The sequence below is a fragment of the Cavia porcellus genome, unplaced genomic scaffold, assembly GCF_034190915.1.
Source record: "Cavia porcellus strain 051 isolate PalLab524CR breed Dunkin Hartley unplaced genomic scaffold, mCavPor4.1 scaffold_1, whole genome shotgun sequence".
NCBI lineage: Eukaryota > Metazoa > Chordata > Mammalia > Rodentia > Caviidae > Cavia > Cavia porcellus.
In genome coordinates this window covers 116,561,814-116,850,171 of record NW_026947484.1, presented here as the reverse complement: position 1 = coordinate 116,850,171, position 288,358 = coordinate 116,561,814, and the positions used below count along the sequence as shown (strand labels likewise).

Below are 288,358 nucleotides of genomic sequence, written 5' to 3'. Positions count from 1 at the left end.
TGTTAGACTAATGATAAGATATCAACTACTTTTACTTAGAAATTTATTTTAGTTATAGACAATGATCTGTTTGGCTTTGTTCAAAATCAGCTCCAGGATGATCTTTCTTATATTTCCATTAACTATGAAATTAAATAGAGGAGGCAATTTTTAAAAGAGAAATATTGCTTTTAGCCTGAAACCCTAAGTGTTGGATTTCTGCCTGCAGTGAGTTTTTTCAATTAAATTATAAACCATGGGTAATAGAGATTTATAATGGGAGTGCTGATACAATCTTAACTATAGGGAAACCATCCGACATGCTTTATGCAGTATATGGATGGATTATTTGCATTAAATTATCTTTAGGAAATGCAAACAAAACAAAGAAAAATGTAAAGTTTGTTTCATTATTAGCATAAAATTAATGTTCTTGAATACATAATTGTTTCATACCCAAAGCATTAACGGATTTTATTCTTAGAGTTCAAAGACCTCCTAATTAATATGCAAAATGGCCTCATTTTTAAGCAAGTTTTTTTTTTTTTCTTCCCAGAAAAGAAACAGTTCTTTGCTGGAGGAAAATACTAGGAAGTTGAGAAAACACTAACTAATATTGATATAAAAGCTCACACATATTCACATAACGAAAAACAATAACCACTGGATGCTCTAAGAATATTTATAATTCATAAATTTATACTATAAATTATGTGACTAACCAAATATTACCTAGCTAAGGAAAACCAGGTTTACAAAATATAAAAATGAAGCACAGTCTTTCTCTAGAAAGGCTTACCTATTTTTTTAACAATTTTTTAAAACTATTAAAAAGAAAGTAAATCCAGTAGAAAGAGAAATTCTAGACTCTGAATCTAATTTTACAAAGCAGGAGCCCTCCAATTTATAAGCTCTAGGTTGCCAAAATTTATCATAAGAAAGAAATAATAAATTTATTTTTTCCAGGCAGATTAGTAACTGTTTATTGAGAACATTCTTCCATATTAATATAGATAAATGGTTCTACTTTGTTTTCTCTTTCTCAGCTTTTATTTTTCTTAACATGTATTTGCATTACATAATGACTGCATTCCGTGTGGAGAGTTGGTGCAGGTACACTACGCATCTTAATGGATTTTTCATCCTTTCCTCCTCCCTCCTCACTCTCTCCATTTCTTGGTTCCCTTCCCTTTTGCAAAAGATCTATCTCCCTATTTCATATTATATTGTCTTGCTCTTTAAAAATAATTCCTATTAAGTTTAAATTATACAGTTTTTTAAAAAGTATGCTGACAAATAGCTGTTTTTCAAAATACATTCAGAATGCTGTAGTGCTTGGAAGTGATTTACTGAGTTTCCTTTAATAAATTTGTCCAGTGTTGATAGTTAAACAACTAATTTTTATTCTAAATGGGTTTGTATTCTTAAAGAATTTATGTGCTTTAGTGCATTTGACATGTTACAAATCAAATCACATAGTAACATTGTTATGCTTTAGAAAATGTGGTAGTTTCTTTTGATCAGAAAATAATGCTCCTACAAAAGAGATATAAGGTCTTAAAATACTACGGTTCCAAAGTGTCTCCCTTATTTGAACAATGTTACATAAATCTTTAAGATTTAACCTCCCTCTATAACACTAAATTCACTGCCAAGATTAGGAATAATATTTTAATATACAGTATTCACATGGCAAATGTTGATCAAGAACCTACTGTACTATAATCTAGATATAGTTTAATTGTGTCCTCCAGTGATATATGTGTTAGGAGTTTGTTTTTGCATGTGGCCATTTGGAAATGGTGTGGCACCTGTAAGAGTCGGGTCTAGTGGGAAGTAATTGGGTCATTGAAAGAGCTGCCTGTAGAAGGCTTTGATGCAGTTTTCCTGGGACCTGGGAAGTTCTCCCAAAGACCATTATAAAAGATCGAGCCAGACCCCTCCCGTCTTTCCAGTTTTGTTTCTCCAGATGTTTCCACTCTTGAGGTCAGCCATCAGAAGGCCTCACCAGAAGGTGAAAATGGAGCAACTCAATCTTGAACTTTCAGCCTTCAAAGTAAAATCTTTTCTTTGAGAAGAGCGAAACTCAGGTATTTTGTTGTAGTAACAGTAAACAGAATAATATATATTTCATAGAGAGAAATAGGTAAGGCTCTGATCATTACCATTACCCAATTAGGGGCTCATATTTATATTTCATGATTGTATTTATATTCTCATTTATATTCATCAATTACAACCTGCAGTTAGAAGGTTGGAATATTTAATCAGAATATTCAGGATATAAATCATATCAAACACATTAGAAAAAATTACTCTTCTCAAAAATTTTTCTAAAATTAATGTAGAAAAAGAAGAAACAATCAATGTCTTTCTCAAGCCCATAACACATAATTGATCCTCAAAAAGCAAATGAGAAATGAACAAATATATGATAATATTAAACTATACTCAGTCAGATTCCCATTCTAGTTTTAATAAAATTAAAGCCAGAAAAGTTTAAAAGTATACAATAAAGTAGAAAGATAAAGATTATATTTTTAAAACTCTACTTTGAAAATGGCTCTATTTATTAAAATGTCTTTTAAAAATAAATAAATAAAATGCCTTTTAAAAAGAATTAAGATTGTTTATGTAAATGTATCAACTCTTTCCATGATGAATGTAATTTTTATGTATTAATAAAAATAAAATGAACATATATATTAAAATTAAAAATTTCAAATGTCAATAGATCTTACTATAAATTTATTAAGTAACTATATACCAATTTTTTGTATATGCCAATTTTTAAAATGACATTTATCATTCAGTTAAATAATGTATGTTTCAAGCTGGACATGGTGACACATCCCTGCAATCTTGACACTCAGAAGGCTGAAACAGGAGGATTGCCAATGAGTTTAGGCTAGCTTATGGTTACATAGTGAGTCAAGGCCAGACTCAGTCTCAAAAGCAAGCAATATATTCCCAAAAACTTGATTATTTAAAATGTATTCAAGTCCAGAATAATGACTGAGATTAAAAGGATTTTTATTCTTTCACCAACGAAAAACTACTAATCTTTTTGCTAACTCCAGACCCAAAAGTTGAAATCAGCATTATGCAAAATGCTTTAAAAGAAGTGTTAAAAATCATATCGTTTGATGTTTGTTTTTATTTTAAAGTCTTAGATGAGGGACAGCAAATTACTTCATGTACAGTTTACCAAATATTTTATAGACACCCTCTTCTTTAAGGAACTTTTTTTACATGTGTGATGCTGGGCATCAAACTCAAGCAAGGCCCCTTACATGCTAGGCAAACATTTTCCTGCTAAGTTGCACTCCCAGGCCATTGTTAAGGAAGTCAGTCTGTCTGAAGAAGAAGTCGTCCTGAGAAATTTCCACCCAGAGATCACTACCTGAGATAATTCTGTTGTATTTCTTGCTAGGTAAAACCACGTCTATAATGTAGAATTCAATTCAGATGCCACATTTTAAAAGGGACATTGACCAATTAGAATGTAATGAAAAGCAGCTTCCATGTGAATGAGAGAAGCTATAATTTTTGACAAATTATTCAAGCAATTTTGGAGATGAAGAATAAGGAAAGCCATAATATCTGCATTCAAATATTTGAAGGGTTGCCATGGAAAGAAGCATATACTAATTCTATGTTTCTCCAGAGACCAGAACTAGGATAAAAACTAGAAGTTAAGGAAAGCAGATTTTAATTCAATGCAAGAAAGAACTTACTAGCTGGTGTGCAGGGTGGTGCTTCGTGAGGGTGGGACTGACCTCTGGAGGTTTTCAGGCAGAAGCTGGAAATCTGTCACAATTATCATTTTTAAAAATTGCTGCAAGGAATGGAAAGTTGCACTACAAACCTCTAAATTTCTAAATCTCAGATTTGACTTTTCTAGATTTAGTCATTTGAACAAAGGACATTTTTATGGTATGTTAGTTTCCCTAAAAGTTAAATATTTTAAGATAAATCTAATGTTGTGATACACAGAGTGTTTGCTTCCAAAAAAAGTATAATTTGGGCATTTAAAAGATTTGGTATAAAATAAGACATAGAGTAAGTTTCAGACATCAAGCACTACATGTTTTAATAGTATATAAATAATTGCAATAATAAAATGCTTTTCTTTGTGAGGAAAGTTGATGGACTTACTAAGACTATAAACTTAGGGAGGTTTTGTTTGTTTTTTATTTTGTTTTGTTTTTTTACAGTTTAAGAGTGAAGAAAATTATCTTTCCTTTTTAATGTGCCAGAACTTAATGGAACAGATAATTTCCCTAAGAGGCTGTAACTACTAGACCATAATTGTTCTCTGGCTCTTTGAGTTCTGCTTTCTTTCTCTTGTACATAGGCCTAAAGTGCTAATACAATTGTCTATGAGTAGGTTTATAGACATATGCCCTAGCCCTGGTTTTGCTACCAGGTATATGAATGGTCTTGGGGAAGTAACTTACTTCAGTATCCAAAGTTTAAGAAAAATGAAGTTGGATCAGACAATTTTTTTAGTTTTTGTCTATTTCTAAGGTGTATATAACTTCTACATATATGAGTCCTCCCTTATCCACTGAGGACGTGTTCCCAGACCCCCGGTGGATGACTATAAGCCTACAAATAGTACCAAACCCTATTCTCACAGTACTACATTTTTCACATATATGTTAATATATTATGAAAATTAATTTTAGATTAGGCAAGTAAGAAATCAGTAAAATAAGACAAATACAACAGCAAACTGTGAGGTGTGATCAAAGTATACAATGAATATTTAAGTTTTTGACATTCAAGTTGCAAATTTTCAGAGATACAATAGCCCTCACTTTATGCAGATGCAAACAAATTGTGGAAGTAGCTCATGTATCTGTCGGACATTGTAATAATTGTACTTTTGGTGCTTATCTTACCGTGTGATAGTGTACACTAGTACAATGTTCAATCAGAGCTCAAGATGTTTAGAAGCAAGAGGAAAAGCAGTGGTAATGTGGAGGTTTGGGTTATTATGCTTTATGTTATATATTTGCATCAAGTTGTATAAGAATTTGTCAGATTAGGGCTGGGGATTTAGCTCAGTGGCATAAGCACCTGCTTTGCAAGCAGGGGGTCATGAGTTCGATCCTTGGTACCGATAAAAAATAGAAAAGAAAAAAAATGTAAAAAAGAATTTGTCAGACCTACAAACAGATCTAACTTACAAACATCCTCCCAGAACTTATTCATAAATTGGGGACTTAGTTGTAATAACAGACACATTGCCATTAATCCTCCTCAAAACCTTCACTCCTATCCCACTTTGAATACACATTCCTTTATTCTATTTTCTGAAGCAGTTATGGAAGACCTCTTCCATGAGGTGCCATTTTGACACTCACTAAAGACTTCCAGAACTGAAAGTGATAGAAACAATGCTAGAAGTGGGAGTATTTTGAGGAAAATCATGGGCTCTCTCTCTCTCTCTCTCTGTCTCTCTCTGTCTCTCTCTCTCTCTGTCTCTGTCTCTCTCTCTGTCTCTCTGTCTCTGTCTCTTTCTCTGTCTCTCTGTCTGTCTCTCTCTGTCTCTCTCTCTGTCTCTCTCTGTCTCTGTTTCTCTGTCTCTCTCTGTCTCTCTGTCTCTCTGTCTCTGTCTCTCTGTCTGTCCCTCTCTGTCTCTTTCTCTGTCTCTCTGTCTGTCTCTCTCTGTCTCTTTCTCTGTCTCTCTCTGTCTCTCTCTCTCTGTCTCTCTCTCTGTCTCTCTCTCTCTCTCTCTCTCTCTCTCTCTCTGTCTCTCTTTCTCTCTCTTTCTCTCTCTCTCCTGTACTTTCAGTTATATGATCAGGCACCATCAAATTTCAGAATCAAAACATGAATCTAAAACTAATTTTCAAATACTATAAATTTGAGTACCAATAGAATTAATAAAAAGGAAGTTTAAGAGGACATAGTGTGATGGATTGTTCTACTGAGTGAAAGAAGATACCAAATCATTGATAACGATAGTCATAAAAGGCAAGCTCTACTACCTTAAAAATCATAAAATTTGGAAGAAGTGAAAAGGAAAAGAGAGAACAGATACAAAGAAGGAAAAAGGCAGAGGGAGGAAATGAGAGAGAGAGAAAAATCAAGCAGCAAATCCCTGCATTAACAGACATTAAAAGATTTCAGAAATGAGCAAGGAGCTTAGGGGAGAAGAAAAGAAGGAGGAAGAAGCAGCAGAGGAGGAAGAACAGCAGCAACAAAAAAAGAAGAAACACCTGCTGGACTGTGAACACAGGGTCATCCAGTAGAAGTGGCAGCTGAGGTCCTGCCTGGGCAGACATGGGAGAACTCCCTGCTTCACAGCAAGGCGGGCTCAGGGCTTCCTGCCAACCCTCCCTTCCAGCTTACATAGTGGCCAGTCTACTCTGCCTATCACATAAATACAAAACAGTATGTTTATCTCACAGATGTTTCCACAAAAGTTTTGTTAATTGAGGAACTAAATGTTGGGTCATGGGGAATGTCATTCATCCAGTGTTAACTGTGATGTTCCTTTGTACATGGGGGGGGGGCTTGACACTTGGATGATTTATAAATATAAGTAACTTATGTAACCACATAGAACAAAGCTCTAACTATAGGGGAACCAGATACATTCTGCCTTTTGCTCATCTCTTTTCACTTGGATGTCTTGGAAATTGACCTTTGTGTGGGCTGATAATGTAAATCCAGCAATGAGTTGAACGAAAATTAAAAAAAAAAAAATGAACAGAAACTTAACTCATAACAGATATTTTTCCTACAGTTTTTCCCATTTTTGTTTTTCCAATTTGATGTGTTTGTGAGAATGTAGAGCAAATGTAGAGTAAGTAAGTTTGGGAGAATGTAGAATAAATGTAGCAAATTTCCAGATTAGTAACAGTCACAGGAAACAAAGCAACTGCAGTAATAGAAACAAAAGCATTCTGAACTGACATGTATGTCATGAGAAACATGGGAATATAAACTAAGAATCTTCTAATGCAATTGTTTCAGTAAGGGTTTTATTAGAGAAACAGATATGACACAAGATATACAAAGGTATAAGAATTACAAAAGGGTATCTGCATGCTGGAGAATGAAGATTTCAGTCCAAGGTCTGCAGCAGACTGCAGCATTGATGAAGTCCTTATCAGGAGGTCAATAGGTCTGTGACCGGGAGGCTGAAAAGTGTACCGGAAGGCTGAAGGATCCAAGGCAGAAGCCAGAGTCTGCAGTAGAAGCCAGGAGATGACGTCCAGGCTGAAGGAAAGACCAGAGCTCCTCCAAAGAACAGAAGCCAGTCTGTCCCTCCTCATTCCCCTTTTATACTGTCCAGGCGATGAGCTGCCGTAGGGTGGGCCCTCCACACCCTAGGGTGTAGAAATTCTGAACTGATTTAGTTAAGCTTCCAAACCTCTCAAATTGGCACAATCAACCAACAATTAAAGTGATTTTTTCCTTCAAGTAGTCAAAGAAATATTTATCTTTCTTGTCTTGTCTTTTCCATTTCTCTTATATCCTTTCCTAAGGTCATCCTACCCTCCCTGCAGTACAGAGCGGCTGCTAAAGGTGGACACAGTGACAAGAGGAATGATGTTGTCAGACACTGTTTCAACAGCTTCTTTGACTTAGATTTATTTTCTAAGAACTCAAAGCAAAAATTTGAACCATAAACTTGGAATAATGTCAGATACTCTACCTGGAATAATTCTCAGTCACGTTTTAGATGGCACCACTCGAACTAAAGGACCAAATGTCATAAAATCCGGGACTGGATTTGACAACATCTGATAGAAAAGCCTAACATATGTCTTTAAAATATTTTGATAATAATAAGAACTGAACCCAGGCCCTCCACACTGAGCTATGCCTTCAGCTCCTTTTATTTTTATTTTAAGATAGGGTCTTGCTGAGTTGCTAAGTTGCCCAGGCTGGGCTCAAATTTGCCATCCTCTTGCCTAAGCCTCTCAGAGTGCTGGGATTCCAGACATGGGCCACCAGGCCCAGCCGATTGTATACTCTTTCACAAAAATGTTCAGAAGGAATCCCTATTTTCCACAGGAATCCCTGTTTATCCTCAGGTTTACTTCAGCATTTAAGGCTTTCTTTGGAGTTGCTGTGATTCTGTCTACAGTCCAGGCAATAGGAAGAGAAAGGGCAAAGGTGACCAAGCTATCAGAGAGCTCAGTCATTCAAGAGGTCACACTGGAAAACTCTGATGCAGACTTTAGTCTTATGGTCAGAGCTGGTTTCAAGGAAAGATGAAAAAGATGGTTTTTATTCTAGATAGCATTGTACTTAGGTAAAAACGGGTTCAACTGCTGCAAAAGAAGGGCAAGGTGGGAATTAGATAAGCACCTAGTGATCTCTACCATGACTATTTTTTCTTTCTAGAGGACATAATTTCCTCCAGGTGGGAAGTGAAGGAGCTTTAAAGGGGTTGTCTTGAGAGGGAGAGAGAGAAGCAGCTGGAGATCAAGGAACCAACCTGAAAAGACAACATGGCAAAAACAGAGGTGGTGCTCAGAGACCAGCTAGAAAACTGAATCCCAGGGAAGGCACAGGAGCAGAGTCTGTGTTGGCCACCACCCAGGTTCCACATGCGTGAGCACCAAGCCACCCAAGGTAGAAGAGCTCACTCATCTATGACGACACCAAAGTGCCAGGCACTTCAGTGTCCCGAGGCTTAGCGTTGCCTCGTGGTGCAGGCTACCCACCCGGGCCTTCAGAGGACCACTAAATCAGCAACAGCACAAAGCCATCAGGACGGGTTCTGACAGCACAAACCTCATTGGCCACTGCACACTAGCACACAAGAACAAGATTCTGCTGAAAGCAAGACACTGATGAACAATACTCCTATGGTTTGAAGGTCTCCCCCCTGATTTCACATGTTGGAAATTTGATCCAGTGCAGCAGGGTTCAGAGGTGAGGCCTTTAGGAATTTACTGTGTCATAAGGACTTGTTCTCAATGAATTAGTCTATTCATGGATTAATGGATCAATGGTTATCACAAGACCCAATCTGTTACAAAAGTAACAAGTCTCATGAGACTTCTTGCCATGTGATGACGCTCTGCAGCACCTTGGGACCTTTCAGAGACTCCTACCAAGAAAAGAGCCTTACCAGAGGCGGGTGTCGTGCTGCGTGCCCTCTCTCCCTTATAAATCATCCATCCTGTGGTGTTGTCACAACAACAGAAGATGGACTAGCAAATATGCTCTTTATTGATGAATCCCATTGGCTTTAGCTTCTGAAATATTTTATTCCAAGGTAACTATTTGTTCCAGACTACTTAAGAAAATCTACAGAAGACTAAAAATAAGCCTTCTGCAAACATTAGACATTTTTGACTGTTTTTCATAATATGGAGGGAAGGCCCCTATTTTAAAACATTTAATCCCACTAGACATATTAAAATTTGTTTAAAAAGCAGAGATACCAGTTGTTGCTGAAAGAATGAAGAACCTAAAGCAAGGATCCATGAGAGGAAAAGTGGGAAATGGTACAACTGCTTTGGAAACAGTCATTTAATTTCCTATCAAGTTAAACATATACTCATCATACAAATTCCATTATTATATATTTAGCAAGACAGAGGAAAACATGTACCCATAAAAATTCCGATGTAAACATTTCAGTAGGTTTATTTATATTGCCCATCAACAGGAGAATAAATAAATTCATAGTGAACTACTGTCAGCAATAAAAAGAACAAACCACTGATACACATTGTGGTTGAGTCACAGATAGTGAATGAAGATGGACACCAGGGTTTGTATTATTTGATAACACACGTATTTGTTCCAGCACAGACAAAACTAATCCTCAGTGATAGAAATGGGAACAATGCTTACCCTAGGAGTACAGGAGACTGACTGCAAAGGACACAAGGTAGTTCTGGGGATGTGGGAAGTTTCTATATTTAGATTAGTGTTTCATCTGTAGAACTCAACCCCAAAAGTGATGGCCAAGGTGTTTTTCCAAGGGGTCACCTGTTACCTGCGATGGGGCTAATGGGAACCCTAAAGACAGAAGCATCAAACAGCACAGTGATCTATCCAAAACATCTATGGGGGAACTGACATACAGAAAGAGAGTGCAGAAGTGACAGTAAAGAGAGATGATCTATCTACAGGTGTTCCCAACAAAGAGAGACAGGTCATGGAGTTGACATGAGAGTTTAAGGAATCTGGCTGGGAGCAAGCATAGCTCCTACGTGTTCAACACGATGGTCCTCTTTCCTTATTTTCAATAATGATCCAAACAGTCAAAAAATGGCTGGGAATATTTATGTTCCTATTTTGGGTTCAAGCCTGCAAGGAAAACATGAAGCTGACCAGGTCACAGAGTGTTCGGAGTGTTTTGTATTTCTCAGTTCATGGCACAGCACAGCTTTCTTAGTTGCATGAAAGGTCTGTTCCTAAATATTAGCATAGGCTAATCAGCTCATAATGATGAAGGAACAGCATTGTGAAATGTACCAGAAATATACCAGGTTGAGAGTCACACAGAAAAGAGCAGTTTCTGAATTCTCTCCAAGTAACAACTTCAGGGTGTCTTGCCAACAATGAACTGAGTAAACACAATTTTAAAGCTTTGGAAAGATATCCCAAAACAGATGAGTTCCCTTTTAAAAAAATCAATACATGTCTCTGAGTCCATTTTTTTTATACTCCTAGGCTACCAGAAATGTAGCTTTTTGTGGAATCTGGTATTATGGCCAGTTTTGACTCAAGAGGAGGCATTCAAGCCAAACTAAGCTACAGTTTGTCAAGTTGTTAACTTATTTTGTAAACAGTATCCTTCTTACCAATGTTACTTTAAATTCATGTCCATTTTTAATGCCGTATAGCAGTTCAAAATCAGGGAAGGCAGAGATTGCAATGAGTCAAGCAATTATGAACTAGAAGCCATATTTCTTACTTCTTAATGATGGATAATTTCATGTATTAATTTGGATGGATCAGATATTTGATCTGATATTATTCTGGTTGTTTCTGTGAGGGTCTTTTTGGATGCTATATTTAAATTAGCAAATTTTTAGTAAAGCAGATTATCCTCTGTAATGTGGTTGGACTTCATCTAATCAACCAAAAACGTGAATAAAACAAAAGACTGACACAACCCCAAGAAAGAGGGAATTCTGCCTGCAAATTTTGCCTTCAGACCAGAATTGCAATTTTGGCTATTCTGAGGTCTCAGCCTTCTAGCCCACCCTGTAGATTTTTGACTTGTCAGCCTCCATGATTGCATGAGCCAACTACTTGAAATGAATTCTCATTCTAGATAGATAGATGACAGATGAATTTCTGTAGAAAATCCTAACTAATAAAAAAGGAATAAAACAAATAAAGCAACACAACTTCAAATGATACATAGAAATTTAAGCCTTTGAAACCTATGATGCAGGTTAGAGGGAATAAAGAAATGTAGTCAAAAAACTAAAGATCAAAAACAAACCGATTGAGGCATTAAATTAGTTGTAATGACAAACTGATCAAAAATTAAGATTCCAGGGCTATGGATTTAACTCAATAGCACAGTGCCTGCCTGGAAAACTCAAATCTTGAGTTCAATTTTTGATACAAAAAAAAAAAACATGAAGATTCCATTCCCCAACTTTCTTTACTTCTTGATAATTTGTACACACCACTAGCATTCTGCAAACAAATTTTTGTCTGATTTTCCTAATATGGAGTGATTGCTCCTGTTTTAAATTATTTTTTGCAAATTTATTTTCCTGCAATTTTTTCATTTATCAAAATCAGACTTCCATCCATCAACATTGAGACATCATATGATGGTTCCAGAATGTTAACAGTATCTTCATCATATATAGCTGAACTTTTATAATTCTTTGATGTTATATTTTCCCTTTTGTGTAAAGTTAGTGGAAAACAGCAAATTAAAGGATCAAAAATAATGATAACAAGCAAAGGTTCCATACAGTTAGCATAATTAGGATAAGATAGAGATCATTTGCCATGCTAAGAAAGGTGGATTTACAACTCTTGTCATATAACCAGGAATCCCTACTCAAGTATTCAAATATGAAGCAAAGAACAAAACTGAAAATATGCAATAAATTCAAGACTGAATGATTATCCATCATTAAGAAGTAATAAATTATCAAATACTGTTTAATAGATAAAGGTATTTAGGAATTTTATAATATTTTCAGCTTTCTGGGACTGGAAAGCTGTTTACAATATGAATATCTATTGTAGAAGTTTTCATTTTCAATTTCCTCATATATTTTTGGGACACATAACTATAAGGCAATGATCAAATTTTACTTATTTGTTCATTTTTTGGTACCAGGGATTGAACTCACAACCTCACGCTTGCCAAGTCGGCGCTTAGGCCACTGAGCTGACTCCCCGGCCCTTCAGAAATTCTCAAATTTTAATGTGCACCTAAATCATCTAAAATCTTGTTAAAACGTAAATACTAATGCACTGGATCTAGGATAGCGCATGAGATTCTCTATTTCCAACATAGGTGCTTGCAGATGATGCTGGTCCCCGAGTCACACTTTAGGCAGCAAGGAAACAGGAAATTATATTTTCATGTTCAAAGTAATACAGATTATATATGCTGTGTTAGTCATGATCCTCCAGAGGAACAGAACAGATTTATGAATTTGGCTTACATGCTTTGAGGTCACAGTGGGCTTCTGCAAGCTGGAGAGCTGGGGAAATCAGGAGCTGCTCAGTCCAAGATGCTGGAGGCCTCAGAACAAGAGACTAATGATACAGCAAATGTTCAAGGCCGAAGGCCTGGAAGGCCTGGAGACTCCTCTGGTGCATATCCATACTCAAAGGCTAAAGAATCTAGAATATGATGCCAGAGTGAAAGCAGCAGTGAAAAAAATAAAAAAAAAAAATCAAGAAGAGTTGTGTGCGCTTGCTTTTTTTTTAGACATTGTCTCACTACATAGTTCAGGCTGGTCTTGAACTCACTATGTAGCTCAGGCTGCCTCAAATTTACAGTGATCTTCCTTGCCTCAACCTGGCAAGTACTGAGATTACTAACGTGTAATCACCATACCTAGTTCCAAGCTTCCTTTTTCCACTTTTTTGATCTCTCCACTAGATGGCGCCACCCACATTCCGGGTTGCTCTTCCCCACTCTTGCTGACCTACAGGCCAGTATCTCTGAAAACTGTCTCACAGACACACTCAGAAGTGTGCTTGAACAATTTCTGAGACATCTGTCAATCCAATCAAATTGATGTATTAAGCACCACAATATATACATACTGTGTTCATAAGTACATGACAATATGGTCAGTTACAGGTACAGGGCCCTTGCCAAGTGGAAGGCAGTTAGAGGCCCAGACCTGGCTGAACTGACAACAGGCATAGCCACAGCTGTGCATACAAACATTACAAAAACTACTTAGTCCATGATTCAGGGAAATTATCACTACGTTTTTTTAAAAAGCAGTAACTGATACTACTCAATCCAACCACAGGATTTTAAACAAATTGTTTTCATCTAACTACACAAATCCAACTTCACCCAGCTCCACTATTTCCTGTGATCCATTTTCTGCCAGGTACTGGCTCAAATGTTATGTCTTTAGAAAAGACTTCCCTATAATTCCAGCACTCTATGTGGCTGAGGGAAGAAGATTGCAAGTTCAAGAGAAGTTTGGTAATTTAGCAATTCAGTGAGAACCTGTCTCAAAATTTAAGATATTTACAAGGGACTGCAGGTGTAGTTCAGAGCAAATGCTCTGGATTCTATCTCAGGAAAGAAAGAAAGAAAGAAAGAAAGAAAGAAAGAAAGAAAGAAAGAAAGAAAGAAAGAAAGAAAGAAAGAAAGAAAGAAAGGAAGGAGAGAGAAAGGAGAGAGAAAGAAGAGAGAAAGAAAGAAAAAGAGAAAAAGAGAGAAAGAGAGAGGATATCCTGGAGACGTAGCTCAGGGTCAGAGCACTTGCCTGGCACGTACAAGATCCTGGATTCCACCCCCACACTAAAGAAAAGAGAAAAAAGATTATTTTACTACTTAAAATAGTCTACCTTTCTCCACCTGTTTTACAAATTCATCTGTGGTTAAATCTGAAGACCAGAAAATTCTATTAATTATAAATATTTAAGGGTTATGTTAATATTTCCTAATGTACCAAAATATGATGGTAAGTGCATTTTTAATCCAAATTTATAGGGGGTAGACATTAAAATCATTGTAACCTAATGAACAAAATTAAACAAAATGTCTCTGAAACCAGCATCCTGGGCAGGTACAGGATATAGCTGTTTCCCCAAAAAGCCTTTCACTGCTTCTTCCCAGCCACCTCACCCCACTCCATCACAGGGAACCTTCATCCTGACTTGTATTGGAACAGCTCCCTTGCTAGCCTTTAGTTTTAGCTCCTAAGTATGGATACTAACAGGATTGTCTTGCCTGTTTTTAAATTTGCAGAATCATACAGTATACATTCTTTTGTGTTTACTTTGTTTTATTCAGTATTCTTTTAAAGATGAATTCATGCTTTTCTGTGTAGCTGTATTTCATTCATTAGTTTGCTATGCAGTATTTTATTGTAAGTATATGCCACAAATTATGGGGGTTGTTGTGTTTTGTTTTGTTGTTTTGTTTTTTGCTTTGTTTGGTATTGGGGATTGAACTCACAAACTCGCACTTGCCAAGCAGGCACTTGTACCACTGAGCTAAATCCCCAGTCCATCACTTTTTAATTCTATGTAGTTAGATGCTGAGTTACTTGGTTTGGGTTTTTAATGACAATGCTGTTATGAGCATGTAACTTCTTATCATATGCACACATTTTTTAAGGTGTACACTTAAAAGGAGAGTCATAAGGTATGGAATCTTCAGTTTCTCTAGATAATGCCAAACTGTTCAAAGTAGCTAGATCAAAATATACTCATTTCCACCAACACCCTATTAGTATTGCCACTCATCCACTTCTTTGCCAACTCTTCTATTACTCACTTTTTAAATAAAATTTAGTTATCTTGCTAAGTGGGCACCATACTGTGGTTTTATTTTGCATTTCTCCTAATTACTAATGAAGTTAAACACCTTTACATATGTTTTAAAGAACATTTGAATATTCTCATCTATAAATGACTATTCATGATTCTTTTGCCCATTCTTCTATTAACTATTAATATTCATGAAATTAGATCAGTATCAATTAAATGTGTTCTATCATTGTTTTATCTTTAATGAACTTTTGTTTTTAACTTTGATGTTGTACAAATTATGCCTCCTCTATAAATATTTTTTAGTTTTATTTAAAAGGAAAAAGAGAAAAAACAAAACAAAACAAAGTGGTGTAAGGGTACAAGTAATACAGAACTACAAAAAAAAAAAAAAGTAAGAAATCACCAGTTAATAGATTACACATTATCATCTTAGAGATATTTGCTCAAGTCACAGTATCAAAGCATACAAAGTGAACATTCAAACAGAGAGACTGCAAACAGTTGTGTTCAATGATCCAACCAAAAACATTAATATGGTCAGCTATTTAACACCCCTAAACACACTTGCAGTTGTATCCTTTAGAGGACTTTTTTCCCTCTCTTTTTTACAACAAAATTTAAACATTTTGGGTTTTATTACTCCTTAGTTCTTATTACTTTTTTTTTTGGAAGAGAATAAAGTCAAATATGGCAAAACAAAGCTGTCAGTCAAAACCAAGGATAGACATAGTACATGATGTAAGAATCCTCTATAAATATTATTGCTTTTGTCTCTTGTTTAAGACACAAAGATCAGTAAACTACTGTTCTACATTTTCTACTGGAACTGTCTGCCTCTATCACTTCAGTCTACAATACACCTGCATTTACCTAGGGTATGATATGAAACAGGGACAAAATTGGGGGGTGGCTTCCCCGTGTGGATATGCAGTTGTTTCAGGACCATGTGTTGAAAAGACTGCTCTTGCCAAGTATGATTCCTGTAACAACCCCATTTAACTCATCCAAAGAGCTTATGCACAAACAGATGGATCTTACAGGGTTACAATAGATTATCAAATTTAAATAGATAGTTACTTCAATTAGAGTTGTTCTTCCAAATGCAGTCTTATACTGGAACAAATCAACATAGCTCAGAGTACTTGGTATCTAGCTCTTGACCAGGCAGGTATGTTTTACTCTATATTAAATGTGCAAAGACAACTGAAAACATGAACAGCCAAACACAACTTCAGATTCTATCTTACTTTAGGACTAAGTCAGGTTTCTAGTCTTTGTCTTAATGCAGCACCCAAGGACTTCATTCATTTTTTAAAATTTTTATTGTAAAAAGGATGGAAACAATACAGAATTTCAAAAAATAGGCAATTAACACTAGTTAATACATTGCATATTATTATTTTAGAAGTAGTTGTTCATTCATTTTGAACATTCCACCAGACATACTAATTGAACTTCAAGAAAAAAAAGTAACAAGTATTGTAAATGCCCCTGAAGGAGGAAGATAAAAGATATCATTGAAAGTAACACATGTATTTAAATAAAGCAAAATGTATTATGGCAAAAGAAACATTGCCACTAATCCCCCTCAAAATATTCCCTCTCGCTTCAAACACATCATTCTTGCTACTTTCTGAAGCAGTTCTAGAGATTCTCTTTCATGAGTGCCTTTAGTTGCACAGTTGTGGCTGCCTTGGTGTACTGAATTGATTGAAAACAATTACCTTTCACAGTCATTTTCACTTTAAGGAAGAGCCAGAAATTACATAGTGCCAGATTCACTGTAACATTTTTACAAGCCTGTTTTCCACGGGATGGCACTCAACAGCATCATTTTCTGCATTTTTTATCACACTTTGCAAAGACACTCATGGAAGAGGACTTCTAGAATTGCTTTAGAAAGTGACAACAAAAATGGAGTTAGTATTCCAATTGAGGAGGAGTATTTTGAAGGTAATTAATGGCAATATGTCTTTTACTGCAATTTTTTAAACATTCACCATGTTTTTCCAATCACCCCTTCTAAGGCCTCCAAAATCCAGATGGTTATCAGGTTGGTAAAGTTTTCAGGGTACTAATATTTAAAGAAACTAATATTCCCAAGATATTTCGACATGAAAGATAAGTTGCTTCCCCTTGTGCTCCTACTAAATTATATTTTCTAGGCTTCTTTGTAGTTTGCAAGCAGTATACCCTATATTTGAATATGAAGCTCTGACTCACTTACTGCTTAACCCTTAGAGTTGCCTAAAGAAGTCACACATCTGAGCAACAGTGTAAGTTGTGGTGCTGCTCAGGCTTATGACTCAGAAGATTCAATGGTGTTCAGTGTAGTTCTGACCTGTGATAATGCTGTATTGGAGCTTTTCACAAGCCCAGGAGAGCTGGCAGATTTTAAATTAAAGTCATAATTTCTTTTGTAAATAATAATCCTTCTTTAAAAAAAATCTAACTGGGCTGGCAGTGTAGCTCAGTGGTAGAGCACTTCACAAGTGGTGGAGCACTGACATGCACAAGGACCTAAATTCAGTCCTCAGCACACATTAAAAAACAGATGAGATTATAACTTCTTAGTGGAGCTATGGGAACTCAGCTACATGTTGTGAACTGGGCATTATTTCACCCATAAGATCACAAAGTTGGGCAAATACAGATGACGTAGTACGTGCAACTTCAGGCATGAGCGGGTCCTGAAGGCGCCTGGTTGCTGCATGATTACATGGCTCAGATATGCACTACATCTACACCTCACAGCTTCCACTTCCCCTGACCACACCAGTGACTTCAGAAGGAGCACCCATAACTTGGTAACTGAGGAAGAAAGAATTCAGGCGTGGCCTATGGGTGATTCTCCAAAATATAGTCCAGCACTCTGACATGTACAGTCTGTGAATGACAGAAGTGAAGAGAAATCTCAGTGGGCAGAATCTCTTTAAGCAGTGCTCTTGATTATCTACTTATATAGATGGAAGACATCCAGAAACATAGATCTATAGTATTTATTTTATGGGCAGTAGCTACCAGCCACATGGTCAGAGATGTTAAAAGAACATAATCAGAAAACTGATAACAAGGAGATCTAAGACACAGATATATGAGTCCTCTCCAAACAAACACAAAATGCAAGGACATTTGTGTCTCATGTGATGTTTATCAAAGAACAATCAATGTAGAGAAAACCCTCGTTAATGAATCGATCAGATGGCTCGTCCTGTGGATGTCAGCCTCTCTCCCTAGCATCCCAGTGACTACTCACTACAAAGTAAATATGGTAGCAATGAAGCTATCACTAATTTGAACTTTTGACTATCACTATTGAGTATCTAATCTGCTAAAGACAGACTGAGCCAACATTATGGCATTTCCTGGAGCATACCAGCTCCTGGTGCCTGGTTAATTACATCGCACCAGCAACTTGCCCTTACTAAAACAGACACTTCTGAGGACATGAATCTTAAATTCCTTCCTATGACACTATTAACCATGATCTTAATAGGCATAGTATGCCTTATAACACTTCTGCAGAAGAAACTCATTTTACACAAAAGAAATGTAGCAATGGGACCATGAATATAAAATTCATAGGTCTTTCCATATACCAAATCATCCTGTCTGGCTTGAAAAAATAATACAATGGCCTACAAGATTCAGTAGGACAAGTGGGAGACAAGTCATTCAGCAATTGAGGCGCCATCATATAAGCCCCTCATATGATGCAGCACACACTGTGTTTTTTTGTTTGTTTGTTTTTTGGTATCTAGGATTGACTCACGACCTTGCGCTTGCTGGGCAGGTGCTTACCTCATTGAGCTAAACCCTCGCCCCAATGTAGCATACACTTGTAGCTAATAATCATCATATTTCTCCTACTACCAGCACATATAGGTCTAGAAATAAAGAATAAAATAGGACTCTTGCAAGCAGACAACTGATGGCAAAAAAAAGAGCATAACAGAAATGAGGCAGAGAAGGTTGGTTATAATCTCTAATATAGATGATATTAATATATATAATCTCTAATATAGGCCTTGATACACTAAATTTAAAAAAAAAAAACACACATGGAGTAGATCAGGAGGTAGGGTCCACCGAGATACTATTTATAGGAAATATAATTAACATGAAAAAGAGTATAGAGAAAACAATGCTTTATGTGACAGGGAATCAGAGAGTAATAGGGGCAACTAGACCAGTATTTGTGGATAGGTTGGAAAGACAGGCTTTAATAGGTAAAGGAATACAATTAGAGATCAAGTCCAGGAGAGAGAAGGTTTGGAACCACTTAGGTAAATAGCAGGTTCCCCTCCCCCCACCCCGCCCCAATTTAAAACCAAGGGTCTTGATGAGACCCAAAAATGCACAGTGTACCCTGGGGAAGAGAAAGAGGAGGTAGTCTTTAAAAAGATGGCAGAAGATGTTAATAGTGTATCAGGATTTAAAACCCACATTATTTGCACCATTCTGCTTAGATAGATTTTATTCTGTCCCAGTTTGTCTACTTGCATTAGATTTGAGGGCACAGACGGCTACTCCAAAAACATCAGGATATAGCACAGTAATCATCTTTAATTTCCTATTATCTTAATCTGGTGCCCTGTATGACTTACACTGTTTTATCATGACTGATCTTAGTTAAATCTGGTTTGATTGCTGTTTGGTATCAACAGATTTTATTCAAAACTGATACGACTGATAGTATCAAGTCTGAGAGTATGGGCAACTATACTGAAGATGACAAGACTCTACGACACACATTCTGGTTTGATAACTGCCGGTTTTTGAAGTTTTATACTATATACAAAGTTGTGTTCTTATTAATACTGTTATGTACTGATATATTCAATTATACTATATCTGATAATATAGCCAATTTTACTGAAGATAACAAGAGACAACACAGGAACTATGGTAGAACTCCTTGTACAATGGTCTTATCTCTTTTTTGTTTCATGTGTTTATAGGAATATGTTTTGTCTTGCTGTTTGTTTCTCCCTCTAATATAGAAAGGATAGAAATACATGTTAAGACTCATGCATGTGTAGAATCTATAAAGTTTATGAGAACTGATCTTATGACACAGGATGAAATGAACAGACACTCTGAAGAAAAAAGAGACACTAAAGTATTCTTTGTTCAGAGAGATATTAGACTGCTTGGGTTTGTTCAATCTCAACATAATTGAAGATATGGATAATTGCATGTACGTTTAAACGTATAGAATTGATAACCATATTTCTAAGTTTTTGCTGGATAATTGAACAGAACTGGCTGCAGTCTGTTTGAATCCCCACTTTATATGCTCCACTTTAGTATCTTGAACAACTATTTGTAAGAGGACAATCTGAAATTATCAACTAGTGGTTTCTGTTTTTTTCTTTGAAAGTATGTATTATTTCTACCCATTTTGTTTTGATTAGTCTTTAAATTTTTTTTAAAAAGACACTACAGTACCCAGTGCTGATCCGAGTGTCATGATGTGAAATCCAGCAATACTATTATTCTTTGTTCAGAATGATTTTAGCCTGCTTTAGTTTGTTTAATCTCAACATAATTGAAGATATGGATAACTGTATGCTTAAGTGTATAGGATTGAAAACCATATTACTAAGTTTTTGTTGGATAGTTAAACAGAACTGGTTGCAGTCTCGCCGCTGTTTAAATTCCCCCTTTATATGTTCCACTTTTGTATTTTGAACAACTATTTGTAAAAGGACAGTATGTAAACATGAACTAGTGATTTCTTACTGTTTATATTTTCTCTGAATGTATGTATTATTTCTACCCATTTTCTGTTTTGTCTTTCTTTAAATAAAATTTAAAGTAATTAAATAAAATAGAACTCATTCCTCTCAGTATTATACAATTGCTTTATCAGTTTTTACTCTTTTCCCAAAAATCTTGGATTATGTAGATTCAAAAGAACAGAACATCAATGGTTCAACTGTAACAGATGACAAGCTGAATGTCTAGCTACCATGGACTCACGATACTAAGCAGAGTTTCCTGTATGGACTGGGGTGACTGGCCTAAAGTATACCTGCGGTGAGGTCACAGTTCAGCGTTTGTGACCTTAATCATTGATCGATTTTTCTTTAGAACCCAATAACTGTTCAAAAGACCCCTGCAATTTTGTGGAAACCACAGATAATCTCTGCAGTTGTTTTGATGGGAGCTTTACAAGCAGCCAATCCAAGAGGGTTACTCAGTTCTTGCTTCGGATCGGCTGCTGCCCTGTAACCCATCACAGATAAATCAGCACTCCTACATCCTAACAGATCTCCATACTGCATTTGGCTATCTAGAGTGCTCTTAAAGCTCTAGAATCCTTCAGATGCTGTCAAAATGCACTGTATCTTTTAAAGCTTCTTGCAAGTATAAGTTCAAACTTTTAGCAGAAGTTTAAGATTCTCCACAAGGTTGATTTTTGTATAGTATTTTTATTAAATTATTACAGCACTGTTTACAGTATTTTATTGAAGTTAATTACCTAACTGCAGAGATATAGCATATTAAGGGATTTAGACTACAAAAACAGGTATGCATAGGCATTTCTGAAATGCCTATACCTGAAATTCATGGTTTTTCACAATTAACAAGCACTATAGGGATGTAACCCCTACAAGGTTCCCTGTAGACAGTTACAGGGGTACTGGGTTGCTATGTCAGGAACTCTCTGAGCCTCCTAAAACTCACATTTAATAGTATTAAGTTAAGCAACACAACTGCTAAGGACTCAGACTGAAGGATCTGAATACAGAAACCATATTATGAAAAGAATCTGAGAGCTGATGTGGTGGCCACAAACACAGAAAAATCAAATAAAAGTTGTAAATACAAATTACAGTTTCAAGACCAACAGTTATAAAAATAATTGTCAAAATAATGTTGTGAATTTGAGTGTTTTTTGTGTACTTCTGTACACAGTAACTTTCCATCCTTTTGTCTATTATATTATTTTTAAGTACTGCTGGTAGGGCTGAATATTACAGTTTAATCTTCAGGTTACAGAATATCAAAGAGGCATCGTGAAGAAACTAAAATAGTAAGAAGAATAACGATAACTGGTAAAATTTTGTTTCTCCGCTTTTAAGGTAAAATGTGAAACTGCTTTGTATGAAGGATAAATTTGCATAATACCGTTACTGTGGTGCAGAAATTTAAGTGTGTGCAGAAGGGTAGATGTAGGTGCTTAACAGGCAAAAAGAAGGGTGGCAGTGATTACCTGCTGAGGCTGTCCGCCTCTTCTGCCCCTTCACACACAATCCCCACCCTCCTACCCGTGCTGTTTTCCTGAAGTTGGTTCCTGAAGACTACATTTCCCAGGCAGACTTCTTTGCCAGCTCAATTCCTGTGAAATTTGTCAACCAGACACACTTTGGATGATGGAAAGTACGCCCAGATTCCAGCACCATGGTAGCTGTTGGCAGCTGCCACAGTGACAATTGGAGTGGAGTCATTGCAAACTTGAGCAGACCAGAGACAGAACCTATCACAGAGTTTAGCTCCAGTCCACACAGCACAGGAGCAGATGGAGCAGAGCTGCACCCTCTCCAGTAATGGAAGGGGAGGCTGCAGTTTCTGGACTCTGATGAATGTACCACCCTCCTCTTTCTCCCCTCCTCTAGCCTTCCATATATGTAACCAATGCTTGTTTTTATCTACTCTGAAGTACCTACATAGGTTTCTGATTTCCGGACTAGAATCTTAGTTAATTAACTATCCCTTGAACTCCTGTATTTTTTAGTTTTAGGATTTCTACTTGCTTCATTATTAGGTTTTGTTCAAATATGACATGCCACATTTATAGTTTCTGATTCCAGAGCCAAGCTTGGGTTTTATCTCCTTGAACATAATAGGTGTAACTTTCATGATCTATGTCTGATAGTGTCAGCATCTGGAGTCCCAGTGGGTCTATTTCTTCCGTTCAGTGTTTCTGTTGTCACTCGGTGTCTTGTTTCTTCACGAATTCAGTAGCTTCTGGTTGTTCGTTAGGACATTGAATTTTAAAATAATTCACAGATAATTTGAGACCTATGATGATCTGATCTTTCTCCAAAGATCTGAAGATCTGAGAGCTTTAGAATAATGAATCTCCTTAACCCTAGGTCTTTTTTCTGTACCTACCCAAAATCGTCAAAGCTTTGCTATATTCAAGGACAACTGCTTTATTCATAGGTTACCCCTACTCCTACAACACAGTCCTTCTGGAATCTCAGTCCTCAATCTCCCAACTCTGCTTTCCTCCGTGCCCCGAATTTCTACTCCTAGGAGGTCATGCTGACAAAAATTAACAGCCTTCAGCTAAGTCTTCCAGGTGTCTCATGCATGCTAGGGGAAAGTATGGAGAAGTGCTGAGTTTTACTTCTCTAGAGATTCCTCTCTCCTTCCAGATGAGGCCCAGCAATTCTATCTTCTTGACTTTGATACTTTTAAGAGTATGAGTATTTTGTTCTGCATTTTCTTCAATGAGAAACTGGTCTTCTCTGACAGAAGCTAAAATCTTAGTTACCTTTTCATCATCACCATAAGTAAAAAGGACAGCAGAAAACTTTAACACAAAAATAATAATGGGAACAAATGAAGATTCTTTTTCTCTACTCCTGAAACTAAAGAAATACCAAGAGATTCTCATAGCTTTTCTGGTATATAATTTTACATTTTCATTCCACCTAAAGCTCAAATTAAATTTATATAAACACAAATCCTGACAAGGTTTGGTTTTCCATTCTGATTTGTGAAAGATTGAGATATAAACATCAAAGAAAGTAATAAAAGCCAATACTTTTTTTTTACCTCATTGCCTAATTTTAGCAAACAAAAATACAATCAGATTGGAAAAGTTCATTATTAATATTCTATTTGATTTGAACCAAACTCTTTCTCCGAGGTAGTTAAACCTGAAAGTCAGTATCAGAATGCATGGAGCAGGAATGCCTAGTAACAGAAAGAGTCAAAGTAAAACAAAGGACCAGACATTCTGTTGTAATACAATTCAAACCTAACCTTTTACTATTGCTACTATTATAGGACTGATAGTGATAATGTTTAGTATTATTAAGATCCTTGAAGTCAAGTCAATATTCGCATCCAATTATGTTTATTTTAAATTTCCCTAAAATTACAGTAAATCAAATAAAAGGGTAATAATAACCAGCCCAAAATTTATATCCTATTTCCTCACTTATGCATTTAATTAGGGTTCCTTACCTTGCCCTGTGTACTCTCTCATATGTAATCTAACATTTGCTAGTTCTCCAGGAAAAAAAATCACCAACACCCTAGAATGAGATGAAATAAACTTAAAATCTCCCCTCATTAATACAACTCCATAAAATGACAAACAGGTAGCCATAATTTAATTAACTAAGGTGTCTACAAATAAGATAGTCAGACTGAACCATCATGGTTACAAAACAGCAATGTCAAAAAATACGATTCAGCACGCCATAATGTTCTCCTCACTCTTCTTGCACGAGTTATAACTTTAAAATGGCATCAGTGTACATTAAAGGTGACAGTGAGAGAGGACCCACTTGACCTTTCTTCCATGACTCCAACTCCGATTTCAGAAGCCCAGGTAGCTTCATGCACAAAAATATCCTTTCTCGGTCACAACTGGCTTCATGTTTTTTGAGTTTGTTTGTTTGTTTGTTTTTGTTTTTGTTTCATTTTGTTGAGACAGGCTCTTGCTCTGTAGTTCAGGCCTCAAACTGAGGCCTCTGTAGACTGGCCTCAAATTCCCAGCTATTCTCCTGTCTCAGCCTCTCAAGTGCTGCGATTACAGGCGTTTGCCACCATCTCCACTCAGCTCATAATATATTTTATCATCATCTGAAAGATTTCATAATAAAAAGCAGTGTCTCTAACTTCTATCAAGCCAAACCCATTTTGTGTGACTTTTCTCCCCTTATAAGACCAGAAATTAGACTTTTCAAATAAGAAGTTCAATTTAAATAGATTTTCTAGTCCTTTAGCTATCAAATATATGGAAATTCAAATAAAGCAATTATGTATCAGGATATATAGAACTTTGGTTTGTATTTAAACTAGTGATTTATGTAATTCCACAAAGAAATCAGTGTTACAGTTTTCTCAACAATCAACTTAAAACATTAGGCACAATAAGCTGAATGGGGAAAACTCATGATTAAATGCTTAACATGTAACTGTGGAAAAAAGTAAATATGGAAACAAATTTCTTTTTTTTAAAAAATCATTTAATTACAAAAAAACTCAGCCAGACAACTGCACTGTTCCAAACAAACAGTCTATATAAAAACAAGCCCTCATTTGGCAACATGTTTCTTTAAATCCGTGGTCCAAATAATGTGCCATCTATTGAACTTGGTCTTTCCTAGCAAACATTAGAATATATGGGTTCTTCACATGTTTAATACTCCATAAAATGGAAGGCATTTTTCCTGAAATTACAGTGATTTTGCTACAGGGAAACTTTTAAATTGCTCCCTTATGACTATTTTGATTACCCTCCTCCCAAAATCTAATGCAAAAACAACAAAACACACTGCTGTTTTACCAAAAGATTCTTGTCATTTTACCAACCCAAGAACAAATTCGGAGAAAAGCTTCTTAAGTCCTGCAGTTTCAAATTCCTTTTGTAACTCATCCAATGTTGAATACTCTTTGACTTCAAATGCCAGAAACCTGCATTATACAAGAGAAACTCATGAATATGCCTGGATTTGTCAGAGTATAATTATCAATTCAGTTGCTTTTCCATCTGCAATAGTACTAAATTATACCTTTTGTGTTCCGTCTGTACTTTTGTCTCAAACAGTACACTAATCATTTTCTCTTTGCATTTCTTTCCATTTGAGTCCACGTCTACTTTGGAGGTTTTCTGAAGAATCAGGTATTCCTAAATGACAAATTAGGTATTAAGTACATATCTTACTCTGAATTTCTAAGTCTCAGTTTAAAAGAGCCATAAACTTGAAGGTTTATTTTCATGCTAAAAAAGCACTCTCTTTCTGAACCATTCAGTAACAGAGTTATACAGTGGTTTTACATATATAGCAGAATAACGTCCTGGTAAATACAGGAATAAAAAGCAATATAATCAAACTAGTTTAAATCTAGACTGGCCTACTATCTCTGATTCTGGGCTGGTTATTTAAATCCTCTGTGCCTGAATTAACTTCCTCTGCAAAATAGTACTCATAACCAGATCCTACTCTAGGAGAAGCTGTGATGATTGAATGAAATAATACATGCCAAGCACATACAGGAGCACCTGACATGTAATGCTATCGCTCAGTGACAAGCACAAGGTGCTGCTGCTACTTCTGCTAACCCAGCAACTGTGAGGAGTCAGCAGGTACAGCACTCACCATCCCAAGCTGGCGGCATCTACAAACTCATCTGCACATTCTCCATCCTAGTAGACAATCTTATAAAAATTTAACAGAGAAATTCATATGACATTTTAAAGATAGCTTTTAAAAATTCTTAGAAATGTATCATTTCTCTGCATTAGCAGAGTTCTAGTAATATGTGAAAGTGCTTGTTAAGTAATTGATGATTCAATCTGAGTAACAATATTTACAAAACAGCTGCATTTATCCTAATATGCCTGAGCTGGCTGAAAGAAAAATTTGAGCCTTTAAGGTAAATATGAGCAAGAAAATTAATTTGTCTCATTTTTGTCAGCTAGTATTTTACTCAAATCAAAGTTTATAGATATACTACAAATTGCCTTAAACTATGTAGTTCCTTGATCAGGCCCCAATCCAGAATATATATTTAATTTGAAATATTATTTTATCTATCTACTTAGCCCAGCATGAATCTGGTTAACCAAATGCCAAAGGAATGCTGTAGTAAGAACTCATCTTGAAAAACACAGGTCATTATTCTACAAGTCTCTAAGATTATAGACTGCTCACACTGAATCTATTTTAAATAAATTCTACTGTAATGATTCCTGACCCCACCTATCAGCAATTATAAAACTGAAGTGATCTGTAACTCTTTTAAGATTTAAAATATAATAAGCAGTGTTCCTTGTCTGGTGGCATATAGGACAGGTTAGAAGCGTTTGGAGTAAGTATGTGAAAAATCTAAAGCAGATGATGGTTTTGAAAGCAGCTGCTGAGACCAGTCAGGTGGAAAGCGGAAGTTAGCTGGAGGTGACAGGCCGACAGTTCCAATGATTCTGCATCTCTAACACGAAATCTCAGTTATAACGGATGAGCTTCTCTTACCAGGTATTACAGGTACAAAATTAAAAGTGTCAGAATGTACTTTTAACTATCAGTAAGTTACAAATTTTAGACTTCCTAAAAATACACACTGTGCTATGCCTAATCATGGAAAGAAATTAATATGCACAAACATTTAGTGCACATTTACAAAGCTGAGCTTCATCGATAATTACAAAAACACCTTTTTACAAAAAAAAAAAAAAAACACGTATTTTTCTTTTTAATAACCTATCACTTTCATTAAGTGGCATGATTTTTAAAATATACCTATCCTTGAGCATTGCAAGCTTATAGCTGCAATTAGAAATTAGTCCTTCTTGGAAAAGAAAATGAAAATCCATTAATATGGTAATCGGGAAAGCAGAAACATCTTAATGATTAATCAATCCCATTGTCATAAACACACTTAAAGACACACTTTGTTAAGCATAAAATAATCAGATTCACAATGAACATTTAACTTGGCACCTTGATGCTGTCTCTGTCTCCTTGTAGTAAAATCAGTATTATTTTACCCAGGAACATCAGTCTTCCTGTAAGCCTTAAATCTGAAGTCCATTTCTCCACAGTTCTGATGTATTTTGTCCTTGCTCTCATGTGATCTAAATGCAAAAGAGTTAGCCACAATCCATCGTCCACAGCCGTGCTTATTGAAAAAGTACACTTCTCACAGCCACTCCCGGTCTCTGGTTGGTTGAGGACATGCCTGAGATTTTGCTGGATCCAGAGAACCAGCTCGTGAATCATGGGCTCCAGTAAAAGCTTCTCCGCTTCCTTAAGTAACTTCTCTTTCACAGTCATACACTGGCCTCTGGTCAAATGCTCCGAGTTAACTGAGATACCAGGCAGACACAAAGGGTAATTGACCGGTAAATGGAACACCAACTCCAAGGGTACATCCACATTCATAAGGCCTTCAGCTTTTGTGTGAATTCTGAACACGGTCCCATCTTTCTCTGAAAGGCATCCAAAAATAATCATTAGCTGCACATAATTCAATTTGAGTGGAATACTAATAAGTTAGAAATTTTCTTTCAAATGTCAATTTATTTCTCATGGAAAACTGTTATTATATGAAGAGCCAAGCAATACTAAGGCCACTCAATGCGTGTGTGTGGTGGGAGGAAATAATCCACACTCAAGACTGACCTGGCATTTACACTTACAATCACCTAATTTTATTAAGTCACCAAAAATGATTTTCATTACACTTTTTTCTAGCCACACTTAGTTGAGAAACTGGAAATCACTCATAACTCTTAGGAACTTTCAAGGGACACTACCACATGTGTATGGAAAATCAGTAACTAAAAAGTTATGTATTAGGTTCTGAAGGTCCCCGTGTGGTAAGCCACACTTGCATCTGGGGCTGCAGGGTGGTAGAGAAACTGGTGACTGTGTGTGACACTGGAACTGCCTGGACTTGCTCTCTCTTACTTTAAATGTACCACTGTCGGTGTAATGGGAAGTAGCAAGGTGAATTGAAATTGAGTGGACATCAGTTCAGCCTCTCCTGGCTCCAGGAAAAGGGGCGGGAGGCTCACAGGACACGAGATGAAATACTCTGCCCTCTTTCAGATTTGCTTGGCTTCACCCCTCTGATGTGTTCCACACCACTTCACCCCACTTTTCAACAAGTTGATAAAACATCAGGCTGATTCATTCTGCAGCGAGCAGAAGCACACAGATCAGAAGAGCAGAGAACAGAACTGAGTGCAAATGAATCTCTTTGAGGTGCACTGGCCTCTCTGCCTACTTCTTCGGCCATATGCCCTTGTTCTATCCTGCTTTACAAGGGAAGCAGTCAAAGCCTTCTCATTTTCATACCTGGACTGCTGCTTAACAGCCTCAACAACTGAAACCTGAATGCATCCCCACTTTAAAGAACCCAACAGAATATTAAAATCGCTTCCTAGCCATCTGACTCTATGTATATAAAAACCGTTGTTACAGATACTGACTCATACAAGACCAAGGACATCAGTTACAGAGATTTTCTTTAGACGCCAGTACCTTCAGTAAGGAGTTACTATTCTAGGACCCAACCCAGAATCACAGGCAACAACCATCCTAAAAACATTACTTATAATTTAAATTTGTATTACCTAAGTAAAATGTGTACTATATACAGATTTTCCAAACCTAAAAAGGTATATTCCTCTAAAGTCTATCACATTTTTTAAAACCATCCTCTTTCATTATCTTTTTAAGAATATACTTTATTGTTAAGGTAGACTCCTTATATGTCAGTTAGATTAATACATTTTTCTATGTGAAATGAGTATTATCAATGGACCTGCAAATAACATATGAACATTAGGCTGAATCAACTCTTCAGTTTTCATTGAGAGGATCCGCATTCACTCAAAGAAGTACAACTTTCAAACATTTTTTCATTCATTTCTCATTCAACAACCACACTGTTCAATCATACACTATTTAACATGTATGCACTGAATGCCTGCCATGGCCCAAGTACGACACCTGTACACATGTATACCTGTCTCCTAGGAGAATCGATGGTTAAGATATGGACCCTATCACATTAATGCAATCCAGTGCTTCAAGCAGGATAGCACAGATACATGCAAAGTCATCTTCCTGGACATATCTTCTATACCTAAAAATGTCTATTTAGAAGTATAAATATATACAAATACATATAATTCACATAAATGATGTGTGCGTGTCTTGGGAGATAATTCTCCATATTGTGGCATCGCTGAAGGTCTTCTGAACAAGGCCTTGAGAGTTTTGTTGTACACCTTCATATAACAGACAACTTTGGAGATTAGAGGGTTTCTCTCCCTGGCTCACAAGGCAGATATTTTTCCAGACCACCTTAACAAAAGAACACATTTCTTCAGGAAAGAGGTTGCCTAGAATTGCCAATAACTCCTTTATAAGAGTGGAGGATTTCCTTCCATTTAATTTAAATTTACTTCTAATTGATACATATGGGATACTATGATATTCTGATACATGTACACAATATTATGAAATGTTTAAGTCAGGGTGAACAGATTAAAGGGCTCCTAAATTCAGTGCTGCCCAGCTGCGACAAAGCTCCACTGTGTGCACGTGCCCAGTTGGCCCTATCTCCCTACTACCCACGGAACAGGGGACAAAGAAAACCAGTGGGATCACAATGCTCATGCCACCTGCTGTGCAGTGAGCCAGGCTGTCTGACTCTACATGGTTCTTATCTCCTTCAGGCTGAATCTATGGAACTGCATGGCGACCCAAGGACTGTGCTTAGGAACTGCCTAACCACTTAACAACACACATTTTTTTTTTTACCACGTTCCTCTCTCCTCCTCTCTACTTTCTGTGTCCTTCTCTCTACCACAGGAAACCCTACTGTCTAAGGCACTGCTACACCTGTCACCTCTTGTGCCTGTATTTTCCAACCCTGTCACTGTTTCCTGCTTCAAGAAAAAAAATCCAAAGCAACTAATTTCACTAAGCCATAAGACTATCTTTCTATCCCTTCATCCTCAATCTTTGTAAAATATAATTTTCAACATCTGCATCTATTTTCCCATAAGCCAGTCTCTCCACAGCTTCTTGCATTGTGGCTTCTAACATCACTTGTTTCTAAAGCTTCATTCTCAAATGTTCCCAAAGACCTCCTAATTGCTGCTTGCAGGAAAGTGGTAACACTTTCCTCCCAGCAGGCCTAGGTTGCTGAAACCCTGCACATTTTCAAGAAGGACCTGTCTTTCAGACTGACCCATTGCTAGCTCCATAGAGATGAGCTCTGAATCCTTCTAATTTCTGCCTGCTAAGAGCGTTTTTTGCAGGCCCCCAGCCTTGGGTCACACAATCCCAGTTTGATTAAATAGTTTATGCCAACTATGCAATTTATGGTGACTCTTTCTAATGTTAGAGGCTGAACTCTAAGTAGCTGGAGTCAGTCATGCAAGTGCTGCATTCAGCCCACATGGCTGAGCCCCAATAAAAAAAATACGGGCATCAAGGCTTAAGTTAGCACACTTGCTGGGAACATTTCTCACATACTGTCACCCATTATTGCTTTGAGAATTCATCATGTCTGCATGACTCCACTGGAAGAGGATACTTGGATGGCTGCTCCTGGTTTCTCATGGACTTCACTCCCATAATTGAGCCTTTTCTTTCCTGATTTTAGTCCCTATCATTTCACCAGACCAAAATGAAACCCGGAGTGCAACAGTTTTTCTGAGTCTAAGGGTATTTTGGTGACCTTGACACAGCCACAATCAATGACCTTTGCTGTGACCTATGCTTCTACAACATCTGAACCTCTTAAACCAATCTCCTAAAAATCTCTCTTCTCTTAGTACTTTGCCTGTATCTCTGCCCCTCCCTTCACTACTTTGTCTTCTTTTCCTAAATCACTAAATGCACAGGCATTCTGCAAGAGCACAATGCTATGAACCACCATTTTGCTCCAGGTACCCAGACTTGAAATCTTAAGACCAACTTTAGCTCTTTCTTTTTCCCTCTTTGCTTTATACTTAACATTCAGTGATAAAACTCTGACAAGAATTCTATGGAACTTTTTTCCATTCACACTATTGCCCCCTAATTCAGATTTCTCACTTCTGTAGTAGTGTCCTTTGTACTGCCAGCCTCTTTCAAACTCTTACACAAAGCCAGCCTACCATCTCAACCTCAGTCACCAACTTCCTCTCCAGCGCTTCCTCTGACCCAAGCACTCAGGATTGAACCAGGGCCTTTGTACTAACCTGTGTCACTAACCTTCCCTTCCTTCCTTCCTTCCTTTCCTTTCTCCTCCTCTTCCTTTCTCTCTGTCTCTTTCTCTCCTTCCTTTCTTCTTACCTTCTTTCCCTTTTTTGAGACTAGGCTCCTCTTTACAACCTTCCTGCCTGAGCCTCCTAGTGTGCTGGGGTTACAGGCATGCACCACCACATCCAGCTTTAAGTAATCCACTTTATGTTATATCCTGAATACAACCCCATTTCTAGGTCTTCCTCTTGCTTTCCTATGGTCTAAAAAGGCCTTAACTTTCCATCTACCAGCACTGTGTCAATATCCACAGCACCTCTCTAGCACTTATTTTACAATGTCCATGGTATTTTGAACTTGTTACCATATTTTCAGACCCTGAATGTGTGGTTAAATCAACATTTGCTCTACCATTGAAATATCTCAACTTTGTTTTAAAAACCAAACAGGAAGCATGGAAAATGTCTTCGTTACTTTCACATTGCTGGGACACAATATTTAACACCCATAAGTTAAAGCAGCAGAGGTTAGTCTGGCTCACGGTCTGTTGAGGTTTCAGTGCATAGTGAGCTGGGTCCAACACGGCAGCATGGCAGATGAGTACGGCGGGGAGAAACAGCTCAAGACAGAGCAGCAGGAAGCAGAGAGAGATAAGGGAGGAGGGAAGGAGATGGACACTTTCAGGCCATGTCCCAGTGACCAGTCCTCCTACCAGGCTTTACCTCCCAACATTATAGCCAGCCATAAACACATCAGTGCAGCAATCCAGTGAAGAGTACCGCTTCCATGACTCCATCACCTCCCAAAAGGCCTCTCTACGCATCTGAGGCTTTGGCGGTACATCAAGATATAAAATAGAATAAAGAGGGGATACAAGAAACTCAAATCTTGTACAGTTTATACAATTAAGCTAGTAGCTTGTAATCATGCTCACAAGTTCAGAAGTCCTTGGAACTGGTCTGGTAAGCTGATTACCAGACACAAAAATGTGTACATCCCTTTCCCCGGAACTTGTCAGTATGTCCGCTTACATGGCAAAACACCTCTGTAAACATGATTATATTAAGGATTTTAAGATGACAAAATCACTCTGAATTGTCCAGGTGACTTTAAATGTAATTACAAGTGTCCTTTTAACAGAGTGGCAGAGGAGATTTTACCGCCAAAGGAAGTCAGGCAGGCGCAGACACAAGATGCTACGCAGAAGGATTTGGAGTTGAAGGAAGGGCTGCGAGCCAAGGAAAACAGGAATTATGGTTCTAAAAGCCGAAAGAGGCAGGGCCCAGCCATAAGATCCTTACCAACTCTCACAGCTCTCTTTGTAGTTTTCTGGTCCTAGTAAACAAAGAGAATGTGGGTGCAATGGAGGAAAACCCTGACTTTCAACTTAGGAGTGTGAAACTACTATTTATAACACACATTCAGAAGAAAAACTACTCTGATTCTTTTAAGAATTGGAAAGGATTAACAGTTTTCCCAATTGGTCTTCCTGTCAAATCCCTGCCAACACATACAGCCTGTAGCTAAACTATACAAAATGATGCTCTCTAAGAAAATGAAAAGCCCAGTAACATTCCAGTCTGCTGATATTTAATATGGTGATAAAATTACACAACCTTTTAAAAACTCATTTTCTCCCTAAAACTCTATAATATGTACCTTACCCTTTTCATTTCTCATCTGCCTTAATTTATTCAAGCAATTAAGCCGGCTCTGTTTTGCCCCAGAATTTTTTCTGTGTCACATGCACTGTAAGTCTAATTTCTTTCTTGTTTTCTCTTTCCCTCCAATAAAAAAGAAAACAAAGTTGTCCCTAACTGCTTCAAAGTTATTAACAGCTTAGAAATAGAGTGGTTAACAGACAAACCATTGTGCTCCATCTCTAATGCTAATCTCCATTCTATCCTTGCCCCACAAAACTGTTATGAACACAAATTCATCATTCTCAATAAACACCTATGTTTTACAGAATGTATGCTTGCACTGGTAAATTAAACTTTTCTTACCTGCCAAGGTTATGTATTTTCATCCACTTAAAGACCTTACCAAAAACACAGGTCTGCCCTTCAGGTCCTGCCCAAATATATTTATTTGCTACTTGTCTTTTATGTCACTCTGTCTTATAATAAAAATATCCATTTCATAACTAAAAAAAAATTATATTTCAAACCTTATCTTTCCTTACAAACACATGAAAGAAAGCATGTTCCTAAACATTCACTAGATGACAAAAATTCAAACTGGAGAAAATGAACTGCACCCTTTCTATAGGTTCTATTTCTTAGTTTACAAAGCACAATAAAGGTTGAGAAATACGGTCCAATCACAGAAGACACTGGAAAAAAGTGAACAACATTTAAGAGAATGAGTTCTTTAAGGATTCATTTAGAGCCCAATAAGAAACCATTTACGTATCACACACAGCTAAGTATAACTTAACATGTTAAGTTCCTTACACTTGTTTACTAGGGAATATTTTGTTTGTTGGCTTGTCAATTTTTAGAGCTCCTCCTAATAAAACTGAAGAAAACCACAAAGGTTTTTTCTCTTACTCCCAGGTCGTATGTCACAGCATGAATTCACAAAAACTTTGCTCTATGCTTCGGCTAGATTTTTACATTTTTTAAACATATGTTACAAAATAAAGAAAAAAAGCTAAAAAGAAAAAAAGACAAAAGTGGCTGTTTCACCCTTTAAAAGTGGTGTTGCAGGCTGAATCAGATTTATAAAGATGCACTCAGTTCTGACAACCATCAGGGAAGAGCTGAGCATATTTACAGGGCTCAATGTGTGACAGTCATGATTCATTTTGCAAAAGAGTCCAATCCAATCTGAACATTATCATCAATAAAATATACAAATGCACTCTATGCAAACACTCTAGGTGACAGTGCTGTGATAAGCCTCTCATTTTACACCTTTTTGATCTGAGATAACTTCCAAAAATGCAACTCTTTACATATACCGAGCACCACCTATAGTAATATAATCGCTATCAACCATCAAGAAAATAAAGATATATAACAATACCAACTTCACCTGCCTCACTGGTACACACACACACAACACACAATGCACATTCCCCTTCAGGATTGGTCTGCATACAGACTGGGTCTCATCCATGTTCTCTGACTGCTTGTGAGTGAGCTCTTTCTGGACAAATGTTTCTTTGCTGTGAACTGTTTCCAGGATACAGCAGGCCCATCACCAACAAAGAACATGGTGCAGTGTAAAGGTCCATACATGTTGGAGCCTTGCAGTTATTTATCCAGCCTAAGCATCAGTTACCTTCCCTGCAAAATAAAGTGAAGAGTACCTCTTAGCAAGTTAAGATACATACAAAGTTTTACCAAGACCACATTAAGCCTGGCATCTGGGCTGAACATACTACACGGAGATGAACAGACTATCTCTGATTTGGTCTAGCCACAGCCTGCTCTCAAACTACCCCTAAGAGACTGTTATACTCGAAGCCTCTTACCACAAGCTTACCAGAACTATGGCAGAGGACAAAATGTAGATAAATCCCCTAAGTTTCTTAGCATAAATCAGTCCCACTAAGCCAAATCATATTATTCAGCCTTTTCGACCTTAGAGTCTTATGTAATAGCTGACCCTAGGGTTAGCAGCTAAGTGCTCCTGGACTGCCTTCTTAACAGAACCATAAGCCCTGTGTGGTGGTCCAGATTCCATCCGCAACAAGGAGCTTATTTGGGGGAAGCCAAGAAGGAGCCAATGGGCTTCACAGTGCTATATCCTGGAGTCCAGACTGAAGTAACACTGGCAGTGGCAGCCAGCAGCCTGCTGCATGTTCACTGGGGCCTGATACAGAAGTCTTTACCTAACCCTTAATTCCCAGCTGTGAGCATCAAACATCCCTATTTCAATCACTGAACTGTTCTCCTCTCCAATGAACCTTTCAGCAACAAAATGTCCTAAGTTGTTACACTGAATTCTTTTATAATTCAATTACTTACTGATGTCAGAACATTGAATTAAATTAATTAGGAGGCATGGCTTGAAAGTCATGCTCAATTTAACAGCAGATAAAGGGTCCACAGTGTTCTCAATATTAAGAAACTGCTCTCTTCCTTTCAGCCCTTCCTTCTTTTGGGTTTTCTCTGATCCACCAGCAGTCTTTAATGCTTAAGTAGGCACTCTTAGCCCAGACCACTACCATCTCTTTAAGGTGTGACGGGACAGCACAAGTTCATTTTTTCCAAATACCTGCAACTGAGCCATAATAAAAGAATTTAAGAAAAGTAATGAGATCTTCAAATAGCTGCCTCAGACAGAATTACCAACAAAGACAGCAGTCGAAACAGAAAAGAGAAATAAAGAACAGGAATACTACTCAATCAGGGTGACGAGACCACACTAAAAGGGTTCCTGCATAAGCATTTTAAGGAGTTATTTCCAAAAGTACAAAACAGGATTAGGCACTAAAGAAAGCAAACCCAGTACTCTAACAGATTCAGAGTGCTTAGGGCAGAACAGTCGTTAAGGAAGGTGTGTAGTGAATGCAAAAAGGAATAAATGAAAGGTGCCAACTCCCATTCTGTGAGCCAGTAACTCGCCACATGAAGACTGTAAACTTACTTACTCCTAGGTGGCTTTTGCCACCTTTCCAGCACATCTTACACTGTAACAGTCCCAAATTTCATTAGGAGTTACACTGTAATATTAGGGTAAATCCTCTGGCCCCCAAAATGTACCAAATATATTTCAAAGAAGTGCAAATTAAGAATTTTCTGCATTGTTGCACGTTCTCCTAAATGGCAGTTTTGTTTTTATAGAAACCAAGGCAGAACCAGTTTCAGATATTATCTAAAAAGTAGTCAAGGGAAGGTGGGAAGGAATCAAGGAAGGAGGAAGGAAAGCTGGTAGCAAGCCAGCTGTCCAGACTGTGAGCTCCCAAAGAAAACAGGGCCCTGTGGAAGCTTCCAGATAACAGGGAATCAGCACATGAGGGATAAATGATCAACGCACTCCTCAAACCTGCAATCCACAACCACCTTTCAGTACCCAAATAAAAGGATGAGAAAGGCGGTCAGTTTGGAAGTGTAACTGAGATATGGTTAGGGCTGAACATTTCCTACCACGTGCGGGGCCCAGGAGCCTGCAAAGCGCAGACAGGGTCCCTGCCCCGGTGAGACGGAAGGCAGGCAGACGCCAGGCAGGGCTAGCCCCGGTGAGCGTGTCCAGGGACTTCAGCGCGGAGCTCGGGAAGGGCAGGGAGCAAGTCGGGGGCGGGGCTCGGCAAGGGCGCTCAGAGCAGAGGTCGGGAAGGCCGGGCGGCCCCAGGAGAGCCAGCGGCTCCGGGCGAGGACGCGGCCGGTGCGGGCCAGGTGGAGCAGGGCGCCCCGCGCCACTCGGGTGCCGTTTTAGGGGTCTCCTCGCACCCCTGCCTGCCCCGACACGCCGCACCCCGCAGGGCCACCCGGGCTCCCGCCGCGGGCCCAGCCCCGTCGTGCGCATCGGGGCGCCGCGGAGGAACCTCGGAGGCTCACGGCCTGCGGACGGCCGCAGGGCACACGTCCCTCCGCCGCGGGGTCAGTCACCTGAGCGGCTCAGCACCTCCCACTCGCGGGGCCCGCAGAAAATCGCGGCCAGAGCCGAGAGCTCCTCCTGTACGGGCTCCGCCATGTCCGCACGGCCCCGCGGGCTCGGCGCCTCCGCTTCCGCCGCCACCTCTGCGGCTCGGGGCAGTGCGGCCCCGCGGCCACCAGGGGGCGCCCGCGCTCGCGCAGCTGGGCGGGAGGGGCGGTGGAGTTCTGCCTGGCAGCGCCTGCTGCTTGACTCCCAGCGGGACTTAACCTCTTCCTTCAGGACTCATGGAAGGTTAAAGGCCTTCACGCGGGACTCTTCCGCCCCCCACGGTTGCCCTGCCCACCTTCTGCTTTCATAGGCTGAGGATCGCCTTCCCGCAAAGCCCCAAGTCCCGCGACTTTAACCCCAGGCTCTGAACTCGCCAGTCCTTGTGCATACTTAGCCTTGGACTACTGGGTTGCTAGTGGTTAGGGGGCTAAACAAACTTGGAAATCAGGAAGAAAAAAATAAGGAGACCAGGAGACCAAGAATCTTTGGCTCCCCCATGAGGAAGACACCGCAGTGAACAAAACAGGCAAAAATCTTCACCTCGTGGAGCTTAGTGACCAGGTTTGGGAGTCTTGGAAGGAGCCCCAGGCTGGTAGCAACTTCCCTAAGCTGCACTGGCTCAGGCACCCTGGACAAGGTGTGGATTCTGAGGCCTCCTACACAACTGTGACTCCTGAAACTTAATGATGAAATAGTCATCCTTGAATTCTACAGGTGACATAGTCATGACATAGTCAGAAACCACTACAGGAACAAAGAACAAAACTTAACTCCTGGGCCCTTCACCTGCTGCACATCAAAAGCATGATTTGTGTTTTTTCCTGAGGCAATTAGGGACTTAAAAGAGGCTTTTGTTGAGTCCATATTCCTCAGTTAGGCTTACAAATATCCCACAGTTAATTAAAAGAACAAAGCTTGACCTTCATTTTGTGAAACTCTGGGTCGAATCCTTCTCAGCTCTGCATATAGTCATGTTAGTCATGTGTAATGGCCCTATCTAACCTCCTGTCACCTTCTAAGACTGAGAACAGTTAGGCTCAGAAGTCTCCTTGCCCTAAACACAAGGTCACTCTGTATTCCAGCAGAGCCTCACATGACTGTAATAACCTTTCAGGTCGTGAAAACTCCTCCCTTGGGAATCAGACTACCCTTGAAATTACAAAGCTTCAACCTATGAAACCAGAGCTAAGATATTACCCAATCTATCTCAAGCTCGCTGCAAGCACCAGATAAAACTGTTTCTTTGACACACAAATGGGCCAGTCTGATCCTGTTTATCAGAGTATGCCCTGTCCCACTACTATCCCTGGAGTTCTTTCCTTGCTTCTTTTGACTCTCAATTAAAGCTTTTTCCTACAATCAGGGCTTTTGTTTTAATTTCCATTATCACTAAAATGAGGACCCATGCTAATCAGTGACATATATAAACTTCAAAATTTGAGCAATGTCAATAAAGTAGCAAAATTTGCAATTAATTCTGTTTCAACTCTGATTTTAGTGAACAAGATAATTCTCTGTAGTAGGTCTGTCTTTCAGCGTTTTGGATTTGCCTTTTTGTTTTTCAAGTAACAATTTAAAATTTTGCAACCCAAAAAGCAGCCTATATTACTCAGGAAGGTCCCACAACTTTTGTTTTATGTGTCCAAAATACCACTTTATGAGAAAAAGCAGAAGGTAGGTGGCTACAGAGTGATTTCTGTCACTGGCCTGCAGATACCGAAATAAACTTGTCTGATTTTAAGACAGAGAGTTCATACTGCCATCATCATCATTCCCACTGTGGCTTTAAAAAGGAGGGTGGGGGTTTGAAAAAGTGAGGTATTGGCTTCCACGATCAGAAAGGAAATACAGCAAGATAGACTGCAGAGGAAGTGTTTCTCAGAGGATGGAACTGAGTGACCCCACGCAATTAAGAGGCCTGCTGTGCATATAATTGGAAAGACAAAGGTTTATTTAAACTCATAATCATCTCTAATGTGGCCAATTTGTTTTAAAAGAAAGAAAAACTACTCCTTTGAATTATTTCCAAAATATCAACAGTTCAAACAGTTCAGTAGGTTCATAATCAACTGCTAAAGAGATTAGTGAACAAAATAATTTTTTATTTAAAATATCTCTAGGTTACCTAATTTTGGTTTAAAGACCAATGTGACTATTCAAAATGGTAGGAAAGTATTAATTTAGTTATTTGACTTATTAAAGATGGTGTACAAAATAATTGAATATTTTTATCCTAGTTCTAATTTTCTAAATTCGATATAAGTGCTGTGAGTGAAATAATATGCATACCATGATTACAGCTGTCAGAAGTTTTAGGAGGCAGTCACTGGAGCCTGCTGTCAGCAAGGGGTCCATGGAAATTGATGTAAGGGTATCATAATCTATTACTGTATTTAAATTTTTCTATTCAATAGGCTTTTTCTTTGCTCTTCCTTTCCCTGTTATTTCTTAACCTGCTTTTCATACTTCATTTAACATGTTTAAATAAAAAAGTTGATGTGAATGTCTTCTAAATTGACACTATCCTAAGGCACTGAAGTCCCATGAATAAGTTTCTGCACTCTGACATTTAGAAGTAATCATCACAGAGACAGCATAATGTCAGCTTGATATTTCTCACACTATGAAAATATCAGCTACATGTCAAATGTCTAAGTCTACCGTAATGTAATAAATTGTCTTGTATTCACAGGCTACTGAAAATTCTAAACATTTAAATGTGGATTGAATGCCTATAGTTAGCATTATCTATCCCAAGCTACATCACTATTCTGCCCCCACATGCACATACACAAGTGTATGATTTACTAGAGTAATATCATTTTACATGCAATTTTTCTAAATACGTGTCTCGCAAGTCCATAGACAGAGCATTTAAAACTCCAGTGGTGCCACTTCCAGTTGAAACCACCATCCCAGGACATAGCTCATTTAACTTTTGAGGGAAAACAGTTCTATTGTCTTTCTCATGAGTAGTATGTAGACATAAATACTCAACTCTTAAGTGTAAAATCTTAAGTTGAAACCCACTTAAGCATCAACATGAGAATACGCAATTTTAGGAGTATTAAGAGAGATTGTTAGTATCATAATAAAAAGTATCATAACAGAATACTAATACTGGAGTAGGGTATGAGTAGGAAAATCACCATATGAGAAAAGGAAAAATACTTTGAAGAATCACTAAAAGTAAAAACAAAAAAAGAATTAAATGCTATCTTCGTAAATAAACCTCAACTCCAAGAAGCTGTGCTACTGATTCTATCTGAAGGGTTCATGTATTTACTCCCTTTACAAAATGTTACTGAGCACTCAATGACTGTTGGCCTCGTATTGCAAGGTCTTGCAGTATAAAGATGAAAGCAACAAGCCCTTGCTTTCAAAGATTTCAGTCTTTCATCTAGACAGGAAAATACAGTGTGGGTCCATTACAAATCCTCTCACAAGGCTAAAAGTACTAGAATAGCCACAGTTCTTTAGCAGTGTGGAGTTCAATGTCATGATGTAGGCAGAGCAATGAGCTGAAAAGTAGCATGTACTCCTCACAACTTCACCTAGGGGTGAAATAATTTTGCAGTACTTGGGAACACAGTAGGCTTTTCGAGAGTACAAAATCGGTGTTGTTAATTAGTCAAAGTTATTTTTCTAGTGTTATAAGTTTTCAAATTCCATTTTCACCATGTGGTTATCAAAATATAAACAAGTAAAGACTATGACAAATTGGGGTTTTTTTGTTTTGTTTGCTTCGGTTTGGGTTTTTTGATCCTGGGAATCAAACTCAGGACCCGACACTTGCCAGGCTGAGCTATGTTCCTGAGAATTTGATACTGACACTATGATTATACCGTTTTGTAGAAAGAGCTGTGCCACCAAGTATGTAATCCAAACTCCAAAGTATTGTTTGTTCTCTCTCTTTGCTTTACTCACACATAACCAGTTTCAAAATAGTCCTAGCTTGCTTTAAGGGAAACAATGCACGTGGCCAAGGCCACTGACAGTCAGTGTTTATCAGTGTAATAAAAACAAGTCTTCAATATCTCTAGGGTTTTCAAGTACATATAGTTAAAATACTACTCGATAATTAATTTTGGTTATCACTGTAAATGAGTGTTTGTTAATTATATTTTCATGCTATGTATCACTAGTGAAGCCAATTTTTGTTAACTGAAATAGAACTGGGGATTGTAAGACTTTTTTTTTAAGACAGTCTTACTATGTAGTTCAGTTCAGGCCGCCCTTGAACACAATGAGTAGCCCAGGCTGACCTCAAACTTTCAGTGATCCTCCTGCCTCAGACTCTGGAGTGCTAGGATCATAGGTGCCATCATGCCCAGTTATGAAGCTTTTTAAAAGCTCTTTACTCCAAACTCATAAAGAGACTATAATTGATTAAACTCTACCATATAAATTCTCAGTGGTTGAAAAATGGAAAGAGGAACAGCTATGATTGGGAAAATTAGAGTTGGGTCTCCTTTTAAACATGGAAAGAAGGAGGCAAAGTAAGAAGAAGAGGAAAAGAGGAAGAAGGGTAGGAAAGTCTGAGGAAATGAGAAACGAACACTTGAAAAGATATTTGTTAAAAAAATAATAACTTTTGAGCAGGAAACAATGAGTTAGAAATTCTGTCATAAGCTCTAGAAGATGACAGACTGGCTCACATGTGTAAACAATGCAGATCTGAAATTTTATGTAATAATATCAGGTCTGAGGTGGGAAACTAACTGAGAGGTAAGTAAGGATTTGGCATTGTGTTCTTTTGACCTTTGTATATGATCTTTTTAATAAAAATTAATTTTAAAAATCACTCAATAAATAATACCTTAAGATATGTGAGTTTTGCAGAATGCTCAGTTAAGGAAAGATCAGAAGAAAAAGGGGAATTTGAAGTAAAGAAAAAGAAAAATATCAGGGCTAACTAGAGCAAGTACACTTGGGGTAAGATACTAAGAGACAAGATAATCAGTCCTAAAGTGATGAGAAATGCATAGAATTTAAAACTTCAGGACTTTACCAAGGTACTAGTGGTTTTCCCTCTTACACATACAAATCTAGAAGAAGGCAGTGCCCATCTCCAAACTCCGTTTATTTTTGGGGGAGGGGTGTTTTTGGTTTTTTCTTTTTTTTTACTTTGTTCTGCTTTGATTCCCACAGTCACATGCAGCTCCTGGAGTTCTAAACAAGTCTACATCCGATCAGCAGAATGTTAATCAGTCTGGTCCCATTGGCTAGAACTAAGTCTCATGAATTCTTAGCTTAAAAGGAAACCACAAAATGCTATTTTTAATTTGGAAGGCCATTGAACTAACAATGCAGGAAGAAATTTAGTACTACTTATTCTTATTTAGTACTATTCTTATTATTTCTCTTTTAATTTGGAGAAAGAGGAAATCTCTTTGGATGAAAAGTGACGGTCCCCAACAAATCAATTTGTGCTTTAGCCAAGAGACTAAGTTATCACTTAATTCTGTAGAACTTAGCCTTTCCTCATTCTTTGACTGTCATTGTCCTTCATCTTAAACTGTCCTGTTTTATTTTTCTCATGACATTTACTGTTATCTGAACCCATCATGTTTGTTTGTTCATGTGTGCCTTTGTATTTGCCCCATGTTATGATCTCAATATTTATGCTCCCCACAAATTCCCATCTCCAGTGTGATGGTGTTGAAGGTAGGGACTGTGGGAGATGACTAGTTTATCAGGGTGGAGCCGTTGTGCGTGGGATTGGTATCCTTAGAAGAAAGACTTGAGGAAGTTTGTATGCTCCTTCCACCTATAAAGACATGTGACAAAACACCTTTAAGGAAACTGCCTTCACCAGACATGGCTGGTGCCATGTCTGCACTTTCGTTCTGCACTTCTAAGGATTAAGAGTTATAAAAAGCAGATTTCTGTTATCAGTAGCACAGTGCTAATTATTTTGTTGTTACAGTTTGATCTACCACCATTACTAAGTTATTTCAGATGTCTGAAACAACGACGCGTGTTTTAAGAGGAGCTGAAGAGCTTTATTGCTCTCCTGCTTAGGCTTTCTCAGAAGAGGAGAGAAAATGGCTTTGGGGTTCATGGAAGCTGAGAGCGGAATCAGGCAGAGTCAGAGTTCTCCTGGAAACCACAGGGGTTTTTGTGGTCTGAACCTCAACTGCGGCACCAAAAGACAGACTAGACAGAGAACTCAGGATTTCTTATCTATTTTCCCAGAGGTGAGGTGGAAAGAGAAATGAGAAGGGTGCAGAATGAAAGCTTTGAGGAGTGAAATGTCATACATGGACTCTGAATTGCTAATTAGAATTTAAATTTCTGGGGGATTATCATCTTTGTTTACCCTCCTATTCTCCATAACTAAGAGTCTCAGGGAAATTAGGAATATAATATATATTCGTTGTATAAATAAACTCATTGTAAAGTTTTCAAATTTTTTTTCAACTAAAAAAGAACTACAGGCCAGTCTCCCAAATGAACATAGATGCAAAAATCCTCAATAAAATATTGGCAAACAGGATGCAGCAAATCATCAAGAAGATTATACACCATGACCAAGTGGGATTCATCCCAGGAATGCAGGGATGGTTCAACATATGTAAATCAATAAATGTAATCCACCATATCAATAAAGCCAAAAGTAAGAATCACATGATCATTTCTAAAGATGCAGAAAAAGTCTTTGATAAGGTCCAATGTTCATTTATGATAAGAACTTTACAGAAAATTGGAATAGATGGTCTTTACCTCAATATGATGAAGGCCATCTATGACAAACCAACAGCCAGCATCAAATTAAATGGCCAAAAACTGAAGGCCTTTACCTTAAAATCAGACACAAGACAAGGATATCCCTTATCACTGCTCCTATTCAATATAGTACTGGAAATACTAGCCAGAGCAATTAGACAAGAGAGAGAAATAAAAGGGATAAAGATAGGAAAAGAGGAAGTTAAATTATCGTTATTTGCAGATGACATAATACTCTACATAGAAGATCCCCAAAACTCCATTGAAAGACTCCTAGATATAATAAATAAATTCAGCAATGTAGCTGGATACAAAATCAATACTCAAAAATCAATAACATCCCTATACACTAACAACAAAATCACAGAGAGAGAAATAAGAGAAGCCACACCCTTCACACTAGCATCCAAAAAAATGAAATACTTAGGAATTAATCTCATGAAAGAAGTAAAAAAATCTATAGAGGGAAAATTATAATAACCCTGAAAAAAGAAATTGAAGAGGATCTCAGAAAATGGAAAGACATCCCTTGTTCATGGATAGGAAGAATAAATATTGTGAAAATGGCCATTCTCCTAAAACTGCTATAAGATTCAATACAATCCCAATGAAAATACCATCAATATACCTCATAGATCTAGAGAAATCACGCCTAAAATTCATTTGGAACCGGAAGAGACCTAAAATAGCAAAGGCAATTCTAAGCAACAAAGGCAAGGCAGGAGGCATCACAATCCCTGACTTGAAGTTATACTACAAAGCTACTGTAATAAAGCAACATGGTATTGGAATAAAAACAGATCTGAAGATCAGTGGAACAGATTAGAAGATACAACCACAACTACCAACCCACTCAACCACCTTACCTTCAATAAAGGGGCCAAACATGTTCACTGGAAGAATGACAGTCTCTTTAACAAATGATGCTGGAAAAACTGGCTCTCCATATGCTGAAAACTAAAATTATCCAAGCCTATCACCATATACTAAACTAAAACATAAATTGATCAAAGATCTGAATATTAAAACAGAAACACTAAATCTGTTGGAAGACAAAGTAGGTAAATATCTTGAAGACATTGGGGTAGGTAGAGAATTCATGAACAGGAATCAAACCACATGGGAACTACTTCCCAGAACCAATAGCTGGGATCACGTTTTATTAAAAAGTTTCTGCGTGTCAAAAGAAATCTCCACCATAGTGAAAAGAAAACCCACAAACTGGGAAAAAAATCTTAGTGAACTGTCCCTCAACAAAGGACTTCTGTCTAAAACATATAAAGATTAAAAAAAATCAGACCCCCGAAATTCAAGGATCCAAATCAAAAATGGGCATCTGGAGCAGTGTCTCCTGAGATCCAAGCCATGTTGGAACTTAGGGCTCTGGGAAGCCAAGCTAGCACCTCCCTCCCTGGTAAGCGGAGGCAGGGTGGCAGACTGCAGCCCTTCCAGGGGGAGAACCAGCAGTGTCTCCTGAGATCCACGCCATGTTGGAACTGAGGACACTGTGAAAACAAATGACCATTCTGCCTCCCTGCTTAGCAATAGTGAACCTAGTGCTACATGGCCTAGAGTCAAATATCCCACTTCCCCCATCTTCCTTCTCCTCTCCCCCCCCCCCGCCCATTAGCAAATGGGAACCAGAAATCTGAGCATCTCCTGGGAGGTTGACCATAGCAAATAAGGGGGACTTCCTTCTACCATTTCTTTGAAGGCAAATATTTTTATTACTGTTTTGCTCTTTTCTGATTAATGGTACTGCTCTATTCAATATTCTGATTTGATAAGTTCTATAGTGTTCTATATTTCATCTCATTTTGATATACAGGATTGAAAGAACAACTATTATAAAGATAACAAAATATACTGTGATACCTATTACTGTTATCCCGGTAACCTGCTGTGAAGTTCTGTACCAATTTCACTGTACGATCTTAATTGGCTTTATTCTGACTTGTTCTGTTGTATACTTTCAAAATAAAAATTTTTTTTAAAAAATGGGTATCTGAGATGAATACACAGTTCTCAGATGAAGAAATACAAATTGCAAATAAATACATGAAAAAATGTTCATCATCATTAGTCATTAAAGAAATGCAAATTAAAACCACACTGAGATTCCATCTCACTCCTGAAAGAATGGCCAGGATCAAGAAAACTAAAAACAAGACCAAAAAAAGAAAGAAAAGAAAACTAACAACAAATGCTGGAGAGGCTGTGGGGAAAAAGGAACTCTCCTGCACTGTTGGTGGGAGTATAGACTGGTGCAAGCATTGTGGAGGTCAGTCTGGAGATTCCTCAAAAAGCTGAGATTGGAAGTCCCATTCAACCCAGCTATTCCACTTCCAGGCATATTCCCAGAAGAACTGAAAACATCATACCACAGTGATATATGTGCACCCATGTTTATAGCAGCATAATGTGTAATAGCCAGATCTTGGAAACAACCTAAGTGTCCATCACCTGAAGAATAAAAAGATAAAAAAAGTTGTGGTATTTTTATACAATGGAGTACTACTCAGCTATAAATAATGATCTCATTGAGATATTTATAAATAAATGGATTCAACTTGAGACCATACTCATAAGCGAAATACATCAAACTCACATGTATAAATACTGTATAGTCTCCCTAGTGTAAGAAATGGTAAGAGTACATAAGAGTTTATAGTAATCATGATTCCCCATTATATTGCTTTGAAGCCTTATAATGATTGCATTCATCAGTTGGAATGGGTTTATCCTGGTCTGTTTGATGTTATTATCTGTGATGGTATGAACAGCTATTTTGAAGAAAACAAGACATTATAATAGCCAGTTCTGATTTCATATCATCTTACTCTGAAGTCCTACCATGCTTTTGTCCCTCTGTTTCCATTGGTTCTATCATGTTGTATCTTATTGGATTATATTATGTGTGATAGTATAAACAAATTTTCTATGGAAAATGAGATAATAGACATTGTTCATTTTCTGTTATTTGGTTCTGAATGTCCTGTAATACTTTCATTCTCTTGAATGGTTTTATACTGTTTTGTTATGTTTGATACTATTGTATATGAAGTTATGCTGAACTATTTCAAAGAAAGAGACATTATGGTAGTTACCATTAATTGCAGGTTGTCACCTGATGAAATGCTGTGTTGCTTACATTGTTCTGTTCTCATCTGCTTTGTTATGTCCTATTTTGTCCTAATCTCTTTAAAATAAAAAAAATTTAAAAACAAATTCTTTTTTTTTTTTTTTTTTTTTTTGGTACCAGGGACCAAACTCATGACTTTGCATTTTCCAGGCAGAGGCTTATGCCACTGAGATAAATCCCTAGCTCAAGTTTTCAAATTCTTGATAAAAATCACTAATTCAACAGTTCCTACTATATAGTAGTCAGTAAGGTTTCAAGCCTTCCATGAGTAAGAAATGAGACATAATCAGTGCCCTCCAGGAGCTCAGAATCTAATCCAGATGTTACATCATCCCCTCTTGTGATGGATGGGAAGTTCCTGCTAGATGAGAGGAGGGCTGTCAAAGAAGACATAGGAAGCCTGGCTTGGCCACGGTGATAGATCCCTCATTATGGTGGAGCCGGCTGGGGTTCTAAGGAAAGCAGGCTGAAGAGCTTCAAGATGGCAGGGGAGAAGTGGCCAGCAAGTCCCAGTCTCTCGGAATCTGGAATTCAAACACCTTAAACAACTATTCAGCAAAGAGAAAAAGAAGAATTCCAGGAATCAAGAAAGCGTTGACAGGAAAGCTAAAAAGTCATAGGGAAACAGAAGACAGTGTAGAGGAAAGAACAAAGGAGCCCAAATGCTAAACCTCAGCTTCTGGGATGGAAAGGGGGATGAGATTCTACAAGCGCAAGGTAAGCCTGATGAGAGTTTATAATCCGGTGATAACAGCAGACCAGCAGTCCGTGCCAGGGAAAACCCATGCTTATGGTAAGCTGCAAATAAGCATGGAGTTTTACTCAAAATGTGATTATTTCCAATGTAGCAGGTTAAATTTGGAGAAGAAAGCAACTGCAGCACCGACGTATTCAGGAGTGCTATATTGGGAGCTATTTTGAGAGGGCATTATTATTTAAGACCAAGTTACTCTGGAAATCAGAAGTCAGAGAACAATAACACTTTAGGGTCTCTGGGGTGACCCTATTACAGTGACTGGATGGGAAACAGCCACAAGAAACAGTCATGAAGAGGTGAAGAACTAGTCACAAACCCCTGAAAAGTTTAAGCAGCTGGAACCTCAGGCTGTAAGGGACAAGTGGGTGACAGCATCATCCTGTATGATGAGGAGCCAAGCCTGCTGCTTGTGGTTTTGTATGGACACAGCTCTGAAAGCACTGGGATTGAGTTGAGTGGACTCCATCATTCCCCTTACAAGCTTTATCCAGGACAGAACTCAGTGATCTGTTTGCTTTCTTCACTCACCAATATGATTAGAGATTTATACCTCTGCTTGGACTTTTGCCTCATCCCTGGGTACAGACAGAGGGGCCCATGCATGTCTAACATAGCACACTTCGAGCAAAATTAGTCAGATGAAGTAAAGAAGTCTGTTATCAGACTCTCCTGGCTTTTGATTCTCCTGGCTGGCTACACTAAAATGTTATCAGGTAGCTCCTTTTAAAAGTGGCTCACCAATTAAATGTTATCAGGTTTGAGATTGCTCAGCTCTCCTGGAGCTGGATTCCAGGTTCTTCTCATCTCAAACAAATGAAGAAAATGAGCAAAAAAGCAATAGCAAAGTTTATTTGAAAAGTAGAAGACAAGAGTGAGGGAGACACTGGTCTCCAGTGTGAGCTTAAGCCAAGTAAAAATGGAAAAAGAAAGATAAAAAAAAACACCCCGGAGAAATCAGGGCAGGCTGTCATGAGGAAAGCCACAACAGCAAGTTCTTCTTGGCATCTATTTCCTTTTACACTGCCCAAATCTTGTGGAAACCCATGAGAACTTCTACATATAGGGCTGAGAGGCAGTGCTGAGATCCGCATGTCTCTGGCTGGCATCAGGTCTAGGCATCCTATTGGAAACCTGCCCAAGTTCTTGCCAGAAGTCCATGTACAGGTGCTGAGCATATTTTCCAGGACTGTATAACTAACAAGTCACCCCTACATTTCCAGCTAGCTTTGCCATGGCCTACTCTCCTATGTGAAAACCACTACATATTGGTAAAGAGAACAACCCATCAAGAAGAAGGAACAATTGTAAATATACATGCATCAAATATTGGCGTGCCTAACTTTATAAATACAGCATATAGCACTCAACACAAAGGAAGACATAGTTTTTACATAATAATAGTGGGTGACTTCAATATTCCTCTCATACCAATACATAGCTCTTTCATTCAAAAAAAAAAAAATCAGCAAAGAAATGTCAGAATTAAAGTCCACCATAGATCAAACAACCTTAACAGCTGTCTACAGAACATTCTGTCCGACAAATACAAATGCACATTCTGCTCAGCAGTTTGTGGAACATTCTTCAAAATAGATAATATTTTAGGTAATAAAGCAAGCTTTAACAAATACAAAAAAAGAAAATAATTTATTACAGATTACAATGAAATGAAGCAAGAAAAACTACATAAACTATAAATACATGTTGATGAAATAATTCACTTTTGAATAATCACTGAAGAAAACAGAAAAGAAATTTAAATGGAAATAAAATGGAAATGGAAATAAAAGGTGCCAGAATGTCTTAGTTGTCTTACAATAAAGACAACTCTAAGACAGAAGTTTATAGCTATAGCTATTAATAACTACATTGAAAAATTAGAGCTCAAATAAATAACCTAATGATGCATCTCAAGATCTTAGAAAAACAAGAATAAGCCAAGACCAAACCCAACAAAAGAAAAAAATAATGAAGAGCAAAAGTGAAATGTGGGATAGAGACTATACACGGAAACACTGAAACAAAGAGTTGGTTCTTTGAAAAGATAAACAAAAGTAGTAAGTTCTTAGGCAAACTAACCAAAAGAAAGAGAAGACCCAAATCAATACAGTTAGATATAAAAAGAAGCCATCAGCAGACATACTAAAATTCACATGATTTCTAGAGAATCTAAAGAAATTTCTAGAAGATATAGATAATGATTTCATGAAGCAGAAGGGGAACATTTCAAATTTTTTGGAGAAAAGATAGTCCCTAACAAGGGGTGCTAGAAAAACTGGAGGTCCAATGTAGAATATTAATACAAGGCTCCTATCTCTCATGCTATATAAAAATCAATTCAAAATAGATCATGAAACTTTGAAACTGATAAAATAAATCATAGAGGAAACACTTGAAGCCATAGGCACAGGCAAAAATGTCCTGAATATGACCCCAATAACACAAGTAATAGCAACAATCAACAAATGAGACACCATAAAATTAAAGTTTCCACATAGCAAAGGAAACAACTAATAGAGTTAAGATAGTTTACAGAATGGGGAAAATCTTTGCCAGCTACTCTTCTCTGAGAGGTTCGATATCTGAATATATAAAGAATTCAAAAAATAACACAAAAAACTAAAATAGCCCAACCAAAAAGCAGGCAAATAAGTTGAAAAATCACTTCTCAGAAGAAGTACATACTGTCAATAAGTGTATTTAAAAATGTTCCACATCTTTAGGAAATGGCAACCAAAACTATGTTGAGATTCCATCTAATTTCAGCCAAATGACTGTCAAGAAAAAAGAATCAATGCTGATGAAGATGAGGTTGGGGGAGGAAGCCTTTCTATCGCGGTGGTGGCAATGTAAATTAATACAGCCCCAGACTGGGAAATCAGTATGGAAATTCCACAAAAAAAAATAAAAATACAGCCAGCAATTGATCCAGCTATATCAGTCCTTGGCATACACTCAAAGGAATTAAATTCAGCACACTATAGTTATACCTTTGTATTGATGTTTATTGCAACACTAAAATGATGTTTATTGCAGTTCACTAAAACTAAGATACGGAATCAGTCTAGGTGTCCACCAACAAATGAATGTTAAAGAAAGTGTGGCATATATATACAATGGAATATTATTCAACCATAAAGAAGAATTTTTGTTATTTGTAGGAAAACAGATGAATCTGGAGATTATCATATATACTGTATAAACCAGACTCACAAAGAAAACATAAGCCAGCAACATATGCCACATGAGCCAGACCCAGAAAGGTAAATATGGAGTGTTCTAATTTGTGGAATCTAAATGAGATGACTAGGGAGTATAAAAAAGACTATTATTAGACAAAGGGAAGGCCATAGGAGTAGGTGGTGTACACATAGGTAATAAGCAGGATAGATGTGATCAAAATACGTAATACACATTGAAACCCAAAGGGGAAAAGTGTGAAACTTTAGACAGGGCAGGCAAGGAGATGACAGGGTGGGGTAAAAATGACTACAGCATGTTATATGTATATATGAGTCCTCAAAAGCGAAGCCATTATTCTATATAAGGAATGTGCTCTAATAAGAATGATGAAATACAGCCAAATCCTAAAAACACAGGCTGAAAAGACAGATCTCTGCCTTCATTCTTCAACACGCACCACCGACACCCTACCACTTGCCAAGTATTGCAGCAGGTCCCTGAGAAACTAGTTTTCAACACAGACCTCTTAGCAGTTGTAATATAAAGCAGGAGACAGAATTTGAAAGATTACACATTTGATCATCTGAAACCTGTTGAAATCAGTCATGGGAGTAGATGAGATTTCCTGCCTGCATCTCAAGAATTCACAATGAGATTGATATATTTCCTAGGAATGGAACAAAGAAGTATTATCTTGTTGGTCTTTCTAAAACAATCTGGATCAAAACAATAGTCTCTTTGTGAGAGTGTTTCTGTAGTTCTCTGTTGTTTTCTATCTTTTTATTTCATTCTGGTTTTAGTGGGAAGAAAAATCAGGTCAAGAAATAGAAAAAACATCTCCCTTGTGGCATGTTCAACACCACCTGTCTGTGTCTCTGTGTTGTTTCTCTCTCCCTCTCTCCACTCTCCTCTCTTCTTTTCATCCCTCCTCCACACCCACCACCTTCATGTTTAAAAAACTTCTAAGAATCTAAGGATGCTCTGTAATGCTGTGTCTATTGTTGCTTCAGATAATATTCTGCTTTATTTATGTGATTCACGTTGCTATTTGAATCAGTGACTGGCCAGGAATTTCTGCACTGAGAGCTTTAGTTTCAGTTAAGAGTTCCTAATTTGGGGTCATATTACTAGCTACCTTGTTCTTACCTCTTTTCTTATCTCTTTCTTTCTTCTTTCTTTGACTTCTTTGTCAAAAGAACTCTTATTTGTTCGGCTGATCTGGATTGCACTCCTCCTTTTGAGTCTGAGTTGAAGATCCCTCCTATATTTCCCCACCACTGTCATTAACTCACTTGTCAGACTGTGACACATAATGGCTTATGTGTCCGTAAGAATATGGTTTTCATGAGATGAGGAAGTATTTCTTCCTCCTATGTGGCTGTATCTCTAAATCTTAGCATGGTGACTGGCATGTAAAAGCCATTGTAAGATGAATCAAGAGTGAATGAATGTTTGCATGGCTATAGCATGTAAAGGAATAGATCAGAGTTCATATTTCTTACTACCTCCACTATAGTTCCCATCCAATTTCCTTAACCAGTGAATATGTTAGCAAGTATCACTGTTAAATAAGCAGGTTTCTACGTACACCCTTAAATGATTCATATTGAGAGTAACTAAGAAAGTACAGATAGGCAAAGGAAAGAGCAGATGTCTTAACAAAGCCTCACAGTTAAAATAGAATACAGATACAAATGTACACAATAGGATACAAAACAGAGGACGTGTCACTTTATTGTAACTTTTCATATTTGAATAATAGTTGTTCACAGCAGTCACTTCACTTGATTGCACTATGTGCAAAGAAGAAAATCAACTTCAAAGTAGTTATTACAGCTAATACACAAACACAAAGTTCTGGCATTGCTGGGCTGTCTGGAACTCAAATGGTAGGTCAATTGCCTACAGTTTATGCTCACTGAGAAACCACAGATAGTGACCCAGGCTGGACAGAAATATGTTTCCACCTGCATGTGTGGCTAAGGGATCATATGTTGTTACTATACAGGTTAATATTTCCTCATTTAGAAATGACTAATTTGAAGACAGGCAGGTGGTGTGAAATAATCTAACCATAGTAATTAAAATTGAGAAGCCAAGAGGCTCTTAGATTTTACACTAACTCATTTTTGCTTAAGAAGTTTCTTTTTCTTTCTAACATTTCAATGTTATTGGACATGGTTTAAATTAAAAGAAAAAATAATGTTGAGGGGGTCGGGGCTCACTGGAAAGGGCCCATAAGACATTTTGTCTTGATTGAAATACTCTATTTCTTGATTATGAAGGCAGTTGTATGAGTTTAAGCCATTCACCTTTAAGATTTATTCATTTTATTTTGTATATACGATGTCTCAACTACAGATTAATAAGTTCATTATATTTTGATGAAATTGCTCTCCCTCCCTCCAAAAAAAAATTGGAGTTGAGAACGTCCTCAGCTTGGGAACTGAAAGAAATTTATTCTCTTTTAAAAATCTTTTAAGCTTTTCATTAAACCACTGCTTGATTTTTATACTGCAACAAGAATCTTGTCAAGAAAAAGCCACAGGTTCCAAGTGTCTTCCAGTGGCACCACCTTGTCTCTGTGAGTGGGGCTCTGATAGAGCTAAGGAAAATTATCCTTCATTAGGGGCAAGTTTTTTTTTCCTTGAAAGCTCAGCCTACCATTGTCTGGTGATATTCACACACACAAAAAGGAACAGATTTCAGTGCAACTCATACAGTTTAAAATGTGGTTAAATATTTTTACTGTACTAAGAAAACTCACTATTTCAAATAGTGTTACAATGATATCTATTTCTATTAAAGTAAGGCCCTGCAGTCCTGGGGGCAATCTACTATCATATATACTACTTTTTTTTTTCCTTTTTATGACAGGGTCTCATTATGCAGTTCAGGCTGGCTTTGAGCTCACTTTGTAATCCAGGCTTGTCTCAAACTCACAATGATCCTCCTGCCTCAGCCTCCCAGCTGCTGGGATTACAGGCATGAGCCACCACACCTTGCTTATATTACTTCTTAGATGCACATGTTTTTATATTTTGAAATCAACAGGCTTTATACCATTGATGGTACCTCACCCTGTTTATAATCCAGGTAGTAACAGGATATAGGACAAGTTGCGTGTGCATTAATTTGGTCAGCTTTCTTGATGACTTGATTTCTGGTGAGCTCATAAGAGAGTACAAACATCAAAACTTGCAGAATGGCAAAATGAGTACGAGCAACACAGAAAAAATTCCTGGAATTACTAGTGGATTTTTTGGTTTGTTTTAGAAAGTTGGTCTTCCCAGTGGTGCTGAGGACACATAGGATAACATGTGTAGGAAAATGCAGACACCAACACCTCTGAGTTGAAATCAAATATCACTATGTATATATAATTGTAATATTTGACTGTCTCACATCTAAATAAATATAAAAGAGCTCTTTCAAGAAGTATAAAATAAAAATTTCAAGTGATAAGCAAGCCACAGTGACTTCATGTTTTCTTCTGAGGGGCCTTGAATTAATGGTCCATCTCACAACTGACGGCATCTTAGAGGCTACAAATGCTGATCTGCATCAGTTGGTTTTCTGAATGTCAGCTTTTAAGCCAGGAAGATGGTAGAAGAGTAGGAAGGAAAGATCTATCATCAAATAATATCTTAGTATGTAATAATACATTTATGATAAGCTACAATAGACTAATAGTTATATTAAGTATGGTAAGTATACTAGTGTCTAAAACTCTGAAAGAAATTTATCATTTTCTCTGATTTGACTGTTCCCCCAAAAAAGATTAATGTTGAAATTCAATTGCCAATGCGTGGTGTTGGGAAATGGGCCTTTATGAGGCAATTAAAACATAGGGCACCACCCTCAAGGTGGATTAAGGTTGTTACCAAAGGAGTGGGTTAGATAACTTGAGAGCAGGTTGCTATGAATGTGGAATTGGCTTTCTCAACTTCTCTTCCATGCTTTCATGCTTTCTTTACCTCTCCCTTCCAACCCATACATACAGAGTCATTCCCATTCTGGTGCTCTTGCCGTGTAACCCTGTTTCCTGTATTATGATGCAGCACAAAGGCATTCCTCATCATACGCCAGTGCTCTGGCTTCCCAATATCCAGAATTTTGAGAAACAAATCTCTTTTCCTTACAAATGATTCTGACTGTAGTATTCTGTTCCAGCAGTAAAAAATAAAATTTGATATCCTTGAACTGACTTTCATACCCTCAGAGACATTAAACATGCCCGAGGCAAATTTGTGCTATGATGTGGCTACAGTTTCAATATAATTCCCAAGGTTTCATGTGTTAATAATATTTAATATCTTTTGTGAAGTATTAATAGGGTAGAAACTTAACCCCACTCTGGAACTTGAGACAGGGCTTTGGAAAGTGATTAGATAAGATCATCAGGGCAGGTCCGCATGACTGAATCTCAGTGGCTTTATAAACACAAAGAGAGATCAGAAGAGATGCACACAAACACATGCTTCCTGTCTGTCACCATGTGATGCCCTGTACCATGTTGGAACCTGTCAAGAAGACTGTTATCATTTAGATCTAAAATATCCTCCAAATTCTCTTATAGGTGGGAGGTGACTGGATCATGGGGGAGCTATACCCATCAATAAATGCATCCACCAATAAGTTCAGTAGCTGAACATGCTGTTAGGAGATGAGGCTTGACTGGAGGCAGGTCATTGGGGGTGTGACTTCTGGGGGTATTCTTGTCCCTGACTCCGTTCTCTCTTGCTTCCTGGTGGCCATGTATTGAGCATCTTTCCCTCTACTATGCTCCTTCTGCCATCCCGTTCCTGCCTTGGAGCCCACTGACGATGGACTGAAACCATGAACCACAAGAAACTTCTCTTCCTTTAAATTATGGGTATCATTTATTGTGTCTCAGTGCCTAAGACAAAGGCCATCATCATATGCAAATACCTTGACCTTGGATCTCCAGAAATATAAACTAAAACAAACTTCTCTTTATAATACACTAATCTTTGGTATTGAATTACTGACAACAGAAAACAGACTAATATAATTTGCAAAATGGAATTTGAACCTAATTCTGACTGGTCCCTAAAGCTCTTGATTTTTATGAAATAACTTCTTTATACTCCAACCCTAACATCCCCAATGAAATCTCAAAAAAGAGGGAGATGGGGAGAGGAAGGGGGAGGGGGGAGGGGAGGGAAGAGGAGGGGAAGATTAGGGTGAGGGAGGATATCTCAACAGGAGCATTTTCTACTCAGGGTGTTCCCAAAACCAGTTTAATCCTTGGTTTGGTGGTACAGCTCTCCCTGTACTGAGGTACCTTAGATTTTCAATTTCAAATCATTCTCTTTTATGCCTTAGCTAATTCTACTTGGGATAATTTTACCACAGCTAAAAACATAGTAGTATAATCATTCAAAGCCTTGGTACAGTTACATGTTTTATTAGTAATGGAAATATTCTAACACCTGACAGCCAGATTTGAAGCTTGATAGCTTGCTTCCTGACGTTGTTCAATACATGAAACTGTTTCAGTTATCAGCAAGAATCCTGCCAGCAACTGCTGTCACTGGGATTAAACTAGGGCTCAAAGAAACAGAGGAGAACATAGAATGTGAACCAGCTTTGTTTCCCTCAGAGCAGCTTGTGTTTGAGCACAAGCTCCTTAGCTTTGATGGGACTCATTTTCCTTCACTGTAAAAAGTTGCAGATTATGAAATGATTTCTAAGAACTTTCTGGTTTTAAAGTTTTTGGCTCTGGCACAGAGTAAAGTAATCAGGCACTGTGCGTGAATGAATCAAGTATATTTCACCACCCACTTCACCACTAGTTTCTTGAATCATAAGTACTTTTTTCTTAATGGAATTCAAATTCAGTATTGTCAAGTAAAGTGTTTAACAAAGTAAAATGTGGATAAGGCAGTTGTGATTAGTGCTAAGAATTTTAAAACTATAGATGAAATAAACTGACCTAATAAGCCTTATCTCTAAAAACTATCTCATGATAGTTGTCACACTACAATGACAACTGAAATAAAAATCATAAGAGATTCTGGAATGGTGTAAGTTTCCATTGTTACTGTAGAACAATAATATACTTTCTTGAAGTTGATATCAGATCTTCAAAGTTAGGCCATTAGAAAGAGGCTGAAATGTTCTTTCTTCCCTTAGAACTATTGATTTTAATTTTAATACCAAAATAAAATATATGATTGCTTTCCTCCAACAAAATGGCCTTTTAAAAACTCACATTAATAAATGATTTGGAATTATAGAAATATTTGTGTACTCGCTCTCAAACAATCAATATGATTTTACAAATCAAAATTAAATTCTTTGGTCAAAAGCTTGCCTTTGAAAAACAAAAATATAAAATGTAACAGAAAACAACTTTGATGGTATCATGTAATTCCTTAGAACAGCCATTTCTAAGCTCAGGAAGAAGTGTACCATGGTATTTCTGATGGCTGTGTACTGATGCTAATTTACTTACACTCGAGAGAGTACTCAGGAGCATGATTTCCCTTACGGGTTCATTACTTTAAGCTACATGTTAAGAAGAGGAAAACAAGGAAAAGGACAAAACTATCTTTACTAAATACTGTATCTTAACCGTCCAGGCCAGCAGATGGGCATCCACAGAACCACAGCAGGAATCCAGGAAAGCCTGTCTCCCCATCTGCGTACAGGCTGTTAAGGGCTGTACCAACATTCTTTGCTAGCTCAGGAGTAGTCAGGAGGTCTCCTGAAAGAGCAAAGTCTGCCTTTCAAAATCTATCATGTAAATTACCTGGCTTCAGACCTCCATATCCCTAGACACCAGGCATCCTAATCATTTACATGTGACAAGGCTCAGACACAGAGCTTGTTCTAACATCCATAAGTGACCAAAGCCAGGAGGAAGCTGACATTGAGACTAACAAGTGGCTTGATGTCAAATTACTTGACAGCTAATGTAGCTTGGTTCGTGGCTAACTTGATGAACATCAGGTATAAGCCTTTGCAAGGACTGAGTGTCTGCTCAGGAATTAGGAGCTTGAACAACTAACACAACTTTAGAGTTTACAAATCAGCTTTAAAACATATTTCTCATTTCATCCCCAGATATTGTTCTGTTATTGGTATTTCTCTTGAGCCGTACAGGGGTTAGACAGTTTGCCATATATCACAATACTAGTAAGTGCTAGAACTTAGGAGTATGGTTGCCCCACATGACCAATTTGTCTTTTTCTGTGGTTTCTCTTTTATTTCTAGTGTTAATTATAAGGACAAGAAATTTCCTAATGCTACCTAGGCAGAAATCAGAAAATGAAAAGTGACAAAAATTTTGATCCACTACTTGAGCTTCATGTTAGTCAAACTGCTGTTACAAGTAGTTTCCATTAAATGATTTTTTACCTGTCCTATGGAACGGAAATGTTAGTGACTAGGCAAAGAAGTACATGAATGAACACTTTAAATATTATTTTTGTGAGCCTTTTCACTACTCACAACTTTCTGCTACTGTCAGCATGTTAAGTTATAATGAAAAGTATGAACTAAACAGCCAACATCCTGGATGACATTTATCCAATGAGTTTAATCTTAGTAAGAAAGGCATTACTAAGTCATTGAATCTTTTTTAAGATTAAAAATTCACTTATCCTTAGGAAATGAGACAAAATGCCAGTACAAAAGAACTCCAATAATTTTGTAGCTACTCTGCCCTCAAAAAAAATGGATCAGAACCCTTCATTCCTTTAAAAGTGGCAGCACAAATGTCTTCGATCCAAGCACAGAACTACATGGGGAGCACTAACTCAGCCACACCAACAAGGTCAACATCAGCAATCACAGTCATGCTGATAACACAAATCTTGGTATGATGTTATAAAAATTATGCTTTTCTTCTGTGGCTTTTCTCCTAAAAGCCCATAACCCAAATTTGATTAGGAGGAATATAACAGACAAATCCCAACTGAGGGACAATGCTGTTCAAAACTGTCAAGGTCCTCAAAAACAAATAAAGTCTGAGAAACTCACAGCCAAGAGAAACTATTTAAAAATAAACTTAGACAAAGTAACATTTGAAAGAGTCTGTTAGAGCAGACAGTGAGTGATTCATGAAGCCAGCAGTGCCTACACCACAACTTGTTTGGACTCTGTGGATGGGACACCTGGGTAAAACCTACAAGATTTTCATGGAAGCAAGACAAAGAAAATATTTGTTCACTAAGAAGGAACAGTCACCTTACAGTTCCGAGTTAGAGATTAGTTGGCAACTTCTGATTGGTAAAGTATCTCTGACCTTGGTTTTGAGGTTTGCTTACACAGAAACGCTGAATGCTGGAGCTGCTTAGTGAATAGCTGTCAAGTTAGTCTTTTGATCATGACTAAATTTACCCTGGATGAGATCCTTTAACAAAGAAAGGATATCACGTTAAAAACTAAGAAAACCTGAATATCTGAAACTAACAAAAATTAGTTACTAATCATGTACGAATATCGTCATGCGTAAAAAATAACACACATGATAATAATCTAAGATGGGCATAGTTGAAGAAACTTGGATGTAAGGTATACTAGAAATCTCTGTGTTGTCTTTGTAATTTTTTTGTAAACCTAAAAGTGTTCTAAGAGATAAAGTTTATTTAAAATGTAATTCATTTATCATTTTGGCATTTCAATAGTTGGATCACAATGCCAGAATCCCAGATAACTCACAATTTCTACAGAAGCAGATAATTCCCAGTGAGGCTGCAGTATACTGATATTTTGTTCTTGTTCTAATTCCATTTCTTGTTCTAAAAGAAGCCTGTTTTTAATACCACTACCAACTGCATCTCCACCAAGTTTTAACCCACAGTCAAGCTCTGGTGCACTAGAGCTCTCATTAATTCTTTGGACCTCCTAAGCATTTGTCTGCTCACCAGTGATTCAAAGTTCAAATCAGGAGAATTCTTCTCAGTTCTCATTTTTCTTAGCCTGATGAAGATTGAAAGCATTGATCTATCACCTCTCTTAAATTCCCAGTTTCCTTACTACTGTCTCCCTTATTCTTTTCTTGATTTTCCTCCTCCTTTGCTAATAAAGCATGATGCCACTCTCCACCAGCGTTTAACTTTTGCCTTTTAAAATTGGTAAGTCCTGGGCTTACAGGTCAGGAGCAGTTTGTGTAACCTCCTGTGATGGTTAATCTCAACTGCCCACTTAATTGGTTTTAGAGATGCTCATAGGTATGCCTGGATAGTTCACCTTAAGACTTATCTGATCCCTGGGCCATTTTCTTTCTGGTTCTTCCCCAATCACTGCTTTCCATACTCTATGAATTGAGCAACTTTTATCCACCATGTCTTTATTTTTCTTTTTTTTATTAGTACATGTTTTCAGAACATGACGTTTACATTTATCTTGGGGAGTGGGTACATGTTCATAACACACCTAATTCTTTATTTTTTAGTTTCCTTCCTCTTCCCACCCACCCTCCTCTTTGCTTCTAAATTCCTTTTCCTCATTTTCATTCTTTTAATTATAATTCTTAGATTCTTAGATATAATGCTTAAATTTATTGAGGTAATTAGGTGCCCACCCATTGTATATCTTAATTCTACTATTTCCTCCACCCCCTGTCTCCTAGGCCCCTTTCCACTTGCAAGAGGTCTGTCTCCTTCTATCTATCCTTTATTGCTCTCTTTGATTGTGCTTTACCTTAGTCAAAGGACAGACATTTAACGAGAGGTATTTAGGCTTGTGTCACTGAGTCAGTTCACTCAACATTATATTTTCCATATGCATCTGTTTTCCTAAAAACATCTCAAATGTGTCCTTTTCAGTCAAGTATTGCATTATGCATAGACTCCACATCTTCTTTATCCATTCATTTGTTGATGGTTATACTGGTTGTCTCCAAGATTTAGCTATTATGATTGTGCTGCTCTAAACAATGCTATGCAAGTATCTACCTCTTTGGGTACGACACCTAGAAGTGTAGTAGCTGGGTCATAAGGAATTTCTGATTTTAGATCCTTGAGAAATCTCCACACTGATTTCTATTCTGGGGTGTACTATTTGGATTCCCACCAACAGTGCAGAATTTCTTTTTCACTACACCTATGCCAGTTAGTATGAGGTTTCTGCCTCAGAGTCAGCCAGCCTACTATTGAAGCTATAAGCCAAAATAAATCCTTCTCCCTTTAAATTAAGTGTGTCAGGTATTTTGCTCCAGCAACTTAAAGATGACTAGAAAAACCCCTTCAAAGTGAAAATGTAGGACTAGTAGGCATCCATCATTCTAGAATAAGGGATTTTGTGTATTTAATTGTTTAGTAGTAACTGTCACTCTATTTGATGTGCAAAAATAATCACTGGGGAGAACATGACACAGTCCTAGGAGCAATTCATGGCCTTCTTATATAGGGGATATCAAGGTCCCAAACCTCAGTTACCATGGCTTAAAGGTTCACTGAGGAATCCTGACCAAAGTCTGGCATAAAGAGAATAGACCAGGGATTCCAAGAGCAGAGTATACCAGAAAAGTAAGAGATGTCAGCAAAAGATCTTAGAGTAGTAGAGAGGTGAGTACACTGAGCTAGGCGGACAAAATTTCCTCCAGATGTAACAGTTTTGCTGTCACTATTGTACACTGGGAAAAGTTCACTGAGGATAAATGTAAATTAAAAGTGACTATACAGAACTGGATATAGCTCAGTGGCATAAGTGCCCACCTGGCAAGCCCAATATCCTGAATTCAATTCCCAGTACCAAATACAATAAATAAAAGTGGCTATAAAACCACCATTCAGAACATGGCATCACTGTAGTCCATCTACACAGCCATCTATCTACTCCAGCAAGGGTATCTCCATATAATTCATCAAACTAAAGAGCCAGTCTTCATTGGTGATAATCTGTAGATTCAGGAAACAAAGTTAATGGGCTCACCAGATTCTAGTTCTCCATTTGATGCTTGTAGGAGAACTGATTCACATAGCCCTTTACTCCTGAATGGAATCAACATTTGTCATTCTTGGAAATTTTTGAGCAAAAAACATAAGAAAACCCCTTGCTAATAGGACAAGCAATAGTCAATCAGCTTATTAAACAAAAGCTGTGATAATCTTTGTACACTAAATTCATGATCACTATAACCCCACAAATTCTGCTCACTTTGCCCAGTTTTTCATATTGTATTTGAAGATGTGGATCTGCCCATTTTATAATATTGTATAATAATGAAATATAATTTTTGCTTTTATTATCTCCTATAATCCAGGGTCTTCAACAATGAATGCTGAACTCTCATCCATTATTTCCTAACTTTATTTAGATCTTTTACATTTAGGGTTCTTCATTCAGAACCTCAAACTCAGCCTATCTAAAACATTGCATGTCTCCGATATGAATCAAGAAACCACCAAAAACCTATATCTCCTAATCTTTTGTGGTAGTCAGCTTTTTAAGCAACTTAAAGGAAAAGGGTATATGTGGTTCATGGTTTCAGTGGTTTTATGGTCAGCTGTTTCCATCACTGTAGACCTAAGTGGGGTCCGTGTGGCAGAAAGGCATTGCAGAGGGGAGCTGACGCACCCTTTGGCCTCCAGGAAGCAGAGAGTAAGGGAGCCGGAGAGGAAGGGACTGAGAACCAGATATAGTCCCCCAAATCATACTCCCTTCAGTTAGCCTCACCTCTTATTTCCATCACTTCCCAATAATGCCATCAAATTATGATGTCATCATTGGGTTAATCGACTGATGAAGCTAGAATCTTCATGATTCAGTCACTTCCTAAAAAGCCTATCAACTGGCAACCAAACCCTCAGTTCATGAGTTTTGGTGGACATCGAATTCAAACCATGACCTGTTAATAGTGGCTTTACCCATGTCAGAAGTCTGGGAGTTCTCTTAGTGGCCTCATTTCCATAACTGGTACATGTAATCTACTCTTACTCACCACTGTCTTTCTACTAGTGTAGATTCTTGTTACTTCTTCCCTGGACTTTACACATTTCCTCCTAGTTTCTTACAGCAAACATACAATTTTCCCTGATTGAAAAATGCTTTCCATTTACCCCTATGGCTTTTGCAGTGTATCATTTGTTCTACTGGAAGCTTTTTTCACTTTCCGAGAAGGAGTTAGAGGCACCTGTTGTTTGGTGCCTGGTGACAATGCTGCAGTGGGTACTGGGCCTGGATCCTTGTTTATCTTCATTGTTACACTACATGCCCTGTGAGGGAGCTCTGCCACATTCCCCAGTGCAGCAATAGCCAGCCCTGTGGGAAGCACATAGTAGACGTCTATAATAATAATTAATTCCTTTCTTTCAGTCTGTCTCCATTCTTTTCCACAACGGTGCATTCTCCATATGTGATTTGAAAATAAACCATGTTATTTATAGCTGAAAATGTATTATTTCTCTACTTATTTTTCACAGGGTCATTTCCCAAATGTTGTTCCATGTTATACTACTCAGAGAAAAAAGAAAATAAGGCTGGGCTGGGCATGGCGGCACATGCCTGTAATATCAACACTACAGAGGCAGAGGCGGGAGGGTCACTGTGAGTGCGAGGCCAGCCTGGGTGATAAAGTGAGTTCAAGGCCAGCCTGAACTACATAGTGAAATACTGTCTCAAAAAGGCAAAAAAAAAAAAAAGGCTGTTATTTTTGCTCTAAAATATATTGAGGTAGGAGAAGTATATTTTTTTGCATCCACAGTTGATCTGATATTATTATCCAATTCTTAGGTCTCTTCTGTTAAGCAAGTTTACAGGGTATTGGCATTAAATAAGGCCACTCTGGCCTAGGTGTGATGGTGCACACTTGTTATCCCAGCAATGGGGAGGTTGAGGTAGGAGGATCACTGAGTTTGAGGCCAGCTTGGGCTACACAGCGAGTTCCAGGTCAGTGTGTGAACTACATAGTGACAAGGCCACTGATGGGTCAGCACAAAAACAAGATCATTTCATAATCATGTCTGAATACAGACACGGTATGAACATTGTCTCAGCCATGAGAGTGACTGTTGGGCCAATATGAGTCTCTGCTGCTTCTTTACCAGGTGGATTTGGCTTCTAGTCTAGATAAGATTCACTACCATTCCCAATCAGAATTAACCACACTTTTTTTTATAACATCCAATTCTGAGCAAAATATCTTTACGTCCTCCTTCAAACCATTTAACCCATGCTTGGATTCTATATGTCCTAGACTAGCCTGCTTCTAATATAATCCCTGGGATAGCTCACTATTGTCCATGGCATGCGCTGTCCCTTACCATAGAGTCCTCAACCCAGCTTGTTCAATCACAAATGTGTTCCTGGCCGTCTTCAGCAGAAGTACAAGGGCAGTATTTTGCTCTATGTGTGATGAAAATACTAAACACATTTGCGCTGTTGTTTATGTGATCAGAAGCCTTCCACAAGAGTAAAAAGAAATCACATGAGTACCTGATGACAGATCTGCATGCTGGTACACAACCAACACTTACTCACCAACGAAGCATGGCTGTGTGTTGTTTGCTTTCCTCTCTCATCATTTCATCATGATTTTGGTATTATCTTTTTATAACATATTAAATATTTGCACTAAACAAGGATGTGTCTTGAATATGACTAGACAGAAAGAAATTTTGTCTTTTTTGGTGTTTTTTGTTTTTTAGAGAAAATAAGCAAAACAGAAAGAAGGGTAGAAATATTACATAACTTTAAAAAACACTAAGAAATCACTAGTGGATAAATTATCTACATATTATCATCTTAGAAATAGTTGTTCAAGTCACAATCTGTGGAAGCATGAAAAGTGGACAATCAATGACTGATAAAATTTAGTAGTATGGTTTTCTATCTTATACATTTAAACATATGTAGTTAAATATTTAGAGCACGTTCCCTACCTTTCATTATTACAATATCTATTATACACTTTGGATGTTATTACTCCTTCAGTTTTTGTTGTTTTTTATACTCAAGAGGCAATGTGATATTTACAAATATGATTTATTCCACTTATGAGGATAGTTTCAAGTTGCCTCCATTTATGTATAAAAGCCTTAAGATGACCTTTTTTTTTTTTTTTTGACTTGTTTAAGGGAGAGTTCTAAATAGGTTTCTGATTAGATGAAACTCAAGTACAGCTCCCTGCTTCACATATGGCAAGCGTGATCTTATGGGTGGCATTTATAGCATGTACTGCAGAATGCAGGCAGAAATTCAGATAATGGGAAGATACAGATACAGAACTAATCTGCAGAAGTCAGAGCACTCTATTTCTTTCAGAGTTGTTTGCATTAGTTCCATCAATTCCTTCTTTCTTAGTCTTCTCCCATCTCAGTTAATTGTAATGTGTTAATCAATCCTTCCATTCCTGGGACACAAAACTGATATACACAACTTATGGGAAGAGAGATTTAACTTGACTCATGGTTTTGGGGGTTTGGGGCCATGGCCAGACGGTTCCAAAGCAGAAAGTTTGTGACAGAAGGCCAGGCCAAAGAACATGTGCCTCATGATAGTGAAGAAGCAGAAAGAAGGTGCAGGGCCAGAGAGAGAGGAAGAGGTTAGGGACAGGATTTACCCTTCAAAGCATGATCCTTACCACCTAGTGAGCGCCACCTCCTAATAAGACCATTCAGCTATAAATTTATAAATTGGTTAATACGTTGATTAAATCAGCAACCTTATGATCTAATTACCTTTCTATGTCCCACCTCTGAACATTGTGCATTAGGAATCAAGCCCTCAATAGCTGAATCCTTGGGAGACATTTCATATTTAAAGCATAAGTAGTAATGGACAACATCTTTGTGCAAGTGAGATTTTGTTGTGGGAGGAAGTTGCATCTCTGAGTTCATTGAATACATTGTGATAAAATCTTTTGGTTTTCATAATTATAAAATTTGTGCCATACTAATATATGATGTTAATAGAAGAGTAATTGGGAGTAGGCAAGTATTATCTACCATCATCAGAATTTTTATGTAAGTATAAAACTGCTCTAACAGCCCCATGGGCCAGAAGGAAAACCAGCTCTCATGATCCGGTCATGGTGGGACTTAGGCAGCTTATTCTTCTGCCCTCTTGGTAAGCACCCCCGGCGTGGGCCAGGAGGAGAACCAATGGCTCCCATGAGCCTACTGGCACACAGGCTGAGACTCAAACACCCACCTCCCATAGCTACTGGGGATAGACGTCTCAGCATCTCTTGGAAGGATGACCATATGCAATATAGCAAATATGGGGGGATTTCCTTCTATCTTCTGCTGAAGGCAAACAGAAGATACTGTTTTGTTTTGTTATGTTTCTTTGGCTCTACTAAATACTCTGAATTGGTTTAATAATGTTCTGTTTTTGGTTTGATTTCACTATATCTAACTGACTGGACAACTATTGTGAAGATAACAAGATATACCATTCCACCTATTACTTCCATCTCAGTATTCTACTGTGAAGTTCTGTACCAGTTTCACTGCATTGTCTCGATTGGCTTTGTTCTATCTTGTTCTGTTGTATTTTTACTTCTTTCAAAATAAAATTTAAAAAAATTAAAAGAACTTCTCTAACATAAAAAGTTTATTTTCAAAAGTTACTTGGTAATAAGACTAGATCACAAGGTCCTTGAGGTCAACATCACATTCTTCTTCATATTTGTTTACAAAGTGCTAAGAACACTTTGCCAGAATGCCAAATAAGTACTGATATATAAAAAGAGAAAATATCCTAGTGAATTTCAAATTACTATCAATACAGTATCTAATAGTCTTACCAGAATGGTGAAATAAGGTTTATTGTATATAAAGATCAACTGTGCTTGAAGAAATCACTGGTCCTTTAGAAAACTGATCATGGAGTAGGTTAGGAAATATGTAGAGTTTTTAAATCATGCAGCAAAAGGAGAGTTGGAGACCAAAAGGGCATACATAGTTTGGTCAGGCAGAAAGGGCCTATATAGTGTGGTTTTATATTTGAAGCATGTTTAAAAGTCTGTGTAACTATGATTCTCAGTTGTAAGGATAAATGTTGAAGGAGTGATTTATACATTTCCAGATAAAAGCACATATCCAAATCTGATTAGAAATTATAACATGATCATGTATATGAATTTTTAATTGTATGAAGCATTTGATTATTTTCCTGGGTTGCCCATTCCTGGAGTCCTACTTTATTATTAAGGAAACAAAGCTACCCATCAAACATCAAAATAATATCTCCAAGGCCGGGAGTTTAGCTCATCAGCATAAGTGTCTGCCTGGCAAGCACAAGGTTATGAGTTCAATCCCTGGTACCAAAATAATAATAATATCTCCATACCCAGTGGTCAGTTTTAAATTGCTTGCAATGGTTTTAATGATTGATTCATAGATTAAAGTTCTAATCCTCAAGGCAATGATAGTAGAAGGCGAGGCCTTTGAGAGAAGATGAGAAGTTAGCCTTAATGAATGGGATTAAATGCTCTTACAAAAGGAGCCTAAAGAAGCTCATTAGCTTCTGCCATCTGAGAATATAATGAAAAGACAATTCCTACGAACCAGGAAATAGAACTTCAAAGCTTTCACTGAATACCAAATATACCAGTGCCTTAATCTTGGACTTCTTAATGTCCAGAATTGAAATTTCTGTTATTTATAAACTACACAAGCTAATGTATTTTGTTACAGTAGTCTGAATAGATTAAGACATTACAAACATAATTCCAGTCCTCATCAGTTGCTTTTATAAAAGCTTAAGCAATGTCCAAAAAATTATGCATCGAAAAGTTATATTAAGAAAACATTTCAAAACCAATTATGGTAATTTTATGATTAGTAAGGTTTTATTTCTACAATGAGAATAAAATTAATATTTTACTAGTATTTCAGTTTTCAGAGTCTACATAAAAAGATTTTGACTTGAAATATAGCAATTGAAATTACAAATTGACTGTACATGAACAAATATGTTTTTTTTAAAAGTGTTTAGAGATGATTTTAAAATTTTCCCTCCATCTCTCCCTTTAAACTTACTCTTTCTGTGATCTCCCTCATCTTAGAATATAGCAACACAGTCTTCCCATTTGTTTGAGCCAAAATTACACAAAATCATCAGTTATAAGGTTTTTCCCTTCACCACCTCATGTAAGTTCATCAATAGCTACTGTCAACTCCACCTGTAAAATGTCCTTAATCTGTCCGTTTCTCTTCATCTCTACTGTCACTTCAGTCTGAATCAACATTTTACAAATTGGATTGCAACCCATTAATGATTTATGAAGTTATGAAATCAGTTTAGTAGGTCACTGGTATGGCTTGTGTCTAGATGTCCCCCTAAAGCCTCATGTGGTCCTAGGTGGGGCTTTAGATCTACAGCATGTGATGCTGGAATTAATTCATGGTGCAGTGCTAGCCTGAACCACCACATAAAAATCTTTCTTTCTGTGGATTGTGGCAAAAATTAAATCCTAGATTTAAACCCAGATGATTTCTCACCTGGATTGTTTAAAATCTGGAACCTTCTTTCTAAGCATAGGAAGAAGCCAAGCACGATGGCCTAAGAGCCCCACATCATGTGGCACCTGTTCATTTATCTGACCACATTTTCCATCTCTCAATGCTCCTCACTAGTTACACTAGCCTCCTTGTCACTGAATGCAGCACAGTATCTCCACCTCAGTGACTTTGCACTTGGGGATTCCTTGCTATGTAGTATCTTCAGACACTTATAGCTTCCTCCTGGGCTTAGTGCAAATGCCATCTTCACAAAATCACCTTTCTAAAATATTCTCTGGTCTCCACTTTGTTCTTGTTCTTACATGTGATCTATTCCTATCAGGAACCACCTACTATACGTATTCTGTTTTTCAGACTAGTTTACTACCTGTCTCTATTTGCTAGAATGTAAATTCTAGGAAGTCAGAGTCTTTCTTGTCTGTTTCTTTTGCTGAGGTGTCTGAAAACCTAAAATAGAAGCCAGCACTGAGGAAGCAGTGAGTAACTGTTTTCACTGAATGACTTACCATATATGAAATGCTATGCCAGATCTGGGAAGCAAAGCTGAAAAACAGACTGAAGATCACTTGACATGATCTGGTTCTTATCTTTGTCTTAGTCCACTAGGCTTACTTTAACAAAATACCATAATGGGAGCTTACAAACAAGGTAAATGTATTTTCTCACAGTTCTGGAGGCTAAGATGCCTCAAGTCAAGGCATCAGCAGATTGATTTTCTGGTAAAGGTCAGCTTCCTCATAGACAGTGTCTTATAGCTAGCTTCATGTGGTAGAAAGTACAAGGTACTCTGAAGTACTCATCCCACGCATGATGAATTCATCCTCCTGGCCGATTACTTCCAAAAGGTCTAATTCCTATACTATCACCCTGGAGTTAGGCTTTTACTACATGAATTGGAGAGAGGAAATGAACAGTCTATTGTAACTTCTGCTTCTTTCTAAACTCCAAGCTTCCTGCCCCTGACAGTTTATTCACTGTCTCCATCTTACATTGTACCTAGATAGTAGTAATGATGTTGTTTAGGTAAATCATAGGGATCTTGGATTTGTGAGGACTCCAGCACACAGTCTCGCATGTCTTTCCAACAAGTTTCTGTGGCCTAGGTTAAGCATAGAAAACAAGCATTTGGTTTGTTCCAAATACTTCAGTATTGAAGTTGATGGTCAGAAAGTTATATGTTAGTTGGGGAATGGAGTCTAGATCTTCTGGCTTCACTTTTTATATGAATAATTTTGATTCTTTAAAAAAAAGCTTCAGGTTTGAGTCATTTTTAAAGAAAAACACATCAACACATTGGAAAATCAATTTTCTTTATTCTTTAGAACATAAATTATAATTGATATTTCCTTTAGTTCTTCATAATACTAAGGATTTCCTCCAGAATAGTATAGATTTGCTTTTTTTAAAAAGAGAAACAAAAAAAAAAAATACATAGAGATAAAAAAGGGCAGAAATAATACAGAATTACAGAAAAACAAATGGTAAGAAATCGCCAGTTCATAAGTTACATATTGTCATCTTAGAAATAGCTGTTCAGGTTACAAAATTAAAGTATGTAAAATGATATTCAAATAGTGACACTGCCAACAGTTCTGCTCAATGCTCTAACAAAAACTTAGTAATATGGTTATCAGTCCTACACACTTGTTTTATATCTTATCAAGAGGGTAAGATTAAACATATCAAAATAGAACAAAACAGTTTAAAAAAAAACAATTTAAAGAAATACAGATTTCAAAGCAAGTCCACTGGAGATCTTCACTGTCTATCTAATTGTCTCTGGTTTCTTCCAAATAGTTTTCCCCATCTTCACACACATTAAATACATACTGCATATTATAGAACTAATCAAATCATTACAGGATGATGAAGGCTTTTTAAGTCTTCAAGATCTGACATTGGGGAAGACAATAACTACCATTGCATTTCTCATTCTCTTCGTAGTAGCTGTCCTTATCTTTACATATGCTGATATTGAACTTAAGAGATTAGACTAACATCACTCTGATCAGTGAATAATAGTACTGCTAGATTTTATATCATAATGCTACAAAATTAGCATTGGGTTTCTTAGCCTTGTTATGATTTGTTTTTCCCTATAATACAGAGAGGATAGATATACATGTAGAAATTCACACATGAGAAGATTCTTTTAAAAAACTATTTACAGGAACAGATTATATAATGCAGTATGTAATGAACAGATACTCTGAAGAAGAGACACTAGATTTGCTTCTTACATTACCTCCCACCTTGATATAGTGTCTTAGTGAATCCATACACTGACTGTAAAATTCCAGAGTGTATTTACTACAGATAATTCCATCACTAGTCTTATAAAGACCAATAAATTTGCAGAAACAAGTATACCACCCAACAAAGTCACACACATTGAGCATTACCAACAGTTCTCACATCCCACTTCTTCCCGGCTTGAGCCACAACGAAGTCCACCAAACAATCTTGCAGCCTTTGGGTATGGTCTCTTAAGATTACATGAATTTTATAAAAAGTCCTTCCCAACACTGGTCAACCAAGGTAATTGACCTGTTCGTGATGGACTAGCTTCTCAAGAAAATGGGGATTTTACATAGTGAGAGAGGAATATTTATATTTTTATTTCTAAATTCCACTCTGATGAATGTTTTATCGTGGAAAAAAAAGATGACTTCCATATTTGGATATCACGAGGAAGATGTTTACATCTTCCAAAGGTTAATCTCAGAATATTTTTTAACAATCAATTTGGCTGCAAATATAGTGGGAAAGTACATCATTAAAACTTTCTCTCTTCCCCCTAGGAATGTTGAGGAGCATTCTGCAAATATTACATTCAACCTTTTTGGCTAGGTTCATCAATTACAAAAGATACCATATCCTCTTGCAAGTGAAGCAGATGGAATCCCAAACAAGTAGCCTCTCTCACAGGCATAGAGTCACAGTCAAAACTAGAATTTAAGCTACTTGCAAAAATGTACACAACTGAAACCCATATTCTGGAATTGCTGGCTGGCAGGAATTATGCACATAGCCTGCACGCCTCTGGCTATATCCTTTTTACTTACCATAATCATTGAATGATGGAATTTGAAATAAAAAGAACCATCAACTTATCCATTCAACTTCTCACTTTAAAAATGAAAAATAAAAAAAAAATGAAAAATCAAATGGCAGCAAGTTGAAAGCATTTGTCTAAAATGGTTACTGTATCTAATAGGACCATCCAAGTCTCTTGACTCCCAGATGAAAAGTTCTCATACTATGTTATTCCAAATGTCAAAGTCTGTGTCAAAGACCTTAGAAAGCCGAACTCCCATTACTTGCCTCTGTGGGGTTGGAGTAGGTGTGAACTCATGTCTTTGACCTCTAGGCAGAGAGAAAACAGCACTCAAATGTGGTCATAAAAGCTTACTCAGAAATAGGGAGTTCTCTGAGCCAGGCTGTCCATAAAGATAGGATTATTTATCTTCACTATTCCAAGAACTCATATGATAATCTAGCAAGCACTAGATAAATGTCAATTTAACGAGCTTTGTTCTCTCCACTCTTCTCCAATCATAATCTGTCAATTTTTCCGAGGCTCTTTGACTGGATGGGCTAGGCTGACATCCTAGAAGGACATGAGTCATGAGGACCGAGTGGAGAACTGGGAAAGTTGAGAAAATATCATGGGTTAGTGTACAGTAGGGAACATGGAATACACAGATGCCAGAGGACAAAGTTAGGACAATGAATCAGGAAGCAAAAAAGTGATCAAAACCACAACAGAGTAGCCCTTTAAGAGCATTTTTATTTTCTTTCAGATTGTATGCTGCATAGCCCTGACATTGTTAAAAGTCTGTCCCAAACTCCACTTTGCCCTTCAAAGTACTATTCTTTCCCCTTCTTTATTCATTCTTTCATCTTATTCACAAGGTCCCTTTCAGAGCTGCTACAACCTCCTACTGTGTCTGTGGCTTCTCTCATTCAGGCATCACAATCCAGTGGCATCTGTTTCTTCTCAGTTCAGTGAACTATGTTAACTATGTTTCTCCAAATCCTTTTGGTTCTCATTCCTCTTTCTCTCTCTCTCTCTCTCTCTCTCTCTCTCTCTCTCAATCTTTCCCCTCTCTTCTCTCTCCCTGCAATATTTATCAGGTCTGGCCCTTTCCTTTTTTCTTTTTTCAGGCCAATCATCAGCCTTAACCACTTTGCAGTTAGCCAGTTTTTCTAACAGTTAACCTACATCTGTATTGTCATTCAGCCAAATTAACACTGAGAATAGCTCTCAAAGTCATAGTACTAAGGCTCTTCAAAGATATCCTTGTTCCTTCCTCTATGGCTTCAAATTAAAGCTCTTACAAATAGGATAGAGGAGTTGGAAAAAATGTCAGAAATACTTCAAACATTACAAATAACAAAACTGACTCCAAGAGAGTAAGATATTTATGACCACCATAGGCTTTTAGGAACCTTGCTCTTTCTAATTTGTTCTCTTCCAATTTACATTCCAAACTTGCCCTCTCTAGTACTTTATCTATTCATATAAACTTTCTGTCCAAAATATAGCATACTGTTAAAAACTGGTCATTTCATCTTCTCAAACTTCACGATGATCCTGCATGCAGCACAAGTTTTTCCAGGAAGCTTAATTGTTGGCTTTTTGGTAGCTACAACTGATCAAAATTTGAACTCTTCTGCAACTCAGGCAGCTAACCAGGACCCCCGCTATGCAATTCTGTCCTCATTCCTGCCTCTGCTCAGAGGCACTGCACCACTGGTCAAGAGTGACTCACTGGTAAAATATGTTCTCAGATACAAATGACTTTGAAACCACAAGCTTAATCATGTCCCCAATAGTTTTGTATACACAGGTACATGTGTGTATCTCAAAGGTATAAAGAAATATATATAATAAAGACGTACATATTTTACTATAAGTCATAAAACTTATGCCCAGATGTCATGCATAAGAACTTTAGTTTGGTGGCTCAGGCAAGCAGTGGCTGCCCCAGGAGGAGAACCACTCAGCTTCTCCCAAGATACGTTGTAATTCAGGGCGTTGTGAAACCAAGCACCCAGCCTGCTCATTAAGCAGCCGTAATAAGCCTACCCATGCTCGGGCTGAGAATCAAACATCCCATCTGCCTTCCCTACCCTCTCTCCCCCATTAGCAAATGATAGCCAGAGATCTGAGCGTCTCTTGGGAGGTTGACCATATGCAATATAGCAAATGGGGCATTTCCTTCTACCAAATATTCCTTCAAATATTTGCCAATATTTGAAAGCAAATATTGTTATCATGTTTTTGCTTTATTCTGATTAATTGTATTGCTCTACTCAATATTGTTTTGATAAGTTCTATAATGTTCTGTATTTGGTTTGATTTTGCTATACCTGATTGAAAGAACAACTATTGTGAAGATAACGAGATATATTATGGTACCTATTACTGTTATCCAAGTAACCTGTTGTGACATTCTGTACCAGTTTCACTGCACTGTCTCAATTGGCTATGTTCTGTCTTGTTCTGTTGTATTTCACTACCTTCAAAATAATAATAATAAAGAACTTTAGTTTGTTGATAAGTTCCTGTCAACCAATATAAAATGTATAGTGTTTTATTTTTCCCATTCTCTGAAAACCTTTCTACCTGCCTTTTTCTTCTCCAAATTTCCACTTACCTTTGATTTTTGTCCTTGATATAAATGTAGCTCATCATCTCTGCTACCTTTTTGAAAGTTTTACTCAAGTAATTTCTGCCATATAATTGACAGTCTGGTAACATGACAAAATTAGATGGGTCATGGCTATGGAGATAGATGAAGAAGAAAGGGTCTATTTGGCAATGTCAGGGAAGATCTAAGAGCACTATGCCATAAATGACAATGGACACAGCCACTCAGGCACAGTACTCAGGTGAGGAGACCTGTTGGGGGGGAGCCCAAGAACGTGTCAGATTATGTAACTAGTATGGGGAAAAGTTACAAATTTGACAAATCACTTATTTTGTCCATATTTAAGGAACATTAAAAGAGCGAGGAAGTAAAGCAATAAGAAGACTCTCGTAAGGACCAGAGAATAGGAGAATAAAGGATGAATTACATTTTGAGATGCCCTGAGGTATGGGAGAGAACCTTCCATTTCCACTCACTTGGAACCGTTCTGAATCGTTATAATTTTACCTGTGGGCCCCTCCACTGTCAGCTGTGCCTTGTACCTTCATTTTGAAATTCAGCTTTTCCTTTGCCAGTCTTGATACAACATTTGGGGTATGTTCTGAAGTATGACTCACAGTACTTTCCAAAGGCCAAACCACTTCCTTCTGTCTTGATTCAACCAGCGCTCTGCTCCCTGATCTAATGGATATTCTCACACTGCAGACCTAAGGCCTCGGATCATCTGAGAAGGTAGGAATTCCAGCCAAGACACTTGGCAAAAAATCACTGAGACCACAGGAGAGGCATATGGGCAATGGAAGGAGTTTTAAAACCTAACTAACCAAAGTTCTATTTAATCTAAAAGAGCATACTGATTAGATGGTACCATTGTTTCCCAGAAAAAGCCTGACTAAAATACTTGCTGAAGGGCCAAGATCTGCAATGGGTGACAGGGAGAGGGAAGGATGTAAACAAACCCTACACACATCTTGAGGAATACAAACTGAGGAATTCAGGAGCTAAATAGATGATGTGAAGAAAGTAATCTCATCAGCATGTTAATAAATTATTATTGAAGTATACTCCTTGCAGACAAACTTTTGCACTAAATTGTGATTTTATTCTTTTTTTTTCACAAAATACAAACCTTTGCACTACATTATAGTAGTGTTCTAGCACAAGATAATTCCAAAGTGTTCATGGTGGGGAGGTGGTTATATAATATTTTTTCATTCTTAAAATTAATTATAAATTATAAATAAAATAGTCATGACAAAGTATGCTGGACTTTTCCAACATGCAGATTATTGCTTAGAACTTGCATATACTTTAAAGTGACACACATAATAAATAAAATGTACAAATATTTCAAAATTTTTAATGAAAATCCCAAAAGACATTTATTATCAATTCAAATAAAGCACAATTGGAAACCAAAATAAAGATACTAAATCGTATTCTAATTATTGATGTCTTAATAACACTGATTTATAAACTATCTAGTCTTATGTTTTGTAAATAAAACACAATTCTTCAGCCTTATGGAAATTACAAAGTATGTTCTCAAATATTAAGTGTATTTTGAGAGACTTCCAAAAACTTTAACAATTCTTCATCATACAGTCTCAAAAAACTCTATATATATACAAATATAATATACGTATATATATATATCACTCTAGCTATTGCATGTCCTGCAGTTTTCAAGTAGATTTTCCAATAATGTCTAAATGGTGTTATTATTACAAATTCTAACAATTACCAAAAAAAATCTTATAACTTATCCTAGTTATAAGTATTACCACACAAAGTCCAGTAGGTAAAAAGAAGACACAATCATACCAGAAATGAAATAAGCAAAAAACAAAAATACACAGCACATTTTATTTACAAATATATTTTTAGATTTCATTAACCAAGAATAGCAAGTAAGTAATGCACATTTCACTACAGAATTACAGAAAAATATAAAGAAAAAATGTAGGTGATGTTTAACAAGTTTTCAGCCAGAGGTATTATAAATCTTTGAGATTTAGAAATGTTTCAAATTATGTTTGGTCTCGTATTCAGGGTCTAATACCAGAACTCTGCTGCTCAGAGAAGTGTAAACATTTTCAATGCCAAAACCAATCTTTAGGAGCTGCCTACCAATCTTTACTGGTATGCAAAATATCTTCCAATCAAGGTATGATGTTATCAAAGTAAGTAGAGGCTGTCTGAAGTCTGAGTGAGAAAAGAGTAGGGCTTGAACTCTTAGGTGATGGCACTCTTGGAAATACCAAACAATCTATGAGTTAGTAAGCTTATTTTTAAAGAAATATTAGCAGAACGAAGTTTGCTCTATTGAAAAGCCATACTCTAAAATAATTCTGCTGAATACGGACTCCTTCCCCACCCTATCCCACCTCCTAATAGCTCAACTCCCTACTCTCCTAGGCTTATATGGGGTCTAAGAACATTCACGTAATTTACTTTCCTACAATAAACCCCTACATTAAACACTTCACAAAACTCATTGCTTAAATAAGCTTAAGAAAAAGTAATGATAAGTTTCTAAATAAAATCATAATTACCTTTGCTTTTTGTTGTAAACAGGCATTATTAAATGCTAAATGGATTCCTTTAGCCTCCTAATTGTGGTTTATTAAATTCATGACAATGCCTTTCTTCAAGGAGAACCAATTTGCAAACTTTTAAACCTTCTTCAGATTGGAAAGGTTACAGATCTATGGGAGGTTTCAGGCTGACACAGAAACATGTTGGTGTATCGCCAGGAGGCACTGATGAAGTCTGGCATGTAGGCAGAAGAAATGGAAGGACTTGGAGGGATTTAGAAAACTTCTAGACTGAAGTTTTCATCCTTTAAGGGAAAGCAGTCTTGGTGTTTCCTCCAGATCCTGAACAAGCTTTTCTTGTTGCTACAAACATCACGTGTGTTTTGTATCAAAATTCTCTTTCAGTGGCTGTAGTGTAAGCCAGCTGTGGTTAAGGCAGGCAGTATGAGTGCTTCCAGAGTAGGTGCCTAGACAGCAGACCTCTCCCTGCTGCACTGGCTCCTACCTGTTGAAAGCACCATGCCTCTCTCCTAATAAAGTGATATGTTGGCTTCTTAGGGAATCAAAACACACAAATACACAGGCTCCTATGAACTATAACTGATCATGTCAACAAACTAGGGAGCTTTTCAATTTCGTTCACAACTGACTAAAGTACTTAACATCAATTCATATTTGGAGCTAAGAGCAATCTAAAAAGCAAGCTTTTAATTCATAACATCAATTACATATTTGGAGCTAAGAGCAATCTAAAAAGCAAGCTTCATCCAAACATTTAAGGGGGCATTTTGGAACATGCTTATTTCTCTTAAAAATGAACAGCAGAAACCTGCACATTCCCTCTGTGTCTCCATGAAAAGGTTGCTAAATACGTGACAATAAATACTGACGTGACAGTAAAGCTGGCCCTTCACACCATGAAGCACACTTCCCTGGTGCCCAATGTGTCTCAGAGAAAGTAGACAATTTAAAAATTGACACTAGTGAAAAATTTGACCTGTGTCAACTATTAAAATGTAGAAAATAATTTTATTCCAATGCCTATAAACTAGGCAGTTATTAAAACTTTTAAGACAGTACTGAGTCATCTGAAATGTAGCAAAGTCACTCAAAGATAATGATATAACTCATTTCTCATAACATGGAACTAGTCTATGAAATAAAATGACAGTTGGAATAAAAAATTGTTAACATACTAGGGGGTACTTTAAGATTGAGTTAATTCATATAAAACTCCATTTTGAGTTGTAAATAAATGCAAAGAATCCTCAAGATTTAGATACAAGAATGCAGACTTTATAAACTCAGGCTCATAATTTTTAAATTCTCACAAAAGAGTTAATGCAGGATCTATGATCTTGCATGCTGTTAGTTGATTTTCATTCATTTTTAAATTTCACAATAATTTATTCTCTAGAGTGCTACACATTCAGGTTGTTACTAATCTTATCTAGAAAAATAGAATTGCTTAAAAATGTATACCAATTTGCTTTCATTTTCTACAAATAATTTATTAGTGTTAAATATCATAATGCCTAACATAGTCATTTAAGTTAATTCATGTAGTCAAAATACTTTATGTCTAGCAAAAGTCTGTCATTTAATAAATGAAAAAATCATTGTCTAATGAATGGTATGTTCTGCCTTTATTTGTATTTTAGGTAAGTGGACACAATCCCAGAACAGCAAAGTACAGCTTGTAAAGATCTGACTTCAAGTGGTATGACAGTCTACACTGCATTTCCATTTCATTCCGTTGCATGAGGAAACATATATAACTTACTTTCATACACTGAATTTGGATGTGGGATTAACTGTCATGCAGCCAGCATAAGGTAGGGATCCCAAACTAAGTGAATAACAAGTCTTTGTTTAAAACTCCGATACTTGAAATAAAGAAGTAGCGAACATCTCTACCATTAGTGAACGGTAACATGAGTGAAGGTAAAAATGAAGCTTCGAGCGTGAAACAGCTATTGAAACTACTACATGGAAACTCACTGGCATAGCTTTCTATTGTATAATTGGATAGTGGATTTTAAAATCTGTGTTCAGAACTGTAGAAATATCCAAGGAGTCAAAAATGTTTATTTCAAGGTTTATTTTGTGTAAAAGAATGAATTTTCAAAATAGTTTTATAATATAAATGTTTTTCTTTTTTAAAAAGCCACTTTTCTTGCAAAAGAGCACGAACAAGATAAAATCACTTTCTTTCCTATGCCTTCACCCTCTATACAGCCAATACATATTTAAGTGACTATGGTATGGACATCAACAAATTTAATGATCAATTATCAATATGAATAGTAACTTTTAAAAACAAGTACTTATACTTTACATTAGTTCATCAAAAATAAATGTACCTTTTAAAAGCCAATCAACTCATTTCATCACATAGTTACTGAGTGAAATTTTAACTCCCATCTTTAAATGTTCTAGAACTTATTAGGCTCTGCCCACACTGGACAATCAAATCAAATTAAAAGTCTTGATTACATTCAACTTGCCTCCTTTAATCGCCATCACACAAACAGTGAAAATGAATCAAACATTTTTCTTCAAGCTGGGAAACTGAATGGATTGAATATTTTGGTTTGGGTTCAATTAAATTCAAGTACTTACAACTAGTTGAATTAAATTTTTTTCCTTAGGTTAAGAACAATCTTTAAAGTCAAGCACTTGAGAAAAATAAATAAAGGCAACAAGAGATAAATAATTCTATATTAAGATTGCAAAAACCAGAGTGAACACATTCTCTCTCTTTCTGTCTCTCTCTCTCTCTCTCTTTCTCTCCATGTAAGATAATAATTTTGATAACCAGAATACTTGGATTAAAATACCTTATTCCTTCCTGCTCTTTTAAGAAAGACAAAAGTTTAAAGCACTCAAAGTGCTGAGTAAGCAAGTGTGTGTGTGTAAACTGAGACATGAATACTGATTATTTTGTCATTGTGGTCTCACCAAGAAGAGGCCTATTTCAGGAAAATGACAAAAACACACTGCATAAGACTGTACTGGTGATGTCAGGAACTGAACTCTTAGGAGAGTTTGCCAATAGAAATAATAAATTTTTCTTAGAAAAAAATGAAAGGAAGCAGACCGTAGTGTTAAAACATTTTTTCTTAATGATTTCTTCTACAGTATTGGCCTTGTGCACTGGTGCTGGACCCATGGCATACATACCACAGCAGTTGTCTGTATCACTAAAAGCTCTAAAAGGTGTCACTCACCCAGCCATTTATCAATGTGTACTCTTAGAAGAATCTCATCCTTAAAGGAAGTCCATAGTATCTGCCTTAAGCCTTACTATAAAATAAAAAGAAATAAGTTGATAAAATGCTAAAATAGTAATGTGATATAGAAAAAAATCTTAAAATGTAGGAAGTATATTCCATGACCAAATTAATGAAAAATCTTCAAAGTGAGTAAAATACTTCATCATTAATTGATCATTGCATATCTAAAGTAGAAAATGTCATTTTTAATAACCTAAGGAAAAGATCATGTCAACAATTTGGAAATAAAATCCTTCACATGTGTTGACATAAGAAAAGAATACAATGCAAAAAAATGTTGAAAGTTATTTACAGATTTATAATTTTTATCTTTTCACCAAAAATGGTAGCACACCAAATGCACTGAATTATCACAGTCATCTTTCCACAGAGAAAAATACTAAAGCAGGCTATAAGATTTCTGAAAAGATTCACCACTATTATCTATAGTTTTCATTTAACACTTTAAGATTTTATCCATGCTTATAATGCAGAAGAAAAGACAAAATCTTAGAATGAAGACTAAATTTTAGTTTCTTCTAAAAAGAAGAAAATATAACATGGAAACCCTGAATAATAATTGTAATTCATAAGAAAGCACAAAGAACATGCCAATTTGTCCTATTAGTAGATATAATGCTGAGTAGTAATGAAGATTGCTTATTTAAACAAAGGTGCTTGACAAACCTCACCTTTAATCAAGTTTTCCATTCTGAAGACTATTATTGGCTTTCTCTTGTCTGATGAGAGATATGACTTTGATGCACCCTTTAGAGATTTTGATCATCCACATGACATTCATCACATCCAAAATAATACAAGTAATGAACCAAGTACATTGGATTACAAATCCCATTCTGATGTAGGGTTCTGTTCCATAGACAGAATACAGGAAGCTATAAAAAGGAAGCATTACAGCAATCCGAACAATGAAGAACACCACTGTCATAAGAATTCCATTGATGACATTAGCTTTGGAAAACTTAGGATAATTCAAAACTTCGAAGAACCACCTGAAATGAAAATTAAAGAAACATCACATTTTTTCTACAACACTGGAAATTAACCGTCCCATTTTTATTTTGTAACTTATTTAGAAGTCAGGCAACCCCCCTAACAATTCATATGGGAGGCAAAGAGCCTAAAAGCCAATACAGTACCAAAAAAAGGCCAAAGTTAGAGAACTCACTACCCACTTCAAAAACTTACTATAAAATTACAGTAATCAAGACAGTATGGCACTGGTAAAAATATAGAAAACTAAATCAATGAACAGAACAGAAAGCTCAGAAATAGACTTATGCAAACACACTGATTTTTGATAAAAGTATAAAGATAATTCAATGAAGGAAGACTATCTTTTTTATAAACTATAAAATGGTATACCTAATGCAGAAAAATGAACTTAGGCAGACCTTATATACCACACAGAAATTAATTCAAAGTAGATTAGAGGTCTCCATATAAAACACACTATAAAATTTTCAGAAGAAAGCAGGAAAAAATCTGCATGATCTCACGTATGATGATAATTTTTTGATATAGCACCAAAAGTGTGAATCATGAAAGAAAAAATAAGTTGGACTTCACTAAAATTAAAACTTGCTGTGTGACACGCATTGTTAACTGAATAAAAAGATAACCCCCCTCTGGAAGAAAATATTTATAATACACACACATGATGAAATATATCAAAATACACAAAGAATTTTTAAAACTCAACAATATGGAAACAAAATAAGGGCAAAATATCTTAAACATTTCATTAGAAAAGATATACAGATTTTTTAAAAAGTATGAGCTAAAATACAGATTCACTAAAATATTATCTAAATTTATCTTTATGTTCTATGTATATAGTATATATAAAACATAATGAATGCTTAAACTTGGGTCTTCTCCCCAAAGAGATTTCATTATGCATGTACAACTATTCAAGATTCCCGGAAAATATGATCTAAAACCCTTCTGGTCCCAAGCATTTTAGTTACGGGACACTTAAACCTGTATGAGATATGTGATTAGTCTACTGAACAGAACAGCTAGAGCCTGGTAAGGCAGCCCAAGCAAGAAGTGAGAAAGTAAGGCCTCAACTGCAGGGATGCAGGAGACTGTGTAAGAGTTAAGAGAAATATTTAGGGAGTTATATGGCAGGACCTGGTAATAAACCAAATGTAGGTGAGAAAGAAATTATCAGAGATTCCCACATGTCAATCAGGGGCAATTACATGAAGAGTAGGCCACATACTGATCAAGAGAATGTAGAGAGTAACTTGTGCCACTATTTTAGACATTTTGAATTTGATGTCCCAACTGCAAGAAGAAAACATTTGACTATAACATAAAGAAATAGATAATGTTATGCTTCTTTGAACAGTGAACACACTATGGTAGAGGTATATTCAATAACTTTTTGTAACCATTAATTCTGATATGACAACTTCACTGGATTAATATAAGTTTAGCAGATTAGTATATACACTTCTGGGTATGTGTGGGTGGGTGATGGAGGCACATCTTAGGTAATAAATACAGTCCCTTGCCCATTTCTTTCTAGTACAATTCCCCTGCTGTGTTTCCCTGCTGCCATGAACTAAGCAGCACTGTCTTACCATGCTCTTCTGCCACAACGTTGGCAGATCATGGAATGAAACTGCGAGCAAATTAAATCTCTCCTTCTCTAAGTTGTGGGGGTGAGTATTATGTTTCAGTGATGAGATAGCTGACAAATACAGAATATTGGTAACAAAGTGTGGGGACACTGTTGTGACTATGTCTCACTAGGTGATTTAGAAGACTCTCAAACTAATTTTAGGGAGGTATTTGTAAAGGTTTAAAGATACGGCATACAAAATCCTCAGTAAATTGTAAACAGAAACTAATGGGTGATTCCGGTCTGAGCTCAGAACAGCAGAATGCTGACAGGAATTCAGACAGTAAAAGCCAGGCTCAGGAAGTTTTAATGGGGAACAAGGACTCCACTGTCAGTTGGACTACAGTCCATGTGTGTTAATCTCCAGCAGGAAAATCGTCTAGATTTTTCTCATTGCCTGAGACTTTGCAGGCAAGTGACACTAAGGGTGGTATACTAATTAATCTGGTAGGAGAAATTTCATAATAGCTTCACATTCAAGCTATTGCATGGGTAATACTAGCTTCTTTTAGCCAGATATGTGGGCAAAAAGCAAAGCACAAAAAATTTAAAAATATAAATTTTGATCCAAAAAGAAGCACATGTAGTTGGTGCCAAAAGAGCTGTGGTTCCTAAAAAGATTAGCAATATTAAAAGCAAAACAAGTACTTTGACAGGGCCAAGAAGAAAGATACTTTGTGGGTATCTCAAGAATCATCAAGACTGAAGCAAGCACCTCCCTCCCTGGTAAGTGGAGGCAGTGGGGCAGACTGCAGCCCTTCCAGGGGGAGAACCAGCAGTGTCTCCTGAGATCCATGCCATGTTGGAACTTAGGACTCTGGGAAGCCAAGCAAGCACCTCCCCTCCCTGGTAAACAGGAGGCAGTGGGGCAGACTACAGCCCTTCCAGGGGGAAAACCAGCAGTGTCTCCTGAGATCCGCGCCATGTTGGAACTTAGGACTCTGGGAAGCCAAGCAAGCACCTCCCCTCCCTGGTAAGTAGTGGTGATCTGGCCGACTGCAGCCCTTCCAGGGGGAGAACCAGCAGCAGCTCCTGAGATCTGCGCCATGTTGGAACTGAGGACACTGTGAAAACAAATGACCATCCTGCCTCCCTCCTAAGTAATAGTGAACCTACTGCTACATGGCCTAGGGTCAAATATCCCACTTCCCCTTATCCTTCTCCTCCCCCCGCTCCCCCCACCCTTTACCAAATGGGAACCAGAAATCTGTGCATCTCCTGGGAAGTTGACCATAGCAAATAAGGGGGCAATATTTTTATTACTGTTTTGCTCTTTTCTGATTAATGGTACTGCACTATTCAATATTCTGTTTTGATAAGTTCTATAGTGTTCTATGTTTCATCTCATTTTGATATACGTGATTGAAAGAACAACTATTATAAAGATAACAAAATATACTGTGATACCTATTACTGTTATCCCGGTAACCTGCTGTGAAGTTCTGTACCAATTTCACTGTACGATCTTAGTTGGCTTTATTCTGACTTGTTCTGTTGTATACTTTCAAAATAAAATTTAAAAAAACAAACAAACAAAAACAAAAGAATCATCAAGACCCCATCCACTGCAGGCTCAAGGATGCAAATGTCAATTCTTCTTTTTAGAAGAGAGTTCCTGGGAGTCCTGCTCAACAAGGGCCTCCTAGAGAATTGGTTCCCCAGGATTCATCTCACCATCTCAGCCATCCCGACTCTCAAGAGGCTGCCGCCGCCACTGTCACAGAGGCCTAACTATTACTTCCACTAACAGCAGACCTTGGTATTGTCCATGTACTACTCATTTTACTGGCATACAGAAAGCAAGAGCTCTGTGGTCAGAAAGACCTCCACCAAGATTTCAAAGGAAGGTCTAGAAGAGGCTCCTGAGATGGAAGGACATTTTAAGCTGGAGCATTAAACATTAAGTAGCTCAGGAGCTGCTGCTGGTTCTCCCCCTGGAAGGGCTGCAGCTGTGGTGGAGACTTTAGGAAGTTAGAGATTCCAGGAATGTCTGCCAATGAGGGCTGCAGGCCATGAGAGGAGAGAGGGCTTGTGGGCTGCAACTGGCAACACCACTGGGAGTGGGACTATTCGTGTCTTTTGGAACTCAGATTTTACCATTGTACACCATGAATGCCAGATATGAAGCTATAAGACTTCATGTGTTCCCTGCTGGGTTTTGGTCTTGCTTTGGTCTAATTCTCTTCCATTTCCCTGTTTTTCCCTTTTGGAGTAGGAATATAACTTGGGGTTTTCTTTGTTGTGGTTATTGTTTTACAAAGGTTCATAACTAAAAGCTTGCCTTGAGTATTAGAAGAGACTTGGATTTTTGAAAACTGTTGGAACTTTCAAGGTTTTAAGGAAAGGATTATTGCATTTCTGGTTGTACATGAGATTATGTTAGGCAGAATTATGAACTTGCTATTGTCCTTATGTAGAAATTATGGTTTAAAGAGATGTGTTTGGCTATGAAGCTCACAGGGCTGGCTTGTGACTGTTTATCCTCACATGTCAACTTTATTGGGTTAGAAGTTTGGTGTGTATACATGCTCCCTTGTCTAATCTTCTCTGGTACTCTTCTTCCTGGTACCCACAAACTAAGCATCTTTGATCTGCCATGCCATTCCACCAGGATGTCTCTAACTTGGAACCAGTCAATCGTGGACTGAAATTATGAAAAAACTAAACCTCTCTTCCTTTAAATTGCAGATACTAGGTATTATGCCAGCAACAAGAAAACTGACCAAGGACAAGAAACTTGACCAAGGTCATAGCAAGTAAGTGGCAAACTTGAAGTGGAATTTGAGGTTATCTGACTTCCAACTCCAAAACTCACGCACAATTCATTGCACCAAGATGAGCATGGGTAAGAGGTGAAGAACTTGAGAGGGAAGAACTCACTCAGCTTAGAGATAAGCAGTGGACCTGAAGAGAGCCTGGGAAACATCAGCATTTAAGGAACTGTTCCTTATGAAAAAAAGACTGAAAGGGAAAAATCAGATAAATACAAGGACAGGCACTGTGAGTACAGTGTCATGAAAGCACAAAATTTGGCATTAAAAAGATGTGATCAACACTGAAATCCAGACCAATATGATAGGCACTAAATGGAGTTCACTGCATTTTGAAACTGGAAGCAATCAGTGCCTTTAATGAAACAGTCCCAGCAAAATGAAAGAAGAAGAATCCTAATTACAATGAATTAAAAGAAAATACATGTGACAAAATATGAGGTTCAGAGATGTTAGATCATATTCCATTCACATGAAATGGTAAGCAAGAAAGGGTGGATTTGAATTCAAGTCATATGACTTCGAAGAACATGCTCTTCTAATACGCATTCACATTATCAGAGTCTTTGAGGAGTGTAGAAAATTATTACACACAATTAGTTAAATGGTCTCAAACCAAGCAACTGATCATCTTTTTGAAGAAATTAAAATACCTGAAACACCAACAAACAAAATAGAATTTATATAATATGTAACAAAGAAAAGGTTGAGAAGCAGATCGGTAATTCCTCCTTTTTTGCTGTGGGGCAGAAACATCAAACCCCTTCTCCTTTCACTTGGTGCCAAAAGAACAACACAGAAAGACAAGCAATCCAGGCTAATTATCTGGTAAATGCATTCATATCAAACCTGCAGATAAACAGATTAATGGTATTGTAACAGGAAAGTCTATGTGATGCTGTTAGCAGGATATACATAGTATAGGATTATGATAAAAATGCAGGAAGGCATGAATTTATGGGGCTGATTGCCTTCAGAATGTCACACAAGCTATGTAACTGAGTATTAAATGGAAGCATTTCATAACTGAGAGCTTTTTCTATATCAGCACTATGAAATACACACATCATAGAGACACTTTACAGGTAATCTTGTTCCATAGTCTGCTCAATGCAAAAAGGATTTAAGAAGTCATGCTCGTCGCCCTCAACACCTCATGATTCCCAATGTGCTTGAAGTAATCCTAAGGATTGATACAGGGTAAACTCTTAGACCTGTCTGAGACCCCCAATTCTGTGTTATCCCTGTACTAAATCACAAAAGGCTACATAAAATCAATCATAAATGTCTTAGACTCATACAATGGGTAAGTTTTACAAAGATTTGGGAGAACCAAATGAGAAAACAAAGAAAAGAAAGGGGGGCTGGAGGTTTAGCTCAGCGGCATAAGCACCTGCCTTGCAAGCAGGCGGTCGTGATTTCGATCCCCGGTACCGATAAAAATGAAAAAGACAAAAAAAAAAAAAAAAAAAAGACCACCACAAGCGCTACAGACGATAAGGATACAACAAACACTGAGTATCAGTTGGAGAGTCTGAGGCCTAAGCTTGGCACAGATTGGAGACAAAGGACAGCTGAACAGTTCAAAGAAAAACAATCAGTAGCCCTTGTTAAATAACAAGAATGACAAATGACAAGAATAAGTCCAATGTCAAAAACAATCAACTCCCTCCTTCCTTCACAACCTTGAAGGTGGGTTCACTTCACAGCTTGCTTTCAAAGACAGAGTGTGGTAAAGAGAAGAACTTCACAGCAGAAAAATCCAGCAAACACCAGCTTAACCAAGTGATGAAGGTCAACATTACTAGTGATGTCATGTGGCTCTCAAGTACCCAGGATAATACATTGTAAGAGTCCTTCCTCTCTTAGGATTCCTCCCAAAATCTTGTAAGTTTTATCTTTACACGAGAAAAGCATCACAAGCCAGACGGAGGAACTTTCTCTGAGAAAGTTGGCCAATACTACTGAGTGAGGAGCAAGGAAAAGTCAAGAAGTCAAGGAAGTCAAGAAGAGCAAAGAAAAATCAAGAAACTGTTATAGACCAACATGACTATGGAGATACATCTCTAAAAAGAAGAAACAATTAAATACAGTGTGGCACTCTGGATCCTGGAACAGAAAGGAGATATTATTGTGAAAACTGATAAAACCAAATAAAATTTGAAGTTCATTTAATAGTAACGTACCAATGCTGGTTTCTTAGTTTCGATAAATGTTCTATGGTAATATAAGGTGTTAGCAATAGGGAAAACTAATGAGGTGAGGTATATGAGGGTGTTCTGAAACATTTTCACAGCTTTTCTATAAATTCAAAGTATAAAAACAATAACCAACCTGAAAAGGAAATTAGGAAAGAAATCTTATGAACTGGAGCATCAAAAAGAATAAGATACTCAAGTAATGAATTTAATTAAGGAACTAAGACTTGTCCAGGAATAGGGACCCTGGAAATACTGAAGTGAAAACACTGCCGAAACAAATCAGACCTACAAATACATGGAAATACATCAAGGATTGAAAGACAAAGGATTATTAAAATGTTCATACCATCCAATACAATCTACATGTTCCATGAAACCCTTATCGAAATTTCAATGGTATTATTTTCCATGAATAGAAAAAAAATTTTTAAATGCACATGAAAATTTTTTATTTAAAGAAAGAAAAAAATAGAGAAAAGTAGAATAATACAGAATTCAAAAAAATTAACATCATAAAATCGCTAGTTGATACTTTACATATTTGTCATCTTAAAAATAGTTGTTAAAGGTACAAAATCAAAGCATAAAAAGTGGCTAGACACTCCAACATTGATAGTGCAAACCCTTCTATTCAATGATCTAATAGAAATTTAGTAATATGGTCATCTATCTTACATACTATGCATACCAATATATCCTTTAGAGCACTTTTCCTTCCCTTTCACTTTTACAATATCTATTATACTATTTGGATCTTATTACTGTCAGTAGTTATTATTTTTTACTCTAGGGAGACAATGTGATATTTACTAATGTGAGTCTTGTTTATTTCACTAATGAGGATATTCTCCAGTTGCCTCCATTTACCTATAAAGGCCTCAAGATCATCCTTTTTATAGCTAAGTAGTATTCCATTGTATAAAATATCACCTTTTTTTCATCCACTCTGCGATTGATGGGCATTTTGGTTGTTTCCAAGATTTAGCTATCACAAATTGTGCTGCTATGAACATGGGTACCACATATATCACTGTGACATGACCTTTTCAATTTTTCTGGAAAAATACCCAGGAGGGGAATAGCTGGATTGAATGGAACTTCCAATCCTAGTTTTTAGAGGAATCTCCATACTGATTTCCACAGTGGTCGCACCAGTCTGCACTCCCACCAACAGTGGCAAAGTGTTCCTTTTTCCCCACATCCTCACACCAGCATCTGTTATTAGTTGTTTTTATAATGACAGCCATTTTATCTGGGATGAGATGAAATCTCAATGCTGTTTTTTTAATTTGTGTTTCTTCAATGACCAGTGATAGTGAACATTTCTTCATATATTTATTTGCCATTTGTATATCTTATCTATGAACTGTATGTTCATCTCTGATGACATTTTTGGAGAGGGTCTTTGAATTTGAGGGGTTTTGTCTAGTTGATCTATCTCTTTGTGACAATGAGATGTTAAGGTCTCCTATTACAGTTGTTTTCATGTCTATCAGTATTTGTCTTAGATAGTTGGGTGCTCCTGTATTTGGTGCATATGTTTTTCTTTTTTAAATTTTTTTAAAAGAGAATAAAACAAAAGAGAACAGAACAAAGCAAATCAGAATAGAACAATGCAAGCAGCACAGCACTTCATAACAAGACAACCAGATATCAACAGTAGCTACCATAATATCTCTTTACTCCAAAGTAGTTGAGCATACCTTCAACCCAATAATATCATACATAAAAAATAATATAAAACCATTCAAAAGAATGAAAGCATTGTAGGATTTCAAAATCAGATAACAGGAAATGAACAATGGCTAGAATTCCTAAAAAAAAAAGTGTTTATACCATCATACATAATAAAATGAAATGAAACACAACAGGATAGAACCAATAAAAGTGGAAAAACAAAAGCATAGTAGGACTTCAAAACAAGACAGTAAATCAGCAATGGTTGCCATAATGTCTTGTTTTCTTCAAAATAGCTATTCATACCATCACACATAATAAAATCAAACAAAACAGAATAACCAATCAAACCAATGAATGAAAGCATTATAAGACTTCAATATAATAGGAAACCATGATTACCATAATACATCCCATTATATTCAAAATAGCTGCCCCTACCATCTGACAGCATAAAATCTTACAAAACAAGACAGAACAAAGCCAAATCTAACAAAATTGTATAAACAATGCAAGAGTTCAAGATAAGACAATAAGAAATTGACAGTAGTTTCTACCTTTCTCTCCCAGGTGTTTCCTCCCCTTTGTGCTTACATTAACTATTTTGCTTTTGGATACCATTAACTCCTGTTTCTTATGCTAGCATTCACGTGTATGAGTCTGAACTGTTTTGGTCATGAACATGATCTCCAGTTGTATTCGTTTACCTACCAGAGTCTTGAGATTATTCTACTTTATAGCTGGGTAGCTTTCTACTGCACGAAAATATCATATCTTTCTTATCCATTCTGCAGGTGATGGGCAAGTTACTCTTGCTTTTTTTGGTGGGGGGGGTGGTCCTGTCACATGGAAAAACTGTTTTCTCTCCTTTGATTTTCAGTCTATGAATTTCCTTTCCAGTTAGATGTGTTTCTTGTATACAGCATATTGATGGATGTTGTTTCTTGATCCATTCTCCCTGTTTCCTTTTATTGCTGACCTAAAGGTTGCAACCAGCATACATTGATTTGTCTCTGCCCTGCTATCCTCCTGTTGTTGGCCCTCCACTTTTCCCCTTCATTCAACTGCTTGTCTTATTTGGCAATCCTCTGCTGCTGTTCCTAGAAACATAGTCATCTTTATCCTGTTCTAGAATATTCTTTTTTTTTTTTTTTTTTTTTTTTTGGTATCGGGGATTGAACTCATGACCTTGCACTTGCCAAGCAAGCGCTTATGCCACTGAGCTAAATCCCCAGCCTCCTCTCTAGAATATTCTTTAGCACTCTCTAGGGTTGGTTTGGTAATCATGAATTCCTTCAGTTGTTCTTTATCATAGAAGTATCTTATTTTTCCATCAATTTTGAAAGATAGTTTTTATGGGTAGATCAATCTAGTTTGGAAGTTGTTTTCTTTCAGGGTTTGAAACACTTCACTCCAAACTGTTCTTGACTTGATGGTTTATGTTGACAAGTTTGCTGTGATACTGATTGGTTTTAATTTATAGGTGATCTGTCTCTTTTCTCTAATAGCTTTTAATATTCTGTTCTTGTGCTGAATTTCTGGGATCTTGATTATTACATGTCTGGGTGTAGGTTTACTTTGATTATGGCTAGTTGGAGTCCTATATGCCTCACTTGTCTGTATGCCAGATCCATTTCTCATGTTTGGAAAGTTTTCTTCTATTACTTCTATGAATATCTTTTTAATTTCATTTGTGTAGACCCCTGCTTCTCCATTGATACCTATTTAAGATACCTATCTTATAATTAAGATACCTATCTTAAATTATGCTTCTTTGCATCATCTTGCAGCTGCTGAGTTGTTATTTGCTGATTCCATGTAATTTTTAAGAGACCTTTCCTTTCATGATCACTAGCTACAATCTTGTCTCCAAGGTATGAAAGTCTGTCTTCAGTCTCTTTCAAGCAGTTTTGCCAGCTTTCAATTGAATTTTCAATTTCCTGCATTTCTCTTTGAGTCTGTCTCCTGCATTGTAATTCCTTTCTACATTCATTCAAGGTTCTCATCATTTTCCCATGGTCCTCTTTATTGTCTATGTCTTCTTTAGACCTGCTGGACAATTTTTCAGTATGTATGTGATTTCTTCTTTTACCTGAGACATTATTTCTGATTGACAGCTTTTACAATCTCATGAAGTTGTTTCCTTACTTCAGTTGCTATCCTCTCAGGAATTTCAGGTGTGTGACTTCCGTTTTCTTCCATGACTGTATCTCTCAGACTTATTGTGTGTGGGCTAGAGGTCTGAATTTGCCTTTTGTTCCTTCATCTAGACATTCTCCTGTGTTCCTCCCAACAAGCTGGCTGTAGGGTCCCAGGCACTTCCCATGTTGGCTGCTCCTAGGCAGTATAGGGGGATGGCACAGGAAGCTACGTTCCTCTGATTCCAGATTTATAGGGAGGTAGCTGGATATGGAGCAGGCTTCTTCAGAGCATGCAGCTACACTGGGGCTTTGCTGATCATCAGGGGTGCATATAGGTGGGGCTGCTTCTCTCAGACTGTGTGTCTACACTGGGACTCCCACGATGGTGGCAAGCACACAGGGATGTGTTTGTCTGATTCTGCTAGTGGATGATGGCTATCTGAGGGAACCAAGGGCCTCAAATGGTAGCCTAGGGATGCACAGGGCTTAATTGGCTGTGTGTCCCTGCTCCTGCTGGCTGCCTGCAGGAAGCAGCCTTCCAGTTTGCAGCTCCCTGAAGGTGAAGATGGATCTGATGGTTCTCTCTGCCCACACTGGCTGCCTGCAGGATGTGGCCTTTTGCTGGCAGTGCACAGCAGGCAGACCTCTATTTTTCTTTTTCCTTCAGCCTGCACTGGGCGTGTGAAGGAAAGGGCATTCTGGTGGCAGCACCTGGCAGGCAGAGGCAGATCTGGTTCTTTCTGCATATATAATTGTTAGTTCTTCCTCTTGTAGTTTTCCACCTACCAGTGGTCTTCTTTATCTCTTTTAATCATTTTAGGTTTAGATTCTGCAAAACAGAATAGCCATCCCTGTTTTTTTCTGGGTTCCTAATGCATAGAATACTGTTTTCCATCCTTTGACTTTTATGAGTTTCTTTTTTAGTCAGCCATGTTTCTTGTATATAGCATATTGTAGAATCTTGTTTCTTGATCCATTCTGTCAACCTATTTCTTTTGATAGATGAATTGAGCTCATTTACATTTATGGATATCACTGATACATACTGGCTCTTGACTTTGCTATGTTGTGTTCCTGTTGTTTGTTTCCTGCTTTTCTTCCTTGTATAATTTATTGTCTTGCCTGATTGTTTTTTTCTGTTGTTGTTCTGGAGATTGTGGTCATTTTTATCTCTATTTAGCAGATCTTTCAGTATTCCTTTAGGATTGGTTTGGTGGACATGAATTTCTTCAATTGTTCTTTGTTGTGGAAGTATCTTGTTTCTCCATTAGATCTGAAAGACAGTTTTTCTGGGTATATCAGTCTGGGTTGAAAGTTGTTTTCTTTTAGGGCTTGAAATACTTCACTCAAAGGTTGTCTTAAGCTAAAGGTTTGTGCTGAAAAGTCTGCTGTGATTCTAACAGGCTTTCCTTGATAGGTGAGTTGTGTCTTTTCTCTAATAGCTTTTAGTATTCTGTTTTTATGTTATATGTCTGGGATCTTAATTATTATATGTCTGAGTGTAGATTTATGTTGTTTGTGACTGTTTGGTATTCTATATGCCTCATTTATTTATATATCAGATTTTTCCACATGTTTAGGAAATTTTCCCTTCTGCTATTAGTTCTGTGAATAGTTTATCAATAACATTTGGGTTGATTCCTGCGTCTTCACTGATGCCTATTAATCTTATATTGTTTCTCTTAACATCATCTTAAAGCTGCTGGATTGTCATTTCATGCTTTGTTGTTTTTATAAGTTCTACCCTTTCATGATTGCTATCTGTGATTCTGTCCTCAAGGTCTGAAATTGTATCCTCAGCTTCATTTAATTGGTTTTGCCAGCTTTCAATAGAATTTTTTGTTTCTTGGCTATCTCTTTGAATTTGTTTCATGGATTCTGCTTGTTTTCTACATTGTTCATTCAAAGTTTCAAACAATTTCCTATGCCCCTGTTTTTTTTTAATCTGTTCTCTAGTTATGCTAAGCAAATCATTTACTAAGGTTGTTATTTCTGTGTTTATGTGAGAAATTATTTCTAATTTAATTTCCTCTATAGCCTCATGTATTTGTTTATTTTTTTTTAAATTTTATTTAAGGAGAAAAGAAAAAAAAAGCAGAGAAAGGGTACAAGTTATACAGATTTGCAGAAAAAAAATGAACAGTAGGAAATTACTAATTAATGGATTACATATTGTCATCTTAGAAATAATTGTTCAAGTCACAAAATTAAAGTTTGTAAAGTGGACATTCCATCAATGATACTGCAAACAGTTCTGTTCAATGATCCAATAAAACTCTGTGATATCATATTCTATCTTATACACTTAAATATACATGCAGTTATATAGTTTAGAGCACTTTCTTTTCCTCTCTTTTGTACAATGACTATTACACATTTTGGGTTTCATTGCTCTCACGGTTCTTATTACTTTTTTGGAAGAGAGTAAAACCAAATGTGACATAACAGAACAGAATCGGTCAAGTCAAAAGGGTGGACATAATAGATAATGTGAAAACATAATACAAGGTGATCAACAATGGTTACCATAATGCCTCCCGCTATCTCTAATAGAATTGCCTATACCATTAGTTATAATACAATTGAACAAAACAGTAAAGAACAAAACCGACAAAACCAAACCATTGGAGACATTGTAGGTCTTCAAAAGTAGATAAAAGTCAACGAGAATGGGCGTTATAATGAATCTCATTATCTTCACAGCTGATGCCTAAATTTTCGAACCTGATACTATCCAGCAAAACAGAATAGGGGAACATCAGTTAAAAACCAGATGGTGAGAGTAATATAGGGCTTTAAATCGAGGTAACGGAAAGTCAAAGTGGGTTACTATAATATATCCTGTTATTTTTTTTCCTTTAATTAAAAGGATAAAAAATTTTAAAAAAGTATTAAAAAAGTAAATAATGGAGTGGAGATTGAGATAAAAGAGGGCATAACAACGAAACAGCACAGATCAAAACATAACCATTTAAGCAGAATACTGTTTCACCACCAGATAATCCTGACCTAAAAGTAGTTACCATATTGTCTCTTTCCTTGAAATCCTTGAGTACAACTTCGTATACTGTAGCATTAAGTATATCAAAACAATGTAAAACCATTTAAGAGAATGCCAGCATTACAGAGTATTTAGAATCGACTAACAGAAAATGAATAATGGTTTCTGTATAATCTCCTTGTCTTTAAAAGGTTTTTGCTTATACTATCGTACATAATAAAATCCAGTAAGATACAACCTATTTAGACCATTGGAGACAGAAGGACAAAAGCTAGATGAGACTTCAAAACTAGATGATCTAAATCAGTATTACCTATTAAGATGTCATTTTCACCAAAATAGCTGTTCCTATCATCCAATCTTCTCTGCCTCATTTCTGTTGAGCTCTTATTCTGTCAGTAGCTGTCAGTTTGTCTTCTTCACTTTGTTCTCTGCTCCATTAGTTGTGGCCTCCACTATTTCTGGATTCTTTGTATTTTTCTTTTTTTAGAATATCCTGCAATACTCTCTGTAGAGTTGAATTGGTGGTTGCAAATTCCCCCAGTTCCTCTTTATCCTGGAAGCACCTTGTTTTTCCATCAATTTCCAGGGACAGTTGTGCAGGATATCTCAATCTTGGCTGGAGATTATTATCTTTCAAAGCTTGAATTATTTCCCCCCACGCTCTTCGTGATTTGATGGTTTGTGCAGAGAAGTCTGCTGTAATTCTGATGGGTGTTCCCTTGTAAGTGATCTGTTTCTTGTCTCTGACAGCTTTTAATATTCTGTTCTTGTATTGAATTTCTGGAATTTTTATTATTATATGCCTGGGTGTTTCTCTGTTAGGGTTGTAGGTGGCTGGGGTCCTGTATGCCTCATACATCTGAGTATCTTTACCTTTTGCTAAATTAGGAAAATTCTCCTGGATTATTTCTGTGAGTAGCTTTTGTAGTTCATTTGTTTGTGTCCCTACTTCTTCTTTTATGTTCTTAATCCTTAAGTTATGGATCCTCTTATCATCTTCTTGTCTTTGTATTATTGCTGTTTGTTTCTTTGTTATTTTTAAGAAGTTTTTCATTTCATTCTCCCATATTACTATTCTGCCCTCCAGTTCAGATAGTCTGTCCTTAGTTTCTTTCAAGCTGTTATGCCAGTCTTCGATAGACTTCTTAGTTTCTTGGTAGTCCCTTTGAACCTGCTTCACGTATTCTATGCTTTCCCTGTTTTCTCCATCAAACAATTCTCCCCTCTTTTTCTGTTCTTCCATTCCACCATCTGTTTTTTCTTGGGTGGGGCTTAGCATTTCTCTAACTATTTTGCATACTTCTAGCTTCAGGTCGTTGATAACTTCATTCCTGAATTGGTCTATGAGGCTCTCTATATGGTGCTTTATGTGTATTGGTGCGGTGTCCGCTATTGCCTGTTTCTCAGAATTGGGGGCCGAGGAGCCTTTCTTGTTGCTGCCTCTTCCCATATTCTCTGTTCCTTATATATGCAAGCTTATATGAGAGGCCCAGCTTCTCTCCCTGTCAGCCACAGCCTGATCGAATTGCGCCGGTTAGGTGTTCCCACTCACCGCTGCGCACCAGGCAGCCTACGCGGGGGTCCGCCCCTCCGGCCTCCGTCAGGCTCTGGGATCTGGTTTGGGCCAGCCTATGGGGTCCGCCGGCAGCGTCACGCAGGCCAGGCACTTTTCACCAATCCCGCCTGAGAGGGGAATGTGTGGCTGGAGTCGCCACCGCGCCCTGCTCCCGCAGGACTGCTCGGGCCCAGAAAGTCCGCTGGAGTCAAACTGTGGTGGAGTGTCAGTTTCTCTCACTCACCTCGCCACAAGTCAGAACATGCCTCCCTGCCTGTCCTGTTTTCGACTCCGTTCACAGACTCCTGTTCTCAGAGTTTCCGCGCGTCTCTCTCCTTGCCGAGCCGATGTAGAGGCAGCCAGCCGCCGCACGGCGGGAAACCCAAATCGCGGCTTCCAATGGCGCAGGGTCCAGCCTCAGCAGCGAGACTTTTCTGTTCCTGTTTTAGCACCAGGACTGCATTCCAAGTTGGTTTCTCTCAGCCGAGTTCGTTCCTGAGTCAGCAGAGCATAACTCCACCTGCTTATGTCTCTTTAGTCCGCACCATATCTGGCTTCTGAGCCTAGTTTTTCAGAGAGCCTCCGGTAGTTGCTGTTATCTGTCTGCCATGTTCTCCCGGAAGTCATGTATTTGTTTATTTCATTTGCTATCTTTTCAGAGATTTGTGGTATAAGACTTTTAAAGTCCTCTATTTCACTGTTGCCTATTTTTGCTCCTGATGAACTAGATGTTTGAGATTGCATTTTGCTTTTTCATTTTGTCATCTTCACCCTCTGGACCAATATCTGGTTATTCAATCTTAACAGTCACAACTGTCAGCAGTGTGTCTCCTAGGGTCCTACTGTGTAGTTGGTGTCCATCCAATTGTTGGATACATAGTGATGGGAACCTGCCGAGGTCCTCCATCTGGGCAAGGGGCCACTGAGTCTCCCGTCAAACCAACATAGCCAGTTCACTGCAGTTCAAGGTTCTGGGAGGGAGAGGGGGAGCCAAACATTCACAGCAGTGGTTGATCTAAGAGATGGGGAGGATAGCCAAGAGCAGCGGGCCAAGCTAGGTGGGTTCAGCAATCTTCTTCCAGGCTGGCACATGGGGGAAGCGCACCAGGGCACAGGAGTGCATATGGAATCTTGAGGGAATAGCCAAAGCAAACTTTTGTTTTAAGTTTTAGAGATTGAACTTATGGCCTCACACGTGCTAGACAAGCACTCTATTGTTATGCTATATCCTTTACCCTTTTTAGAACTTTTCAGTTTGAAACAAGGTCTCAATAAATTTCCCAGATTTACAATTTTCCTGTTTCAGCTTCCCAAGTAGCTGGGACTACACATGTGTACTACCTTGTTCAGTCCAAAAGAATCTTGAAAAGGTTAACAAAGTTGAAGACCTGATACTTCCTAATTTCAAAATGAACTACCAGGCTAAAGTAACTAAGATGTATGATACTGACATATAGACATGGACACATGCACATGCACACACACACACACCCAGTGGTACAGAATAGAAAGCCTAGATATAAACTTTTGCATATATGGCCAAATGATTTTTAACAAGGGTACCAAGAAACAAGACCATACAATGGGAAATGGATGGTCTCCTCAACATCCAGTGCAAAAGAATAAAGTTGGACTCATATTACTCAACATACAAAAATTGGCTCAAAATGGATTAAATATAAAATGTAGGACTGAACAATAAAACTTCTAGGAAAAAAACACATAATAGAGCAGTGTAGTTATTGAGGGTGAAAAGTTTCAACTTCAAGACTGAATTTGGCAACAATGTCTTAGTTATGACAACAAACACAGGAACAAAAACTAAAAGAGAAATGGAACTTCATCAAAATTAAAACTTCTGTATCAAAAAAAAAAAAACCAATGATACAAGACAGGCAATTTACGTATAGGAGATATTTTCAAATCACATGTTTGATAAAGTTTTAGTATTCAGAATATATACAGAAATGTTACAACTTGAAAAAACCCAAATGACTCAATTTAAAAATGGCAAAGGATTTGAATAGGCAATTCTTTAAAGATTTATAAATGACCAAAAGATATATGAAAGATGCTTATCTTCATAAATCACAGAAATACAAATGAAAACCATGAGCTATCACTCAATACCCGTTAATACAGCCACAATGACAAAGACAGAAAATAATATAGGGAAACTGGGACCCCTGTGCACTACTGGGGAGAATCCAAAAAGTGTAGTTATTCTGGAAAACAGTATGACAGTTCCTCAAAAAAAATTTTTTTATAAAACTATAACTCAGCAATCCCACTTCTGAATATAAACCCAAAAAGATTCAAAGCAAGATGTCAAACAAATATTTGTGCACTCATGTTCATCCTAGCATTACTCACAAAAAGCAAAGTAAATGCCAACGGATGGCTGAGCAGTACGTCAATGCAGTAGAGAGATACAAGAGAATCGTATAAAGCTTTAATGAAGGAAATCTTACCATTCGCTACAATTTGATGGACCTTGTGGACCTTGTGGACATTAACTAAACCAATCGCAAAAGAACAAACACTATATGATTCCATTCATCTAAAGTAGTCTTAGAGATGGGAACTTAGTATTTAATGAATATAATCTTAATTTTTCAAGATGAAAATGTTCTAGAGATCTACAGTACAACAACATGAATATACTTGATTCTACTGAATCATATTCTTAAAAATGGCTTGGCTTGTTAAAACATAGCTGGCAATGCCTATCAATGTTATATATTGTTAATCACATATTTGAAATAAAAATCTTAGTGATTTTTTAAAGCCTTTTTTAAAATGAGAGAGTAAGAATGTCACTATTAGAATCTGGAGAATGAAGGATGTTAGCAGCAAGAATATAAATTACTATGTCCAAGATGAGTGAGAGTGATTATTTGTTCTTTTCCATGAAGAAATCTATTAAATTATAACAATCAGTGAACACAGTTCATCTTGCAGTATACATGTGAAGGATGAAAGAATGTCCTAGAACTAGATATAATAAGGCATGGTCATATTGCACAGATAGCTGAGCTCAAAGGCTAGCATTATCAGCTGGCTGTGGTGGTGCATGCCTATAATCTCAGTACTCAGAAGGCTGAGGCAAGAGGATTACCATGAATTTGAGGCCACTCTCGGCTACAGAGAGTTCAAGAACAGCCTGGACTACATGTCAAGACCCTGCCACCTCAGAATACAAAAATAAAAACAAAAGCTAGCACTACCAGTGATGAGCCGGGGAAAACTGGGAAAGCTACTCTAACCTCTCCAAGACTCATTTTCTTCACTTGTACAATGATAAAAATAATTTATATCACATATTCTAATTTTTTAATAGTTTTATCACCTTAGGAGTCAAGGTTTCCCCAAACTGAAAATAAACAGCACAAAAACTAGCTGGAGAAAAACCTAAGAAAGCTGCCCTAATCTCTCCAAGACTTGTCTTCCTCACTTGTACAAGGATAATAATAATTTATAGCACATATCCTCATTTTGCATTTAGTAGCTTTCCCATCTTGGGAGCCAACGTTTCCCAAAACGGAAAGTAAATAGCACAATTTGAAAACTCATGACAACAGTAACCTACCGCTGATTCACAAAAGGGCTGGAAAGCTCAGCGAGCAGTCGGAAATTTGCGACGTACAGCAGCACTTCACACCTCTGGATGATAAACATAAGACACAACATGAGAGATAACATTTTTATCAAAATAAAGGGCTCCAGAAACATTCAATAGATGTAGTAATCAATATAAAGATAGATTAAGAAGTTTTCTACATTTTATAATGAACTGATTTTCTTCCTTATGAGAATTTACAAAGTATGTTCTTAGAATCCTACAGCATTTTTAAGATAAGGTATGCTGTACACTTGTATTCACTAATGCATGTAGAGTTCACTTAGAAGAACGGATTTCAAGCAGTTGTCTTACACTGTATGGCAAGACGTACATAATTACATGCGCAGATACGTATTTGCCAAGTATAACGACATGCCACATCTAATCTATCGTACTGGACCTAAAAATAATATATTTGTTAATGAGAATATCCTAGAGCTAACACATACACCTTCAAAACCTCCTAGATTTAAACACAATACCTAATACATTGTTTCAGTGTATTAGTATGAAAAGTACAGCAAAGTTAATACACTTTGAGAAGGAAACCAAAATAGACTTTAAAATCACTACTAGGTAATAGTTACTATAAACTTCCAATTAAATCAGAATTAAGATTACATGCTAAAAATTTAGTTCTGTCCACGCCTGATATATTAGATTCTACACACAAAACTGGAAACTTTTTCTACTGGATATACGATGCTAAATGGGAAAAACAGGAAGTATTAAAAAAATTTAACTTTCTAATTTGAAGATTCTTAGCACTTATCTGTGTAATAGTAAGAAAAATTCAAAATTCAGAATAACAAATTAGCTGTTTTAAGGTTGAAAACTTTTTATAATCTCAAATTCATTGCCGTCAGTGACCCTGGAATGTATACAAATAAGAAGGGAGGAGGGAGGGCCAAAGAGACAAAGGGGCAGGCAAGATGAAGGTACATTCGCAAGGTTGGGTGTGGGGCATCAGCGAGCCAACCCGCACAGCCATGCTAGTCCAAAAACAACTACGGATGAGAAAGAATTATGCACAGGTTTTATTACATTAATATAAAAAAACAATGTGGCCAGGTGTGGCAGCACACACTTGTCATCCCAGCACTCAAGAGCCTGAGGAAGGAGGATTGCTGTGAGTTCTAGGACAGCCTCGGCTACAAAGTTAGTTCAAGGCCAACCTGCACTACTAGCCAGATCCTGTCTCAATAAATAAATAAAGTTATAGTAGCAATTAATAGTAACAAGACTAATTATACAACTAAACTGAAAAATGACAGGTTTTTTTCTGTTCCTTTAACTCTGTTGGATATTTAAGTTTAATAGGTTATACTATTGAGTGGTTTTTGTTTTGTTTTTGCTTTTGCAGTACTACGGATTGAACCCAGGACCTTCACACTGAATTACATGCTCAGTCATTTCCGTCCCTTTTTCATCTGGAGACAGGATCTTGTTAAATTACTAACTTGTCCAGGCTGGGCTCCAATTTGCCATCTTCCCACCTCACCTTCCCAGAATGGTAGATTACAGTCATCTACTAACATGCCTGGCAATCAGAAATGTTGCTAATACGATCCCCTCAAGCAGTAATGAATGTATTCAATGACTATGCAGTCTTGTTTCTTAAAGACAAATTTTCTCTCATTCATAACATTGTCTTTCTACCCTTCAGTTAAAAGCAACTCTTTTTCCAGTCTATTTTTCTTCACAACTTTCTTCTTTTGGCTAGTTCTTCTAAACTCTTCGGCATTCTATATAGTTAGAGAATATGACAGACCTGACTTCTTCTAAATACTATGAGCTAATGGGTTCCTAAAATCAGCCAAAACTTCTAAATACTTTGAGCTAATGGGTTCCTAATGTCGGCCAAAACCCTTCCTAAATTATATACTGTATCTTTCAAATAACTATTTTTTTCCAACACAAGATCCCTTACTGAAAAGTAAAATATTTCATAAAATACCTGAAAGTCATTTCAGATGTTAAAGTAATATAACAATGGACTTAGTCTTAATTATACTTTTAAAATAGTTCTAATATTTCTCTCCAGTTAAGTTTAAAAATACAAACTATACTCATAAAATATACTGCCTAAAACGTTTTGACAGTTTAAAAGATTATTTCTAACTTCTTTTAAATTAATGTAGAATTAAAATAACTATTAGCCAAAGTGCCAAATTAGTATCAGATAAAATGTGAAATTATGATATTCTTTATATATTAAAAATTATTATTAAAAATAGTAAATCTGATATGCTGTATTCATCAACTAACTTTGGCCAAAGTACAAATTCTCTACACTATGAGAAAAACTTGCGATTTTCTAAAAGTAAACAAAACAAAAATAAAAATAAAACCGAGGTATATCCTGACCCTTCTCCTAATTCTCACTCTTCCCAAACAGAATGATTTGTTCTTGTATTTAGAGCCCAGTGGCTCTGAGTGTGGGTCCTAGAGCAGAAGCCTCAGCATCACTTGGGAATGTGTCAGATATGCCTGTTCTCACGTCCCATCCTAGATAATGAATTGGAATCCATGGTGTTGGGACCAGAAATCTGTGTATTCACAAGCCTCTAGGTGACTCTAATGTGATTCTCGCAATTCAAATGTGAGAAGTGCTGTCTTAAGCTAGAGATGACTAGTGTTCTCTATATGCCCAGAGAAGCTAGCTTACTTCACTGTGATTAGTGAAGGTTTAAAAATGCCTCCCCCCAGATCCTATAGCAGTATTAAAGAGGACCTGCTACAATGATTCTAGAACAATTTTTTTTGACCCTTAAGCTCTCACTTGAATCAAATGTCTCCAGAGGTTTCTCAGCTTGTCCATTAGAGTACTTGCACCTTGTAAATTATATCTGCCTGCCTGCCTGCCTGCCTGCCTGCCTGCCTGCCTGCCTATCTATCTATCTATCTATCTATCTATCTATCTATCTATCTATCTATCTATCTATCTCCTTGTGCCTCATTCACTGTGAAAGCCTAGCCAGAAGGCTGGCCATTTCTTGAGTTGAACTTCACCTGGTCACCGGTTAATTAAACAATTACATCACGAATAAAGTCAAAAGCACATTTATTATTGAGGAAAGGAAGGCAAACAGAAGTAATACCTACAGGTTAAGTCCTCTTCCATCAGGACAAGCAGATGTTATCTAACATTGCTGTCTGCCATGGACAAATCAAGAGGTGGAAAGTCTCAAAATGGCCACCATCAACTCCTTCCCTCCCTAGTATGTGCATAATGTTCTTCATATCATGATTAAAATCTTATTTCTCTCCTCTTGAATCTGGGCTACTCTTTGCAAGTCCCTTGACCAATAAAGTCAGTGGGATTTAGGTTCTAAGTCTTTGGAAGTTTTCTCCCAGATCATACTTAAATGATCATACTTAAAATGCTCCCTTTCAGAACACATTTGCCAGATTGTAAGAAGCCCAAGCTTGACAGAGGGGCCCATTTAGATCTTCCAGTCTGTAGTTCTTACTGAGCACTCAGAAGAGAGTCTTAACAACTGCCAGCCACTTAATGACTACATCAATATCTCCTAGGTAATACCCTCCCCCACTCAGATTTTTTCCTTTTATATCATCAGTTGTATCCTTCTAATATGCAAATGCATGAATGTCTTCTTTTGTTAAATATTCTACAACTATTCTATTAAAGGAATAATTCAAAGCTAGCAAGTTGAAATTTTCATGTCATTTATCAGTTGGTCCTATTTTTTCACCCCCAAGTACACTAACTCCATGAATATGCAAATCCCAAACCCTGACACCCCAACTCCTGAATATCCCCCAGAAAGAGCTCTTGTCTTCCCCCAATGATTTTCCTTATGTTTTCTGACCTAGGAAGCACCTTCTTTCCATTTTTCTGCCAATGTAAGTATGCACATTTTTTTCAAAGTGCAATTCAACTCCCACCTATCTCAAAAATCTAACGCTGAAAATTCCAAAAGCCTTAAATATACACAAGAAAATGCAGGTGAAGTTTATATAAGCCGTAAATATATACATTAAGTACTGTCAGTAGTTTTTTTCTGGAGAATCAGACATAGAAAATGTTTACTAAGCCCCAAATTTCTAAAACTTCAATTTTCCTACAAACACTTAACGTGTGGAGAAAAAAATCAACACAGCGATCTTTGCATTCCCATAGGCTCCACAGCACATATCCTCATTCGCAACCCTCCACCCCTTATTTCAAAAATCACCTAAATTTATCATTCCCTGTAGTCCTAATTCCAACACATAAATTAATCCTTTTCCACTCAATAGCCCTTTCACATGTCTAGGGACATTTTTAAAGTTATCATGTCCTCTTTCTTGTCTTTACCACATTGGTATCTCTGGGTTCTTGAATCGATAATTTAAAAAAAATGAAACAGTTAATCTAATCTCCCGTCTATGGTTAACTGGATGATTTTCCTAATGGTTCTCCCCAAAGGTACACAATATTAAAGGCTCTGGGTAATGATAGTACTAGCTGTGGCCTGGCCAGGCAAACTTCAACATGTTTCAATTAGATACTGCACTTCGCCTAATGGATTCTTTAATTTGAAATCAGCTTTCTTTGTTAGAAGATGTGAAGTGCAGTTTGAACAACTTAAGTGTAGTCCATCTACCACCTTCAGCTCATTCTCTTTCTCACATATGTTTAAACCTAAATGCAAAGCTTAACATTTATCACTACTAAATGCCACCTATTTGTTTCAGTCTCTTATTCCAGGTATGAGACTTTTTTAAAAAATGGAATACATTGTCCAACATATTAGTTAGTATTAGTTCTCCTTCCTAAATTTGTGTCACTCATTTGATAAGTTTACTCTTCACCTTTTCTAGTATGGTTAAACATAGAACAAAATTCCCTTCTGATAACTTTAAAATGTGCTATTCAGAGACATTAAGTACAATAAGTACATCATCACTATCCATCTTCAGAATTTTTCAAATTCCCAAACTAAAACTCTGTATTCATTAAACAGTAATTTCTATTACTTCTGCCCAGCCCTTGGTAATCTCATTATCCTATTTTCTACCCCTATGAATTTTATCATCATTATCATAATCATCGCCATCATCACCAGCATTATAGGTACCTTACATAAGGAAAACCATATGATAAACTTGCTTTTTAAAGAAAATTGAAGAATAAAATACTGATTAGAGTAAATATGGCAATTTTATCAGCTGACAGCTGATAAAACACACCCATGTCCAATTTTTCAACTGTTTCTTTTCAGCATAATGAAAGAAAAAGAGAATTTAAAAAATCAAGCAAGATTAAAGAAAGCGAGATGACTGACCTACATAATTCCATTATATAGACTGAAGGAGATACTATGTGACCAAAAAGAGACATGACACAGTAACCAAAGTACACGTTGGTAAACCTGGATTGGAACTCCCAAATAAAAACTGAGAAAGGGCATAGAGGAGAGCTTTGCTATGTTTGGAAATTATGCAAATAGTCACATTAGACATTCTATATTAAACAGTAATGTTGAAATAAATTCTAAAACAAGACACCTTGTGTATATGTGTAAATGTAAAAATTTCATATGCACTTTTTAAACCAATTACTTAGTAGTATTACCATGGCCAATCCCTCAATTAATAATGAGTTATAAGTACTACTTGTATATTTCTCCTTTAACATAGATTTCTATCAGTTATGGAGTAACAAATGAGTGACAGAAATTCAAGAAAATAATTAATTCCCAAAATTTAGTTCTGTGTTTGTTGTTCATTAGTGTAAAAGAAAAAAAAATGTTTTATTTCAGTAGAAAAGATTATTTAATAAGTTATTCATGTTTTAAAAATAATTTTCATTATTTAGGTGTCTAACATGGTTTAGTAAATATAATGCCATGTGACAAATAAAAATCATAGTGACAATAATAGTCAATCGCGTTGAGAGTTACACTAGCTATTTTTAACATCTACCTAATTTTGAAATTTTGTTATCTTCCAAAATGTTACTCTAACAGTTACTATAGTTACCTAAATTTTTTTAGATATCCTAAGTTTTTTAGATAACCTAATGAAAAGAAAAGGAAGAGGTCACTAGTTAAGTAAAGTTGAGAACAGGCAATAATTTTAAAACAAAGAGTTTTTCTTTTGTAACCCTTAGTGATAAAATATTAGGGAGTTGGTTTATTTTAAGCACTGTTGAGAAGACTTTTTAACACTAAACTTCACTAAATCTGACATAACAAATCTTTCATTTTCAATACTAGTTTGTACATATTTACTTGCAAATGCTTTTAAAATATAAACACTGAGCTGACAGTACTAGCTTTGTTTGTACATATGTGCAAGTAAATATGTACAAACAAAAAAGAGATTCTCATCTAATTTAAGGCATTGTGCTGCACCTAGTATCCTTAAGTAAATGCATAAAGACCCGCTAGAATCTAAATTTTCTTCCCAAATTGCAGCAGAATAGTTTAAATAGTTTAATGATCAGAGTAGTATAACAATGCAGAAGGATGCATACTGAGTGATTTTCAAGCTTATATTTTTTTCAAATGTAAATCATTATATACAAGCATGGTTTGAATACAGATAGAGGAGGTGATTCACTGGGAATAGACAAGAGAGTGCACTGGGGAAATCAGTAAGAGTAACCAAGGATAGTGGATTATCTTTGAAAACACTATCAAAACACAAATGAGTTCATTTCCTTTCCTATAAGAGATCAGTCTGCCATGTTTTCCTTGGTAACTAGTATCTTACTATAAGGGTGAAAGTTGAATATCAAGGGAAATATTTTTAAAATTTTTTACTTATCTACATAGTCAGAAGAGGGTTTTTTAAGCTCTAAATGACTGTTCCAGAAACTTAACAACAGAAAATATAGCAAAGAGGGCTACAAAAATTGTGTTGGAGATATTATACAACCTATATGTGCCATATAAATTCCTCAACCCAAAAACTTTATTATTCATTTATTATTTTTTATTTATTTTCACTGTAGGACATATATTTCAAACCTACAAAAAGTGTGCTTCTATTCATCAGTCTACATTTTTTTGGTGCCAATAATGAAAATCACTTAAGAAAAAAGTTTAAATGGTTTCAAGTATTAAGTCAAAGTGCTTTCAAATACAGATATCAGTTCTCATAAGTGATAATCTCATGACCATTTACCCCAGAACATAATAATTATCTTTTTGTTAGCCTTAGAATAATAAAATTCAAAGTGAGCTGGAAAGACAGTGCATGGGAAAAACTCCTTTTATATTCATTATATAAATGCAAGGCCTGTAAATAACACAGCAACTCTTTATCTATAAATATTCTTCTTTTCATCTTTCTTTTCTATTTTGTTCTCTATGAATAGGTTCACTTTACATAAATTTTTCACACTAAAACAATGAAACATAGGAAGATATATCAAAGGAGTAACCATCTCTAGAAAAAGCTGCAAAGGATTCTTCTACTCATTAACTACTGAATAACACATTAATTCATTTTTCAAAACTCCAGCATGCATTTGATTTTTTTAAAGGCATGAAAGTCAAAGAAACTAGCATTCACCTCACATAATAAACATTCAACTTGCCAATCCATGCACAGCCAGTCATTTGCCAAGTCTTGTGATTTCAGTGGCCATTGAGACAGAACAGCAGTTCAAATTATTCACATTTTTTAAAGTACATTATCTTTCACTGGTTTATATTTATCCTTTTTGTAGTACACTGATTATTTGTGACTCAGAGAATATACTTCTAAATTGAAGAACAGTATTAAACTCATACATCCTTAGCAAAATTAATGGATATTTTCTTAAGTGGTTTACATGTCTTTTTAGCAGAGGTACTTAAGAAACAAGACCGAAAAATGGTACACATCTGTAACATGCATAATTTATTAAAAACTTTAAAGGGGGAAATAAGAGTAGAAAATGTCACAGAAACAGCCTATTATTTCAGAAAAATAATGTGACTATGTATACCATTTGATACATAAACATTGTAAAAGCAGGGTTTTTAAAATGTATAACTTTATTTTGCAGCTTTGAATTGATAATAAGAGAGATGCTTTGATATATTTTAATATATCTGATTCTTGTAGAGATGATCCCAAATCAACTTCTTATTTACTAGCTACTTTCATGTATGTAAAAAAAAACAATATATATATATAATTAATATATATTTATATAGATTTTTAAAAATAGTTATAAATATCCAGTAGCATGTAGGTTTTAGTAAAAAAAGAAGAAAAAGAAAAAGAAAAGAAAAAAAGGCCAGAGGTTACACAGGATTTTAAAGGAGAGAAAATATGGAATTTCATACTATATCTATTACATAAAATTCTAATTGACTCATTACTTATAATTCTGTATCTTGAGCTTGTTGGTATAGTATATCCAGGTTAAAAAATAATGACTATTGATAAAGCTAACAAACATGAAAGAGAGTTGTATAGAAGTTGTATATGAAGAAACATAATTTTAGGCAGAAAATTTAACATGCTTTTGCATCTGAGATTTGTTTCAAGAATTCTCTATTCATTTTTCAGCCAAGCCTACCTCAATTCACAACTTCTTGGGTGGCTGAGGAAAGAGGACTGCTTGAGCCCGAAACTCAGGGCCAGCCCAAGCAAGACATTGAGATACCACCTCTTAAAGAAAAAAAAAAAAAAACGTCTTGGAATTCTGATGAAGTCTCTAAGCAGGATTCTCCTATTCCTTCAGCCTATTTAAATGTAATTTTGCACGCATAACAATCTTGTCTGCTAGTTAGGCTACTGTAAATCCTGTCACTTACCAACACACTGAAGTATGCATATATTGCCGTACAATGGTGAATTATGAAAAATTTGTCACCAATCACTTTCCAATAGTAAATGAGAATCAACAAATCTGTAAGAAGGACAAATAAATAAGACATTACACAGGAAGAAAGTTGCAACATTTTTCAAGTATATTTAATTCTTCACCATCCACTCTGGGCCATAATACTTTGTTCACCTCTCAGCTAGTCGAATTACCCACTTTCTCACATAGTATCTGTTCCAGTATTATCTGAATTTCCCACTGTGCTTCCTTCAGGGCAAGGAACAGACTGCATCTTTATATACTTGGTCTCTACAAACACCCAGGATTCACTGTGTAATATAATATTTGCTGAAAGTATACATGAGCAACTTGTTTCCAGGATTATATAAAATGAAAATACTTTAAAATAAGTTTCAATTACTGATTTTTTCAACTACAATAATGGAAATAGATAAGATGGTGGTGGAATATAAAATAACTCATTTATAAGTTCAATACAAATTTAAATTGACGGAGGCAATAACTATTCAAATTTATAAAATCACTGAGAACTATGATGATTAAAAAGACAAAGAAAAAGATGAAGACATTGATTACTCTTTAAAAATTTTTAGGAATAAGTATCATAATCCAAAAACATAGTTTAACAAAACAAACTGCTAAAATGCTTACACAACTATTTTCTTTACAAAATGGTTAAACATGAACTATAAACAGGGAAACTCCATCAGGGTAGAACTCAAAGGTTTTGTGGGTACAGACTGTATAATGTAGGTACATTCATTTATAAAAATATTACTAATAAACTAGATACAAATATTTTTAAAAATGAATCAAATCACACATTTTAAAGAGAAACCAAATACTGCAAAAAATGTGGAAAATCAAAAATTATATTTTCAGTAGTTAATTTCCTTATGCCTCGCTCCAAATTATTTTCCCTACATATTTTAACTGTTTAGTCGCCAATGACATGATAACAATTTTATAATAGGTATAGAGAGCATAAGATAAATTCCCTTGTTGTAATACTGAGGATTGAAACCAGGGCTTGGCACATGCTAGGTAAGTACTCTAGTCCTGAGTTACAGTCCTAGCCCAATTCACTTTTGGTTTAGAAAAGTTTGTTTCACTTCATTATTCTAGATTGTGTTTTCTTTTTTGAATTGTTACCTTTTTTGGGAAATTTTGAATGAAGTAATTTTCATATAAGAGCTCCTGATAGTAGGAAGTAGGAAGATAGATCCTTCTCAAAGAGGAAGAGGATCAAGAGAGAGATAAGGAGGGGTAAGACGAGGGATACTGGATGTAAAAAAGGAACTTCGATGTGTTATACATATACCAACTACACACAAGGAATGTAAGTATTACGTACTGCAAACATGTGATAAAAAAAGATTATTGGATGGGCAGATGGGAGAGGAAGGGAAGGGAAAGAGACTAAAAAACAGAATTAAAAATGTGTTTGTTATATACATGTACCAACTTCTCACAAGGAATGCAAACATTATGTACTACACACATGTAGAAATAAACCAAAATATAATTTAAAAAATAAAAATCAATACGCCAGAGAAATATCAAAAAGAAACACGAAACTATTAGCTGTATTACTTATAGATGGCAGAGTGATGCATAATTTTTATTTGGTTCTTCATACTTTGTTTCATTTCCCGAATATTCTACTATAACATCATTATATTCAGAAAATGTTATTTTAAGATGGAAAGAAGTGATTATAGCATAAAGAAGTCAGTAGATGCTCAGATTTGTTTCCTATTCAGAGATAACAGACTAATCAGATTTTAAATGTGTTCCTATTGCTTTTGCTATGCTAAAGACCATTCTCAGAATTTATTTATATCAAACCTGTGAAAATGGGCTTAATCTCAAGTTTCTAAACCTTTTGGGGGGGAGGGGAATGGTGCACCTACTGATTTGATAATACAAATAAAACTGTGGCTGAAACAAAAAAAAACAAACAAACAAAAACAGAAAAAGATCCCTTGGGGATAATTATTCTCAGAATGATAACACTCATTATCTATGCATTTGGCATATTATACATTGTGTGTCAGTGTTGTCAATGATACTATTTTCCATCAGATAAGCAAATCTTTTCCCAATGTGTTCATGATTTGTTTTTTAATTGAACTATCAAATAATCCAATCACTTATTATTTTTCAAATCTTATCTCTTCCTCTTAATGAATTTTTTGTTTTGATCTAGTTATTTTTGACACAATATTCTTCTTGATGGCAAAAAATTTCCTACTGAATTACTCACTTTTACTCCTTTGTTTCATATTTCAATATTTTTATTTGGATTTTCTTTCAGTCACCTTAGAAGTTTACATTTAACTAAATTGTTCTAATACAAATATCCAAATTATGACTCTGAGCGTCTTTTTTTTAAGATGGTCTAAATATCTTCTCAAATTACAGTTAATGTAGAATATTCTCATCTTCTTTTGGACTCACTGCAAGAAAAGCCACTCCAATTTCATGCAACATGAGACAATATAACAGAGCAGAGTGATCTTAACTATTAGCTAACATAGCTTACTCTTGTAAATCTTACCAAAACAGTACCCAACTATAACCAATAGAACACATATCAAGGCCCTTAGCAAGTGAGGAATCCTAAGGCTTAAACTTAATTAGCCTTACAATAATTACACTTTAGAAATTCTTAAGAAGAAAATAGTGTCTTTCAAAAAAAAAACAAAGAGTCCAGGCCTACATATTTTAAGGTCCTGGAGCATAATTCAGATCTTCAGTGGGCATCAGGCCAAGAAAAAAAAGTTTCAGATTCTATCACCATTAAACATAATATTTTTGTCTATATAAATTCTAAAACATATTCTTAAACTAAAACTATAGAGTATGTATTTTTGCATAATTCATGAGTTTAAATAGCACCAGACAATGAGCAACATACCACATACCAGAAATGAGGTAGCCTGAAGCAGTAGCAATATTCAGTTTCACAAGTAATGAATCGCCCCTATAAATATCAAGAAAAAAATTTTAAGTACATAGTTTATAGATGACAGCTGTATTTTTCCTGTGAGATTAAACATAATGACCATCATTCTTAACCATTTTTGTTGCCACTCCTGTCTCTCATAGGCCTTCATTTAACACTTGATTTAAGGGAAACTTTATGAAGCCCAGCCCACCAAAAGTTATGACTTGGGAGAAGAAATTATGGAATAAAGTTACTGACAGATGTGTTGCCAGTGCACTACAAGCAGCCCATATGGACAAGCAATGCTTATTTAAGGAAAGCTTTACTGCTGAACATTAGAGACTGGGGCCAAAGTTTCTAAAGGAAATAGACCCACAAAAATTCAGATTGGAATTTGGGGTTGGAGAGTTATATGCTCCAGAAGATAACATGGCTGTATGTGAATAAATGCCAAAATAAGACATCCTCTAAAAATAAGCCTATTGTATTGTATCTTTGAGAGCAAAAACTTAGGAGACTTGCTCTGATTTTCAGGAAAATACAGTAAACTCCTCTCACAACTTCATTTATGCTTCTCATGTCATCTCTTTGATATCAAGACAATGAGTCAAAAATAAATCTGAAGGCAAAGTCTGAAGTAAACATTAACCTAGCCAACTATACTATTTCAGTAAATAATAATTCAGATTTGCTCATGGCAATGGTTACAGTATGTTGGCTTTATTCATTAACACTATATGAATGCTTATCTTAATGTGATCTGTTTTGGATAACACAATACTAACAAGGCAGAATGGGCTTCATTATTTATACTCACATCTAACATCATTTTAATGTTCTTTGCTGAGTAAGCCAAACTACAAGCATTTTAATAAAGCATATACTATAAATATATTTTGTTTTAAAGTAAAATGACATTTGCATTAACAATTTGAAAACACAGATCAAACTGACTAGCTTAGAAAGAAACAGCTTACCAAAGTGGGTCAGCTCTAGTAGGCTCATCAAAGAAGCAAATATATAGGGCCAAAATCCCAACCCCCAAAGAATGGCATGTAGATACTACCCTGAAATTAAACAAAGTACATATTAAGGTTTTAGATTCCTTGTAATAAACTTTAACTCATTCCGATATGACATTTAACATTCTGAAAAAATTACACAGTACTTCGGAGCATTAACACATACAGGGAGAGAACATCTGAGAGTACAATAAAAAATTGCCATTTAGAAATCCGAGGGTCGCAATTTTACTTTGGAATGAGTAAGAGGAAGAATGCCAAGATCTATAATTTCATGCTAGAATACTAGTGAATCATTTCTTGGCCAAAAGTTATAAAGCAGAAGCATATGTGGTGGTCAGTTAACAGTCTTGTGCAGTGATGATGACTGGCAAGGTTGCTGCCCTGTCCCTCGCTCTGTGCACCATCCCCAAAGCACTGCTGTAGGGTATCTTTTGCTGCACTCAGCTGACAATGACTCCCAAGCCTACTGACCTTTCCCAACTCTTGTTCTACCTTCGTTTGCTGCAGTGAGCCTGTGGTCTCATGTGTTATTCAAGCTACAGCCTACAGGTACCTACAGCCTACCTATATATTCTTAAAACAATTTGAATGGATCATGACATGGAACTTTATTATCCTGGGAAGTTTCAGTTTTAAAAATACATTCACATTGCCTTATTGAACTTGATTCAAAAGAGCATTTCAAAATAGAAAAACCATAAGTTTACATGGTTTTGCTACTTATGTATTGATGTGGTATGAAGCCTTGCTGTGTTGCACAGGCTGGCCTCGAATTCAGAATCATCCCAAGTAGCTGAGACCACAGATACACACCATGACAGAGCTGGAAAATCCATGTTTGAAATGAAACACTCAAATGAAAGCAAAATGTTCACAAGATTCAGTTTTTTTTCTTTTATAGCAAGAATGAAGGTTAGAAGAAAAATACCAGTTTCTATGAATTATCTTCCTTATAATTTAATGATTGAATCCAACCTTTAGGATCTGCTACTTGAAGAGCTATTGCAAGATGCTGTGCAATTGTTCACACAATGAAGTTTTTTACCAAACAATTTCACATTTCTCACATCTTTACTTAGACGTTTATAAGCAAAGAAGTTTCTTTCCATCAAAATAAAGAATAAAAAAGTTAAAACAGTAATTACTGAGGTGCAATGAATTTCTATAACGACCCTAAATCTTTAAAAATAAAAGAAATATATACACCAATATTAAGTTTGATATTAAAATTTTCATTGTAACTAGAAAATTCAATACATTTGATTGAACGGATGATGTGCTCCTAAGTAGATATATCATACCAAACCCAATCATATTTTAAATTCACAAAAATTCTCATTAATTTACTCACTGACAAATAATTCTTTGTAATACCAAAGGATCATTTTGAAGTGTGAATAATTAATCCAATTTATCTGATTTAAACCCTGGAATTTTCATGCTAGGTATACCTGTATTCTATCTGTGCACAGCAAGATAGAAATTTAAATTCCTTAATAACAAGCACAATACTTCATCTAAATAATCATACAGACAGATCTCTGCTGCTATTCAAAAATTTTATGAAAGGAAAAAACATAAACTCACTAACCAGCCTGTTTTAGTAAAAGATTTCCTTTTGGAAAAACTAACTTTTTATTTATTTCTGACACTCAGGTTCCAAATGCCCTCTCTACTGAGATATAACATGATCAATGGGAATCATTATAAGACCTCAGAGGATGGAAATTCACACAGAGTTCATGAGAGAAAAGTCACCTTTACTTGCCCTGATCAAATAGCTCCTACTATATTGAACAGGAAAAAAAAAACATCTTGCACTTACACAATATTCTATGTTAAAAGTCCACACTGCAGTTAGAAAAATTTCGTATTTTATTCTTTAAAATCAGAGTCTTGGCAAAGCAAAATATAGAATCACTACTATCTAAAAAGAAACCCTAAAACATTTCCTGTTTAAAAGATTGAAAGGAAATGTTTCTTCTTAAAGAGACAATATTTTTAAAGAAAAGAATTACATGTTAGAATAGCAATTTAAAGTTACTGATTTAATGAACCACAAGTTGTATGAGTATTTCTACTATAATCTAATAGACAAAGAAGTTAAATTTGGGAGAAACATTTGAAAATTAGTAATATTTCAACACAATAGGAATCTGTATGCCATGGATGAGCAACTGAACGTAAGTAACTCAAAATTTTTCATTGTAAGATGGAGAATATATCTACATACAAACGTTTTCAGATAAATCAATAATTAAGCACCATTTCTATTATCTCTCCAATATACATTTTCTAATATTTTCTCCTGTTCTGTCCCTACCAGATAGTTTAAACCATTCATTGCTTGGAAACTGTTATTATCAGAAAGAATGTTGTATGCCATAATGATCTGTATGTTTAAAAACCAAAAGCTGAATTTTGTGCTTTACAGAGAAAATGACCTATATTTTTCATTCTTTGCACTTTTCTCCTTAACGCTGAAATCCCATGTCAAAATGAGCAGGAGTAGAAAGCAGGAATAAGTTTAAGATTAAAAGAAGAAAGTGCCACTTGAACCACTAAATGAATCTTATATAACTCCACATTCCTTTTTCAGACAGGAACTCAAGTTTCTCAAATGGTGATTTCCCACATCACAGAATGGCAATGATAAGACTGTATAATGCAAAATTGTTTTTTAATTTCATCATTTCATTTTCATCTTCACTTCTAACTCTGTGTATTCTCTCTAATTTCTTGGCTTGCAGCTACACAAGATTCAAACTCCTTTACCTGCCCTAACTGAAGTGAAAAGAAATACAGCTCAAAATTTAAAGCATGTATGTCTCCCACATTCTTACCTTCCTCATTCTAATTTCAAATATTCAAAAAGCTTTTTGAATATATAATAATATCATTAAAATAATATCTGTAGCACACCACATCTGAACAATATCTTTGTGCCAGTCTTAAGGCAAAGAACAATACTTCTTACTTTCTTAAAAATATGTGAACAATTCCCTGCTCTGTGTGCTCTGGGCAACTCTTGGTCTAGAGTGACCTGGTGGCTATGTACTGGGCTGAGCCAGCACTGTGGCTTAGGTGGAGGCTTGGAGCAGGTAGAAGGCAAGCAAGAGTACCTATGGGAGCCCGCTTGGCTTCTGCATGGTGGGTTGCGGATGCAGAGCACAGACTATTTCGAGGCCTCACCCAGCCTGCAGGTTAGCATCCACCATGAACTGCTGCATGTGGACCATGAGCATACCAGTTGTTAAAGAGCAATAGTAGAAGATGGAAAAGGTCAAAGATGCTAGATTTTTCAGCTGGAGCCACTATTCATCTCTTCCACCACCATCACTGGCTTTTCCAAAAAAGCAGAACATGAAATTGCCATTAATATTGAGCTTTTAAAGGAAGTTCTGAAGAAAAACCATAGAAGGCTGTGACCACAGTTCCAGCTTGGGTGAGGTGGCTGTTTATTCATGACTGAAGTGTTGACAGCGCCTATATTGAACAGTCTCACCAGATGTTCCAGTCCAAGTCAAGGTGGGATGGATGCTGAATTGTCAAAAACCAGCATGAACTCACAATAGATTGATTTTAAAGGAGCACCTATGGGCAGCAGACAGTACACTTTGTCTCATTTACTCCAGTAGCTCATTAATTTATGCTCTTCCTCAACAGACACTGAAATCCTAGAAGAAAAGACTTCCTAAGGCTTCATATATAATGTTATTTTACTCATCTTTATATGCTTGGCTTCTCATACACTCAGACACATATAATAAATTCTCACTATATGAAAGAATAAATCAATGTGCCTATGAGAGAAAGCCTTGTTTTGGCAATCCATAAACTTTCAAAACTACTTTCTGGTCTCCAAGCTCCAGCCTGCAGTGATACTTCTTTCTGACTCAGAAGTCTCCAACGCCAAGCTCAGTGACACTGACTACACGGGCAGGAAGGAAGCAAGCACTTAAGACCTTTCTTTCTGCCTCCATTTATCTCTCTCTTCCTGTACCATTTTAGTCTTAGAGATTTTTAACATTCACTTGCTCATGGGTGCTTAATAGCTCTTAATAAACTAACACCTATTTTATCTGCTATAATGTAGTAGAATATGCTTTGAAAGCAGACACATGTGGGTTCCTATATAAACATATCAATTACTAGCTTTGTGAGCCTAGGTACTTGTTTTGACCTGCTGGACCTTGAGTTACTCATTTGTCCAGTGAAGATGCTACAAAGGTTAATGACATAGCATATGGACAGATGCTTGTCTCAGTGCTTGGCATGTAACAGATGTCTCATCAATGTCAGCTCCACCCTGCTTTGATGGCTTACAGTGATTAGAGGAATGAGAGAATCCTACATGTTAGGATTGGTCATTTAAACTGAAAGGAAAAGAAAGAGAGACAAGAAAGGAAAAAGAAAGCAACAAGAAAGAAAGAGCAACCCAGCAGATCACTCTAACATGAATCAAGTCATTATTAACTTTTCACTGACTGTATAAAACATACTGATACTTTTAAGAATGTCACAAGTGGGTTTAAGAGAGAAACAATTCCACATAGGCTCTATAACAACAACAGATTTAGATTATTTCCTAACTAAAATTGGTACAGACATGACATTTAATTGAAAGAGATTTCTTCTCTGCTGAGGGTTGTTTTATAGTTATATCACTGGGTGCATTTGAATGAAATCAGGGCTCCTTTATGGATTGTTAGTTTGCTATCACCTGAGAGGTTACCTACATGGAAACAAGGGGCAGAATAAATCCAGGATGGGAGAGTCGGGTAGCTCCCAAATACAGAAATAACCACCTTGGGAGGAGTGCTTTTCTCTGCCCCTTGCCCCTTATTATTTTTGCCCCTTATTATTTTTGTATAATCAATAAAATTTATTAAATTTATTAATGGTAGAATAAAAATTGCAGGGAGGTCAGTTGTAGAAAAGGGAAAAATATGTGAATAATTCTTGCTTTGGGGGTAAAAAGAATTACAACATATGTGAACTAGATACACAAGTGTGAGGTAAAAAGAAAACATTTCATTTTCATTCTAATTGTAAAAGTGAATACCTTCTGTCCTTGAACTCCATGCCCCCAGCTGGCCTTAAACTTACAGCAATCCTCCTGCCTCAGCCTCCCATATACTAGGATTATAGGCAGGTACCACCATGCTCAGTTTAATTTTAAAAGGAAATTTCAGTGACACATAATTATGGCAACTTAATGAATCCATGTTACAGTTAGCATTAAGCCCAACTAACTAAACATTAAAAAATCTTTCCATGTATGCTGTGAAGTTTGGACACATAAAATACTGCAAAGCAAGTGAAGTAGTCATCAGTGACATTTTGAACTTGAAGCTCTGTGAGATTTAAGAGTTTTATACACACACACCTGCAAACTTATGAAAACTTTACAAGGTTTCTTTATCCATAGATTTTTTTTTCATCATGTATTTTTAAAAATCCAAAAGACAATTTTTAGGGTTACATAATAAAAGAATAATTTCAAAAGATTCTAATTATAATACAAAGTTCACTAAAATATATAGATGTACCAGTTCTCTAGTTTTCTGGTCTGTACAGTTTAACAGTTATAAGCTAGCCCATAATATATATAAGCTATTCATGACACCAACAAATGTTTACTTCTGTTACTGTTGCCAGAGAATATGTGTCTCTTATAAATACTTTGAAGAAAAATTCAAAATAATACACTTGAACAATCAGCCCATCAAATCTTCCCACACTTCCCCAGAAAGTTAAATTTTTCCTAAAATCTTTCAATATGATAGTTCTTAATTTTTCTTCTGTGAGATTTGTCTCTTTGTCTTTCTTTTTATTCCTAAGGTCAAGCATAAAATTTGACTTTGAATTCTGTTACATTCTAATGAAAGATTTTTTGAAATATTTTAAATACTTTTATTTCATAACGCTTTTTAAGTTAATTAAAAGTTAATTAAGTTGCTTTACCTTGAGTTCCATTCAATCTTCTTTTCCAAGCTGAGACTTCTGAAACCTGGAGAAATTTTTTCAGAAAACCAGTAACTTACAAAATGGAAAAGAAACTGAAAGGTGAGAAAGCTGGTACAAAAAGTGCTGATAACCAGTTTAGTGTCGGTCTCCATATTTCTTCAACCTGGTAAGAGAAACAACAGCTATAAATTACTACCTTACAATAACTGTTTTCATTTAAGAGTATATACTTCTGTTTTTAGAAATAAAGTCAACTACTAAAGCCAATTCATTAGAGAAAAAACCAATTTAGCTCAATGTGAATATGTAAAGAAACTACAAAATTTTGAACCTTCTACATTTCTTTCTAAAAAAAAAATCTTACACATGTATTTGAAATAAGTAAAAAAATCTATTATTTTAAAGATCTCAATATTATAAATTTCAGAGCACATTTTAAAATCATGATATTCAAAGTTATCTATGTCTAAGAATTTGGCATTAAGAGGGAATTTAAATTTTATAATTTAATTTAAATTATTTTTAAATATAATTAACACAAATTGCACAATTTCTGATTCATTTTCATCATCTATAAGTTGAGAACACTGATTAATTTCTAAGCACCAATCAAGTCAAAAACATACCACATTTTCTGCAATAACAAAGCAAAAAAATAACTGGATAGCAAAAAACAAATTGTACATGTACATATGTGGGACAAAAATAAAATTGAAACAAAATTTTAAATTAAAAGTTTAATTAAGCTGGGCAGGGTGGCACATGCCTGTACTCCCAGCACTTGGGAGGCTGAGGCATGAGAACTGCTTTGTATTTGAGGCCAGTTTGGGCTATACAGTGAGTACAAGGCCCACCTGTACTACAGCAAGAGCCTGCCTTAAAAATATTTTTAATTAATTAAAACTTTAAGAGTAATACTATTAGAAAAGAACCATACTACTGATTACTGAAATTAATATTTTTTTCTTAGATCAAAAACCTCTATGACATTTTCTCTCTTTAAAAACATATTTTTAATAAAAGAGCTTCAGGTTTTAATGGTAGGAACAGCAGAAAGAATAGTAATATTCATACATATTCACACATATATACCCAAAGTATGTTTTCTAGCTCAGTGAGTTGAACTTTATTTGGTTCCTAAAAATCTGAAGAACACTCAGGCCAAAAAATAATAATAAAGTATTTGCTCATATCCAGCAAATATAGCATTTCTATGGCTCGTTCTTTCATACAGGTGATCCTCAAATGAAAAGGAAACAAATCAATACACATTTCCAGCTGCCTAATGTGAAGAAATAAAGTCACCTACTGAAGCCAATTCACTAGAGAAAAGCCAAGTCATTGACTGCATGAGCAATAACCCCACTTCATTCCCTTCCAACCAGGATACCACAATAACAGTCAGTCTCCCACAGGGTCTTCTGACAAAATTCATATGACTGTAATGAATTCCTATCCTTTTTTTTTTTTAGTTTGTGTGCTTGGTAAAATTATTAATATTGCAATTCTTCTCTGTGAGACTCCATTAACTTTATGGCTCACTTTTTTTAGTTCAATATGTGTTTATTAGGTATTAAAATTTAATTTATGGCCTTTTAACCTAGGTTTACTATTAACCAAATACTACATAAAAGTAAGTTTTGTACATAAACATCATCATAATTTGCTATGGGAGCTATAAAGAGGAAATATTTTTCTAAGATTAAAGAAAACAGAGATCTGGAGTCGGGTGGATAGATAACTGAAAAAAATAGAACCACTCAGCAGACAACAGTGCAAGTCTAGTCTTAATGTGAGAGTCCTTTGCCCGGAAGGCCCTGGATGAACTCTGTTGAACCTAGAGCAGTAGATAGGCACGGGCTGCTCAGTTACTTCTGTTATAGGTCAACCAATACCATGAGCATTTTAAGACTGTTTCTTATAAGTTGTCATAAAAACATGACGTGTGAGCAAAATTATGGTGAATGTTTAATTTTTCTAAAGTATTACAGTAAAAGACACATTTTCATTAGTTCCCCTTAAAACATTCCCCTTCCTTTCAAACACACTTATCCTATGGCTCTTGCCACTTTCCAAAGCAGTTCTGGAAGTCCTTTTTCACCCTGAGTTGTATTTTCATAGCTGCCTCGATGTTCTGAATCAATTAAACATATTTCCTTTTATGGTCAATTTGACTTTGGTAAAGACCCAGAGGTTGCATGGTGCCAAATCTAGTGAATGAGGTGGATGAGGACACGCCATAATGGTTTTATGAGACTGTCTTTTTGTTGGATGGCATTTGGCAGCTGCACTCTTGGACTTCCGAGATCTGCTTCAGAAAGTGGCAAGAGTGATGGGTGTGTTCAAAGTGAGGAGATGCAGACTGAGGAGAATTAAGGGTAATATGTCTTTTACTATAATATTTTTAATGCAAGATATATTCTGAGCATACATTTTCACCATATATTTTGATATCATGCAACATTATACAGTTTATGAATTGTTAATTTGACTAATTCATTAAAAAGTACTCAATTCAACATTATGAAATCTATTCTTTTCCCTAAAATCTAGTCCTTATTAGGTCCTTGTTAAATTGGATGAATATTTTATATTTTCAATTGACTTATTTTTAGTTAGTCTTTGGGGTGTATGCTGAGAGTCTCTCTTTCAAAAATGTTCCATTTAAAACTAAATGAAGTGCTCCATATATTCAAGCTACAACTGCTATTAAAGGTTCAACAGACAGAAGCTGATTAAATTGTCCTTCTCTCAGCATTGCTTCTTAATAAGCAGCTGCTTGCTTAACCAGTCACGCCAAATCAAGAACTAATCCAGAGATTTTTACAAATGTCCCCAGAAAATCGAGACTTTTGGATAGAAGCAGCTGCCTCATTCTCTTTCGGAGTTTCAAAGAAACAAGAAAATGTAAAACTGGATAATATCAAATGATGCTCATTAGTAATATACATAAAAGGTCTTTTGGGAGTTTGGTGATTATGAGGCATAGGAGTATACTGTACAGCGAAAGTGGAGAAGGGTTAGACCTCACACATATACCCCACATGTAGCTAGCAGTTGGCAGAAGACTGAGAAACTATCTCTCCTAGAAAAGGGCTATGAAACATGTATTTGAAATATTTCTGGCATAATTTACAAGAGTATCGAGACATGACATCTGTAATATGATTATCCCATCTGGATTCACAGAAATTGTGGACACCAGAGAAACCCTTCCAGAGACCTGCTGGATACAATGATGTTTCTATTTTTCCCCAAAGGCAGGATAACCTTTAACTGAAGCTGGCTTCTTAGTAGTAAAGAACACAAAAGGGTTTGAAGTAGGCCTATTCACTCTCAGCTGTGAAGGCCCTTCTCTTCCAGCAGGACACCCATAGAGGCAGGGCCCCCAACATGGAACTGCCAAAGCTGACTGGTCTTCACTCAGCCACATCCAACATCTGTACGTGTCTACTGTATATCAGGCCCTGTGTTGGCGTTGGGTATGCTAAAGGAGAGGCACATTTACAAGCCAGCAAGGAAGCACAGAAATTGATTCTCAGCACATAAAGCGGTAAGTTCAGGGTGCTAAGGGGATACTCCCTTTTCTCTGGGAGGGGGGCAAGTAGATATGACCCAAAAATAGTGAAGAGATAGCCAAAGATATTCAAAATGATCCAAGAGGATACTGTTTCTTCTATTAATGCTGTGCTTTGAGGCCAGAGCCCAAAAGACTCCACTAGATGAGATTAGCACTCCCTCAGCCCCAACCATTACTCTCATTTCCTTGTTAGTTATTCCCTTGGCAGTACAAGAATTCCTTGGAGAATCTGTCTGAATTACCAATGCAATTCCATATATACACACACGCTTCTACTTCTTCACATTCTTATACAACAAACAGGTAAGAACCACATCCGTGCAGTTCTGCAGTAAAAAACTCTTAGGAAGGGAGGAAAAGGTCCTTGTGTTTATCTTTGAGGCAAGCTGGGAAAAACATTTATCTTCCTCATGCTTCACATACCTTTTCCAACTCTTAGTAAGCTTTTGTGCCTACTCTCCAATCTCATTCCAAAATGTATTCAAGCTTTAAAATCTTCAGTTCTGCCTCTCCTGTAAGAATGAGATTTCTTCCCACTTCACACAGAAAAGGCTACCAGTCATGCATTCCCTCAGCTTGGCAATCTTTACCATCTCCCCTCACTCGTACCCTGAACCTCTTTCCGCACCCTATAGGCTCTCCAGTCCACACTGTCCACACTGCTCATTCTGCATACAGCTGCAGCCCACCGCAAGATGCATGTGGTGGATAATCCGCCAGCCTCTAGAGGGTTCCATGTGGGCATCTGGAGGCTCAGGACTGCTATGAATTAGCCCAAGTTACACTTAACCTCAAACCATCCCTTCCTCTATGGCTCTTTGTCTTGGTGAATGGTACCACCATACACGATGTTGCCCTGACTCCCAACCCAGAACAGCTCAGTCATTCTTGGTGCCTTCCAATTCCTTTCTCCCACAAATAACTGACTGACAAATCTTGGTAGACTAGAGAATAACAAATGAAGGATAACGGAATGCCAGCAAAATTTTGAAGTTTTTAATGATAGCCCTTTAGATAACACAAAGATGTGACTGGATGGCAAAATTAAGTAAATCCAAGGCTAGTTAAAAAACAATAAGCTGTATGTAGATCAATAATATGCAGTAGATTTGAGAAACATTTCCTGATAGTTTTTAAGGTTTCTCTTTTTAAACTTGTTTTTCAGTATATTTTAATAAATACTTTATTTTAACTACTTAATAAACAAACTACACAAACCTGGGAAGATAACTAATATGTTGGGTTAACAGAATCAAATTCAAAGTTGTTTTTATTAGCTGAAATATTGAATCCCAGACACAAATATAAAATAAAAATAAAACTTTTAAAAAGCCCAAATGTAGAATTCAGCATAACAGCTCCCACAAAACACACAACCTTAATATTCCTGAAAGTTAGCCTAAAACATGAGGTGAAATCAATGCAAGACAAAGTTTAAGAAAATACCAAACACAAAATCTTCAGTCTCATTTATAGACAAATAGGGTGAAGTTTGTATTTCAATCAAAGTATGAGTCCAACTTTACTTGGAATTAATCATATCAATTAATCATATCCTGAAATACCTTTAGAGCAGTATGAGAGTGACTTTAAGAAACTATATCATAACATGAAGAGTTAAATGGCTCATATTGTTAGTTTGAACACAAGGTTTCTCAAAAAGGCTGGAGAGCAGTCTTTGAACATTTAATGAAGTCAATTCTTGTATAGAAAATAAAAGACAAAACTTTATATTACTCAAAATGGCACAAGTGGAAAACAACTATATCAAGGGAAGAGTTCAGTTTAAAGAAAAACCTTGAAGCAATTTAGAAGTGTCCAACAATTCATCAAACCAGTAGTAAAGAACAACTAGAAGGTTGGTCAGAAGAAAAGGCAGACAGTCTAAACTTCAACACCCTCTAAAGTGAGAGTCTAAGAGATTCTACCATAGTAGTGTAAAGGAAACATCACATTCAATCTAAGGCACTGACCTACGTTAGTGGTTGCAGCCCTGCACAAGGAGATCACCCCCCCACACACACACACACACACAGAGAGAGAGAGAGAGAGAGAGAGAGAGACAGAGACAGAGACAGAAAGACAAAGAGACAGAGACAGAGAAAGATAGACAGAGACATATAACGTGAACAAGAGAGCAAAAAAGTGAAAAACAGAAGTGGGGGAAGCTAGAATAAGAACCAAAGCCATTGAGGACATATTTGCGCTAGGGAGGATACCTTTCATACTGGGTGCTGTGGAAATCACGAGCCAGAGAGAACTACAGGGCACCAAGATGGAGCTAGAAATTGCTACTACTATCTCAGACAGCCCAGCTTTGGGTCTGTGTCTAAATGGCACAGGGCACTGAGGCAACTGTTGACCCAGAGATACTTGGGAGACTGGAGCAGACGGACAAATGGTGACAAACAATCTCATTGGTGCTGGCTCAGGCTTTTGTCCTCCCACTCATCAGTCTTCTGTCAGCGCTGTGCAAGGTAAGAACTTCAAGCCTCAGAGAAATCAGAACTGAGGCAGCTGGCTTGCACAAGCATCCAGGTTGGAGGAAAAGCACCAGATCAGTGTAGGGCTGTCACGTCCATGAACCCCAGCTGCCACTGACACTGTGAGCTGGAGGAAGACTGGGGAAATGCTCCAGAACTCCAGAACCAAGACAACCCATGACACCTGGGAGCCAAACATGTCAATGAATGAAGAGAAGAAGGGGCCAAACTTGTGACAGCCTGGAACGTAGTACAGAAGATAGCACAGAACCTGCTATAGAAGCTGTGGTGAGGTCACAGTCAGGGACCACAAGGCTAAGACACCACAGAAGTGGGTTCAAGTCCACTCTGTGGTCCCTTAGAACACTAGAGGCTGTTGAATATGCTCAGGAACATTCACCCTAACCAACAAGGTTTTTCCTTTATCATTTTTTTAGGTTTTATTTATATAGTGTTTCCATTTTTTACTCTTTCTCTCTCTGCTTGTCTATAAGTACATTGTTTAATGGAATTAGGTTTGGTCTTTTTATATATGAGTCAGTATATAGCAATTTGTATTAGTCTCCTGCTTTAGTAAAATAACATTCTAAGCTATTTAGTTATAGATCCCGATAGCAAAGGCTATTTAACTTTCTTAGATGATCAATTCAGCAACTGGATACAATTCCCCTTTGCCTCTTCTCTTACCTCCCAGCTGTGCCACCATATTCCCCCTATCCCTTCACATACCTTACTCTATCTATCTTGTCACTTAAAGATGTAAGTACACAACTGAATGAAGCATTCATTAACATGATCAATAAATTTAAATAAGAAACAAGCAGTTAGTTGAAGGAATTAAGGGAAACAAAATATGAAAGATCACATCAGTAAATAATTAGATTTGAAAAGTAAGCAGAAAGACTAGAAATGAATAACTCAACTGAAAGTTTTGGTTGTAAGCATGATCGGTCAGAAGATGGAGAAATAAAGACCATCGATGGTAAAGGCAAACTAAGGACATTCATTCAAATCTGCATTGAAAAAAATACTCAAAAAATAAAATCCAAAACAAAGCCATCCCAAACAGAGACAATGAAATTGAATTACCCAAGAGCCAAAGAGGGTAGAGTAATTACAAAGAAAATTAAAAAGGAATCAGCTCTGGCAAAATAATACAGCATCAGAAACAAGTAATATCTTTCAATATACTTATCAATGTAAAGGATCTTATCTCCCTAATCAAAAGACACAGACTGGCAGATTGGATCAAAAATAAAACTCAAAATGTTGCATACAAGAAACATATCTCATCTACAAAGAAATAAACAGATTAGAAGTAAAAGAATAAAAAATGATATTCCATGTAGCTGGAGCCTAAAAGGAAGCAGGAATAGTTATTCTCATTTCTGACAAAGCTGACTTCAAACCAAAATTGAGCAGAATAGGCAACGAAGGTCACTGTAATGTTGGTAAAGGAAACAACTGATAGAGAAGAAATAACAAATGTAAGTAATTACGTACCAAATGTTGGAATGCCCAATTTCATAAAACAAAACCTATTTAATATACAAGAACAGATACAAATACCATCATAGTGAAGGACTACAATACCCCATTCTGACAGACAGGTCAACCAGACAAAAAATTAACAAAGAAATATTAGAGTTAAACCATACCATAGAACAAATGGGTTCTACAGATATAACAGAATGTTATTTACCAACAGCAGCATAATATACATTCTTCTCAGCAGCCCATAGAACAGTCTCCAAAACGGACCATATTTTAGGCAATAAATCACATCTCAATAAATATAAAAGAAATAAAATAATCTCTTGCATCCTATCAGATCATAGGGAAATAAAACTAGAAATAACAGCAAAACAAACCACAGAAACTACGCAAACACATGAAAATTGATTAATACACTTTTGAATGATCAATGGATAACAGACACAATGAGGGAAGATATATTAAAATTCTAATCAAATTACAACAGAAATACATGTAGGACACAATGAAAGCAGTTCTAAGAGGGCACTTCATACATGTGATCCCTACATTAGAAAAGCAGGATGATCCTGAATAAATAACCTAATGATATATTTCAAGGTCCTAGAAAAGCCAGAAGTCCAATCTCAAAACCAGTAGTAAAAGGCAAAAACTTACCAGAGTGGAAATGAATGAAATTGAGACTGAAAAAAAAAATACATAGTTTCTATGAATCAAAGAATTTTAAAGGATGATTGACAAACTCTTAGCTAAATCTACCAGAGAAGATCCACATCATTCAAATTAGAAATGAATAAGAAAAAACTGTAACAGACACCATCAAAAACCAGAGGATTATAGGAAAGTATTTAAAAACTTGTATTTCAATACATTAAAGAATCCAACAGAATTGGGTAAATTCTTACACACATATAAATTACAAAAGTTGAAACATGAAATATAAAATCACTAAACAGACCAATAACAGAAAACAAAACTGATGCAGTAATTAAAAACTCTAGAAGGTAGCTTCCTGCGGGCAGCCAGTGTGAGAAGAGAGAGGCAGCAGACCCACCTCCACCTACTGGCCACCACCACCAAAAGGTTCTTGCTACAGGCAGCCTGCACAGGCAAAGAGAACCAGCAGATTGACATCCACATGCTGGCCACCAACAATAGAAGATCTGCTTCCTGCAGGCAGCCAGTGGGAATAGGGACACTCAGCCAGGTAACCTCCATGCACCCCACCTGCAGACACCATTGGAGGCCCTGGCTTCCTTCGGGTAGCCTCACCCACTGGGAGAATCAGATGAACACCCCCCTTTGTGCCTGCCACCATCATGACAGTCCCAGTGTAGACACGCAGGCTGAGAGAAGCAGCTCCACTACCATGCACTCCTGGCCACTGAGGAAGCCCCAGTGTAGCTGCACAGGTCTGACCATGCCCTGCTACCTCTCTGTAAACCTGGCGTCACAGGAAAACAGATGCTTGTCCCATTCCCCTACACCATGGAGGGGCAGCCAATGTGGAAAGTGCCTGGGATACCACAAGCAACTTGTTGGGAGGAACCCAGAAGAATGTCAAGATGAAGGGACAAAAGGTACCCTCAGACCTCCACATAGAACAAGTCAGGAAGACACAGTCCTAGAAGAAAATGGAAGTCACACACCTGAAACCTGCAAGAGGATAACAACTGAAGTAAAGAAACAACTTCTGAGTTGGTAGATGTAATGTAATCTACATCTAATCTAATCTAATCTAATCTAAGAGATGGTAAATGTAATCAAATCAGAAATAAGGTCCCAGGTAAAAGAAATCACAAATACAATGAAAGAATTACTTAGGATATCTAAAGAAGACATAGATTTAAAAAAAGAGGAACATAGAAAAATGATGGAAATCTTGAATGAGCAATATAGAAAGAAATTACAATGTATGAAACAGATTCAAAAAAGATAACCAGGAATTAAAAAGTTGATCAAAAGCTGGCAAAAACACTTGAAAGAGACTGAAGATAGACTTACAGACCTTGAAGACAGGATTGCAGCAAGCAACTGTGAAAGGAAAGATCTTTTAAAAATAACAAGGAATCAGGAAATAACAATTCAACAGCTGCAAGATGATGCAAAGAGAAATAATTTAAGAATGATAGGTATCAATGAATAAGCAGGGGTCAACACAAGTGAAATAAAAAGTAATAGCAGAAGTAATGGCAGAAAACTTCCCAAACACAGGGAGAGAAGTTGTTATACAAATAAGTGAGGCATATAGAACTGCAATTAGCCATAATCAAAGTAAATCTACACCCAGACATATAATAATTAAGATCCCAGAAATTCAGCACAAGAATAGAGTATTAAAAACTGTTAGAGAAAAGAAACAGTTCACATAAAAAGGAAAACCAATCAGAATCATGACAGACCTGTCAACACAAACAATCGAGTCAAGAAGAGTCTGGAGTGAAGTGTTACAAATCCTAAAACAAAACAGCGTCCAACCCAGATTGATGTACCCTGCAAAATTCTTTCAAAACTGATGGGAAAATAAGATACTTCTATGATAAAGAACAGCTGAAGGAGTTCATGGCCACCAAACCAACCCTACAGAGAATGCTAAAAGATATTCTAGAGAGAGACAAAGATGATCATGATTCCAGAAATGGCAGCAGAGGAGGATCGCCAAGCAGGACAATTGAGTGATGGGGAAAAGTGGAAGGCCAACAGCAGGATAGCAGGGTAGAGACAAACCAGTGTAGGCTGGTTGTAACCATTAATGTAGATGGCCTCAATTCAGCAATAAAAAGAAACATAGGGAGAGTAGATCAAGAAACAAGATCCATCGATATAGTGAATACACTATATGTGTTCTTGTGAAACACATTTAACTCTCAAGGAAATTCACAGACTGAAAATCAAAGGGTAGAAAACAATGTTCCATGGGACAGCTAACCAGAAAAAAGCAAGGATAACTTGCCCATCAACCACAGAATGGATAAGAAACATGATATTTTCATACAATGAAAAGCTGCCTAGCTATAAAGTAGTGTAATCTAGAGGCTCTTGTAGGAAAATGGATGCAACTGGAGGTCATGTTCATGGGCAAAACAGTTTGAACTCATACAGGTGAACACTAGCATAAAAAAACAGGAGTTAGTGGGATCTAAAAATACAATAGATATTACAAAAGTGATACAGGAGGAAACACCACGGAGGAGAAGGTGGTAACCAATGTTAATTTCTTATAGTTTTGTCACTATTTTCACAATTTTATTAAGTTTGGTTCTGTTCTGACTCGTTTTGTTAGATTTTACTGTGTCTGATGGTATGGGCAGCTATTTTGAACATAATGAGATGTATTACGGTAATCATGGTTGGTTTTCTACTATCTTGAAGTCCTATAATACTTTCATTCTTTTGTTTAATTGGTTTTATTCTGTTGTTTGATTTTATTACATGTGATGGTATAAACAGCTATTTTGAAGAAAACAAGATATTGTAGTAACCACTTTTCATTTTCTGTTATGTGGTTTTGATTCTGTTATCTGTAATGATTGAGGCGTTCAGGCATTGTGGGTTCTCCTACAAGTTGCTGTTTGAGCATTGTTTCCCCTGGAGAAGCTCCAGTCCTCACATTGAGCATTGCTTCCTGGCTCCAGAAAGGAAGACATGTGCCACTTGGTCTCCAGGATGAACTCGTCACGCTGGCTTCCTCGCATGTACTTGTCTGTGCTTGTCATTGGAAGAGCTCCGGGCCTCTGTGTTGCTGAGGATGGCTGTGGTGCTTTTCCGTACAGCCTTGGTCTTTGTTGTGAATGTGACTTCTCGGCTCCAGTGTAGAACCCGCAATCTATCAGCACAGCCTGGCTTCCACCACTGACCTTTGGGCCTTCCCAGCACGGACCATACAAGAGACTGGCATGAGACCTTCTTCTGGGCTCTGGACCTCCAGTTGGACTCGCAGGAGGCACTGTCATGAGCTCTGGGTTTTCTTTTTTTTTTTTTTTTTTTTTTTTTTTGAGCTCTGGGTTTTCATCTGGACTTATGTGGGACAGCAAAATTGCTGTGGGATTTAGGCCCCAGGCTAAATATTCTAGGTCTTAGTGTTGTGGATAGATTTCCTGCATTTTCTTGTATTAGCTCTGGGTGACCATCATAAAAATAATATTATAAACTCCACGTCCTGATTCTAATTGTTCTCTGCACAACCCCTGACCACAACATGTATGTAAATAAATGTAACACTCCACATAAATAGAATCACATATAAAAATCACAGAACATCTCAGAGAGTAAGACACAGAAAAGATGGATATAAATACAGTCAGTATATTGCAAACATACACACAAAAAGGGGGGGGGGAATAGAATTGAAAGTGCAGGTCTAGGATCACACTTAATTTTGGTATCTAAAATTGTAATTTTTGTATTAAATAGTACATTAACTTCTCAAAATTCTATCATTTGTATTTTTTAAAAATTCAAAGTTTAGGGCTGGGGATTTAGCGGCATAAGCCCATGCTTTGCAAGTGCGTGGTCGTGAGTTCGATCCGTGCTACTGGTTAATAAAAAAAAATTAAAAATTCAAAGTTTACACGTAACAAAATGTTAAGTACATATAACATAGTGGGAAGTATACAGCTCAAAGTCTTGAGTTGGAATTCTATTTCCCCTACTTGTTAACAGTTGAGTAACCTTAGCAAGTACTTACTTGTCTTAGCTGAAGATAGGTTTCCTTATTTCAAACTAGAGATTGAAATAGACTAACGACACAGCTATCATGGAAAAACAACACAGTAACGTTCCTTTGGGACTGAGAACTTTATTGGGCTTATGATTCACACTCAGGAAGTTCCTGCTTCCCCTATCATTCATCTCTAGCAGCATGTAGGACAAGCAATTGATAGGACCCACTTTTGACTCCAGCAAAAACTTAAAACTTAGGCAGCACCCACTGCAGATGTCTACCTTCTATGCCTTGAGTGTCTCTGCCATGTTCCAAAGTTCCTTTCTAACCATCTGACCCAGGGCCCCTGCACCTCATAAACCCTTTAACTGGATTCCCTAGAACCGCTGCTCTACTCTTAGAAAAAAGTGTTATGTCCTCCGCGTCTCCTGTGAGCATTCTGAGAACACCTCTTCTATGACACATTCAGCAAGTGGCTGCATAGCCTCTCACACTTTGCAGCCAGGAGATGGTCCAAGAATTTTTTCTCCTCATGGTCTCCTTCAGCCTCACTTTACCAATCCCCACCCCCTTGAATAGCCACATCCCTCTGGTCTTGCCTGTCACATTGCTCTAATCTCCCAAACAATTCCCTCATTGAAAGGCACTGGTCCTCTCTGTTTGAATTCCCACTTTACATGTTCCATTTTTGTACCTTGAACAACTATTTGTAAAACGACAACATCAACTAGTGATTTCTTACTCTTTTTTCTCTGAATGTACGTACTATTTCTACCTATTTTCTGTTTTGTTTAATCTTTCTTTAAATAATAAAAAAAAAAAAAAAGAAAGGCACTGGTCCAACTCACTGATGTCCTCAAACTGCCTCCTATCCATCAAGCTTATTCAATATCACATTTTCAAATCCATTCACCTTTCAGCTTCTCCCCAACATCCTTGGACCTTTCCTTTCATTTTTTAATCTTTCTTTTTAACTAGCTTAGGTTCTATAGGCTGTCATTTCCCTAACACTCTTACTAACACCTTACATTCCACTTCCATTGCTAAGAGCTGGCGAAAACCAGACCCTGAATATGGCCAACTACTTATTCAGCAACAAGCACTGAACAATCAGTGTGCTACTGGAGAAACTTATACATTAGAAAGGATTGAAGGTGATGAACACAAAAGTATACGTGATCCAGCAGCCCTCAACCCTTCCCTGAACTCCAACCACATAGCCTTAACCAAACAATCTCGTATTTCACAGTAAACTTTCCAAATGTTCCTACTCTTTTCAAATCTCCCAACCATGCACCTCCATTCTCACAAAGTGACCCCATCATACACATACACACACACACACACACACACACACTCACACACACATACGAAAAGAAACTAATATATATCCCACTACCAATTATAGAAACTACCTACAACGGCACCCATGTGTCCAGTCTGGGTCCATTCTAACCTGTACACGTTAGATCCATCCTTTCTGGCATTCTTGGAATCTTTTGCTCCCTATTAACCTTTAATTTATTGTCCACAACTGACTCTTCCTCTTAGCTTTTAAAATGTTCAAGTGTCCAATAAAAACAAAAGTCAACAGATCTACCACCTCTTCCTCAATCCTATCTCTTTCATCATACAGTTTCTCTTGCTTGCAATCTTTAAATGACTTTCAAAACAGTCCTTTTACTATCAAGCTACCACATCATTCTTCTGGAATGTCTCCAAATTGATCTCAGTGTAAAGAACAGACAGGATGGCTCCAAGGAAATCTATTATGAAAGCTGTCTAAATCATGTCACCTTCTCACTTACATTCACAGCTCTCCTGCGGAGGACCTTACCTTCTCCAGCCTCAGTTGACAGCTGCCCTGACTTCCTGCACTCTTACTCCTGGGGCACTCCTTCTGCTCCTTAGACATGCCATGCTCACTCCCTCCACAGGGTCTTTGCACATCCTCCACTCCCAATTAACTCCCATCTTCCTTCAGCCCCAAGTCAATCCTTACTTTCTCAGGGAAGCATCTCTGAACTGTTCACAGGCCATTTCATCCATTATCTGTCTTCATAGAACCACACCCCGCTCCTTTACAGTGTAAATTTAAACAAATATCTCTTCCCCTCACGGAATGAAGGTGGGAAAAATGGCCAGGCTCCCCACACCATGGCATACCTAAAATGCAGCGTGTGCTCCATAAACGGTTAAATAAAACAAGAGCAAGACATTCATATTCTTACATGTGCTTTCCATTCTGCTAGTACCTCATCAAGTACAAGTCCTTCATTTCACCAGTGTAAACAGAATATTGGACATAGAATTTTCTAAATGACTTCAAAACATTCTTACCTTCAAATATGTCCAAAATCAGAGTAGGAGTATTATAAATGAGCTACATTGAATATAGTATTTATCATCTTAAGTCTTTATACAGGATATGTATTTCAAAGTTTCATGATGAATTTCACATATATATAATTATAAATTTATGTGGTAAATTTTACATAATATATATATATATATATATATATATATATATATATATATATAAAATCCTCACTGTATTTTCAAACTCTTATTAGGTACAGAAGTACTTATTCAGTTGTTTACCATTTTCAGTAGTCTCAACATTGTAAGATTAAAGTTTCTCTCTGCAAACTGTAAGTCATTGATAAATGAACATGATTGCAGAAGATGAGCTATTTACCAAACCAAATCAACAAAAGCTGTCAAAAAGTCACACTAGCCTTCCCTCATTCTGGATTTTCTTTGCATTTTCAAATGGGTGTTACATTGCAGTGATCTATCTAAATGCTGATAAAATGTCAATAACTAACTAGTATAACATTTTTTGGGTAAAGAATAACTATTACACTGACTATCAACTTTTTACTGATGCAAAATGGCAAGAATCTAAGCAAATGTGCCTAAATTTCTCAGATAACTGTAGTCAGAGTTTTTGTTTTATTTTAAATCATTCATGGACAGTTACATTCAAAGTTTAGAATTATATGCATAAAATATGCCCTTCTTTTTCATTTGAGTACAAGTTCAAGAGCCATTAGCATTAGTGTAAAAATCTGCAGACGTCACTTACATAAAGCAGCCCCGCTTCTGTAAATCCTCTGACATTAATGGTACTGGTTCTTAGGCACACGTGTGCAATATGCACCCTGAGGAACAAACCCAGCATCTCACACATCCTAGGCGACTGCTCGACCACTGATTTTCATACCAGGTCCTAAAATACTACTTTTTAAACTAAAGCAAACAGAAAGCAAAGGAAGACAACCAGGAAAAGCTAAGGAAATCTGCAATAATATGACTAAGTTATACTCCCTTTCTGAAATACATGGTATTGCTTAAGGTTAACAAGGAAATCCTCATAGCTACAGACAAATTTCTCTATGGCCCCACCCTGCCAGTTAACATAATAAACTTTGAATAAAGATATTGTTTATATTTTTTTCTCTTATTTTCTCATCTTTCAACCTTTTGTTCCCCAATAGCATGTAATAGAATTTAAGAGAAACTGTTCAATGCTGCCTTCTTTAGACCCTGGCAATTTACACTCCCTTGAAACAACTTTTTTTAAATTCCAGTTTGTTTTGTTAAGAAAGAATAAGATATTTAAGGTATAAGGTATAATAGTCATACATTTGTAACTGGCTCACACACAATTGTGTGTAATAACTACAAGCACAGAATGTTAGAGGAGGAAGGGGGCTAAACTCTGTCCCCTAAATGGCACTCTGTGGGGATCACTCACCCTCAGGGTGACCACATTTATATTCATAGGTTGTAAAATTGCCCCACTTGGTCCTACAGCTCAGAGAATTGTATTGACTATTAATTCCTATTTCTGCTATAAATCTCTTTAATCTAATATTTCTGTTTATCTGTCATAATCCTATTTGTCTTTTATATCCTATATTAAATGCTTTCTAGGGTTCTTTTCTCTGATCACCTTAGTTCAGTCCTTTTCAAATTTTCATACCTGGGACTTGTACCATACATATACTTGTACACACAGAGCTTTCTTGATATGTATTCTACTTATTAGTGCTAGTCAAGAAGATTGTGTGGTCTTCCTTTCTTTTCTATAGTTCATTTTATAAATGTTAATAGGCATCTTGACACAGATTTTTCTCTAAAGTCCAGAATCCCTATCAAAACGTTCTATTACCACAAGGTGGGGGTTAGTCCCCTTTTTTAACCCCACCCTGGTAATCCTGTTTTTTTAACAACCAACTTCTTCTGGTTTCCACTACACCCAATCTGTTCTCACTCAGATTATAGGTTGGTTTTTGAGAACTGAAGCTAGGGCCTTTGTAGCAAGCTACATGTCCACCTTTTATTATTAACTGAGATACAGTTTTACTAAGTTCCCCAGGCTGGGCTCAAATTTGAGATCATCCTGCCTCAGGCTCCAGAGTACTGCGGTTATATGCATGTGCCACCAAATTGGGTTGCATTTTAGGTATTTTTAATTAGAGTCTTAACAAAATTTTTATTCTTATTTTCTTGCTTTACATTTAAGCAATTTATATGCTCTAGCTTTTAATTTAAAAATAAATGAAACCTATCAAAATCTGTTTCACATCAGTTTTTTAATCTTCTGTTGCACCTTTTTTTTTTTTTTTTTTTTTTTTGGTTTGGCACGTAACTCTTCTACTTGGGCTTTATTTGTAACAATGCCTAAAAAGCAATGCAGCTGCGGAAAGTCAACCAAGTTAAAAAGGCCCCTTCCCCACTATCTCTGCTGTTCCTCTAGTTCTCAGCTCCTAAGCAGTGAGGAATTCTACTCCTATGAAACTGAGGAGTTCGTTTTTCTAGGGCCTGAGGCTCAAAGTACAGATAGCACAAGTACCTTACAGGATAAATGTTGCTTCCTCACATCTTGCCCCATTCAAAACTTTTATCAAGAAGGCTTTGTTTTTTTAAACCCTCATGTTCCAATTACAGCCATTAGGCTTTGAATAAGGTAGGAGGTCTTAAGCCAGGAGACTTCAGTAATTAGAAGGTCACACTCTTGCAGTACTTCCCTCCCCACCAATAGATTTTTGAAGCTAATGCAACCTGAGGGCTCATCCTGAATGAAATGAACATTTCAAGCGCAACACAAGATCCAGGCAACTGAGGCAGTCTCGGTATAAGGGGCCCTGGTGCTGGAGCAGGGACCAGGGGGCACTGAATCACCTCGCAGAGAGGAAAGGGGGCAGCAGCCAACCTTTTCTACCCAGCTTCTAATGTACTTGTTTCCATACCAGTGCTCTTCCCTTCCCGGAGGAATCACAGAAGGAGCCTCTTGGCTTGGAACATCTCTTGGCTTCCTGACAGCACTGTGAAATCAAGGAAAAGTTGGACAAAGCACAATTTTTCCCAAATACACTTTGTTTCTTATTTTTGTTTTTTAAGGAACATTGAGATACCTACCAAAACACCTAGGAAGTTAGAACCAACAGAGACAGGAATGCTCCTCTCACTCCCAAAATCAACAATCAGGTCACAACTGAGAGAGTCCCAGGATGTATGGAAGTGGCTATGGTTAGAGCTTTGCCACCTGCCTCGTTTTCCTTTCTCTGCTGCCTGCTCTCCACAGGAAACAGGAGCAGTTAGTGAGTGAGTTAGAGGAGCTGGAGCATAAGTCAGCAATTTTCTCACACATGTTGAATTCTTAAACAATTCCATTCAACAAGAGAAAGAGAGGGCTAGAGTCAATCCTAGTCCCAAAACTTATCAGTGGCCTTGTGTGAACAGAACAGGCCTTTTCTCACCTGCCAGTTCTACACAAGGTAGATAAGACTGCCTACATTGCCAGATGGCTGTGTGAGCCAGGTAAGATAATGCTCTAAATACACACATCGCATTGCTTGGCATATGTGGCCACTTGCAGCAAGTTATTTAATGGTCATCAATTCCTTCATAACGTGACACCACCACTCCAATCCAGAGGTGAAGTCTAAGTCTCCAGATCCATGGAGAAGGGCCTAGATGGGCCTAAGATGACCTTTCAGTGTGTGCCTTCCACTCAGAATGTTGCCCCATTTCTGCCATGTAAGAAACCTGTCTAGTCTATGGGAAGGTGAGAGGTCACGAGGAGAAAACAAGCTGCTCGGCTAACAGTTACTGTTCCCAACCAGACAGCAAGCCACCTTAGATCTTCCAGCCTAGCAGGCCCTGCAGCTAAAGGTGTTCACTCACATGAGCCTGTAGAGGAATGGCCTGGATAACCCCCAGAATAGTACGAAAGAAGAAACAAAAGCATTGCATTAAGCTACTAAAGTTTGTGGGTGGTTTGGCATTCAGCAACAGATTGAAACATAACTCAAAAAAGAACAGTGTTTGACAAGCCCTTTCCTAACCAAGAAGCATTACCTCAATATCTCTGATTCACAGAGGAATGTGACATTCTCTATCTGAAGCAATGTGATCATTTCTCTAATTTCTTCTTGGTCTAAGGGCCCTGCAGCTTTATCACACCTAAGATCTGATTGGAGAGTTTAGTGGCCAAAATGAGAAGACCATCAAGAACTTTTTAATTCATCTTGGTAGCCTTCAATATTGTTACCTACGGGCCACTTAAAAACTTTTACCCAAAGTACTTAGAGTAAGTTTCTTTCACGGTTTCTTCCTCTAAGACTGCCATCACCTAAAACTGGTTCCAACTATACTATTTCCCAAAAACATGTCACTTACTTCATTCAGTATCTGGTTTAATACTGCTAGGAAATCAAAAAATATAAACAAAAAAATATAAACACAGTGACAGGTTACTTTGAAGTACTTCACAAACCAGTGAAGTGACAAACAAAACAAATCAGATACAGTTTAATCATACTACAAACTCCAGGTGACCTCAAATTTTATACTTACTCAAATCTCATGTTTAAACTCAAGTATGGTAAGTCACATAAAAGGACCTAAACTTGGTCCAAACACTTGGTAATAAAAAACTATGCTGAGGCACTCTCCCTAAGACAAGAATTTGGTGAACTGTCCATACTCTCGCAAATTAGGATCCAGAGGCTTCAACCTGCAGACCTCTAAGCCATGTTGACACCCTTACATTCATGAACCTACTAATAATTTTAAGCTTGACGATGTACTCAAAATTTTTTCAAATGTTAATTCTCATCCTTCCACCTTGTGCTGTCAATCAAAAGTTAACAAGTACCAATCATCCTGCATAGATTGAGTACACAGTTTTGTTCTGTTTGTTGTTATTGTTGTTTTGGAAAGTGTTTGCTTAATCATTGTAATAATTCTAAAAAGTTAAGATCGTATAGTATATTCTCATTGCTAGCTTAATTTACAACACAAATGATCCTGAGCAAATGGGTTTTACACACTCAGATTGTATGTTGTCTACTACCTCATAGAAAAATTGTCCAGGAATAATATCACATTGCTGTTTACACTGATCATATGTCCCTTTAAGTCCTTCTAAAGCTATTTCTGGACTAAACTCATGAACTTACACCTCACTCTACTGACCTTTCACTGACCAGTGCCAGAGCATGACACCCATAGTCAGCACTGAGGAACATGATATGAAATGTGATCACAAACCTAAGTCACCAGTTTGTACTGTACAATGATACAATGCTGCTGGCCATTGCAAATGCAGTGTTTACTTGGTGAAAACCCAAAGGATAAATTTTTCTTGCCTTCTAGAAGCAGGAAGAGGTGAGCTTCTCCAATTGGGTTTCCTTTCTAGATATTCTGAAGTTGGTTATGATTGTTTGCTGCTTCTTTTTAGTAAAGCTTATATTCCAGAACTTCTACCAAGAGGAAAACAGGATCTCAGCATATATAAACTAGCCTCACTTGTTCTCACTTTTTATACTAAATAAACTTAACTTGTAATAGTGTGTATTTTTATAAGCTATTTCAAATACCTTTTGGCATAGGGCTAGGATATAAATAAAACTGAAGACTTGGTAGTTGAAATGCATGCCTTTACCTTTACTAGACGGTGTGCTCTGTGCAATTCCCATAGCATCTATTGTTTGTTTTACTGCTGAATATTTGAATTATACAGCAAAATTTGTAAACTTTCATGGTATTACATTCATAAATTATAAAACAGCAGTATATCTATTACCTCAACACAATTCACAAGAGTGTGAACTGAGGTCTATACAAGTGTATTTGCTGAAGGACCCTCAGCCACTGATTGGGAAATGGTTAAGCACAAGATACATATACACTATCACACACTATGTAGTTAAGTGAAAAAGGTGACATGGAAGATAGCCTACAAAATAATTTTTCATAAATAAAATGTCCCAGGCATATTTTGGTAGAAGAAAGATCTGCTGGGGTACATTTCATAACTAGGAAAGTGGTTATTTTAGGAGTGAAACCAGGTAAGGTGGAAGGTGAGGAAGGGATAAAAATGAACTTTTACTTTATTCTGATGGCTACAAGTTGTTTACAGTTTTCTTTTATATATAATGAGCTAGTTTCGCTTTTGTAATAAACAGGCTAGAAAAACTATTTATGATCTTGGGCTGTAAAACATTCTAAATCTTCCAAATGCACGATGCTTTCCGGACTCAGTCAGAGATATGAAGCCAGACACTGCCAAGCTTGCTTGCTGTCCTTGCCGTGTGACCAGGCTTTCCCCCCTTAGCCTTCTGTCCTTCAGCCTTTAGCTTGCCCTGGGTTCTTCCGTATTTTTTTCCCCCACAAAACACGAAAAGGCAAGGAATCTTTCGCAATCAGAACTAAGCTGTGGTCTTTTGAGTCCTTAAAATAGCAGGTAGCAAATTATAATGCATTTTATTAAATTCATAATTGCGCCAATATTTGTACATATATTAGAGCAAACATGTTACTCATGGGAGACTAGTTTTAAGAATCACATCCCTAAAAATTAGCATTCTGCAGAGGGAGTTTTCCCCTTTGTTCAAATTTTTCCAACAAATAAAAGTTCCTTCTGCCTCACGTCCCACTAAATAAATATACATCCAGTAGGAAGAAATTCTCCATTCCTTCAAAATATACTTTTATGCATGTTTAGTAATAGGAATTGAATCCAGGGCCTTGCACATGCTAAGTAAGCCTGCTACCACTGAGCTGAACTCCTCGCCCCCAAAATACTCTTTTTAATTAATTTTAATTCTATCAAGAGTGGTAGTCAGGTGGATACCACAAGCCAGGCAAGTCAGAGATAGCATTATAGAAACCACGGCTGAAGGCTCTAGATAAATGACAGGCAGCATTTAGTCTTTGGTTCTTATGCTTGATTTTGTGTTTGTTTTTTGAGACAGAGTCTCACTCTGTGGTCCAGGCTAGCCTTGAACTCACAGCAGTCCTACCTCCCTCAGTCTCCTGGGATTATACCACACCTGGTTCAGACAGCATTTAGGAAGCAAGAAGGAAGACGGGAGCAGAAGAAGAAGACATTTACGAGGAAGGGTAAGGTCAAATGCAGAAAATAGGATGTAAGGTAAGAAAGCAGGCAACGCAGTAAGATAGGTCAAAGGGAAGATCCAACTAGGTCACAGGATCAGTGATAGGAGCAAGCAGTAACTAAGCAACGTACTGGGGTGAACTCTGATACCTGTGTTCTTTAACTAGAGTTTGTTTTACTTGCTGGTAAGAGTGCTATGTTTTGGAGTCAGATGTTAATTGTTACGAAAAAGAAAAATCAAAAGCCTCCTCTTTATTAACTCTAGGGCAGATACTGGAATTAGCTCCCAGATGCTGGTTGAAGTCGCAGCCCGAGTTCCATTGCAGATCTTGAAAGTGACTTCTAAGGAAGTCATCATAGCCTAACCCTTTTATAAAACGGATTGAGAAAACTTTTCCAGTTCTCAGTTGAGGCAAGAGGCCAACCTCCTAATGAGTTTGATCAGCAAACAGGGTTCAGAAACAACACATTCCATCCTTTGCTTCTGCTCAAACTTCTAAGAGCTGGAAGGGGAGGTGTGAGCCTCCCACTCACCACTGTGTTATAAACCCTGTGCGCCTTAGCCAACCTACGAAAGTGGACATGACCTAAATCCATCAGCCAATTTGTTCTGGGTTCATTTGTCTTCTCCCTTAACCTACAGACAAAAAACTCACTGCTCTAAAGAAATCTGCTTTCAGATCCAAGTTCACTCCTTTCACACTTCCTCCTCTTCCCTCAAAACCAATTATTTGCTTTGAAGTGGACAGAACGATGGGAAGTGCTATTTTTTTTAAGTCGGCCCCATCCAGCTGCCTTTCATCTCTGTGAGTCTTATTCCCTTCAGGCACCAAGGAGTTTCCACACACCACTCTGTCTCTACCAAGACAGGAATCTAAACAGCTTTCAATCAAGTGTACACCAAAACCCCAGCATCTCCAAGTCCTGGCCCAGTCTGCTCCACTGCAATGTGACTTTCCACCAATGAACAAATGATTTCCAAACAGTAGACTATGATCTAGTCACAGGTTAAGATGTTTGAAGAACACAGAATAGAAACGGTAATAGAGTACCAACAGAAACTTGTTTCAAATACACATATACTTACGTCCTGGGTCTCAAAATAACATGCATTTGCATTGCTGTCAACCAAAAATGCTTGAAACACTGCTTTAGACAAGTCTTTGTCATCCAGTCCACCTCCCCCCTGTGACACTAGCCCTATTGTTTAGCAGTTCTTTTCCTCCATGCTGGCTCAAACTCTGAGCCCACTTTCAGTGACCTTCTTCACTGGCTATTTTCAAAAACTGGCCTGCGACTGTGCACCAATTCATGAGCTCCTGCTCATATACCCATAAGACTGTATTTTCCTCGAACAGATCAATGTTCTGTGCAAAGAATCACTGTTTGCTATTTCTGCCTTATCATGCTTTCTTGGGTCTGGGATCTGCTCGGAGCACATCCAACTGCCTCGCCAGGATTAACAGTCCTTGGAACAATGGGACTCCACTTCTTTCTGCACTACTTTGCTCCTCAACAAAGGAAAAATACAACATTGCCAAAGTCACTCATGAAATACCTTAGGCATTCTTAAAAAATTAGCCTCATTTTCCTGATATGGCACATTCTTTGGTATAATACATTCCAGGGCCTAATAACCAACACAAGGTAACAGTCATCCCTACTGTTCAGTTCAGCCAGTTTTCCATCCTGAAAACAGATGGTTACTCCACCTCCATATTGCTGTCTTCGTCTCACCAGGCAAATGGAAGGAGGGAAACACAATGAGGTGACTGTGGCAGATTGGTGGGCTCCTTTCTTCTCTCAAGGACAAGGGCACAAGCTGTCCAACACAACCCCACTCCCAAGCCTGCACTCTCTTGTCCAAGTGTCCACGATTCTCCCCCAGGCCATTAATTCATTATCTTCCTCAAAAGAAACATTACAGTTTTCTGTATCTCAGTATAGTCTGTTTGGTTTACTCTTCTCAGGCAAACTAAGTATCCCACTTCTTAACCTTTCAAGAGATACTGAAGCTTAAATGAATCCTTCTTCTATAATCTGTAAGATACAGCACACTAATTCAGAAGGGACAGAGGGAGATACAAATTAAACTGCTCAGTTTCCTCTAAAATATGTAAGGTGAACTTTGAGAAAGCAGCACAGATGATAGTTCTTCTCTAGAGCACCGAGGAAAGATGGTAAAGAGGTCCTACAACTGTAAGACAGCTGCTGTCTTGCTAGGTGACAACAAATACTCTCAGAGAAACGGACAAGAGGACCTTCAAACTCAGATATACTCTAGAACCTGCCTTAAAACTGTACCTCTCAGTTGTTGCAACCCAGCTGTCTTCCCATTTTCCAGTCAGGAATGTAGGGTTCCTTACCACCATATGGGTTATCTGGTTGTAGGGAGAGCCGTTTAGGCTCTTGACTCCTGCAATTGGCATTCACTCCAAATAAATATAAAGCTTTAATAGTGAAGAGCCATAATTCCTCCCACCACAATAAAGAAGGCTTGCAGAGAAAAGAACAAAATAGAAAGCAAATAATAATGACTAAGCAGCTGGGCCCAAGGCATCCAGCCTAGACAGATAAAAACTCATGCAAGATGACACAGTAAAGATTCAAACTCTGGAAGGAGGCAATGGGGCAAAAGGAGCAGCAGGGATAGGGAAAAATAAGCATCCTCAAAATAAATTATTCTCTGGGTCATTATATGGCATTGGAAATGAGGTAGGGGGACAAATGAAAAGCCAGGATTCCTCAAGCCATTTTTCCAAATTTTCTAACATGGCAAGGGTATGTGTTTCCAAGTTAATTGTATCTATACAGTTGAAGCTGCGAGGGAAACTGTCTACCTCATGTACAGAATACGTCAAAGGGAGCTGCGATTCTTGAACTTAGTAACTTAAGGGCCACACAAAGGTGAGGCTGTTTTCCATCACACACCAAGTGCTCACATAGCAATATCTCATCTAAAAAGACCCCCAATCCAAATCACAAATGACAGCTTTTTATCTAGTGCACAAGTCAATCCCCATTATCTACATAAACTCTTCCTTCTTGCTCTCAAAGCTTTACTTTAAACATCATCAGAGTTCACTCTTTAAGATCAGTTCTACAGTTTCATGTAAAAACGTGTATATTAATGCTCAAATACGTACAATTAAGAAATCAGCAACTATGATCTTTAAATACACTCAAGTGAACTCAAAGTGTTTTTCACAGAGGTTTTCCTACCCCTGTGACTGTCTTGAGACAGTTGGAGGAAACGCTGGCATCGCAAACCCCATTTCCTGGCTGGGTAAACCGAGGCACTCTGTTCAATAAATTTGGCAGGGATTACAGCGGCATTTCTCTCTGACTCTGCACTCAGTCCCTTTCCCACTAGACTCTTCAGCACTCCGTGGCTAAAAATGGGACCCACTTGAGAACTACCAGGGTAAATAAAAGCTACAGTACTTGTTCGAGGAGGAGGCGGGGGTGGGGCACTTGATGCGCCGCATTGTCTGCGCGTCTCTAAAGGGAACGCGTTCCCCGGAGCACAAAGACTGCGCCCACCCGCTGGAGCCCAGAGCCCGAGGCAGCGCCGGACGGGCGGCGAGCCGGAGCCGCGCGCAATGCGGGGCGGCGCGGGCCCGGGACAGCGCTGGCCCCGGCCGGGCGGGAGGATGCTGCGCCGCCGGCACCTGCGGGAGCGGCCCGGCCCCCACCCTCGGGGCTCCCCGCCCGGCCCTGGGGCGCTAGGCCGGGGTGCGGAGCCGGGAGCGCGCCCGCGGTGCTCGGGCTCCCCGCCGCCCCCTCCCAGCCCCTTCCACCCGCGTCACCTGTGCCGGGTCCCGGGCCGGGCCGGGAGGGGGCGGCGGCGGCTACAGGCGACGGGTCATCCGGCCGGGCCGAGGGCAGGCGCCAGGCGGAGCAGCGCGAGATGCTCGCGGGAGCCGGGGACGCGGCGGGCTCGGGCCGCCTGGAGAGCAGGGGCCGAGGCTCCACCGCCGCGCCGCCGGACTGCGGGCTCCGGTTACCGCAGCGCGGCTCCTTAAAGGGGCCGCGGCCGCCCGAGCTCCGGCTCGGCTCCGGCTCGCCTTCGGCGGCTGCGACCCGGCCAAGGTGGGCGGGGCTCCGAGGCCGGCCACGGGCCCACCTCCCGGCGCCGAATGTGGGGCCTGGGCCGGGGCCGGGAGCCCCAGCACCTGCGGCTGAGGCCAGGCGCTGAAGTCGCGCGTCGCCGCGGGCAGGCGTGTGGCGCCCGGTCTGTTCCCAGCGAGTCTCAACTCGGGAGCGGGCAGCAGTGTGAGTCCGCCTCCGCAGGGTCAGCGCCGGCAGCCACCTGGCCACAACTCTGGTTGGATTATGACTTGACGTTCTGCCTTTTACGAGCTTAAGTACTTGCGTTCATGAATAGCGTGGTTTGATCATCAGAAAGCAGATGAAAGGGCAACTACTGGGTTTTCCTGCCACGTCTGCCTTGACCCAAGTTGTGTCTGGCCTTTGGGGCTGCAGGTGCGTCCCAGACTGGGTAGGAGGCCTGTTCTGTTAAACAGCCTCTCCCAGAACTGCTGAGAAACACCTTAAAGGGTGCACCAGCACTCCACCGACACCCGGAACTCCTCTGCTTTCGGGTGTGGAAGTAGAATTTACATTTTTGATGCTGGCTGAGACTCTTGGGTTGCCCCATGCATAGTTTGCCTTTAAGTGGATCTTTTGAAGAGTCATATGAACCCTCAAAAATTTCCAAGTGTTCTGGTCTACCAGATAAAATTGGTTGGAACAAAACAATATGATGGAAAAGTATTTTAGGCTTTTGTTTATAATTTGTAAAAATTTTAAGCATAATCGCAAAGCTTTTTTTTTTAAAGAAGTGAGTTCTAAATAAAAGAATTTCTAAACGCCATCATTAATAACACAGGACAGTTATTTGTGAGAAATAGCTATCAAGAGCTAACATGTGGGGCTGGGGATTTAGCTCAGCGGCATAAGCGCCTGCCTTGCAAGCAGGCAGTCCTGAGTTAGATCTCTGGTACCGATAAAAACGAAAAAGACAAAAAAGAAAATGGAAAAGAAAAAAAAAAAAAAAGAGCTAACATGTGACGCTCCCATAGGCACACACTTATCTGCTGCAGATCTGGGCCACAAAATACACACTCAAAACATCACACACTTTATCCGTGTTTCTTTTCAGTGGGAAAGCAATAGAATTAAAGTCAAATCCTGAATTTTGTTCACTTGTTTTTTAGAGTTCTACGAATTTTGTTATTTGAATCTCACTGGGGCTTAATTTGCTTATCTAAAAACTGGAAATAATAGTTACTCTTAAGTTTTGGCAAAGATTTTTTTAAAACCTTCAGATTAGCTTGGAAAAGACAAAATTTACACTGCCCTACAGGGACAGAAAATGTCCCACCATGAAGCAGGGAGGATGATCCTTGAGGACCCCAGTGCACTCTTTTCCTTTTTCTCCCCAAGAGTTTCCTAACATACTAGGACAGGTGCTTTTCCCACACTTTTCATCACACTTGCTTCACACAACTGTCTTATGCACTTTGGTTCTTTCCTAGAGCTGCCTTGTGCACTTTGCACAATTATTTCTCCATGAGCGATGCAATCATTATGTATCGCAAACATGTACTAATAAAAAATAAAAACTAGAAAAAAGTAAGTCTCCATGGTCAGAGGATGATTATATGTGAACATCTGTGGGGTCAGCCACAGATGTCAGTGTTCTCGGCCCCTTGGGGGAGGGGGCTGTGAGAGGTTGATGCCACAGATGGTAAAAAGAATTTATCAACAGTCAAGAAATACAGGAAAATAAAGGGTTTATTGATACACTACAAGGAAGCAGAGAAGGATGCACAAACCATGCCTGGAAAATAGCATGGACCTTTATATTTGGTTTTAAAATGAGGAAAGGAGTATAGGAACATTATTGCAGAAATGCTTCTACCAGGTCCTGATGATTTTGTTCACCTGTCTCAATTTTGAGGCTAGACAAATGTTTGAAGACTGAGTGGTACCTTGACAGGGCATAGAGTTCTTGGCATTGTTGTTTTTTAATCCTTCTGAGTAGGTTTAGCAGATGTATATAAACTAATCAGAGTTATTGGTCAAGGGCTTCATAAAAATATATCTTTGTGCCAAAAGGGGACTTTAATATTCTATAAGGACAGGGGAGGAAAGGGTATTTATTCTCTAGTACATGGCAAGGGACTAGGACACCTAGTGGCATATGTGTGATTCTTGCAGCCTGTTGAAAGTTAGTTTTACTAGATTCATCGCTCAGCTGTAATTTAGCCTAAAACAAACAACAGTAAAATAATATGATTCCTCACATGGTCTCAGGAGTCTAAACAGGTCTACTTCCTACAGACACTCACCTGTGCTCAACAGTGATGGCTGTAAGTGGCTCTTCTTTGCTGATAAACCACCATCATTATCTTTGATATACACAGTTCTCTAACATCAGCCTTAACTCAGGTCAAGTAAACTCAGAAATAAACTGTATTCTATGTCCCATTATATTCCTTCATATTAGGCCTCTGAGTACATCAACAAACAACAAAGTGTTTTGAGATTTATACAGAACATGTAAGTGAATATAACAAGATCAAAGCCTGAGATATAAAAGGAATTCAGTAAATACTCGTGGAATGTTAAAATTGTTCAACTAATCAAAACTTGGGAATCTAAGAAGGCAGAATGTATCAATTGTGTATTTTTTTGAAATTTTAAGTGTAATTAAATTTCTTTAGAAATAACAATTTCATTATTCACATTTAAATCTTTACTTTTTTCCCCTCCATACTGGGGGTTCAACCTGGGCCTTCACATTGCACGACATCCTTAACCCTGTTTTAAATATTTTAAATTTTGAAACAGGGTCTCGCTAAGTCACTCAGGCTGGGCTTGACCTTGCCATTCTGCTGTCTCAGCCTCCCAGAGTGCTGAGAGCACAGGTATGTGCCGCTCAACTGAATCTTTATTCTCAACTCTGTTTTACCAGTATTCCTTCTCCAAGGATGCTTCCTCAAAATTCCATATTTGCTGCACCCCTTCTCCCCCACCTCCAGTATTTTTACCCTAACATCCCACAGTCCTACTGTGTTCTTTACTTCCTAATTGTACCCTTGGACCAATTTGGTTTTTTTGTTTTTTTGTTTTTTGGGGGGGCATGGGGGATCAAAGTCACAACCTTGTGCTTGCCAGGCAGGCCCTTACGCTGCTAAGCTAAACCTCCAGCTTTTAACTTTTTTTATTTTTTTATTTTTTTTGTAGACAAATGTTCCTTGATTTTCAATTTTGGACATACTTTTTTACGTCTGATCATGGTGTTTCAAGAGTTAGCTAGCTCTTTTACACACCATCACCTCTCCCCTTTGCCTCCACCCTTGACACAACAGTAAACAGTAATTAGGGTTTACATCATCATAACAATGTAAATATATATGATACATTGCTGAGTCAAAGCTATGATAATACTTTACTTGAAAATTTCCTGTTTTTCCTGGAGCTAATAATAGTCTTGTTTTCCACTTTTAAAAAATATATATAACCTAAATTTTATTCAGCTTGTTCAACATATCAATCAAATGTGCATTAATACCTTTCAGTGCCCACACATGTGACCTTTAGTTTACACTCATGCACAGACTCCTTGTGGCTCGCTCAGAGGAGGTACTTAGGAAGGAACTATTAACGTACTTATTTCCGTGGCTGAAAATATCTTTATTCTGTTCTTATTCCTGATTGATAACACAGGTCCAAGTTCATTTTCCCACAGCACCATAAGGGCTTTGTTCCCCTGTCTTATATTTCAAGTGTTATGATTGAACTGCCTTTCCAGTTCCTCTGTTTCCCACCAGTTTTTCTTACTAGAATCTTGCCATCATACCTAGGGGTCTGCAATCTCACAATGGTGCATTTTTTCATAGATCTTATTAAACATTCTTATCTACAGCTATCTTTTTTACTTCTTTGCTAATGCCTTCTCTTCCGTTTTCTATATTCTCTCTTTGTGGACTCTTGTTAATAGGATACTAGAACATCTTATTATTCTCTAAATGTATTGGTTTTTGTTTGGTTTGGTTTTTTACCAAAGTGACCATCTCTGCATCTGTCTATTGCTGAATCAGAGGTTCTCAGAACAGAGAGAAGTTTGCTTCTCTGTCCCAGAGGGCACATGGCCCCATATGGAGGTACTTTAGGTTGTTATCCAGGGAAGGGAGTGCACTGGAAAGTCCAGACCAAGGTTGTTGCTAATCATTTTACAATGCACAGTACAATCTTCCACCACAAAGAATTCCTCACCCCAAATGTCAGTTGTGCCACGATTGAGAAACCTTGGACCCAAGAAATTCCTTAACTTTATAGTCTAAGCTTTCTACTCCAGTTTCTATTTCAAACATAGTTATCATATCCAGTGGTTGTTTCCCATTTTTTATTAGCCCTTTTGCTATAAAAACTCTTTCAAAGGATAAACTCCTGTCTTCAGAAAAGAAACAGCTGACATTACAGAGGGATCACATTGAAGCTGGCACCATTAGTGCCTGAGTGAAGACTGTAAGAAGTGGTGAAGGGACTCAGGGATTTAAAGGCTGAGTGACCCTCGACTTCTAGGCAATTCTCCTTTTCCCTGATACATGTGTGCACATGCACGTGCACGCACACACACACACTCTGCTTGCACAGTACACTACACCTTTGGGTGCCTACAAACACTTACGTTATCTCCTTTCTTGCTTTGCCAAGCCAGTTGTCTCTACATTATCCAACTTGCCAAAATTTATTGAAATCTCTTCCTTGCCTCCCTCCACTTAAAAAGAGGGAAATTACAAATATTCCTTTAAATGAAGCAAAATTTTCCAATGCATTTGTTTCCTAAATCTCTTAAACTTCTAAATCAAATCAACTGTTCTCTTTATCCTTGTAGCATAATCTTCTAAACTGTTTTTGTGTACAATCATTTTAGTGCTGTTTTACAAAGAATAAATGATAAATACTTCTGGAAATTCAGTGATGTTTAAAAAGGAGTCTTATTTTTGTATTAAAAAATTTTAAAGTGGCACATGCTTACAACCCAAACCCAGTCTAGACTATTTATCAATTTAGCAAGACCATATCTCAAAATAAAAAGCATAGATGGGCTGGAGATGTAAACCAGTGTGAAAGCCCTCCATTCAGTCCCCAATACCACCAAAGGAAAAAAGAAATCAGTGAAAATCTGGGGATGTAGCTCAGTAATAAAGCGTGTTTGGTATGCACAAAGTCCTAAGTTTGATCTCAGCACCAAAAAAGCAGAGCAATGATGAGGGAATAACCTTTTGAATATTAAAGAAAAATAGCACAAAATTTCAACAATCAAGTAGTGCGATTCTCATAAGATGAGAAAAATGGAATTGAGCAGAAAGTCTAGAAACAAACTTAAAATAACAACATTATAAGTCAACAAGGCAGATTTTTTAAAATAATAGACATTTGCAAAAATAAAATTAAATAATTATATCTCACACTGTACACTAAGATACACTGGTTAATCTTGATTGTTAACTGAATTAAATTAAAGAGATTCCTGGAAAGATTAATGGATTGTGTGGATAGTAACCTTATCAGTGTGTTAATCCATTGATGAGTTCATAGCTGAATGGACTGTTAGGAGGTGGAGTCCAGTTGGTGGAAGTGGGTCATGGGGTCTTGACCTTACAGCTGGCCCCTGATCATTTCATCTGATGCTCTTCCCCTTCTGGATGCCATGTATTCAGCAGCTTGTATCCACCATGTCCTACTGACATGATGTTTCTACCTTAGAACCAGCTGGCCAAACTGTAAGCCAAAATGAACCCTTCCTCCTTTAAGTTGTGTATGTCAAGTACTTTGTCTCAACAACAAAAAGCTGACTAATATAGATAAATTCCAAATGGATCAAAGATTTAAATGTAAAAGGTGAATGCACATATATACCACAAGGCTGAATTCCCATCTTACTTTGGAATAAGAAAGCTTTCCTAATTTTGCTTCACAAACTAGAATCCATAAACAGTAATAAATATAACTAATTGAAAATAAAAAACTATTACAAGGAGAAAAGAAAAATCACAACAAGTACATATGCAAAGTTAAAACACAAATAACAAACTGAGAAAAAATACCTGATATTTAAGTCACAGGATAAAAGTTAACATCCTTAATATATAAACTTCCAGAAATCAAATCAAGAAGAGAAAAAAAAAAGGCACTCAAAAATAAAGGACCTTTGCAGACATCACAAAAAAGAAATGCAAATTATCCTTACACATTATAAATTCACAATGGGTATTTAAGTTAAAACCAGTGGTCACCCCATCCCATAAACAGATTGTTCTACTTTTCTCCACTCTGACTTTGGAACATTCATCTCTCAATAGAGTTCTTCATGTAGACTCTGTATACCATTATTATTTGAAAAAGTGAGAAATTTAGGAAGCTATGTCTTTCTGTTAAAATTTTAGAACCAAAATACATTAATTAGGTAAGTAGACATTTATTAGATAGCATTAGAATTATCATTGTTTACCAGCGTATTAAATCTGGTCTTAGCATTTTGAAACATGAACTCATATCGATATGATAAAAATTAACATGAACATGTTCTCTATCTTATTCCCATGAATAAACAAGTTTTTAAAAAAAGTTGGTGCTTGAATTCTTCTTGAATAGATTCCACAAACCTTATAGCTAAACACAATTTTAGTGTTTAGAAATATGTCTCTGTATAAACATCCCTCTGCTCTACTTCCATCCTGTTAAATATATTTAATTCCAAAACATCAAATTTTGTAAAAATAAAAATCAACTACTTTAGTAGTCATATATAGATAAGAACTGATGCTAATTTAACCCAGAGCCTTCACACTGAACTACATCTCCAGCTCTTTATGGTTATTCTTATTCATTTATTTAGAGACAGGGTCTCACTAAGTCCCTAAATTGCCCAGGGTGGACTTGAACTTGTAGTCCTCCCACCTCAGTTCCAAGAGTGGTGAGATTACAGGCATGTGCCACCATGCCTGGCGCTAAAACAATTTTAAAATAAAAACAACATAAAATTCCTAACTGTTCTTTTAATATACAAATGTATGGTTCCCATAGAAACATAACTCCCATATTTACTTCTTAAAGTCATTACAAATATTGTTCCCACTGTAGTATTACCTATAATTAACCCACCCTATACATTTGAATCATGAAGGCCCCATTTTAAACATTTCACATGAAGTAGAAACAGAATCATCAAGAATGACAGTTATTTACACAGAAAAATATGCAACATTAAGATCGCTCACTTAGTCTTTGAGTTTGTGTTCTGTGCATTTTAGTATAACTAAAATATTGTGCCCTCCAGCAAGTTGCAGCTTAGAAAAATTACCCATTGCCATCCCTTTTCAAAATGCTTTGCAATATACTAAACAAAGGTTTTTGAAAGAAAAAAATCTAGTTTTAGTGAAAAATAAATGATGTTATGAAGATTTGGTTTTTACGGAAAGGTGAGGTTCTAGTATCAGATTTTTAAATTCTCCTTAGTATAAAGTACAAGATAAAACTTCTTTTGGGGGGGGTGCATACTGAGGACTGAATCCAGGGCCTTTGTATTTGGTATATTCCTATTCCTTTTTATGTTATTTTTTTTTAAATTTTGAGACAGGCTGTCACTAAGTTGCTCAGGTTGGATTAAAACTTGTGATCCTCTTGTCTCAACCTTCCAGATTATTGGGATTACAGGGTTGTGTCATCATTCTGGCTTAAAGCATCATTTCTGAAAAAAATGTTAAAATTAAATGTCTTCAAACTTTGTCAAATGTGTTCTATAGTAAAATACACAGTATCTCAAAATGCTGGTATAATACTTAATAACCAGAAAGTCAGGAGAAATAGATTACAGAGCAAGAAAAATTTTTGACTATTAATTTTCTTTATGTAGTATTAACATATTAGAAGCAAAAATATCAGCCGGGCATGGAGGTGTACACGTGTAATCCCAGCACCTGGGAGACTGAGGCAGGAGGATCAAGGCAAGGTCAAGGCCAGTCTGGGCTATATAGTGAAACTCTGTCTCAAAAAGAAAAAAATACAGAAACAATAATATCATTAATGAAAATTCCATTATGATAATGAAATTTAACTTGATCTATTAATTCTTCCTATAATCAAATAAAAGTAAAGAATTTCACAGACATTAAATAGAGATGAGTCAGGTGTGGTGTTGCATTCCTGTATCCCCAGCTGTTTGAGAAACTAGTAAAGAAGGATCGGAAATTTGAGGACAACCTGGGCAATTTAGCCCCATCTCAAAATAAAAAATAAATACGATGCAGGGTACAGAACAGTGGCAGAGTGTTTGCCTATATGTAGAAGGCTCTTGGTTCAATAGCTAGTTAAATAAATAAATACATACATAAATAAAAAAGAAAGAAAAAGAATGAAAGAAAGAAAAAATTTTGAACATAGAAGTTATTTATTTTTACACTTAGATAACTCACTTCATCACCTAACATATCTGTAGTGGCGCTCCATCTCTTCACACAACTGTAAGAGCCACCATGCCATCACAGAGTCACGGGAGTCACTGTGACTCCTTCCCGATCCCACAGCATTCAGTGTCTGCTTTAGACCAACTGCCACCAAACTATTCTCCCTTTGTTCCAATCTTGTTTCCGTGCTCACTCATTTTCATTAGCTTCTAATGCTGCTACCGATAAGAAGACAAATATTTTCTAAATCTAGAAAAATTTTTAAACAATCATGTTTATCTAAAGCCCAGCTTTCTTAAACAAGGGACTAATTATCAAAATCTGCCGTCCATGGAAAGATAACATTTAGACATAATCCAAAGCACAGTTTTGAGAGTCACAACTATGTAGTTAGATCTGTAAACGCAACTGAAATTTCTACCTTATATACCTTTGCACCTTACACTATAGCCTGAAAGGTGGGTAATCACCATGGATTCTCCCTGTTTTTCTCAGCTCATCAAAGGAACTCATTGAGGAAGATCAAAGTTATGTAGCTGATGGAAAATCTTAACTCATAATTGACATTCTAAAGAGAAAAGAACAAAAGAATAACATGTTTCCTCTTATTATTTTTTATTCAGAGCAATTACCTAAAGTTAATAAAAGGGAGCAAAGTGATTTAAAGGGCTACTTTGCCTCTGATTTTAGAGTTCCTCCAAAGGAACTGTCCTCCTGTTTGTACATGAATTATATTTTTTTTTTGTCTTTTTAGTTTTTTATCGGTACCAGGGACCGAACTCATGACTGCCTGCTTGCAAGGCAGGCGCTTATGCCGCTGAGCTAAATCCCCAGCCCCATGAATCATATTTTTAAAGTTATTAGTATTTAGTTTTTAATACTTCAGTCTAGGAAGATAGTATTTCACAAGTACAGAAAGGGGAAATAATCCTCCTGATGTATCAACATAAACATGAAAGGAACCCTGCTTCAATTTTCTTTTTATTAAGAGAAATTATTCATTCTTTCAACAAAGAATGAAAATCATAAGAATATGTGATATTTGGAATATATCCAAAATAATTGCTGAAATTTATTGCAAGCCCTATAATATCTGCTTAGTAAATAAGTAACTACTGTATAACAAATAGCTAAAAACATCAAGTACCTAGATTCAACATTTGTCATACTGATGGCAGAAGAGGATGAACAAATAGAGCTGACGTTCAAACCATGTGTCTTCAAAATAATTTAGATGTTGTTTTGTGATTCTGATCTTTGATTTGTTATGGCCACGACAAGAGGAAACACCAATCATTCTTTGAGGTAAGCAAAATGCAAAGAGTTAACTCCCTCCTTTCCTAAAGTGCTCAATTACCTTAGCCAAGAATTTAGCCCTTCCTTCAGTGTCTAGAGAAAATAATCTCCAAGAATGCCATGGTTCTCCCCAACTTTACACAAGATTAAGGGGTTCCTAAAGAATTGACTAGACTGCTCCCGCAGCTCTATGCACCTCTTCTCTTCTCTACCTATAAGTTAAATGTGTAGCTTCTGGTACTTAAATCCCTTGGAGTTTCATTGCCTACCTAAAGAGTTCAAACAAATACAGCACACTCTCTAAAAGGAAGCTCTGGAAAAAAAAAATCACGCTCATCCTTAATCTTGATCCAACACTTTTGCTCTCATTTCTCAACAAGCTCTTTCTGCACCTCTGTAGCCCTTGACCTTTAGCCCCAAAGTTTGGAAGATTATGTGAGCCTGAAAACATACAGGATTTTCTGCTCTGTTCCTTGACCCTATATTTTGCAATTAGCCTTTTGTTCAGTTTATTTCCACCTACTCAGACCCATGTAATTTCTGTCCTATCTTAGCTTGACCTGATTAAGGACCTATGTTTCACTCAATGTCGAAAGCTTTGTATTATCTTTATTGTCTGCCAAAGAAATGCAAGCATGGGAATCCTTCATTCAAGTTCCAACCTACCTGTCCCATCTTCTTCATACGCTTTACTCAGTTCTCTACTCAGTGTGTCCAACCACCACCAGCCAATTACTAGTCATTACTCTGTGTCTCTCTATCTGTCTTCTCCTTTTCTCTCTCTCTCTCTCTCTCTCTCTCTCTCTCTCTCTCTATATATATATATATATATATATAGTGCATATACATTGCTTTCCTTTGTTCATACTGCCCCCCAAATACAGACTGTCTTTTCCTGCATATCTTTGTCACTTTTTTTCTAGTCATTACTGAAGCCCAGTCTGACTAGAGCGTCGCTTTCTTTGTGAAACTTAGATTCCTCCGGAAACCTCTCTTCCTTTTCTCTCCTGAGAGAATTTGAGCAAGTTTATAAATAATAAGCAAGTATTTTATTTCTCCTACTAAGAAGGTAGTAACCTAGAGTTATTCAAAACTGGTTTCAGACCACCTACAATAGAAGAGAGTCTTGTTAAAAACAAAAACAAAGTAAAAGTTCCACTAAATCAGAGTTCCTTGTGGTGGAATTCAGAACTGCGCTGAATCCTTTGCTGTTGGAACTCTTTGGGCGAAGAAAGTGGCTTTAAAATCAATCAGATTAGGAGCAGCACTCCACTTACATTTTTGTTGAAAGATAATTTTCAGTAAAATCTAAAAAACATAAGCATGATACAGATAGAAAAAAGGATATTTAACATTGAATTAGGAACCTAAATTTTTTTTTTTTTATACTGGGGATCGGACTCATGACCTTGCGCCTGCCAGGCAGGCACTTAAGCCACTGAGCTAAATCCCCAGCCCTATATCCTATTTTAAAGAGAATCTGAAAAAAATACATTTATACATAGTTTTAAAATGAATCAAAGACAATAAAAGGTATAAAACAGATGACCCCCAGGACAGGCTGATCTATGGCATGTGTGTTGCAGTAGGCTATTTGTTATTGATAGCTCTAAAAGGTTCGCCATCGCTGTTCTAGAACATATAATTTTCTGTTGAAATACGAGTCATTTTTTACACCTCTTACTAGCTGTGTGACTTTGAGTGTGCTACTTAACTTCTCTGAGTCGCATTTAGTTTATCTGTAATATAGTGATAAGATTCCATACTTTTTAAACAGTTCTCATGGGGCTAACACTTACCTAACAGAGTTATTGTGAGAATTAAATGAGTCAATAATCGCCAGGAGTTCTGGAAAGTGTAAAGGAAATATTACTCAATAAACATTTCCCAACAGTGGTGGTGCTACCCTAGTTGTTGTACTGTCATTTGTCCCTTAAGACCGTTTTGCATATTAATGAATGTATGCATTCAGTAAATCAATCCATGTGTGTTAAATACCTATTTATGCTAGATTTGGGTGAATAATAAAATAATTCCTGTCCTAAGGGAGTCCAGGCTCACAGAGGAGGAAGAACTGAAAGAAACAACTGCATGGACTGTAGCTGGTGAAATCAGAGGTGTGTGGGCACAGCTGACAAGATCGTTATCCAGGGACAGTATGTACAGAATGCTGACCGAAAACAAGTACAAAGGTGAATTTCTATTGAAATTAAGTGGTGGTCAGATCACTTAGGAAACAATTATTGTGGCAGATTGTTACACATGTTATTGTTACTTCATTTGCACAAGAGCCAAATATGTAATAACTTATTCTAATTGAGTACTTACCATGGTGTTAGGTACTGCTTTTTAAGCAACATCTATATCCCCTCCCCTGTGCCTCTCAATTCACCAGTGGTGCTGAGGACTGAACCCAGGACCTTCCTCCTGGGTTACATTCCCAACCTTTTTTTTTTTTTTTTTTTTTTCTGCTGGGAATTAAATGCACAACCTTTGCCTTGCAAGGTAGGCACTGTGCCACTGAGCCATATCAGTAGCCCACCCAGTCCAGTTTTTTTTTTTTTTTGGGGGGGGGGGAGATTTTTGTACCAGGGATCAAACTCACAACCTTGCACTTGTCAGACAGGTGCTTATGTTGCTGAGCTAAATCCCCAGCTTCCCAGTCCTTTTTTTTTTTTTTTTTTTTTTTTTGTGGTACTGGGGATCGAACTCAGGACAGTGCACTTGCAAGTCAGGCGCTTATGCCGCTGAGCTAAATCCCCGGCCTTTCCCTAGTCCTTTTTTAAAAGATTTTTTATTTGGGGACACGGACTTGCTAGATTGCCACAGTGCCCAGGCTGAGCGCACTGAGGTTACAGGTGTGCGCAACAACTCATTGTATTTTATGAAGGAAAAAAACCAAAAAACATTGAGGCTTCAGAAACCAAACTTTCCTAAAATGATCAGCCAGTGATCACAAATCATCCCAAATATTCTGGAAATATTCAGGAAACAAAACCTCAGTTTTGCTGACAGAAGAATCAAAACCCTGAGAATCTGAAGATCTCACAGGAGAGACTGATTAGAACTTGAGTCTCTAGTTTTAAAACTCAAGCAGATGAGGAGGAAAAATGCTCTAAAAGGAGGAAAATATGTGAAACCACAGAATCATGAAAAGCCCAGGTTGTCCTCGGGAACCACAAACACTTGGAAGTTTGCATTTGTGGAAATAGTAGCAGAAACTGAGGACACTAAAATAGTTTTGAAAAATAAATTATGCCCCACTGAATTATACAGACTCTAACAGGAGGAGATGAGAATGATGACAGGTTTTAAACAAGGGAATGAGAAGATCAAAGGTTTAGAAACAGGAGAGAGGGCAACCTGTATGAGGCAGAAAGGCTAGTGTTACTGAGATCAAGAGTTTCAAAGCCAGACAAACTGCCACTTATCACAACCTTAGGAAAGAGACCTCTGTGAGCCAGGCTCCTCGCCTGTAAAATGAATAATAATAGGGTCATTGTGAGGATTAAAAGAAAAGACACAGGTCAGCACCTGATACTGTATTTGAGATCTAGTAGGCATTCAATACATGATGGTGGTTACATTGTTTCTATTACTGTTGTGATACAAATATATCGAAACCTAGTTTAGGTCTTCTTGAAAGAAGAGCATAAACACACTTATTAATCTTTTTTGTTCAAGTTATTTAGAAAAAACAAACAAACTAAAAACCCCAAAACAGTGCTGCTTGATTTTCCACACATAGTAGATTGATTTGCATTGAAACAGCAAAGTCCCAGGAACACAGAGCAAACTAGATTTCAGGAATGGCATGAGATTAAAGATTCAGCTTATCAAACATTTCTTGTGTTCCTCCTGTGTACCTGTGTACCTCTTGTGTACCTAAAAATATATTGAGTGACTTAAAGATACAATCTCAGGACACAGTGGTGCACACCTGTATGACCAGCTACTTTGGGACTACAGCCAGGAAGCCCCAACTTCAAAGACAACCTGGAAAATTTAGTAAGATAGTGCCTAAAGATTTTTAAAAGTTAAAAAGGAGCATAGGGCACTGCAAATGTAGCTCACTAGCAGAGTGCCTGCCTAGTATGTGCAAGGCCCTGGGTTCTACTGCAAGTCAAAGACACTCCTCTCACATGGAGTCAAGAGTCCACAATATAATCGTTTTGGATGATTTCTTTCATCCAAACAAAATCACGCACTCTCTCCTCAGCAATCTACACTACTGCTCTTATCTTGTTTTCCTCACTTCATTATTCCCATCTTGGTGACCTCCTTTCTTGGCTTCTCCAGCTACATGAGTCAGATTATTCCTTGTGTGAACTGAACCTCCACTCAATATCCTACCCTGGCCCCAAGATACCTTGCTATTATAATGAAGTGAAACCAGTCCTCTCAATGGCTAGTACTAGAATTGTCAGATGAAAACCAGCTGATGAGTCATCATGTGTAGATGTTATGCCTGGAGAACTCAGGTTAGTAAGAAAAAGGTAACAAGAGAGAGGCTGTTCTAGACTGGAAATTAACTTTGGGGGAGGAGTTGGGAACAAGAGAGGATAGAAAAGAAAAAGAGATGAAAGATAGAGTAACTTAAAGGTATGCCAAAAATAGTTCTTAGGCTACATATTTTAAGTTACTTGTATTCCTATTTGAGCTACATAAGTACTTTGAGCTACCGAAATATTACAGAAGTTTCCAATTCTATGAAGCCCCAGGTCTTTATAAATCCTTTATTTCTTTCCATTTCTGCTTGAAGAGACATCGTTTCATTGAACTTATTTCTTGAAAAACTTTGCAAAATGCAGCAAAGAGAAACAATTACTCATTTATATTCTTGAGTCCAGCAATAGAAGAAACACAATTAACCGTCCAAGTTCAGTAGTTGAAATTTTTACCAAATATTCTGCCATTGGCATAATAGGGACCATCCAATCTGTTTCCTCACATCAACTATCTGACTTCTCAGATAACGATATTTGTTTAGCATTTTGTTAAACATCTTCTATTTGCAAGTATCCGTTTCTCTATTAGTTACAGTGAAGGCTGAGTTATCATAATAATGAAACTCTAGAATTCAGTGACATAAAGAAAATAGAAGTTTTTCTTCCCTTTCATGTAACAGTGGGTCCTCGACTGTCAGGGCAACTCTGCTCTGTGAGGTCGTTTAGGATTCAGATTCCTTCTCTCTTGGTTTCTGCCCTCTCCTAGGATGTCTACCTCATCTGTATGATTGAAGCTGACATAAGCATGTCCATGACAGACAAGAAAGCAGTCCAAGGCAAGCCATCTACCTTTATCCAAAAAGGTAAGACCCAAACTGTACTCACTGCTTCTAGTTACATTTCACTGGCAAAAACTCACCCAGTAAACCACATCTAGCTGCAAAGGAGGATGAGAAATGTGGTATTCAGATGAGTGAACAATATGTGACCAGCAAGAAAAGCAGAGTGGACCTCCTGGTAACTATTAGTCTGCACAAAAAATAAAACAAGATACACAAAGTTAAGACTCCTTAGAAATACAAAGACTGAAAGGGATAAAAAAAAAAAATGAGGATTTTATTTCTTAGAAGGAAAGAGAATGACAGCCAAAAGGAAAAAAAGAGAGAGAGAGAGAAGAATCTAGCTTGTGGGTACCTGAACTTCATGTTATTGTTTTCAATACTTTTGGCAATTTAATTTATGAATAAAACATTTTTTATTTTAAGGAAAATAGAGGATGAAAGACACAAAAAGAATAACAAGCTCAAACAAGAATGCTATGAAAATCAAGAAAAAATAGAATAAAGAAAATCAATGCAAGAAAAAAAATTTTTTAAAAGGATTTTTTCAATTGCCTGAAAGAAATTAAAAAAATGTTCTTTGTACTTGGTACTCTAAAAGTTATTAGAACATAATTATGGCAGAAGCTAGATTTCAGTGAACTGAGAAGTGAAAAAGAGGAAGGAAAAGTGAAACAGAAAATATAAACTAGTCTTTTTAAAGAACTCTAGCTTTCAAAGAAAATTAGTTGTGGCCGGGTCCACTTGCGTGTGAACTAAGCTAGCTGGTAACTGAGGAAGCTAATTCTAAAGACTAGAGCAGCTCACAGTTTAGCTGCCCCACATGTGTGCAGTGTGTATCTTCAATAGCTGGCAGAACATAATGCTCTGCAGCTTAGACTGGGAAAATTTCCCAGAGGTTCAGAACTTCTCTTGGATGTGGTGACTAACTGAGACTCCAGAGCCTCCAGGACCACACCTCCATTTGCATTCTCCTAGTAACTTGCACTTCTAAATGAGACAGATGGCTTGTCCCTCAAAAAACAGGGAATCCAAGCTTGGCGGAGAAAGAAGGGAGGACCAGAAATACCTTAGTCATGGCTACAGGGTGGGAACCATCCTACCTTATTGGAATATCAAGTAGGAGAGAAAGCCATAAATGAATAAGTCTGAAAGGAGTAAAGGGGTATGAATCAGTAATAGTAAAACTTACAAACTTTAAGCACCTTTGTCTGAAAGACTAAACTGGATATGCGACTGCCTTTCATTCAAAACTCGGCAGAAGAAGCAGAGTCAGCAGATTTTAACTTCAGTTGGTGCTACTACTTCAAAGTGGCAGAGAGAAGGAATCTGTTACTCTTACATTGTAAGCCCAAATGCCTGTGAGTAAAGAAGTATCATTTCATAGGAAAGAATTAAATGATACTGACTTTGAGGAAACTGATGCTTTTTACTGCAATGTGTACTTGCACTCTAGGCAGCCTGGTATGCATTGGTAGGAGGACTGAACTACCTTTGGGAGCTTTATCTTTAACCTGATTCATGAAACTTGAGCGCATCCCCCTCTGGATAAACCAACCGCCTACACACACACACACACACACACACACACACACACACACACACAACTGCTCATTCGGATGAACTCTCTGAGATGTTACGATATGGAAGGACAGACAAAAGGTATGAATCTTGTATAGCAGAAAGTGGTCAAATATTTCTGAAAAAGAGAAACAAAGCCACCAGATAGAGAAGTTCAGAAGAAAGACAAGGAAGAAGTATGGGGGTAATACAGAGAATGTTCTATTTGTGATGCCTCTCTGGAAAGTCCCTCTCTGGGGTAGTTTGTCAGCCCTTATAGAGAGATTACTGGAAAACCATGGTTAGGGATGACTACCTTTCAACATCTGGAATACAACTTTGTTCTGTGCTCAGTGGAAGATTTTAGTTCCATGGCATAGTCCAGTTGTATAAAAATAGACCTGGCAGTGGAGAAGCACTCTGGTGAAAGGAGAAAAGGTGTGGTGAAAACTGCAGGGCCATTTTAATGTGGTTAGGCTGTGGTTAAAGGAGCTGTGCTGAGCCAGACAGACTGAAGAAAGGTTTATTGATTTTGCTTTTATTTTTTAATGGGAAAGACTTGAACTTGTTTTATAGGCTAAGAGTAAAGGCTTAATGAGAATCAGTGATTCAAGATTAACCAAATTGAGATGGAGGTAACCGAGATGAAGGAAAAGGAAATTCAGAGATTCTTTTAAATTTTAAGCTAAGACGTTCTAGATTCACAGTTCTATAGTCAAGTATTACGAAGTGTTAAAGCTTTCCTAGGTTTATTTATGTTATCTTTCCATCTATTCAACGCAAGTAAAATCAGCAAAGATCCAGAGTACTGGAGTGAAGAAGAACAGAATCTTAACTTTGAGAAATAACTGAGCCATTTATGATCTATATTTTTGTAAAAACCTGCCTGTAAGTTAAAAGGCCTGTTTTGAAATTGAGAAGGTGTTCACAATAAGTACAGCACCCAATTTTGATGAACGGGATATTAAATATGCCATGGAAATGCCAAAAAGAAAACAGGCTAAGTTTAGGGTGTGGCAAGAACCATGCATAGCATTTTGTGAGGTATTCAATGTTTATTTACATAACTTTCAAGAGAAAATAACACTAAGGTAGCACATTTGTAAATTTCATTTTCCCATCCTCTTTTTCTTTCTGTAAATTTTTTTCTTTTTTTTTGTATTAACTATCTTCTCCTACTATCACTATATTTTGAAGCCACTAATGGCTATAACAGATCCACAAGAAGTCAAATCAAAGCACCAGCAGTATTCTTTTAGCATGGTAAAGTCTCTTTACTTACATATAAATTGGGAGTAACCATAGTACTTAAATTCCTAAAATGGTGGTTAGAGTCAGTTAAAGTATGAACATGCCGACTAAATCCTAGATCAGGTATAATATATATTCACACACACACAGGTTTGCTATGCTTTCTGTATAAATAAAGTGGAGGAGTAACAAATAGCCAAAAAAAAAAAAATGGTGAAGCACATTATGTGAGTTCCTACAATGGACAAAACCTTGGTGGTAGCAGAAGATACAGAGAGAGGGTAGTGTACACGAGGAGAAAAGCAGAGATCAGTGTAGATTCCAGGTAGAGGCTTTGATGGGAAATAAAGACTGAAATGATGAGGAAATTAATTCAGTGGTTTGCAAAGTGCAGAAATACTGTTTCTTACTTTATCTGGTAATTTTGAAAACTAAAGCTATTCATGTGATTGTCATTAATAAATAGTGTTAGCGGTATGGTACTTCCCAAAATAGTCGTGGTTTTTTGGTGATATTGGAGCTTAAACCCAGGGTCTTGCACATACTAGGAAAGCATGAGAATGTATTTTTTAATTAACTGCTTAATGTCTTCTTATGTTTTATACTTATAAGGCATTTTCGATGTACATTTGAGATAGATATACAGTGAACAAGAATAAAATTATGGTATCTTAATAATTTAACTATAAATTCACCTTAAGTAAGCCTTAAATCAACATTTTTATATAAATATGTTAAAAATATAGTATAATCTTTTAATATATTAGAATAGGAAAAATAAAAGCAATTCTTTTTTGAATTCTTGAAAACGACTTTTAAAAATCTTTATCTGACTTAATTTTATAAATGAAGAGTGAGACATGGTAAATAATATATTTCTAAATTGATTACTTACTATATAGCACAAAAACTGGTGTAAATATACACCAAATAGTTTTAATGATATTGTGGATGATAAAATTGTGAACAACAGAATTCTTGGCTTTGTGACCCAGAGCAAACAGCACAATCTTTTTATACCTAAAATCCCTCATTTATAAAATGAGAATTGCAATGGTGTCTATCTCACTTCCTGTTATAAGAATCAGTTAATCACGTTCTAAGTGTTTGGCAGATAATAAGCACACGATTAAAGCCAGCTGTTAGAAGTATTAGTGACCTTAGCTTCAAGGGTTAACATTCAAGGAGGCCCACAGTAGTGGCTTTATTCAGCAAAAATTATGACTCAAACAGGTATTAGTGTATTTGACAAGAAAAAGTCTTTGCTGTAACAAAGGTTATTTGGGTTGTACTGGAACAGTTTTTGTCACTCATCCTTCCCAGCCTTCCAGAAGATCTTTAAAGGACCATAGGTCACATGCTCCTAATCCTGTGTCTCACCAACAATAGAAGCTCCCAGTTGCATCCTACCTTGTCATGGCAGGCACAATACTGACCCAAATAGTTTCCCTGGTCCTTGCAGCAAATCTTCAGTCTTCTTTGTCCATACTTTTCTGACTTTGTTAGGACTGACAGTTGACCCTGGTGGAAATGGGTCTAGCTGTCAGGATCCCTGGCAGTCTATGGCTGGATGGTTTTTCTCTATAAGGCCCCATCTAGAGGCCTGTGCCTCACACAGTCAGACTCATTGTTAAGTCATTGCTTGTGTGCTGTTGCTGTTTACCAAACTGTACCCCCAGTGCCTAGCACATAATAGGCACTATCGATCTGCCTATTAACTGAGAGCTTAGTAATATCCTCATTTACTTCAGTCCCCAGTAGTCTCCAAGATCATCCATTATCATCCTGATTCTTATCTCAATAGTTGCTTGTAAATTCCCTAATCTGACTCAATCTCCATTCCTCATCATCTTCTAAACACTTCCACTGCACCCTTTGCATCTCCTGACATGTAACTTTCAAAATTTCCCTTAGCCCATGTATTAGTCAGGGTTTCACTAGAGAACAGATATAACATGAAATATACACGTGTAAAAAAAATAACAAGATTGGCTTACAATGGTCAGCCACAGAGTCTGATGAGGAAGAGTGCAGAGGGTATCTACACACCAGAGGCCGAAGGATTCAATCCAAGGTCTGGAGTTCAACCTAGTGTCTTGTGCAAGTCCACACCAGCAGGCTGATGGGTCTGCAGCAGAAGGCCCAAGGCTCTACGATGAAAGGCTGAAGAGTCTACATTGGAAGCCAGGAGACAACCTCTAAACCAAAGGGGAAGACTGGAGCTTCTCCCAAGAATGGAATGCATTTTTCCTTCTTCCTTCCCTTTTATACCTCCAGGTGATAAGCCACCCTAGGGTGGGTCTTCTTCTACGTCCTTGGGGGTAGAATTGCTAAACCCATTTAGTTAAGCTTCTAAATGTCTCAAGTTGACACAATCAATCAATCACTATAATCCACCCCTTGTCAACCTGGCAACCAGACACATTTCTTTAAACTAGTTCTAGATATACAGACATGCACATAATTGTGCCTAATATGTTGTAACTGTCTTTTATACAAATGGAAATGCAATAATTCCCCTACCAGAATACACAATGTAACTTTTCTTTGGTTGATGCTTACTCCTATCAGTTTATAACCTTAACATTATAACACAAGTTTAACAATTCCCAAAAAACAGCTTAAGTCTAACATTATGTTACATTAAAACCATATTTGGAAGAAATAGTAATCATAATCCTCTTTTCTGTAACTGATCATGGTGTCAAAGCTGGTATTTGGAACTTCCTTCTTCCACTACCCATTCTGTATTCCCTTGGCCTTCAGCAAGCACCTCAGCAGGTCTCAGTTCTTTCCCTGGTAGAGTGACCCATACCTTCATTCCTGAAGGTTCTGGATCACTTGTCACTTTGTCTGGATTAGGTTGCTGTAATTTCCCATTAACCTTAATGACAGGACACGGTAGCACTAAAAGGCACCCTAGGGAATCTCCTGCACTCCACGTATGTTCTTCTTTTCCTCCATTGTAGAATAGTAATTCAACTTCCCCTTGGTAACCTGGGTCAATCACCCCTGACAACACTGTGACTCCCTTTTTACCTTGTTTCCTCAGAGGCATGAGACCAAAATGACCAGGGGGGAGTCTTAGCTTCTAGTTCAATGGTACCATTGTCATGCTTCCTGGTATAAGCCTTCTCCTCTCTGGAACCAAAACATCTAGGTCAGGAGAACATGAAGTCATGGTGATAGCAAGCAAAAATTTTGCTAGTGGATCACTAGGGGTAATGGTGAGTGGCACCATTCCTAATGGACCCATGAATCCTGGCTATGGGAGATACAGTGCCATATAATTGATGCTGATTTAAAGCATATACAGCCTGTTGAAGTACCTTACCCCCAGCCTTGCAAATTGTTGCCACCTAGCTGGCATTGTAACTGTGTCTTCAAAAGGCCATTCCATCTTTCTATCAATCCAGCTGCTTCTGGATGGTGAGGGACATGGTAGGACCAGTGAATTCCATGAGCATGAGCCCATTGTCTCACTTCTTTAGCTGTAAAATGTGTTCCTTGGTCAGAGGCAATGCTATGTGGAATTCTATGATGGTGGATAAGGCATTCTGTGAGTCCACGGATGGTAGTTTTAGCGGAAGCATTATGTGCAGCAAAGACAAAGCCATATCCAGAATACACATCTGTGCCAGTGAGGACAAAGTGCAGTCCTTTCCATGATGGAAGTGGTCCAATGTAATCAACCTGCCACCAAGTTGCAGGTTGATCCCCTCGGGGAATGCTGCCATATCGGGGACTCCATGTTAGTCTCTGCTGCTGCCATACTGGGCATTCAGCAGTAGCTGTAGCCAGATCAGCCTTGGTGAGTGAGAGTCCGTGTTGCTGGGCCCATGCATACTCTCCATCCCTTCCACCATGGCCACACTGTTAATGGGCCCATTGGGCAATGACTGGGGTGGCTAAAGAAAGAGGTTTGGCCACTGCCCAGAGAATGAATCATCTTATCCACTTGATTATTAAAGTTGTCATTTGCTGATGTTACCTTTTGGTGAGCATTTAATTGGGAAACAAATATTTTTACATCCTTTGCCTATATAGAGAGGTCTATCCACATACCTCTTCCCCAAATATCTTTGTCACCAATTTTCCAATTATGTTCCTTCCAAATTCCTGATCATCCAGCTAGACCACAGGCTACAGCCCATGAATCAGTATATAGTCTCACATCTGGCCATTTCTTCTTCCAGTCAAAATGTACTACTAAGTACACTGCTCAAAGTTCTGCCCACTGTGACAATTTCCCTTCACCACTGTCTCTTAAGGATATCCCAGAAAGGGCTGTAATGCTGCAGCTGTCCTACATAACGTGCCTACATAACATGCAAAGCCACCTGTAAACCAGGCCCTTGTCTCCTCGTCCTCTGACAACTGATCACATGGTACACCCCACAAGGCCATAGGTGCATGCTGGGAAACTGAAGGCAACATAGGTATCTGGGCAAATTCCCCATGTAATTTACTTGTACCTTCTGGGCCTGTTCTGGCTCAATCATGAATATACTTCCATTTAGATAGATTCCATTTAATGATAGATTGCTGCTGTGCATGTCCAACTTTATTACTTGGTGGATCAGATAATACCCAGACCATGATAAGGAACTCAGGTGGCATGGTACCTGGTGTCCCCTAGTCAAGCATTCAGTTTCCACTAGGGCCCAGTAGCAGTCCAACAGCTGTTTCTCAAAGGGAGAGTAGTTGTCTGCAGACAATGGCAGAGCCTTACTCCAGAATCCTAAAGGCCTCTGTAATTCACCAACGGAGGCCTACCAGAGACTCCAAACAGCATCTTTGTTTGTTACTGACACCTTGAGTACCATTGGACCTGTTGGATCATACGGCCCCAGTGGAAGAGCAGCCCATACAGCAGCCTTGACTTATTGCAGGGCCTTTTCCTGTTCTGAGCCCCACTCAAAATGAGCAGCTTTCCGAGTCACTCAGTAAATGGGATGGAGTAAGACCCCTAAATGAGGAATGTGTTGCCTCCAAAATCCAAATAAGCCCACTAAGGGTTGTGCCTCCATTTTAGTTCTAGGGGAAGTCCAGATGCAACAATTTATCTTTTACCTTAGAAGAGATACCTCTACATGCTCCACACCACTGGACTCCTAGAAATTTCACTGAGGTAGAAGGACCTTGAATTTTTGTTGGATTTATTTCCCATCCTCTGGCTCTGAAATGCCTTACTAACAAACCCAGTGTGGTTGCTACCTCCGGCTCACTAGGCCCAATCAGCATAACATCATCAATGTATTGGACCAGTGTGATATCCTATGGCAGAGAAAAGCGATCAAGATCCCTTAGAACCAAATTGTGACATAGGGCTGGTGAGTTAATATACCCCTGAGGTAAGACAGTGAAGGTATATTGCTGGTCTTGCCAGCTAAAAGCAAATTGTTTCTGATGATCCTTAGGGATAGGTTTGGAGAAAAAGGCATTTGCCAAATCAATAGCTGTATACCAAGTACCAGGAGATGTATTAATCAGCTCAAGCAAGGAAACCACATCTGGTACTGCAGCTGCAATTAGAGCCACTACCTGATTCAGTTTATGGTAATCTGTGGTCATTCTCCAAGACCCATCAGTCTTTTGCACAGGCCCATGGGGGAATTAAATGGAGATGTGGTGGGCACCACCACCCCTGCATCCTTCAATTCCTTGATCGTGGCAGTAATCTCTTGGATCCTTCCAGGAATGCGATACTGCTTCTGGTTTGCTATTTTACCAGGCAAAGGCAACACTAGTGGCTTCCATTTGGCCTTCCCAACCATGATAGCCCTCACAGGGAACCAATGTGAGGGTTCTGTCAAGTACTAAGTACATCAATCCCAATTATACATTCTGGAGCAGCGGAAATAACTACAGGGTGAATCTGAGGACGTATTGGACCCACTGTAAGTGGGACCTTTGCTAAAAGTCCATTGATCACTTGGCCTCCATAGGCCCCCACTCTTACTGAAGGACCACAGTGATGTTTTAGATCCCCTGGAATCAGTGTTAGTTCAGAATCAGTTTCCAGTAGTCCCCGAAATGTCTGATCATTCCCCTTCCCCCAGTGGACAGTTATTCAGGCAAAAGGCCTCAGATCCCTCTGGGCAAAGATGGGAGAAAGATTAACAGTATACATTTTTGGCACATCAGAATCCTTCTTCAAGGGGACCTGGCCTCCTCATCATTCAAGGGGTTCTGGGTTTGTAAACTGGCTCAAATCTGGGAACTGGTTGAGGGGCGGTGATTCCCTGTTACCACAATTTGATATGTTTCCATTCATTTGCCCGTAAATTTTTTTAATTATATAAATCTAGTAAAAATTCTGTAGGCTTCCTCTCTATTTCACTTCTAGGAACACCGTGGCTAATCAGCCAATGCCAGAAGTCTGCACATGTCAGATTATTCTGGTCATTGTTCCACTTCTGCTGTCCATTATGGTAAGTATGTGGACCCTGCTTTTGGCGATTAAGTGCTGCCACTTGACCTCTGCCACTCTGGGACCCAATCAAGCCCATTGCCCTTAAATGTCCTAATTGAGTAACTGTGGTCCCCACTGTAAGAGTCAGCATGCAAAGAAGAGCAATGACAGAGTCCTTCAGGGGTGCTGATGCTCCCCTCACAAATCTGTTTCTCAAGGTACTGGTGAAGGGTATGTTTTCTGGATCATCCCAATGTGGAGGATTAGGTTTAATTTGATAGATCCACTCTAGCATTCCCATTTTCCTGAGCCTCTGAATCCTCTCATCATAGTAAACCATGGAAACTCAGGCATCTCTAACTCAATCACGGTAAGCCATCTTTTGATCCATATCTCTGCCAACCATCCAAATAAACTATTAATACCATTCTTCTCCACAAGTTATGACGTTAAACTCAGAATCCCTAGTTAATGGGCCCATGTCAACAAATTCAGCCTGAGTCAGGTGTATGTTTTTGCCACCATTATCCCACATCCGTAAAATCCAGTCCCATGCTTACTCATCAGGGCTCTGCCTATAAGAGTTGGAAAACTCAAGAAGCTCTTTGGGAGTATAGTGAACCTCTTCATGGGTCACACTGTGTATCTCACCTTTAGGCGCTTTTTGTGATTTGAGCCTGGTTATGGGCCTAGAGGCAAAAACCAATATTGAGGATATTGAGTGTGAATCCTGAGGATCACCAGCATAATCCTGTTTAGTCACACAGGATTGGCTTCAGGAAGTATACTAAGAGATTCCAACACAGCAAGGGGTGGAGGTGGTGATGTCTCAGCCACTTAAGGTGGGGAAATCTCTCCCTCAGGCAAAATAACTTCATTAGCATCCAGAAATTCAGTATCTTCAATTTCCTCAGAATCCTCTCATACATCTCCATCCCAATTCACAGGGTCCCAGTCTTTTCCAATCAGTGCCCTCACCTTTGTTTCAGATACCCTTCAAGGCTGAGCATTAAATTTACATTGTAGTTCAGCCAACTGAATTAGGAGGGACTGTGTTTGAGTTTCTGCAATCTCAGCCTTGCAGCTAAAAAAGAGGTTTTTCACTCATGACACACTGAAAAACTTTTAAATTTCTTATCTGTTTCTGGAGGTGGGATTTTTCCCTCATTAGTTTGTCCAAAGAAGCTAAGACCAACCATCATTATGTTATCTACTCTGCCAAAGATATTCAAAATGGTTTTGTACAGAGTCACTAAATTTCTGACATCTCCTAACTGGTGAATTAGGATAATCAAATGGATCTATGAGATGTATTAAACAGTTCATGCCAAGGATTATCAGTATAGTCCACAGAAGTTGAAGCAGAGATCTTGGTGTCTTCAGGTCTCACCAAATTGCAGAGCCAACACCAGCAACCTCTAACACCATTAAAGAATGCCATCATTATAATTCTGTTTCTCTAGGACCATTCCCGGTACCAAAATTGGTATTAGTCAGGGTTTTACTAGAGAGAACAGATATAACACGAGATATACAGATAAAAAAGAAACAACAAGATTGGCTTACGATGGTCAGTCACAGAGTCTGATGAAGCATGCAGAGGGTGTCTACATACTGGAGGCTGAAGGATTCAATTCAAGGTCTGGAGTTCAACCTAGCGTCTTGTGCAAGTCCACACCAGCAGGCTGATGGGTCTGCAGCAGAAGGCCCAAGGCTCTACGATGAAAGGCTGAAGAGTCTATGCTGGAAAGCTGAAGAGTCTACACTGGAAGCCAGAAGATGACCTCCAAACCAAAGGGGAAGACTGGAGCTTCTCCCAAGAATGGAATGCATTTTTCCTTCTTCCTTCCCTTTTATACCTCCAGGTGATAAGCCACCCTAGGGTGGGTGGTCTTCTGCATCCTTGGGTGTAGAGTTGCTAAACCCATTTAGTTAATTAAGCTTCTAAATGTCTCAAATTGACACAATCAATCAACCACTACAGACCATCTTCTCTATTTCTATTTCACCTTTAGTTTAAGCAAAAGTCTAGCTTTCCCACGCTTCCCTGGTACATCTCTTGAGTAGAAGCCATTTGTTTTGTTTCTTACACTCTAACAGGAAGTGAGAGGGCATCCTTCTTGATCTTTGTTGCTGCTTTCACATTTCTCGTCCTCTTTTCAAAAATGGGACTTCCTTTGAAGTCCTTGTCATAAATTGTAATATTCAGTGTCCTCAAAAGGATACACATGGGGCTGGGGATTTAGCTCAGCGGCATAAGCGCCTGCCTTGCAAGCAGGCAGTCGTGAGTTCGATCCCCGGTACCAATAAAAAGGAAAAAGACAAAAAAAAAAAAAAAAAGTGCATCAAAAGGATACACATGGTACACTTGTATTAAGTTAATTTAGAGATGATTAAGTGTAGTGATTATTTACAAAAGCGTGAATGAAGTAGAGGAAGGGGTAATGAGGGCAGTAAACTCAGATCTAATAACAATGGAGCTGGTACTACCCCTGGCTCGAAGGGATAGAAGCCAGTGCTGTGATGTAGTATAAACAGCTTTGTAGAGATACAGTCATAAAAAGAAGAGAGACCTTCAGTTCAAGGACACAGCCTTCTCCGTCTGATTTTCTGCTACAGATCCACATTAACTAACACCAATCAGGATCAGAGGGCAAGGAAATCTGTTGATTTAGTTGCAACCTGTTGATTTAACTAAAACCTGTTGACCAGCTAACATGGCACTGTGTGAAGGAGAGAGGTATGGGGAATAGACCTGGTAGAACAGGCAAATTTCCAACTCATATTCAGCGCTCTTCTTGGTTGCTATCATCTTCCAAAATCTTGAGTCCTCAAAGACTCTAGCTCTAGCTCCTTATCTGCCTCTTTACTACCACTCAGTAACTGCCTCTCTACTGCCACTACTCAGTAAGTTCAGCATCATGAGTGGCTCCCACATACCATTACAGCTTCCCGACTTCTTGATTATCTACATATTCTGTCACAATTCAGGACTCCCCCCACCCAGTACACACTTTTCTTCATGAATTTTTAACTTTTTTCCTGTTCTTACTGGCTACCTGGCTCCTCCCTACAGTCAAGTTCTTTGACATGAAAACTGAACAATTTTACCCTCTCACTCATTCAGAATACCTCAACCAATAACTCCAGTGTCTGATACTTCACAGTCTTTGGCTCTCTGCACTAACTTCCTATATGTTTGATTGCTCTGTTCATTCCATCTGTATGCCAACTGTAGCCAAACTGATTTTTTCTACAGACAAAGATTAAGTACAGTCGTTAGGAGATGAGATAATGTGAAATAGAAGGGTACATTGTAAATACTAAGTCTTCCTTTTCATAAAAGTTGGAGCCTATATCCAAATAATAATTATATGCCTAGTATTTACAATCTAAGTATCAGTTTACAAAGATACTTACTTCATCTTTAGTTTCATAGTAATACAGATATTACTGGTGTTGCCTGTCTATCTCACAGCCTTCCTTTAAATTTTTCCTACCTAAAGGAATGACCACTTTGTTCAGTACCTGACTTGTACCCAATGAGCATATGCTGCTGCAGAATTATATATTATCTTCCATTCCTACCATCACCAATTTTAGGGTCTCTTTCTGGGTCGGTTATGTAAAAACAGCCTATGGGTTTGAAAGTAAGTCAGATGTGAGGGATTTTGGCAAAGGTTTCCTTGCCTTCCTCCCAAAAAAACCTCAAAATCTCAGTGGCAAAAATAGCTTTCTTTTTATCTCTGGAGATTGCTTGCTGTGGACACAGTTTTTGGGACAACTAACATCTTTTAAGAATTGGGGGAGAGGATTTCTGGTCTCTAATTGTAGATCTGACACTATTCTTCTTGAGCAAGTTGTCACACCTTTCTGAACATGTGCACTCATTTGTGTCTTGTACTATAAATTTATGAGGGTCCAAAAGCAAGTTTGCTGGAGTCATTTCTTAGAATACCAAGACAGTAGATAAAAGAAAATACAGTTTGCAACATTCCTGAGTTATTTTCCATCCTATACCACGGGCCTATTTCTGGACTTCTAACTATGCATTTGTAAGTCCAGGGGATTTTGATTCCATAAAAAATTAAGAAATACTGATTCCTAAGTCCACAATATGAACTTTCTCTACTAATTATCAACTAAACAACCTTATGCAAAATCTTTAATCGCTGAGCGTGGTAGCTCAGGCCTGTAATCCTGGCACTCAGGAGGCTGAGGTAGGAGGATCATTGCGAGTTCCAGACCAACATAGGCTACCAAGTGAGCTCAAGGCCAGCCTGAACTGCATAGCGAGACCCTGTCTCAAAAAAAAAAAAAAAAAAAAAAAAAAAAAAAACAATCTTTAACTTTTGTGGGACTTTATTTCATTATAAAAAGTGGGCAAATGACCTTAATGACTTTAGTGTGCCAATTTCAAATTAAGAGCACATATGGAAAGTGTCTGGACATCCATGATCCAGGAAAGGATATACCCACAAAGCCTCCTAAATTCCTAATTCAAGAACTGATTCACTGATTTAATAATCAGATCCAGACACCTTTTCTGATATTCCTAACTAGTAGCTCCCTGGGGGATTCTGGCAATCAAGACTTTCAATAACACATTCTAGGATCCAAGTAAATGTGACCATTAGGCAAGACAGAATTTAGCAAAGGAATATACAACACACTATCCCTATGCTGCAGGTGTTAGGATTTCTGGTCCCCAGTTGCAGATCTGACACTATTTTACTTGAGCAAGTTGGCACAACTTTCTGGACATGTGCACTCATCTGGATACTTGTCCTATATGACGTATAAATTTATGAGGGTCCAGAGGCAGGTTTGTTGGGATATAGGGTCTTCTCTGTTTTTTTTCACACCGCTTTAATGTTGATAAGGTACCAATAAAAATATGTAAAACCGATTAGAGGAGGTGTTGGCAGATAATTATTTTGGTTGAGGGCATGAAGCAGAAACTGGAAATTCCCTGAAGAACACAGTATACCCTTGTGGGGATCACAATTACGCTGGTTACACTGAGTGAGGTCAGTGAAAATACCTAGAAAACATGAATGATGGGGTAAAGCAGGTTTACAAAAGGGCGCTAAAATCAATGCCCTGTTCAGTAAAGTCTCAGTGCCCTGTTCAGAAGTCAGTGCCCTGTTCAGAAGTCAGGTGCGGGGAACGAGGAAAGTAGGGGGCAGGTAAGGAGAGTGAGAAAAGGAAACAGAAGGGAGGGAGAGAAAGAGGAAGTGGGGAGGAGAAGGAGACCAGCGTTGTTTGTCTTGGTCTCAGGCCAAAGTTGTTAAGTAGGGCTAGACCACCGACTAATTTGGGAGCTTTGGAACTTTTCGGAGCACAGGTTATCTGACCTCGTCATCAACGGAAATCAAACTTATCCAGCGTTTACAGTTCTCCAAATTTCATTTTATGCCTGGACCGCACGCAAGGAAAACATAACAAGGAAGCAACAAAAGTCCCCAGACTTCTAGCTATGTCCTCAACCCTTAGCCCCGCCCAGTTGGAACAAGCCCCTCCCACAGCTCGACGCGTAGCTGTAACGTTTGGATCTTCTCAGTACCCGTACATGTTAACTGTGACCAAGCGGCCCAGACTAGTGCGCATGCGCCATTCTTTCACATGGTTTGTGTCCTTATTCTATCTGTGGCTGCGGGAGCGGTGGCGTTCGTCCTCGTCCTGAGACTATGGATAGTGCTTTGGTCTCAGAATATTACGCCTCGGAAGTCTCTCAGTCTTTTGGTGGTGGCTGGGTCCGGTAAGTATCAGAGCGGTGACTGTCGCGTTTGGGTCGGTCACTACAAACCCCAGAGTACACTGCGGCGCTCTTTCTGGTCTCCTTAGCCCTCTTTGGATCGTTGCATGCTGAGATTTGTAGTTTCTTTGCGTTCCTGGACCCAGTCAGCCCAGCATAGGAAGAAGGACTGTTGCTAATGCGGCCTAGCTGCCTTTTAATGACGAGTAATTTACATTCGTGTGTAATTAAGCCTTTCTGTAGTGTGTAGCTTTCTAACAAATAGTGAACCGAGAACGCTGAAGCCTTTTGATGTTAACACGCAGTTTCCTGTTAGGCTGTTGGGCGTTATTAGCGTAAGCCTTTTATACTTAGTATAGGAAATGCAAATATTCCATGATAAACGAGACAGAGTAAAGTGTCACATTTATGAAATATACAAAGTCCACGAAGATAAAAACATGACCTACAGCTCGTACAACAACAGCAAAGTGCAGGCTATCAGAAACGAGCTGATCTATCAGGTAAACAGTCTACATTCACCAGTCTCTGAAGGCGCTTAGAATTTTAAATGGACCATTTTGACAGAAATGAAAAATGGTCCTGCAAGTGTTAACTTTTGAGAAATACATCCTCATAGGAAAAGCATACAGTATATTTACACAATCCTAAGTGATCTAGCATACTACACAGTGAGGCTTTCTGGTATACATGTATATGATTCAGTTTATTGTTCCTCGGGCCACGATGAACAAAACAACAAGAAAAGATCAACAAAAAACGACGCAATTAATAGATGCAATAAAAGCGAGATGCATGAAGTTGTTACCCCAATACAGGTCATGCTGTTTTATAAGAAACTTTAAAAATAACAATAAAGTGCACAATAAAGATACAAACCAGTAGCATAGTCGTTTACTGTCATTATCCAGTATTGTATAATACTGTACATAATGGTATGTGCTATACTTTTATGTGATGGGCAGCACAGTAAGTTTGTTAATGTGAGTATTGCCTTCAGTTACTAAATTATGACAGCCGCGATGTTATTAGCATCAGAAATTTTTCAACTCTTATAATCTCACGGGAGCACAGTCATATATTATGTACAGCATTGACCAAAATGTCATTGGTGATGCATGACTACACATATACACACACAATGTATATTTAGAAATGCCAGGAGATTACAGTCATATAAAATACTTATAGTATGAGCAAATGTAAGACACTTCTGGTCAAGTATGAACTATTACTTTATTTACTTAATATATTTGGAGCTATAGGAGAAGCTGGGCAGTAAGCTAAGCTCTGGGAATAACAAAAATGACAATATTACTTGATTTGGGCATGATAGATAAAGGAGAAAAGAGGCCTTTATTGTGGGCCTGGGAGGGCTGCAGAAGAGATGTGAGCACTCTGGCAAGAACAAAGAAATGGAAGTACTTTTATCAGGTCTGGCTGGGGGAGGAGTTTAGGAAGTGGGCAGAATGACATATAAACAGCTGATTTGAAGGAGCATCTGCTTGCACAAGACAGAAAACAGACTTATTGGGGGCTAGGGGTGGAATACTTGGGATTGGAGAGGGCTTGGCACACATGCAAAATACGCAATCTTCAGGAAGCACACCACTTTCTCTAAACTGCAGACAAGAAAAGGCTAGATGATGATGTTTCTGACTTTAACGAACAGGTGAAGGTTAATGCTATTTACTTTGTTAATATTAGATTGGTGGAATAGAAACTAAAATTAGGTTGACTATTTGGCAAGTAGTATCCTTCATTCAGAATATTTAAGGTAGGGAGAGGCCAAGGTCTTTAAGAGTGATGCAGGTCGAAGAATGGTTTATAGTCAAGTAAACATTTCAGCAGTGCCTGCCCACAACTTTGGAAGAAGGAGAAAATATTTTCAATGTTTACCCTGGAGATAAAGGAACACTTTAATCTTTAGGTACTATAAAATATTACTTGATCACTTATATTCACAGAACATATTTTAAAACTACTGCTTTTCTTTGATATGCAGTATTCTTCTGAGGCAAACTTTGGGTTTAATAGCAAACTCATTAATCCAACATTGTGAGGGCCTAGTTGTTTTCTAGGCTTTGAAGGTAACAGCTGTAACAGAGTAAACAAAAATACCCTATTGTCATGGTATTTGCTCTATAGTGGGTTAGTGATGGGGAGATATAAAAGGCAAAAGAACTAGACTACATAGTATATTACACAGTGATAAATACTACTATAGGAGGAGGGGTTGCATTTTTTTAAAGGCCTGTCGGGAAGCCTGCTAGGAAGATAACGACTAACCCCAGGACGGCTAGAGATAACAAGTAGACTGAGGAGGGAAGACGCTCATGAGGTCTAAGAGGTAATGGAGGTTAGGGTTACATTACAAAAAAGCCTTTTATTCTGTGTGTCACAAAACTATGGGGAAAGTTTGATCAGAGATAATTTAATCAGCTCTTTAATAGGATCATACTGGATACTGTTGTGAAGCAGCACAGAGAAGTGGGTGGGGGAAACAAACTAGGAAGCTATGGTCAGAATCTGTGTGGAAGGTGACAGTAGCTTGAAAGAGGACTGTAGTAAAAGGAGTGGTGAATAGTGACCAGAGGCTTGGATACAGTTTAAGGTCACACTGAGATGATTTTATTGCCCTCAGATTTATAGTCCATCATTTTTATGACCTTATTCAGTAACAAGATTAACTTCAGTGGATATATTCAGTAAGTGTTTCCTTTAAAAAGACAAGAAAAAAAGAAAAAGAAGACAGTTAAGACAGTGTAATGAGATTTCTAATGCAGAGAAAGGTATTTAGTTATTAGGTTTTATCCTTAATTGTTCTAGCTGTGAAAACAAGTACCTGCTTTGCAAACCACAACACTTTAAAAGCTAAAAATAAAAATAGTAAAATGAGTATAAATCAAATGTGTAAATTGCATACCTCAATCAAGTCATCTCTTGCTACTTAAAAATTGTATAAAGTTAATATGCAATTCTAATTTCTCACATTCACGCTGAATCTATGACACGTTTCTTTCTTTATATACTATCTTCTAGAACCTGAAAATAAATTCTTGCTTTCTTAGTACCAAATTCTTTAGTAGTAAATTCTTAGTAGTGAATTCTTTCATAGTAAATTTTTAATACTAAAAATATGTATTGAGAAGAAACACATAATTTGTTCAATTGCCTTTGTGTTCATGATATATTAAAAGTTCTTTTTTAGAACAGTAAAAGAGGTAGAATGGAAGAGACTTTCTAGGTAGCAAGGACAACATGACCAAAAGCAAGAAGAGTTAACAAATAAGATGAATAGAAAATGTTGAAGTGTCAGTCTGGTTGAAGCAGAGTATTCTGAAATGAAAATAAAATAAATATAAATGTAGCTGCTTCATAAGATCTTCCAGTTGTTATGCTTAAAATGTGTGGTAGGTTGTTACTATTCACATTGTGGAAATAACAGTAAATGTACAGTTAGCCCTCCACTATATTCGTGAATTCTGCGTCCTTGGATTCAGTCAACCACAGATCAAAAATATTTGAAAAAAATTCATCTGTACTGAACATGTACAAAGACTTTTTTCATTATTCCCTAATCACCACATTAAAACAGCTATTTACATAGCATTTACATTGTACTCGATCGTGTAAGTAATCTAGAGATGACTCAAGATGTACAGGGGGAATATGCAGGTTCTGTGCACATACATCCTTTTCTTACAAAGGACTGCTAGAGCATCTGTAGATTTTGGTTTCTGTGAGGTGTCTTAGAACCTGTTCCTCCCAGATGCTGAGGGGATGTCTGTAGTTGATGTCCTTGAAATTAAAATATTAAATTTTTAGAGATTGTATGAGTTTAGAAACTGAACATATACTTATTGGTGAAGCTGGTAGTATTTGAGGACTCTAAGATTGAGACCTGTAGGAGCAGAGGTTACAGTGGACAACAGATTCTTCCTTAGGAAACTCTACCGACCGTATCTTGTCTTATTACTGTACACAGAAACCTCCAGTGACTGTCTTCATCCTACTTTCCTAACCTTGTTTTATCTTTAACCTCTTCCCAGATTCTTATTACCCCCTAAACATGCCTCAAGCCTTGCCTTCTCATCCATGTCTTTGCCCAGTGGCCTCCTTACTGCCTGTCACTTATCTTTGCCTTTGTCAGTCATCTCAGCCTTTAGTGATCTTCCCTAATTTAGAGTAATAATTTTTCATTACCATTTTCTTGTCCCTGTATTTTAGTTTTCTTTGCTGTCTTGAATCCTCTTTATCTCTGTAAATGTATGTATCTTGCCTTTTCCCACCAGTTTTCTTGATTGCAAGACTTTGTGTAAGTCTCCAGCCTGACCTAACTGTCCCAGCCCTGCCTGCTTACCAGCAGAATTTGTCTTATCCTTCTTTGTATAAGTACTTACTGCTAGTACTAATTTTATTTTTATACATTTATTATCTTTTCCTCATATAAAGGTATTTATACAAGGGTATAGATTGTTTTTTTCAATTTTTATTAGTACATGCTTGCAGTACATAATGATTCCATTTTTTATGGGAACTTGGTACGGGTACACAACACATTTTAATTCTTTTTCTTTCACTTCCTCTCTTCTCCCTATCCCTTTCCTCCATCTCTTGGTCCCCTTCCCTTTTACAGAAGATCTGTCTCCCTATTGTTTTTAAATATTCTTGTGACTTTTGAGAAACTTTTAATATTGGTGATTCTTACGTCCCCAGAAACATGACACTGCTATATCATGGTCAAATAATATGTCTGTTGTATGTTTCTTAATCTTAGACTTTCCAAATTTTTTCTAGGTGGGCATACCACAGAGATCCTGAGGCTGCTTGGAAGCTTGTCTGGTGCTTATTCACCTAGACATTATGTCATTGCTGACACTGATAAAATGAGTGCTGATAAAATTAATTCTTTTGAACTAGATCGAGCTGATAGAGATCCTAATGCCATGGTAAGTGATCATTTCTATTTCTAAAAGTTACAAGTTGTACATTGAGTTTGTCTCTGACAGTAACCTCATCCCACTCCAGTGCTGTACCCATAATAGGCAGTCAAGTTGGTTTTTTGTTTCATTTTATGTTTTTTTTGTTGTTTAGTTTTTTGAGGCAAGGTTTTGCTCTGTAGTCCAGATTGGCCTTGAACTTATTATGTAACTCAGGCTGGCCTCAAACTCATAGTAATCCTTTTGCATCAGCCTCCTGTATACTGAGATTACAGAGATTTGCCACCATACCCAGTGGCAGTTAAGTATTTACTAGTATCTTTATAAAGATACTATAAAGTGATATTCTAATTTCTTCCATTTTCCTTTATTTATGAAAATAAAGGAATTTTCATTGAATTCAAAGTATGAGAACCATATTTATAGTTATATACATAAAGCATTAAGTGCATAATGCTTATTGGCTCTTCATTATACTTTATCAGCATACTATAATTATGTATAATTTGATTTAACTATGACTGCATTGTATTCTCCAAATAATATTTGTGTCTGCCTTTAGAAGTGCTTCTGTAACCTTCAGTTGCTCACCTCATTTAGCATTTTAGTCAAAATTTGGAGATAACAATGAAAACTATTCCTTTTTTGGTGATGGAATCTAGAGCCATTCCTTTTGTACATTGTTACCATCCAACTCTTCCTCTAGGATTTTCTCACACACAGGGTGGCATTGGATAGTTCAGGAGCAGAGAGTTGATTTGCTCGTGGGCCCATCAGAGGCTTTGCTGGGCTTTTTTGACTTCAAGACTCAGAGAATGGAGTCTATCTCCATTAGCAAAGGCTCCATAGAAGATAAAACTTAGATGCTGCTGGCAGTCATGTTTTCACCTGGTTGGTAGATGGTCCACAGGTGTCCAAGGGTGAACACACTACTAGGAAGAATAAGATGGGAAACCAGATGGAAAATCCTGCTTTCAGTGGCACCAGAGGCCCTGCTTTGTCTGTGTTGGTCCTGGCTTAGTGTTTCTCCTCTTCCTTGGTATGTTGGTTAGCATTCTCATTGGAAAAGAAGGCTAATGTATTCTATATAAAAAGGCTTAATATACACTGTATTAATATATACTATATAATATAACTATATTATCTAATATATTTTCTGAGGTTTTCAGTTCATGGTCAGCTGGCTCAAAGGAGAAACACCATAGTGGAAGGGCCTGGTGGAACAAAGCTGCTCACTTTATGCTGACTGGGAAGCAGAGCACAAGTGAACAGCTCCAGCTAGAAGTGTGTCCTCTAAGGGCACAGTCCCATGACCTATTTCCTCCAGCTGGGCCTCACTTCCTTGTAGCACACTCAGCTATAACTCTCTTACTCCAGTCAAGTTACTATACTTGGCATACTTGGAAAAGAGCATCCATTGACACAGCACTTCCCCAGCCCCACTTCATTCCCTCTGTCACCCCTACCCACACTTTCATTTAACTTTTTAAAGTTGATTTTTAGTTGGTTTTTAACCTGATTATTAGCTATCACACTATTAAAATGTATTCTTGGAAAATCCATGTCAAACAAGATTAGAATATGAATCTACATGGTATCCATCCAGCTGTAGAAAAATGTATTGTCCTTTTTTTCTGAATATTTAGACAAATGCTCCATTTTTGTTTTAGGAATCAATAGTGCATTAATTTTTCAGAGTTGCTTTAGCTAAACACCATAAGCTGGGTAGTTTAAAACAATGGAAATGTATTATCTCACAATTCTGGAGGCTAGAAGTCTGAAATCAAGGTGTTATGGGGTCACACTTCCTCTGAAGACTTTAGAGAATTCCTTCTTCTGTTCCAGCTTCGGGTAGTTGCCAGCATCCTTAACCTACCTTCACTTGCAGATGCATCACTGATCTTTGTCTTCATCGTGTTGTCTTTTCTGTGTCTAGTTTCATATGCCTTTCCTTTTGTCTCATCTCATCTCATCTCTTTTCTTTTCTCCTTCCTTTCTTGGTTACTTTTCTCTTGTTGCTGAGACAAAAATACCTGATACCCAAAATTAAGGAGGAAAGGTTTATTTAGCTGGGGAGGTTTCAGTCCATCAGTGGCTCCAAGGCAGAGTGACACATGGCAGAGGGCAGCAGTTCATGACAGCAGAAACAGCACAAGCATAAAGAGCAACAGGGGAGAAGCATGGGTAGAAGACTCTTTCTGTTCCTTAAATTGTATGTAGGCCACAAACACTTGGGTGTAGCATTCACACCTATAATCCCAGCATTGGACCATGAGTCATTCACAAACCCTAGAAGCATGCCTGCATGACTGCATGAGGCTTTGGGGGGCATTCAGACTCAAACCATGACACTTCTCCTCCCTTTCTCTGTCCCTCCCCTTTTCTCTTCTTTTTTTTTTCTTTCCTTTTTTTCCCCCTGCTTTCTCCTCCCCTCATTTCCCCACTCATCCCCCCCTTACTTCTCTTTCTCTTCCCACCTTCCTTCCTTTCATACTGGGGATTGAAATCCAGGACCTTCACACTAAGCTATATCTCCAATCCTTTTTATTTTTTATGTAGAGGCAGCATCTCTCTAAGTCATAAGTCTCCCTAAGCTGTTCAGGTGATACTCAAACTTGTGTGATCCTTCTGCCTCTGCCTTCCTCAGTGCTGGGGGTGCATGGGGCATGCACCATGTACAGGCACACTATTAATGATGGTAGCATAAGCATGCCTGTTGCCCTTTCTGGCTGCCACTCCTGTGTTGTCATAGTCTGTATGTGATTTAGTGGGGTGTTGATGGGAGATGTGTGGGTTTGGTGGGGGTAGGGAAGTTGAGGGGTGGGGAAGGATATTGTGAACAAAGGTAAATACCTTTTCATTTCTCATTAAGCCCTACTTAAGGGAAGGATCCACCTACTGGCCTTTTTTTACACTACAGCTTAAGGAACTTAGCATCCATATCCCTACCTACCACCTTTTGTACCTTCTGTAGAGATGGAAAAGGAAATCTTAACTGAAGAAATCAGTAATGACCAGTACATTGAGTGAGAAAGTCCGTAGGAGCCTAGTATACTAAACAATCTAGATCACTTTCCAGTGTAGTAGCTATGAGCCACATGTGGCTATTTATATTTCAATTTAAATTTACTAAAGTGAAATGCAATTTAAAAATTGTACCGTCAGTCATGATAACATTTCTGATGCTCAATAGGCACATGTATCTAGTAGCTACCATATTGGACAATATAGAATAGAACTTTTTTATCATTGCAGAAAGTTGTATCAGATGACACTAGGCTTTCATTTAAAAGCTGAAAATGAAGCACTACCAGACAGGAGAATTACCAGGTTCAAAGCAAAGGCCTTTTCAAAATAGTTAAATTAAAAACATAAAGTAATGTTTTTTAAAAATATAGGATCTTGGTCCGCATCCTGTGCCAGTCTTGAATTCACTCTGTATCCCACGCTGGACTCGAAATTGCAGTCCTCTTGCCTCAGCCTCCCAAGTGCTAGAATTACAGGTTATACACCACCATGCTTGGCTTACAAAATAAGTTTTAAGTGTTAGCACTAAAATTTAAGGACCTATTCCATTAATTAACACGAATAGTCTATTTACAAAAGGAACAATCTCAAAACAAAGATTTTTTTGAAATTAAAACAAAAAGATTATCACAATTAAAAATTCCAAGTTAATAATTACTGAGTTAAAAATATAACTGAAGACCTTATTTGTGGACCAGAAGTCAAGCTAACGAAATTCTTGGGGTGAAATGGTAAAGAATGAGAGAGAAGAATCAAGAAATAATCAGAAATGAGAAAAAAGAAGAGACCGAGAAAGAGTATAGAGTAGATTTTCATTATCTATCTCAAATATCTTTATTTAATATAATTAAATCTTAGGATGGTGTCAACAGTTATATAATCTTAACTCACTACTGTTTGTGTACCATGTCTTCTTTTGAATTCATCTTACATTTGACTCAGGTATGTCTTTGAGTATTTTTTACTAGAAAGGTTACCAAGGTCTTTGCAAATCTGAGAATATCTTTGTTGTGACATTGTACCTCAACAGTTGTTTGGCTTGGTGGGTAGTTCTAATTGTACTAATTAATTGTAATGACACAATTATTGTAATTGTAATGATACAATTCCTTTCCACAGTCTGAAAATACAGTATTAGTCCACTGTTTTCTAGCAGTTAAGTGTTCCAAAAGAGGTGTTTCATGCCAGTTTTATTCTCTTCCTTAGAATTTAAATTTAACCAGATCATGTCTATGTGTCTGTTTTCTCATTATTTCTTTCTGTATCTCAGTAAACTGTTTAGGATCATTTTCTTCTATTTTTCCATTTGTCTATTTTGTATATCAATCATTTGTCATAGATTACATAGCTATGTATATCTATATATATATAATAGATATATGTATATAGATCTATATGTATAGTTTTCTCTTACATACATATTTTCTTCCTGTTTATTCTTTCATTTTGTAATGAAAAGATTTAGATTTCAATGTTTATATTTCCTTTTAGAGTACATATTTTCCTTTAGGAGCCCAAATTTATACTTTCCCCTAGGACCTTGTGCTCAGAGTTTTAAGATTTTTCTTTCCATATTGGTATTTAATCCATCTGAAACGGACTTTTCTGTATAATGTTTAAAAGAGATCTAGTTTCCACACACTAAAACAACTGTCCCAGTCAGTGCCATTTATTATAAACAGTCTTTTACCCACTGATTTTTCATTGTCACCACTGTTACCTCAGTGTGTACACACAGGGCTGTATGTTAGCTCTCTATTTTGTTACCTGGTTCATTTATCTGTACTGAGCTAATACTAAACTCCTTATTCCTCAGAAGTGTTTTACTTGTTCTCCCCTCCCCCAGGAGAAAGCCAGGGACCCTCCACCATAGATGAAGCAATTTTGCCTATTCTGTTTTATTTTGAGACAAGGTCATACTAAGTTGCCCTGACTGGATTCATACTTGAAATTTTCCTGCTTCAGCCTCATCCTGAGTAGTAGAGATTACAGACGTGTGCTATTGCTCCAGATTTTCTCTTTCTTTTTGGTATAGATTTTTAAATTAGCTTTGACAAGTTTAGTCAGAGCACTGGCATTTTTATTTAAATTATATTGAATGCATCAGTTTGGAAAGAACTTGCCTCGCTAGGATCATGTCTTCCTATCCCTAAACATCTATCCTTTATGTAGCTGTCCCTTAAAATTTTGCTTTAAAATTTTCCATTTATCTTGTAAGTCTTTATATCTTTTGTGGTGTTTATTTTCAGATATAACTTCACCATTATTATAAATCTTTAGTGACATTTCCTGTGTTGTGGTACGTAGAAATACAACTGATTTTTGTATAGCCAGGAACTTGTCAGGAACTACTTTGCTACAATCTAATTAATCCTGACAATCTGTTTATAAATTTTTGTGATCTATAAAGATCAGTCATCTCATGTGCAAATATAAACTAATTCTGATTCTTTGTATCATTTTGTATCTTTGTATCATCTTTCCTTGTATCATTACTTTTTTATTTTGTTGTAAATACAGAAAAATGACAAAAGCAGTTTATTGTTCATCTTTTTATTCTTTCTGATTTTAAAAATATTCCAAGAGGTTTTTTTTTTTTCTTCTAATTAGTGTTGTATATATGTGCTACCGGGGAATTTTTTTAATTTTTAAATTTTGAGACAGGATCTCAGTTGCCTGACCTGGGTTCAAATGCGCAGTCCTCCTGCCTCAGCTTTTCAGAATGCTGGATTACAAGTGTGTATAGCCATATCCAGTTGGCCATTAATTTTTATAAAATGCCTTTGCTGCCCCTGAAATACTAGTATAATTTTTCAATTTCATCTATTTATGTAGATAGTTAACATGTTATGAACTATTCTTTAGTTTCTGGCATAAGCCCAGTTTGTTCTTGGTGTTTTATATTTTAATATATTACTAATTTTGGTTTGTGAACATGTTATTTTGTAATTTTTAACTTACGTCTATGAGCAAGATTGCCCTGCACTTTTCTTTTGTACTCTTAAGGATAGAATTTTTAAAGGTTTGTTAAATTTGTTTATAAGATCACTAAGACTTAATGTATGGTCTTTATGTTATGATCATGGGACTCTAAGACTTTCTTCTTCAGGTTTTCAATTGTTTTCTATTGTAGAGATATTTTCCTAAAATGTGTTCATTTTGTGTAAATTTACAAAGGTCTCAGCATAATTATTTTCATAATATTCTGTTATAATTTTTATAAACTATGTTACAGCAATCCAAATTCATTGCTAATTTTGCTTACTTGACGCCATTTACATATAGATGGTTGTACTTGGAAGAAGAAATGGGATTTTGTTACCCAAGGATAAAATAATAGAAAACCCAAGGAGATTAAGAACTGCACCCCAGAGCACTCTTAACTTGCAAATACAGGGAGCTGGTATTACCATGGGGAGGGGGTTGTTATCAGTCAGTTTGCTGTTCCTTTGTAGACCTCCCTTCCCTAACCTGCAGGGTTGTTAACCCAAGCCCAGACCTCAGTGTTGCAGGCTTCTTTTCCTTGTGATTTGCTTCTTGTTTCTGGCATGTAGGCATTTTCCTTTTATTCACAGTTCAGGTAAAATAATATATTATTATATTTCTTAGAACATTTTAATTGACTCATAGAAGGAAGTTAGTTTGTATTTTAAGTTAGTTTCTATTGCCATTCTATCAGAAACAAGGTCAAATTTAGTTCCTAATAAAAGTCTTGATGTACCCTCTGGACACTTGTTCTCTACCATTTGTGCAAATGGCACTCTTCTCTACAATTTTACTCATGTTTTGTTTTCTGATGTAACCTTGCCAACTGCAATTTCCTTGCTATCACTAATACTTCTCTGCTATAGGCCTTGAACTATCTTGGGATAATTTAATTAAGACTTCTTTAGTGAACTAGAAAATGTGCACCATGATAAAGCAATAATAATAGTACAGTAACTATTTTGTATACTTGAGCAGAGTGTTACCCGTATCACTCTGACCACATCAGGAACAAAAGTGCATTGATTTACATTTGGTTCTGCTAAGAAACCAAAACCTATATTTCAACATAGGCTTGGTCTTCCAAAAACATAAAGAACTTTCCAGAAATCAGAAGACACAGATTATTGCATTAATAACTTTGAGTTACATAACTAGAATTTTCTCTTGTTTGGTATATTGCTTATTCTGAATTGGAATTATTTAATAAATTGTTAAATGTTTTCATGGCTTATAGAGAAATTTAACATCATATTTTAAGCCAAATTTTTAAGCTAAACACAACATTTTACTAATTAATTGTTAGACATGGCCTACTTTTATTGCAGAATCATCAAAATTTCTCCCGATTCCTTTGATTCAGTTTATTTTTAATGGTGTTTAATATCTTATATATGTTTTAATTAACCCTAGTTATAATTACACAAGAATAAAGAGAATTAATTATTCCTGGTATGTTTTTTAACTCTACTATTTCACCTGTGTTTCTCCACATCATTTACGTTTTTATGAGAAACAGGCTTCCCTTGACCAACAGCAAATGAGACTAGAAAAGTGTGAAGAGCAAAGTCATCCTCCATTCAAAAAAAAAAAAAATCCCTTTGGCTGTGAAATTACTTACATGAAAAAATATCTTGAAATCCTTCTAAAGAAAAAGCAATTTCCACTGGGATTAGTTCTAAAGCAAAGAGTAGCTAAAGTAATATCTACCAGTAAAAATTGGATAGTAACCTTCCCAAATAGAACCAATTACCAGAGCTATATAAAGGTAAATGGTAACTCAAAGTAGAACTTTCTTTATAGAGAGCAATTGTCTTCTCATTGGGCTACATTTTCCAGCCTCCTGCTCTGCAAGACATGGAAGGAAATGAGGCTCAGACATTGCAGTGTGCATTTTATTTGCCTTTGAATCTGAGCTTTGTCTCTAGCAGCTTCTCTCTTGACAGCCAATCCTTAACTCCTTGTAACATCTGTCACACCATAAGTTAGCCCTGTATGTTATATGACTATTAACTGGGTGCTGATTTCATACAAGTCACTATGCTAATCAGACAGTTCAGTGTGTATTCACTGAATATACCCCAGAATTAACTGGCAGGGTGCATTTTTCTGGTTCCTTCCTCTTATCTATTCTTTCTAATTTTTTCCTTTTTTGTGTATTTGCTTCTTGATTTTAAAACTTTAGACATAAGGATATAAAGTCAGAGGTAGGTGTTCTCTGTCACCACTGCAGACTCATTCTCTAGTAACCATTGTATCAACTGAAGTTCTCTCCTGCCTATGCTTTCTTTCTCCAGGTACACGTGTGCATATAATCAGGTATTCTGAATTACATGTACAGGTGTATAGGTAACCACATAGTATTGGAGGTTTGTCAGAGGGAGTAGGTTATAGCTGGTTTATAAATTACACCCTGTGTATTGTCTACTAAACTACACCTTGGGCTGAGATTATAGTTCAGTGGTAGAGCACTTGCCTGCCGTGTGTAAGGCCTTAGTTGAATTCCCAGCACCACCAAAACAAAAACAAAACATTCTGCCTTGTAGCTGTCTCTATTGGTAGATTAGGTCTATCTTGTACCTTCTAATGATTGCGTGGTAATCTATGATAATGATGTTAACATTTCCTTGTTCTTAGTTTTTCACTAATTACTGTAAGGATACATACTTACATTCTCCGAATATTCTTATAACTTTCAAGTTTTCTACAGGGAGTATGGGTATTACTTTAACTTGAAAATAAACATAAAAACAAATAAGCCCAAGTTAAATAACTTGCTAAAGGACCTGTCTACCACTTCTTACTGGAGCATTCTGACAACTTGTTGAATTCTTGTTTTGTAGTACTCTTAGAAATTAGGAGAGTATGAATATATGAGGGTAGAAACTAATGTAATAGATATCCAAAACTGGTTTTGTTTTGTTGTGGGGTTTTTGGCTTATAAATAAAAGCCATATCCTCAATTCATATTTTTAAATAATTTTAGTACTGAGAGACCTATTATACAGAAACTTTATAAATGCTGCTGTTGGTCTTCTCTGAATCACATTCATATCCAGGACATTCCACATTAGCTTCCTAAAACATTGCTTTGCACAAATTAGTCTAACATTTTTAGTGATTTCCTTAATATGCAAAAGTATGTATAAAACCAAAAGTCAATGATTGCTAAGAGACATTACCTCTAAAATCAAAACCAAGGCTGGAGATTTAGCTCAGTGGCATAAGCACCTGCCTGGCAAGCGTGAGGTCGTGAATTCAATCCTTGGCACCAAAAAATAAAGTCAAATCCAAAATAAGAATAACTGCCTCTGGTCATATGTTTTTATTTTATTTACTTATTATTTACCTGAGGTAAAATAAGAGGTATTAATATTTAAAAAGAAATAAAGTCATGTATTCTAGAAATAAGTATATCCAGAAATAAGAAAGACAGGTAACAGAAGTTTAGAAAAGTCTCAAATGATACGGGGCATTGCAAACTGTACCAGGAATTTAAAAACTCACATTTTCAGTTTCTCCAAATTTATAGTACATCAGTGAACAAAGCCAGTCAAGAATACTCTGCCATCATGATGCTTACTGAGCTCAAGTCGGATGCGAAGACACACACTACACAGAGTGAACAGCAAAGTGCTGGGCTCATTGAAAGAGTATCAGTGCCCCAGGAGGGCTACACAAGCACGGGGAGGGGGGCTGATTGTGCTGGAGTGGAAGTTTCAGCTGCTCACAGACCCTAGAAGAAGATGGGGTTGGCTAGAAAACAGCATTTCAAGTAGAGGGAACAGCCTACAGAAAAGCCTGAGTGTGGGTGAGTGGCAGTGTCCTGGCGCCTGGCGCAGGATGAGTAGAGGGAGTGGTGCCAGGGAGGGATGAGAGGTGGAAAGAGCCAGCTAACAGAGGGCACTGCAGGACATATTATATTGCCCCTGCCACTCTGAGGCAAAGGGGCCACTGGGAGGTTTTGTTCAAAAGAGCGCCTTATCTAACTGCTGCTTTACACAGATCATTCTCACTTGCTTGTGTTACAATGCAAGAAAGGTTGAATCAGGGAATCCAGCTGGGAGGCAGGTGCAGCAATACACTGAGAGATTTTATAAGTTACCCAAGTAAGGGTAGGAATAGGAAGGAAACCGTTGATTCTGTATATGTTTTTGAAAGTAGAGTTAATACAATATCCTGGCAGATTAGATATGAAATTGGAAGAAAAGAAAGGAGTCAAACATGACTTCAAAGTTTTTACTGTGAGCAATTTTAAAAAGGAGTTGCTTTGCTGTCACTTACCCTGGGAAATACCTAAGTGGAGCATTGCTGTCTTGGAGTGTGTCTGTAGTGTTTTATATCACCCAGACCAATCAACTGCCTCTGTGGTAGCTAGAGGACCTAGAAACTCCTGAAACTCAAAGGGACTTCCCAGCCTGTCCTTGCACTGATGTAAAACCTTAAATCCAGCACACTTGCTTCCTGTTCCCCTCTTCTTCCCTGCTTCCCCTTTCTTCTCTATCTCACTTTCCCTTTCGTTTTATGCCATAAAAGTGCAAAACTGGTCCTGGAAAGTCTCTTAGTGTGTTAAATTTCTGCTATTGTACTGTACTTTTTTCCTTAGCAGCCGTCCTAGTCTATGTCAAAGCCACTTCTTTATGATGCCACCAGGTGGCAGCACACTGCTGAACGTTGAGATTTTGAACTGGACTCAGGCAGTTGAGAACTGAATTTTAGAAGGGCCCTTAACAAGGAGATTTCTAGTGTCACAGAATAACACCACTTGGGGTGGGGTTGGGGGATGGGAGAACGGAAAGAGATTTCTCCATTTCATTTTTGAAAAATATCATGTGTTATTGTTAGGCATGATTTTCTTTTATTGAATTTGGACATATTTTTATGTTTGGAGTAGTTTGTCTACCTGGAGAAAGTTTTGTTGCTTGTTTTTGCAGTACTTGAGATTGATCCCAGGTGTTTGCAGTACTTGATAAGGGCTTTACCATTGAGCTACAGTCTGCCCCTTAATGCCTCATTCATTAATAGGATTCAGGACTTCTCAGTTTTGCTGCAATTGACATTTTGAGCCAAAAAATCTTTGTTGTGGGGAAATGTCTTGTATATTGTTAGATGTCTAACCCCATCTAGTAGGTATTACTGCATGTTCTCCACAACTCTGTCACCGTTGTGACAACTCAAACTGTTCTCAGACCTTGCCTCTCCTTCCCCTTAAAAATGACTTATTTAAACCAGTAGCTACAGACTGTCAGCAATATGGGGAAAGCCGGTGCCATAGAGAAACCAAAACGACAGTCAACAAAAATAACTTTGAGAAAAGGAATCAGGGATTTAGCTCAGTGGCATAAGTGCCTGTCTGGCAAGCTTGAGGTTGTGAGTTCAATCCCCAGTACCAAAATAAACAAACAAACAAACAAACAAACTAGGTGAGAAAAGGAATCAGAGAAAAGGGCAGTGGTGGGAGTGTTTGCGTGTGTGTGTGTGTGTGTGTGTGTGTAGGGGGAGGTGCTTAGAATAATTATTTTCAGAGAAAGGAGGGGATATACTTAAAACTTTTTAAAATAAGATTTTTAAAAATCCAGATACATACTGATGTATTAACATTTTGATTGCAAGAAAAGAAAAAAGTGGTCCACAAAGAATTGGAAAGATCACATTAAAGAACTCCGATACAAAACATAAAAAAAAAAGAGAAAAATAAAGTTACACAATTAGATTAGATTTTGAAGGTCTACTAACCAGAAAGAACAAGGAAACATGAGAAAAGTTCAAGACAGACAAAACAAAATGATGAACCAGGATAAACTCCCGGAACTCCAAGGATATGACCTTCAAATTGAAACAACTATCCTTACCCTTATTAACCTGTAGCCACAGTAAGATAAATCATCTACAATTTCAAAACTAATGATAAAGATACCAAAAACTTCCGAAAGAGCAAGAAAAAGAGTCACATTCAGCTATACAAATGACATTCAGAACAGTACAGCCCCAATGGAATAACAACTTACTGATATGAAATATTTATTTACTGGGTTGGGGATTTAGCTCAGCGGCATGATCGCCTGCCTTGCAAGCGCATGGTCATGAGTTTGATCCCCGGTACCAATAAAAAAAAAATTTTGTATTTAGAAATATTTATTTACTAAAGATCCTGGATACCACAATCACCAATATTTTGAGACTGATATGCTTATACTTTGGAAGCATAAACATTTTGATGTTGTTTAAATAAATAGGAATTCTTTTGGTTTGTTTTTGGTTTTTGAAAGGGTTACATTTCTGGTTTGTGTATGAATCATTATAGTTTGGCGACTTCAGGATTTACAGATTAGAACCTCAGAAGCTAACTTGACAAGCTTCTGCTTACACTACCTGCTACTTTCCACAAGGTGGAGTGCTAACTTCGTATAGACAAGCTGTACCCAACTTCCTGAGACCTCTAAATTTAATGCATTCGGTGTCAATCCTCAGTTCCTAAGTAGTTCTAAGAGAAATGTTTGTAAACAGTATAATAGCAATTGTGGAGTTTTGTTTCATTTTGTAAAATACATATTATAACTCGTGTTTTAACATAGAGTTTTAGAACATGACCAATATACGTATGGGTCTTTCCTTAGTCTAATGAATTCTGAAAGAAAACCTAAATGAGTGAAATATTTTAATTAAAAAAGAATTCTTTGTAATAGAAAAATCCTGATGTGGCTGTTTCAGTGAATGTGTAGATGTGTTTGAAATAGTGTATCAGTAGATGTAGACACGCTTATTTTAAAGTATTTCAGATAGCTTAATCTCTTAAATTCTTCCATAAACCTTATTTCTTTCTCTGTTTCTAGAACCAAGGCTTCCTTATAACATGCGATAATAAAATGTTGTAATATATTATTATTATTTCTCCATTTTAAAGCAAATTAATGACATTCTAATAGCCAGTATTTGGACTGAAATAAATAACTCAATTGCTATTTACATTGTGAACATAAACATACTTCTTTATTGTTACAAAATCAGGGTGTGACCTGTTTGGGAATTTCCTGTGTCCTTCCTTTTGTACAGACACAGGCTTTTCAGTTGTTTTGGAAATACTCCTGGAGCCTGGAAGTTACAGGACACCAAGTACACCATATTCCAATCCCTAAAAGTTCAAGGCTGTGCCTGACGATTTACTTCTTGTCTTAGTGACGGTGACTGAGTAACTGAGCATGTTACAGAAGTAAAGGGAGCACTGCGCTCAGTGAGTTCACTCGTTCTTCCTGCACCTGGTGGTGCTTACCTCATGATGGCTGCTGAAGTGCCGTGTGACTGAGGCAGCTTCTCAGATTGGGTCCTGCCGGTAACCAGCTCTGTTACACTGGGTGTGTCAGCGCGGCTAGGTTGTCCCACTGTCAGAAGGGCTGGCTGAGTTCAGGAGCTGTGCTAGCTGCTGTGATCCCACAGCTGGCCCTCAAGGCTGAGGTGAGTAAGGCTATTGCTCCAGGCCATGCCTCCCTAGAATCCAGCTTCTGCATATTGTCTTCCTCTTTACATCCACCTCCTAGGTCAACCTATTTCCCCAGTTCTCAGGCAAACCTCATTTCAACTGGAAAAGTATCTGTGCTTTCTAACTTCTCAGTCAAACCTCATTTCAACTGGAAAAGTACCTGTATGTGCTTTCTAACATTAATATATTTTGTGCTTAGAGAATATTTTATTGACTCACAAAATTATATTCAAAACCAGATCACAAGAAATAATGATAGGCGCCAGGCTATTTTTGTTCTTTCCTTAGAGCAGTGATGGTGAACCTTTTAGAGCTTTCAGTGATAACAAACAGCCCCCTGTGTCATACATGCCACAGGCTCTACAAGCCTGTGTTCACCACCACTGCCCTAGGGCATTATCACTCTCAGGGAATCCTGATAGTTTAAACTTTCCAGCTTCCTTAAATTCCTCTGCCTCACCATTTGTCCTCTCCACCCCTCTACCTTAGTGTGTGTCTAACCTTTAGGCCTCAACATCATCCTGCTGCTGTCTACTTCAGTGATTCTCAGTGCCTCCCCTTCTCTGGCGACACCTCCATCCCTTTTGTCTATTCTCATAGTTGCCAGAATGTAGTTTGTTGGTGCAGATTTGATCACTTTACTCCCCCTGTTAAGCATCTGTCAGTGGCTCCACATCATCTGGAAATTCAAGTGCATATCCCTTAAAATGGGTTTGGAGGCCCCCACACACACACTATAATTTCTACTACTCTCTACCTTGCTTCATAAATGCCAAAAATATAGTTTCCCAATACTCTGTGCTCTTTCATGACTCTTTTCTCTGAATGTGCTGCTTTTTTTTGTCTGGAAGCCTCTTCCTCACATGCCTCATCAATCTTACAGCTCTCACAAGTCAGGTCAGACATCACCTCTAAGAAGCCTAAGTTAGCAAAGTGTAGTTTATTGTTTCCTGTGTTACTAACATTATACGTAATAATTATGTTTCATATTTATCTTTTTGGTTGCACTGAACAGTTTTTCTTTTCCTCAGTTTTTGTTAGTACATGTCTAGTACAGAATGATAACATTCCTCATGGGGTGTTGGTTTATGTACATATCACATCTCATTCTTCTTTCATGTCCTTCTCCCCTCCCATCTCTTAGTCACCAGCCAATTTGCAAAATAGCTTGGTTTCTTTTATACAAGAAACCGAAAACATAAATAAAGAGCAAAACTCAAATGCAGATAATATATGTGGAGATAGATCTTTTGCAATTACCGTTTGCCCAGCCAGACCATAGTGAGTTCCTAAGAGTGCCGTGCTTACTTTTGTGTACTCAAGTTCCTGTCTCTGATAGAAGCTCACTGAGTACTTAATGAGTGAATGAAACAGTCAGTCAGTGTTCATCATGAAGAGTACAGCTCTGAAATCCAACATCATAACAAATAAAGGGAACAGTAAAGGGAGATGGTCAGCTTATAGAACAAGAAGAATTTAGTCTTGTTTCTGATAAGACTTAGTTCAGCTGCCAGAAGTCACGGTAGCGATAGGGTCTCTCTGCCCTGTCTTCTGCAATGGCAGCTTCATTGAGCTGTCCCCAGTACTGCCTCTACCCGCTCCAGGTTCTCCAGTTAGGGAGGCAAAAACTTGGCCTGCTGCCTCATACTAGTCTACCTGAGGAAGAAGTGGGTCTTTTATAGCTTGTGAAAAAGAGATTAATGATCCTTTTCTCAGAGACCCAGCAAATATTTTCTGCCTAATGTTCTCAATTTATGTTACACTTCCATCATTCAGTCAATGTGGTGAGGAATGGTCCACATTTTCATGTTAAATCATGGTCGCTTTCATTTCAGAATGATTGTTTTCCAGCTATTCGGCATACATTTAAAAAATAACAGAGAGCACTGGTATTGCTTACGTTATTCCAGGCCTACTCTTGGCACTAGGGTGGGGGTGAAGGAGGCAGGGCATCACCACACCAAATCCATCTGGCAGAGGATGTGAAAGGAAGGAGTTGCCCAAAGGAAAATCGGGGTGTTGTCAAATGAAGACTCGATAAGGCTAGAAAAAAAGTAACAAATGTTCACTATAAAGGGCTTAAAACTCTTTCGGACAAGCATCCTGGGCCAGCCATATAGCTCAGTGGCACAATGCCTGTTTGTCAAGCACGAGGCCCTGAGTTCGATTCCCTATAGTGGGGGAAAAAGGTCCTACAATATATTCAGAAGCAACTACTTTTTTATTCTGAATCCTGAAACTACCAGGTCAGAGGAGTATCTTGAAGTGAGTTCAGCAATGGCTACCGGCCTCAGAGGGTGGGTTACAGTCAGTGCAAGCCTTGTTTGTTGCTGACGAGTCAGCCTTGAAACCAGCCGAGGGATCATGGTGGCCACTTGAGGCTCCTTGAGCAGTGGCCAGTCTGTTGTTTCACAGTGGAAGTCTGAGGTCCAGAAGGGTCGTTTTGCCCCAGGTGACAGAGTTGCTTATCAGTCACACTGAGTCTGGAGCATAGCTTCCTTGCTTGTGTTGCTTCATGGAACTTCATCAGCTCCCATGAAGTAAATGTCTACCAAGTACATAAAGGACATGCATATACATTTTTTTGTGATAGCTTTTGGTTATATTGACTTCAGAATGATTTGTTGAACCATCCAATATACATTTTAAAAATATATGTGAAAGCTGAAACTGCTTTTGGTTAAATGAAATTTTACCATTTTAGTTTTGTCTTGTTTCCAAAATTCTGCAATAATGTGGCATTCATTAAATAATAAATGTATTGTACGTTTCAGTGTGTGGTAACAAAAAAGAATGACTTCATAGACCACTCAATCTGCTCTGTTGTGGTTTATGATGCCATCTGGATTCTTTGGTGAAATTATTTCCATCCAATTCACCATAAACCTCTATTTAGTTTTCACAAATCTAAAGCCAGATATATTTGTGGCTTTTAGCAGTGATGTAATTCTGGAATATACTTTGAAATTTAAAAGCTGTCTTATACTATTAGTATTTCACTTAGCGTTTCATGTAATTTAGACAAACTAGAAGCCTGGAAAAGAATCCATTTTTCAACTTTATTTATTTATTTATTTTTAGCATTCTGCTTTTCTTGTCTATCTTGTCACAATGTATTTTAACATACATCAATCAAGTATGTGTAGGAGCATTGGGAGGCCCTATGGGCATATAGAGTATTACAAGACATGGCTCCTGGCCCTTCTTAATTAGGAAGTTACAATGGTTCACTGGGATATATATTTTCTATATGATAGAGAAGTCTTCCTTCTTTGGTTAACTGTGAGAGACACTGAATCATGTTGCAAGGGATATACATACCCAGGATATACTTATTGAACTGGACAGAAAGGACTCCACAAATAAAACATAACCTAGGTGGCAACTAGACCGGCATGATAGCAGAACTTGCCGGAATGAATTTTGTGTCTAAGTTTCAATAGAAAAAGTCTGGAGATTTCTAAGGTCCCATATTTCTATGTGGTTTTTCCTCCAGAAAGGCTCAGGAGATGGAGGAAGAGGGCACTGGTAACAGTGGTAGGTGCAGCTGGTAAGCTAAATCTACACTTAAAGAAGACACAGGACAAAGAGATAGGAAGAGGCAAGGCACCCAGTTCTCATACAGCCAGGAAAAGAGACAGCAAGCTCTGTGAGTTTGAGGTTATAACGATGTTTAATAGATGAGTTGAAAACAAAGGACAAGGACACATAAGTCGGACTGGGTAGTTGACTGTGCATTAGAGTAGTAATAAGGATGAACTCCATAGGAAGTTTATTCAGCTTCGCAAGTCCAGGGTAGAGCAACAAAGATGGAAGAAGGGTCTATAGAATAGTGATTCAGCCACCGATTTTAAGACATGTGGAAGACCTTGAGTCGTATTCTGGCACCATCACATTGAGAAAGTCCAGCTGTGTCATGTGTGAAGTGAAGAGATGTTTGTTTGTCTGTTACAACCCTGAGATATGAAGTTAAGAGCCAGCATCTCCATTCCCCAGCACAGAAGGTAGACTGGACTTGTAAAAGCTATAGTGATAGTTATGTATCTATTCAGCAATTATTTGTGGAGTACAAGTGGTGGAAACATTTAGAATAAGTAGATAGCTGTGGAGGTTTTGGAAGAAAGAAACATGGGACAACCCCATTATTCCCCCTGTCTCTGACGACCCCAAGATAATCCTTTATTCTAAGCAGTAAATCTTTAATAGATTCTACTTTTCCACTTGTTGATTTCTGGCCTGAAAATACAGAAAGAGTAGCATGTCTTTTCTGGCAAATAAACAGTTCAGTTTTAAGTTATTGTCAAAAGCTTATTGAATTCGCTTCACTAAAATGGATTGAAAGCCAGGCTAGTATCCCATAAGATCTGTCAAAGAAAGAACTTTTTCCCTTGAGTCCTTCTAAAAATCTAGGGAAGGGGCCAGGAATGGAGGGAGCTCTGTAGCACAGCACCTGCCTGGCAAGTACAAGTTCCTAAGTTTGATTCCCATCACAAAAATAAATAAATAAACAAACAAAAAGAATAAAAAGAGAATCTGGGAAAGGACACCATGCTTGGGTTGTGTGGCTACTTCAGAATAACGGCTGGTGGGTGTGAGGGGTCGTGAGAAAATGATGACTAGGGCACTTTTTGTGTCCTGCATTCCACTACAGGAAATAAAAGAAAATCAGGAACAGTTTCCTCGAGAGAAACGTACAGACTAACAAAAATTATAAGCCTATGAAGATGCCTTTAATTTGAATTTCTCCAGATGCTACAACCCTCAGGGAGTTATTAGTCAACTGCCATACTCAGACGTAAATTGTAGCTCTCTGAATCCCTTGTAGCTCTCTGAATCCCTGTCCCATTCTTTTGTCTGCAAAAGAACTTTTGTCAAGCCTGTCAAATACAGGCTTTTATTAATAATTTTTCCTTATTGATTTCTTTGCATATTTGATTATGTTCTAAAACTATATAAAACCAAAAAGCTGTCCAGATTTTGCTGTGGCCAGGCTCTCATTATATCCTACGGGCAATACAGGAAGGCATCAGTTACCTTGGATCCGCTTCTGTGGGTCAAGCATGGTAAAAGAATCAGGAAAAGGGGCCCCTGAGAACTGATTACTGTAATTATGAGAAACTTGAATTTAGAGAGTACTTTTCTTGATAGGATTTGCAGTTAGCTAAAATTATTATAAAAAATAACAATAATGTGAGAAAGATTTGGACAGGATTTGAAGGGGGTGGTGTCCCTACAACAGAGCAATAAGCCTGAGAGTGATACCATATGGCTCACCTGTCCCCAGCCAGTCATGCTTATCTTACCGTTAGGACTTTGGGGCTTGACTTCATTTCAGTTTTTCTCCTGAAACTGAAACTGTCCTCTTTGTCTTTAATGCAGATTCTTCCATACATTGACTCTTCAGGCTGTTCTGCATTAATATTCTTCCCTCTCACTGGGAAAAAACTACTCATTACCCAACGCGGTGGATAAGCATATATGTGTATTTAAATTGGAACCCTTCTGAGAGCAGAAGGGGCACTGTTAATGATTATCCTGAGATAACAAGTATAAGTAGGCCATCTTCTGCAGGCTGCTGATTGGTCACTCTAGGCATGTGATCATTGGCACAGGCAGCTCCCCGTACAAGTGAAACCAAAATACCTCTTCCCAGCTAAGTATCTAATCTGAAGGCTTAAAAGCTTGATCTTTTACTGGTGCATTCAGAACTTAAAAGAGAGTTTACCAATTTTAGGTACTGATCTTACTGTCTTACCCTCATCTCTGTTCAGTTTACAACTTGCAGGCCCCATAGTTCCCATCTAGACCATGCCTTCTCTAGTCTCCACTCTTCTGAGAATGATTAGGGACTTCTCAAACCCATTTTCTTGGTTTATTCAGGCTGTTAACACTATTCTTGTAATAGTCTCTTTGTATAATCTTGTACAAGGTGATATCATATAGCCAAGAGTCTATGGAGTCTTCTTCCATATCTAGGTCTAAAAAGATATCTTGATCAGAACCTGTATCTTTCCAAACCTGAGTGTTTTCTTCATTGGAGCTAAGATGAAATCAGAAGAACCAGAGTGAGTATGATCACCCTTTGATTCCATAGGGAAATTATAAAGATACATAATTCTTTACAATGTATATACTCACAGCTTTAAGAAAAATTTAAAGGACATGATAAATATCCATGCTTTTTTTTTACTATTTGAAAATCAAAACAGAGATAGAAATGATGCAGAATTTCAAAAAAATAGGAAATTAACACTGGTTAGTGCATATTGTCATCTTAGAATTAGTTATTCAGGTTAGAAGATCAGATCTAGGTATGAAAAAATTGATCAAACAATGAAAACATAAATTATTCCCTCCAATGAACCCACAGAGATTAGTAGTATAGTTATCTATCTTGTGTGTATGTGCATATATATATATGTATAATGTATACCTGTATACATATAAACTTTTCCCTTCTTCCTTTTTTCCTTCCTCCTTTCCAATTGTTCTTTCTTTTTGAGTACTTTCTTTCCCTTTCATTTTCTCAATATTTGTTTTTTACATTTTGGATCTTATTACTCTTTCAGTTTTTTTATACTAGAGAGACAGTACAATATTTACACATGTGAGTTTATTTCACTTATGAGGATGGTCTCAAGTTGCATTCATTTACCTATGAAAGCCTCAATTTTATCTTTCTTTATAACTAAGTAATACTCCATTGTATAAAAATACCACATCATTTTTATCCATTCTGCCACTGATGGGCATTTGGGTTGTTTCCAAGATTTAATTATTATAAACCATGCTGTTAAAACATGGGTACACATATATTGCTGTGGCATGATATTTTCTGAGAAACTGATAAAATATTCAGAAGGAGAATAGCTGGATTGAACGGGGCCTTCAATCTTAGTTTTTTGAGAAATCTCCACACTGAATTCCACAGTCCACACTCCCACTAACAGGGGAGAAATATTCCTTCATCCCCACACTCCCACCAACATTTGTTATTGGTTGATTTCTTAATGTCAGCCATTCTTTCTGGAGTGACATGGAATCTCTATGTTGTTTTAATTTGTATTTCTCAAATGACCAGTGATGCTGAACATTTCTTTATGTATTTATTTGCCATTTGTATTTCTTCATCTGAGAACTGAACATTCATCTTACATGCGCATTTATGGAATAGATCTTTGAATTTGGGAAGCTAGATGTTTTTTAATTCTTTATATATTCTAGATAGAAGTCCTTTTGGACAGTTGGATAGAATTTTTGCTCATTCTGTGGGTTGTCTTTTCACTCTGTTGGTGATTTCTTTTGAAGTGCAAAAACTTTTTAATAAGAAGAGATCCCGGTTGTTAATTCGTTGAACTACTTCCCATGTAATTTGTGTTTTGTTCATAAACTCTTTGCCTATCCCTGTGTCTTCAAGATTTTTACCTACCTTGTCTTCCAGTAGATTTAGTGTTTTCATTTTAACATTTAGATCCTTGATCCATTTTTTCTTTAGTTTAATGCATGGTGATAGACATGGGTCTAGTTTTAGTCTTTGGCATGTGGAAAGCCAATTTTTCCAGCACCATTTGTTAAAGATGCTGTCTTTCCTCCAGTGAATATGTTTGACCCGTTTGTCAAAGATAAGGTAACTATCTTTTTAGTTGTGTCTGCATCTTCTAATCTGTTCCATTGATCCTGATGTCTGCTTTTTTTGCCAGTACCACACTGATATTATCATAGTAGCTTTGTAGTATAATTTCAAGTCAGGGATTGTGATGCCTCCTGCCTTGCCTTTATTGCCCAGGATTACCTTTGCTATTCTAGGTCACTTCTGGTTCCAAATGAATTTTAGGAATGTTTTCCCTAGAAATTGTCCCTAGGTTAATGGTCATTTGATCAGGATTGTGTTAAATCTGTTTAACAGTTTTGAGAGTATGGCCATTTTCACAATGTTGCTTCTTCCTATTCTTGAACAAGGGATATCTTTGCATTTTCTGATATCTTCTTCAATCTCTTTTTAGAGTATTATAGTTTTCAGTGTATAGATCTTTTAAATCCTTTGTTAGATTGATTCTAGGTATTTCATTTTGGGGGCTGCTACTATGAAAAAGTATTATTTCCATAACTTCTATCTTAGTAAGTTTGTTGTGTATAGGAATGCTACTGATTTTTGAGTGTTGACTTTATATCCAGCTATGCAGCTAAAATTTGCTAATTAACTCTAATAGTCTTTTAGTGGAATTTTTGGTGTCTTCTATATAGTATTAATGTCATCTGCAAATAGTGATAGTTTAACTTCTTCTTTTCCTATCCTTTGTCCTTTTATTTCTCTTTGTTGTCTAATTGTTCTGGCTAATATTTAAGAACTACATTGAATAGGAGTGGTGATACTGGACATTCTTTCCTTGGTCTTGATTTTGGAGTGAAAGCTTTCAGTTTCTGTCCATTTAGTATGATATTGGCTGTTGTTTTGTCATAGAGGGCTTTTATCAGATTGACATAGAGACTTTCTATTCTGATTTTCTCTAGGGATTTTTAAATCATGAATGAGTGTTAGATTTTATGAAAAGCATTTGCTGCTTCTTTTGAGATGATTATGTGATTTTTGTTCTTGGCACTGTTGATATGGTGTATTATGTTTACTGATTTGCACATGTTGAACCACTCTTGCATTCCTGGGATGAATCCCACTTGGTCATAGTACATAATCTTCTTGATAATTTGCTGCATTCTGTTTGCTCATATTTTGTTGAGGATTTTTGCATGTATGTTCACTAAGGAGATTTGACTTGAGTTCTCTTTTTTTTGGTTGAGTCCTTCTCTGGTTAAGGTAAAGAGTAATACTGGCTTACAGGAATATGTTAGGGAGAATTGGTTCCCTTTCAAGTTCATTAAAGAGTTTGAGGAGTATTGGTGTTAAATTTTCTCTAAATTTTTTTGTAGAATTCAGGTGTGAATCCATCAGAATCTGTTACTGTGGCTTCAGGCTGTTCCAGGCTGCCAGACCTATCTGTCTGTACTGTGTGTCCCATCCAGGACCCTCCTATGTCACTTAGGGTCTCACAGGCCCAATTGGGTTTCTCCAGGTGGAGGGAGGTCTTGCCAGCATTATCTCTAGCCCATCTAGGGTTCTTTGTATGGAAGAAGGGCTCACCCACACTCTTGCCAGCTCACCAAGGTCCTCTGGGTGGGGGAGGGTCTGCTGAGGCTCCTGTTGACCCACAGAGGTCTTTTGCTTGGGGGAACTTCCTGTGCTCTTGCTGGCCCACCAAGGTCCTCTTTGTGTGGGGCAAGATTTCTGAGGTTCCCACCAGCCCACCAGGGTGCTGCAAGTGGTGAAAGGGATCACTTACAGTCTGGTAGGCTGCTGAGGTCCTCTGAGTGTGGGGGACGGGCAGGTTAGCTCTAGAAATCTTTTGGATGCCTGTGAGGCTGGCCTAGGCTCCCCTCAGCTGCTGAGGTCATCCAGGTGCAGGGGAGGGACAGCCAAGGATCCCCTGGACTACTGAGTTCTTCTGGGCTTGCGGTGGGAGGGGGGGCAGACCTCTGAGCCTCCCCTTGGGTGTTCCCCGGGTGCAAGGGTAGGGTGACCAAGGATCCCCTGGACTACTCAGTTCTTCTGGGTATGGGGGAGGGCCTCTGAGCCTTCCCTTGGCTGCTGAGTTTGTCCCATGCTTTTTTTTAAAAAAAACAAACTATTTCAGATTTTTTGAGTTTGGGCCACAAAGTATGTTGGAAATAACATCCAAAAGCTTTTATAACATCCTACTGCATTATTTTTTTCATGATAATCACAGTGACATCGTATTGAATTCAAATATATTTTATAATAAAGGTCCTCAGTTCTTTATCTGAAGTCCTAAAAACTGGAAAAATATATAAGTTTTTCCACAAGCTTATTTAACAGTAAAACCTTGATTTTACCCTTCTTGGTATGAATATTCACATTTCTTCACTTCAAATATTTTTATTTAATGTAATAAAAGAAGATGTTAATAAAATATGAAAAAGTAATCTTCTATGAAAAAATAAAATTTCATAACAGTTGGAGAATAAAATGCAAAAATATTAATATGATTCTTTTCTCAGACATCAAAGGAGAATATTATGTATTATAGGTATGTTATATGCATCATCTTTCCTAATCATACATTCTGACTGCAAAGATTTTTAAGAACAGATTTTTGGCTGTGTAGTACTTCTTGTCCTACTACTCATTTTTAAATTAATAATCTCCAAAAATTAAGCATGCACAAACCTCAAAAATACTTAACTCTGATTGGTTACTTCCTCTGTATGTTCTGTAGTTTGAAAACTACCCATTGTTAAGTTAAGCCTTTGGATCCATTAAGATAAATGACTGGTAAATATCTTAGTCATTTTCCCATTGGTGGGGAAAAAATATCCAATAATTACAGCTTAAAGGAGAAGACGTTAGTTTTGGCTCATAGTTTCACTCTGGTTAGTTGACCCCAAGACATAGCATGGTGGAAAAGCCTCCATGGAGGGCAGTTCATCCCATTGCAGCCAAGAGGCAGAGAGAAGAAGGGAGGTGCCAAGGAGAGAGACAGACATTTCCAGTTCATGTACCTGATGAAAACAGGCTCCACCTCCTCAGCTGTTAATGAGATCATTCCAAGAGCTCTGTAGAAAGTTCCCTGTGGCAAAGTACTAGCCAACTACCAGATATGTGGGCAAGCAATGTTGGAAGTAAACTGTCAGCTTTAGTCATGTCTTGAGTTGTTTGTAGCCCTGGCCAACAACTGAGTGTCAATTCATCAGACATTCCAATCCAGCCAAGCCACTCCTGGACTGTTGATCCACAGCAGTTGTGAGGAACAAAAGCTATTTGTCATTTTAAGCTGCAAAATTTTGGGATAGCAATAGATGATTAGTACACCTGAAACTCTGATTTAGGGAAAATGTTCCTGTGATAATTGAAATTATAATGTGTTCTCATGAATTTCAAATATGGATGCCAAATGAAAATATATCTTCCATCTTATTTAAAATTTATGACATTTTTGTTCCAAATTTTCTCCATGCAAATACTAATGTATGTATGTATATGTATATGAAAAATATGCATGAGTTTTTTGCTAAAAGATACTGGATCATATTAAACATATGGTCCTACAACTTGGAGTTTTCATTTAATATGATATCTTCTATATCAATTCATACAGATGTATGTCATGTTAATATATCCCCATGTGTTTTATTATATGAAGTTGTTGAAGAATATTTAATCTGCTTCCAATTTCTATAAATATGTACAGTGATACAGTGGGTAAACCTTCAGGATATTTTTGTAAAAACAGAACTGCTGGATTAAAGGATAGACACATTTAAAATTCTAACAGGTACTTCCAAGTTACCCTTCCAAAAAGTTATACTGATGTATTTGATCAGGGAATATAAATATCAACTTTCCCACACCTTTAACAATACTTAGTAGCTACAATCATTATTAATCAGGTAGATGAAAAAATAACTATTTTCTTCTGTGCTTCATTGTTAACCATCTTTTTGTATTTGTTAGCTATTTGTATGTCTTTTGTTTGAAAATGTCCATCTTTGCACATCTTGGTATGATGTTACCTTTGTATTGGTTTGTATATCAACGTGTTAACCACTTTGCCTGTAACATATTTTATAGAAACTTATTATCACAACCTGCTTTAGTATGTTTTTGAATGATATTTGGGGACTTTCTTGTCATAACTCAATGATGTAAATGTTAGATAAAGCATGAAAATAGATTATGTCTAATTTCAAAAGGGTTGAAATGAAATTTTTTTAAAAAGAAAGCATTTTCTCTTTCTATAAATGTTAACTGTATTTAACTTTGACATCAGTGACCCAGTTGATTTGGATTTCTGCTGTTTTGTCTAGAATAGCAAATACTACATTCACCGAATTCCAAGAAGCCGTGAGGTTCAGCAGTCCTGGCTCTCCACAGTGCTCACCACCTTGCACTCTATGTGGCTTTCCTTTCCCCTCATTCACCGAGTAAAGCCAGATCTGGTAAGACCATTGCAAAAGACAGGGACAGTAACTCTGTGCATCGTTCACTTGTACAGTAATAGACTTTATTGTTTTTTTAAATAGCTAACATTTATCAGTGTGCAGGTAGTATACTAGACCTTTTACTAAACTAAGTTAAAATTAATCTTTTTTATGTACTTTGCTAAAGGAAATATTTTTTGCCTTGTCTTTCCATAACTTGAGCTCTAAATTCACCCTTTTCTTCTGCTTTGTCTTATGATAAACATTAATAGAAGTGTCAGCCAGTTTTGTGCCTGTACACCTGGTCCCCAGCCAACATCTTATGCTCATCAACCAGAAAATAGTTAATTCTTTAGTCTTTTAAATTGTCTTTTTTGTTTTTGTGAAGACTATTGCCAAATATAGTATAGAGTAGGCAAAATGTCTATATATACACTCTGGTATTTCTGGTAAACCAGTACAGAAAATAGAAAGATGAAACGTAGTGTACATTGTATTCAACCTTACTTTCCTTATCAGTAAAAGTTTTAAGTTATCTTGTTGTCTTTAAAATAATGTTCTATTAAATTTCAAATGTTCTTACTGGACAATGCAAATCAATGGATATGTTATCACTCATTCCTACTGAAGGTGGAATCCACTAACCTGAAAGGAAGCTTTTCAATCTTATGAATATAGTAGTTGAACAGAAATGCATTTAACCACAATGTTTTTAAAAGATCTTCATTGGTTTGGTCCTTGCCTCCCATCAACCAAGTCACTCTTTTGAATGAATTTCTACATGAGTAATTTTTTTTTTTTTTTGTCTTTTCCTTTTTATCAGTACCAGGGATCGAACTCACGACTGCCTGCTTGCAAGGCAGGCGCTTATGCCGCTGAGCTAAATCCCCAGCCCCTACCTGAGTAATTTTTTACATGAGTTTGTTTTTTAAAAATATCATGTGCATACAATAAAATGCACACATTTTAAGTGTGTAGTTTGACAACATCCCTAGCAAGATTCAGAGCATTTCTGTCATCCCAGAATGTCCCCCTGCTTTCCCAGTCAAGCCCTTCCCTCAAGTGGTCATTGTTCTGATTTTTATCACCATAGATTAGTATGCAAAATTTATCTCATAATCTCTAACCAACATTTTTTAATGTATGGAATCCAGATATTTCCCTTATTGATTATTAGTAGCTTGAAGGGTTTAATTGGTTCACTTCTAAAATTCACATAATGAATGGAAAAGGAAAAACAATTTTAAAAGTGAAAATGGAAATTTTAGGTTTATATTTACTATCACTTGAGAGGTGTGGTGATTCTTACTGGCAGCAGCTAGTTTGAGTTTAGTGACATGAGACTCTAGCTATTGAAGCTCAAAAGGACATGGTCTGATGCCTGCTGTTGCAGGTATATACGAGCTCTGTCTGGTCTAAGTTTTGGGTGTTTTGTTTTGTTTTTTTTCTGATGTTGGGGATGAATCAGGAAGCTCACACACATATACTAAGCAAGTGTTGTACCATTGGGTTGCAGCTCCAGCCTGCACTTTGGCTTTTATTTTATTCAGTTCCTTTCTGGGCCTCATTCTTTACCTTAAAATAAAAGAGTTGGGCTACATATTTTCTCAGTTTCCTTCTAACTGAGTCTAAAATTTTATGAGCACCATTTGCTGGTAAAACAGAAGAGAAAGAGTTTTGTTTCTGTAAAATAAAAGGGAGATAAATGTAAATTAATTATTCCCATTTTAAAACGACTTAATATTTTTTAAAAGTTATATCAAATCTGAACATTTTCACATGGATATCTTCGCACTTTAGCTCCCAGTTAGTGATATTCTGCTTTTCAGAGAAGAAAGTTGATGGTTAGGAGGCCTTTCTATACTGAAAAAACTACAACAAGCAGATATCTCTGTTCTCATCCATGGGTTGAATGTGAATGTCTCCACAAAACTCATACGTAAAAACCCAGCTCTCAAGAAAATAGCATAGGAGGTAGGGCCTTTGGGACAAGATTAGGTGTGGTGTAGAGGCCTGATGAATGAAATTGGTTTCATAAAAGACACCCGCAGGAAGTTCCTTCATACTTTCTACCATGGAGGGTTACAGTTCAGAGAAGACTGTCTTTGAGGAAGCAAATCCTTAAAAGAAAATTAATCACTGTTGCCTTTATCCTAAATTTGTAAAGCTGCAGAACTGAGAAATGACTCTTTGTTGTTTATAAGCATCCAGTTGATGGTATTTTATTACAGCAGCCTAAACAGACTAAAAATCAACCATGCTTTTTATCACAAAGCACCATTTCTTCTTTATTTCTTTAAAAATATAAAAGAAAACCCTGCTTTTAGAATGGCGTCACGAGAATTTAAATTGCCAGTTTTTTGAACAGTCAAGTGCTTTTTCATCGCTTTAGCTGTATACATCTGAGTTAATAAAGTTGTTGATCATTCAACTATATCTTTTTCCACTTCATCATGCATAAAATATATAAACACACTTTCCTATTTTTCCAAAATAAATTCTGAATACTAGAATATTTTAATGATTTTGAACTAGAAATCCCATCTGGTACATTTACTGAGAACTAATATGTGCTAGACCTGATAATAAGCACTTTGTATTAATGCTACATGAAATATATAGTACTGTTATTCACATTTAATGGGTGGAAGAACTGAGATTCTAAGACATGAAATGACTTGCTTAGATTCTGAACCTATAGTTACAAACTAGGAACAGAACCTAGATCTTTCTGATTCCTAAGTTCAGTACCTTAACTGCTGAGTTTATGCCACTGTCTCTAGTTCATACCTTGGAAGATGTGTTCATTCATTCAGAATAGCTAAGAATCAATTGATAGGGGGTGGCAGTCCAGGAGTGGAGGAGGGGCTGTTCTGGGCATCAGTTGAGCAGATGCCCAGGATGCCTGGGGGAGATCAGCTTCCCCTACAAATCAGAGCTCTAAATTACAAGGTTTTTACCAATGTGGAAAAAAAAAGAATCAATTAATAAGTTACTTTTTGAGTACCTTTATACACACAACCTCTACATGATTGTATAAATAAAAATGTATTCATATATATGCATATAAATGTATAATCTATTATTTTTGAGGAAAAAGTGATAAATTTATTCCTTGAGTATATATATTAAAAGTTATACTGGTTTTGTCCAAGCAATTAGATGAAAACCCTTTCTTAGAGAAAAGTTACAAATCCCAATTTAGATAACTTGATTTACTCCTTAACAATTGGGATATGATTGAAAAATAGGGATATTTATTTTTTAAAAAATTAGAATGAAAGACACATTGCCATTAATCTCCATTAAAATACTCTTCTTTCTTTCAAAAATATTTATCCTGTTCTTCTTGCCACTTTCTAAAGCAATTTTAGAAATCTTCTTTCATATGTCTTTTCTAGAATGTCTTTAATTATGCTGTTGTAGCTGCCTCATTGTTCTGAATGCATGCAAGACAGTTACCTTTCATTGTCATTTTTATGTTGGGGAAGAGCCATCAAGTCACACAGTGAGTAAGGTGGATGAGGACACATGTTTTTATGGGCTTGCCTTCCCAGTCAATGGCACTTGATCGCAACATTCACCATATTTTTGATCATATCTTATAAACAATGAAAGGTGACTTCCCAAAACTGCTTCAGAAAGTGGTAAGAATGATGGAATAAATGTATTCAAATGAGGGGGAGTGTTCGTAGGGGGCTTATGACAATGTGTCTTTTACTGTAATAAATTTTTAAAATTTAAACATTTACTATATATCCGCCCATCCCCAGAAATCCAGGGATTGAACTCACAACCACGGGCTTGCAAGGCAGGTGCTTATGTTGCTGAGCTAAATCCCCAGCCCTTTACCATATATTTTGATCGTACCTTGATGATTTCTTCTCTGAAAAAGTCATTAAATACATTTTAAGTAATTCTAATATTTCACACATAATTTTTTAAAGAAATTTTATTTTTATGGGACTTTGCCAGGTGTCTGTGAATAAAAGTCACTGCTGCTAGGACTGCTCTTGAGTTTTAAAAAGTTAATGGATCAAAAATAAGTCAGCGGTAGCCAGGCAGTGTGGGTGGGAAAACAACTGACTGCAGATGGATTTGAAAGAGGATTTTGGCATATGGAACTGGTTTTGTATCTTGTTATTTGACTGTAAGTAGTTGTCAAATAACTTACCCTCAAATCTAAAGAGGGTAAATTTTACTGTGTGTAAATTTTATCTTTGTAAATACAAATTATCTGTTAGTTCATCAAAAAGAATGGTTTGTGCTTTCACTGTTTGATCATTTTTTCATGTAAATTTTTTTTTTTTTTTTTTTTGCACCGGGGATTGAACTCATGACCTCTCACACTTCCCAGGCAGGTACTTGTGCCACTGAGCCATATCCTCAGTGCCCCAAATTTTTACTTTATTTTTGTCACTTTTTTCTAACAGCTTTTAACATTCTGTTCTTAGGCTGAATTTCTGGAATCTTATTATATGGCCTGGTATAAATTCATTTTGGCCATGACTAATTGCAGCACCATATGCCTCATTTATCTGTATGTGAAATTCTTTTTCCATGCTTGGGAACTCTTTTTGCTATTACTTCTCTAAACAGGTTTTTATGCCATTTGTGCTGACTCCGGCATTTTCATTGACTCCAGTCCATCTTATATTGTTCTTCTTTGCATCATCTTGCAGTTGTTGAAATATTTTTTATGGTCCCTTGCTATTTTTAAGAGATCTTTCTTTTCTTGATTGCTAACCACAATCCTGACTTCTAGGTCTAATATTCTATCTTCACTTTCTTTCACACGGTTTTGTAAACTTTCAGTGGAATTTTTAGTTGCCTAGATATCTACTTAAATCTGTTTCATGGATTCCATTTCTGTCATATGTTGGGCATTTATGGTTTCCATTGTTTTTCTATACCCTTCAGTTTTTTATATATATGTCTACTCTAAACTTAGAGTCCTTCATTATAGTCATCATCTTCTTTTTTAACCTGTGAGAATTTTTGTTTTGATAGCCTCTGTAGTTTCATGTATATATATATTTTTATTTCTCTTATTGTCATTCCCAGAAATTCAGATGGATGGCTTCTGATTTCCTCTATCTCAGTGTACCCTGGATTTGTCTTTGATAGGCTAGAAGTGTAGGATTGTGTTTTGCTTCTGTCATATCATTTTCTATTTTTCAATTTTAATTTGTTTCCTGTGTTGTTGTTTGTATTTTTCTTTTTCTTTTTTTTTTTTTTTGTCTTTTTCAGTTCAGTACCAGGGATCGAACTCACGACTGCCTGCTTGCAAGGCAGGCGCTTATGCCACTGAGCTAAATCCCCAGCCCATATTTTTCTTTTGTTAGGTGGCTTTATTACTGGTATTGAAGTTTCCTTAGGAAAGATCTGTTCTTCTAAGACATCTTCTAGGTGTAGCAGGCTGTTGGTCTTTGTATCTATCCCAGTATCCTATCTTTCCACTTTATTAGGGATGATGTGTTGCTGTCTATTTGATTTAGAACCCAGTTCTTTATCACCCCAGATTATCTCAGTGTTATCATATAAGGGTGAACGATTGATTACAACAAGTATGGCATCTTGGTTAAAGTGGTATAATTATTAATGAGTGTCACCAAGCGCAGCATAGAAACTGATTATCTGTGGTAACAGCTAATTTGATATCTCATAGAGCCAAAATCTGCTGTTGGGCCAAGGATTTAGCTCAGTGGCATAAGCATCTGTCTGGCAAGTGTGAGGTCATGAGTTCAATCCTTGGTACAAAAAAAAAAAAACTATTGTTATATAACAACCTCCAACATAGACCAAGAATTTGTATGCAGGTGGGTTTCCCCTTGGTAGGGTGATTTTATCCTGTGGGGAAGGAAAATTTAAGAGGGATAGGAGACAAAAGAGAGTGATAGCTGCTAAAGAGATATAGAGTAGAATCAAAACTGAAGGGCTAAGGATGATCACCCAACTTTAGGAAAACTGGAGAAAAGGACAGGAGAGAAAGAATGAAGGAGAAAGCAAAAGAGTGTCATTCACCTGAAAATCTCAAAGACTGTCAAAAGACTAATGAGAAAAAAGAGAGGCAGGACAGAGAAAACAAAATTCATAAATTCAAGGCCAGACTAGGCTATAGTCGAAGATGAGTTCAAGACCAGCCTGGACTACGTAGCAAAGTCCCACCTCAAAAAAAAAAAAAACCTGTGCTTATTGTATGAAATATTCTGTAATTGTCTACTAAATTGTTTTGGTTGATAATGATGTTGAATTTTTTGGTACTTTTATTGATTTTTCTAATAATTTTATTAATTGCTGAGGGGCATAAATACTTTCTAAAACCCTGTCTAAAGAGTCTCTTTTATCTTGGCCTTTCATAATTTATGTTCTTCTCTTAATGTAATAGATACATTAATCTGCAACAAAAGCCAAGCAAATTTACTGTTTTATTTCCTAAATCCCAAAGATTTCTTTATTATTATCTCTTTTTTAATCTCCTAAAAGGAGCCTTTGAGTCAGTACGCTGATTTCATATTCCCCTGAAAATATACTTTTGAAATTCATTTCAAGGAGAGGGGAAAGAAAGTTTAATTTATGAGGTTACTGATCATTAAACTAGAGTAAAATGACTGCTTATGTATGTTGGGCCAGGGGTGGGGTGAGGTGGGATGGATGTCTATGAAGTTCCTGGGTGTAAAGGCCACATAATTCCACGTTTCCTATGGTCCTTTCCGAGAAAAGTGCTCCCACATATTTGTGGAATGACTTAAAAATAAATGAATGAGTGCTGGATGATGTGAGTCATCACAAAAAGAAAGACACCCATTCCCTAAAATGGTACTCTTTTCAGGCTCCATTAAAAGCCTGAAAACCAAGAAAATTTCCAGAGTCTGCAGTGTTTGATTACTGGCTTCACTCCAACCTGGCTATTGTTAAATGAAATGCTAAAGGAAAGAGCTCTGCAAAAGTGAAACCTAATTTAATATTTAATCAAGTTTAAAAATGCACTTCAGATTTTCAATGTATAAAAATTAGAAAGAAATGAATCATTCCAGCCTAATATTCTGCTCTTTGCCTTAAGCTAAAGTTGATTTAATTCACCATGACAAATTTAGATGTATTTGTTACATCTACACTCTTACTTTGAAAGAAGACCATTATTTTGCTTTGAATTAACTTCATACCAGTAGCAAGTTGATGACATGGGTAGTAGCTTTTTGTCCATAAATAGTATATAGCAGTTCTTAAAAAATAAAATGTTATTGTGGTAAGCCACAAACAAAATGGTATCAGGATTATCACTGTTTGCATAGCATATAAAATTTTTATTTCTCTACTAATTAACATATGTTTTAAACATTACTGAAAGTCAATTAGCTATTTGTTGATATGCCAGAACTCATAAAGGAACTTCGTTTTTCCTTTTGTTGATTTGATTTGACTTATGTAATGACTTTCATCTGGTATTATATTTTTTGGTCATCAAAAACCCTTGTAACGTGTCCAGAGGAAACTTAACAAGGAAAGGTCACCCATCACAAGATGCTTATCTATAATAGTAAAGTTAGTGAGAATAAGATTTTTCAAGACAACTCCAATGAGAAACAATTACACCACACTATCTACCGCCTCACGTTTTCCAAGATTAATGCAATCATACTTGGAAGCCATTTGTTTTGCTTTCTTCAGTTCCTCTTCCTCTCTTCCCCAGTACTCTCATAACACATTAATACCAATATTTGTCTTTTGTCTCCTCTTATATATGCATCAAAAAAATAAGCAAACTTCATGAAGATGCAGAACAACCAGTTGTATATTGTATGTGTATCTGCCAAGTCTAGTAATAGTCAGAAGCCACTGTGAGAAGTGATTTGATGTAAAAACCCTCCCAAATACCTGGTTTCTTGGGAGTAACAAACTCCTTTTCCCAGCTGCATGGTAAAATTACCACCTGTGCCATTGACAGATTGGCTGAGCAACAACCTATAGCTGTTTCCATCCACAGACAAAGCATTAATGTCACATCATGGCTTTTGTTTGATATTTTGATAGGGCTCAGAACAAAATGTGTTTCAAAATTAGGCTCTCTATCATATTATATCAGTTAGACATTACTTGGAGTTGTTTTTATTCTCCTTTTCAGGGACTTTCAGAAGCTTGAACATGATTTTTTTTGTAAGTTCACTTGAGAAACATATTTTTTCTCTGCAGAAGCCAATGTGGCTTTGCTTACCATTTTGCTTTCTCAATTGGCTTTGCTTGTGTCACTCTTAGAGTTGTCACTGTTCCAAACCATCAGGTATATATTAGCTATGCATCTGATGGGAACTCTTGTTTTCAAGGTGAAATCTAGTGTGTTTGTCTAAGGATAACATTTAGTTACAGTAAAAACAAGAACAAAAGTGGAATGAAGAGAAATTCAGTTATGAGAAGATAATTCAGTTATGAGAAGATAAGGAATAGGGAAGTGTCATGGAAACAACAGTATTTTCAAAGAAGTTACTAAAACAGGGTCAGAGGCAGTGAACTTGGAGAAACCTTACTTTATGAACAAGGAGGTAAGAACAGAGGGTAAAGTGAAGAACAGAAACCTTTGAGATGACCTTAAATGCATAAATAATTCCCAATACAAGTTTAGCTATATAGGTTTTCAATGCCCATTTTTAATGCTTCACATTAATGTCTTAGTGTGGTAGAACCATTTAGAGTTTTTTACTCCATTTACAAAAAATGATTAAAACCCAGTGTTTCCTAACAGCCTGTAGAAATGAAAAGCATCTGCTCTGCAGTCTTTTGTATAATTTCTCATTTTTTTCCCTCCACTCAAGGCTTTGGGTAACATGTACCTTTAAGGATGTGTTTGCTCTTTACATGTAGTTTGCTATTTGTTGGCTTCTCTTTTTCCTGGCTTTCCTATAGTTCTTTATCTGTTTTAACATGCATATAGTGAAATGTACTGGTAAAGAATTTTTCTAGTATAAAATGAAGTTAAATCAGCTGTAGAACACTTTTTACTTTTCCACCTATAAGGATGAATTTTAATATTCTATTTGTACCAGAACAACATTTCGTAGAAAATGTAAGCCAAGATGTTTCTCATCTTCCATTGTGACTTTTCTAGATCTTATAATCAAGGGTATGCAAACCATGAATACTATAGATTTACCAAGAAGAATAAGTAAACACTACACATTTCAAACATTGTTGTGGTTTACAGATGATTTTTTTTAGCATTATTGCTTAGAGGAGTGAAAAGATCATATTAGAAACAAGTTAAAGAGCCATGAAGTTACTACACACTATTAAAAACAGTAAAAAGTTTTCTGTTGATAAAACCTTCAAATAACAAAAAGAACATATTATGGTTGATCATTCCTTTTAAGAAATCTGAATACCAGATTTATAAGTTTCATATGTTTACAGTGTCAAAATTTCCATATTCTGCCATGAAGAATGAAATCCTGCAGTGGAATCATCTGTAGAATTGTGACGGACAGCAAATTCCATTTGTTAGCAAAATACCATTTTGCATTCTTGGTTTTCCTGAGTTCCCATTTAAGCTACTTATACAAATCTTTGACATAAGCAGTTCTTTAAATATGTTTACAGCTGACAGTTTGTGAGAACAGGTTTGGTTTTATGGGCTAAATAATTACTTTCTCCAAAAACAGGTGTCACATGCTTAAATTAGTAGTGTTCTTATCTTCAAAGTTCTAGATTTTATTTTTCAAAAGGTTTACTTACACAATATAGTGTGCTGTAGATAGATCTTGTTGCCAGAGGTAACATCTAGAGCTTAGGGGACCAAGGCTGTCATTTCTAAGCCAACTTTCTTTCCCATTTCTATTTTCCAAGGGGACATGTTCTTTGCAAATTCACATGGGGAGAAAAACAAAACAAAACTCCCTGATTGGCCATCCAATTGGAGAACACAACTGGGATGGGTAGGATGAGTTGAGAGTTGGAGGAAGTTTGGGAAAGAGGGAAGTAAGAAGGTAAATTTCCTTTCTGTATGTGGTAATCAAATGAATTTGCTCACATTTCCAGATTTTAAAAGAATTCCTTATCTCCATTATATAGCTTTCATTTTGAGTCACCCTGAGTATTTGCTTCTATTTTATTGTGTGACTCTAAATTATTTCTTTCCGGGGCTGGGGATTTAGCTCGGCGGCATAAGCACCTGCCTTGCAAGCAGGCAGTCGTGAGTTCGATCCCCGGTACCGATAAAAAAAAAAAAAAAAAAAAAAAAAAAAAAAAAAATTTATTTCTTTCCCTGGTTTACATTGGTTATACCTCAGTTGCGGTGCAGGAGGACAGCCATGGCATCCCAGAGGTATAAGCTTTACTCTCAGCTTTGTCGGTGGTAACTTGAAAGTACTGAGTTCCTTTCAGCCTAGTTTCTCTTCTCTATCAAATACGAATAATAAGATGCTACAATAGAAAGAGTATAGATGTTGGATCCTTTTAAACAGGCACTCGCTCTGCTGGGATGTGGAGTCTACAATTCAGAACTGCAAACTAGCCCTGCCAAAATAATTCATGTTTGTTGAAACTCCTGTAATTCCTAATACTAATATTTTTAAGTCATGTATTTGACTATGATGGTCCCCTAGCTCACAGAGTTGGGCTAAGGGTTCTTCATGTTTTATTCTTGTTTTTTTTTTTTTTTAGTACTGGGGATCAAACTCACAACTTCACACTTGCCAAGCAGGCATTTACACTGGAGGTAAATCCCCAGCCCCTTTCTTCATGGATTTTTCTTTATTCTTTTTTTTTTTGTTCAAACTGCCAACATCATTTTTCATAAAGATTAACATTTTGATTCTTATACTTCTGTAAAAGTAGAAAAGACTCAGAATGATCTAAAACAACTTTGATAAAGAAACAAAATTAGAGCTCCAGCCCTCTTCATGTTTTTCTAAGGAGCACCTATAACACATGAACATCCTGAGAGGCACTGGTGTGCCAGTCACCCTTCCTCGGCCCTGTCCTGTGCATGTGCTGTGGCCGTCCTCTCCCCTATTACTTTTTACATTTTGGTTGTTATCCTTTCTCTTCTCATTCAAACCTCTGCCTTGTGTTTTGGATTCACGCTGAAGCACTTTTGTTCACCTCCTCGATGTCCTGTTCTATTATGTTCTCTTCTCAAAGGCCTTAAGGTTTGATTTTTCTACCTCTACTTTCCAGCTTCACCAGCCTCTGTTACATAAATTCTTTTTCCCTTTTTTATGGGAAATAAACTTAATTTGAATTTTTACCATTTCTCCTAATTCTCTCCTAGCATACCAACTCCTTGTTTTGTTGTTTTGTTATTTTTCCCCTTCCTCCAATCTTTATTTCATCACGTGGTCCAACTTTTTGTTTTAAGGATTTAATGAAACAATATGATGTTTTGATGAAATAATACAATGTTTACATGTGTGTCTTATTTCACTGTGTTTTCAAAATACATCCATTTACCTATAAAAGTATCCAGTTTATCATTCTTTATGGCTGGGTAGTATTCCTTTGTATAAAAATACAATGTGAGATGATTTTTTAAATTCTTTTGGGAAGATCCCAGAAGGAATAGCAGGGTTGAATGGAATCTCCAATGGTAGTTTTTGAGGAGTCTCTACACTGATTTCCACAGTGATTGCACCAGTCTGCATTCCCACTAACAGTGGAGAAAAGTTCATTTTTCCCCACAGCCCCTCCAGCATTTGTTATTGCTTGATTTCTTGATAATAGCCATTCTTTCTGGGGTGAGGTGGAATCTCAGTGTTGTCTTAATTTGCATCTCTCAAATGACCAGTGATATTTAACATTTTTTCATGTGTTTATTTGTTGTTTGTATTTCTTCATCTGAGAAGTGTGTACTCATCTCAGATGCTCATTTTTTGATTGGGTGTTTAAATCTGGGAAGACTGATCTTTTTGAATTCTTTATATTTTTTCGATAGTAATCCTTTGTCTGAGGAACAGTTGGTGAACATTTTCTCCCATGTTGTAGGTTGTGTCTTCACTCTGTTGGTAGTTTCTCTTGCTGTACAGAAGCTTTTCAGTAGGATGAGATCCTGGTTGTTGATTCTTTGTGATAGTTCCTATGCAGTGTGGGTTTTGTTCATAAAGTCTTTGCCTACTCTAATATCTTTAATAGTTTTACCTGCTCTATCTTCCAGCACATTTAATGTTCCTGTTTTAATATTAAGATCTTTGATCCATTCTGATTTTAGCTTAGTACATGGCGAAAGATATGGGTCCAGCTTTAATCTTTGGCATGTATAGAGCCAGTTTTCCAGCACCATTTATAACTGAAAGAAAGAGGTTATCTTTCTTCCAGTGAATGTGTTTGGCACCTTTGTGAAAGATAAGGTGGCTTTGTGTGTCTGCAGTTGTTTCTGCATCTTCTAATCTATTCCATTGATCTTTGGGTCTGTTTTTTTGCCAGTGCCACACTATTTTTATCACAGTAGCTTTATAGTATAATTTCAAGTCAGGGTTTGTGAGGCCCCCCTTATCTTGTTTTTGTTGCTCTAATTGCCTTTGCTATTCTAGATCGCTTCTGGTTCCAGATGAATTTTAAGATTGTTTTTCTAATTCTGTGATACATACTTTTGGAATTTTGATTGGGATTTCATTGAATCTGTATAACAGTTTTGGAAGTATGGCCATTTTCACTATTGGTTCTTCCTACCCAACAGCATGGTATATCTCTCCATTTTCTAACATTCTCTTTAATCTCCTTTTTCAGAGAACTGTAGTTTTCAATGTAGAGGCCTTTTACAGCCTTTGTTAGATTGGTTCCTAGGTCTTTCTTTCTTTCTTTCTTTTGGATGCTATCATGAAAGGTGTTGTTTCCCTGATTTCTCTCTCAATGAGTTTACAAGAAGGCTATTGATTTTTGAGTATTGATTTTGTAACCAGCTACATTACTGAATTTGCTTATTAAATCTAGAAGTCTTTTGGTAGAGTTTTTGGGTCTTCTAAGTAGACTATCACGTCAAATGCAAATAACAATGGTAAAACTTCTTCCTTTCCTATCTCTATATTCCTTTTATTTCTTTCTGTTGTCTAATTGCTCCAGCTGAAGTTTCCAGGACTATGTTGAATTAGAGTGGAGACAATGGGCATTCTTGTGTTGTTTCTGATTTTAAAGTAAAAGCTTTCTATTTTTGTTCATTTAATATGACGTTGGCTGTTGGTTTGTCATAGATGGCCTTTATCAGATTGAGATAAAGGCCATCTATTCCAATTTTCTCTAGGGTTTTTATCATAAATGGGTACTGGACTTTGTCAAGAGCTTTTTCTGCATCTATTGTGATGATCATATGATTCTTGTCCTTAGCTTTGTTAATATGGTGTATTACATTTATGGATTTATGTATCTTGAGTCATCCCAGCATCCCTGGGTTGAATACTAGATCATGATGTACAATCTTTTTTATGATTTTCTGCAGTCTTGTTTGCCAGTATCTTATTGAGGATTTTTGCATTAGTTGGCCTGTAATTCTCTTTTTTAGTTGGGTCCTTCTCTGGTTTTAGAATCAGAATAATGCTTGCTTCCAAGAATGAATTTGGGGGTATTGCTTCCCTTTCAATTTCATTAAAGAGTTTGAGAAATAGTGGTGTTTCTTGTAGAATTCAGCAGTGAATCCATCAGGGCCTGAGCTTTTCTTTGTTGATAGGTTTTTAATTGTATCTTCAATTTCATTTATTAATATTGGGTTATTTAGGATTTTTACATCCTCTTGATTCATTTTGGAAATTCATATGTACCTAGGAATCTGTCCATTTCTTTAGTATTTTCCATCTTGTTAGAATACAAGTTTTCCAAGTATGAATATATGATTTTCTGGATTTCTGCAGGCTCTGTTGTGATCTTGCATTTTTCATTCCTAATTATGTGGGTTTGAGTCTTTTCTTTCCTTTTTTGGATAAGATTGGATAAGTGTTTGTCAATTTTGTTTAATTTTTCAAAGAACCAACTCTTCAATTCATTGATTCTTTGTATTTTTTTTTTTGTCTCCAGTGTGTTAATTTCTACTCTGATCTTTATAATATCCTCTCTTGTATGAGCTTTTGGTTTAACTTGCTGTTCTTTTTCTAGAAGTTTAAGATTCAACATTAAGTTGTTTATCTGTGCTTGGTCTGTTTTTCTTTTTTTTTTTTTTTTTTTGTCTTTTTCGTTTTTATCGGACCCAGGGATTGAACTCACAACTGCCTGCTTGCAAGGCAGGCGCTTGTGCCGCTGAGCTAAATCCCCAGCCCCCTTGGTCTGTTTTTCTAATATGGGTATTTATTGCTATAAATTTCCCTCTTAAGACTGCTTTCATTGTGTCCCACAAGTTCCAGTATGTTATATTGTCATTATTATTCAATTCCAAAAGCTCTAATTTCTTAATTTCATCTGTGACCTATCAGTGGGGTGCTATTTAATTTCCATGTGTTTGTGAAGTTTTTATATTTCCTTTGGCATGGATTTCCAATTTCTTTGCACTGTGGTCTGATAATATGCATGGGGTAATTTCAATTCCTTCACATTTACTTAAGCATGTTCTGTGAGCCAGCATATGGTCTGTTTTGGAGAATGTCCCATGTGCAGCTAAGAATGTGTATTCTGATGTTGTGGGGCAGAACACTCTTTAGACAGTAATCTACTAAGTCCATTTGCTCAAAAGATTGATTTAGTTCTAATTTTTTATTCATTTTTGTCTAATTGATCTGTCTTTTTGTGACAGTGGAATATTGAAGTCTCCCGATACAATTGTATTAGAGTTTACTTGATTTTTCATGTCCATTAATAATTATTTTATATAGCTAGTTGTGCACTGGTATTTGTTGCATATACATTTATAACTGTTCTCCTTTCCTCTTGGATTGTTCCCTTTACAAAGATGTAATGACCTTATTTATCTCTATTAATCAGTCTTGGCTTGAAATTCACTTTGTCTACAAATACAATTGCTGCCCATGCTTTTTTCTGGATTCCTGATGCATGGAGTATTATTTTCCATCCTTTGACTTTCGGTCTATGAATTTCTTTCTGAATTAAATGTATTTCTTGTATGCAGCATAATGTTGAATCTTGCCTCTTGATCCATTCTGCCATTCTGTGTCTTCTGAGTGGTAAATTGAGACCACTAACATTGATGGTTAAGGGGCTGGGGATTTAGCTCCGTGGTATAAGTGCCTGCCTTGTAAGCACACAGTTGTGAGTTTGATCCCTGGTGCAAAAAAAAAAAAATGATAGTTAAAACCAATATGTATTGATTTATCCTTGTCATGTTATTTTCCTGTTGTTGCCCCCCCCCAACCTTTTTTTCTTCCCTCTAATTTTTTTGCCTTTCATGGTAGATTCCTTCTGTTGGGGTTCACGGAGCTGTAGTCTTTATTACTCTTTCTAGAATGTCTTTCAGAACATTCTGGAGTGCTGGTTTGGTGGTCATAAATTTCCTCATCTGTTCTTTGTCATGGAAGTATCTTATTTCTCCATCAACTTTGAAAGATATTTTTGTGGGATATATCAATCTGGGTTGCAAGCTGTTTTCCTTTGGAACATGGAGTACTTCACTCCAAGCTCTCTTTGACTTGGAGAGTTTGTGCTGAAAAGTCAGCTGTGATTCTGATGGGCTTTTCTTTATAGATGATTTGTTTTTTTTCCATAACAACTTTTAAGATTCTGTTCATGTGTTGAATTTCTGGAATCTTGACAATGATATGCCTGGTTGTAGATTTTTTTTTATTATTGCTAATTGGAATTTGGTATGCCTCCCTTATTTGTCAAATTCTTTTTCTCTACCAGGCAAGTTCTCTGTCTTGATGTCTGTGAATATGTTTTTAATGTCATTTTTGGTATTGCCTGCTGTTCATTGACTACAATTAATCTTAAGTTATTCTTTGTCTCATCTAGCAACTGCTGGATTGATTTCTCAGGATACCTTGCTAGTTTTGAAAAATCTTTCTATTCCTGGTTACTAACTGCAAGCCTGTTTTCAATATCTGAGATCCTGGCCTCACATTGGCCTAATCTTCTTTGAATACTTTCAATGAAGTTTTTATTCTCCTGGATATCTGCTTGAATCTGCTTATGGATTCCATTTGTTTCCTATGCTGTGCTTCCATAATTTGCTTAAGCTCATCTGTTTTTTTTGTCTGTATCTGCTCTAACATTGCTAAGCATGGTATGTGTTTTGGTTACTTTTCTCTCATTATTGTGACAAAATACCCGACCCCCAATATGAAGGAAGGAAAGGTTTATTTCTTATAGTTGGAGGTTTCAGTCCATACTCAGCTCCAAGCAGCAGGGTGGCGTGGTGGGGCCACCATGTATGGGCGCTGCAAAGAGCAAAAGAGAAAAACATGCCTTCTTCCACCAGTTACATTGTATCCTGGCTCCACCCCTAGGTGGGTCTAGCACTCACACCACCAGTCTGAGCACTAGACAATGAACCAATCACAAATACTATATTCAGCCATGTCCATACTTGCATAAGATCTGATATATAAACCATAAGAGTGCGTATTTTGTAATCTCTGGAGTTATCTGAGAGATTGTTTCTGATTTCATTTTTTCCAGAGCCAATTGCTTTGTTGTTACCACTTTGGAGAGACCTGATGGGGGGCTTTTGGATTGTCCCACCTCATTGCTCTCTGGGTTTGCCTTTGGTGAACTGGATGTCTGGGGTTGCATCTTGTTTAAGTGTCTTCTCATCTCTTTTCTTTTTAGTTTAACTCCTGGGATGATGTTTGTAAGTTGCCTATGGTGGGTTGCTTTATTGTGCCATTTAGGACACGTAGGTGATGATTCCTTCTCTGAAATATCTTCCAGATGTAGCTGGTTTTGGGTTTTGAGTCTGTTAGAAGTCTGTTGTTGGAGATGAGTTGTTATTGCTGGTTTGGCCAAGTCCCTGATTCTTTGGTACTGTGCCACTGTATTTTCTGTGGCCCTTAGTTAATCTCAGTCATGGATTTTCAGGGACAACAGCTGTTTAGAACAATTATGTCAATTTTGGCTATAGTGGTACTAATAGAGTCAAACACAGCATGTAGAACAACAAACTGAGCTAATCCTTAATTTGTAACTTTTAACCATATGAAATAGATTTGTGATCATATAACAAAATGTAAAATAAACCAGATAATTTTATGCAATATGTAAGTCCATAATGTGTCAGTTTTGCTCTTAGGGTTAATTTAAAATGGATTAAGGAGAAAATAGAATAGCAGAAAAAGAAAGAGGTTCTAAGTAAGTTGGAGCACCAAGATAGGTTCTGCCAACTTGGGGAAAATGGTGCAGAAGATTGAAAGAAAAGAGAGATAGAAGAGATAAAAGATAGAACAAAATAGAACCACATCCACAAAGAGGATAGGAATCACTCTCATGCTCATAAAAAAAAAATAATGAAAGAGAAAGAGTAATAAAAAACAAACTGAATAATAAAACAAAATGAACAAACAAGAAAAGAAAACAAAAAAAAATAAACCACAGAGTCCACTTCAGGATTTTCTCTGAGTTCACTAGTAAACAGCCTGTGGAGACAGAGTCCTGAATCATGCCACTGTATTCCAGCAAGCCAGCCATTGCTTTATGGCGGAATAGTAGATGACCTTAGCAGGCTTGCCCCTAGACCAGACTCATTGGGCTCGCTGCAGTCCAAGCAGTTTCCAGGGATCTCCACACAGCTCGGAGCTGCTGGAGGAAGTCAGCAGGAGTTCTAGGTTTGAGGCTTATTGGATCTGGCTTCAAAACGGCTCCTGGCTAATCACTGTCACCCATGGGAGGAGGACCGAGTCCTCTACTCTCACTGCCAGCCAGTGCAGTCCTCCAATCCAGGGCTCCCCTCTACTGCCACGTGTCTCAGGAGAGGCCTCTGGGGTTGCCAACTGACACCATCACCATGACTGAGTGTCCCCAGGTTCCAACAGCTCCTTACAGTTAGTTCCCCTCCAGGCGAAGGTGCCACCAGCTACTGCCGCCTTCTTTGTTGAAGTTTTTGTTTTTACTCTCTCTATGGGCTTCAGTTCACACTTCAGATTCTTCTTGGGTCCAGTGGACCTGCTTCCTTCCTTCTTGTCTTCCTTAAGTTTAGATGATAGAATCAGGAGAAGAGGAGTGGGTAACCTGTTTGAGAACTAAGAACAAAGCATAGACTAGTTCTCATTACTGCCAGCCCCAGGCTTTCCTCTTTACCGCACAACAACTGAGACATTTGTCAGTTTCCTTTGTAGGAATAATCAAATATATGCTTTCTACATTAGAACAGAGGAAGTAACCTTGTGCCATATAAATACCAGGGTTTAAGTTTGCCCTATAAGATTTGGACTAGTTTAGCTGAGATATTTATTCTCCATAACTTTCTTTTCTTCATCTGTAAAGCAATAACAATAATATCTACCTTATAGTCTTATGTAAACTTAACTATGTGTCACTAAGGAGCCTCCATGGTAAGTTCCTGTGTCTCCCTCCCAGCCCCTGTGTCAACTTATTAGGTTAAATATTTTCATCTAGAAATTAAGAGACTAACAAGAAGTGAATAAATATTTTAAAATTTAGGCCAAGAAATGTCTGTCCAGTATCCAACTTGGATGATATGGTATGTCTAACTGTTTTCACGTTGATTTTCATGCTACAGTGAGCCCTTTTAGGCATGAAAACAACCAAGAGCAATTTGCTTCTTTGTTCTTATTTGGCCATGTGTTGTTTTCATGAGAGACTGCAGCTCTTTCAAGAGTAGTACATGAGGATTTACCAGTGGATACCAGCTCTGTCTTCCTGGGCCACCAGTCAAAGACATCCTTCTGAACCTACCCCTCAAAAAGAGGCTAATCTTAAAGGGGCTGGGGATTTATCTCAGCGGCATAAGTGCCTGCCTTGCAAGCATGTGGTCATGAATTCGATCCCCAGTACTGATTAAAAAAAAGAGGCTCATCCGTGTGTTCTTGTTCATAAACAACCTTAGTCCTGTGTTAACTTTTTTGTTTCTGTGACACAAAACCTGATACCTATAACTTAAAGGAGGAGATATTTCATTTGACTCACTGTTTGGGGGGATTTAGTCCATGGTCATCTGCCTCCAGAGCAAAAACATCATGGCAGAAGAGCAAAGAACAGGAACTTCTCACCTCATAGCAGTCAAGAAGCAGAGAACAAAGGGAGGAGCTAGGGTGAGAGATACACTCCAGGGGCAGACCTCTTCCATCAGGCCCCACCTCCTAATAGAACATTTCATTATGAACTTCTCATAGATCAATCCACTGATGAGTACAACGCCCTCGTGATTGAATCACCTTCATGAAGCCACTCCTCTGAATTCATGACTTTTAAGGGACATTTAGATTTAAACCAGTCCCACAACTCAGTTCTCAGTTTGCTTGAGGCTTCTAAAACATTACTTCATCCCAATCTTTTTCTCCTCTAAACTTGTCTTGAATTTACAGCTTATTATTTGATTGTTTTCCAGTCATTTAACTTGTATTAATTTTCCCTTTCCCAAAATTAGATATGAGTACCCTAGAACCAAAAAGCAAATCGTCTGACTTTATTATCCCCTATGGAACTTAGCAGTGTGCTGGGTACATAAAGGCTTCTGATTGATAACAAAATCATAAGCAACTAGAACACATATGACAGAAGTCAGTAGTGACTGCACCCAGTTCCTTGTAGAAGTATACCACTATGTCCCTTCTCACTGAGTTAATATTTCTTCTTCAGCTAATACTTTCTGGTACATCCTGGATTCCACTGAGAAGTAAATGGAATTCAAAGGGCTCCTGATGGACAACTTTGGTCTCCTGGATCACCTTTGTTAATTGCCTACCCATTAACCAGGTGTGCCCTTCCCTCTTTGTTATCAAAGAGTAGTAATTTGTGCAACCCCTTTTCTCAATGTCATGGCAAATTTAAGGCTCATAAAGCTCTCTTCAGATTTAAAAGTATCATAAAGCATAGGTAAATTTTAGAACTCAGGTTATCCTCTGCCTCCATTCCACCAAAATGTCTATGTAACTCTTCAAGAAAATACTTTCAATTGAATTTTTTTAAATGGCCTAAAATTATCACTACAGAATTGCTTTTTAATGTCATTCTTCTAGGATCATGAAACCTAGTTGTTAAAGCTATCCTTTAAAGCTGTTTATTCTTGGCTTGTTATTATTTCGCAAAACTTTTGTATTAGACAGGTTCCCTATTGCTGAACAAAATACCCAACAGCCATAATTTAAAGGAGGAGAGATTTAGTTTGGTTCAGTTTCAGAGGATTCAATCCAAAGCAGGCTGGCTCCAGTGCAGGAATATCTTGGCAGAAAGATGTAGTGTGGAGCAAAGCTGCTTAGTTCATAGCAGCCAGAGAACTGCGCAGGGTAACAATGCCAGAAAAAAAGGGGCCAGGGACCATATATAGAACTCAGGGGTCATACCTTTGTGACCCACCAAGACACAACTGGAAGCATGTTGTCCTAATCTGTTAGGAGGCATCCAAGTGATAAGCTTAACTGTCATACTTTTTATTGTTTACAAATAAGTAATTATTTGTAGTTATGGTCTGGATAGATCTGCTAAGGATCATATTTGGGGGGCAAGGTCCCCTGTGCAGCAGTGTTCAGAGCTGCTAGGCTTTTGGGAAATGATTTTAATGAGAGGGCTCAAACTTTATTAATAGATTAACCATTGATCTATACTTTAATGGGATTATTGAGAAGTGATGAGAATTTAGGAGGGTGCTAGTTGAAGGGAGTGCATTGTGGGAACATGACCTCAGGCACTGTAATCCTGTCCTGGGCCTCCTCTCTGTATGTCTCTGCTTCTGCCTCTGCCCCTGCCCCTGCCCCTGCCTCTTTCTCATCTACTATACCCTTCTGCCATGATGTTTCTGCCTTACCACAGGCCTAAAAGCAATGAAGCAAGACAGCTGACCACAGATCTTTCTAAAACCGTGAGTCAAAATAAATCTTTCTTCCTTGATGACTTTTTATCAGGTGTTCAGTCACAGTGACCAAAAGCTGACTAACATGAATTTAAACATAATTTAAAATAGTAAATTACGTACAAATTTGTTTTCATTTTGTACTAAGTAACTGCTCTGAGCCAAGACCTGAGTTAGTTACTGTGAAAGATGGAGATGATTATAAGACATAATGTTGGTGTATGGAAGAGTTTGTAATTTGAATAGACATGATCCAAGTCTAAGATTAGGAAAGAGGTGATTTTGATATAGGAGAAATGAAACTCCCAACCTGCTAGATGTCAGATGTGTTAGATGTTCCTGAAATCAAAGAATGAATTCCAAGGAAAACGGAAGGTTAAGAGGAAGATAGATGACATGCATGGGGCTGCTGGGGGAGAACTAGATGCCAGCCTTTTCCTGTGAGTCAGCGCCTTTCTTGGACTGCAGGGGAGAAGAACAAGAAGCCAACAAGCCTTCCCTGTGAGTCAGCACCATACATGGGCCACTGAGGGGAGAACCAGAAGCCAGCCCCTTCCAACTCACGGGCTGGGAGATAAGAGCAGCCAAGGTTCTTCCCCTATCCTTCCTATAAATGACTAGCTAATCCAGAGAAACACAGGCTGTGATGAAAGCTGTTGAGATAAAATACAACATAATGCTTGTAGTGTTTAGTATTTCACTGACTTTGCAGGTAAAGCCAGTAGTCTGATATTTCACTGACTTTGCAGGTAAAGCCAGTAGTCTGATCATCTATTTGGAGAGTAACTATGCACAATGTAGCATCGATGAGGGATCTCCTTCTAAGGGTTGTGGCCATTGTTAATTCCCTGTTGTTTTGTTTTGAAGTCCTGTATCATTTTCACTGTTTTGTTGGGTTGGGTTTTATTGTGTTTTGTCATGTTTGATCTTATTATATCCAATGGCATAGGCAGCTGTTTCAAAAATAACAAGATATATTATAGTAGCCATTTTGTATTTACTATTATCTTGTTTTGAAGTCCTTTATTGCATTCATTGCTTTGTTTTTATTGGTTCTATTTTGTTCTGTTTTGTTTGATTTTTTTTTTATGTCTGAAGTTATGGGTAGCTATTTTGAAAATAAGAGACATTATAGTAACCATTGTTGATTTCCTATTATCTTGTTTTGAAGTTTTGTATTATTTATACTGGTTTGTTTTGATTGGCTTTGTTGTTTTATTTCACTTGGTTTTATTCTCTTTCAATTAAAAATTACCCCCAAAAAAGTAGGAAAGATTTATTGAGGAATAGCCCTGAGAGACAGGAAGTTTCCTAAAAGACAGTGGGTTGCCACTGAGGCCCTTTGTTGAGTAATTGGATACAGCAAAGTCACAGTGTTGGTACAACATGGGTCAAGCTATAGTTAACCTGTAAGATTACATGTATAGGATAACTACCTAGCTAATACTGATCCAGTAGGGAAGCAGGTCACATAGGAAGGGCGCATGGAAAGAACAAAGGCATTTTGGGGAAGGAATGAGAATGGATGCTGTGATCACCCACCTGGGTAGCTGATGTCTTCCTGGACCAGGTGGTGCTAAATACAGTATAATTCTGAGTTGCTGTTTATCCCTTAGGGATGCATGCCAGCCTGGCCATTGTGTCTTTTCCTTGGGTCTGACCTTTAGATGTGCCTCCAACCACAATTCTGATGTCTTTATTTCTCACTGACTTTTTGAAAGCCTAGTACTTTTCTGACTGTGTATTAACTAGTGATTTCCTACTGTGCATTTTTTTCTTCTGTAAATCTGTATAACTTGTACCCCTTCACTGTTTTTTTTTCTTTCTTTTCTTTTCTCCTTAAATAAAAATTTAAAAAAATATTTCTGACTGTGTATTATATGTAACTTAGCTATCTATAATAATTTGACTTACTTAAAAATTCTAGACTGACACATCGGTATTATTCTTTGGCGGTGTTTTTAAATCCCAAGCCCTTTTTTGGAGGTGAGAGCAGGTTAGTGAGCCACTATCCCATTACCCCAGGCTTCAAAAACCACCTAATAAAATGGCATGAAGCTACAGGATTTCTGGTAGAATAGTTCTAGAAGAGAGGAGCAGCAAATGCAGTTCAAAGGACCCAGAACAAACAGCCCTTTAGGTTCATTCTAAATCTGTAACAGATCAGGCACCAGAAGAGGAAGCCTGTTTCACAGCCAAACAGTGAACAATACTGAAAGCCCAGACTCCCACCATCTCTTGGGAGTAATTAGAACTTGTTTGGCAATCAGCCAATGTGTATTTCTGAGAATGACTTTGAACACAAAATTATAAAATTTGGGTAAAGCATAAACTATAAACTATTACTTCAAAATGGAATTGTATAATTTACTTAAAGAATCCTAAATTTGTAAATGTTGGGGAATTTTTATAAGAAAAAATAGTTCAAAAATAATGCTAATCAAATAAAAATAACCCATGTCTAAAAATACATTCTAAAGCTTTGTAACTCACAGAGACCCTGAGAACAGTAAAATATCCAAGCTGAAGTTTGGTCCCCAATAAAGTAGTTTTGGAACTCTGAAGAAATAATTATTTGACTTTGTCTTTATAACCAATGCAGGCTTTGGGGTTGTTTGTTTTACTTGTTAGCAAAACATTGTAAATATTCAGGTTCTGGTTGCTCTATTTTTATTACAAAAAGCAGGAAATCTTTTTTAAAACATGCAGGTATAGGATAAACCATAGATTTTTATCAAGTTCAAATATGACCTGTTATCCTGTCCTGAAAAAAAAAAAAATGATACAATTCTATATGCAGACATGTTTAGCTACCCTAACATTTGTTACAAGAAGGAACACTTTTTCTGAACTTTTAAAACTTGTTTTATTTTGTTATTTCAACAACAGAGTAAGTATAAGAAAGGTATAAATAACATCTCATTGGATTATAACTTTTCCTGTAATACCAGTTCTGCTGTTTTAAGTCTCTTCCAGCTGTAAGAGTTTTTGAGTCATTAATTTTAAAATGATATTTTAGGAAATTGCACGAAAGCAAGGCAGGTCCAATTGATAATGAGGTATAGACAGATGTCCTCAAGGGGAAACTGATCTATAATGAGTACGTAGCTCATCTGAATAGTGCTGCCTGATTAGAAATCTCTCAGAACTTTTTCTAGAACAGCCTTTGTGTCTTTCAAATCTTACCTTTGTATCTCACAGTAGCAAATATAATTTAATATTACTTAATATTCCAAATATTACTTAATGAGCAGCAAAAATCTTATCATAGTCCTCTACAACAACATATTCATTTGCTCTAATAAGACCAGAAACCTATGAAATTGTTCAAGAAACTGTAGTTCCATCCACTTTTGAGTTGGATGATTTTATTTCCCTGAACTAGAGTTTTCAAGTAGTCATGATGCTCATCATAGAATACAAATCATATTTACATGGAACTTTATATGATGCTACAATAATTATATGTGGTTAACTGTTTTAATTTTTACCTTTTATCACCTTCAGTCACTAAAAAATGAAGACTAACCACTTAATAGTTTACCCCAAGCATTACTCAGGTAGCACATTTATTTATATACTGTCCCAAGTGTTGTTCAGGCAGGTGTCATTCAGCCAAGCGATTCTTGTGTTCAACAAATGTGATTAAATTGTCATTTTTAAAAATTTCCTGTTGTTTTATAAAAATTAATCAAAATGCAATTTTTTGTCAGCCTGTATATAAATACTTGGACAGGTAAATGGTTAAAGCACTTGTCAATCAAATTTAGCCTTTTAATTTCACAAATAAAGAATAAGGGAAAATATTAATCATGTTTTATATGAAAGTGTCCATTCAAGCTGTTATAACAAAACAGCATAAACTAAATGTTTATCAACAACAAAAAATTATTTAGCACAACGATGAAGCATAGAAACCCAGAGCAAAGCACTGAGCAATTTGGTGTCTGGTGAGGGGCTACTTCCTGGCTCACTGACAGCTCACTGTCACCTCATCTGTTAAAAGAATCAAAGTACAGTGGTACCTTGGTTCATCAGCTTAATTCATCCTACCAGTCTAGAAAAGATGGCCCACATTTGTGTTCATGTAGGAAGGATGACCACAGTCATGTTCCTCACCCCGTACAGAGCTCACAAACAAAAACTAAATTTTGCCAAATGATTACGTTTATGAACCAAATTGTTCACAAACAAAAGTGTTTGTGAACTGAGATACTATTCTTTCTGCGATCTCTTTTATAAGCGTACTACTTCTCATTCATGAGGGTTCCACTCTGATAACCAAATCATCTCCTAGTCCCCTAACTTAGAGGCTAGGATTTGAACAAATGAATGGGGCAAAAGAGGGGAGTGGGATAGTCAGACAGTAGAAGTAACTAGAATTTTCACGTTTCTTTGCTACTCTAGATGTGGATGCCCTCTCATCCCTCATTTTTTTTTTTTTTGTCTGAGTGGACTTTTGATCATAATGTGACTTGATCAGAACATAAGATTCTAAAAATGTACTATTCACAGTTCCTCATGACTTTATTCAATAACTTGTGAGTATAAGGAAGAACTTTGCTTGTTTTCATTCCTGGTGGGCCCTGCTGGAAATGGATTTTTTTTAATGAAATTTTATCTTTCAAATTTGTAAAACTTTTTACTAATTATGGGCTGATGTTCCAGTTTTCCTCCCTGTCAGTTAAGAACTCTCTTTCTTTATAGAATTTAAGAATAGCAAAAAGAGCTAACTCAATCTTGTGGTATTTTCTAAATACTCAAATGAGTAGTCACATAGCTAATAGAAATATCAAGATAGGATCTCTTTTTTAAAAAGGACATTTTCAACATCAAAATTATCCTGAACATACATATAACCTATACCCTTTTTTTAGCATTCTATGCAAAAATTATCTTTATTATTAATGGACTCTATTAATAGTGTATTAATAAAGATGATTGGATTTCAATTGTAGTTAATATATCAGATTTTATACTACAATATAAATCAGGATACTGATTGAGAACAGAAAATTGAAAAAATTGAAGACAAGTTTAAGATGAATCTTATATTTCTTACTAGGGCAAAAGTCAGACTGAATCTACTTTTGGATGTAGAGATACAGAACTCAGAGAGCAACCTGAATGGTGATATTGAGTGGTTACAATGGAAGAGAATAATTATTTGAGAAAATGTAAATGTTGGAAAAAGCCTTTTTATAGTCTGTTACGTGACCAGTGTGATAGTGGTAATATTGGAGAGCACTGGTAATTAGAGCCATTAATATAAATGTCTTATTTTTTTATTCTGTCAATGTTTCAGGGTCATTTGATGACTAGAATTATGATTTTAAATTTATCATTGCTATTTATAATTATTTAAGTTAATAATTTCAGAGTTCCATTAAAGTCTAAGGACTATTAAATGTTTTTATTTTCTTATTTTGAACTTTTTTTATATTGGTAATTGCTCAAAACAATGAAGAAAAAACTTTAAATCAGATATCTACTTGCAAATATTAACAATGAAAATAGAACTTAAATAAGGAAAATTTTCAATAGTTAGAGATACAATGATAATTAAGTGAGATCTTCCCCTCACTGTCCTTATCCTGATCTCCCTTTCTGTGTGGAGGAATAACATTTGTTCTTTGAGATATTAGGAAATAAGTTATACATCTCTGCTCTGGACACATTTGGCTCTTAGATCTAAACTTTTGAAGGGCTATTGACAAATTGGAGTATGTTCAGAGGAAAATGACCCAGATGGTGAGAAAATAGGAAACCAATTTATATGAGAAACAGTTGGAGGAAGTAAGAGCTTTATCCTAAAGGAGAGAATATTAACCAGAAAGTATTATAGAGTTGCAGCTTTTAGATTGCAGAAGATACCACAGGTTTAGGAATTCATCATACTGTGCCTTGTTGGAACCACTGAAAACAAGGAGAGATGTGGTGGGAGCACCTCAGAAAACATGACGCAAATTTAAGCCAGACCAAAATGGATGATCTCATTGCAGGATTGAATAAACTGTGTATTCCTGGAGTTATCGACAGAGGATATCAGATAGCACTTGTTCATATCATACTTTCTATGTGCATGTTCCCAGATTTTCCATAGTCAGTATCTTTCTTTTTTGGTAACCTTGTAAAGGTTAATAACCATCCCTTGAACTTTTTACCTTGAAGAGCTTTCACTGGGTTCCTTTTCTTCAGCTCCATATAAATGTCTCTCACTACCTTCTAAAATCTTTCAATAATCTACCCTTTTTGTATCACATCCTTTTATATCCTAAAATGAAATTCATAGTTAATGTAACCTGCTTTTGCATGTAGTTCCAAAAATATAATAGAATGCTGTAATTGTAATAAAGAGCAGAAATAAAAGGAAAGGAATTTGTAATCAAATACTTATATCACAAAATGCAGATACCTAGTCATGACCTCACAAAGAGACAGGCTGATTCATATGCGTTGTACAAATAACTCAAACCCTATAAGCAATTTTGCTGCTCATGCTTGTGATATAGTAGCCTAAAATAGTGAACAGTTCTTGGTGAAATTCCAAGCAAAACAAAGTATGATGATAAGTCAGTTTCTGTGGAGGCTTTATTTGGGACAATTCAATATATATGGAAAACACGCTGAGAAATTTTTGTAACTCTGTGTAAAACAGAATTAGGTTTTAGGCTGAGACGATTATAAATGAATTGTCACCCAAATGGATATTCAGGGGACATTTGAAATTCAAGAGGGCAGTAGGATAATACTTTGTTATATTAGAGAATTTGCAGAATATTCACAGCTCTGGCTTCTATCCCCTAAATGTGAGTAGCATCCCTCAGTCATAGTAACAATCAGGAATGCTCCTGTAACTCCCCGTATATATTCCTGCCACTGACTGTTAGTACCTGATTTCCAGGAAGGTGGAACCCATTTTTGTTCCCCTTTTAATTTCCTTAGCACTTGTTTCAAAACATATTCAGTGGGTTTTTCTAAATTAATTTTTTGATACATTTTAGCTATGTATGATAATAGCATGCATCATGTTGAATTTGTACCTGTACATAATATATCTTGATTCTTTCCCCCTTTCCCTCACCTCCCTTTACCCTTTCTTTCCTTTCTTATTTTCAAAAACTTTATCTCCATTTTTGCTTTTATTCTTTTTTTTCATTTTCTTTTCTCTCTCCTCTTTCCCTGATCCCCTTCCCATTTGAACATTTTATTCCTATTTCACAATATCTGTTACACATTTTGGTTTTTATTTACACTTACCAGAAAAACCATCTTATATTTGAATATGTATTTATGATTTATTTCCTTTAAGAGTATGGTCTCAAGGTACATCCATTTATATAGAAACATCTCAAGTTTATCAGTCTTTATGTCAGAAGAGTACTCCATTGTATTTTAAAAAAAAAAAACTACATCTTTATCCATTCATTGATTGATGAGCATTTAGGCTGTTTCCAAGATTTAGCTACTACGAACAGTATGCATATATTTTTGCCATATGATGTTTTTAATTCTTTCCCCAAGAAGAGGAATAACTGGGTCAAATGGAACATCCAGTTTTAGTTTTTTGAGGACTCTCCACTCTGATTTTCACAGTGGTTGCACCAGTCTATACTTGCACCAACAGTTGAAAAGGGTTCCTTTGGTTCCGTTAAACCCAAAACCATACTAGCATTTGTTATTGATTGATTTCTTAAAAATAGTCATACTTTTTTGGAGTAAAGTAGACTCTCAGTGTTGTTTTAATTTGCGTCTCTCAAAATGACAAGAGATGTTGAACATTTTTTTCACATATTTATTGGACATTTCTACTTCTTCATCCTAGAAGAGTATTCATTTCACATGCCAGGTTTTGGATGGGGACTTGAAGTCTGGGGAGAGAGGATCTGATTTTTTTTGAGTTCTTTATATTTTCTAGATAATATTACTATGAAGAAGAGCAGGCAAAATATTTTTCACATTCTGTAAAGATTTTTCATCAGGTAAGGTCTCAGTTGTTGATTCTTTGTGATAGTTTCTATGTGACTAGGGTTTTGTTCTCGAAGTCTTTGCCTACACCTATGTCTGAGTTCTACCTAATCTCTCTTCTAGCAGATTTAGTGTTTCTGTTTAAATGTTTTGATCTATCTCCATTTTAGTTTAATGCATACTGAAAGACACAAGTTTACTTTTAGTCTTTGGCATATAGAAAGCCAGGTTTTCAAACACCACTGATTTAAAGGTGATCCTTCTTCCAGTGAAGGTGCTTGGTCCTTTTGTCAAAGATGAGGTGGCTGTGTGTGTGTTTGGAGTTGTTTCTACATCTTCTAGTCTGTTGTGTTGATACCCAGGTCCTTTTTTTTTTTTTTTTTTTTTTGCCAGTACTATGCTGTTTTTATCACTGTAGCTTTATAGTATAATTTCAAGTCAGGGATTGTGAAGCCCCCGCCTTGCCTTTGTTTCCTAGAATTTTTTACTTTTGCTAATCCAAGTCTCTTCTGGCTCCAAATGAATTTTAGGGTTGTTTTCTCTAATTCTGTGAGATACCCTGTGGGTGTTTTGATCAAGATTAAGTTAAATCTCTATAATTATTTGGGAACTATGACCATTTTCGTGATATTGGTTCTTCCTCTCCTAGAACAAGAGACATCTTTCCATTTTCTGATATCCTCTTCAATTTTCTTTTTCAGAATACTATATTTTTTTAATGTGGAGATCTTTTACCTCCATCATTAGATTGATTCCTAAGTATTTCATTTTTTTCAATGTTATTGTAAAGGGTGTGGTTTTCCTAATTTTGCTCTTAATGAGTTTGTTATTTGTGTACAGGAATGCTGTTGATTTTTGAGTGGTGATCTTGTGTCCAGCTATGCTACTAAATTTAGTTATTAAATCTGGAAATCTTTTGTTTTTTTTAGGGGTCTTCTATGTAGAGTGTCATGTCATCCTCAAATAATAATAATTTAACTTCTTTCATTCCTATCCTTACTCTTTTTATTTGTTTCTCTTACCTAATTGCTCTGGCTAATGTTTCCAGAACTATGCTGAATAAGAATGGTGGTGGTAAACATGCTTGTCTTGTTCCTGATTTCAGAGTGAAAGCTTTCAGTTTTTAACTGTTTAGTATGATGTTAGCTATTGGTTTATCATAAGCAGATTTTATCAGATTAAGATAAAAAACATCCATTCATTTTCTATACAGTTTTTTTTTTATCATGAATGACTGTTGGACTTTGTCAAATGCTTTTTCTGCATCTAGTAAGATGATAATGTCATTTTTGTCCTTGGCTCTGTTAATGTGGTATATTTATTGATTCGTGTCTGTTGAACCATCCTTGCATCCCTGGGAATGAATCTTGCTTGGTCATGGTGTATAATCTTAATGATTTGCTGCGTTCTGTTTTGTAGTATCTTATTGAGGATTTTTGCATCTATGTTTATTAGACAGATTGATCTTAGCTCTCTTTTTTGGATGGGTCCTTTTCTGGCTTTAGTATCAGGGTAATGCATGCTTCTAGGAATGAATTTGGGAGTATTGCTACCCTTTCTTTCCCTTTCATTAAAGAGTTTAAGGATTGGTGACATTAGACTTTTGCTAAATTTCTTGTAGAATTTGGCAATGAATCCATCAGGACTGGGGTTTTTCATTGTTGGGTTTTTGTTTTTGGTTTTTGGTTTTTTTTGGTCTTTTTTCTTTTTATCAGTACCAGGGATCGAACTCACAACTGCCTGGCTTGCAAGGCAAGCGCTTATGCCCCTGAGCTAAATCCCCAGCCCTAGGACAGGGGTTTTTCATTGTTGGTAGATTTTTAATTACATCTCCAATTTCACTGATACTGAATTATTTAGAATCTTTATGTCTTCTTTTTTTTTTAAATTTTTTTTGTCTTTTTCCTTTTTATCTGTACCAGGGATTGAACTCACGACTACCTGCTTACAAGGCAGGCTCTTATGCCACTGAGCTAAACCCCCAGCCCCTCTTTATGTCTTCTTGATTCAGCTTTGGTAATTCTATATGTATCTAGGAACCTGTCCATTTCTTCTGTGTTTTCCATCTTATTAGAATATGTATTTTGAAGTAGATATTAATGTTCTTTTGGATTTCTTCAGGATTCATTGTGATTTTACCCTTTTCATTCCAAATTGCATGAATTTGAGTTTTTCTTTCCTTTTTGATAAGATTTGTGAAAAGTTTGTTAGTTTTATTTAATCTTTCAAAGAACCTGCTCTTCAATTCGTTGATTCTTTGTATTATTTTCTTAGTCTCAGTTGCATTAATTTGTGCCCGAATCTTTTTAATTTCCTCCTTCATACTAGCGTTGGACTTGGCTTCCTCTTTTTCTAGAAGCTTACGGCTCAAAATTAGGTTATTTAGTTGAGCTCATTATGGTATTCTGGTATGGGAATTTGCCACTATAAATTTCCCTCATAGAACTACTTTCATTGCATCCTGTAAGTTCTAGTATGTTGTACTGGCATTACTGTTTAAATGTATGAACTGTAGAATTTCTTCTTTGATTTCATCTGTGATACATTGGTTGTTTAGGAGGGTATTAATGATTTGTATATGTTTTTGAAGTTTTTCTGTTTCTTTTGTGATTGATTTTTCCAGTCTTATTGCACTATGATCTGACAATATGCATGGAATAATTTCAATTCATTTGCATTTACTTAAGTATGTTCTATGAACTAGTATGTGCTCCATTTTGGAGATTATCATGTGTGCAACTGAGAATATGTATTCTGATGTTGGGGAGTGGAACACTCTGTAGACATCTACTAGGTTCATTTGTTCAAGAATGTGGTTCAGTTCTGATATTTCTTTGTTGATTTTTTTGGTCTAGATGATCCGTCTTGTTTGTGACAGTGAGGTATTAAGTCCTTTATTATAACCGAGTTAATGCTTATTTGATTTATTTTGTCCATTACTATTTGTTTTATATAGGTGAGTGCTCCTGTATTTGGTACATATATATTTATGATTGTTATTTCCTCCTCTTTGATTATTCCCTTTTTTGTCTCTCTTAATCAGTATTGGCATGAAATTCACTTTGTAAATAGAATAGCTACCCCTGCTTTTTTCTGGGGTTCAGTCACATGGGATATTGTTTTCTACCCTTCAACTTTCAGTCTTTATGAGTTAAATGTGTTCATTGTATGCAGCATATTGTTGGGTCTTGTTTCTTAATCCATTCTGCCAGTCTGTTGCTTTTGATTGGTAATTTGAGACCATTTACATTGATGGTTATAACTAATATGTATCGAATTATCTTTGTCTTCTTGTTTTCCTACCGTTGGTTACCTTTCTTTCCCCTTTGTTTAATTACTTGTTTTGCCTGTAGATTGATTCTGTTGAGGTTCATAGAGTGGTAGTCTTTGTTAACTCTTTGAAAAATGTCTTTCAGGGCATTTTAGAGCATTTCATAGCTATGAATTTCTTCACTTGGTAATTATAAATTTCTTCTTGTTCTTTGTCATGGAAGTATTTCATTTCTCTGTTGATTTTGAAAGATAGTTTTACAGGGTATATCAATCTGGCTTGGAAGTTGCTTTCTTTTAGCACTTAAAATACTTTACTCTAACGTTTCCTTGACTTAAGGTTTTGTGTTTAGAAGTCTGCTGTGATCCTGATGGGCTTTCCTTTGTAAGCAACTTGGTTTTTTTCTGTAACAGCTTTTAATATTCAGTTCTTGTTTGAATTCCTAGAATCCTGAATATTATATGCCTTGGAGTATTTTTTTTATTGTATCTAGTTGGAGTTCTTTATGCCTCACTTATCTGTTCATCAAATTTCTTTTCCATGCTTGGAAATTTTTGTACTATTCTGTGAATGGGGTTTTGTTATTTTTATGTTGCTCATACTATCTCTTGATTTTTTTGTTTTTTGTTTTAAAGCCAACTAATATTGTATAGTGAAATTGGTACAGAACTTCACAGCAGGTTACTGGGATAACAGTAATAGGTATCATAGTATATTTTGTTATCTTTATAATAGTTGTTCTTTCAATCATATATAAAAATGAGATGAAATATAGAACACTATAGAACTTATCAAAACAGAATATTGAATAGAGCAGTACCATTAATCAGAAAAGAGCAAAACAGTAATAAAAATATTTGCCTTCAAAGAAATGGTAGAAGGAAGTCCCCCTTATTTGCTATGATCAACCTCCCAGGAGATGCACAGAGTTCTGGTTTCCATTTCCTAATGGGCGGCGGGGTGGGGGGAGTAGGAGAAAGAGGATAGGGGAAGTGGGATATTTGACTCTAGGCCATGTAGCAGTAGGTTCACTATTGCTAAGCAGGGAGGCAGGATGGTCATTTGCTTTCACAGCGTCCTCAGTTCCAACATGGCATGGATCTCAGGAGACACTGCTAGTTCTCCCCCTGGAAGGGCTGCAGTCTGCCACCCTGCCTCCGCTTACCAGGGAGGGGAGGTGCTTGCTTGGCTTCCCAGAGTCCTAAGTTACAACATGGCGTGGATCTCAGGAGACACTCTATCTCTTGATTTTTTATTGACTCTGATCAGCCTTTTTTTTTTTTTGTATCATCTAACAACTGATGGATTGATTTCTCGTGATCTGTTGCTATTTTTAAGAAATGTTTCTTTTCATTATCACTAACCACAATTCTTTCTTCTAAATTTGATAATCTGCCCTCACATTGGTTCATTCTGCTGTTACTTTCCTTTTTTTTTTTTTTTTTTGGTACTGAGTATCAAATTCACGACCTTGTGCTTACCAGGCAAGCGCTTAAGCCACTGAGCTAAATCCCCAGCCCTTCTGCTGTTACTTTCAATAAAATTTTTAATCTCCTGGATATATGATTGAACCTGTTTCATGGATTCCATTCCTGTTCTATGTTGGGCATTCATATTTTCTTAAGTTTTTATATTTTTTTCTCTGTATTTTCTCTAAATTCACTAATCATGCCTTTCATTGTGGTCATCATCTCTGAAATTATCTGAGAAATTATTTTTTGATTCTTTCTAAAGCCTTTATTTAAATAAATAAAGCATTTATTTGCTTTGTTACTTCCACTGTTACCACTGCAGAGTCTAAGTGGGTGGCTTTTGAATTTCTCCACCTCGTTGCCCCCTGGGTTTGCCTTTGGTGAGCTAGAAGTCTTGTGTTGCATCTTGCTTCAGTGTCTTCTCAGTTGGATTTGTTTTTAGTTTAATTCTTGTTTTGATACTTATAAATTATTTATGATGGGTAACTTTATTGCTGAAATCAAGAAAATGACTACTTCTTAGAGATGTCTTCCAGATGTACCTGGCATTTGGATTTTGAGTCTATTGCAAATCCTACCTCTTCAATTTATTGAGGATGAGAAATTGCTGCCTATGGGCCTATCCTGTGGTTCCTCAGCATTGGCCTGTTATATTATTTATGACTCTTAGGTAATTACAGTCTTGGCATGCAAGGAAGAACAACTGATTAGAACAGTTATGTCACTTTGGTACAGAACTTCACAGCAGGTTACTGGGATAACAGTAATAGGTATCATAGTATATTTTGTTATCTTTATAATAGTTGTTCTTTCAATCATATATAAAAATGAGATGAAATATAGAACACTATAGAACTTATCAAAACAGAATATTGAATAGAGCAGTAATAATAATAGCATTAAACATAGGCTAGAAAATGACATTCTGTGGTAAATATTAATTTGCCACCTGTTATGGTTTGTGTCTAAATGTCCCCCCAAAGTCTCCTGTAGTCATAGGGCCTTTTCAGAGTTAGCTGTATCCTAGAATATATGATGCTGGGATTAAGGGTTGTGATTAATAAATCAGTCTGTTGATTGGCCTGGCATAGTTCTGGTTAGGATTAAGGGTGTGAGTACTACAACCTATCCTAGGAAGAGTAGCGTACAATATAAAAGAGTCTTGTCTCTGTGCTTTGTTACTTTTGCTGTCATCTACTGCCATAAACTGTTGCCCTCTGCCATGTGCCAGCCTGCCTTGGAACCAGCAGAGTATGGGCTCCTTAAACTGTGAGCTTAATAACCTTTCCTCCCTTAACTTGTGGGTTTTGGATATTTTGTCACAGCAGCAAGAAAACTAATTAAAACCAACTTTAACTGTGTAAACAGGATTTTTAGTTACATGATAAAATCTAAGACAAATCAGAAAATTGTGTACTGAATAATGTTCACCATACTGAAAAGAAAAATATTCTTTCAGTATGGTGATCTTACCCACAAGAATACAAGAATGGGAGTAGAAGTAAGATTGAAGAACAACGGAAGATTACTGAAGCTTTGGGAACTGACAAGACAGGAGGGAAAGGAAGGAAAAAATAGAAATGAGAACAGAAGAGAACAAAAAAGTCAACAAAGAATAAAACTAGAAACAATGTTCTCACTGAACAGAAAACAAAAACTCATAACAAAAAAAATAGAAAACATTTTAAAATAAAAAAGCAAAACAAAGAAAGAAAGAAAGAAAAGCATTTTTAAAAACCTCTGTCCATTTTGAGTGTATCTCTGCTGTTTCTAGTTGACGGAGGGGATGGATGGAGCTCAGAACCCTGTTGATGGATCCCAGCAAGCCAGCAGTAGAATTATGGTCATGGTAGACAATCCTAGCAAACTTGGGCCTTTAATTCCATGGAAATTTAGGCTGCTTTGATTTCTGTCTATTAACCTGGGACCAGTTTTTCAGCTGTAACACAGAGTTCAAGGCCAACCTGGACTACAAAGTGAGTTCAAGACTGGTCTGGGTTACATAGTGAGTCTTGTCTTAAACAAACAAATAACGATTGTATAACAGACTAAAAAGTTAAGAGTTCATCTCCCTCCTCACCCATGTCCAGTAAGTCATTAGACCATTTTCCTTCTGGTTTAGAAACCTTCATTGATTCTAACCTTCCCTGTTATGTGCCAGCTTCTTTTTATTTTCACTTAGGCTGTCGTGCTGGTCTCATTTCCTGTTCCGACCAAACACACCAAACTGTGAGCACTCCATAGACAGAGTAAGCCCTCCGGACATTGCTGCATGCAATCGTCTGTGGCCAGATCGGTGACTGGAACCCTTCAAAGCTTTTAGTGATACAAACAACCCACTGCTGCTTGCATACTGTCACTAGTAGTGGCCTAGAGTAACTGTTGCTTTTTTCACCTGAAAAATACTCCTCAGGCATCATTACTGGGTTTAAATGTCTCTTCCTCTGTGAGATCTTCCCAGAGCTGAAGTATGGTTTGTTTGTGTTCATATATTTGTCCTAGCATTTCTTTTAAACTTTATTTCTTTACATGCCTCCTAGTCTTTGTTAGATTGAGCATTTCTTACATAAAAGTTAATTATATAGCCATAGAGTCAATGATTTCTGTGATTCTTGAACAGTTGTTTCTTGTAATCACAGTTTCCTATAAATGACAATAACAGTGCATCCTGAATATATTAAGGATTAAGTACAATGCTTAAGATGTTTAAAATAAAACTTTAAATGTTAACCATTGTTCTTAGCTTTGCATCTCTCTAACACCTCACACTAAGCATAATAGAGAAAGTGCTTGCTAACTGATTATGGATGAGAGGGTACTGATACTGTCAAATTCTGAGATTTTATGGTTTAGTCACAAAACTGGATGTTACATTTGCAAATTATAGACAATTTTATTGTAAATAAAGTTGTTGGTGAAAAATACTCAAAAAATGATCTGTTTTTCCATTTGAGTTTTTTGGTACACTAAAAGACATTAATTCTTACATTAACATAAAAAAAACCAATCTGATCTTTAAAGTTTGTGCCCACTGTGGAAAAGTATCTGCTAGAAACACCTGTGCTACATACAGATTGTGCCTCGTGTCTTCCCATGGGAAGCGTGGCGAGTGCACCTTTCTCCTTCTCTGTCTGGGGTGGTGAGGCAGCTCTGGTGGTTGTGTTGAGGCTTCCTACAGTTTAGTCACTTTCAGGTGAAAATATATATTCTTATTTATCCTGTATCAGTCGTTTCTTTGCTTTAAAAAAGTACCTCTTTTATGTGTTTTAAGTGCTATTTTCACATTAAAGCTGAACACTACATTTTAAAAACTTCTTTAGTTAATACTCTGCTAAATGTTTAAAGCTTGACATTTAATCTCTGTAAACTGGAACACTCTGATTTCACTGTTTTCAGCAGTAAATGTCACTCTAAACATTGTTGCTTTCACTCACAGTTAAGCGCTTTCATCTGCAGTGGGTGCAGTGTGTCAGAGAATTCTTTGTGTGCCACTCTTGTAAAGGGGGAAAAAAAGACTAAGCCAGGCCTTTAAATAGGGGGAAAAACTGCTTGGAAGGCAAAGATGACTCTTCTCTCTCTCTAGGTCTCCCCCCCACACACACTTTTTATATGATGTTTGTGAACACACAATCCAGTGTTCTACCGCATACTGTTTAAAAGCAACTGTGCTCGATCAGTTACGATCGTCTTACTGGACTCATACATAGATGCCAAACAGCTTTCCCGTTTCACAGCTGAGATGGGGAAGGGGTAGTAGATGCCACCATTACTTTAACTTTCGCCTGCAGGAGAAATCTTGTCATCTGGCTCCCTAAACTGTTTTCAAGCACGGTGTTTATTTCTGAGTCCAAAGCCTATTGGAGACAGACTAGCTCTCACATTTCATCATTTTAACATGAAATAGATTAATTTTTGGTTGTTTTCCTAACAAGTGATTTATTCCTGTTCTTTAATCTATTTCCCTTTTAAATTCTTTGGGCATTTTTTTTCTTGTCTGCATTTTGTATCCAGGAGTGTTTTATGTTTGCTCTTCTTTTTCTTACCTTCTTGTCTCAGCGCCCTGTAGGTCCCTTTTGAGCCTCAGCCTCCTTTCCTTGGTCCTCAGTACTTTGTCTGCCTCTTTTGTGTGTACCCAAGTCATGCTTGGCTGCCTGCCATCTTTCCTCCCCGTGTTGCCTGCTGCTATAGGACCACTTCCACTACTCTCCCATATCTTCTAGGTGCTTCTGCATGTACCGTGGTGTAGTTGACAACAAGCTGACATGCAGAGCTCATCCAGAATCACCGTGGTAGCCAAATGGATTATCAGCAAAGTTCCTAAGTTGAGTTCAAGGTTCTTTTTTGAGGTAGTTAATGGTTATATCAACCAGTGTTTCCAGTTTCCTGACAGCCATATGTAAGCATGAATTTGAAGCATAAAATTAGAATATCATACAAGAAGCTCTGAGATCTGAGGGGTATAGCTTAATAGCAGAGTACTTGCCTAGCATGCATACAAGAACTAAGATGAAATTTTACAAAACCATCAGCTATTCTGTCACACATGGATTCAGGTCCCTACTGTATTACTTGTTTCCTATATGGTCCTGAACAAATTAGTTCATTTATTTAAAAATGTTTAGCATATACCTGTATTGTGTCTTGTATTTGGCTTGTAGGGAAACTATAAGCCCTCTGTCTTCCCCTCTTATATTCATAATCAATTCAGAAATAAGATGTGAAAGACAGATGTGCTAAAGAAAAAAGGGAGAAATAGCTCATGAGGGCTGACTGAACTCAACACCCTCAATATGTCCTAAATCCACTGATCAGACAAGCCCTGCTTTTCCCACAGGGAAAAACAAAGAGAGAAAGATGAAAATAGACTCTCTTCTTCCCACCTAGACCTGGAAATTCTCTTTCCTCCAGGGAAACAAGAACTCCAAGCATGACACTTAACCAGTGATTACCATAGTAAGCAAAATAAATATTGCCAGTCTATTCTCTCAACTGTAAAATATGGATGATTTAGCTACCTTCTATTGTGGCTGAGAAGACTACAGAGAAATGATAGGCTACGAAGAACATATGTGTTAACTGCCATTGTGTGGTCTTGACTCACCTGAGTGAGAATTAGAAAAATTAGCCATTCAGTAGTCATAGTATATCTTTGTTATCCTCTCATCGCTTTCTGAACCTCCAGTGTGGTCATTTCCCCTTCCTTACTCCTATTTTGTTGTGTTTTAATGTGGGAATAATGGTCCTAAAGCTTTTGATTGCCAGTAAGTGTGAGTTGAATTAATCCATATTGGTCAAATCTCTGCTAATCCTGGCTTATGTGTTCCAGAATCATTAGTTTGAACAAAGAAAGCTTTTGTAACAATTAAGTCCTCTTTAGAACTATAAAACTAGTTATACCTGAATGGTTACCAAAGTACAATATGTGGCTATAAGTAGATATTATTACATGAGAATATATTCTTTATTCATCACATTTGTTGTTATACTGAATTGACAGATACTCAGGTAGTTTTTCTGTCGTATAGAAAATAAGTCTGGTGATGACGAAAACAGAATGAAAAACAACAATATAGATAGCTTTGGGAAAGAGCTTTTAATCCAGAACATTTGGGCTTTATTTTGAAAACAGAAGAAGCCTTTGAAGGTAAATAACCACATGAGCAGTTGCAGTTTTGGAAAAAGTCACGTGGCAGCACTGCAGTCTGAAACAGAGGAGGGGAGGAACTGCAAACGCTGGGAGGAGGCTTAGGTAAAGCAGGGCAGAGGACAGATGTTCCACACCTGGTAGGGATGAGGAGCTCAGGGCCTGGGTTTAGATTTTCACAGTAGAATAGGTAGATTTGGCCGAGAAGGGGAAATAAATCAATCAGATAGAAGGCCTATTTCTTAAGATTAAATTTAGGATTTCAAATGACACTGCTGCCAGAGGCCCCTACTGAGCATAGTAGAAGGTTGCCAGAGAGAGTCCAGTCTGGGAAAATAGTTGGAGCTGAAGACTCCAACTCCAACTATATTGTAGACTCACTTGCCTCATGCATAATTATATCAAGTTATTCAAATAAAGCACATGAAGCTCCATTTTACTTTTAAAAAAACTAATAAAAGTACAAACTCAATTGGATACTTAGAGTTTTTATTGTTGTGGGCTGTGTCTTTATTTTTTTGAATACTGAAAATTGCATTCTTCTGTTGCTTTAAACTGATTGAGGTTGAGAGAATTTGATCCTTGGAATGAGCTCCATGTCTCATTTTATAAGATATTATAAAACCTTTTTTAAAATCAAGAGTGGAACAATAGTGAACAGAAGGTTACTGACTACTCTTTCTTGCATGGTAGAACGAGAAGGAAAAGAAACGATTTTATGGCTTTAGAGTAGTCCATTCTTCTACTCTTTCTATCTATATATTGTCCACATATTTTTATTTATTGGACTTAGCACTGTGTGTCCCTCATAGCGGAGAATTACTGGGCATATCAATGGTGGGCATATTTCTAAATGGCTTTTTTTAAAGTACTGGGGATCAAACCCACCGTCTTCAAACTGAGCTCTATCCCCACCCCTTTTTTCATTCTGAGTCAGGGGCCCACTCAGTCAGTAAATCACCTACGCTGGGTTTAAAATTTGTAGCCCTCCAAGACCACTGGAATTACAAGGGTGCAACACCATGCCTGGATACTTTTAAATTTTTGTAAGTGATTTGTAAAACAATGAAATCTGTTTTCTCCATCTGTTTAGAGATAAAAGTGTTTCCCTCCATTTCATAGTTTTTAGAGACTCTTAGAATTTGAGCATGGAATATTTAATTAATAACATGATAGAAAAAGCTTTTTGAGAGAATGTAAACTCGTATAGCCACTATGGAAATCAGTATGGAGATCCCTCAGAAAACTAAAAAATTGAAATTCCATTTCATCTAGCTATACCTCTCCTGGGTATATTACCAAAAAAATTAAAGATATCATACCGCAGTTCAGTGGCAGCAAACCCTGTAGAGATTTTAATGATACCAAGAGCCTGCTGCAGCATATGTAACGTAGGTTGGCCAGCACTGCTATAGCAATATGTGCACACTCATGTTTACCGCTATGTAGTTCACAGTTGCTGAGACCAGGAAACAGCCCAGAAACCCATCAACAGACAAATGAATAAAGAGAATATAGTATATATATACATGGAATACTAGCCTTAAAGAAGAATGAAGGCTCATTTACAGAAAAATGAATGGAACTCAAGACTATAATTGTAAGTTAAGTCAAAAACAGAAAGTTAAACATCACATGATTTCTCATATGTGGGAAAGAAACCTAAAATAGGAAGAAAGAAAGAGAAAGAGAGAGAAAGGAGAGATGGTAGGAAACAAAAGACTTTCCAGAGATAAAGAAGGGATGGGGAAGGAGGAAGTCGGGGGGGGGGGGGGTAAAATGGTGGAAAATGATCAAGATATGTTATATACATGTCCAATTACTCCAAAACAAATATGACTATTATGTACTTCAGACATATGCTAATTTAAAGAAGCTTTTGGCTCACATTTGTAGAGGCACTGTATAAAGCCACTTTTTTCTGAAGTATTATAATATTAAATTGGCCAATGTTTATAGATACTCCAACAGGAAAAAAAGCAATTTCTACAGGTTTCCCTGGAAACTTTTGTTGGGCACCTGTTTTACACAAAGTATGTGGTAGAGGCTAAATGCAACACCACATTTCTAAGCTCTTGGATAACTTACTGGTCTTCCCAATCCCCACTGCTAAAGAAAATGTGGAATACCACTGCAGTATTTTACATATTAACTGGTTTGACCCTCAGATCAACTCTATAAGTTAGTTACTTACCATTTTAATTACCATTTTGCAAATAAGAAAGTAGAGATATTAGAAAAAAGAACAACTTGCCAAACTTTGATAACTGGGCTACCAAAACGAGATTCAAGCCCACAAAGCCTGAGTCTGTAGCATCCAAACTGTGATCATTGTGTTTTGCTGCCTTTTTGCTCAGGACCATTGAATCTGTGAATAAATTTCATTATAAAAATATAGGGGTGAGATAACCCAGAGTAGTGGGCTGGACTAGTTGTAGTTATTAGAATTACAACATGGATTTTAACATATTTGCTTATCTTTAATTTTGTAGCTTGAATAATTGTTTCTGAGATGACAAAATGTAATCCATTAACTAGTGATTTCCTACTGTTTATTTTTTTCTGTAAATCTGTATAACTTGTACCCTTTCTCTGCTTTTTTTTCTTTTTCTCCTTAAATAAAATTTTAAAAAAAACATATTTGCTTATAATTAATGTTGAAGTTAGTGCCTGTCACACTTGTGCATGCCTTGCTTCTGTTGCATTTCATGTGTTCCCATTGCTTGCATTTTTCCCAGCCTTCAGTTTCAGACACATCATGGTGGGCTGGAAAGGAACCTAAAAGGGGTTAGATAGCCCATGAAGGTAGGAGTCATGGGCAACAATGGACTAGTGACATTGAAAACTGTACGGCACTTACTCTCCCTGGAAACGCTCTGTCAGACCCAGGAAGTGTGGCTTAATCCTGATTAAGATCATTCAGTTTTACAGCCTAGAAAGGACTGTCTGATTCTTTAACAGAATTTTATTTTAAATCTTACCCTGAGAAGCCCTATCATAAATCACTTGGTGTACGTTATTTGCCCTGTTAGTTGAACCACATAAAATAAAGGTTCATTTGCTATCCCTACCTCTTTTCCCTTAAAAAGGCTCTTAAAAGACCTTGCTGCCCCAGTAGAAGATGCTGGACATTGGCCAGCAGTACCCTTAGCAGGATTGAAGGGAGGAGGATAAACTGAAGTTCAGTCAAAAGAGCTACTATTGATCTTGAAAGAGTATCAGCCATAGATAAGCCACAAAGATTCACTTCCTCCTCCTGCTCTTAGATCCATTTCAGTATTTTTTGGTATTTGTGATAAAGCATTGCTACTCAAAGAAACCAAGAATAATGGCAGCAAATATACATTTGGACTTGATATGACCTAAGTGCTTTGCAGATTTTAGTTCACTTAATCCTCACTGTGACCCTGTGGGGGAAGCACCCCTCAATTCCCCGTTTGACAGATAAGCAAATGGAGGCACAGAGAGTATAATAACTAACCTAAGATCATACAGGTAGGAATTAAAGGAGCTGGGAGTCAGTCCCACTCAGTCTGACTCCACAGGCATATTCTCACTACTGTCTTTTCCCTAGACCATCAACACCTCACATACACCATTTTATCTGCAATTAGGCAGAAATTATTGTTTCAAAAAATAGGAGGTCCTTTATTTGAATTAGAAAAACCAGAGTTTTAATATTCTTGCCACTGTGGCTGAGAATCTCTTAACAAAATTTGACTCTTGGTCAGATGTGATATTTCTCAGATTACTTGCTTGATTAATAAACTTGCTGCCCCTGCTGTTAAGACTGCCCTGGCAAGCCAGAATGGTGGCATATGCCTGTAATCCCAGCACTCTGGGCAGCTGAGTGTGGAGCAGGATTGCAAATTTAAGTCCTGCCTAGTCACCTCATTAAACAGGGGTGGAGATTAAGCTCAGTATGAAGGCCATGAGTTTGATCTCCAGGAAAGACAGACAGAACGAGAAGAGTGAGAAAGAGAGATGAAGATAAAGAGGAGGAGGAGGAAGAGAAGGAAGGGAAAGAAGAAGAAGAGGAGGAGAAAGGAGAAGACTGTTCATTCTAGTGCTATGGACAGACAGCCTCACCTACAACCTGCTTACCCTCCCCAAAGCCCCAGCTTATAACTCCAAACATGAGCAGCAAACAGTACTCCATCTGCTCTTTTAGAAAGGCTGGGGTAGGATACCTTGGTGATGAAGATGACTTTGGCAGGGAATGTGGTGCCTTTTCTCCTCCACCTCCCTATTAATGTCCTTCTGTCCCACTGTTCCTTGGGTGCTTTCTCTGGATCATGTCCCTGTCCTCTAAATACCATCAGCTACTACCTTTTAAAGTATCAGCAGATAATTCAAAGCTAACTTATAGTATTTAAAAGAGTTCCTCCCAGGGAAACTTGCTTTCTTCTCTTTTTTTTTTTTTTTTTTTTTTTTTTTTGTCTTTTTCGTTTTTTGTTTTTTTTTTACCAGTACCAGGGATCGAATTCACGACTGCCTGCTTACAAGGCAGGCACTTATGCCGCTGAGCTAAATCCCCAGTCCCGGGATACTTGCTTTCTAAGAGATAATTGTAAGTCTGACCAACAGAGGAAAGTGTTCTTTTTCTGGTAGATTTCTGCCACTGGGACTCCTAGGCTTAATAAGTTGTAAAACTTTTTCAGAAGAGGTTAGCAAGGCTGCTTGGCCCCAGAGTGGATTTGAGGAGGGTGAAAGAGAAAAGGACATTTGATAACTCACCAGTACCCACACCTCTCACTGCTTGCTTGCTTTCTGAGCACACACGCATTGCTTCTGCAGGAATGCATGTGACCAGGAGGGTCAAGCCTGAAGACTACCAGCCTTTGGTAGAAAGCAGAGGCTTCCAAGTATTACTATGTATCAGAATCACATGGGAACTTGTTTAAGCTGCATCTTCCTGGAACTTGGGACCCAGAATTCTGATTTAGAAAGACTGTTTTTGAGAAGTATTCTGGGTGAATGTGGTATGGAACCCTGAGAAATATTCACAGAGTCCTTTTTCTTCTTGGTGGTTTCAGAGGTGATCTTTTTAAGTAAAACTAGAATAATTGCATGTCTCAGATCCTACCAATGTTCCTGTGTTTCTGAGTCTACAGTAGGAGGGAGTCACTAGTACAGCTAAGCATACCTAATGGTTTAGTAACTCAGCTGAACTTGATCGCAGTAAGAACTTCAAAGAAGACAAACAGTGTTATTCAGTTTCTGATGAGTTACTGATGATACACACTAGTGCTAGGAATTTGGAAAATATGTGGTGAACAGTTAAAGGAAAGCAACTTTTAAATGTTGAATACGTGCAAACCAAAGCAAAGCACATGTTCTTTAAAGAACTTAGCAACTTGTTAAAGTGTAGAATCCAGTGTTGGCTCCAGAGTCCCATGGTTTTGATTTAGGGCCTGATCTTGTAGCTTGTTTGGCCATTATCATATGAAGACAGCAATGTGCTTGTGCAGGTCAGGCTGTCCCCTTGTGTTCTAGAAGAACAAGCTCTGGGGAGTCCCAGAAAGAGGAGAGACTTGAAACAGATCTGGGCTGAAGAGGAAGCCCATCCGTGTCCAGTAGTGTGAGACCCAGGGCTCTATGTCTTCTGCAGGTTCTGGACCGGTGGCGATACAGCAGTGTTTGGCAGTAGCTGGCTAATAGGTAGGTGCAAGGTAGGGAAGATCTTTGGGAGCAGAGAGTGACAGAAACAGGATATATTAGACAAGAACAGAAAGAAGAAAGAGCTTAGGATTGAAAGGAAATTCAGATGTGTCACATGATAGAAGAATGGGATCTCCTCTACAGTATACAGCCCTAATGGACACAGTTGAGGTCAGAGAGTAGACACACAGGGACGCAGGTTTTACAAGACCTAGCAAAAGATTGTTATCCACTGAAACACCAGGAAAATGGAAAGAATTGTCTTGGAGACTATCTTCTACTATTGGAGGGTAAGAAGTGACGATGCAATGCCTACTATGTGCTGAAGATGCCAATATTTTTTCTTTCATTTTTTGACAATTTTTATTGAAACAAAATCTGAGATAATGATTATTTTCCAGATAAGGAAATTGAGACTTTGCAAATGTCTATAGCCAGTAAGTCAGAGGCAAGATTCAAATCTTGGACTGTCTGGCAGAAAGCTGGTTCCAGAATTGAGTGCCACAGATTAGGGTGCTGTAAGTGTGGGTAGGAGAGGTGGCCAAAGCCCGGGTTCTCAAGCCATTCATTGCTGCTCCAGAATGAAGCACATTTTTACTGGTAATTAGTGCATTTTCATTTCAGGGGAGCAGGATAGGGAAAGGAAAAATGTAATAAGCTTTTCATAGAGCTAAATTTACTCAGTTTAAATGGTTTTTCCTTTACTCTGATATTCTGTCTTTTCAATTCTTTTGTTAAAAATCAAATCATGGGTCTGGGGGCTTAGCTCAGCAGCGTAAATGCCTACTTGGCAAACACCAGGTCATGAATTCAATACCCAGGACAAAAAAAAAAAAAAAAAAAATCGGGCTGGGGATTTAGCTCAGCTGCATAAGCACGTGTCTGGCAAGCATGAGGTCGTGAGTTCAATCCCTGGTACAAAAAAAAAAAAAAAATCCATGTTTTTCAAAATCATCTTGATACAGAGAAATAAAACATCATCATCCTCAATAAAAAAGTCCTATGTCCATTTAATGACACTGAAAATACAGCTTTTTAGTACATCCCATTCTGTCAAATTCTTGCCTCTGTTTCATTGTGTTAAAATGTATGTATATATGTGTCTGTCTGTCTTCCTCCCTCTTCCTCTTCCCATTAGAACCTCAGAACAAGTATTTTTAAATATCATTTTGATCCAGAATTAAGGAATCAGTTAATCTGCTGTAAAAATTTGTAAGCTGTTTTTAATTGTACAAAAAATAGTCTGCACATAAAATGTCTAAGGAAGATAGCAGACCAGTTTTTAGTTCAGCAAGAAAGAAATGACACATAGGTACATGGACAAAATAACACATAGGTACGCATATCACATAAGTAATATCTTCACAGAGAAAATATCACCTACTGAGGTGAGTGCACTGAAAGAAATAAGGAGTTAAAAAATAATTTGGAATTCAAGCCAGTTCTTCCCCTTTCCAAGAGAAGCTTCCTTTCTATTAAAAAATGTTAACCATTTTACCACTTGTCTTGTTTTGTTTCTCTGAGACAGGTCTTGCTATGGAGCCCAGGCTGGCCTTGAACTGCAGTAATCATCTTGTCTCAGCTTCCTAGTGTGAGGATTACAGGCACACTCCACCATGCCTGGCCATTTTACCAGTTTCTTTTTGGAAAAGGTTTCCTTAGCCATTATAGTTCATTGGTATATCACAGTCTCCTGCTCATTTTTCTAGTAAAGCTATAAAATTTTAGTAACAACTTCCAGAATATAACCCTCAATTAAATTTTCTGTAAGCTGTCCTGGATCCCTCTTGTCTTAAACCTACACCAACTAATCTGGATCTGATTGGTATAGGTGGAAAGGAAAACCCTGTGCTAGCCTTCAAAAAGCTTGAGTTTGGGTCTCAGCTAAGTTACTAAACTCAGGTTATGTAATTCCTCTGTGTGTTAGTCTCATTTCTAAAAAATGAGCACAACAATACTCATCTCCTCACAGGGATAGTCTGAGGTTTAAATGAGATATACCTTCTACAGTTTCGCTTACTAACATCAAGCATGTACTAACAAGCAGTATGACAATACTAAGTTGAAAATTCCAGAAAGAAATAATTCAAAAGTTTTAAATTTCACAGTCTTCTGAGTAACATGATGTCAAGTCTTGCATCATGCCTTACGTGGGACAAGACACATCCCTTTGTCTGGTATATCCTTGCTATTACACTACCCAGCCATTAAGTCACTTAGTAGCACTCTTGGTCATCAGATTGACTGTACTGGTATCACAGTTGCTTATGTTCAAGTGTCCCTTATTTTACTTAATAATGACCCCACAGTTCAAGAGTAACAGTGCTAGTGATTTCAGTATGCTAAAGAGAAGCCATGAAGTACTTGCTTTAAGTGAAAAGGTAGAAGTTCTTAATAAGGAAAGAAAAAAACCATATGCAAAGATTGCTAAGATCTTCAATACACTGCTGTAATTGTTCTATTTTATTGTTACTGTTACTAATCTCATACTATGCCTAATTTATAAACTAAACTTTGTAATAGACTTATATATGTTGAAAAAACATAGTATGTATAGGTCAGGTTTATTCTGGTTCCAAATGTCCATTAGGTGTCTTAGACCATATTCCCAAGAGTAAAAAGGAGCTGCACTAATCAAGGAAAACAGTGTGCTTTAGACTCTATGCCTAGCAAGTAGTAGGTGCCCAGTAAATGTCAGTGTCTTCCTTTCCTCTTAACCTGAAGGGAGGACATTGAACTAAATGAGTCCCCGAGGCTGTATCCCACCCTAGGTACTTGCTTCTAAGAGTTACCTAATAATACAGGGTAGGAAGAAAACAGAAGGAAAAAAAGGATTTGTAGGGTTCCAAAATCTTGGCAAAAACATTTCAATGTGTTGAAAAGTCACTAAAATATACCCCCCAAAAAAAAGACCAAGAAGGTAGAAATCACCACCTTGACCATTTGTTTTCCAGAGAATAAGAAAACAGAAAAGATTGTTTCCTCAATTGAAAGTTGACACAGCCAGGAAGGTTGCAAAAATAATGTTTAGGTGGCCCAACGGTGCTCCTTAATGATGCTAAGCAGGCGTGGCCTGACCATTCTGACAAAAAGCTCAAGTTTTTATTTGATTTATATATATATTTTTCTGATAGATAGAACATCAGGGCAAGAAAATGGAATACCGACTTAATGGGGACACTGATTTTCCATATAAAGGCAAAATAGCCAATTCTTGTTTTAAAAATGAACACACTGAGTTGATCCTCATGTTATGGGACTGTTTTCACCAAGTTATGGTCATAGACTTTCAAGGCCATTTGGCTACAGGCTAAGGAGTACATTACAAGGGCACTGCAGATCCAGAGCAGGGAAGGTTCTGGAATCTTTCAGTCATCTTCCTTCTGAGGAATCCAGATACGCCACTCTTGGAAACCAAGTACCTTCTATTATTTTTTTATATAAGTGTCACTTGGAGTGGATCGGGCAGGGCAAAAGATCAGGCTGGAAGATAAAGAGACCGAAATGGATGGACTGTTCTTATCAAGTATCTTTAGAAGAGTAGAATAAATCATGCCAGACCAGTGTTATACCTGCGGCAAAGTAACAAGCCTTAAGGATTGGCAGAGCTCATAAACACTCTGTATTCCCTGAGACTTCGCCCTTGTTCTGTATAATACTCTAATAGTTTAAAAAGTGGCACTAGCACGCTATTTTACTTTTGAATGGGATATAATAATATTTATTTACACTTGGCAGTGAACCCTTGTCATTTGTGCTGCAGTGGGCTGTTCGTATCATTGAAAGCTCTAAAAGGGTTGCCATCACAGAGGTAGGCACTGTTTTAAATGCTTCACAATGTTGTTTAGTCTCTGCTGCACCACTCAAGCAGATACTGGTTTCCAGGTTCTGTTTGCTTCTGGCTGAATTGCCATTCTCCACCCCTTAGCCTCTTTCCTGCTTCTTGCCCTAATCAGTGTCTGGTCCTACTTAGAGTACTGTACTGCTTCATCAGATATTTGCTTATAAGTCACTTCCCTGGGAGGACTTTTGTCCTCCTTATCACCCTTTTCCACTATAGGTTCCTTATGCTTCCTCAGAGATGCTTATACCATACTTTTCTAATGAAAATATATACTTTAGCACAACAGTAGCCAGGTGTGAGTCTCCCTAGCTGCACTGGGAACTACAGGAAATAATTTTGTATCTATCCACTTGATACAACAAATGGCAAGAGGTATGTATGTGTGTAAAAGGGCAAATGGATAAATTTTACCCATATTATGTGCCCTGTTACTTTTTTGTATATTTATAGTTTTTATTAAATGTTTTCATTTGATTTTTCCTGTAGAATTAGCCCAATTCAATACAGAGTTGAATGAAAATCTGAATTTACAACTTTGGGAAGAGGTTGAAAGTGAATCATCAGGAGACTCAACTAAGCATGATGACTTAGGTCATGTAAACCAAAGAAGTCAGCAGTATGTACAGATTTAACAGAGATATAGCAGAGAAGTACAGAATGAAGACTTTGATTGAGACAAGGAAAGAGCACCAATGTAAATAAATATTTGACTAGTCAGAATGCTACAGAATGGTCACATATACCTGAATGAGCCAATGTTAGAACTAGGTAAGAAAATGTAAGGTTTTTGCCAGTGGTGCAACCCATTGAACAGCATGTTAACAGATAATATGCTACAAGATATTTTGAAATACACAATAGTGAAATACAAGAAAACATTCTATATGTATCTGTAGTAGTGCTCAAAATATATTTATTGTGATAGTTCACTGTATGAACTAAAAGCCTTTATAACAGGACTTTATCATTCTAATCATCAGAATCTAAAGGATTTATGGAGAAGTGACAAATGTAGCATTGAGGTATTTAGAATAATGACACTCAAGAGATTTGGTTCCCTTCAAAATTGCCTATGTTTTGACCCAGAAAGAAAAAAACCAGCAGTTTGGCTGCTGTTTGTTTGTTTGTAGAAAGTTTTGTTTTAAACTGTCAAGCAATTTATATACTGTCTGAATACATGACAATTGACAGATAACTGGCTTCATTTTGTTGTTGTTAAAGCTTTCAGCAACATATGCCAAGTAAATCTTCCAAATATGGTGTAAGACTATGTGTCCTGAATGATATGAAAACATTTTATAACTTGAATTTAGAAATTTATCCTGGAACTTAGCCACCAGGTCTTTCTTTTTGCAGTAATAAACCATATAACTTTGTAAACAGACTTGTTGCATCTGTTTCAAAAAGTAACTTAAATGTCACATTCCACAGTTGGTTCACTAGTTACCCATTGATGTTACATTTACTAAAAGAATACCAGTTGACCAGCACCAGATCTATTTATAAGAACAAAGCTGAGATTTCTGCAAAAAGATTGCAAGTTTATAATAGAAAAATGTATAGTACAATCTTTGGATTTCAGAAAGACATAACATTGGCCTCCTATAAGGCAAAGAAGAGCAAAGTAGTATTGACACTGTCAACACTGCACTATGATGATAAGATTGGTAGTGAGGCCAAGTGTGGTGGCACATCCCAGCACTCAGGAGGTGGAGGCAGGAGGATACTGTCAGTTCAAGGTCAACCCGTGGTACACAGTGAGTCCAGTGCTATCCTGGAATGCATAAGGAGATCCTGTCTTCAAACAAACAAACAAACGAAGATTGATACTGAATCCTCAACACAAATGAAGCCAGAAATGGCTATATTTTACAACAAAATGAGAAGTGGAATAGATATTGCTGGTGAGTTATGCAGCAACTATGATGTCACTGGAAACATAATGTGTTGACCAGTGGTTGTGTTTTACTTGATCCTAAACATGTCAAGCATAAATAGTTTCATAGTTCAGTGAAAATAACAAGCATAAAATATCACAGAGAAGCTTCCTTAGAGGATTGGGAATGGAATTGATAAATGATCAATTATAACAGAGGAAGAACAAATGTATCTGCCCAAAGCACTCAAAAAAATCCCTTTACAGACTGGTGAACACAGATGTGAAATTGCACAAGATCCTCCTAAGAAATCTGCCTTAGGTGTGGTAATTGAAGTAAAGATTACTTTAGTGTTAGAGTTTTATTCATATTTTCCTTGTAGTTCACATAACAGTTTATTTCTACTGTTTTTAGATTTAGTAAGCAAACAGTTGACATAGAAATGTTGTTTATTCTACACACTCAGTATATGTTTGATATTTTATTTCATTGATATTTAATGTTTCTTCTGAGTGGACATTGTACAATATAATAGGAAGTCCCTGACAAATGAAGAAGATAAAGAAAGGAACTAGTGTGGCCTGTTCAACAGAAGATGGAGGCTAAGCACACTTTCTATCAGTGGAAGCAATATTTGTGCAAGAACCATGCTGTTGTCATGTGTGAAGACTGACTTCAGTGTGATAATTAAAGCAGAGATTATTTCTGTGGTAGAATTGTATTTGTATTTTCATTGTAGTTCACATAGGAATTTATTTCTGCTGTTATTTTTTAAAATCTTGTAAGCCCGTGAACAGTTGATGTTGAAAATGTTGATGCTTATTTTCCACACTCATTACATATTAAAATTTTAATGTTTTATTTTATTGATTTTTATTTTCCTGTTAAGTACACATTGTTTAATACAATAAAACTCATAAAATAATTCATCATTAGATATATTCCCAAAAAATTCCTCCATAAAATGACTTCTAAAAATTTGCCATGATTTTCACACTGCTACCTACTTTATATTAGTATATATATTTGTATGTGTGTCTTTTTTTTTAAAATCTACTATCTGAAATGTAAATTTGTGAAAGCAGGTTCTTTTGTTCACAGACACATGTCCCTAATGTTCAGAACAGTACCTGGGATATTATCTTTACTTAATGAAGTATTTCTTGAAAGAGTGATTCTATAAATGGAGAAATTGAGATAGCATAGATAAGTAAATTGTTTGAGCCCACACTACTATTAAGTGGTCATCCCAGGTCAGCAAGATTATTAAACCATAGCTCGTAAGTACTATGTTATTCAACTTCTTAAAAAAAAATTAAGTTATCATATATTTTACTTATTTATGGGGGTACAATATTTTAATTGGATATATCTATATATGTTTAATGATCAAATGGTATCATTTTCATGTGCTTAGACCCTTTAAATTCTTAGTTATTTTAAAATGTATAGTTGTAGCCTAAACTTGTTGTTTTATGCTATATGACATTGTATAACTACTTCCCTCTGCCCTGTGCTTTAGTATCCACAATCTACCAACTCACTACTTGCCCTCCCAGTGTTCCCTTCCTAGCCTCTGGTGGCCTCTGTGCTACTCCCCGCTGTTATATGACCAATATTTTTAGCTTCTACACCTGACTGAGAATACATATTTATCTTTCTGTGCCTGGCTTATTTTTCTTGATTTAATGCCCTCCAGTTCCATCCACGTTGCTACATCATGTTCCTCCTTTCGTGGCTGGTTCAGTTTGTTGATTTATTGTATAAATATACAGTGAGCAAGGGTGTTCTGTGTGGACAGAAAGAATTAATGATAGAATATCAGGTTAGGGAGGTTAGCAGTAGAACAAGATCCTGTAACACCAAAGTTTACCGTTCTTCCTAGTTATTTATTTAATTAGATTGTGAACAGGTTGAGTTTTTTGTTTTTTTGTTTGTTTGTTTTTATCAAACAAAATACGAATAACTGATATTTGGGGAATCACCAATAAAGTCAGTATCTTTTAAATATTAATGCATTAACCTAGATAAAAACAAACAATTTATAACTTACTAACCAGGCAGACTATAACACACTTGTAATCCCAGCACTCAGGAAACTGAAGCAGAAGGATTAAGATTTAACACTGCTTTAACTGCATAGCAAAACCCTGCCTTAGAAAGAAAAGTTAAAACTTTTTGATATGGCTTAAATTTTAAAAAGCTTTAAGTTATGCTTGGGTAATCGAAATAGATATACTTTCACCATTAGCTTAATTTTAACTTAAAATCAACAGTTCTCTTTCTTGTAGTCAGCTTCATCTAGTTTTAAAATTCAATATGATACATTTCTTACAAATATGAATTCTGGGGTTATTGACTGGCTAGATGGGCTGTGTCATTTTTGTGTAGTGGAACATCTTAACACCTCTGCAGAAACATGGAATAGCAGTGGTTATATAAATGGAAAAGTGGACCTCAAAATGCTGAATACGCAATGATGACAACTCTGAAAATACTATTGGTAATAAAATTGGAAGAGACCCTGAGGTTCATTTATGGTTGGTGATTTAAATGTTTAGAATTTTTTGGTTATTTCATGTTGTTCTTCATATATAAGTGCTGCTGTTTAACTACTGCTGCTCAAATCATTAAATACACATTAAAAAAGAAATGCAGTATACCATACGTGAGCCAAGCACATACATCACCCCATATGCTGCCTGTCCTTTCCTTCCTGCTGTCCACCGCACCGGTCGCTGGTGTTCGGCACTGCCTTTCCTCAGGCTTCACCCCGAGCCTTCCACTCTGCTGTGTGGCAGAGAACATCTGCCTACCAACTGCATGCTCTTTTTTAGTCACATGCTTCTCTGTCCACTTTCTGAAGCTTTTATCCCACTGCTCTTGCCCACCTCGAGTCAGATACAGCCTTTTGCTTGTGTTTTTCATACTCTAGGACATTTACCCAGTCTCATTTTCTCCGCATGTGTACAGGCCAGTGCTTTTAGCCCAACCTGAGGAAAGCCTATGATTGTTCCAGTGTGATCCATTCCTTCTTAGGCTCTGCATTCACTCTCTTATAATTTTCATTTCCTGTGTACTTTTTAGGGTTCTGAACTATTTTCGTTTCTGGCTGCATGGAACAGAAAAAGAATTTAGCAAAAAGCTATAGAGAACTCTCAGAATTACCAGGAATGCTAATGAAATAGGCTTAGAAAATATAGAGGCACAAAGTGGAACCTGAGCAGTTAGAACCATGGCCAGATCTCCATGGGCCACAGAACCAAGTTCAGGGGACATCTGCTGCCACCACTGCTGGGCAGTAGACACTGCAGCCCGCATTACAAGTGCTGAATGCTGGACTCTACCAGTGGCACCTTTGCTACCGTAACGGATTCTCTTCCCGTCCTGCTCCTCTACATCACTAGCTCTTGGTCACATTTTGGCAGAAGCATCTAGCCAAGTCACAGACCCAGCCACTAGCTGCAAAAGAGGCAAGAAGTATATTTCACTTCTGCTGTGAGATATGGAATCTGCCTGCTGCTAGAATTTATCCAGTGGGAAATCATTCAGATTCCGGGTGAAAAGAAAACAGAATTTTTTAAAAACACTACACCATCCATCGCTTATCCGTAACAATTGTGTTATTAAGCTGCCTATAGTTTCCTTAAATGCCTAAAGCTATTTCTGCTAACCTCTGACTCACCAAGAACTCTGGAACATAGTTCAACACAAAAAAGAACCTTTAGGGGTCGTAGATTTCTATATAGAGATGTTCACAACAGCCTACTTTAGAACAGCAAAGATAAAAGGGGGCCAGATTTTCAGTAATTTCTGATAATAACTATTTGCATGAATAGGGGAATGCTTAAATTAGGAGATGTCTCTAGTACTGAATATAAGTAGTCATTAAAAATCAAGGATTTTTAAAATTTTGTTTTATTTTGCAAGGCTAACACTCTACCACCGAGTCACATTCACAGCCCTAAAAGTATTTCAAAAACAAACAAAAATATAACAGAAAAGAACTTTACAGTATTTATAAATAAGATTTCACATTAATGTATATGTGCATGTATAAATTTATTTTGGCATTTATATATGAAGATAGAAATTCAAAAGAATACATCAAAATGTTAACAGATTGGTTAAATAAGGATTACTTCTTTGAGCTTACATTTATTTTCCACACTGAGCTGAAAAGTTATTTGTATTTAAAACAAAACACATTGATGGCATACTACCTTGCCATCATTGTTATCCTTTATTGTTATTAGAAAGTCCATTTTTTTCCTAAACCAACCTTATAAACCAAATACTTTGAATTCTTAATCTTTTCACTGAGTGTTAAAAGACCTCACCCTTTCTGCTCTTCCTCTTACTCTGATCCTCATGTTCATGTGTGGGTTACTCATCCATTCTCTAAACACTTTTCCAGCCTTGCTTGGCTCATCCCACTACCACCTGAGCCTCCCTCTCCATAGCATGTGCCCTCTCCTTCTGCCACTTATTTTTGCCCAAGGACTCCCTGAAGTTTCCATTACTTTTCATTGGCCAAATCTAAGGATTTCTTATTTGTTGCATTAATCATTCCATCGTCTTTGATACACTCTTGAGGAGAGGCAAGTGATTTTGTGGTTTTCCTTTTATTTCTCTAACCATTTTTTAAATATTTTACATCATCTTGCTTCCTGTTAAGTGTTACAACCAAGCTTTTCTTCTTCCGTATCTCCTAACTATGCCTACATGCCATTATTACACATTTCCTCATCCCCACCATTTACCTTTCCACGTAGGGGTGTTAATAGGCTGTACATAAAAGAATTAACAGGACCTGTGAGCATATGAGCTGCCTATATCAGCTCAGTTTTAACTGTGGGCTTTAGTTCTCGGGCTTCTTTCTGGCTCTAGTATATCAATAAAACCTTCCCTGAAGCTCTGTTCTTATACATAACCTCTTGCCAGCCTCCATATTTTCCAGGTAGAGGTTGTGAGACATCTGGTTTTCAGGCCAGTGCCACAAAGTTGGACTCTGCTTCTCTGTCCAGTGTCCTGATGTTGAATACGAATTCTGAATTCTCTGTGGCCTCCAGTCTCACTTGCATGAGCACTGTTGAACCATCCTCAAATACATGATTTCTTTGACAAGCAACAAACCCAAAACCCCAAATATCTTGCCCAAATTCTGTGTGGGGGGTTCCTACTGGATTAGGACTTGAATTCAGACTATTCCAATTTAAGCACACTATGCATATGCAAGATGTTGTGTTTCATTCACCGGACTTGGCCTTGGTGACCCAAATCTACAGAACAACATTCCTAGTATAACTGATGTTGGTGGTGGTTTATTTATTTTGTTTTGTCTTTTTGAGACAGGGACTCTCTATGCAGGTCAGGCTGACCTTGAGCTCACTTCGTAGCCCAGGCTGGTTTCCAACTCATACCAGTCCTCCTGCCTCAGCCTCCCAAGTGCTGTGATTACAGGCATGCACTACCATGCCTCGCTGGTCTTGGTTCTTGATCTAGCTCATTTACCCTCATGATTTTATATTTCTATAACTCTGACCTTTTTCATCTTTTTTAGATCTGTGATTTACATTATCGGTAGTCTCTTGAACTTTGCTGTTAGAGAAATTTATTTATTGTTTTGAAAGTTCATCTAGCAGGTACATACTGAGCATCCACTGGTTGGTGCTGCAGATGATCAGAGACTAGTCAGAGAGTAGACAAAATAAAAGTCTGTATCACTTAGTATGCTTTTTATTCACAGTAACAGAAATCCAGATTCAAACTGGCTTCAGCAAAGATGGGATTTATTCCATCATATACCTGGCAAGTCTAGAGAGAAATCTGATTTCCTTCAGGTCAAACTGGATTCATGGATCCTAAATGCTGCCTTTGGGATCTACCCTGTCTGTGTCTCTCAGCTCTGCTGTGCTTTTTGAGTGCCTCATTCTTTAGCTCTCTAGCAAGGGATACAGTGGTTCCCCTGAGAAAAAAAATGAACAGATGTGAGGTGTTTAAAAAGAAGAAAAAGTGGCTATAATTACAACCATCTGGCAAATGAGATGTTAACTGTGCCAGGTCCACATCCTCCTGCATTGCAGAACAGTAGAAAAAGCACTGCTCTCTCAGCAGCCCCAACAAATGTCCCACAAAGTCCTGTGGTTTCTGACTGGGTTGTATAATATTCCCTGAATGAGTGACTTTCATCAGGGAAATTTGATGCTGTGATTGATCAAACTGGAGTCATATGTCTTCTCCTTGTATTTGATGTGGAGTCAGCTCTAGTCAAACACTTAAATTGAGACTGAGGGATATATAATTGTTCCTCTGAGGAAAAGGTGAACAGATGTGAGATGGTTTTACAAAAAGAAGCAGCACTAGCTTTAGTTACAGTCATGATGGCACCCAGCTCTGGAGGTGTTTGTGAGTATAAATGGTAGCGTACAACTGTTCAAGTCTGTCTAGAGCAACTTTTGGCTCTACATAGAGCAGACGAGAAAAATTCACACTTCTTTCACTCCCTTGCTCCTTACTTTACATACTTTTTTCTTTCAACTTACTTTATTCCGGAGTATAGATCGTCTTAGAAATGGATCTCACTAGAGGGACCTTATAAAGTAGCGAGGGAGAAGGATGGTCAGGGAGATACTCCTGCCTTCTCAATGAGAATTTATAGTTTCAGAAACGAAAATATGAAGAATATGTCTGTTTTTTAGAAAACTAAAAAGACAGCTCCATATTGTTTAATATCATTTTTTATCCAGACTGTTTCAATGATTATTATTAAATGTTTGGTTAGTCTTTCTAGTATGCTTCTTCAAATAATGAAAATTCCGTAATCCACATTTAAAAAAATTTTTTTTGCTAAGCTATTACAATTCAAAGTTAAAACCTGTGCTTAATTAAATGTTGTTTTCTATGAGATTAGCTTGCTTTTGTTTATTAAAAAATAATTTTACAGTGTTGGTTATTTTTATTTTTTTATTTGTTTGTTTGTGAGACAGAACCTTGCCAAGTAGCTCAGGCTGGTTTTGTTCTCACTATGTACCTAGCTCCGTTTTCCTTGTTGAACTTGTGGAAGTCCTCCTGCCTCAGCCTCCTAAGTGCTGGGATTACAGGTATGAACTACCATGGCCAGCTCTAATTCTTGATTTATGATTTTATTGTACCTGATACTTTTGTAGTAAGGTACTCAAATTACCTACACCAGTATATAACAAGCAAAATACTTCAATTTCTACTTTTACCTGAGCAGTCTTTACCTTTGTATCGGTGGTGGGTTGTTAATTCATCTCTCACCAATACCCAGTCATACAGACACCTCTATCAGTGTATGTACAGCTTGCATGTAAAGGGTCAGCCAGATGTTGAAATGAATGCATGTGGATATGTACATTTTTTGAAAGGCAGCAGATGTGAAAATAGCTTGACATTCAAAATCTGGGCAATAGGTAGTCATGGTTTATGTCAGTGGCCCCCAGGCCTCATATGTTTGCGTTATGTATTTGTGATTGATTCATTGTACAGTGCTTGGATTGATGGTGTCAAGTGCTACACCCACATAGGGGTGGAGCCAGTATGTGATGTAATGGCAGGAAGAAGGCATGTCTTGCTTTTGCTGGTTTCTGCCTTGCCATTTGCAGCCACCATTAACTGCGGCCCCAACGTGTCACCATGCCTTGGAGCCAAATGATATGTACTGAAACTTCCAAAATCTGTAAGAAATAAACTTTTTGGGGTTGGGGATTTAGCTCAGCGGCATAAGCACCTGCCTTGCAAGCAGGCGGTCGTGAGTTCGATCCCTGGTACCGATAAAAATGAAAAAGTAAAAAAAAAAAGAAATAAACTTTCCCTTCCCAACTTGGTGCATCAGGTATTTTGTCTCAGCAATGAGTAAAAAGTAACACATAGGTTTTACATTGCTTTTGCTGCAACTTTTGTTCTGTACCACTGAAAGGAAGATTGAGAGCTAATGATGTTGCTCATTGGTAGAGCACTGGCCTAGCATGCACAAGGACCTGCGTTCACTCTCCAGCACTGACAGCAACAGAAATAGAATAATCCAAGTATTAGGAAATGCATTAATATCATAGTTGTGAATCAGAGATATTTGGCAGTGCTTGGAGTCCTGATTGCTTTAACTGCTAAAATTTAATAGACAAAGGTCAGGGATGCTAAACATTGTATGATTCATAGGACAGGCCCCACAACAACAGCAAAACACATTATCAAATCCAAAGCTTCAATAACACCTTGTATAAAAAATATATTTTGAATGATAAGCCCTGGAAAATTCAGAGCAACTTTTTAATTTGGGCTTGAAACAAAGCTAGAGGCAAGTTAAAATCATGGAAACACAGACTCCTGAAGCTGCAGAAGTCGATTAATCCAATCTCCCCTTATTTTAGATAGGATAACTAAAGTCACATAGGGACAAAGCAACCTTAAGCAGTATAACTTCTTCACATAAACACATGATCAGACAACTTGTTTGATGTCTCTGTGCCTCAGTTTCCTTATCTGAAAGGAGTAATAATGAAACTTGCCTCAAGTGATTGATGTGAAGATTAATTAAAATAGAATACATATAAAATATTTAGCATCGTACCTGGACATAGTGAGGTGTTAATAACCAGTGATGGGAGGACTGAGGTGGTGATTGTCGTTACTGCTCTTGTCCAAAGTCACCCGAGCTGGTTTGCCGCTTGTTCAGTTCCATTGCCCTGACTCAGCTCCATGTTCCTTCTTTCACACTGCCTTGGTTGTCTACTAAGAAAGGTTACAGTGACATCTTAATGGAAATTAAAGAAGACCAGGCTGGAGAGCAGCTCAAGGGCTGGCAATTCAAGAGAATGTCTGAATGGAAGTTCTCTGTGAAAGACAGAAAAACGGTTTAGATTGTAGGTAGAGAGCTTCAGGAGGACAAAAAAAAAGATGCTACCTAAAACACATTAGTCTTTCTTAAACTTTGTGAATGATAATACAGGCAGTCATGCCTCCAGAAAGGAGAGCCTGGAACAAATGAGTTACCAAACCTTTACACTCTTGACCATGTTCATGTGGAGATAGATGGGTCTCTGTCAGAGAGAGGTTGATTAAAAAGTATATGTGGAGACCCTTCCCACTCTTAAGATTCTGTAATGTCGGATAAGTTATGCGGAGTGTGAGCCAGAAAAATCATGTGACATTGTAGGTCATGCCCGGTAGGCACATGTAGACAATCATGCACATCTTTTGTGGTTTGTGAAATAAAATGCTTTGTTAGGTTTTACTACTTCAGTCAACATGAACTTGTGATTAAGATACTATATAAAATGCTTTCTCCTCCGAAAACAGTAATAAATTATCTTTCCAACAAGCCTATGAAATATGCTTCCTCTTGTTTTCTGCAAAGATTTATAAAATTTCTTTGCAGTTGCTCTGTAAGTTTTATTTCTCTTATAAAGTTAGTCACAAATTGTTTTAACTAGTGGCTTTCTATAAAAATTATCAGAATTAAAACACTTGTGTCACACACATTCATTAACTCCTGTTGAGGGGGAATCTCATTCCTATGATAACCTCCTCTTAAATATCCCATTTGTTATAATGACCTCCCAAATGATTTTGTATTCCATAAAAATAGCCTACATGACAGTCACTTAAAGACATCTTCTCTTACATCAAGAACAAGCTAGTATAGGAAAGGAAACCGAATGATCTTTAGTTGATCATATATTTTCTGTATATTCACATGACATTCAAGATCTACAGAGTAGTCAGAGAAGAGCAAGACGTGTCCATCCAGTGAGTGCTGAATGAGCACCAGGCACTCCTGTGCTGGAAGTCAGACATTACACACCTTGCCCCCCATCACAGAGCTGTGAGCAGAAGACCCAAGGCAGCACATCTTCACATACCTCCTAAGCGCAAGGCTTCAACATGCTGATTTTGATATGCTGGTTCTTGACAGGGCAAGAATAGACTCAGAAATCTCCTCTACAGTCAGACTATTCCTAAAGAAAAATACCTCGTTTAGATTTTTCTTCTGTATTAATTTTACCTTTAATTTTTTTTAAGGTATTGTGTAATGGACCGGGAACATGCGTTCCTATCTGTGTATCTGCCCTTCTCCTTGGAATACTAGGAATAAAGAAAGTGATCATAGTCTACGTTGAAAGCATCTGCCGAGTAGAAACTCTGTCCCTCTCTGGAAAGATTCTGATTCATCTCTCGGATTACTTCATTGTTCAATGGCCGACTCTTAAGGAGAAGTATCCCAAATCTGTGTACCTTGGACGAATTGTTTGACAAATGGAAAGTTGTATCTTTAGAATTGCAGTTGATGATATTTACCATGACCTGTTTATTGTAAAGGCTTTTGAAAGTCTTGAGAATTGTTGATGGTCAGAAGTTTCAAAAATGTGCAAATGACTCAGTGAAGAAACTGAACTTTCTCTTACATGGGACTCATCAAATTTTTATACTCCAAATTTCTTTTCTAGATAAAAGTGTATATCACCACCTGCAAGCTTTTTACTATTTCAGTATTTTTTAAACCTAAATATAGTTTGTGTGATTAGTAACATTTCCTATTAAAAAAAAAAACTCCATTGTAAAAAGAAACAGCAACAACAAAAAGATATTTCTTAGTTTTTGTTCAGCTACAACAGGCTTTATTTCCTGTATGGAAGCAGTGATGTCCCCAGTGAATTACTTCAGCATAAAGGAAATAGTTATATTACATTGGCTTCATGACAATTTGCTTCTAGTGGCTTCCAGAACCTGGAGCATAAACAGTGTCTTTTCATTCTTCAGTCTTGCTTTTTGAGTAGCTTGCTTCAATCTATAATATATTCTTAAATTTCTACATTGTTAAAATGTGACAACTGTCAAGAAAATAAAACTGTTACTATCAGGAATCTAAACTCTTAAACCATTAAAAATTTGCTTCAATAAATTCACAATGTCATGGCTATCATTGTCTCTGGCATTTTGAAATGCTTAGACCTGCTACAACATATGTTTACTGAACATTTATATAAGGCATGCTATATGCCAAGTGTTCTTTTTTAAATATTGTCTTATTTAATCCTAATAGGAACTTCATGAGGTAGGGGTTATTACTATCCACACTTTACAGATGACTTGTCTAAGACCACCTACCTTGTAAGTGGTAAAGCCAGGGTTTGAGAGTGGAGTGAATTTCACTGGTACATGGCCTGTGTAGTGCCATAGGGTTCTACAATTAGGAGGGCCATGTCTCCTCGATTAATACTCTGTTCTCACTCTCTTGAATTTCTTAGTAATGTTTAGTTGTTTACTTTTTATTCTTTTGTGGTTATTGTTATTGTCACTTTGCAGTACTGGAAATTGAACCCAGAGTCTAGCATATGCTAAGAAAGTATTCTAATATTGAGCTACATCCCCAGTTCTTTTTGTAATTGTTAAACAAGGGACTCACACTTTAGACCCTAGTGTTGTAGCTGATCCTGCTTGAGACTATACCTTGTGATGCCATATCTGTCCTAATGGAATCTCCTCAGTAACCGAGGATTCTTGTCCTTTCCCTGTAAACTCTACTCCTTTAACCAACCAATAAAAAATGAAAACTTCACTTGAGAGAGAGAGAGAGAGAGATCTCAGATTCTGTATGTATATATATTAGAGTTATACATTTCTCATGTTGGAGATTGAACCCAGAGCCTCATGTGTGCTAGGCAAGTACTTAGCAGTGAGATGTCTCTTCAACCCTTACATATATGCTTTTCCTCTTAAATAATTTGGTTAAAAATATAAATCTAGTAAAGAAATTGTGAGATTGAAGTGTATTTAAAAGAGATGGGGTCACCCAAGGTAATGCAAAATTAAAATGCTAAGATTGACCTAGGCTTCTTATTCTTTGAGATAAACAACTTCAAGTAATATAGGCACATCAGTCATCAGGACATTTTCTTGGGTTTTGGCTGGAGAAAACCAAGTGGCAGAAGATATCTCAGCATGGTAAGGACATCTTGCTTTCTGGACTCAGTAGCCATCGGACAGACAAGTGGTGACTCATTGTGCTTTGACTTTAGATCCTCAAATCTCAGTTACTGTTTCTGTTTCTTCTCAGCTATAGACCTGGAATATCAGGCAGTGGAATATCAGTGAGGGGCTGAGACAAGATAAGTATTTGTTTTTCTTGAAAGAAAGTGATTTTTTTAATTAAAAGCAGTATGTGCTTTTTGATTCCCATTTGAATTTTTCTCTGCTCTGTACTGTGTTCCTGAGTGGCCCTGGATGGATGATTGGAGAGAAAGTGCATTTTAGTTCAGTTAATGCCTACCAGTGCTGTGGGGCAGCTTTCCCAGCCTTACAGCTAATCCTCATGCAGAGGCTTCTTTAAGGCCACAGCATACAGTGCTCACACCAGGGAGAGTTATGCAAAAGTTGCCGTAATTTTTTCCAGAAACATATGCATGCCCTGGATACTTTGCAGAGCCTTTTGTTAGACAATGTCTAGCCTAGAATGTCAGGGAAAGAAACTATGTGTATTAATTATATCACTAAAAGTTTTAAAATATTTTTGCCAGGTTCAGACTGCTGTGTACACATTGAGAGCTTGACTGAGACACATCTTATCACATTGTCCTCCTCAGTTCAGATTCTTTAGTAAACAAGTGCTTGCTCTGCTGTATGTTATTTTGAGGACTAATTTGAGCCCTCAAGGTCATAGTAGCTGAGGGGCTGGTTTGAGATTATAGTAGGGAACATAGTTTCCCTGCTACGCATGTCTGTGCCATTCAGGAAGAGAGTGCTCTAGTCTCAACTTGAGCTGAAAATCAGTAGCTAGCTTGTCTTTTTGAATTTATCTTAAAACACTTTGGAATGCAACTTTTACTGTAAGAAACCATTTATGAAAAAATCAACTGAATCAGCCTTCATATGAGAGGCAGGGAAACCGCACATCCTGCCCACACCTACTTCCCTGGAAGATTTTTATCTACAGTTCAGCTGTCTGAAAGGTCTCCGCAGTTTGCCAGGTCAGAAGGTCCAGCTATTTCAAATAGGATGCCCAGAAGTCATGACAGGAAGTGTTAGCCTGGAACGGAGAGTGCTATGAAACCACGTCAACAAGAGGACTCTTGGACAGTTTTAAAGTGAATAGCAAAAGGTTCTTGCTAAGAAGGTGAGGGAGGAATCAATCTCACCATTTCTATCAACATATTCTAGGGGCTGGGGATTTAGCTCAGCGGCATAAGCCCTGCCTTGCAAGTGTGTGGTCGTGAGTTCGATCCCCAGTACCGATAAAAAAGAAAAAGACAAAAAAAAAAAAAAATTCTATAATCATGTTCTTGTTGCCAACTAACTTTAAACATGAATTTGACATAGTGCCATCTTTTTCCTCAAGTAGTTAACTGTTCTTATCCTGCTAACCTGTTACATCCCCCAAGCAACAGATTTAGGATCATTTTTTTTCTTTGCTTTGCACATTTAACTGGTCACATATATAGAGTCCACCAAAAAAAAAAAAAATATATATATATATATATATACACACATCATGAAAAGAAAAACTTGTATAAATATATTAGTAGTAAATTTATTGAGACATCATGAGATTAACGTAAGTTACCTTTAACCTGTACAATTATAAGAGGTGCTTAAAGTGGTGGTCATTAGCTTCCAGACATTAGTACAACAAACTTCAGAAGTATGTATACATTTTCTGGCTGTTTCTCTGTTTCTGTCTCTATCTCTGTCTCTCTCTCTGTCTCTCTGTCTCTGTCTCTGTCTCTCTCTCTCTCTCTCTCTCTCTCTCTATATATATATATATATATATATATATATATATATTTCTGTGTGTGTCTCCTCTCACTCTTTTTATATGTAATAAAAATACATTATAATCATATGGCTATGTAGGGATATATATTTATATAAAAGTACGTATTTCACTAGAACTTTCCTTTGGCTTTTCTTCCTCTCCTGTCTGCAGTGTTACCTGTACTTTTCCTCTTATCTGAATTTACCTGCTGATTCTGGCACTGACATTGAACTAGTTCCTACTACCTTTTCCCTTTCTGTCTCATGATCACAATTTAGCCAGCCAAACTTAAATACCTTGTTTAATTAGCAGTCTTGTTAAGGAACTGAGACATAGAGAGACTAAGTAACATATTAAAGATTATATAATATGAAAGTAGCGGAGCTGGGATTTGAACCACAGTACTGTAGTTCTAGCCAGACTTACTTTAAGTTTAAAATAAAGTACTAGAAAGGGTTACGTAGGGTACTATTATGGAGAGTGTAAAGTTTGCTGGGTACTTTGGATAAGGCTATCAGAAAAGGCCTCTAACAGGGGAACACTTTAGCTGAGACCTAAAAGATAATGACTTAACAATTTGTTGTTTATTTGCTGTTTAACTTTCCAATTTAGATTTCACTTCTCACACAAAATCTTCCTTGTTTCCCAAAGTCTCACTTAAACAGCTTCTTGTGTAACATTGCTCCTCATTCCACAGTTTACCACAGTTGTATGCCTCCGTGCTGCAGGGCCACGTATTTAAAAACAGCTGTGGAAGGAAAAGAACAACAATTTTGCTAATTATTTGTAGTTGTCTTACTTCAGAGACAACTTCATAGAGTTTGTTTAGATTTTGTCCAGCCTGCTTTGATTATATTTCATCTAAGCTAATGGTCTCAAACTTTGTGGTCTCAAGACTTAATAACATTTATAAATTATTGAAAATCTCAAGTTTTTGTAGATAGTAGTTGTCAATATGTACCATACTAGAAATTAAAGAATTTTTTAAAACTTTAAAATACAGAGGGACATATTTCATTATCAGTCAGAGCAATAATATCATCATATATAATATAACATCTGGAAAACCACTATGCAATTTTAAGAATAAGAGGGAAGGGGCAAATTATATCTTCATATATCTGTGAAAACAGTTTTAACCTCCTAGGCTCCTGGAAATGGCTCAAGGACCCCCAAGGGGCTCCGGGACCACATTGTGAGAACTGCTGCTCTATATAATGTTGTATCAATGGCTGCATCTCCTGTAATACACTTTATTTTGTTTTTTCGTTTTGTTTTAGAGGGGTTTGGGAGGGTTGTTTTGTTTTGTTTTGTTTTTTGTACCAAGGATCAAACTCACAACCTTCCACTTATAGGCAAGCGCCTGAGCCACTGAACTAAATCCCCTTCTAATACTCTTTAATCAGTCATTGACCTGTGTATTAATTTTATTGCAGTTCAACAAATTTGCCACCAACTTAGTAGCTTATGACAACATACTGTCTCACAGTTCCATAGCTTAGAAATCCAAGAAGGGCAGTTCTCTGCTCAGGGTATCACAAGGTATGGCCAGGACTAAGTTTTACTTTGGAGCTTTGGGTCATCTTTCAAGCTCATTTGAGTGATTGCTGGCAGAAGTTAGTTCTTTGCAGTTGTGGGACTCTTGATGACTTGTTTTTAAAGGCCAGGAGAGTTTCTGCTGCTTGTCCCTCTTAAGGACTCACATGATTGGGTCCAGCACACTCAATATAATCTCCCTTTTGATTAACTCAGAGTCAGCTGATTAGGACCATTATTTCATCTCTTGTTCTATTAGTGAGGAGAGTGATACTCCACATTTACAGGTCCTGCCCCTACTTAGTGACAGGATTATACTAGGTTTGTACACCTTGTCTCTACAGTAGTGGCTTCCTTGGATTGTAAATAGCCTAAAGAAGGGTTTTCTCTCTGACTCTTATTTATTTATTTATTTATTTATTTATTTATTTGTCTGATTCTGAGGATTGACCCAAGGGCTTGATACTGAGCTATATCCACAGCCCTATTAAAACTTTTTACTTTGTGACAGCATCTTACTGTGACATTAAATTGCCCCAGCTGAGCTCAAACTTCTAGTCCTCAACCTTAGCCTCCCAGAGTGCTGGGATTACAGGCATATACAACCACAACTGAGAAGCTTTCCTTAAATGAAGCATAGGACTCTTCTAACCCTCTAGGACAATTATAATCAAAAAAGCAGAAAATGCAAGTTGCCAAAGGTGAAAAGAAGCTTGACTCCCCATACATTGCTGGTAGGATAGAGAATGGTACAGCAGTTATGGAAAACAGTCTGACCATTCTTCAAAACTCAAACATAAAGTTAATGTATGAACCAGCAATTCCAAAACCGATAAGTTTATACCCCCAGAGAATTGAAAAATACATTCACATGCAAGAAATTTATACACAAATATTCGTAGCATTACATATAGTAGCCCAAAAGTGGAAGCAACCCTAATGTCCACCACCTAATAAACAGGTAAACAGAATATTGTTCAATACCAGAAAGGAATGAAGTACTAACACGTTGTACGAGATAGATGAACCTTGAAAGTACTATGCTATATCAAAAAAGCTGGTCACAAAATATTACATATTGAGCTATTTCCTTTATATAAAGTGTCCAGAATTCTGTAGACTAGTGGTAGATTAGATTAGAGAGTAGATTAGTGGTTGAGGCAGTGGAAGAGGGAATGGCGAGTAACTCCTGACAGGAATTGGATTTCTCTTGGGAGAGATAAAAATGGTCTGAAGCCAGGGGTTTAGCTCAGTTGTGCAGTGCCTGCCTGGAAAGCATGAGGTCCTGTGTTCAATTCCCTGTGCCACCCCCCGCTTAGCTGTACCAAAAATGATCTAGAATTAGATAGTAGTAATAGTTATATAACTCTGAGACTATACTAAAAAACCACTGAATTATGTACACTGGATAAATTTTATGATGTGAGAATTATATATTTTAATGAAAACTATCATCAATAGTAACTTATTGATATATGTGTATGTAGATAGACAAAAGCCAACCCAGGAGCCAGGAAGCCTCTATAGGGAGTATTCTTATTTATTGTAGTTCCATCTCTGCTTTCAGCCAGAGACAAAAGAAAACCTAAGAATGTACTCAAGCCAAAGAATGGCTCTTATGGAAGAGGTGAGTAACAAATGAATGAAAATGGCTGGTGAGGGGAGCCCAGGAGGAGGAGAGGAATTCAGTGTGACATAACTCCACTCAGAGGCTTCATGAAAGGGCCTCACGTCAACAAAGACCCTGTACCCCTCTGAGCCAACATGACTGAAGTGAATTGTATTTTTCAATTTTGGCCATACTCCTCTGCAGACATGACTTGGCCACTTCCCCACTCAGACATGGAGGATACTTTTTCTCCCTTCAATTTGAACTGACTTTGCCTGAATCTGAACATGCCAGGCCACTAGAATACTGCCGAGGGACAGTCTGATGTGGTGTCTTGTTCCCTGGAGGGGTGCTCCTCGCAGAACTCAAGAGAGCCCAAGTCACATGGAGAGACCATGTGTCAATGTTATGTTCACAGTTGCATCTTAGTACACAGACTTAGAGTCATCTTAATCCCGGCGCTAACCATATGAGCGAGAAGCCTCCAGATGATTCTAGCACTGGCACTGGAGTCTCCCCTAGCATTTCTAGTCTTCCCAGCTGAAACTCAGACAGTGAAACCAAGACAAGCCCTCCCTTCTATACTCTGTGAATTGCTGAGCCAGAGTCCATCGGCATGATTAAATGGTAGTTGTTTTCCACCACTAAATTTTAGGATAATTTGTTACAAAGCAATAGGTAATTAGAAAAATAGCCTTTCGGATAGAGTCATTTTCCCCAAAGTTTGAGTACTTTGGCTCAATGTTAGAAGAGGAAGCAATTTCTCGCCCCCAAGGCAAAAAAGATGCATTTTTTTACACCATGGGTAGGAAAAGGATTTTTGTTTTCTCCTTGCTTCTTGGCTTGCATGTAACAGTGAAACTGAAACCAATGGATTCTTTTAAATCATTTAACCATATGCAGATGAATAAGCAAATGGTTGGACTTGATTCCTAATCTCTTTTCCTTTCCTGTATAATAAGAGAATTTTTTCCACTCTAATAAACTTGAACATTTAAACAGAAGTCATGTGCTGCATACATGACGATTAGCAGCAAGAATGTAGAAAAGGAGATAGCTACTGAGAACGAAGCCTTAATCACTACCCAGACCTTTCATCTGAAAATAAGAACAATGTTTCTGGCGAGGAAATGTGGAATCTTTTTTCTGTCTTTCTTGGAGCCCCCTTTTCCCCCATTTGGGTCTTTTTAAGATAGTGATTTCAAACTCAGTGACTATAAAGAGAACCTTTAAATTTTTCAGCTTATCTCTGGTGATTGAAATTCAGTCATCTTTCTATGGCATCAGACAGGACCATGGCCCCATGTCAGTTGCTAGCCCTCCGAATATCCAAACTGAGATCAGGGCACAGTCAAAGGGCAAAGAAGCTGAATGGCAGCAGAAGGAATGGGGGAGGCTGGGATAAGTCTTCTTGCTCCTTGAAAAGAAAAGGGGGAGCTTTCATTCTTCAAAGAAAAGGGAAAGAAAGCAAGACTTTTATGGAAATACCATATACAAAATGGACAAAAATTCATCAAGGAGTACAAAGTATCCGGAATGTTCTGTTTTTTAGTTCCAGTCTGGCAGACAAAAAAGATTCCCTGATTTTCCCTGAATTATCTGGACATAAAATCATGCAAGGCATGTAACAAGAGCCCATGTGTTAGTCCACTGACAACCAATTCGAACAAGCGAAGTCTAAAGCAACCAGGTGGAGACAGCCTAAAATGCTTTCATCAGTTTTATAGGAAACTAGGGTACTTATGGATGGAATTGGGAAAGGTCAGTGATTTGATCCCAAATTCATTGCTAGTAATAGGGAGGGATTCACAGATAAAGAGGATCAGCCATGCATGATTGTTGCTGTAGTAGATAGCGTTGGGTACACGGGGAATTATTACTATATACAAATCCACCAAAAACCCTTACTTTTGTATATGCTCTCATGTTCCTATAATTAGAAATTCTTCAAATATGTGTCATATAATAAATCTTCATTCAGATACTAAAAAGCCAAAAAGTATTGGTTATGGAGAAAATGAAACTAGGTTTTAAAATGAGAACAAAATGGACCATTTTAAAATTAGTTTTATTTCCTATTTAACTTAATGGAGAAAAGTCTCAGTCAGTCTGAAAATCTGACTCCTGAATCTCAATAGGTTTTTCTAACTTGAAATCCTCAGGTCTGGGCCTTTGAATTCACTGCCATCAAGTACAGTATGTCATTTTTTGCTTTGTCCACATAAGGATTGTGCTCCTTATTGTTCGGTAAATATTTGAGGTGTTCCAGCATCAACTTGGTATGACCTTTACAGGTGGCTTAAGGACTGTGACTTCCAGTGAAGTCTTTCCTTTCTGCAAGGACACACTCTTTAACATGAGTCATTGTGGTAATTGGTTACCTCTGTGGACCATTAACATTAAAGTTAGGACTGAGCCAGACATGGTAGCACATACTTGTAACCAATCCCAGTGCTCTGGGAGACTGAGGCAGAAAGGATCACAAATTTGAGCCCCACCTAAGCCAATTAAGTGAGACCCTGTCTCAAAATTTAAAAAAATAAAATGGACAGGGAAGTAGCTCAGTGTAGATGCTCTGTGCTCAAGCCCTAATGTCATAAGATAATTCATTTAATTAAATAAATTTGGGCTTATCTCAACCTCTGTTTCTGCCATTGGAGAGATTACATTGTGGAACATGGAAAGCCACCTGGATGGTGAGTGTTTGGGGTTTGGTTACGATCTTTGACACTATGCATATGTTTAATCATGATGAGCTTTTGTTTCCTGGTGTTTTAGGTTCCTCTCCAAATAAGATAAAAGATTTGAATGAGATTATCTTTGAAATCCTTCCTTCTGGGGCAATAAGCTCAGCAGCACAGTGACTGCCTGGCAAGTGCAAGGTCCTGAGTTTGATTCTGGATATCAAAAAATAAAAATAATAATAATCCTTCCAGCTACATTGACTGTTGTCATCACAATGACAGAAATAACCTCCATCACTTTGAGTGCTGGTAACAACCCAGGTGCTGTGCTGAGCGCTGTATGTCAACTCATTTAATCCTCAGATCTAGGCAACCAAGTGCCATCTTAGAGATCCTCATTTACCACTTCCTCCCTGTAGGGGCAGAAGATCATGGCCACACTTTTTTCTAAAGCAAACTTTGGTGCCCAGGAATTCAGCACCCCTGCTTTAGTAACCCTAATCTGCATTCAAGGTTCTCATAGGCCTCTTTCCTTGTAGGATGCAGGTAAGTTGCACCCAGAGTTGAGGGATGGCAGAAATTGCTTGCCCTGGGGAAAGGGTGTGGAAGGAGTTGAGATGTGCAAATTGAAGTACAGAGGTGCTGCACAGAAGATGAAACCAGTTGGAAACACAAGGGGGAGTGGCAGTTCACAGGAGTTCTTTAATATTCTTACCTGGGGTCCTGGCAATAGGGGTGGCCTTTATGAGCTAAATATTATTATCACTTCTTTTGGAAAAATAATGGTGGGAGAAGGCTTCACTGAGCCCATGTGGTGGCACGATCCCCTATTCCCAGTACTGGGGAGGCTTAAGCAGGAGGCTCTCCTGAGCTCAGGAGTGCGAGACCACCTTGAGGAATGAAGCAAAATCCTGTTTCCAAAAAGCAAAGGAAAAAGAGAGGAGGCTGAGTAATTTGCTGAGGGTCGCAGAGCTGGTTAGTGTCAGAACCAGAGCTTAGACTCCGTTCATTTGATTCTGTGTTCTTCCCTTTCATGCTGCTGCACAGCGAAATCCATAGAATCCCTAGGTACCCAAGGCTTGCTCGAGACAGAGAGAAGGTTCTATCAGTTAGTTGCTTTTCTACTCAGCACTACCTTGGTAGTGCCAACTGAGAATGTAGCATACACCAGTGGTGGCAAGGCCTCATCCAGAAAGAAATTACCATGGGAAGCTGATTCAACAGAAAACTATTTGATACAAGTATGACAGTTAATCCTAGGATTTCACTTTTTGTTCTGAACTTCTGACCTACAGCTGCACAAGTCCAACCACAGAGTATCAAGAAGGTAATTTAACTAGATTTTAACCTTGTTGAACAAGTGGTTAGCCAATCAAATCAGTAGGCCTTTGTTTATTTCCTTTAAACTCTAAAACCAGGAAATTACTTCTGATACATTAAGACCCCCACCTTCCCTCCAAGGACATCCTGAGGCATAGAAATAAAATCTAGCCAAACATAATTTCAATTACTACTCATAATGAACATTCAACAAATATAGGTAATGTGAAAAAACAAATTTCTGGAAAAAGCTATAAAAATATGACATTTTTAGAAGGCATAATTTGATGTACTTAATACCAGGGTAGTCAATTTAGTTATGTTTTGAGTACCAACCACAAATATCTGAAGTCAGTAATAATAATAGAGGCTAACACTGTTGAGCTTATAGGCCAGGCCCAACTTTTACTCTTGTTGTAGATATTAATTTAGCCCTCATAATGACCTTCAGAAATAACATTATTATTTCTTATTTATAGACAAGCACACTGAAATACAGAAAGGATAGTAAGCTTGGAAGAAAAATTATAGGCAAAAGTAGTTTTTAAAGTACTATTTAGATTAGAAAAGATTGGAAACGGTCTATATTGGAAAATATTTAATGAATTTTATATGTCCAAGTAATAGATTAGCGTGCCATCATTTAAAATCACATTCTTTTTGATTCCTGGTATAAAAAAAAAATCATTCTTAGCTAGGCATAGTGGCATGTACTTTATTCCTAGCTACTCTGGAAGCTAAGGCAGAGGAATCTAAGAATTTGAAACCAACCCACGAAACATACGGAGACCTTGTCTCAAAAAAAAAAATGTCCTTGAGTATATTTAATGGCATAGAAAATGCTTAAACTGTTACATTTTTTTGTTTTTGTTTGGTATTAAAAATTGATCCCAGGGTCTTCACACTGAACTACATCCCTCGTCCTTTTTTATTTTTGAGATAGAGTCTCACTAAGTTGCCCAGGCTGGGCTCAAACTTGTTACCTTCCTGCCCTGCCTCAGCCTCCCAGCATGCTGGGACTACAAAAGGTGCCACCATGCCCAATTTATTAGTACATTTTCAAAATGATACCAAAAAAGTGTGGGTTATCACTATTTGAAAATACATAGAATACTAGAAGTAGATAACTGAATTGAATTCTTTACAAAGTTTATAATTTTTAATTTAATTATGTATTCCATACTAAGAAAAGATCTTGAAGAATGAATTCTGATGAGCTAGTATCTCAGGGAGTATAAAAAATTAAAACATTATGTCTTTAAATACTGGCAAATTTAATAAATAATAATAGAAATGATTTTAGAAACGTATGTCCAGTTCTTACCATTTTGCACAAATCATCTCCTTGGTCCTTGCAACACAATGAGTGGTGTAGGTGACTTTAGTTCCCATTTTTCAAATGATGAAAATATAGCTCAGAGAGCTCATGGCTTTTTCAAGGCTCTGGAGATGGTACATGCCGAAGCCAGGACTAGAACCTGTGAACACGCAATAACAGTGCCACATCTGCAAGCACAGTGTACAGGCCAAGCTAGGGAAGTGTCGAACTGACCACATTCTGACTCATTTGGCATGTCGCCAATAAGCATAAAGCAAGCCAAAAGAGCCTCGTGTCCATTTGTAAGAAGGCCAGTGAGAAGGAATGAGGAGATCTGAGTTCTAGTCTTGACTTTGCGTTAATTAAGTTGGTGGGCAAATCTGACTTCTCTGGCCCGGATTGCTCATCTAGATACAGTGCAAAGGTAACCAGGTTTCTGGGCTCAGTGTCTTCCCTGGTACAAGGACCGAAATTCTCACCTGCCCCAATCTCTGAAGAATGATTCTAAAGGTTTTAAACATCATTGTTGGTTTCTACGGGAAAATTTTTGGGTGGAAGGGTATAGGTTGGTTTCTATCACATATCGTAGTAAACATTCTTTAAAATTTCCTTAAACATCTTCTGATTTTCCTTGGAATTTCCCTTCTCCTCCAACTTCTTGAATTCTCTTATTCTCCCTTTCTCTTCTTTTCCTTTAAAAGAACTTCCTTATCCCTTCTTTCCTCAAAATATTCCTAGTCCAAGTCTGTTTCATTCAACAAAATACTACCTGCCTCCCACTTGCCATAAAACACTGGACTTCACACTCCATCCCTTTCTTAAATGAAGTTTTCTAATCTGGTTTCTGCAGGCTGCAGGGGCTTACCGGGGATTTAAACTACTAGTACCTGTTCTAGTGTTACAAAAATAAAAGGTAAGCACTTCTTGCCCTACTAACTGTTCTACATCCCCAGCTCCCAGCTCTACTTTATAAAAATAATTTTATGATTTTATAAAATGAAAGCCCTAACAGTATTTTCTTCAAAAGTGGTGCTTTGTGATCCTAGCACTCTGGTAGGCTGAAGCAGGAGATGGTAAATTTAGGCCTAGCCATGGCTGCTTAGCAATTTAGTGAAAATATCTCTCAAAAGAAAAAATTGAGAGGGTTGGGGATGTAGTTCAGTATGAAGACCCTGGGTTAAATCTCTAGTACTAGAAAGCAAAGCCCACTGATAATAATTATAACCAGCATACACTGGTTACTCACAGTTTCCAATAGTGCCATATCGATTACCTTATATTTAACCTAGTAGTCCAGTGACCTGTAGGTACTATTTCCACTGTGATGAAGAAACAGAAGGTTAGAGGCACACAGAGGCTGTTCTAGAGTCAAACAGCTGCTAGGTAGCAGAGAGAGGATCTAGAGGCAGGCAGGCCTGACCATGTGCTATGCTTTGTACCCTCTGTGTTTACTGTGCCATCTTCCCACTCTGCTCTGCCTTTACTCAAAATGCACTCTCCCTGGGAAAAATTGATCTAGAATCTGTTTTCTGTTCTTTTTTGCCATGTTTTCCTCAACATTTTTGCCCAGTTAGAATCAATTCTATGGACAAATTGTAATTCCATCAAAAGATATTTATGGAGAACTAGCCACATGCAAAGCTCTGTAATAATGCTGTGGGTTCATTATGAACACTAAGAGTACTGCTGGGTGCAGTGGCACAAACCTGTAATCCCAGCTACTCAGGAGGCTGAGGCAGAAGGAACACAAATTCCAGCAGACCCTAGACAACTTACCAAGGACTGTCTCAGAAATGAAAAGAGGTTGAGCATGTACCTCAGTGCTCCCTGGGTTCAATACCCAGAACCACATACAAAAAAGTAGCTATGTGAAAATACTTAAGAGAAACCCAACTAAAAAAAATTTTGACTCATATAAACAAAGTCTAGGAGTTAATCCAATTTCAAAGCACAGTGAATTCAAGAATCACATAGCACCCTAGTTTCACTTCCTTTTTTGACCCTGCTCTTCCCTTCCCTTCTCCATCCTAGACACAGCCTCAGACTTTACGTGGTAAGCAAGCTAGTCACCAGAAGCCTCAGGTTCACATCCTCCTAACTAGCAGCTCTAAAAGACAAAGAATGTCCCTTTCTCCTCCCCCACCCTCTTTATTAGAAGCATCCCTCAGTATTAGCTCTGCCTCAGTCCTGTGAGCCTCATTAAGGAGCTGTAACCCATAGCCACATCAATACCGAATGGAGGAGTGGAAACGTTGTCCACAGAAACCAAAGGAAGAGGATGCAAGCCCAAAGGTACTGTATACTACAGTCATCTTCAGCCTCTCCACTGTCAAAGGGCTTTTAAATTTAGTTGAGGAAACCAGGATTCTTCAATGAAAAGATAATGTAAAGAAGCACACACCTGCCTGCTCGAATGGTACTCTGAAAGGATCATTGTGGGTTGAAAACAGACATAAAAAAATACTGACCTTCACTACTAACCTTCACTGCTTCCCAGAAGCCTTGGGAGGGAGCGGGCTGTGCTGGCCTGCTGGCTCTGCTGCCGTCCTTGTTTGGCCTCCCCAGTTTCTGGCTGGCTGTACACGGTGTCAGGCCCACTGATGGTGTGAGGACAGCAGGAGGTGCATGCACAGTGAGTGACAGCAAGGTGCCCCTTCATGTGGCGGCAAGTAGATGTCTTTCTCATCAGAGCAAGCTGAATAAATGGGAAGGGCCATTTGGTGCAGTGGGCTTGGGTATCAAGCCAAGAAAGTAAGGAAAGAGACCAGAGAAAGATACAAAAAATGTAATTCTGACTGAAACAATATCTTTTTGCTGAATCCTGAGCACCTGTCCTTGCTGGAGAAAGCTCAACTCGCAAGACTGGTTAAAGGAGTAACTTGTCAGCCTCCCAAGCTGCTCTAAGATTGTGGGCTTGAGAGAGCTACTACACTTGGTCATAAAGTGCTGGTTTGAGCAACCAGGTCTTACAAGGATTGCAGATTTTTGTGAAGGTTCTAATTTGCATCATTGAAAACAATTTCAGTTCAAGGTACCACAGTTTTATGAATTTCTTGTTTTTTCTATTGTCTAACAACATTTTATGTGTGAATAATCACGTAATTAAAGTATTTGGGGTCTGCCACCCAAGTCCTGGCTTACATACTATGTTGAGTGTATAGATTTAAGTATGAGGCAGTGTACGTTACAATTTCCATTTCTGAAAAGGAAGCAAGTCAGCTATACAATGAAAGGATTTCCTTGCTTTTTCCTCCTACTGTTCTGGATGGGGTACAGAGGCCTAAAACCCATGTTTATTTAACCAAACCTGTGAACATATTTTTAATAAATTTATTGTATTGAAAATAGGAATTAGTTTACTCTATACACAAATTATGTATTAAGTGTTTTGGAATACTGAGAATCTGGCTTACCTCTGTTAGCTATAATACAATCAGTAATCATATATTCAACATTTTAAAAACCACTTACCTCCCAGTATCTAAGCCAGGTTTTCATAACTGAGAATTGTTGGCAATTTTTATAATTTGGGAGTTTATGTGTATCAATGCATTTTCCAGAAAGACAAACCATAGAGTTTCTTAAATTCTCTGTAGACTGTTCCCCTCACCCCCCACCACCACCAACAAAATGGCACAAAATACTCAGAGACTTTTAAAGGACATTTATTTATTTTAAAATCTATTTTTATCTGTGGCTTGAAATTCATTGGAAAAGCAAACAGTCTTATCTCTTTTCCTTCTGTGCCTGTCCAATCATCCCATAACTTCAAAAATGTAGACGTGCGCATTGGGGGTGTGTGTGTGTGTGTGTGTGTGTGTGTGTGTGTGTGTGAAAACTGTGAGGACAGCAGTATACAAGAAATAAATGAATTGTGGCAGTTTTTTTAAAAGAAAATGATAGTTTTAAACAAAAATCTGCCTTAAATTTTTTAACTGTCTGAGCCTCTTGGCTATTGTTTGTTATTTAGTGTTTTTCTCTCTGCATTTTCTTGTGGGTGACTGTAAATTACTACATGCTATTTTAACTAGAAAAGCTAACACAGCAGATTTATGTTCTGTTATAAATTAAGTGATGTGATGACATATGCTTAGTGGTTAGACTGACATGCAAAATAAATCAAATGTAATCATTTGAGTATAAGTTTGAGATGTAAAGTAAACCATTCGGGGATCAAAACAAAAGACAGAACCATAGAAGTAGCAGTTTCCAACACACAAATAAGCTAATTCTGCTTATAGTCAGCAAAAGAAGAGTAGTTTCAAATGGACATTTTTTTTCTTCTTTGAGTACCACTGGGAGAAGTTTAATAACTCAGATGTAAAAACAGAATTTAGCCAGGTGTGGTTGTGTGTGCCTATAATCCAGCTGAGGCAGGAGGACCACAGTCAAGACCAGCATGGGTAATTTAGTGAGAGTCTGCATCCAAAACACACAATTAAAAAAGTGCTGGGGAATAGCTCAGAGTTCTCTGGGTTCAATCCATAATACAGAGGGTTAGAACACAGAACTTTTTTTAACAGGTGAAAATATGGAACCAAAGACACTTCACACACAAATTGGCTGGTCACAAAAGGTCTAAAATAGCTGTCATAATTCCCGGGCCTTTTTGCTGATCCTTATACAAAGCATTAAAGAGAAAACAATTGTGCTGAAAATTATTATACAAGGTTATTAAAAAATATGCAGTTAAAACACATTTACAATACCTGGAACTCAGATAACAGCTTCACTATCAGGAGAGCTGAAAAGATACTATCAATGAATAAGAGATAATGTGACTGAAATATAAGGTTGAGGTTAAACTTTTTCATTCTGGCTTTTAGGCCAGAAGCTAATTTTTAAATTGATACCATTAAAATTATTTTCTTCATTTAAAATTATACTACTCTATGGAAGAGATAGAATGAGAGAAATAAAGAACTCTAGCTTTTTAGAACATGCATTTCTAAGTATTTGAATTTTCTCCCTGCTCAGGGGCCCATCTGTTATTTGTATAATTTTAATTTTAAAAATAATCCCATGCCCTGAGATTTCTGTTTGCTATGCCATGGTTCCCACCTACATGCCTAACACTAGGAGTTGGCTGTTTCTCATGCTTAGCCTATCAATGGAATTTAAAATTTAAAAAAAAAAAAAAAAAAAAAAACAACCTCAACTTATTTGTGAAGAAATTCAGTGATATTTTCTTTCATTTTTGCCTTTCCAATGAAGAATGGATACCAGAAAGATGGTTAAAATGAGGCTGTATTAGTTCCTTTTCTTATTGTGAAACAAAATACCTGATGCCCAAAGTTAAAAAGGGAAAAGGTTATTTAGCTTAGAGTTTGTAGAGGTTTCAGTCCATACCAGCTGGCTCTAAGGAGGGCAGCACCTGGGAGAGAAGCAACAAACAATTCATGGCAGCAGAAGACAGCAAAAGCAACAAGGAACAGAAAGAGATAAACCTTTTTGTGTTCCTTATGTTGTATCCAGTCTACCAGGATTAGTGCAGTGCCAATCCAATCTGTGGACTGATCCAGCAATCACCAACCCTAATCCCAGCATTGGACACTCTAGATTCACCTCCAAAAAAGTGCTATGACCACATATGAGGCTTTGAGGGGACATCTAGACACAAACCATAACAGAGACTTAAAATTGGAAGAAACTACAGTACCTTTTAGGTCAGCCTGCAGCTAACTTCACGGGGGAAGCACATGGTAAGAGGCTCAGGGCTCATATCCAGGTCTCCCAGACTCCGTGTATTCTCCCATTATGCACAGTAACTATGTTCCTGCTATAGGGAAGTCCTTGGCATAAGTCACTCAATTTTACTTCCCATTGACTTCTTGTGGCTTACACGGGGCTGTTCCATAGGGCTATCTTCATCTGTTTTGTCTATTTCATCTCCCTCATACAGCCTAACAGACATACGGACTAAATGCAGTTTGAATCAAAATACCAACAATTCCTCACTGAACTAGCAAAAATAATCCTAAAATTCATAATGAAAAGGTAGAGACCTAGAATAGCAAAACCAATTCTGGGCAACAAGAACAAAGCAGGAGGCATCATAATCTTGGTTTCAAATTATATTGCAAAGCTAAGTGATAAAAACAGGATTGTACTGGTGCAAAAAACAAACATATGGATCAATGAAACAGAATAAAGGATACAGAAATAACTCCAAGTGTCCAGCTAGTTGATCTCTGGTAAAGAACCCAAAAACACATCCTAGAGGAAAAATAGCCTTTTTTATAAATGTTGCTGGGAAAACTGCTATACATATACAAAAGATTAAGTCTAGATCCTTAGTCTCACCATGTACTAAACTAAAAGTAGATTGAAAAGATCTAAATCTTAAAACCAAAACATTTAACATTCTAGAAGATAAAATAGGTGAAACTCTTGAAGACATAAGCATAGGCAAGAACTTTCTAAACAAAATTCCATTTGCACAAGAAGTAACATCAATAATCAACAAATGGAATCATAACAAATTAAACATCTTGTGCATAGAAAAGGAAACAACCAGCAGAGGAAAGAAGCAACCTATCAAATGGGAACAAAAGTTTGGCAGCTACTCCTGGGACAGAGAACTAATATGGAGAATATATAAAGAATTTTAAAAATTTAAACTCTCCAAAATAAAAGACCCACCCAAAGAAAGGAGGCAACTAAAATGAATACATGTCTTATAAGAAGTACAAGTGGCCAATAAATAAATGAAAACAAATGTTGAATATCTCTGGGCATTAGAGAAATGCAAATTAAAACAACATTGAAATTATTGCTTACTCCAGGAAGAATGGCTATTAGCAAGAAATCAAACACTATGCTGGCAAAGCTAAGTGAACCTTTCTACATTGTTGATAGAAATGTAAACTAGTATAACCACTGTGGAAATCACTATGGAGAGTCCTCAGAAACTAAAATGAAATTCTACTCAACCCAAGCTATTTCTCTTATGGGTATCTTCCTGAAAAAGTAAAAGATATCACATTGCAGTGATACATGCATACCAGTGTTTATAGCAGCACAAGTCATCATAACTAAATCTTGGAAGCAGCCTACATTTTCATCAACAGATAAAAAGATAAAGAAAATGTGGTATTTACACACAATAGAATATGTCTTTGTTACTTTTCTCATTGCTGAGACAAAACACCTAACACCCTAAGTTAAAGAAGGAAATGTTTATTTTGGCACACAGTTTGTAGAAGTTTTGGTTCGTAATGGGCTGCTCCAAGGCAGGGTGGCATGACAGAGGCATCAAAGAGGAGAAACAGCTGTTACAAAACAGTGGGCAGAAGATGGGAAAGTAGCAAGGAAACAAGCAGGAAACTACGGCAGCAGCCCTCTTTCTGTCTCTTATAGTCTATCCAGGGTACACTCCCTTAGGGCAAGTAGCACTCACACCTAGGGTGGGCCTTCCCATTATCCACACCCAATGGACTGATTTAGTAGTCATCCATTCTTAATGCCAGAACCTCACATAATCCCAGCATCACACATTCTAGATCCAGCTACCTCTGAAAAGCTCTAGCTATGCTCACATGAGGCTTTAGGGGGATATCTAGACACAAGCCATAACAGAATACTACTCTGATATACAGAAGGATAAAATTGAGTCATTTGTAGGAAAACATACACCTTGAGACTATAATGTTAAATGAAATAAATAATCACACACAAAAGCTTAAGTATCCTCTGATTTCTCTAATATGAGAAACCCAAAGTATAAATAAACTACAAAATAAAAGATAATAGGAAACAGAAAGGTAGATCTTTTGCAAATGGGGTGGGGAAAGAAATGGGAAGTAAAAAGAATTAAGATGTGTTATATACATTTACTGGCTCCATACAATTATTGTAGTAATTATACAGTGCAAACATATACTAATAAAAAATTTTAAATGATCTTGAAAAGAATGAACAAATGATGTGATTAATAAGAAAAAACAAAACCTTTTAAAATATTTTCAAATTTCAGCAACATTTTGTTCAACTCTGAGGGACAATCCATATACACTAAAATTCCAGAACTCTGCAACAAGTTGTCTCCCTGATTTATGATGGAATTCAAATCAGAGCCACCCGGCAGCATGACATAGTTAAGGCCTCATCATGAGTGTGACACCTGGACCCTGGTGCCAGACTGCCAGGATTCAAATCCTGTCTTGCTTCTCATCTTAAGCAAGCTACTGAGCTTCTCTGAACCTCAGTTGTTTCATTTGTAAGGCGAGGGTTATAGCTATAACTTCTTTATGGGGTTGTTTTGAAGAAGAGTTAATAGATGTAAAGCACATAGTAACACAGTAAATACTCAATAAAAGGCTTTATTAACTTACATACATTTTTTCATAGCTCTTGTAAAATCCTTGCCACTCTTTTGCAGTGAAGCATTTTCAAACAGTGCTTAGTAGCACCGATCCAGGGTTATTCGTTTCTTTGCAGAGGTTCCTGAGCGGGAACTGTGTGGAAGCTGCGTTAATAATGTCTCCTGCTGCCTGGCTGCAGGCCAACCTTGTCCCTTGTAGCACCGGCCAAAGACTAGTATTGCTGCACTTCAGTGAGTCTCAGAGTGCAGCAACAGGAACTGAAAATGGCAGAAAGTGAAAGCAAAATAAAATTTAGTCAGGAACCACCGAGCTGCATTTTCCCTTGCCACATATGGAAAATAAAAAAAGAAAGAAGGCAAAGAAGAAAGAGAAAGTAAACGGAAAACCTATGAAGCCTTGTATTTCAGAGTGGTTTTGTTTAAATGTTCCAAATATAAAGATTTCTCTTTCTTCATTCAGCAAATATCTACTTAGTGTCTACTGCCATGTCCGTTGATTCCTTGTATACATCTGGTAGCTATCTACCCTGTGTTTTCCAGCATAATCCTAACTTTAAATGTCTTTGGTGTCTTTTCATGGAAATAAATAAAAAAGATAGGGGCCAGGGGCTTTCTCAGGCCATATGGCCAGAGTATTATTTCATACTTACTTTAGGTTGTGTTTATACTTTCTCTGAGATTAGACATCTCACATTAAAATAAAACAAAAATCTTCATATCCTTCAGGGTTGCATGAGCCTGACAAGAAATTACAAGCAGGTACCCTCTATCTTCCTTAGAGGAAGAGTCATGTTATCATCTTTATCTATAGTTATATTTATTTCTTTGGAGCTGACACTACTGGAAAATTTCTTATTTTATACATTTTTGCATTTTTTTCTGTTTTACAATGAGATGCATTACTATGATAAGCAGAAAAGAAAAAAGGTGTTAACCTATTTTCTCACTGCCACAAAAAATGGGCATTCTCTTTTTCAGTAAGAAGAGGAAGCGGGGAGCAAAACTACTTTTCAGGGCAAGGTTCATCTGCTTTTCTCAGCTTAGTATCGCAAAGAGGTGCACTTAGTGAACAAAGATATCTTCAATATTCCTTAAAACACTTTCACTTCTGTGAATCACGATATTGTAGTCCCCTTAAGTATTCCACAAAGTGTGTATATACATTGTGGATTTACACAGACTAAGTATTTTTACTTGATGAAAGGATCCATCAGTTGCCTGTACTCTGCAAACGTCCTTACGAGGCTTAGAGTATGTTGTGGTTTGCCTCATTTTCAGAGTAGATTAAAACAGCTTTGGGAAACCAAAACATAGGATTGGAATCCTGCATTGACCGTGGGCAGGATTTATTGTTTGTTGGTTTGTTGTCTTTTACTCCTGTATCTCCACTGTGCAATGAGAATAATTGAAAGTGTTATTATAGGTATGTATTAAAGCCCATGATACAGTGCCAGGAGCATAGATATAAATGTTGGCTACTATTATCATTATTATTTATTAAAGCTTTTCAGAACACCCAGGGCATGAACTGAAGTGTAATTACAGTGATAATCACAAGTCCCAAAATGCATCATGGAGGCTCAGATCTAATTGGTATGAAAAAGGAAGCTTTTCATGCTTAATCCCAGCCAAGTGATTTAAATGCTTAGGATCACATCATTTCACGCTTGGAGTTCTGAGAACACAGAGGCCTCCTTCACTTCCTTGTTTATTTGACATGAGGGGAAATCCCACCCTCCTCCAGCCTCTCCAGGCTGACCTTTGAGGTTCAGCCAGGAAAAAAAAAAAAAAAATGCAGCAGATTTTGGAGCTAGGATATTGGAATTATAACCTAGCCAGAGGAATTATCAACCCAACAAAAATACCTAAACTTCAGAATAATCTTTTCAGCTTGATAAGTAAACGAAGAGTTGTCCTGCATGCTAAGGGTGGGAAATCCTCTCCCAATCCAATCCCTCCTCTTGTAGGTGTGAGAGAGCCCATTGGACCAGCGGGCCAGTGGGCTAAAGGCCAACACTGACTGCAAAGCAAAGGGGATTTGCTTCAGACTCCTGGTTCCAAGCTTTAAAAGCAAGTGTGGGGAGGGAAAGATGGGGTCCGCAGCAGACAGCTGTTTTCCTGCTCCAGGACCTGGCCTCCAGCAGCCCTTGTGCACTCTCCACACTGTACTGTGGGCTTCTCTGTGGTCTGAGAGTGTGGGAGCTCCAGCCCTTTGCTGAGATTATTTGTAAGTCTGTAGATCAGCAGACTTCCTACCCATGTCATGTCATGGCTGCTCTGACTTCCTTCTAAAATCAAGGAAGGCCCTTAGGAAGTACAAGGGTCACAGGCCACTGGGATACTGGGTACTCCTATCCTGACCCCGCAAATGAATCCTCTTGACCCCTCTTGTCTATGTCCCAGGCCCACTTTCTGTCCCATTGTACTTCAAAGGAAAGGGCCAAGGGTATAGCTAAAGGTCCTGAGTTTGATTCCTGACAAAAAAAAAAAAAAAAAAAAAAAGTAAAATAAAA

The 288,358-nt window shown here is 37.3% G+C and overlaps 3 protein-coding genes, 2 long non-coding RNA genes and 1 pseudogene across 8 annotated transcripts; 1 reads left to right on the top strand and 5 right to left on the bottom strand.

Moving 5' to 3' along the window:
- Positions 1-23,996: 23,996 nt before the first annotated feature.
- On the bottom strand, positions 23,997-37,601 carry Rwdd3 (RWD domain containing 3). 3 transcript variants are annotated; one of them, XM_023561313.2, is made up of 4 exons: positions 37,433-37,601; positions 27,609-28,096; positions 25,680-25,795; positions 23,997-25,581 (listed from the first exon to the last, which is right to left on the bottom strand). In XM_023561313.2, the coding sequence occupies exons 1-4, from the start codon at positions 37,515-37,517 to the stop codon at positions 25,467-25,469; spliced, it is 804 nt and encodes a 267-aa protein (XP_023417081.1). In that variant the 5' UTR covers positions 37,518-37,601; the 3' UTR covers positions 23,997-25,466. The 3 variants fall into 3 exon arrangements, with proteins under 3 accessions (XP_023417081.1, XP_023417080.1, XP_005007879.1); XM_023561312.2 differs by lacking the exon at positions 37,433-37,601 and adding an exon at positions 36,971-37,425; XM_005007822.4 differs by lacking the exon at positions 23,997-25,581 and having other exon boundaries at positions 25,681-25,795; positions 27,656-28,096.
- Positions 37,602-75,461: 37,860 nt separating this feature from the next.
- Tlcd4 (TLC domain containing 4) lies at positions 75,462-163,623 on the bottom strand. Of its 2 annotated transcripts, none has more exons than XM_063254640.1 (7): positions 163,501-163,623; positions 118,554-118,719; positions 112,539-112,628; positions 111,539-111,597; positions 108,580-108,674; positions 99,785-99,858; positions 75,462-81,206 (listed from the first exon to the last, which is right to left on the bottom strand). In XM_063254640.1, the coding sequence occupies exons 2-7, from the start codon at positions 118,706-118,708 to the stop codon at positions 80,888-80,890; spliced, it is 792 nt and encodes a 263-aa protein (XP_063110710.1). In that variant the 5' UTR covers positions 118,709-118,719; positions 163,501-163,623; the 3' UTR covers positions 75,462-80,887. The 2 variants fall into 2 exon arrangements, with proteins under 2 accessions (XP_063110710.1, XP_063110706.1); XM_063254636.1 differs by lacking the exon at positions 163,501-163,623 and adding an exon at positions 143,998-144,135.
- Positions 163,624-164,735: 1,112 nt separating this feature from the next.
- LOC106025494 (uncharacterized) lies at positions 164,736-168,819 on the bottom strand (annotated as a pseudogene).
- A 5,217-nt stretch (positions 168,820-174,036) lies between these two features.
- Alg14 (ALG14 UDP-N-acetylglucosaminyltransferase subunit) lies at positions 174,037-266,205 on the top strand. The gene is made up of 4 exons (XM_063254619.1): positions 174,037-174,240; positions 179,038-179,189; positions 204,547-204,678; positions 265,326-266,205. Exons 1-4 carry the CDS (start codon positions 174,105-174,107, stop codon positions 265,554-265,556), a joined length of 651 nt encoding a protein of 216 aa, XP_063110689.1. The 5' UTR covers positions 174,037-174,104; the 3' UTR covers positions 265,557-266,205.
- On the bottom strand, positions 215,544-265,330 carry LOC134477293 (uncharacterized). The gene is made up of 3 exons (XR_010049237.1): positions 265,166-265,330; positions 263,875-264,137; positions 215,544-222,755 (listed from the first exon to the last, which is right to left on the bottom strand). It is a non-coding gene; the product is annotated as an uncharacterized LOC134477293 (long non-coding RNA).
- A 2,489-nt stretch (positions 266,206-268,694) lies between the features above and the next one.
- LOC111754285 (uncharacterized) lies at positions 268,695-286,187 on the bottom strand. Its single transcript, XR_002788985.2, has 4 exons — positions 285,860-286,187; positions 279,991-280,252; positions 277,529-277,682; positions 268,695-269,803 (listed from the first exon to the last, which is right to left on the bottom strand). It is a non-coding gene; the product is annotated as an uncharacterized LOC111754285 (long non-coding RNA).
- Between the last annotated feature and the right edge of the window lie 2,171 nt (positions 286,188-288,358).

What these genes read in the sequence shown, in the direction of transcription:
- Rwdd3 (XM_023561312.2), bottom strand. Translation starts at nt 37,349, where the DNA reads ATGCGCACGACGGGGCTGGGCCCGCGGCGGGAGCCCGGGTGGCCCTGC. An exon ending in GAGACAGAGACAGCATCAAG is followed by an intron (nt 25,796 to 27,608) that starts GTGCCAAGTTAA and finishes TTTGTCATTTAG; the next exon opens with GAATACCTGATTCTTCAGAA. An exon ending in GTACAGACGGAACACAAAAG is followed by an intron (nt 25,582 to 25,679) that starts GTATAATTTAGT and finishes TGTATAATGCAG; the next exon opens with GTTTCTGGCATTTGAAGTCA.
- Tlcd4 (XM_063254640.1), bottom strand. Translation starts at nt 118,708, where the DNA reads ATGGAGACCGACACTAAACTGGTTATCAGCACTTTTTGTACCAGCTTT. An exon ending in TTCAGGCTACCTCATTTCTG is followed by an intron (nt 108,675 to 111,538) that starts GTATGTGGTATG and finishes TCCTTCTTACAG; the next exon opens with ATTTGTTGATTCTCATTTAC. An exon ending in ATGCATACTTCAGTGTGTTG is followed by an intron (nt 99,859 to 108,579) that starts GTAAGTGACAGG and finishes TTTATCATCCAG; the next exon opens with AGGTGTGAAGTGCTGCTGTA.
- Alg14 (XM_063254619.1), top strand. Translation starts at nt 174,105, where the DNA reads ATGGTTTGTGTCCTTATTCTATCTGTGGCTGCGGGAGCGGTGGCGTTC. An exon ending in ATAGAGATCCTAATGCCATG is followed by an intron (nt 179,190 to 204,546) that starts GTAAGTGATCAT and finishes TGTTTTGTCTAG; the next exon opens with AATAGCAAATACTACATTCA. An exon ending in ACCGAGTAAAGCCAGATCTG is followed by an intron (nt 204,679 to 265,325) that starts GTAAGACCATTG and finishes ATTTTTTTTAAG; the next exon opens with GTATTGTGTAATGGACCGGG.